Source organism: Mesocricetus auratus, unplaced genomic scaffold, assembly GCF_017639785.1.
Source record: "Mesocricetus auratus isolate SY011 unplaced genomic scaffold, BCM_Maur_2.0 Super-Scaffold_15014, whole genome shotgun sequence".
NCBI classification, from domain to species: domain Eukaryota; kingdom Metazoa; phylum Chordata; class Mammalia; order Rodentia; family Cricetidae; genus Mesocricetus; species Mesocricetus auratus.
The window spans coordinates 15,898,654-16,165,589 of record NW_024429186.1 but is presented as its reverse complement, the minus strand read 5'-3'; the positions used below and the strand labels follow the sequence as shown (position 1 = coordinate 16,165,589).

General features: G+C 42.9%; 1 protein-coding gene across 15 annotated transcripts; it reads left to right on the top strand.

Annotated features, from left to right (window-relative positions):
• Positions 1 to 29,439: 29,439 nt before the first annotated feature.
• Unc79 (unc-79 homolog, NALCN channel complex subunit) lies at positions 29,440 to 263,880 on the top strand. Of its 15 annotated transcripts, none has more exons than XR_005876171.1 (53): positions 68,547 to 70,176; positions 70,879 to 70,999; positions 77,535 to 77,839; positions 80,827 to 80,997; positions 89,894 to 89,986; positions 98,042 to 98,097; positions 98,770 to 98,899; positions 115,832 to 115,896; positions 119,626 to 119,714; positions 120,302 to 120,342; positions 122,704 to 122,732; positions 130,307 to 130,536; positions 132,387 to 132,558; positions 134,001 to 134,231; positions 138,408 to 138,598; positions 139,144 to 139,267; positions 140,887 to 141,027; positions 142,869 to 143,090; positions 145,938 to 146,165; positions 150,898 to 151,039; positions 154,741 to 154,820; positions 154,912 to 155,060; positions 159,242 to 159,399; positions 159,828 to 160,009; positions 162,538 to 162,739; positions 163,360 to 163,539; positions 164,938 to 165,003; positions 172,647 to 172,933; positions 175,153 to 175,335; positions 175,842 to 176,004; positions 178,432 to 178,581; positions 179,200 to 180,420; positions 195,212 to 195,319; positions 198,377 to 198,493; positions 200,909 to 200,992; positions 204,322 to 204,424; positions 206,933 to 207,073; positions 211,293 to 211,331; positions 215,741 to 215,853; positions 215,936 to 216,021; positions 216,558 to 216,731; positions 219,326 to 219,394; positions 221,918 to 222,028; positions 228,364 to 228,468; positions 233,804 to 233,881; positions 237,568 to 237,657; positions 240,306 to 240,481; positions 241,145 to 241,331; positions 243,199 to 243,396; positions 245,018 to 245,095; positions 254,491 to 254,532; positions 256,481 to 262,588; positions 263,233 to 263,880. XR_005876171.1 is itself a non-coding variant. In XM_040742591.1 (53 exons), the coding sequence occupies exons 1-53, from the start codon at positions 70,074 to 70,076 to the stop codon at positions 256,679 to 256,681; spliced, it is 8,064 nt and encodes a 2,687-aa protein (XP_040598525.1). In that variant the 5' UTR covers positions 68,547 to 70,073; the 3' UTR covers positions 256,682 to 263,880. The 15 variants fall into 15 exon arrangements, 14 of the variants coding, with proteins under 14 accessions (XP_040598532.1, XP_012967659.1, XP_040598534.1 ...); XM_040742591.1 differs by adding an exon at positions 76,060 to 76,077 and having other exon boundaries at positions 77,694 to 77,839; positions 256,481 to 263,880; XM_040742598.1 differs by lacking the exon at positions 68,547 to 70,176 and adding an exon at positions 29,440 to 29,633 and having other exon boundaries at positions 256,481 to 263,880.
• The last annotated feature ends 3,056 nt before the right edge of the window (positions 263,881 to 266,936 follow it).

Here is a 266,936-nt window from a genome sequence, read left to right as displayed (position 1 = left end):
TGTTCCCTAGATTTTTCACAAATAATAGAGAGTTGGGGCTTGCCTTTTTGCCTTTAGATCCTCAGATACAGAGTTTTCAGGATGAGAGAACCTTGTCATTAGTAGGAAGCTTGTGCTTTACTGTGATTTCTTCATTAAAGGATAATTTTATTCATATGGATCCAGAAAGATCTAATGCTAATCCTTTTGAATTAATGGAAGCTGTACTGATCTTTCTCCTATGATAGTGAGAAGGGACAGATTACTTTTGATTGGAAAGGGGCATTAGGCAACAGTCTGAGTGAGGGACAGAGCTCTGGATCATCTGATTGGTCCTCCTCCAATGTTAAGTATACCCCTTTTAAGAGAACTAATTATTCAGCTGCCCTTTATTTGGGTTGTGAGTAATGATACCTTAGGTAAGAATCAGAAAGAAATAAATTGTTCTGCTTAGAATTGTTTTTATGCATTATGCTGGGATGCTATTAAGCACCCTTTTGCTTTGGTAATGCGCATGCCTCGATTTATTCCAGCTCCTGTTGAGGCGCCAAGTAATTTGAGTTTGTTTAGGGAAAAGCGAGATTTTGGGATCTCTGCTATTATTGTGGGCCTGATAGCCACCGTCGCGGTTACTGCTTCGGTTACCGCCTCGGCCCTTGCACTTTCTGCCACTGTGCAGACAACTCAAACCATTAATGAACTATAGGCCACTGTGACCATGGTCCTAGATAAACAGGCCACTGCCAATTCTCAGATACAAGGAGGCCTGATGTTGGTAAACCAACAGATTAATTTGGTTCAGGAACAATTGGATATATTGTGGCAGATGGCCAAATTGGGATGTGAACAAAGTTGCCTGGCCTTTGTGTCACTTAGTACAATATGAGAATTTTACAAGAGCAGCTAACCTGTCAAAAGCTCTGTCTCAACATTTATTACAGAATTGGACTTTTGAGTTTGAGCAGACACTCCGTGAGTTGAGAATGGCGATCCTGCAAGTGAATTCGACGCATCTGGATCTTTCTCTGATGGAAGACCTCTCCCCTGGATTTCATCTGCATTTTCTTATTTTAAGGAATGGGTGGGGGTAGGATCATTTAGCCTAGTTCTCTGCTGTGGAATAGTGTTGATGCTTTGGATGGTGTGTACGCTCAGAGCCCAAACAAAAGGAGAAAGTGGTGGTGGCACAAGCACTTGCTGCCTTAGAACACGGAGCATCCCCTGACATTTGGTTAACCATGTTAAAGCAATAGGTCGCTGGCCTCCCAGCTCTTGCACCCCACGAGGCTAGTCTCATTGCACGGGATAGAGTGGGTAGGCTTCAGCAGCCCAAGGAGTTGCAAGGCTAAGCACTGCACAGGAGAGGTCTGCGGTATAACGACTTTCTCCTGGGAGATAAGTCATCTTGCATGAAGGTTCTATGTCATGATCTCCTTCCCCCAGAAAAAAGACATCGGACTGGTCAGGACTTCCTCTGGGGATAAGACCCTGGAGAGGAGCTTTGTACATGTTCCGAATTTGCACATGGGGATTTGACCTCTATCTCCACTCCAAAGTTGTGGGTGTCCTATTGCTTCAAAAATAAATGAATAGGGGGAGATGTGAGGAGCCGCCCTCGCTATCGCTATTGCCGTTAGAAGATGGCGCTGACATCCACTGTCAGTTGGAGTTAACTGTCGCTGTCAGTTGGAGTTAACTGTTTAAACTGTGCCTCTCCCGTGACGTCATCTGGGGTGATGTGCAAACCACCAATCCCGGCTCTACACATCTCACTCGGAGCTCCTAGGCTTATATAAGGGGCTGGGTTTCTTAGCTTGGGGTCTCCCTCTAAGAAGCTGATCATCTATCTCTCAAGATGCATTAAAGCTTTACTGCAGAAGGATCCGAGTGTTCTGCGTCGTTCTTGCTGGCGAGACGGTAGCGCGGGACATCCTTCTTTAATTATTATTGCTACATATGCATAAGTATGTAGGTATACATGTACACACACATACACACAACCTACTGAGTCCATTTAACATTATTTGTATGTACATATATCCAGGGATGACCTATGTATTTCTTCTTTTGAGACCTATCTATTTATTTCATTAGCCTGTTTATTGATGGTATGATTTTTTGTGAGTATTTAATTTGGGGGGGCAGGGACAAGAGTCCCACTGTGGCTAGTCTGGAACTCTTTTATGTAGATCAATCAGTATTAATCTCAAACTCCCCAAGATCTGCCTGCTTCTGCCTCCCAAGAGCTTGGATTACAGATGTTCACCGGCACACCTGACTTTGTGTTTTAATTATTGCAGCTCATTATATATTTCAGATGTTACTACCCGGTCAGATGTATAGCTGGCAAAGACTTTCTCCCACTCTATTAGCTATTGCTTCGCTCTGCTGTCTGTTCCCTTTGCTATGCAGAAGTATTTTTGTTTTGTGAAATCCAATTTGTGAATTTTGAAGATCATTTCCTGAATTTCTGGAGTCGTATTAGAAATGCCTGTATGTTCAAGTGTATTGTTCATATTTCTGCCTATCATTGCTAAAGTTCCAGGTCTCACACGAAAGCTTCCATCCATTTTGAATCTATTTAGTACCAGATGAGTGGTAAGGATGGTTTTATTATCCCACACATGTACATACAGGTTACCCTGGACCATTTATTGAGGGCACCTTTTTCCAGTACATGATTTTTTGATGCTTGTTGAAAATTAGGTGGCTATCACTGTGTGGATTTAGTCACAGGCAGCCCTTAATTCTATTCCGTTCATCTACATATTTTCATGGTTACAGTGTTATAGTTTTTGTTACTGTGGTCTAGTATGATTTGAGATCAGAGACTGTTATTGCTAGCATTGTTTCTTCTATGTAGGATAGCTTTGATCAGCTTAGGTCTTTTGTGCTTCTAGATAAATCTTAGAAACTTTTTTTTCTAGTTTGATGAGGAATGTAGTTGGAATTGAAATAGAGATTACATTGAATATGTAAATTGCTATTGGCTCTACCTACCATGCATTCCTTCCCTGCCAGATGGGCTATATCACCTTAAACATAGACCAAAATGAACCACTTCTCTCTGAAGTCACTTGCTGATAACAGTGGAAAAAAAAGTCATATACCATGTAAGAAAAGAAAAGAACCTGGTAATGTTGGCTCACCTCTCTAATCCCAGTATCTGGAAAGTGGATCTGGAAGTTCAGGAGTTCAGGGTCACCCTCAGTCACATAGCATGTCTGAAGCCAGCCTGAGTTACAGGAGACCCTGTGTCTTAGTTACTTTTCTGTTTCCATGACAAAGCATCATGACCAAGGCAACTTATAAAAGAAAGCATTTAATTTGGTGCTCACAGCTTCAGAGGGTGGTTGAGCCCATTAGCATTATGGTGGAGAGCATGGCAGCAGACAGGCAGGCATGGTACTGGAGCAGTAGCTGAGAGCTTGCATGTTGAGACAACAACCACAAGACAGAGAGAAAAAGGTTCACTGGGAATGATGTGGGCTTTTGAATCTTCAAAGTCCATCCCCAGTGACACACCTCTTCTTCCCAAATAGTTCTATCAACTGTAGAACAAGCATTCAAATATATGTGCCCATAGAGGCCATACTCATTCCATTCACAATACCCTGTCTCAAACAAATAAAACATAAGTACAATATGGGCTTATTTCATCAAGCCATGAACGTAAGAGAACTCAAATGTAGGCCACAAAGTGACACACATTGACTGCTGTTTGCTGAAGTTCTCTTCTTGAGGGAGATATAAAATAACATGTACCTCTCTTTCTATGGCCAAAGTCACCCTGGAGAACCAATAAGTTCGTTAGGCTTACTTAAAAAGCAATGGGTCAGGGGTTATGAGCAAGTGTATAGATGGCCTTAAAGAAGCCACACTGGAAAGTCTGCAACCAACATGAATGATGCCTGTGTGGACAGGGCCTGTCTTTAGTTCTTCCCAGCCTTTATACTTCTGGTCCCAGCCTGAGACAACATGCAATTAGGGCAGAACCGCATACAGCTGATTAGAGAGAGTAGCTGGATCCTTGGGTGAGGGTCCTACATGCTTCCCTCCCCACATTTTATGGGAGAAGGTAAAAAAGCAATAGGTCAAGCTGTGATGATCTTTTGCAAGTGGGTGTAGCTGAACTCATGAAGATGGTGGCACTTTGGCTCTGAGGATATTCCTGTACAACACCAGCAACTGACAGAAAGCTTCTAAGTGGATAACACAAACTACCCCTGCAGATTAATAAGGAAAAAAAGACAACTTAACAAGATGGTTAAAGGGTTGAAAAGGAACTTTGCAGAAAAGGTATCCAAGTATAAAATAATCATGTGAAATAGGCTCAGTTTAGTTGTAATTGGCAAATTGTAAATTAAAAGAGAGCCTCCTACACAATTATCTGAACAGCTTAATTTAAAAAGCTGCAGTGTCTAATATGTAAAGAGGTACCTGTAGAAGCATAAATAGGCAGAGTCATTTGGAAGTAGTTTAGTATGATGTGCTGAGTCTAAGTGTTGGGGAAGTCTTATGTCAATAAAGCACTGTTGGTCCAATAGGAATCTAGATAAGTGGGACTAGGAGTCCAGGAGGACTCTGGGAAGGAGAAACACAAGAGAGTCGAGATGTAACGCCATGGGGTAGGAAGCCCGGAAACTTCTCTGGTAAGAGACATACTTAGATTAACAATTATGGGGTAATTACTTAAGTCAGAGCTAGCCAGTAAGAAACAAGCAAGGCCAACAGCTTCATAATTAATATAGCCTCCTGTGTGTTTATTTGGGACTGATGCGGCTCTAGAACCAGGCTGGCGGGAAGGCTTCTCTCAAAGAAAAAGCTTCTTTTTACACAGCCACCTTGTTTTTATTTATTAATTTATTTATTTTGGTGTTTTCCCAGACAGGGTTTCTCGGTATTGTTTTAGAGGCTGTCCTGGAACTCGCTCTGTAGACCAGGCTGGCCTCGTACTCACAGAGATCCTATGGACCTGTAGGAGCCATTTTTGTTCAAACCACCACACACATCAATAAAAAGGTAACTAATATAGGTGAGTGCATACATAAGTATGAAATTGCTATTCACACATTTGCTTTATCCCACTTCTGACACCATTATGTAATGAGAGGCTTTTTCCTGAGAGAAGCCTTCCCGCCAGCCTGGTTCTAGAGCCGCATCAGTCCCAAATAGGCACTATTTGGAGGTCTGGCCTTGCTGGAGTGGGCATGGCCTTGTTGGATGAAGTGTGTCACTGGGGGTGAGCTTTGAGGTTTCAGATGTTCAATCCAGGTCCAGAGTCTCACTCTTTTCCTGCTTCCAGATGATCCAGATGTTGAAACTTAAAAAATAATTTATTTAACTTTGTTTTATGTGCATTGGTGTGAAAGTAGTAGATCCCCTGGAACTGGAGTTACAGTTGTGAGCTGCTATGTGGATGCTGGGGGTTGAGCCCGGGTCCTCTGGAAGAGCAGTCAGTGCTCTTAACTGCCAAGCCACCTCTCCAGCCCCCAGATGTAGGAACTCTTTATTACCTCTCCAGCACTATGTCTGCCTGCACACTGCCATGCTTTCTGCCATGAAGATAGTGGACTAAATCTCTGAACTGGAAGCCATCCCCAATTAAATGTTCCCTTGTAAAAAAGAGTTGCTGTGGTCTCTCCACAGCAATAGAAACCCCAGCTAAGATACTGTGACAGAACACCATGGCCAAGGAAACTTATAGAAGGAAGGTTTTATTTGGCTACAGTTCCAGAGGGATAAGAGTCTGTCATGAAAAAAAAAAGATTCTGTTGTGGCTGGGAACATGGCAGTAAGCAGCAGCATGGGGATTGGAGCAGAAGCTGAGAGCTCACGTCTTGAACTGCAAGCATGAAGCAGGGAGAGGGAACTTGGAATTATGCACTTCTTTAAGGTCTCTAAGCCTCTCCTATCTCCAGTGACATACCTCCTCTTAATGGTGTAAATCTACTTAATGACTACATCTGCCTCCAATAAGGCCACACCTCCAAAATCTCCCAAACAGCACCATCAATTGGGAACAAGTATTTGAATCCCCAAGACTATGGAGGGCATTTGTCATCCAAACTATGTCTGGCTCTCATATCATCATGCAAAATTCATTTGGAACAACATCAAAAGTTCACTGTTTAAAAGTCCAAAGTCTTTTTTTGAGACTTAAGACACTTAAAAAGTTCTAATACTTTAAAGTCCAAACAAAGTCTTTTCTGAAACTCAAGACAATCTCTTAATTGTAACCTTCAGTAAAACCAAAAAGCGAATTACATACTTCAGTATACAAAGGTATAGAATATACATTATTATTTCAAAGTAGAGGAATAGGGACATGGTATGAAAATATAGAACCAAAGCAAGGTTGAAACCTATTGGGCAAACATCAAATCCTTCGTGCCTGATGTCTGGGACTTTAGTTTCAAAGTTCTTAGATGGCTCTGACCTTCTAGCTTTGCTGCCTGCAACATAGTCTCTCTCTTGGGCTGGTTCCACTATGTGTATGCAGCTCTCCGTGGTAGATGTCTCCCGGCTCTGGCATCTCCAGTATCTTGGAGTCTCCATTGTAACCCAGACTTCATTTTCATTGCTTCACACAACGGCATCTCACAGCCTCTTGACCTATCAGGGCCTTGGTGCAGGGATTCCCCTGCCACATGCTGCTTGACCTCAACAGCTCTCTGAAACCAAGGGGGATGAGTCCATGACTCATTCACCCTTGCATCCTTTGCGTCTCCAAAGCCAGTATCATGAGTACAACTGCTAAGTCTGGGTACCAGCTTGGGATGGACCCTCATCCTCTTGTATCACATCATCAACAGCTTTTGTTGTTGCTTTCTAGGAACAGAAACTCTATAGGCCTTTTCTTTTCACAAATTGGAAGCATAACAGGGTGGAGTCCTGGCCTAAGGGCACTCTTCCCTTTGTTACAGTATATAGCAGGCTTAATAGTGTAACTGCTTAATCATTGTATCTTCTCTTCTAGCATATTCTTTGACTGTAACATCACATTTCTAACACTTCCTTTCTCTAAATTGTACATTTTCTGCCCACTTGTTCTTTTTCATTGTAGATCTGCAAAAGCATTATCAATAGAAACCACATCATAGATTCAATGTTATGGGGTTTTGGAATTTTCTCTACCAAAGAAATTAATCCATGTATTAGTTATTTTTCTGTTGCTGTGATAAAACACCATGAGTAAGGCAACTTATGAAAAAAAGACTTTATTTGGGCTTAAAGTTTTATAGGGCTAAGAGTCCATCCATTAAGACCACATGGAGCTCTAAGGGTGCCCCAGGGTCATGTGGCTACCAGACACATGCTGATCTGAGAGTCCTGTGCTGTCACCTGGAGCCATAGTGTTGTCCAGGCCAAGGCTGCTGCTGAGGGTCATGTCTGGGTGTCTGAGTTGATGTTTGTGGCTCCTATTACCACCAAGAACTGTGAGGATGACTAGGGTCTGGTCAGCCACTTGAGACTATGTTAGTGTCCAAGGACCATACTGCTATTGGAGCCATGCTGATCTAGGTGGCTGGTGCTGCCATCTGTGGCCATGGAGATATCCAGGTACAATCTACTGCCTAGGGCCATGTCTGGGTCCATGGCCCTGCAGTGGCTGGCATCTGGGGGGGGGGTGTCTATGGCTCCTGTTACTACCAAAGGTTCTGCAGATGCCTAGGGTCCGGTCAGTCACCTGAGACCATATTGGTGCCTGAGAGTCATGCTGCCATAGGAGTTATATAGATCTGGGTGGTCCATGATACCATGGTAATGTCTGGACCTGAGCTGCTGCCAAAGGTGTGTGATGATGTCCTTGGCCTGTTAGCACAAGGGCTCATTGGAGCAATGCTGTATTTAGCTGGTTCTGCCCTTCACTGGCCCTGGGATAGCTGGCCCCATCCCTCGATAGATAATAGAGCAGGAGAGCTGGCCCTCCTCCCTCAGGGGAGAGCCCCCACACTTGGGAAGGATGGTCACACCCCTCACCACAGGCCTGCACCTCACCTGCACAGCACACTAGAGCTGACCCTGTAGTTGGGATGCAGATGAGTTGACCCTGAGGGTATGAGAACAGGAGCACTGACCCCATGCCCCCTCCTCTGCCATACTGTGGAATGGGTGAGAGAAAGGTGCCTTTCCTCCTACCCCATTACCTCCTGTAGCAGGGGAGAGAGTTGGTTCTGGAGTCATAAGAGTGGGAGAGCTAGCTCTGACCCTCACCAGCACACAGGAGAGCAAACTCTGCATCCCATCTGGGCAGCACACTAGAGCTAACCCTGTTGTCAGGGGTGCAGGTGAGCCAGCTCTGAGAGTATGACAGCCGAACCCCCCCCCATATGTCCCCTGCATTCAGGAGGGCTCTGCACTTTGCCTGGGCAAAACAGTGGAGCTGGCCCTGGCCCTTGCTACAGGTTGCATTGAGTGAACTAGCTGAGGCAATGTGGAGAGATTGCCTGTATAGTGACCATGAGGGAAAGCTGGTGAGCTGACTGGTTCAGCCTCACTCAGGCCCAGAACCAGGGCTATGAGTTTTTCCACCCCAACATCCACCAAATCTATGAACTGTTGAACATGTGAAGAGGATGAACCTACAGATCTAAAACGGCAGGATCTCCATGACACAGAACAACAGGATATCCAAGAGGAGCCCTAGTGACAGCCCGTTGTTGGTGATGTAGAGGAAGCCAGAGGCCTCGAGCCAGACCAATGACTTGAGGCAATGCCAGTAAGGATGAATGGACTAAAGGGTAAACTGTGTGACTCAACGGACCACACTATAGCTTCCACAACTTATACTTTTTTGTTGTGTTGTTTGATTTTTCTTTTAAATTTGGTTTTGATATTGGGGGGAGGTTGAAAGGGCAGAGGGCAGATGCAAGCAGATGGGGAGATAAGCAGAATCAGAATGCATGATGTGAAATCCACAAAGAATGAATGAAAGTTTAAAAAAAGAAGAAGAAAGAGGAAAAAGGATCCATCAAGGCAGGGAAGCATGGCAGTGACAAACAAAGAATGTTGGCTGGAATAGAAAGCCAAGGGCATGAAGCACTGTAAACTCAAAATGGTGCAAATACTTAAACCCTCAAAAACTGCCCCCAGTGACCTACTTACTTCACTGAAGCCACTGTCTTAGGATTTTTTGTTATGAAGAGACACCATGACCACAGCAACTCTTACAAAGGAAAACATTTAATTGGAACTGGCTTATAGTTCATTATCATCATGGGGGGAAACATGGTGGTATTGTGCAGGCAGACACGGTGCTGGAGAGGTAGCTGAGAGTGCTACATCTGGATCTTTAGGCAACAGGAAGTGACAGTGACACATTAGCTAGGTTTGAGCTTCTGAGACCTCAAAGCCTACTCCCTAGTGACACACCCCCTCCAACAAAGCCATACCTACCTCAAGGTCACATCTCCTAATAGTGCCATTCTCTATGGGCCTTTAGGGGCCATTTTTATTCAAACTACCACAGCTACACCTCCTAAATATGCCCAGACATAGCTAGTGTCTTGGTACCAAATATTCAAATGCCTGAGGCCACGGGGGACATTCTTATTCAAACAACCACAGTCCACTGCCTTTTAGTTCAGCCTCCAGTAAGTTCTCAGGAAAAGGTCAGAAGACAGCCAGATTCTTTTTTATTTTATTTTTAAATTTAAATTAGAAACAAGGTTTCTTCACAGCAATCCCAGCTTCTTCTTCCTCTCCCTCCCCTTCTCCTATACCCCCTCACCAGCCCCCCTTCTCCCCTCCCCCAATCCCCACGCCTTTCCCCAGGGAGGGTGAGGCCCTCTGTGTGGGATATCTATAGACTGTCATTTCATCCAGGGCAGGGCCTAGGCCCTCCCCCAAGAGTCCAGGCTGAGAGAGCATCTCTCATTGTGGGATGGGCACCCAAAGACCATTTGTATGCCAGGAATAAATACTGATCTACTACCCAAGGCCCCATAGATTGCCTAGGCCTCATCGCTGACACCCACATTCAGGGGGTCTATATCAGTCCTATGCTGGATTCCCAGCCATCAGTCTGGGATTCAAGAGCTCCCCCTTGTTCAGGTCAGCTGTTTCTGTGGATTAAACAAGCCCAGTCTTGACCCCTATGCTCATCCGTCCTCCTTTTCTGTCACTGGGTTCCTTGAATTCAGCTCAGTGTTTAGCTGTGTGTGTCTGCCTCTGCTTCCATCAGTCATTGGTTGAAGGTTCTGTTTCCTAGACTCTCTGGCAGTGGAATTGTAGGCTGGCACTCCCCTGATCCATGTCTAAAATCCATATATGAGCAAGTACATATCATGTTTGCCTTTTTGTAACTGGGTTACCTCACTCAGGATGGTTTCTTCTAGTGCCATTCATTTGCCTGCAAATTTCAAGATTCCATTGTTTTTTTTCTGCTGAATAGTACTCCATTGTGTAAATGTACCACATTTTCTCTATCCAGTTGAGGGGCATCTAGGTTGCTTCAAGGTTCTGGCTATTACAAATAATCCTGCTATGAATACAGTGGAGCAGATGTCTTTGTTGTATGAATATTCATCTTTTGGGTATATGCCTAAGAGTGGAATTGCTGGATATTGTGGTAGGCTGATTCCCATTTTCCTGAAGAATCTCCATACTGCTTTCCAAAGTGACAGCCAGATTCTTTTGCAATGTATCACAGGAACAATCACTATAGTAGCAGTTGCTATTAAAGTCCTTTTCTTCCTTCTGAAATTTCTTGAGCAAGACCTCTACAGTTTGCTTTGCTCTCAGCACTACTGTCTTACATGCTCTTGCTAGAAGAAATGTTGCTTATAGCATTCAACCATTTATCAAAGTTCCAAAGTTCCACCATATAACAGCAAGGTCAGGTTCCTTATTAATACCCCACTCCTTGTACTAACTTCTGTATTAATCACTACTTTGTTGCTGTGATAAAATACCATGACCAAGGTAACTTACCAAAGGAAGAGTTTATCTAAGTTTATGGTTCTAGAGGGATAAGAGTTCACCATGTCGAAGAAGCATAGCAGTAAACAGCAGACAGGGAGGCAGAAACGGGAACCTGAGAGCTCACATCCTCAACTACAAGAACAAAGCAGAAAGAAGAATATGGAGTTAGAGCCAGGCTTTAAGCTCCCAAATCTCACCACCAGTCACATACTTCCATTAGCAAAGCTGCCCCAACTAAACCTCCACAAACAGGGCCACCAAGAGGGGACCAAGTATTCAAATCCCTGAGCCTATGCAGGCATTTCTCATTCAAATGATGACAGTGTTTATCGTGTTTCAAGTTGAAGTTTCTCTTCCTATTTCTCAGCATCCACAATGAATCTCAGTCTTCTTCTTTTTCTTGTTTTTGGTGGGGAAGCTAGTGACAAGGCCCATATTAAAAAAGCTAGAGAAGAATTACTTTTTTCTATCTTCAGCTGCAAAAGTTTCCTGACAACTCCATTTTCTACTTCATTTTTCACTGGTGCTAGCTGTTTCCTAGGAAGCATCTTCCACAGGAAAGAATTGCATAATCTTCCTGAAATATTGACCTTTGAGGAATGATCGCTCAGATCTTGGGGGTTACACCTAATATATCCTCACAGAGATGAAGAACTTCATTCTGCCTGCTATTTCACCATTGGTGACAGGCTTCAAGGGCTTGCAATAAATTCGACATGAGCCCTGATAGAGGCTACAGAGACAATTAGGAACATTAGTAAGCTCGTAAAAATAATTGGGAAAATTCTTCTAAAAATGATGTTGGCCATATGTTCAGATGTAGTCTAGTGACTAATAAATTTTCCTTGATCTTCTGTTCTTTTAAGATCTCATTTTTATAGAGAGAGCAATGAAAGCAATTACCCTCACAGTCAGGTTTGTAACTATTGAGAGGGAGGTAGGGAGCTCTGGCTGGGAAGGAAGAATGAGTTCAAGACTTTGGTGGTGGTGTCGTGTTTTGTTTCTTGACCTGGGTGTGGTTACATGGTATTAGCTTATTAATCACTATTCATTAAACTATACTTTTATGTTCTGCATGAAGTAGCTTTGCCCTATACATGGTGGGTATCTTTCCAGCTCCTCAGTGAATGTCAGAAGCCAAAAATTAGTACTGAGCCCTGCATATGATTTTTTCTATATAGACATACTTAATTATAATACAGCAAAGTTATAATAATGTACTGTAATAAAAGTAAAGTGGATGTGGTTTTATCTTATTAGAGGGAATCAAATATTAGTATATTTCAAGTTATACTACCATCTACACAAGCAGATATAATATAGATGTGTTTGCCTGCTGTATTAATTTTTACCATGTCTGTGCAGTACCAGTGGAGGCCAGAAGAGGGTGTTGGCTCCCTTGGAACTGGAACTATGTATAGTTGTGAGCTACCATGTAGGTGCTGGGAGCCAGTTCTGGATCTTTGCAAGTGCAGCAAGTGCTCTTAAACTGCTGAGCCAGCGTTCCAGCTTCAATGTTAGTATTGTTGAACCACAGTTGATGTAAGTAATTAAAATTGTCAAAAGCAAAGCCACAAATGGGTGGGGGATGTGCTTTGCTGCATTTCACAGTATCAGTGGCTTTAAGAGCCGGGCGGTGGTGGTGCACGCCTTTAATCCCAGCACTTAGGAGGCAGAGGCAGGCGGATCTCTGTGAGTTCGAGGCCAGGCTGGACCGACAACCTCCAAAACAATACAGAGAAACCCTGTCTCGTAAAAACCAAAAAAAAAAAAAAATGGCTTTAAGAGAGATCTGGAGACAAGATTCAATTTGTCTCATAGTTATCTATCTTAAAGAGATACAATGGTGAAGGTTCCTCTAAGACCCTGGAAAAAAATTTTGACTTCCAGAATCAGCTTTGTGAAGAATAAGGAGTGAGGGTTTTCTTGACATTTGGATGTTTGTTGAAGAAAGAATGTATAACCCCAACCCAGAATAATAATGAAAAGAGAGACCATGAATTAGAAAGAGAGCAAGGAAGGGTATGTGGGAAGGTTTGGAGAATGGGAGGAAAGGAGGAAATAATGTAATTATATTATAATCTCAAAAGATAGATAATTTAAAATAAAAATTAAAAGCAAAAAATGAGGAAAACCTAAGAGTGTAAAAAATTCAATCACAGAAAGACAAGCAGGGTATATACTCACTCATTTATGGATATTAGACATAGAGCAAAGGACTACCAGCCTACAATCCACACCACCAGAAAAACTAGGAAACAAGGAAGACCCCAAGAGAAGAACACATGATGCCCCAAAGAAGGGGATAGGGACAAGAACCCCTGAGCAAATTGGGAGCATGGTGGGAGAGGGAGGTGGGAAGGGGAGAGGGGGAGAAGGGGAGAGGGGGAGAAGGGGAGAGGGAAGTGGGAAGGGGAGAGGGGGAGAAGGGGAGAGGGGGAGAAGGGGAGGGAGGAGGCAAACAGGAGGACTGAGACAGGGGAGGAATAGAGGAGTGCAAGAAAGGAAATGCCTTGATAGAGGGACCAGTATAGGTTTGGAGGGAGGTCTGGCACAGGGGAAATGTTACAGGATCCACAAGGATGATCCCAACTAAGAATCTAGGCAGTGGTGGAGAGGCTGCCTTGGATGCCCTTCCCCTATAATGAGATTGATGACTACTTGGGTTGCCATTCCTAGAGCCTTCATCCAGTAGCTGACTGAAGCAGAAACAAGCAGCCATAGCTAAACACTGAGCCATACTTAGTGGAGAGGGAGGAGAGATGAGCAAAGCAGCCAAGACCTTGCTGGAGAAACCCGCAGAAACAGTTGACCTGACCTAGTGAGAGCACGGAGACCCTAGTTGTAAAAATGGTGAACCAGCATTGGACCGAATCAAGTCCTCTGAATGTCGGTGCCAGCTAGGAGGCCAGGGCCGTCTATGGGACCTCTAACAGTGGAGTCAGTGTTTATCCCTAGAGTGCAAATGGACTTTGGGAGCCCATTCCCTATGGAGGAATACTATTGCAGTCCAGATATGGGAAGGAGGGCCTGAGCCCTCCCCCAAATGATGTGATAGACTTTGATGGTCCCCTGTGGAGGGCCCCTCACTATCCCTGGGGAGTGGGTAGGGGGTGGGTTGGAGGGTTGGTGGGGAGCATGGGAGAATGGGAGGGCAAGGGAAAGGGGGGGATTGATATGTAAATAAGAGTGCTTCCAAAATAAAAAAGTATTAAAAAATTGACACATGTGGTTCAGCTGTATGACAAGAAAATATGGATGTGAAAATGAACACCTGAAATGGAAACAGTTACAATGGGAAATTTTGAAAATGGGAAATTAAAATATCTTGTGTTTTTGTTTTGTTTTGTTTTTTTTAAAGAAAGAACGTATACCATCTTGTGGCTAAAAATCTATGTCTAGAAATGTTCTTCACAGAGTGGAAAGCAGGACCTGCTGTACACAGTAGGGTTGATGGACAGTGTCTTCAGTGAACCTAGGACTTAGTCACTAACAGGATGGTCCTAGAATTTGATGTCTTCCATTAACATTTTATTGAGAATCAAGTTTATGGTTTCTCATAATTCACATAGGAAGCAGTATTCCCTTTTTTTCTCCCTCCCTCCCTTCTTCTCTCTCTCTCTCCCTTCCTTCCTTCCTCCTTCCTTCCTTCCTTCCTTTCTTCCTTCCTTCCTTCCTTCCTTCCTTCCTTCCTCTCTACATTTATTTAGTATATGCAGGATTGCTCACCAAGTGGTCACTTCATTTGGCATATCACAGTAAAATAATGGCAATGGTATCTACTGATATCGAAAATTTATAGTGCCACCTGCTCCTCCAAAAAATTTACAGGAGTTAACAAGTGTGGCACATGAATGCACAAATAGACCCAGGAGACTGTTTCAGGATGGAGAGGATGAACAGCCACATGGACCAGAGTTACTTATCCAATTTATCTGATGTTCCTGTCCTGTCTGTGGGCATCATGAGGCAAATGCTTATAAAACTTTCACCAGGCTAATCATCCAAGGACTGAATGTCAAAGCACAATGAAGCATTTGGGGGTCTTCCTGAGTTTTATGGTGTCTAAACACCAAGGGATTTAGGAGAGAGACATCACTTACAAAATTAACTAGGAAATTTCGAACAGCAGCTGTGGTAGGCAAATGAATGGTCAAAGTGTTGCTGCGTGTACCCACTGACATGAGGGTAGAAACAACTGTGACATGGAAGGGTATGTGTTGGGGTCAACAAGGGAAAACATTTCACACAGAACCAAGTTTCTTGGTGAAATGTTATTTGATAAATTAAAAAAACTCTAAAGTGGAAAATTTTCTAGAACAGAATGGTGTAAGGTCACAAGGTGGGTGAAATTGAAGAGACACGAGTCTTCGGCACTATTCAAGACATATTTCATGATCAGATAATTCTACAGTTTTTCTTTTTTCTACCCATTTTCCTCTTCTTACTTTTTTTTGAAGTGGAAAGAAGCCTTTAATCCCAGCACTCAGAAGGCAGAGGACGATAGGTGTCTGTGAGTTCAAAATCAGCCTGGTCTATGTAGTGAGTTCCATGTCAGCCAGTAGCTACACAGTGAGACCTTGGGCTAAAATTAAAATCCATTTAATTATTTTTGCAGTGTTGGGGATGTAATCCAGGGCCTCTCATGTGCCTTATAAGGCTTAGCTTTACTCTTTCTCTGTGACTGTGTTCACAACAGTCTCTATTTAATGCTCTCGTTTGCCAGTACAATATCTAATTTTGGCTGGGCTATGTAGGGAGCCAGGTGGAGACAAACAGATAAACCAGAAATCCCTAGATAGGGAAAGTGGACACAAAGGAGTAGAAGGAAAGAAAAGAAATAAACTAATTAAATGGTTAGATTTACAGCAAATAAACAAAACAAGAAACCACAAGAGAATGTGAATTCACTACAAATAAAATTATTATGATTTTTTTTGTGGAAGAAGCTGCCAAAGACAGTAAAGCAAATATGCTTACACTGAATGTAGGAGTAAAATTCATAAAGAGGAACAAATATGAATGAAACGAAGCAGATATGAAATGGGAACAGGTAAACATGAAAAAATTTAATTAGGTATGTGAAAACAAAATATTTACATAATTGAAATGGAAAATCAAATCACCGAGATGCACAATAGATTGGACACAAAAAGAAGCAGTCAATTTAGAGACAGATGTGGCTCAGCTGTAAAGAATTTGCGTAGTGTATGTTAAGCCCTGGGTTTGATCTCCAGCCCTGAAAGAGAGAGGAGGTAATGAGAAAGGGAGAGAGAGAAGAGAAGGTGGGAGAGAGGAGAGGGAGTGGGGGCAGGCAGAGACAGAAAGAGAAAATGAATTCTGAGGCATTCACTTAGAACACACCATGAGGGGTAAAATGAGAAGGAACAGAAACAAGAAGCTAAGAGACACTGACATAATGAGAGGGTCTGAAGTATCCAATGGGCATTCTGGAATAAGAAAGGGGAGGGGATGGCAGAGAAGAAAGATGTAAGTAAAGATGGCGGACAGTCTCCTACAGTTGAAACACTTCCCAAGTTCAGATGACAAAAACCACACTTTCATTACTGAGTAGAACAAAGTAAACTACAAGAAAACATACAATAGTAAGTGTGCAGAAAGTCAATAAATCCAGAGTTTTAAAATGACTAGACGGAGAAATGTTTTTATTTAATTTATTATTATTATTATTATTGTTATTTTTTGAGACAAAGTCTTATTATATAGCTCTGACTGTCCTGGAACTCACTCTGTAGACCAGGCTTGTCTTGAGCTCACAGAGATCTGCCTGCCTCTGCTTCCCAAGTTCTTGGATTAAAGGTGTGTACCACCTCCACAAGGCCTGACTCTCTTTTTAAAAAGAGGAAATTAGAATGTTAATTACAAAACAACTGAGAAACAAATGACAGTGAATTTTATCTGAAAGGCATACCGCCAAGGCAAGCCTGACAAGCAAATATGTAGCTAAAAGTGTATTTGTTATGATTAATTAAGAACTGTTGTATTTAGCTAGACACTAGAAATGGACGAGAGAAGAGCCTCCTTACTTCTGCTTCCACAGACACAACAGTGGAGTTTCATCTACTAAGGTGACCCACTGTTTTGGTTGGTCTGGAGTGGACAGTTACAGGTTCATCCTACCCTTAGTCATCAAAGAACAGATAATCCTAATTCAATGTAAACAAGATTAGACAAAGAAAGACACTAACCCTTTCTTTTTTGTTCAGACAATCACCATCTTAATGCTGTAACCAGAAGAGAAAATTATTAACCAGGGACACTTTTCATGACATGTGCAAAAATTCTAGAAAATAATTGTCAAGTCAACTCAGAAGTATTAAAGAAAGATGGGGGCTAGAGAGATAGCTTAGCGGTTAAGAGTACTTACTGTTCTTCCAGAGGCCTCGAGTTCAATTCCCAGCAACCACATGGCAGCTCACAACTGTCTGTACCTCTAGTTACAGGTGATCTGATACCTTCACCCCAATGCATATAAGGCTTAAATAAAATTATTAAAAAAAAGAAAGATAGGATCAAATTTATTCCTGGACTGTGAGGATCCTTTAGATATATATTAATATGATGTATCTCATTAACAGACAGAAGACATTATGACCTTCTTCAAAGATGATCTATTAAACCCAATACAAGTTGGGGGTGTATCCATGGCTGTTTGGGAGGCTGAGGCAGGGGGATAGTTTGAGCTCAAATGTTAGTGGCTATTCTACTCAGTTCAGCAAGATCTCAGCTCAAAAAACCGGAACAGAAACAGGAGGTGGTGGTGCACGCCTGTAATCCCAGGAGGCAGAGGCAGGTGGATCTTTGAGTTTGAATCCAACCTGGTCTACAGGAGAGAGTTCCAGGACAGCCAAGGCTACACAGAGACACCCTGTCTTGGAAAAAAACCCCACAAAACCAACCAACCAAACACATAAACAAAAATACAAACAAAAGAACAACTCAGACTTCTGGTTTCCTTCTCCACAGAGTGGGAGCTGTCACTGCTGCCCTCACAGTAGAACATGGAAGCTCACTGTCTGTTCCAGATTTAGCAGAGGGTCCAGGCCAGAGTTCAAACTGTGTGTCTCAGTATCCCATCTCTGCTTAAGGAAATGCCAGAAACTGGAGTGTTTAACACTAGCATGAGGCAGCTGCACCTCTTCAAATGCTCAGTGGAAGACTCTTTGCTGGTGTAGTGGTATTCCCATCATCTCAACCTCCATCTTCACATGGTTTCCCTTCTGGTGTGTGTGCCCCTTATAGCCTTTCCAACCTATTATGGCTTTAACTTAATTACATCGCTGAAGTCCTTATTTCCAAATATGGTCATATGGTGATGTTCTGGGTGAACACATATCTGGGAGAATAAGTTTCAACCTATCACACACACACACACACACACACACACACACACTACCACCACCAACAACAACAAAGCAATACACAAAGCCTGGATGAACAGGTGAGCACAGAGAATCTCAGTCTATTGAATCAGTCTAATGATTACTCCTAGACTGCTGGAGTGGAGGGTGGACTAGCTTTATACCTGAAGGCTCTTGGCAGGTGCAGGCTTGGCAGGGCCTGCTTCCATGAACTTTTCCTCTAGAGGCTCCAAGAGGCTCTCATGATAAAGACCTGAGAAAAGTACTCTGCGTCTGCCAGGGAATGACAAGCATTCCCTTGGGATTCAACCACAGTTGTATATTCTCCACAATGAAGGCTTTTCCTCAGGGCACAGCTTTATTCAAACCTTGTCCAAGCTATGGGACAGGGAACTAGACAACTGGAGCTCATGTTAGACGTTCTGCCTCACATAGTGGTTGTGGATGTGGGGTGGGTGCTAGGAAACTCTATAGGTTACAGTAAAAGGGTCCACTGTAAACATGGAGATTTAATCTTAGGGCTATAGACTGCTTCTCCCAATGTAATGCCTTACTGCCATATCAACAGGGCTCTAGTATACTACCTGGATTATAAGTGAGAGGGACAAGATACTTTAAGGAGTTTCTAGGGAAATTTAGATTGCAAAGGAGACAAAGAATAGCACTAAAGGAAACTGAAGCTGCTGACACTCACAGCTCCAGTCAACATTAAACACAGCCCGAGTCCTACCTAAATAAACCCTCATGCTAAACAGTGTTTACTTCAGTTCCTATTACCCAATGCATTTGGTCTGGTATTCATAAAAAAAATTACAAAGCATACATAGTAACCAGTAGGAGTACAACAAAATCCTTTAGGCTGGGGCTGAAGAGATTGTGCAGTGGTTAAGAGCATTGGCTTTCCCCCATAGGATCCAGGTTCAATTCCCAGCACCCACATGGCAGCTCACAGCTGCTGTACCTCCAGTTCCAGAGGGATCTGACACCTTCACATCAATGCACATAAAACAAAGCTAGGTAAACAAATTATTTTTTAAAAATATCCCTGAGGCAATTAGGACAAAGATGAGTTTATTTAACTCATAATTCCGGAGTTTCCTGTCCAAGATGGGGCAGCCTGTTGATTCAGGCCTCTGGTGAGCGTCCTGGATAGCACTGGAAGGGAGCACTTGTCAGAGTAAATAGTTCACTAATGATCCAGGAAGCAGAGAGACCACAAAACTAGACTGCATGCTTCTCTTTGTGGACATACCCTCCATGACCTAAGGACTCAATGATACGCCCCAGGAGTATCATGCTGAGGACCCAGAGTCTAACTCACAGATCTCTAGAGGACACACTTCACATTTAAAGCAGGTCAGCATGCTAAAGGGAAAGAAATTACACAGGCTGAAGGGCAAAGCAAGCATTGGAAGCAAACACAGATTCGGCAGCTTGGGATGATTAAATAATGATTTGACTTAAAATGAGTGTGATTATTGTGCTAAGGGATCTGCTAGCAAAGCGGACAACATGAAGAACAAATGGGTAATACAAGCAGAGAGCTGGAAACTCCATCTAAAGGAAATTCTAGAAATGAAAAAGCCCATTATGATAGACACGAGCAATGTCTTTTACTGACTCATCTCGAGAGTTCTACAGCACAGACTGAAGCTTCAAACTATGGACTCTGCTTAATACGGTATGACCATTGGTTCATCAATTGCAACAAATGCAGGATGTTAGTAATAAAGTCTCCATGTGTGTGTGCCTGTCTGCATGTGTGTATGCATATGTGTCTGCATGTATGCCTGTGTGTATCTGTGCATGAGTGTATGTGCTAATGTGTGTGTGTGGGGATATGAAGAGTGCATATGGGGATTCTCCATTCTATCTGTTCAATAAGTTCTTTATTAAAAATAACTTTCCATCATTAAAAATCCATAGCTAAGTATAAGAGAAATCTTCCTCAGCAAACTATAAAAAATGCCCTATTATAGACAGAGCAGATGTAGTGATGAGTCTTAGAATAACCTGTAAAATCTGGAGTAGGGAAAAGATGTCACAGTGCATTGATTCCATATTATTCTGAAGATTCTGTACAATGTAACAAGATTAAAGGGCAAGCATAATTGGAAAGAGAGAAGTAGATCTCTCACTATTTGTAGACACCAAGTTTGTCAATGTAGAATACTTTGGAAAAATCTAGCAGGTATCAGAACTCATGAGAGAGGTTATCAGACTGCTCAGTCTAAGGTGAAAAAAAAACTAGTGGGGCAGTGGTGGCGCACACCTTTAATCCTAGCACTCGGGAGGCAGAGGCAGGCAGATCTCTGTGAGTTCGAGACCAGCCTGGTCTACAAGAGCTAGTTCCAGGACAGCCTCCAAAGCCACAGAGTAACCCTGTCTCGAAAAACCAAAAAAAATTTAATAATCCTATAGTCTAATAAAAATGAATTAAGAAGTCGGGCAGTGGTGGCACACGCCTTTAATTCCAGCACTTGGGAGGCAGAGGCAGGCGGATCTCTGTGAGTTCGAGGCCGGGCTGGACCGATAGCCTCCAAAACAATACAGAGAAACCCTGTCTCGTATTAAGAGAGCCAGATGTGGCAAAAGTCTGTGAGTTCTACACTAGGGAATCTGAGGCAGGTGATTGCCAAGCGTTCAAGACCAGCCTATACATACAGAGTTTTAGATCAACTTGAGCTACATAGTGAGACCCATCTTAAATAAATCAAAACAGAAAATTAGAAAACGTAGTATGAAGTATCATGGTGCTCAAAACAGTAATAAAACTTACAAACTGCCTAATAATTAACCTCTAAAGGGTTTTTAGATCTTTTATGGGATAATCTACAACAAATGATTGAAAAGCTAGATATGTGGAAAGAGAAGTCATATTCAAAGATGGTAACACTCAAGACATCAGGTGCCTCTAAATTAGTTTATAAGTTGAACTGAAGCAGTAAAACATTCAACTTTTTCCATGTAGTTTGGTAAGTTGATTGTAAAATCAACCTGCCTCATAAATATTAATTATAAAACTGACTATTACGACACCATGGAACTGGCCCTGGTGGTACAGGTTTGCAGTTCAAGTACAGGGGAAGCTGGACTGTCATAAGTTTAAGGCCAATCCAGGTGACTTAGTGAGACCCTCTCTCAGGTCCTCATGCTTGCATGGCAAATGCTTCACTGATTGAGGGACACTCCTAGCCCCTCACATACATTTTTAAGACTGTTTTTGAGCAGTTTTTTAAAGTGGATTTTTTAATTGGAAAAATTTTTCTCATACAATATTCTTTGGTTATTTACTCCCCCAATTCCTCTCAGATCCTCTCTACCTCTCTAGTCACCCAACTTTATGATGTTTTTATCTTAAAAAAGTCTTCTTCCCAAATCCAAGGAAACAAACAAACAAATGAGTGAGCAACAACAAAACCCCCTAAATCAAGAAACACAATTCCCCACAAAATGAAAATGAAAACAGACAAAAGAACAGTAAGAGCCCTTCCCCAAAAGTCCAAACGAAGCAACATGAAACAAAAAAAAAATCCACCAAAATACCACCGAGTGTGTTTTGTGTTGGTCAATTACTCCTGGACACGGAGTGTGACCTGAAGTGTGGTTGACATAGCCAGTGACACTCCATCAGAGAAGACAGATTTTCCCTTTGCCAGTGGGTACCAAGGGCAAATAGCTTCTTGGTTAGAGGCTGACCTCTACGCTCGCTCCCCCTCACAGGCCTGGGACCCTGTTTGGCTTGAATCTGTGCATGCTGCCACCCATAGCCTCTGTGAGTCTACACGTGTATCTTCAGCCCTGCTGTGTCTAGAAGACTGTTTCCTTGGAGTCATCCATCACTTCTGGATCTTTCTGCCTCCTCTTCCACATAGATCCTGAGGGAAGGTTTGATAAAGAAGCTGAGTGCTTCACAGTCTCTCTCTGTACACTGTCTGGTTGTAGGTCTCTGTGGTAGCTCCCATCTACTGCAAGGAGCTTCTTTGATGAGGGCTGAGTGAGGCGCCGACCTATGGGTGTATAAGAATATGTCGTTAGAGGTCATTTTATTGCAACGTTTCTTTTGCAGGATACTAGTATTAGGTTTTCCTCTAGGTGCATGACATAACAATTCTCAGGTTCTTGGCCACTGTAGAAGAGTCAGATATGGATCCTATCTCATGGAGTAGGCCGGAAGTGGTTGGTTGCTCCCATAACAATGCGCCACTATTGCGCCTGCGTATCTTGCAGGCAGGTTACTGCTGTAGGTTTTGAGTTCGTATGTATCTGGGTGATATCAAAGATTCCCTTTCTTCTCCGGTTGTATGCAGTACCATGGCCGTTAGTCCACAGGGGAGAAGATTCTAGTCTGGCGCCAGCTTGAATCAAGCAGTTTTAAATCCATAGAGAAAAAGGAATGAGATGTACAGAGACTCCCATAATATTCCCTATACATGTACACTCTCAGACAAAATACATTTAATGGAAATCAAGCCTGGGCACACTGAATTAAAATTGAGGAAAATCAAAATGATTGCAAGATATCTTGAAGGCATACAGAGAAAACTGACCCTTCCAGTTAAAACCATGGAGCCTGGAAAGCTGTGCATCTCTTGTAGGACAAGGCAGCCGTAATAAAGCACCTTGGTTTTCCTTGCCTGAAATACGGCTGTATGCATTCTCAGGGTTTGTTGCTGTTGTTTGGTTGCTGATTTTTTTAGTTTTGCTACACACCCCAGGCTGACAAAGCACTTGGCATCTTCATGTCTGTGCCCCTACGCCCAGCGCTCTGAGGGCTACTTTTCCGGCTTTTAAGTTTTTTCCTTTTTATCACTCTAGAGATGCCGGTTTCAACTTTTATAGTTGTCTCACAGCCCAGTGAGCTGTGTTAATTTTGTTCTAAGTTTTTTTTTCCCTGCAGTTCTTCGGATTGGGTAATTTCTATGGAAACATCTTTTTTTAAAAAGATGTCTCCTCCTGAAGTTCCTTTATTTTACAGGGTTGTTTTGACTATCCTGGGACTTTCATTTTTCCATATAAAGTTGAGGATTGTCCTTTTGATGTCTGTTATTTAACTTTTTACACATGATACTCTCAGTTTCCTTTCCCTCCCCTCCTTCCCCGGTCCCCCATTCTTCCCAGCCCTCCATCCCACTCCATCTCCCTTCCACTCCCCAGGGAGGGTGAGGCCTTGCATGAGGGATTTTCAGAGTCTGTCATATAATCCCAGGCAGGGCCTCCCCATGTGTCCTGGACACATGTCCACCCCCTGCTCCCAATCCAATTAGGAGATCTCCTCCCATAACCCTTCTCCAGGTAACCATGCATATCTCTCTTAGGGTCCTCCCTGCTTCCTAGACTCTCTGGTGGTGGGATTGTAGGCTGGCAATCTTCTGCTCCATGTCTAAAATCCATATATGAGTGAATACATACCATGTTTGTCTTTTTGTGCCTGGGTTACCTCACTCAGGATGGTTTCTTCTAGTGCCATCCATTTGCCTGCAAATTTCAAGATTCCATTTTTTTCTATTGAGTAGTACTCCATTGTGTAGATGTAACACATTTTCTCTATCCACTCGTCAGTTGAGGGGCATCTAGGTTGCTTCCAGGTTCTGGCTATTACAAATAATACTACTATGAATATAGTTAAGCAGATGTCATTATTGTATGAGTGTATATGCCTAAGAGTGGAATTTCTGGATATTGTGGTAGGCTGATTGCCATTTTCCTGAAGAATCTCCATACCAATCTCCACAGTGGCTGCACAAGTTGGCATTCCCACCAGCAGTAGAGGAGTGTTTCCCTTTCTCCATATCCTCTCCAGCATAAATTGTCATTAGTGGTTTTGATTTTAGCCATTCTGACAGGAGTGAGATGGTATCTCAGAGTTGTTTTGATTTGCATTTCCCTGATGGCTAAGGATGTCGAGCACTTTCTCAAGTGTCTCTCAGCCATTTAATTCTGTACCCCAGTTTTTAATTGGATCCTTTGGTGTTTTGGAGACTTGCTTCTTGAGTTCTTTGTAGATTTTGGAGATCAGCCCTCTGTCAGGTGTGGGGTTGGTGAATATCTATTCCCATTCTGTGGGCTGTCATTTTGTCTTGTTGACTGTGTCCTTTGCCTTGCAGAAGTTTCTTAGTTTCAGGAGGTCCCATTTGTTAATTGCCAATCTCAGTGTCTGTGCTACTGGTGTTATGTTCAGGTGTCCTGTACCAATTCATTCAAGGATTCCTCAAACTTTCTCTTCTAATAGGTTTAGTGTGGCTGGGTTGATGTTGAGGTGTTTGATCCATTTGGACTTAGGTTTTGTGCATGGTGATAGACATGAATCTATCTGCTGTCTTTTACATACCAGCATCCAAGTACTTCAGCACCATTTGTTGAAAATGCTTTCTTTTTTCCATTGTATAGTTTTAGCTTCTTTGTCAAAGATTAGGTGTTCAAAGGTGTGTGGGTTGATATCAGGGTCTTCGATTCGATTCCATTGGTCTACCTGTCTGTTTTTGTGCCAATACCAAGCTGTTTTCAGGACTATAGCTCTACAGTAGAGCTTGAAGTCAGGGATGGTGATGCCTCCTGAAGTTCCTTTATTGTACAGGGTTGTTTTGACTATTCTGGGACTTTCATTTTTCCATATAAAGTTGAGGATTGTCCTTTTGATGTCTGTGAAAAAATGTGCTGGTATTTGAATCTGTATATTGCTTTTAGTAAACTTAGTTATTTTATCTGTTGTCTGTATTCTATCATTAATCTGATTGCATTTTACAATTTCAAATGTATTAAAAATTTTACATTAAAATGTGTGTGTGTGTGTGTGTGTGTGTGTGTGTGTGTGTGTGTGTGTAATGGTTTACTCCTATCATTTGGGTCCTGGAGTTTGAACTCCGGTATTCAGGCTTAGAAGCAAGCACCTTAATCCACTAAGCCAATTCACTGGTCCCTCAAACACTGTATTTTTAAATTCTAAAGCTTGTAGCTTAAAAAATAGTTTTTATTTCTCTTCTGAGATTTCTGTTTGTATCTTCTCTTACCTCACTGAGCAGTATTAGAGAATTTAAAACTCTTGCAGCTAATTTTGACTTCTGCTTCATCTCGAGTTCACTTTCTATTTTCTTGCCTCTTCCTTCACTTTGCTTTTCTGAGATAGATCCTTCTATATAGTCCAGGCTGACCTCAAATTCACTGTAGTAGCACAGGCAGGTCTTAAATTCACAGTCCTCCTACTTCAGTCTCTTAACTATGGGTTTACAAGCACCTTCAGGTTATTTATTTCTACACAGTGAACCGTATTTCCTACTTTCCCTTTCTTCCTCTACTTCCTCCTCTCCTCCTTTCTTTTACTATCCTCTTTCTTTTCTCGATAGGCTCTTGCTATTCTGTCTGTCCCCAAGCATGGTGGCACAGGGGTCCTATGTTCTATCAGCTAGGCTACATAGGAAGATTGAAAACAAAAATGAAATAAAGACAGCCCCTCTCACAAAACTCCTGGGCTCAAGTGATCCTACTGCCTCATTCTGTCTGTCTGTCTGTCTATCTATCTATCTATCTATCTATCTATCTATCTTTCAAGACAGTGTTTTTCTGAGTATCCCTGGATGTCTGAAAATCACTCTGTAGACCAGACTGGTCTCAAACTCAGAGATATGCCTACCTCTGCCTCCCTAGTGCTGGGATTAAAGGTGTGTGCCACTACTGCCTGGTGATATCCTTTTTCTTCATATGTCAAATAAGTCTGGATTTTTATCCTAGATATTGTGACTATTACGTTGGGAAGACTCCGTGTTCGCTTATATTCTCCTCCCCCAAATCCTTCCAGGTCTATTCCATCTTTTCTTCCACCAAAATTCACAGCCTTTCTTCTCTCATTAGAAAACCAACAGACAACTAAAACATAATAAAATAAAATAAAAAACTACAATAGGACAAAGTGAAGCAAAAGTAGCAGCAGGAGGAGAAGAAGAACCAAATAAAAAGGAGTGTTGATTAAAAAAAACAAACAGTTGTTTAATGACTTAAATATGAACTAACTCTTGGGGGTAGCTCTTTTGCTTAGCTCTTTTGTTCCCAGTTTAGTAGTTGTTGTTTGTGTAGTCCTGCACATATGTGGTTTAGAAATGAACTAGAGATTTGGGCAGAGAAACATAATTTGTACATCTTTTGCTCTGGATCTTTCTTGTAACTCTCCCTTCACTTTGCAGCAGCTGTGGTTATTTTAAACTATGTGTTTTGCTATTTCTGGTAAGAAATGCTTTGAGCCTGCTATTGGAGCCTTTAGCCATTATGAGTAGCAGCCCTCAGCCACAAGCAATGAACATTCATCCGAAGCCATTTCTTTCTTCCAAATGTTGATGCCTCTTGAGAATCTCTCCAATACTTTCAGAGAGTGTTTTGGTCTTTTATCCAAGGCTTATAATTATTGTTTGTGGGAAGATAGGTCTGACAGAGTCATTTATTTGGCCATAATGGAAATGGAACCTGGAAGGAGTCTAAATTGGTACAGTCACCTCACTGAGGGATTTGACAATATCTAGAAAAATACTGAATTTGCTGTTGAGAACTATTTTATCTGTGTACATAAGGACATATGTCATACTGTTCACTGAACTTTGTTTTTTGAATAGAAAAATATTGCAAATAATCTAAATTTCCATTAACAAGCTCATAAGTAAATTAATTGCGGGGTAGTTTTGTTCTATGAATCAATGAACAGGCAGGGGAGATGGAATACTGGATAAAGTACATGCCATGCAAGTGTAAGAACCTGAGTTCTGCCTTTAATCCCAGCACTCAGGAAGCAGAGGCAGGTAGATCTCTGATTTTGAGGCTAACCTGGTCTACAGAGCAAGTTTTAGGACAGCCAGTACTACACGGAGAAATCCTGTCTCGGAAAAAAGAATCACCAAAGCTAGGTGTAGTAGCATGCCTATGACCCTGTGGTGAGGAGAAAAGCAGGGCAGAGGGTCCTGGAAACTTGTGAGCTGGAGAGAATGGCACAGCAAAAGTGAACAATGAGATAATGTACATCCCACCAGGTGGGAAGGAAAGGACAGACACTTTAGAGGTAGTCCTGTCAACAGCAACTACTGTTCATGTGTGCTGGCTGCTCTAGCCAGTCACAAGCATGCCTCATTCAATCCTGATGATGACTTTTGATATGACTATCATGTCACTATTTTTTCATGAGAAAATCTAGACATAGAAAGTGAAAAGATTTGAATAGGACAACAAAGAGCATGTCTGAAACACAGATCCAGGTTAACCTGGGTGGCCATGACCTCAGCAGCAGCGGGTCCTCAGTGTGGAAATGGAGGTTCAATGACAGACAGCAAAAACAGTAGGCAGAGAAGGGGGTAGGAATAGTTTTCCAGTGCATACTTCTTTCCTCCTTTGCTTGGTGTTTGTACAAGCTACTTTTTTCCTCTCAAATTTCAATTGCTGTTTTCTTTATTGAAGCCTTAAGGTTCCCAGAAATTTTGGGATAAATCCTTGAGATTTCCTTTAATCACACAAAACACTTGTCATCTTCTCAGAAACGTTCATTATATTCATATTTTTGTTCAGAGCGACTTCCGTTTATTTTATTTACTCAAGATGAACTTCACCATCTTTCTTCACAGTGGCATTTTATCTTTGCCTGAAGACGGGGCTGTGGTTTAGGAAGTGGACAATAGTAGAGGAAGATAGCCTGGGCAGGTAACTCAATCTACCTACCAATCGTGCCGTCACAGGGTAGCCTCAAGAGCCCAATCACTGCCCGCTTATGTGCAGTTCAGCACCCTGTTGAGTGCGCACCATGGACAGCTCCCTAGGCTTCCTTTTGGCTCTGGCTGCTTGGAGTTTTCGTGATATTTGTTCACGGTGTTGCTTTCTTAATAGTCAAAGATCTGGATATTTAGTACATTTCACAAAGAATTTTCTATTATTTCCCTTAACTTTTTCGTGAGATCATTCTTCTGAGTTGGAAGAACACCGATTTTATTGGTTAAAAAAAAATCGCTCATCGCCGGGTGGTGGTGGCGGCGGCGCACGCCTTTAATTTAGTCCCAGCACCCGGGGGGCAGAGGCAGGCGGATCTCTGTGACTTCGAGACCAGTCTGGTCTACAAGAGTTAGTTCCAGGACAGTCTCCAAAGCCACAGAGAACCCTGTCTTGAACACCCCCCCCAAAAAAAAACTGGCTCATCAACTTACAGTTCCTATTGCTCTTGCTAAATTAGTTTGCTATGATCATTGCCCCTCAGTTTTCCAACTGAACTACTTGCATGAAGAATGGTTCTAAATGGCTGGCAGTCGCAGTTTTCCATTTTAAAAGAACTCTCACCTCCATTGGATTATTTGACTTCCCATTAATTCTGGGTGGCAGGATGGATGGTATTGCTCCCATTTTACAGATGATGAGCCACAGGCTTAGGGAGGTGGAAAGAACAGCTGGGGGAGTAAATGATGGGACTTGGGTCTGGGATCTGGGTCTTCCAAGTCCGGACTTCCAACACCTTTCTTACTTTGAAGTGGACTCTCCAGCCGTCTTCCTATTAATATGCATGGTGCCCTTTTGATCGTTCCCATTTCTATTGGTTTCTGCTTCCCAGCAGAGAGAGGGGCTTCCTACTGCTCCCAGGCTGGACAGCTGCAAGGAGCACACCTGGGTTCTTCCCGGCTCCAGTTTCTCCTCTTCCTTTTCTGTGGACCTTTCAGCTTCACCATCTATGGAAATCTCCTCCTTTCCCTAGCTCCAACCCCCACCCCCTCAAGTCTTCTCACAGCCCCCTGGCAGTGGGACCTCCCATCGCTGCTCAGCAGCAGGAGAGCCCATCCGCCAGGGGAGGCAGAGGGCACGGAGCGCAGCACGCCGGGAAGCCATGCAGAGTGTTACTTCTCCATTTCCTTCTTCGCCGTCCTCGGGAGCATCGTCGTCGCCCTCCGGCCCGGCTGTGTGCAGCCCGCCCCGGATCCGCCTCCCTGCCCTTCCTCCCGGAGGCTGAGACGCGCGTGGGACGCACCTGTGCTCCTCTCCGGTCACCGCGTCGAGGCGCCGGGGGCTGCTTCGCCCGCAGGATCTACGGGCCCGGAGAACGCCAATGGGGAGATCCAAATGGTCGGGGACTCCGGCACTTTAAGAGGCTTTTCTCTGGGAAACACCCGGCCCCTCCGTGCGCCTTATGAATGGAAATACTCCTCCCCCGGTCGAGCCCATTTTCCCATTTCACCAGGAGCCGCAGCTCGCTCTCTCCTTTCGGTCTCCCCGCCCACATCCACGCGGGCAGCTCCAGGAGGGGACGGACAGGAAGCCTTTGGCCGCCCATTAAATCCCACCCATTTCTCCGGGGGCGATTTCCTAACCTTCCGGGACCGAATTCTGCAATTTGATGTGCGTTTTGTCCGAATGGTAGCGACACGGGCCTAAGGGAGGGGGAAAGCGAGGGGGTGGGGGGTGGGGGGTATGCGCTCTTTTCCTCGCAACATCGCTGGCGGAGCGAGGGAGCTCACACGACACAGATTTTGGGGCAAAGCCTTTCCATCTGGACAGCACCATGTCCACCAAAGCGGAGCAGTGTAAGTAGCAGCCGGCCCGGCGTTCGGCCCGGCCTCCGGCTGGGAGCTATCGCAGCTGCGGCGTTTGCGGCTGCTGGGAGACCTTGGCATTGTGCTGGTGCGGGGGTGGGGGCTGAGGTTGGGGCGGGTGGCGGGTTGGGGGGTGGAAGGAGGTGGGGAGGGTGGACGGCGGAGGCAGCGCGGCGCTGTCCCCGGTGCTGAAAAAATAATGCGGTCTTCTCGGGCTAGCGGTGGGGTTCTCCAGACTGAGGACCCCGCGAGATGAAATTAAAATGGGGTCATTCTCAGGAAAAAGAGGCCTCGTATCTTTCAGATAAACATTTCGGTATCTCTTGTTGGAGTGGGGGAAGGGGGGCAGCGGCAAATCAGGGGCGGGGAACTGTCAGTTGCAACCAAAGCCTTCCCGGCCTTCTGAGCATGCCCAGTTCTTGGTGCTGGAGCCATCGGGGAGTTTGAGTCTGCAGTTTCCACTTCGGGTGGAAGAGGCAAGAAGGGAGAGAGGCGGGGGGGGCAGGGAGCATAGAGCAGGCTGAATTCTGCATTCAGTATAAGGAAGATTAACTCATGAATAGCAACACCAATGCTAAAACTAACCTCCACTGTGTGAGGCTTACAAGACAGTGAAAGGGGCGCTGGGAAAATGATCTAATTGAGCTAATGATTTTTCCAAAGCTCAGGCTTTCTTTGTAGGGCAGCTTACACAAACTCTAATAGCACAGGAGGAATTTGGTTGTACCATTAATGACTGACTCTATGCTCAGCTGGAAACAACATGGTAACTCCATGTGAACTGAGAACCTTTCCAGCATGTTCCCTATAGTATCTCCTATTGCAATGCGCACTAGTAGGCCTCGGGTATGTACTTCGTGGGTTGGTTGATATGAATGTTTACCTGAGTGCACTTGAGGGACTCAGGAACTTAAGCTTCTGGCTGTAAATAAATCATGATTTTATTAAGCAATTAGTTGGTATTTCAAACAAGGGTATCTAGAACTTATTCTTCTAAATGATTCTTTGTTTCTTCCAAAGCAGTGTACATTTATTCTGACAATGCTGTCTCTACTTAAGCTTGTGTAATTCTTCTTTGCAACGGTACTAATGCCAGTTTTGGAATGTGAAAGATAAAATGAAGTGTGCCATTTATTCACCCCCATGAGGCTGAACAGGCTGAAGATCACGCAGTTCCCAGACTTATTCTTCTTTAGAGACTGTCTGTGTCCATTTGTCACCAGAGCTTTCGCAATGATTTTGGAATCCAGAACATCTGGGTTTGAACGCTAGTTCTGCCTCTGTTGACCTTGGGCAAAATAACTGGCCCCTCTGAACTTCATTTCCTCATCTGTAGACCCAGGATGAAGTTGCTGATAGTGTAGTTGTGATGATAAATGAGAAAATACACATGAAATATTTTACAAGCCCGGCACATAGCATATATCTAACACATGATAGCTATAGTGCTGACAATTGTCCATCTCTCCTAAATAGTGAGGAAAGTCCTCTGTGACTTTCTTTTTTCTTTGTCTGTTTCCAAAAGTCAGAGTTAAATTCTGTTTCTACAGAGACTTTCAAGTACATGGGATGCACTCAGTTTAGAGTACCTGTAACATAGTTAGAAACAGTGTGGAGCTGCCCGCTTTAGGCCGTTAGCACCCTGAAGATCTTTATTGTACTCTGGTTTTGGAGAAGCCCCACCAAATGTCGTTTGATTCTGTGGTTGCACATTATGTAAGCGATTTCAGGTTAAAGTCAGTGAAAACCACTGTCCTCTTACTGTGCTCTTCCTCTGTGTTGTATTTTGATGTCTGTCTGATCCTTTGTTTTGTTTCTTTCCTGGGCAGTGAATGCCAGGATGGAAAAAAATCTAGACTAGGGTTTGGCTGTGTAGTGCAATTTGTGGACTTCAATGTAACTATTGTAGACTTGTTTGCAAAAACAGACAGATTTGTAAAAACAGATAGATGTTTTCATCTGCAGAGGGAACTGGATGCTGTATTTTGGGATAAAACATGTAGACTTGAGCTTTGTGTGCCCTTCTGATGACCTGTGAGACCCAGGTCAATTAGCTTGATAGTTTTGTGCCTTAGAATTTCATGTATAAAGTAGGGAAAAACAGTAATAGGGATCATTGGAGGGCAAAGGGGATAAATTAAAGGAGGCTGTGAAAGGGGTAAGGATACTTTGGGTCTTATAGGCAATTTTAAATTTAGTGTTAGGAATATTTTCTTTTCCTCCTTTATGCACTAACATGAGTGGCTGTGGTGTGCACTCCTGAAAATAGAGCAACATCGCAAAAAGCTGCAGAGTGAATGATGGTAAATACTTTTTACTAAAGTGAAGTTGCAGATTACAAACAGTTTATCCTTGGACTTGGTAGGAGTATAGCTATTTGGGGAAGAGAAAGAAAAAGGACCATAAGGGAGATTTTTCTCTCTTATACTGGGTGTGAAATCACCAGAGGGAAGAGGAGAGACGGGAGAGTCCTTTTCTCCTCTGCAGTAGAAGCACACACAGCACAGCTTTCTTAAGGACCAAGTGTCGGGAGGATTAGGTTTAATATAACGCAACAAGATTATTTTATTACCCTTTTTCTTGGAGCCTCTTGGGAAGTGAAGGTTTCACATACAGGAAGTGGATATAGTTTGGTTGAAACAGCAAGAGGAAGTACTTGCATTTCAACCCAAACAGATTATGTTTACCTTTGAAGTGTAGTGTACACAGAGCTAGGAGCTTTATTTTCCATGCAGTAGCATTTTCTTTTACGTGGTAGTAATAATGCTAGATAGATTAGTTTTAGTGAAGATGTAGTTGGGAGCCTGTGTGAGACATCCCATCCCGTCAGTCTCTGTGCTGTCTGCAGAGTCTGTCTGCCTGTTAATAGGAGGTGAAGGCTTCCTAGCAGTTTCTTAGGTGATTGCGGAAGAGCCAAGTTCCCTTTCCTCTGTGTGCCCCCCATTTCTTGCAGAGTTCCTGTAGTGAAGATGTTTGTACAGCAAATGCAGAATTGGGAATGGTTCAAATAAGAATTTATGATTTACTTGGACTTCTGAAAAGGATTCTACCACCCCTCCCCCAACTTTTTCCCCCATTGGTAGTTAATGCTTACCCACCTGGGCTATGTTGGAAATGATTTTTTTTAAAAACAAGAATCATCTCTTTTGACAACAACAAAAGTTAAGAGTTGGGGCTCTGATGTCAGGTTGTGGCCTTGGTTTGAATCTTGACTCTGCTTCTTGCAAGCTTTGTGACCTTGAACAAGTCAGTTTAACTCATCTGAGCCCTGGTTGAATCATTTATAATGTGGAGCTAGTAATAACAGTTGTGAAGATGAAATGAGATGGTCTATGAAAACTGCTTAGCGCAGAATGCTGGCAGACATATGGAGTTAATTAGATGTGGCTTTTATCATCAAAAATACAACCACGTGCTTGCTGCTGAAGTAGGGATACATACAAAGTTTGAGAATAGCTTTCTAGAATGCAATGAAATAAAAAGGTAATATTATTTAAATGGGACATGGATATCAGACTAGACTTCATTCCTTGTCTTCTCAGCATTGGGACCTCTGGAGCTGTTATTTCTAGCAAAATGCTGACTGGTTACCTACACAGAACCTTTCTAAGGTGTGAACTGACTATCTGTCTTCTTTTGTGTTATGATGACATTGGGACAGCTGGTAAACATAAATCCTATATATGAATATGCATCATAATGTCTGCCAAACTTGGAATTTAGCCACTAGTCATTTAAATTGAAAATATCTAGTTACATAATAGAAATATGAGTATGTACCATTTTAATGTGTTCATTAACTGAGTATCTTTGTCTTAATAATTAACATAAATTAAATTACATTAGAGAAAGTTTTAAGTTGCATTTTTTTTTTGGTTTTTACAAGACAGGGTTTCTCTGTATTATTTTCGAGGCTGTCGGTCCAGCCCATTAAGTTGCATTTTTATGTGTTGCTGCATGTGTATGTGTGTGGGGAGTGTGTACTCACATACCCTGGTGTGCATGTGTATGTATGTGGGGAGTGTGTACTCACATACCCTGGTGTGCATGTGTGTGTGGGGAGTGTGTACTTACATACCCTGGTGTGCATGTGTGTGTGGGGAGTGTGTACTCACATACCCTGGTGTGCATGTGTATGTGTGTGGGGGGAGTACGTACTCACTTACCCTGGTGTGCATGTGTATGTGTGTGTGTGGGGGGAGTACATACTCACATACCCTGGTGTGCATGTGTATGTGTGTGGGGAGTGTGTACTCACATACCCTGGTGTGCATGTGTGTGTGTGTGGGGGGAGTGTGTACTCACATTCTCTGGTGTGCATGTGTATGTGTGTGAGGAGTACATACTCACATACCCTGGTGTGCATGTGTATGTGTGTGGGGAGTGCGTACTCACATTCTCTGGTGTGCATGTGTATGTGTGTGAGGAGTACATACTCACATACCCTGGTGTGCATGTGTATGTGTGTGGGGAGTGTGTACTCACATACCCTGGTGTGCATGTCGAGGTCAGAGGATGACTTTTAGGGCTCTCTTCTTCCACCACGTGAGTTAGAGGGACTGAACTCAGGTTGCCAGGCTTCTTGCAGGCTGTAGGCAAACTCTTTCAAGACTGTATATACTTAGTACTTTGAGGTTGGAGCTGTTCCTTCCTTTGCAAACTTAAGGGTCATGCTGGATAAACCAGTATAATCTTTCTTTTTCTTTTTTTGCACATGATAAAGTCACCAGGATAGAAAAACATTCTTCCTTGAACACAGGACTATTTGTCTGCAGTCTTGTCAAGTCTTTGCACAACACCACAGAGTAGCTTCTTACAGAGGACAGGCTTGCTTTCTTCATATATGCAGCAGTTTGTGTTTTGTGATTGTAAAACAAACTTTTTTTAGCTCATGTTTCACATGGCTCCTCTGTGTTATTTGACACTAGATAATACAGCCCTTAAACCCTCCCATGTTTCTGACCATTTTGACTCAAAATTTTTAAGGGATATGTTTTGTTTTTAAAATATTTACCTAACATTCCATATTTAGTCCAGTCTCCTTCTCCCCTCCCCAATGGTGTCAGTTATCTCCCTCATGTTTATTACTACCAAATTTTCTAATCCAAACATGTATCTTGAACTAGATGTTCCCATACATCTTAAGGCATCTTATATGCAGATAAACAAACTCACTGTACTGTCTCAAACTGGCACTTAAAATATATCGCTAATCTCAGTGAGTGGCACTACCTGTTATCCAAGTAAAAAAAATTATGAGTCTTCCAAGATTTCTTCTTTGCACCACAGCTGTCCAACAGATCACTAAGCCCTTCACCTCCCAGCTCATCTGGCATCATGTCTGTTTTATATTTTCATGTGCTTGCAGTAGGCTGCTTATTTAATTCCGCCAATGCATCATGCTTTTTGCCTTCAATGTTCTTCCCCTTTGTGGTCCTTTTTGTAGTATGACTGATGCTGACTTAATGCCGAATATTTAACTTGGATGCCCCACCCTACTGCCCATCTCCTCTGTGTGTACTTAGATGTCACACTGGATTCCAGTAATTAATGTTATTATTAGTTCTCTTTACTTACTTGGTGTGTGTATTATATTGTGTTCATATCTGTGTCTCCTGGAGGTGTCACGTTGCTGGTGCACATTTTACACATAAAAATGTTTTTTGAAGGAATAAAAATGATTGAGGGTGGATGAAATTTTTTTGGTATGGAAGGATTACATAATCAAGTTCTTGAATATGGTTTTATGCTTTACTTCTTATTAATATGAAATTCTGCTCTCCCTCCAATGCGAATATTGCATAAAATGTATGTTTCTCAAATGGATTTATAATTGTCAAAAATGCTTGAGAATATAGTTGCTTAATCAAATATTACAGTGTTTATATAACAAGTTATGCTTTTATTGTATATTGATTGTGGTTTTGATTCTTTCTAATTAGCTAAAATTTCCTTTTATTATGTTTAGCATAACAATTAAGATTCCTAATTGGTAGGCTGTCTCAGTTCCACATCCAGCCAATTGGTTTTTGAAAGAGAAAGTGGCAATATATCGGAAGTCAGAGACCCTTTGAGATGGGGTTTTCTGTGGATCCTCTTCAAGTTCTGTGTACAGATTTTCAGCCATGTTTAAGGTTGACATTGAATTCTTGCATGCAGTTGTGATGTGTTAGATCAGTGGTTTCAACCTTCCTAATGCTGAGACCCCTTAAGTAAGTCTGTTATGTTGTGGTGACCCCCAACCATAAAAAGATTTTCATTGTTTCTTTGTAACTATGATTTTGCTGCTGTTATGAAACGTAATGTAATTTTTTTTTTGAGATAGAGGGTTGCCAGAGGATGTCGTGATCCACAGGTTGAGAACCGCTGTTTTGCATTCATGTGCATTTATCTCTTATACTCTGAAGGGTTGCTGTTTTAGATGTGAACTCTAGTGCTTCAGAAAGTATAGAGAACTGACTAACATGTACTCACCAGTAGTCCAGCTTTCTGTGGTGGGGAAAGCTCAGCCATTTTATGTAGGGTTTTTAGCTTCTTTCATCTCAAGTGTTCTACTTCTGTGTTGGTTGTCGCTCTCACTCACCCTTTCAACAGCACAGAGATCATCATGAGTCTCATTTTATGTTTGGTACTGGATGAGAATTAGGGGGTGTTCAGCATTTTGAGGTATCATTCATTTTCAACCATTCCAGACACTGACTAACACATGGATAAAATCGAAAGGATGTAGGTACACACACACACTCACACACACTCGGTATTATTTTAATTTTAAGAACAAATGGGCTTGCCTTAGCAGTAGACAAAGGTAATAACTCATAATCATATAACCAGTTTGGCATAAAGAGTTACATATATTTGCAGTTGGGGAGATGGCTTATTCGTAACCCATACAATAAAAAATAAACTGGATGAAGTGGTGCGTGTTTGTACACACACACACACACACACACTAAAATAAAATAACATAAAGCCAGGCATGGTGGCTTGTATGTTAATCCCAGTACTGGAGAGACTTAGATAGGTGTAATAGGCATATTCCTGTGGCTTGCTGGTCTGGTCTACCTAATGAGCTTCAGGTCAATGAGAGACAGGGTGGATGATACTCTAGAGCAGTTGTTCTCAACCTGTGGGTCTCGACCCCCTTGGGGGGGTGTCAAATGACCCTTTCACAAGGGTCACATCAGATATCTTACATATAAGATATTTACATTAGGATTCATAGCAGTAGCAAAATTACAATTATGAAGTCGCAACAAAAATGATTTTATGCTTGATGTCACCACAACACGAAGAACTGTGTTAAAGAGTCCCAGCATTAGGAACGTTGAGAACCACTGCTCTAATGGAACAGTCTGTGAGGCTGTTCTCTGGCTTCCACATGTACTCCTACACATGCGTATGTACACAATGATCGCCCTACTTATGCTCCACAATAGAGTTAGTTATATGTTAGTTATATGTATTTGAATCTTAACCTTTCACAGGGAAGATTAGATACTTATTGTTTTTGCCTGCTATGCCCAAGGCACTTCGGTAAATATCAATTCCAATGCCAGCTTTGAGAGAGAAGGGCTCGTGTACTAGTGCTCTGGCTTTATCTCTTAAATATGCCATAGATAGATCACTTCCTATTTATTCTTGCCGTTGCCAGTTAGCTATGGACTCGAGCATCGTACTTCTCTATTACAACAGCCTTCTAATGTACTTCCCTTGTCTGCTTCTGAGGGCCAATCTTGGTTGTCAGTTTGACACACCTGGGAAGATGGAACTTCATTTGAGAAATTGCCTCCATCTGATTGGACTGTGGGCAAGTCTGGGGGCAGGACATGTTCTTGATTGATGATTGATGTGGAGAGGTCCAGCCCACTATGCACCGTACCATCACTGGACAAGAAGGCCTGGGCTGTAAGAAAGGTAGCTGAGCAAGCCAGAGCCGCAGGCCATTAGGCAGTGTTCCTTTGTGGTCTTTGCTTCAGTTCCCGCTTCCAGGCTCCTGCTTGGGATCCTGCCTCGTGTTCCCTCAATGATAGGCTGGCGTTTAAGGCAAATCACCCCTCCCCTCCCCCGAGTTCTTTTTGGTAGGTGCTTTATCACAGTAGTAAAAAGCAAACCGGAGCACCATTCCTCTTCCCACCAAATCTGTCGTCATATAGCATCCCGGGTGATCCATCAAAAATATGGAAACCAGCGTGTCCCTGTCCTGAGTTTTAAAACCCATTGGTAACTGCCCATCGCTACTGACCTGTATTAGAGCTCTCCGACTTAAACGATGGAGGAAGTGCTTTTTTAAAAAAATATTTTGTACTCATGTACAGTTCATATTTGTTATTTTTTATTTAAATAACTTTTTTCATTTGTTTTACCTACCCACCAAAGTTTCCCCTCCCTCCTCTCCTCCCATCCCATCTCTTTCTGTCTCTACTCAGAAAGGGGCAGGCTTCCCATGGGCTTGAGCAGAGCGTAGCCCATCCAGCTGAGGCAGGAGTAAGCGCTTTCTAAACAGTTGAATATTGGAACATCTGTAGGGTAGCTGCTTTTCTGTGATAAGGAGTTCCCAGAAACTTGTCTTTTTAGATCAAAGTGCATCCCAGGTCTTCCTCGCCTCCTCCTTCAAAAGTGGGATTGTAAAAGGACTCAGGTCCTGTGCTCATCTAGGTTGTACAAAGCACAGGGATGCTCCTCTCCAAATATAAACGTCCCTTAGCTGGACTCATAATAATAACAAGCCACTGGCTGACCACACCTGACAGCTGTGCTCCATATCAATAACCATTAAGCCCATTTTCCCGTAGTCTCTACCTGTGCAGCTGGGGGAAAAAAAGGTTGAGTGTGGCAATATCTCCATCTCCCGTGGCTTCTCTAAGAAATTACCAGAAGCTGGGTGGCTTAAAACAGTCATGTCAATTACAGCCCAGACAGCTGGTGCTCTTGTCTGTCTTCTTCCTTGAAGTGGCTCTCATGATGCAGCATCCAGTAGCCTTCACCTCTCAGATCCTGGGGTGATAGGCATGTACCAACACACGTGATTCCTTGACTTGCTTTTTACTTTTCATAAGAACACACTGGTATTTCTCTTGTTAAGTAAGATATTCTTTTAGATCCCGGTAATAACAAAGTATCCACCTATCAACTTTTTACTTTATCGAATAAAAATGTTTATTCTATGTGTGTGCATGAGTGCTTGCATAGATGTATATGCACCACTTGCGTGCTTGGTGCCCAAGGAAGCCAGAAGAGGACGTCAGGTTTCCCTGGAGCTGAAGTTCCAGGTGGTTGTGATCCACCATTTAGGTGCTGGGAAATGAAAGACCAGGTACTCCGCAAGAACATCAAGTGCTCTTAACCCCTGGGTCATCTGTCTGGTCCCTAAAGTTGTTTTTTTAAAATTATTTATTTAGCATAATGGAGTATTGAGTTAAATTCAATTTCTGTGTCCATGGCAACCATGTGACGTCTTTTAACCTTATTAATATGCTGGACTAGATTTTGGCAAACTTCAGGAGATTTCTGTATTGAGAGTAATTGGTTGGAGGGGGTAGAGTGGGGTGAGTTCTGGTCAGGGTCTGGGAACAGTCTTTCTTAGTACAGGAGGTGAGTTTGGGAGGATCTGTCTGTTCTGCAGCACAGTTGCATTGAGATCATTCGATCTTAAACTTGCTTAGTGTTTCCCCTGTGAAGCCATCTAGCTGGGCCTCTTCTCCTTCTACTTCTCCCTCTCCCCTCCCCCTCCTCCTTCTCTTAAGTAGAATTTTTAAACTCCTTTTTCAGTTTGTTCTATGACTTGTGCGACATGTGCTCTGTGTATACTTTCTGTTTTTTTTTTCTACTCAGCTGAGATTTGATGTTTTATTTCTCAGAACAATAATAATATATTTCATGTAAGTTTTCAATGTTGTCTGTATGGGATCATACAGAGGCTCCATATGAATTCAGAAGTTCCTCTAGTTTGATATTTACTTCTCCTTATCATTTTTAGTGTGTTTAGTGTCATGAGTTGATGCTTTCTCCCTGTCTACCCATTGTTTTCAGCTTTCCTTATACCTCATTTTGTCATTTAAATGTTATTTGTTTATTTCCTTGAGTTTTGAGTTTCTATTAAGTTAACTATTTTTTATTAATTTATTTTTTAAAAATTCCAATCCCAGTTCCCCCTCCCTCTATTCCTCATTCTCGGCCCACTTTCCCCTCCCCACTATTAAGTTAACTCTTATCAATATAAGCATTTCATACAATATATTTTTGCTCTCTTTAGTTGTAGCTTACGTATTTCTGGTCATAGATTCGAGATGTTATTGTCATTATTTTCAAGAAATTCTGCAATAGAATCTCATAAGGTTTTGCCAAGAGCCATTTATGATATAAATTTCAATGTGATAGATAGAGCATTTTGTTTTTCAGTCTTGTTGATTTCTATTTTTATTGCTCTGTGTTCTGAAGATGATATGCTGCTGTTATTCCTTAAAACCTTCAGGTTTTCTCATTTTTGTCCATGACACAGAATATCACACATGACAGATAGCGTAACTGTCTTGTATCTAAGACGATTTCTTATTTTTGCTGATCAGCTCTTCGGTACTCACCAAGTGTTAGTGTGCTTGGTTGGATCGGGAGAGGTATGTCGAGATCTCCTGTGTTACTGTGTTTTTGCCCTTTGCTGCATCATTGGGTGTGACTGCTCATGGATGTTACCCTTGTTCTGTTGTGTGTATAAATGTCAGTGATTATCACCTTAAGCATCATGATGCTCACATCTGCATCTAGGAATACTTGGTGACCTTGTCAGGTGTCAAGAGCATGGCTCCTGTTTGCTTCTTTGTATATTTGTGTTTATCTGCTACATCTTGTTTTTAACTTTTTTGAGTCTCTTGGTTTTAGGTACGTCTTTTCCATTCTGTGTGGCATTAGATTTTTCTTTATTAGCTAATCTGAAAATCCCTTTCTTTCAATAGGTCAGGTAAGCCCATTTATATCTTCTGATATGATTAATATGTTTGGTCTTAGTTCTATCATTTTTTTGTTGTTTTACGAGACAGGGTTTCTCTGTATTGTTTTGGAGGCTGTCGGTCCAGCCCGGCCTCGAACTCACAGAGATCCGCCTGCCTCTGCCTCCCGAGTGCTGGGACTAAAGGCGTGTGCCACCACCTCCCGGCTCTATCATTGTTTTTTAAATGTCTTTTATATCAAAGGCTTTTTCATTATGCCGTGGGTTTTTAATTTTCTTATTTGCACTATTCATTAAATTTATATTAATTCCTTTATATATGGGTAATTAGCTCATGTGTTTTTCAGCTAATTATTTCCCTACATTGAATGTTATATTGGAATTATCTGTAGCCTCCCCTCTCCCAGTATCTGATATAAAATAATATCCCTTTATTTATATTTAATGCCTGTTAGTGAGTCATATCTACATGCGCTATTTATTCTCCAGGCTTTCCAGCATTTTAATAATTATACAGTTGTTGCTGTATTCTCTCCCTGCAATCTTGGATCAGCTGTGTTCTAACTGGCTCATTGACAGTTACTTAGTACCCACTGCTTACTCCTAAAAGATTCCATCTGAAAGGCTCACAGGATCAATGTGCCCTGACTTTTGGCAGGTTTATGAAGATTTGTTTGTAGCTTTGTTCTTGAAGGCTAGGATTGGTAGATGCAAATCCTCAGCTTACATTTCCCTTACTCTAGAACCTTACATTTATTATATTCTTTCCTTTGGGGTTTAGGAATGGTAAATAGTCTAATGGCAGTATTGTTTCTCTTTTCTTGCTTACTGATTTTGTCTGTTAGCCCAAGTGACCCTTTTTTCTTTGAAGTTGCCTTAACACGACATGATTCATTGCTGGCCATGCTGAAGTCATTGATGTGTAGCCTTTGAATATTCAATTTCAAGGTATTTTAGGAAAATGTTTTGGAAATAGTGATATTTGTTTTGTTCTGTTTTTGCCATTTTCTCACAATCCATAACATACATATACACGTCTCTAAAATTTTGTTTATTTCATATGTGTGTGTATTTTTCCTGTCCACTCGTCTGTGCAGCATGTGCGTGTCTAGTCCCATGGAGGCCAGAAGAGAGCATTGGATCCCTGGAAGCAGAGTTGCAGATGGTTGTGAGCTGCCATGTAGGTGACAGGACTGGAGCCTGGCTCCTCAACAAGAACAGCCAGGGCTCTTAATTGCTGAACCATCTCTTTGGCCCCTGTACCTCTTTTAAAAAAATAATCACCTTGAGTTTTTAATTAATTTCATTAATCAATTAATTAATTAATTATGGTTTTTCAAGACAGGCTTTCTTGTGTAGCCTTGGCTCTACTGGAACTCCCTCCGTAGACCAGGTTGGCCTCGAACTTACAGAGATCCACATGCTTCTGCCTCTGTTGAGATTAAACTTGTGCTCCACCACTGCCTGGCTCTATTGAGCTTCTAAAATCTGTATATTTTTATTTTTATCTTTGAAAATATTTATGTATTTTGTATATGCTTGTGTGAGTCTATAGGCATTCATGTATGTGCATGCAAGGATGCCAGAAGAGGGCTTCAGGCCTCCTTCTTCATCATTCTCCACTTAGTCCTTTGAGGCAGGCTCTTTCCCTGAACCTTAGACTTGTGCTTTCTCAGCTAGGTCGGAAGCCAGCAGGCCTCCGTGGTCTTCCTGTCTGCCTGCCTCAGTAGGGAGTAAAAGTGTTTTCAGGCCAGTGACAGAGATGGAGGAGTGATGAGCAAAGGGGTCAAGACCGTGTTGGTGAAACCCACAAAGACAGCTGACCAGACAAAGGGGAGCTCTTGAACCCCAGACTGATGGCTGAGAGGCCAACAGGGGACTGATCCAGACTCCATGAATGTAGTGTCAGTGAGGAGGCCACAGAAATCACTGGGGCCTTGCATAGCAGATCAGCGTTTACCATGGTGTACAAATGAACTTTGGGAGCCCAATCCAAATAGAGAGAGGCTCTCACAGCCTGGACACATGGGGAAGGGCCTAGGTCCTGCCCTGGATGAAATGACAGACTCTGGGGATCCCCCCAAGGAGGGCTTCACCCTCCCTGGGGAATGATATGGGGACTGGGGGGGGTGGGGGACTGGTGGAGGGACAAAGGAGGAGAGGGGTGGGAGAGGGAGCTGGGATTGACATGTGAAGCATTCATGTTTCCAATTTAAATAAAAATATATATTGAGGAAAAAGGAAGTGTTTTCGGGGACATCTGGCTTGTGTGAGCACTGGGATCCGAACTCTACTCCTCATGACTATCCAGCAAGCACTTATCGATGAGCTATCCCTCTAGGCTTGTATTAAAAAAAAAATAAGAAGAAAAACAAACTACTCACATAGTATACCTTTATTAGTCATTCTTGAACTAGCCTATTTGTGGTAATTCTACACACATTTATGAACATATTTACTTAGCCCTTAATTTGAAATGTTAAATATAAATAAAAAATTGACACCGTTGCCTTATCATGCTTACCACCTTATTATGTGTATAAGCATAAGCTTACAATGTGTAATCATCAGCATTTGAATATTTCTTTATGTTTTGTTCTATTTTCCAATTACGGAAGTAGTTACATATGATAAAATGGATCCTTCTTCAAAATGTAGCTGGCTGGATTTTCCTAAATTCATACATTCCTGTGGGTACTTTCACAATCAGAGAGACAGGACCTTCACCACAGAAGAGTGTCCTTGGCCAAGATCTTCTTCCGCAGCTCCAGGAAGACACTCACTTGGTGCCCTGTCACTGAACTATTGTCTTTTATAGACTTTCACATAAATTGAGTCATCTGGCACTCAGCCTTTCATGTGTGTCTTTTGTTTTTCTCATTTCTTGTTTCATCCAGTCAACCAGTTGTAAGAAGGGAAGGGTAATGCTGGCTAACAGTTTTAAAGGTCGTTGCCTGTGGCTGTCTTTGGGCCACAATGAGCTGACACACCTTGGCAGGAGCATGTAGCTGAGAAAAAGCTGCTTAGGTCATGGCAGTCAAGGAACCAAGAGAGAGAGGAGAATCTGGGTTCTCCTTCAGGGACACACCAGTGACCTAAGTTCATCCCATTAGGCTCCACCCCTTAAAGGTTCTATCACCCCCTGAAAGTGCCACAGGCTGGTGTCCAGGGTAATAAATGGGCCTTTGGGGGTACATTTATCCAAACTACAGAAGCTCTTGATTAGCACAGTGTGTTTTTGCGGGCCATTTGTGTCATCAGATTTATTAATGTCTCATTCACTTTTATGACTCTGTAGCATGCTGTGGCACGTGTGTATTGCACTTTATTTACACACTCACCATTCAGTAGATATTTAGATCATTGCCAGGTTTTGGACCTTATGAATGGTGCTGCTGGGAATGTTGGCATATGTGTTTTCATGTGGGGATTTCTTTTCATTTCTTTGTTTTCTGAGCTCACATCTCACGATCTATTCCATACTGGCCTAGAGCTCACTTTGTAGTCAAGTTGGCCTTGAATTTGCAGTGTTTCCTCTGCATCAGCTTTTCAAATGCTGGGATTGCAGACATGGACCACATGCTTGACTTTGGACACATGTTTTACTTCTTGTGTGTTCGTACGTGGTACATGTACATGACTGTACAGATAAATGCATCATATGCACACATGTAGAAGGCAGAGCAGGACGTCGGGTGAGCTCTGTTGCTCTCTGTCTTACTTCCTTGAGGCAGGGCCTCTCACTACACTGGAAGCTGCGCTGGCAGGCCAGCGAGCTCTTGGGGTTCTCCTTCTCCACTGTCAGTGCTGAGGTTGTAGGCACAGGTAGACATGCCTGGCTTTTTATGTGGGTGCAAGAGATTCGAACTCAGGAACTCATGCATGCACTGAGTCATACCCCTTGCCCCTGTTTATACCCTTTAAGTTCAATACCTGGAATAGACTTGCTTGATACTATGATAAATGGACATTTAATATTAAACAGTATTATCTTAATGTTTTATAAGGTGGCTGTGGTGTTTGCACTCCCACCAGAGATGTAGGAGGGTTTCAGTGTCCTTTATCTTTGCCTGTGCTTCACGTTGTCCCTCATCTGAATTTGAACATTTCTAGTCAGGGTGTAATGGACTCTCTTGTGGTTTTAATTAGGATTTCTCTGAGGACTAGTAATGTGTAGCATATTTTCTCATGCTTATTGGCTGTTTGAATACCTTCTGGACAGTGTCTGTTCCAGTCTTTTGCCCATTTTAATTGGAATTTTTGGTTTTATCGAGTTGCAAAAGTTTTGTGTAATCTCTCGGCTCACGTACTTTTTCCTGAAAAACTTGCTTCCAATATGTAGCTTACTTCTGTATTTTATTAACTATGAATTTTAAAAAATGAGTTTGTGTGTGTGTGTGTTCGCATGTGTGCGCAGGAGTGAGCGCTAGTGTGTGGAGGACAGTCTCTGCTGTCAGCTCAGGGAGGCCACTCAGCTCCTCAGAGACAGGGTCAGTTATGGCTTGGAGGCTCGCCTGTTAGTCTACACTGTCTAGCCTGTAGCTGCAGGCATCCACTTGTCTCTGCCTTCCCAGCACTGGGATCACAGGTGTGTGCTCCCCTACTTGGCATTTTTATATAAGTTTTGGGGACTGGACTTAGGTACTCATGCTTGTGAGCAAGCATTTTGTCAAGTGAACCATATCCTTAGCCCATAACTATGACTTTAAAGATAAGAAATTTTAAATTTCATAGTTTATTAGGTAAATTTTTCTTTTATCATTTGTGCTTTGGTTATTCTATTCAATAATTGTTTTTTTCTGAACAATGCCACAAATATTTTCTCCAGTGTTGTCTGGAAGTTAAATTGTTTTGTCTCTAAATTTTAGGTCTGTGAATACTTTAGATTCAATTTTTATGTATGATTCGAGGTAAGGTTTGTGGTTTATTGTTTCCACATACAATATCCATTCATTCAGGCTCCATTTGCTATGAAAACCATCCTGTCGTTATTGAAGTCCCTTGGGACCTTTGCTGAAAATCAGTGAACCGTGTCTGTGTAGATTTATTCCAGGGCTCTACTCTGTTTATCCATTTAAACCCCTCTCTTTATTTCAAGACACACTGCCTTTGTTACTCTGTGTCTTACATTCTTTTTAAAATTTGTTTTATACAGGTTTTAAAATCAAAGTCTTTTTTAAATACTTACATTTTTGTTTCTTGATAATTTTGGGGATTAAGATCTTAACCTGAGTCTTCTGCTCTTTGAAGAAATACACACACACACAGAGACACACATGCACACACTCTTGAACACACACACATGCGCATGAATGCGCACATGCACAAACTTGTGGAAGTCTTATTTAATTATTTAATTGCCCTTTGTAATGTTGCATCTTTAATTAGATGTTTTCCTGAGTGCTTTGATGAATGGAGTTATTTTCTCAATTTTGTATCTGGGGGCTTGGACATGGAATTCAGTGGTAGAGTACTTGCCTGGCATGTGCAAGCCTGGGGACCCATTCCTGTAATCCCATCACTAGGGAGGCTGAGGCTGGAGGCTTGTGAACTCCTAGTCTAGCCTGGGCTACATTGTGAGTTTCAGGCCATCCTGAGTTTCAGTATGAACCCTTACCAAAAACAAAACAAAACAACGCCCAACAAACAAAATCCAGAACAAACAACAACAAAACCTTCCAAGGGACAGGGGCTATAGTTCAGTCTGTAAATTACTTGCTGCTCAAGGATAAGGCACTGAGTTTGACTCTCTAACACTGGTGTATAAAACTGGTCCTGGTGGCACACACCTGTAACCCCAATACTGTTGAAGCAGAGATGGGAAGATCCTTAGAACTTACAGGCTATCCAGTCTGGCCAGTTAGCACACTCCTGGATCAGTGAGAAATTTTACTCAAAGTAAGTAAGGTGGAGAAAGATGGGAGAAGGTATCCGATGCTAACTTCTGGTCTCCACACACATGCACAGCCATGTGTATGTGCATACATGTGTGCACCCATGGATACACACAAATGAACACGTAGATACATATACTCAAACACACCCAAATATTGAAAACAAAAGCAAAGCACCAGCAAACAACAAGAAAAAGTTAACTTTAGAATTTCGTTTTCTAAGTGCACTCGTTGTATAAATATGCAGCATTGAGTTGTGTGTGTTTTAATTTTTGTGTGCAGTCGTGTTTTGCCTGCATGGATGTCTGTGTGTGGTGTCAGAAGCCCCGGAACTGGAGTTTCAGACAGTTGTGAATGGCCATATGGATGCTGGGAATTGAACCCAGGTCTTCTGGAAGAGCAACTAGTGCTTTTGATCGCTAAGCCATCTCTCCAGCCCTGCCTTTTATTTCTTTTAATTGCTTTATTGCATTGGCTGGAACCCTAGGAACAAGGTTAAATAAAAATAGCGTGGGTGGGTGTTCTGACTGTGTGCCTGTTTTCTCTGCCTTTGACAGCTCTGAGCCTCTCTCAGGATTAGGCCAGTCTTGTATTCCTGAAATAAATCCTTCTTGGTTAGAATCTATGCTCTTCTAAAACATTGCTGAATTCAATATGCTAATAATTTGTTATGGATTTTCCTGTCTAAAGAAATACTGGTCCATAATCCCACCCCCACTTAGTTGGGGCAAAGCTGCTCTCATAAAATAAGTTGAGAAGAGCTCTTCTTTTCCACATTTTTCTGAGTTTGTGAAGAGTTGATGGCACTTGCTCCATCTCTGTTTCTAAGTTTTAGTTAAACTCTTTAATGGACAGAGCAGTCATGTTTCCTTCCTTCCTTCCTTCCTTCCTTCCTTCCTTCCTTCCTTCCTTCCTTTCTTTCTTTCTTTCTTTCTTTCTTTCTTTCTTTCTTTCTTTCTTTCTTTCTTTGGTGGGAGGTAATATGATGGAGGCAAACAAACTCACACTTAGTTCCTGATGCTATAAGGCCACAACACAGATTACTTCTGTGACCTGAAAGGAGTAGGGACTTCTTCCCAACAGTGTTACAGTCTGTTAATTCATACTGTAAACCTAGAGATCCCAAAGTTTGGAAACTATTTCCTCAATTGTGCCTGCCCACCATGTGCTGATCCAAGACCCCTTGTGGCCTCGCCCAAGCCTTTAGAGAGCCAACTACAAAGCATATGTTCAAAACTCTATTCAGGTTTTATAAGTTTGCTTGAGCACATCACAGAATCTCAGGTAAACATGCTTGCTGTTTTTTTTTTTTTTTAATGAAGATCACTGCGAAGATGAACGGATGCCCATGACTGGGGCACGGGAGAGGGGCACAGGGCTCTCATGCTCCTCCCGAGTGAACATACCACCCTCCAGAATCCTACCACCCTCCAGAATCCTACCACCCTCCAGAATCCTACCACCCTCCAGAATCCTCCATGTACTCTGCTGTCTGGAAGCTGTCAGGACATTGCCTTTTGTGTTTTCATAGAGACCTCGTTGCATAAGTGTGGCTGAAGCTGACTTGTGCTTAGGGCTGAGGAAGGTGCTGCATATTTCTGAGATATGAGCAGGGTTCCTTGTGAAACTGAGTGGTCTTACACCTATTCAGATAAAACATGCCAGAGAATTTCTAAAATGTGTCCAGCTCAGAGATAGAAAAGCGAGGGGAGATTGGGAAATACTAGTTTTTGTCTATGCCTGGTTGTTGAGAGGAAAAGGAATATTGAGGAGAAAGATATGTATGTATATGTGTGTATGTATATATGTATATACACATATGTGTGTATATATATATGATTTTTGAAGTCTACTTCTTCAATCTCAATATTGTGTCAAGAAACTCTTTGACTTTCATTGGTCCGAAGCTGTTCCAATATTCCAGGCTAGTGGTTCTCAACCTGTGAGTTGAGGCCCCTTTGGGGGTCACATATCAGATGTCCTGCATATCAGATATTTACATTTCAACTCATAACAGTAGTAAAATACAGTTATAAAGTAGGAATGAAATAATTTTATGTTTGAGGGTTTCCACTACAGGAAGAACCGTACTAAAGGTCACAGCACTAGGAAGGTTGAGAACCGCTGTTCTAGGCTGTTAGGAAAGAACAAAGACCATGGTGTTAGAAGCCAGGACTTGTGGCCCACATCTCCCCCAATAGAACTGGAGAGATTGCTCAGTGGTTAACATCAAGCTCAAGGTTCTGATCCCCACACCCAAGTAAAAACAGCTGGTGAGGCTGTGCACATCTGTACCCCTCACACTGGTGTGGATGCAGGAGGATCTCTGGATCTCACTGGCTATCCAGCCTAGTCAATTAAATATCTGCATAAACCTGTGTACACACACGAACATGCACACATACACACAAAATCACCAAATATACACATCATACGATTGCAGATCAGTTGTGGTTATTTGTGTCTTTCAAGGAATTTGTTCCATGTCCATTTGGCAGATTTGTCCAGATATCAATGTACTGGCATAAAGTTGCTTGTGGCAATCCCATTTTCTGTCTGTAGAATTTGTTGCTATATTTTAAAAATTTTCTATTTTTATTGTGTACAAGTGTGCTGTGTGTGTGAGCTTGTCTATTCTCACCCATGTAGAGGCTGGAGACTAATTTTAGGTGTTGTCTTCTTTTTCTCTTGCTTATTTTTTTGAGATAGGGTCTCTCACTGACCCTGGAGCTTACTCTTCTAGACCAGCGGTTTTCAACCTGTGGGTCATAACCCCTTTGGCTGAGGGATTGAATACCTCTTTCACAGGGGTCACAGATCAGATTTCTTGCATATCAGATATTTACATTGTGGTTTATACAGTAGCAAAATTACAGTTACAAAGTAGCAACAAAAATAACTTTATGAGGAACTGTATTAAAAGGTGGCAGCATTAGGAAGGTTGAGAACCACTGGTCTAGACTGACTGGCCATTGAGCCCCAAGGACCCACCTGTCTCTGCACTCCCAGATTTGGCAGTCACAGATGTACATGGTAGTGCGTAGCCTTTACATGGGGCCTGGAGGTCTGAACATGGTCTTCATACTTAACTACCACATACCTTACGCACTAAACTGAGTCCTCAAACCTGTTCCTTTCTTCTGATTTTGACAATTACTTTCTTATTCTTTGTACTTGATTTTTCTGGTTAGAGGTTACGAATTTCACTGGTCCCAAATAGCCAGTGGTTTTTGGTTTGATGGTTTTCTTAGTTGCACCGTTTTCCTTCTTTGGTTTGGTTTGGAAGTAATTTTCTTGAGTTTGTTGAAGTAAAAGCTTATATTATTGATTTGAAACCTTACTTCCCTTACAGTCTATGAAGCAGCATTAAAGCCACGTGTTTCCCCATAAGTCCCACTTAAAGTGTATCCTATCATCCTGTTTTGTTTTGTTTTATTTTGACAGGGTCTTGCTGGCTTAAAACCTGAACTATGAGGCAGTCCTTCTGTCTCAGGCTGCTGAGCAATGAGATTACAGGTGTGTGCCACCATGTCAGCCCACAAATTTTGATAGTTTGTGTTGTCATTATTGTTTGGTGTTGCTGTCATTTTCTCTTCTCACACCTAAGTCCCACTGATGCTTCTTTTCAGCCCCAGATGAACACACAGAAACTTATATTAATTATAAAACTGTCGGCCTGTGGCTTGGGCTTCTTATTGGCTAGCTCTGTCTTAATCATTAACCCATTTTATTAATCTTAAGTATTTCCATGTGGTCTTATCTTACCAGAGAAGGGTCTGGACCTCTAACTCCTTTGATGGCTCACATGGTGACTGTTCTGGTGGGCTCTCTCTGCCTACCTATCCCAGAATTCTCCTCATCTCCTAGTCCTGCCTGTCTTTCTGCCTTATTGGACAACAATGTTTTGTTAATCAACCAATAACATCCTAACCCCATCCTCTAACATCTCTGGTTTGTTTATTTGCCTATTTTTGAGTCAGAAGTCTACACTCTGACCCAGAGTGATCCTAAATATGGTCTGTTCTGTTAAACATTCCTTATATAATTGAAGCGTATTTTGCAATTGAATGATACATTAAATTCTTCCACATTTTTAATGAATTTTGCCTTGTTTCCCAACCAGTTATTGATTAAAGCGTGTTGCAATCTTTACCTACGTTTATGTGATTTATTTTTTTCTTTAAGTCTATCAGTGTTTGCTTTGTGTGTTCAGAGGTGTGTTATTGGGTTCATAGGCATGTGATAGTTTCCAGTTCATGTCTCTTTCACAGGCAAAGCCTGTGCTTTGCCTGTTAATGTGTTTTATCTTTATAACTACTTTATAGGTTATTGATATTGTCACCATGGCCTACTTTTGCTTATTGTTTATGTGAAATATATTCCCATTATTTCTCTTCAGCATTCTAGACTTTTCTGTTGGCTTCCTAGCTATTCTTTTTTTCCTTGAAAAATTAGTGCTTGACCTGGCTCAGGTGGTAGAGCAGTTGCCTTGTATGCATGAATTTCTGCGTTAAGTTCTGCATGAAGCTGCCTGCAGTGGCATATGTCTGTGATCCTAACACTTGGGACCTGGATGCAGGTGGATTAAAAGTTCAAGGTCATCCTTAGCTACAGAGACAGTTTAAGACTAGCCTAGGTTACATAATACCCTGCTTTAGAAAATAAACCCAGAAATGGTTGCTTTAGCAATGATAATACATATTCTTCATTTATAGTAGTTAACAAAACATAAATGTTCTGTTTATATAGAAATCTTGCAAACCCATAGGCTCATGTCTCTAATTTGTAATGGCTTTTGGTAATATATCTGCATATGTTATAAGCTCCCAAGGGCAACATTATAACTTTAATTTTCAAGTTACATAGTTAGTAAAGAAATCAAGAGGAAAAGAAATTTGTGTGTTGTTTTTATCAAAGTGTTTTCAATTGCTGAGACCTTCCCTCTCTGTCCCTTCCTCCTTTTCCCTCCCTCCCTTGTTTCCTTCCTTTTTAACTGAGGAGTAACTTTTCCTTCTTATCATGGAGATTCATGTTTCTACCTGATCTCATTTCTTATTTGCCCAACAAGCTGTGTTGACTTTTTTCTTTGTAGTATAAGTCTGCTTGTCACCAAATATCTGGATTTCTTTTTATCTTAAGAGATCTTTATTCTGCTCTTAATCCTTAATAATACTTTTTTTCTGAATATGACATTCTGATTTCGCAGTTTTCTTTGCAGTAGAAATGCATTGCATCTGTCTTTCATGGTTGCAGAAGAGATCAGCATTGTTTGGCGCACGTTTATGGAGTTGATGTAAACGCTTTCAAGACCTTTTGATCTTGATTTTTACTGGTGTGGGGACCACGTGGCTCCCACCGGCATGGGCTCCCAATGTGTTTACTCTTGTGTGTATATTATGTCTGAACATTTCTGTCTTTTAGTAAACCTTGGAACTCTTTGATGACTAGTGTTTCAAATGCCTCTGCCCGTTGTTTCTATTTGTTCTTGCTGAACAGACCTCCTGTTCTTGGGCATTGTCTAGGCCTCCGAAGTTCTTCATCCCCCTGCCCCAACCGTTCCCTGATAAGATATTTCCCCTGCATACTTTCTATTAATCATCCCTCTGTTTTGTATGTTCAGCTGCTGAACCCATCTGGTGAATTTTTTTAGGCCCCGTATGCAGAGTTATATTTTTCAGTTCAAGACTTTTGATCTCATTTTTCTTTCATTTACTTTTTAAAAGTATTTTTTGAATTTTATTTGCCATTGTTGCGTCTGTGTGAGTGGGTGCATGGAGATCAGAGGATAACTATGGGGAGTTGGTTTTTTCTTATTGCCAGCCCCCAGAGCTGCTGCCTGCCCAGCCACCGTGCTAGCACATTTTTGTTAAACCTTTCTCTGGAGACGTCCCATCTCTCTGATGAGAGTTTTATGCATTGAAAGTGTGTTGTATTTCATCTGGGACAGCACAGGTGTAGAGACTGAATTGAAATCTGTGTTTTAGTTTTGACAGTTGTTTCTTTTCATGGTTGAACTAGAGTGACTTTCTTTTCATGTGCCATTATCCTTCTTCTTTGTTCAGTTATTTTAAAGCACTTCCTGGATCTCATGAATAATAAGTTGCGGAGACCTGGAGTTTTCTTATTTCCTGCAGATGAATGTTGTTGATTTTAGTAGGTCATTTTTTTTCTGTTGGGATTGAATTGCAATTTGAGTCCCTCCCCTCCCTTTCCCATCTCCCTCTCCCTCCTTTATTTTATTTTGTTTGCCTTTGAGGCAGAATCTTACTCTGGGATCCAAAACTCATTCTGAAGCCCAGGCTGTCCTTGAACTCATGACGGTCATCCTGCCTCAGCCTCCAAAGTGCTGGTGTGAGCCTCCAAACTCTACTTGGATCTCAGCAGCTCCTACCCTGCACGGGTTGGATCTTGGTCTCTCGCTGAGTGACCCTCTGCCTGGTTTGCAGAAGTCAGTATGGAGGTACATGTCTAGGACTTGAGGAATGCCTGTCTCTGGCTTTCCCCTCTTACCATTCTGCCACTAGTTTTAGTATTTACAGTTTGACAGCATCCTTCCTCTAATTCCCTAGTCCAGGGAGATTGTGAGTTTTCTGTCTGCCTGCACAGTGTAGACTGTCTGCAGGTCAGTGCCAGGAGATGGGAACTGACTTGCCTGCCGGCTTCTCCTATTCTCCTTGGGAACACTGGTCCACTGTTCTGTTGGTGTTGCTTTCTCATTTGTGATGTGTACACACACACACACACACACACACACAAAATAAATGAAATAGAAGGAATTTCTCTTTTTCATGCTTTTTTTAAAGCGCTGTTCTTGGTGTTTTTTAGTTTTACAGTTTGACTGATGTAGTTTTCAGTATTGAAATATTTACTTTTTCTTTTCAGAGTTTTTTCACTCTTCATTATCTTTCTTCTATCTGCTCACCTAAATTTTAGTTTTTTGTTTTTTTGGTATTTACGAGACAGGGTTTCTCTGTATTGTTTTGGAGGCTGTCGGTCCAGCCCGGCCTCGAACTCACAGAGATCCGCCTGCCTCTGCCTCCCGAGTGCTGGGATTAAAGGCGTGCGCCACCACCGCCTGGCCAAAATTTTAGTATTTTAATAACACAGGTTTAGCAGTTTTTTAAAATTATTTGAGGCTTGTTTTAAAGTATTAGAGTGTGCTGTAGTTTTTTTTTTTTTTAGCTGCTCAATGGACATACCTCCACTGCTTCCTTGTTTTTAATTATTTATTTTTTTGAGTTGGTAAGGCTAATATGTACAATATAAAATTAACAAAATATATTGTGGGATGTTTAAATAGAGTTACTTAGCAGATGCATTACCTCACATCTTTTTTCCTATGACATATTCTCACATCATAGATCTGTATGGAATTTTATTGTTTATGATTTCCTATTTTTTATTATTTATAAATTCATGTATGGGATCTTCTCTTACTCTGCTTTTAGGTTAAATACATGTTCCTACAACTTCAGAAGGAGAGTTTTTTTTGTTGCTTTTAAAATTGTAAAATTATTCTTAATTATGTGTATAATGTATGTCTCTGTGTTATCTTACACATTCGAGTGCAGGTGTCCTCTGAGGCTAGAGGCAGAGGGTTCCCCCGGAGTGCCTTGAGGACATGGGCACTGGGACCTGAATCTGGGTCCTATGGAGGATCAGTGCACACTCTTAGCCGCTGAGACGTCTCTCTAGCCACTTTTGTCCACTTTTGCCTTTGCCTTTTCTGAGTTCTCCTTTTGCCTCCTCTGCTCACTTCCATTGGTCCTTTCTTTTTCCTTTGAGTTCCGTGTCGTTAGACTGTTCCACCTGCACAGTGGACATGCCCTCAGTGCAGAGCTTGATTCTGACAGTGGGTTTTGGCTTGCTGGTGTTTGGATTGGGAGTCTGCTCCTTCGCTTTGACCTCTTACATCCTGAAGAGCCGTTTCTTGCCTGGCTGCTCTTTCAGGTCAACCAACCACATCTTTCAATAGTACTGGTTGACCATTTGGGAGGTTCCTGTACCGAGGACCATTAGCCTCTCTTTTGTGTCTTCCTATGTGAGTGCTGATGACGTACGCACGTGTAGTTGTCAGCAGCACACTCTTCCCTACTTTGGTGCATTCCATTAGTGGTCTTTGCTGTTCTTACCTCCACTGGCCTGTCTGGTTTTCATGGAAGACTTTGGGTTGAAACCCTGGTGCTGCTGCTAGGGTCCTCTTCCCAGAACTCCCATGCTGGGGCATATTTAGATGGACTTTCTGGATGCTCAAGTATCTTCTCTGATATTTAATACCTTTTCTTGACTAAAGAGCAGTTGTCTTCAGAACTAGATTTGTGCCTAATCACCTACTCCTTTTTCTGGGTCCAGAGGGAGCCACAATAGCCCTTAATAAAAGAATGATGTACAAACCTTGTTAATGCAGGAGCTGCTTGTATTATTGTATCTTGCTTATACCACCAGATCAAGCCTAAATTGGTTAATATAGGTTTGAGGAACACATACTCAGGACGAAATGGTAAAGAAAAGCCAGGGAATGAGAAACAGGACAATTAGAGAAGAATGTTTATGGTGACTGAGGACAAAGTTGTAGGTAGGTTCCCTGAAGGTACAGAAATGTTGTCTTCTCATCTGGGTGCTGTTTGGGGGGTGTATGTGCATGCAACTGTATGCTCTCTGCCACGTTACAGAGATACACGGACGGGTCACCCTGCTTGGGGCATTGCAGTGCTCTGGTATGGGAGAGCTGCTTTGCACTTTTTGTTTAAGCCAAGAGTTACCTCTAGCTCTTAGAAGTAGCTGAAAATAGAACACTTCTGTGGGGTAACTGAGTGTCTTTAGCTGTTTGAGGACAGTGTGGAAGAGGGTAGGAACTTCACTGGCTGAAGAACAAATGAGAATCAGGGCCATGCTTGCCCAGTCACTCAGTCTGTCTTAGGTTAACAGCAAGGTATATTGGGTATGGGGGACTCTTGATGATGACAGTTTTTGCCAGTCTTTTCTTAGCTATAGTCCCTTGACCTTGAAAGGTTGCCACCTATACCTGATGCACCACTGGGTCTTGGTCCTCCCAGGAGAAAGAAAGTATTCACACATGTCCAAACACACTATGGTCTTGATTTGTAATTTGTCTGCATATATACCTCTGTTTTGGTAATAGTTTGTTGCCAGGACTCTGAATGTATTGTCTCTTTTTGTTTTGCTTGCGTTTGAAGAGTCCAAAACCATTTTCATCTTGGATCTTTCTTAAGCAATGCAAAAATTTGAGAAATATCTAGATGCATGCAGGATCTTTTCTTTGCATCTAGTTTCTGACATCTTGTAGTAATAAACACAATTTGTCTGCTTTTTGTTTGTTGTTATCAATCCTGTTAGACTTGCTTATTATTATTACTATTATTATTATTATTATTAGTGTGCGTGTTTGAAAACGTGATGTGAATGGCCCACATGTGTGATGGTCACAGGACTGCTCTGTGTGGTCAGTTCTCTCCTTCCATTTTCACGTGGGTCCTAAAGATTATTATGAGTTCCCAGGCTTCGGTGGTAAGTGCGTTTACCTGCTAAGCCATTTTGCTAGATGGGCCCTTTTATCTGCCTTTGCCTGAACATTCCTTAATTTCATTTAAGGCTTTACCTCATCTGGTATTGTGTGCCTTTTCTGGTATTTCTGTTTTAATTTCAGTATCCTGGATTTCTTACTCCTCCCTCATTTTGTGCCTTTTTCTTCTTGGGGAAATTTTTTTTTCAGCTGTGTCTTTTAGTCTTTCTGTTGATTGTTTCGGAAATTATGTTCTAATATTCAATGTCTCTGTTTGTTATTTTTGGAAAGTGCACCAATATTTATTTATAACCAGAGTGCCTTTTGTGATATTTATAACAGTTTTTAAATTTTTTGTTTATTTTATGTGTATGGGTGTTTTTTTGTTTTTGTGGACGCACGCACTTATGTATGCCTATGTATAAGTGAGGGACCAACTTCAGATCCTTCTTTTATCGCTCTCTATTGTGTTTGTTGAGGAGTCGTATCATGGAGCCTAGAGTTTGCCATTTTTGTTTAGACTTCTTGGTCAGTGAGCACTAGAGATCTACTTGTCTGAACCTCCCAACCCCAAGAATTGGGGTTACAGGCTTGCAACACCAACCCAGGCTTTTAAGTGGGTGCTTAGGATCTGAACTCAGGCCCTCATACTCGTGTGGCAAGTACTTTACCCATGTAAATATCTTCCCAGTCCCTATAATATATATTATAATACACACACACACACACACACACACACACACACACACAGGCAGAACTACACAATGAAACCCTGTATGAGAGAGAGAGAGAGAGAGAGAGAGAGAGAGAGAGAGAGGAAAAGGGAGGGAGAGGGGGAGGGGGAGGGGGAGGCAGAGTGTTCTTTTTCTACGTAGGTTTCTGTTCCTCAAGGTGATTTTTGTCCCTTCCTCTCGGCCTTATGTGTAAGAGAGTTTCACTAGGTGGCTGCCTAGGCACTGCTGTCTGCTCAGATTTAGGATTGGATCTAGACACTGACATAGCATGCCAGTGGACCATTTACTAGGGGATGCTTTGGTGTCATTGTCCTGAGGTCTTTCTTCTTTGATTAGTTGGATTTGCATCAGGAGGAGCAAAAGCAGGCCTCCAACCTCCAACCTGAAGGATGAGGCTATTAGATGCTGAGAAACAAGAGTTGGCTTGGCGCTGTGGTAGACATTCACAGTTCACTGAGGGGGCAGATCACCTTGGCTTTTGTAGGTTACTGGTCTTCAGATGGGTATGGTCTCCATTGGAGTCCTCAGATGCATGCTTTTCTAGGCAGTGAGCTTCAAATCTGCTAGGTTGGGAGAGGTGTCCTTCAAGAGATGTGGAGCATAGCAGACGATTTAGGGTTCCAATTACTCTTAACAGCTCTACTTTAGGTTTGAAAATTTTTGGTTGGCCTCCTGTTCTTTCCCCTCATCTCTAGTTTCCTAGCTCTCTGGTGTGGCCAGTCTGCACCTTAGAGACTCCTGAGCTGCTCATTTGCTGTTCCTCGTTTTCACTGCGGCTGCCCTGGGATCCAACTTCCTCTGTCTTGCCAAGTCACATGCTCCCGACCTTTAGCTTTCCAACGTCCCAAATTCTGTGGTTTTGTGTCTCCTCCCTTCTTTTCTCTTTCTTATATTTAAAAAAATCCTTGCACTACATTGGAGTGACCTTCCAGTGAGCATGACAGATGACTGCTTCAGGTGGCAGTCTTAATTCAGGACATTCTTTTCCCACTCTGTCTAGTGTCATTTCGTCTTCTAAGGCTTACTTAAATATCACCTCTTCAGAGAGTCCGTCTCAAAGTCACTCTGTGTAAAAGAGTTGCCTTATCTTTGTCTTTATTCTCTATTTTAGTGTCTTATATATTTCTTTATAGACATTTAAAAACACTGTCTTGTTTTTATTTACCTCTTGTTCTTTCCTGTCTTCTCATGAGGTTGAGGGTGAGGGCTGTCTTAGGAAGTGTTGAACCTTAATAAATGTTTGGTGCCTGAGTGAAAAAACAAAGTATGTGTGGCTTCTCTGTAAAAAATAAGGATGGAGGATAAGGCCAGAGCCTGCCTCATAGAGTTGTCTTGAAATTTAGAAGAGTCAAAGTGTAAAGTCCTCCGAACAGAGCCCGGCACATGGGGATGCTACAGAAATGCTAGTCATGATTTATTTTAAGATTCTTAAAAACAGTCCTCAGTGAGCTGAGCTCTTCTATTTAATTGGTCTTCAATTTTGATAGTGTGAAGGACTATTTCCTTGTACAATTGTGTGAACCGTGGTACATCTAAATTTTGACATTGTCATAGAAGACAACATGCTTCCACAGAAGGTGGGCTCCAGAATGTTCCCAGCAGTCATTCACATGGGCAGATAGATATTCGAGGACAATGGTTGCTGCAGTTAATTTCTTATGTAGACAGGTTTGGGAGATCATGTCTTCTTAGGAGACAGAACTGTTTTTCAGCATCATTGTTTTCCTTTGAAGTTGAACTGTCCTGAAGGGAGGTCTGCATTTCTTTTCTATCCACCATTCTGGGAAGATCAAGGCAGCCGCAACTTGAAATCGCTGGTCACCATGTGTCCACACCAGGAAACAGAGGGATGAGTGTGCTGCTGCTCAGCCCACTCTCCACTTATTTAGCCCAGGATCCCCCACCTCAGGAGCGGTCTAACCCACAACTAAGACCTGGCTCTTCCCACCAGCAGTGAATGTAATCAAGATTATAAGATTATCCCTCACAGGTGTGCTCAGGAGCTCATCTCCCAGTTGGTTCTGCATTCTGTCCAGCCAACTGTAGCTCTGACAGTGGTTGGCAATTCAGATACTTCTCTAGTATTTAATCTGGCTGTAGAAATGTAAAGAATGGCACAGAGCCACTGTTTTGTATACCTCTGAAATTGAGTTCTACCAAAGACCTCTTAAAATCTTGTGCTTTTTTTGAAAAATTTATTAGAGAGCCATTTAGCAGGGATTTTAGCATCGCATGTTGAATGTTTGCCAGATCTGTATTTGTGGGTTTGCGTTGTTATGATAGACTAGCAGTACTCTTGTCCTATCTTCCACCAAACTTCAAGTGTGATATTTAGGTTTCTTGTCACATCCAGTTAGGAAGTACAACTGTTGAGTCATGTGATGCTTTGGAAGGTTCTTAATAACTGGGTTTCAGATCCTTCCAATCCAAAATTTTGATCTGAGGAGGAGGCTGCTTAGTTTTAAAACCATGCACCCATAACCAGTCCTGTTGTGTTAGGTGGGACAGGACTCTTGCATTTCAGCACTCCCTAGTAGCCAACCCTCTGCTTGAGGCAAACACACCTCCTGTATTGCTCTCTCCACCACATAACGAGGTGAATGTGATGTACAGGGTTCAAGCTTTCCTGACCAGCAAAACTCTAGAACTGACTTAGCAACCTTGACTAAGTGACCTCCACTCTCCTTAATTGCAAGTGCCTCATTTCCAGCAAGGAAAAATGTTTCTGTGTTTATATATTTTTCCAGATGACAAGAGGTTAAGTCTTACTAGTTCACATGTGAAGCTCACCGAGTAGTTTTATGCGGCTGCATAGTTTTAATGAGCTAAAATTGTGCAGTAGGCCACAGCTAGTTCCAGCGTCTCTTTCACAGAAAGTGGCTGTATCGTTTACCTCTCCTGAGACCTCGGGGCGACTTACCAAGTCTCTCTCAACTGCAGCTTTGTCACTGGAAATGTGGGAGCAATGTAGCTGTTATTTTCATGTTGACGACTGGCATTATGCAGTGCGCATCAGGCCACTGTACTTTTTTGTGACCTTCTAGAGGACAGGTATTGTGTCTCAATAATGGTTGCTCTGTTAGTACCCCAGGGCCCTTAGTTAATGGATGTATAAGAGCACTAGGGTCTTTTTGTGCTCGATTTGTGGTGTAATGCCTAAATTTCCCCAAACTTCCAACATATTTTTTTTTTACAACTTAAATGGCCAAAACCTAACTGAATAATATATATGGAAGTATTTTGAAGAATGTTAACACTAAACAAATGCAATGCTTAATGATGACAATGGTGTTGGTGGCTATGAAGTTTTTTTTTTTTTTTGACAAGGAACAGGGATGTTCTCTGTTGACCTTCTTCCTTGTCTGCTGAAAATGCCAGATAAAGTTTGCCACCAGAGCTTAAATCGACTGAAGAAGTATTTGGAAGAGCTCGATGAGGTGGTGCACAGCATCTGCCGTCTTTGGACAGCTTTGGCTCTCTCTCTGCCTGTTTGTTTCCTGCGTGATTACCCTTGGGTTGTATCTTTTGTGAGGTTTTGCTTTCAGTGGGAGTGACCTCCCTCAAAGGAGGAGTGACACTCTTTAATCAAGGCTTTGCACAGAACCCTGTATCCACCAGAGCCCTCAAACAATGCTTTGTTGCTTTGTTCTCCCTGTATTTTAATTTCTGAGTCTCTTCATTATTTGTGCATTATCATCGTGTAAAAGACAGAACATTAGTCTAGGGATGGAACAGGGATGGAGAAAAGAAAACCATCTGTACTAGCCAATTAGGGTTGTAACTTCGGTTTTGTTTCTTTCTTTTTTTTTTTTTTTTTACTGTGCCAGTCATTGTGCTACATGTCAATAGCTGCAACCCCATGAGATAGAAACCAGTTGCCCTCATCTTACAGATTGGGGAATGAAGACTCAGTGAAGTTTATTGCTTTGCCCATGTTCTCACAGCTAGTACATAGGGAGCCAGGATTTGAGCAAAGCCTGGTCTCTAGATGCTTCTCTCATCACTGTGGTAAAACGTCTGACAGTGACAACTCAAGGGAGGAGAGATTTATTTTGGCTTCTGGCTTCGAAAGAACCACAGGCTATAATGGTGGGGAAGGCAGAGGAATGGTTTGGTTGCTGGCAGCCGGACTGCACAGTGAAGGCTTGTCACGGGCATGGGACCGGAGGGCCGAGGGTCCAGGGCAGGAGTCAGCGGCACGCATCATCTTCAGAGGCCTGCCTCCAGCATCACATTTCCACCAGTCAGGCCCCTAAGGGCTGCTGCAGCATGGGGACCAAGTGTTCAAACTGTGAGCCTGGAGCTGGGCTGGGCATGGCGGTACATGTCGACGGGGAAGGATTGGTGTATGTTTGCGGCCAGCCTGTGCTCCATAGTAGGTACTGGGACAACCAGGCTGCAGAGTGAAAGTTTGTTAGAAACAAAGAAAGAAACAAAAAACAAAGCAAGCAAACAAACAAAGCCTGGAGAGGGACATTCAAGCCATAGCATTTTGCCCTGGTCACCATTAGGCTCATGTATTCAGTGCATTCAGTGACAAGTTCAGAAGTCCACATTAGTCTGCACAGTCCCAAACCATTTAAAAGCCCAGACTCAAAGCAAATTCTTATCTGTGAGTCATTGTGAAAACAAACAAGTAAAAAACCCAAACACAAATGACACACTTCCAAGTGTATAATAGCCCAGAGTAAACATTGCCTTCCTGCTTCAAAAGGAAGGGACGGGAGCGTAGCTGAGAATATTGGATTAAAGCAATACTAGAGCCCAGCAGGGCAAGCAGAGCTGTAACCTTGAGGCTACACGACCAGCATGTGAGAGATGTGCAGCGCAGTGGGTGGGGTAGCCCTGCCCCTGCAGCCTCGATGTCAACAGCACCCGTGGGTGCTCTCTTGGGCTTGTGTCACTTCCTGTTATTTCAACCAGGTCATGTCCACACCCACAACTAGTGATGGAATTAGGGGCCTTGAGATGAAGGTGATACAAGGGACTCTTGTGATGGGGAGTAGGAAGAGGAGGCAGAGAAAACCTTCGTCACATCCGAGATCTAAATCTGATTCAGGAAAGGACTGTAAACTTTGAACTGCTTTCTTGTACTGAGTTGTGTGTTGCATCCACTCACTCATTCAACAAATAATTTATTCGGAACCAGGCACTTATTATATGCTGAGTGTACGAAATTAAAAGAGATGCTTCTGAAAGCCCAGCATGGAGACAGCTGTTGAGCTATTGGCAATCTCATGGAGTGGTAAGTAACAGAGAGAAGCCAGGGACTATAGACATCCAGGACTGCTGCGAAGGTGGCGTGGGCTAGGGAAGGTTAGCTGTGCATAGGAGACAAGGTTAGACCTGAAACGTGAGGCGTTTTCTGAGGCCAGGCAGAGAAGTAGGCATTGCATTTCTGAACAAAACCGTGTTTAAGTCAGACCTTCAGTTAGGGTCTCTCAGGTTCGGATGGTAGAGGCGTGACACACAGGGAAAGAGCAGAGGAGGGACCTGACTGGTGGGCAGGGAATTATTCTTCCTGGGCTTCATATGTTAACTTAATTTAATGAAGAGAAAATGAAAAACATTTGAATTCCGGAAAGATTGCTGTGGCTGTCGTATTGAGAAAGGTTCAACGTGTAATCATCCTGGTTATTATAGCAATTCATCTCACAAGAAGGTTGTGCAAAATTTAATTTAGGCTATGTTGTGAGGAAGAAGAAAACAGATCTTGAGAGATGATTTCTTGTTAAAGTCAATGAGGCTACCAAATAATCCCATTTCTATTAGTGCAAAAAGAGTGAATAAAGACAGATAGGCAGTGATAATTAAGGCGGACATCCTATTCCATAACCTATACTTGACCAAGATACCAGGCATGACTGTTGCTTAAACCACCATGGCGAGGGGTTATAGCAATCTGCTTTGAGAAATATGTCCTGCTACTTTTTACTTATGTCTATCATCTATTTTAAAAGCATTTTTGACTTATTTACTTAGTGTGTCTCTCTGTGTGTGTGCATCACAGTACATGTGTGGAGGCCAGAGAATAACTCTCTGTGGAGTTGGTTCTGTTCCTTCTTTCCACCTTGATATGGGTCCTGGGCACCAAACACAAGTCTTCAGTCTCAATGGCAAGTGTCTTTACCCCCTGAGCTATCCTGCCAGACCCATGTCTATTATTTATTAATGAAATATTAAACTGGTAAGAAGGAAGTTTAAAAGGGGACCATGCCAAATCTGTTCAAGAATTTACCCAGTACAAGAAGAAACTGATTAAAATTAAGGTGGAATGAGAACACAGACTGTCAGGTCTATAGCATTAATAACGAACATTTGCAAAATGTTTGGTAAAAACCAAACACAGTGAATCAAGAATTCCTGAGAGTCAAGGTGTTAACTGGCTTGCTTGTGATCATGCATAGCTGTAGGTGGGAACCTATAGTCCATCTAGGGCTCTTTGTAGGCCATCATGGAAACTCACACAGCCTGTTAGAGCCAGAATTGCCAGCCAGAAAGAAGAGTGAGTATTCAAATATAATAAAGAATGTACAAAATCTTCGAAATATGTATCAAGAGATTTTTTTTTAGTTTTGTTGGAACAAGGGGAGAAAACTAACCATGAAAAAGAATTCTGCATTCTTTGCATACTTTACGTAATAAATTGCATATGGAAATAATTTGTATAAACAATAGAATTTAAAAGAATTTAGAGTATACAAAGGATACAGGGTAGTTGACATTTAGAACTTTCTAATCTTTTCAGCCACTGCTATTGCCATGTATCTAGCACCATGACATATTCTGAGGGATTTGCAATTGAAAGACAACTCTGTCTTCAAGGGCCTAAAGGTGTTAGAGAAAATGGATTTGCAAACATGAAACTGATTGGAGCCATCTAGATTTGCTTACAATTACTGGCATATGCATATAACGAAGTGACTCTGTTTAGAAAGCAGATAGTGACTCTGCATGCTTAGAAAGGGAGCGATTGATAGCACCTAGGATCAATCAGAAGGCTCCAGGAATGATGGAAAGAGACTTAAGATCTGACGATGTGGTCTTAAGGTGGGTCCTGAAGGATGAAAGTAACTTGATTCAAGGAAAGGACAGACTAGTGAAGCTGACATATTTGGTTTTGTGTTTCTAGAAACTATATTGGGAATTTAGTCTAATAGTTCATCTCCTTGCTACAGTGTTATTTAGTGAGATATCACAAACAATTAGGGAAGTGTTATTTCATGCCATATCCCTGTGGTTGAATGTCCCCCAATGTGGTCTGGGGGAAAATCATGGCTTCCAGTCGGTTAAATGACCAGTTTTTACTATGTACTAGCTTTGTGTCTAAGGGCAGATCACTTACCTTTGTGGCTTAGTAATTGTAAATTCAAAATGATGCAGTACGAAAGCTTTTGCAAGATTTAAAAATGAAGACACAAATGATTGTGAGTGCTCAATGTGTTGTTATTCATGCTAGTGATGTGTACTGTCTTTTGGAAGAACAGTTTATCAAGTATCCTTCTAAAAGAGATTGTTTTTGTTTTATTTTTTTTATTCAGTGTCTCATGTAGCTCAGGGTGGCCACCAATTCCCTGCTGAGGACCGCCCTGTGTGCACAGGAGTTTTGCCTGCATGTATGTTTGTGCACCACTGTGTGCCTGGTGTCTGTAGAAGCCTGAAGAGAGTGTTGGGTCCCCTGAAACTGGAGCTACAGATGGCTGTGAGCTGCCATGTGGGGGCTGGGAATTGAATCGGGTCCTCTGGAAGAGCAGTTAGTGCTCTTAACTGCTGATCGATCTCTCCAGTCCTGATCTTGAACTCTCTATTCTGGTGTTTGCACCTCTCAAGCACTGGGATTACAAGTACATACTACCACATCTGACTTCACTAAATCATTACAAAGAATTTCATATTTGTGTAGTTCCTCATTGAAAATAAAATTTATCCTAAGGAAATAGAAAGACATGGTCAGAATTAAAGATGTATTTTGTTTTAAAACTATGTGTGTATAAAGATAGATATAGATACAGATACAGATACAGATACAGATATAGATATAGATATAGATACAGATACAGATGTAGATATATCATGGGTGTGTAGGTACCTGAGGAGGCCAGAAGAGGGCCTCAGATGCCTTGGACCTGGAATTCGAGGCAAGTTGCCTGATGTGAGTGCAGGGAATGTAATGCATATTCTTTGCAAGAGCAGTGTTGGCTCTTATTCCCTGAGCCGTCTCTCTATTTCCTTTGTTGTGTTACATAGAATAGTGGAGTCACCCCAAACCTCACAAACATCCCAAACCATCCCAAACATCACAAATAGATGACTGGTGAAATAAATTATGATTTACTAAAAAAAAAAGAAGAAATTACAGAGCAACTGAAATGATGTAGAAATCTATTTCTGATGTATGGGGAGAATGAATTCTGAAATCTATGTATATATGATGTTTAGTTATGCAGAAAAAAGGCTAATACACTAAGATGTCATATGTGATTGAACATCAGCCTTTATGTGATTTTTATATCCTTCATTGTGCTTAATTGATTTTTGATTTTTACTTATTTGATAACCTAGATAATTAAAAAATTGAAAATAGTATTGGATCTCTTTAAACATATTTAGTGATGTAGGAGCGTGTTTAAGGTTGAAGAGCAGATTTAAAACTTGTGTGTTATATGATTCTCATTTTGTTGAATCCCTTTTGTGTCTATGTCTAAATTTTTCTTTCATGTTCTGTCTCTAAAAGTAAAGTAGCCAGGAACAGAGATTGAATTAATGTATGCGTCAATGAAAACCAGTACCTTCTTTGTGAGATAAATATCTCACAACCATTTTGACTTTCCTTCATTTTCCTCTTGTTTTGGCAGTTGACTTTCTGGGTTGTATGGACACAAAGTTTAATGGCTGAAAACACCCACCTCTTAGTTCCACCCTTTGCTTGGAACTCAGCACAGGTAGTCCTGGCTAGGCCCTGGGGCTCTGCAGTAGTGAGCAAGTGACACTGATCTTGGAGCATGTCCACTTGGAAGAGACAGTGAACACTATTCGAACAGATATACAATTGCAAATTGTGTTAGCCACTGGGAGAAAAATAACCTAAAATAGTGTATTATATAGAGAAAAATGGGAGGGTGGATCAGGGAATCAGTTCGGATGGGGGTGTTGGCAAAGGCCTCTAATGAGCAAGTGGTGTGTAAAGCCACCTAGGAGGAATGAGTTGACATTAGTCACACAAAACATGGAGCGACAAGAACTCAAGGAAGAGGGTGATGACATACAAAGTTTTCATTAAAAAAGGAATAGATTTGCATAGCAAACGGAGCAAGAGCAACAACCTGTGTGACTGTAGGGTGCGAGGTCAAGCTGGGATAGTGTGGGAAAAAGTTTGGATTTTACTCCAAGGGCAGTGGGCCACAGAGGATTATGGGAGACATCTTAAAAGACCTCGCTCGTAGGCTTCTCCTAGGAGAAACAGGTGGCAAGAGAGAATCTGCATGGTGAGCTGGGAGCATTATGAACCTGTGTGGAGATGGTTAAAAAGTCACACCATCAAGGGGGAGATAGGAGGTAGATTTTGGTGGCTGTGTTTATGAGAGATAGAGGTGGGTCAGGTTAGGCACAGTTAGTATGCTGCTCATCCTTTGTGTGAACCTGGTAGATTGTACAGATGGTCCAATGTTTTATTTAGGGATGGTTATTTAGCATTGGATGTGTTTACTTTGAGGCCTATGTGAGATTCCTCAGTGAAAAAACCTGAGATGGTCTATTACTCAAATGACATAAGCACCTGCAATGGAGATGTGTATTTCAGAATGTTTGGCCTATGGGTAGGTAGTACTGGCAACCATATGGGTAGATGGGGTTGCCCAGGAAGAGGATGTTGAGAGAGTGGGAGAGACTAGGAAGAGGGGGTGGGGACACACACACACACACACACACAGAGAGAGAAAGAGAGAGAGAGAGAGAGAGAGAGAGAGAGAGGGAGAGAGAGAGAGGAAGGTAGTGACTGGAGGGAGTGGAGTAGAAAGAACAGGGGAAGGTATTGAGCTTGTTTGTTTCCTTACAACAAGGAGATTCTAGTTAATGAGTGACTTAATAGACTTCATAAAGAGAGAGACAATAATGACACCGGAGGGACAGCTGGTGGATGGCGGGATTTCATGGTGAACTTGGTGTTTGGGAGCAGGAGGAAAAAGACACAAATCGGCTTTTGTTATCTACTACAAGGGAGTATGTGCTAGACACTATACTAAGTGACTGAAAAATGACTCACTGATATGAGTCTCTCCATTTTACAGATGGGAGACTTGAGGTTTAGTGAGGGTGGGCAACTAGGTCTTGATTCAGAGCCCATGCCTTTCTTTCTCGTACTTAGAGACTTTCCTGTGTGATGGCGTATTAGTTTTCTCCAGCTGCCACAAACCATCACAGATGGAGCTGCTAAAACAACAGACATTTATTTTCTTACAGTTCTGAAGACTTCCAGTTCAAGATCAAGGTGTTGGCAGATTTAGTTTCTCCTGAGGCCTCTTTCCTTGCCTCGCAGATGGCCACTTTCTCGCTTGTCCTCACTCAGCCTTTCCTCTGTGTTCCTGCTTTCCTGGTGTCTCTTGCATGTCCTAATCTTTTCTTACAAGGACACAAGGAAGATTGGTCTAGGAGGCACGTGGCTATAATGGCTTCATTTGAACTTGGTCACCTCTTTTAAAGGCCTTATCTCTTGGTACATTCACTTTTTGAGGTTGGGGTTCAATTATGAATTTTGGAGAACCCACTTTATGACCGATTACTTCTCAGGGTATAAAGCTAAGAGAGGTCACATAGAATGCTCTGAAGGTGTAACTAGAATAGAAGGGAGTGGGAGATTGCTAGAATATGTAGTCCTAAGACCAATTGTATTTGGAGAGGATCACATGCATCCAGTCTGCAGCAACAGTTTGGTACATGTGTAGAGTAAAGCTTCTGTGCTTTGGTGATGTGCTGGGCCATGGGCCACCAAAGCATCATCTCCTGTGTACAAGGTTGAAATGTAAATGAGCTTCACTTATGCTCAAGTAGGAAATACAAGTTCTTATTTGTTGGAGTTCCTTCTGATTATTTTCTTTCCTCCATGTCCTTTTCTTCATTTTCTTTTAAATGTGTGTGGTTGTTTTGCCTAGATGTATGTCAGTGTGCCATGTGCACGCCTAATGCTTATAGAGGCCAGAAGAGGGCATCAGACCCCCTGGAGCGGAGGTTACAATGGTTGTGAGCTGCCGTGAGTGTGCTGAGAATCAGAACTGTGTCCTCTGAAAGAGCAGCCCGGACTCTTAATTGCTGAGTCATCTCTCCAATCCCATGATTATTTTCAAGTAGTTGAAATGAAGAAAATAAAATCTGTGAGGGCTTAAATTTGTTGGTTTCCCAATATAAAAAGTAGTTTGAGCGTTTTTCAACCTGTTCTGTAAACCAGTTTTTCATGATTGTGCACACAATCTTCTCTACCTTTTCCTTTCTTCTTGTCTTCCACCTCCAGGCACTGGTGACATTCTGAGTACTTACTAGGTGTCTGGGATCTAAGACTAAAGAATCCATAAGTACACACACACACACACACACACACACACACACACACACACACACACACGCACGCACGCACGCACGCACGCACGCACGCACGCGCACACACACTAAAGCTGTTAGTAACTGTTAACTCACCGTTCACTTAAGTCTTAAGACCATGTCGGGTACCCACTTAGTACTAGGCAGTGTCTTTATGACTGGGATGGAAACCTAAGTAAGATGCCTCTCAACAAATTCTTAATTTGATATAGGAAAGTAAACAGGTAAGTGAACAGTGGTAACACTGAATATGTATCATACAAAGATCTCCAACAAGGAAGGGGCTGTAGTGTTGTTTGCTTTCCCATGCAAGTTTGGAAACTCGTTGAAGAGAGCTGTTACTGCATTTTAATGACAGTTACTATAAAAAGACACCCATTCATCTTACAAACATGTTTGAATGCTTGTAATCATTGTGTAATGATGGTTTTAAAGCTCTTGAGTTCTGAGCAAGCCACTGAGTTGGGGGATCTTTGACTTTTCTCCTCATTTCAACTTGTTGTCCAAATCCTGTACTACCATCAACTTCTTTTTTAAGGTAGTAGAATGATGATTGATAATCCTGAAATTCTACACAGAGACCTGCTGAGTGTTAAAAGTTGAGAAAAGTCACAATAATAAAACATCATTGTGATCATGGTGAGAGAAAGTGTAAGCCGGCTTGGCATATATCTCAGATATTTGGAACCTAAAAGTATACATTAACATGAGTGTTTCTTGTAATGTCATTACAAAAATTATGATGAATGACAGGTCAAAGACATTCGGAATGAAACGGATTCTGTTGATTATATAATTGATATATTTTCAGGTATTACCTATTTATAGTTTATCTCAGAAGAAAATGTTTATAACCAAATACCATGGGTTAAATGAAACAATAGATATTAAAGTTGTTGCTGTCTTTGGAAATGATGTGTTGTACAAACCCAAGGCGATCTAATATAATGTAAACTTATCTCTCTTGGAGAATGCCCAAGTAGAGAGGAGAAAAGGCAAGTCCAATAAATGGGACATGTATATTTTAGATAGTGATTAGCCCAACAACTGCTGACAGTTGCCTTGATGTTGTATAATGAGCATTTTCTGTGTGCATGCTGGCTCAATCTCAGAACTGTATTCTCGAGTGTGTCATAGTGGAAAGAGCACTGGATCACGAGTCAGGAGAACTAATGGCTAGCCCAGCTCTACCACTACCCTCCCGTGTGCCTCATTTTCCCTTCTTTAAAATGAAGTGGTTATGGGGAAAGGGCTCTAAGAATCTCCGTGTTCTGCTACTTTTTTATTCTGTGGTTCTTCGTCCCACACCTGTCAAAAGCATTTTGACTTTCTTTAAGTTGCTTAAGTCAGCGTTTCAGTTAGATCCATCCAGGAGCTTATTCCCACTGGCTGTTGGGAACAGCAAAGCCTTGCTTCTCCGGGACTTCATATGTCTTCTGCTAACTGCTGACAGTGAGCCATGCCACCTAAGAGGCTCCTTGGGTAGCCTTAAAGATTGAAAGGACAAACGGACAGTGTTGAGAACTCTGTGGAAGAGGAGACCAGAGAGACGTTGATCATCATGGCTCCTTGGGATTTGCAAAGAGGAATGACTAGAGCTGGGCCATTCACTACAGCCAGGTCAAAGGTCAGGTCAGGAATGTGGACAATGCTGGTGACTCCAGGTAGGTGTAGGAGGGTAACTACACATGTTTAGTCCCTCCTGTCTTGAGACTGGGAAGCCAATCTCAGAAAGCTTTTAGGATGGTTCCTAATTTATTCAATTCACTGGAAGAAAAATGTGACCTTATTGTTTGTGTTTTTATTGCCACACAATCATTGTATTCTTACTTGATAGTCGCCAAGTAAATATACTCTTAGCATATTCATATAGTTAAGTATTCATTAAACACACTTTCATGATCACTTACTGATTTAAAGAAGACCCGATTTTAATTGATGCCATTATATAATGGACACACTTTTTTTTTCAGGGAATTTTAGAGTTTTGAGTTTTTTCCTTGGCATTAATTATAATTCTCTAGTAACAGAGACTTATATTTATTATTATTTTGATAACAGGAAGCTAATCTGGAGATAACTAGAAAGTGATTAGAATAGTATTTTCCTTGGTGATTGAAAAAGGAATAGACAGTTAGTGTAGGAATATCAATCCAGATAAGTAAAAATAATTTTAATTGTTGAATGCAGTTATAAGAAATTAAGTGTTTGTATTAGTGTTTCTATCATGGAATTCCAGTAAAAACTTACATGTGTTTTTTAAAAATATGGATTGAATTCTCATATGTAATTATTCCCTGTGTGTTTGATACATATTACAAGAAGGTTCTTTTCTTTCTTCTTTTTTTCTTTTTGCTTTTATCTAGTTGCTTCCAAGATCCGGTACTTGCAGGAATACCATAACCGAGTTCTCCACAACATTTACCCCGTACCATCAGGAACAGATATCGCAAACACCCTGAAGTACTTTTCCCAAACCTTGTTAAGGTAAGCCTTACATAACCTTGACTTCGAGAGAACTATTTGGTAGTACCGCTGAATTTATTGGGACCTAATTTCACACTGAACTGAAAGTCTTGAAAGGCCTTAGTTTTCTAGTGTTCTGTCAGAAGAGTCTGGACTCTAGCCCTCTGGGTATGTCTAGCAAATCAGACCCCAGCTTCCTTGGAAACATGGGCGGAGTGGTTGTGGCCTGCTTCATAAGTTGAGTGATCTTTTGGGAAATCTACAAATGATAAAAAAAAAGTTGTGTGTTTGACACAGTAGCTCAAGTTTGAGAGAGTGAGATTTGAGTCTTTAAAAATTGAGAGCAAGGAGCACTTAGATTCTAAAAGAAATTGAGAGTTATATGGTGGGTTAGGCTTGCTGCTATTGTGTCCTGGTTCTCAGATCAGTGCAGTAATAGCAGTTGCTTCCAGCCTATGTGTCACAACTGATATTTAGTCCCGTGGGGACAAGGGATCAGCAGCGCAGGAGCTCCTTGTACTGTGTTTTTACAGGAGTGAGACCTGAGGGACATTCCCCTTTACACTTGCCACTAATGCTAACAAGCAAAGAGGAGCCCTTTATAGCAGTTTAGCTGTCTTTGACAAATAGAGTTGAAGAATTCAGAATATTTCACTGATGACTATGCCCGAGCACTTGGTCTCCCCACTGCCACAACCCCTCTTTGAATCTGTCTTGGGACTCACTGCCATTTCTGTTATTTAGACAACAGCAAGAGTTCTGTAGGTCAGGTATGGGGAGGACATACTTTGGAGTTTGCAGTGCTCTGACACGTGTTGTGTGCAGACAGGCTGACCACAGACAGAGAGGGACATCCTGCACACAACCAGTCTCTGGTCTTCTGCATTGCTGTCTACCATTCCTCCCCTTTGGCTATTGCTTCATCTTCAGAATCCTTAGTATCCCTGTCCTAGTGTGGAGGGATTCTATTTATCATCCGGCCAGCAATGTCTGTCAGGTTCCCATACTTGGTTTAGCATCCTGGAGCAGGCTATTTCTTCTTTTCAAAGGGCATAGACTAGTTAACTCGGTTTTCTTGTTAGTAATCGGATGAATATGTGAACTGAGGCATCCTATTCCATTCTTTTAAATTTTCCTTTTGCCTTTGAGGCTGGGGAGTCCTAAGGGAAACTCTTTCCTATGTTGGAACCCAAAGTGAGTGTAGGAAACATTGTAGATCCATTTGTGAAGAAATGATGACAACTTTGTTGGCTTCAAAGTATGCCACTTAGGGATTTGCAATTGTGCCAATAAGTTAAGAAATTTAGGATACTGTTTTGAGTTATGTCTGCAGGGTACGAAGGTTCTGTTTTTATCATTATGATGAAGCCAGGGATAACATCTTCATTGTGAAACTGGTATTCCAGTAGTCTATTCTAGTGGCTGTGGGAAAAGATTGTGAATCCGAGGATAGTCCATTTTAAGGGGTGTCAATATCAACAACTGTTAGTGGTGACAGTGGCAATAGCTATCATCACCATAGCAACATTGTATTATGATAGCTATATTTCTTCACATCAAATTCTGCTCTAAGCTCTTGAAGTGTGACCTTTCCTTTAACCCCTTGTACCTAGATAAGGGAACTACTGTACACACTTCACAGATAATGAAACCAAGTTGCAAGTGTGGTTCAATAAGTTGCTCAGTGTTATATATCTAGTAATTTTGGAGTCATTAGGTCATTGGTGATCTTAATCCACAGCACACACTGTGACACCTGTGCCATGCTGCTGCTCTCTAGTTATTGTCACACAGCAGGGACACTTCTTAATAAAAACTTGACTTTACCTTTGGGAACGCTAGCATCTGATAGAAACCCATAGAGTGGTTTTGGCTGTCTGTGAAATCAAGGGAAGAAAGGGAGTGTTTAGTATTAGAAATTCGGCATCTCTTCAGAACTTTTGTTAAGCAGAGCTGCTGAACTGAAGTGATGGGGATTGGACAGCAGTTCCCAGCTGTCTCAGTTCCACCTTGCGCTCAGAAGGTAGCTGCAGGCAGTAGACCAGAGCAGGGTTGTCAGACCCTGTGCATATCTACATAGTGCTCACTTGCTCAAGACATAGAGGTGTGGAAAGAACATTGAGGAATGTAATGTATCATGGATCATGGATCAGACTTGAATAAGAATATTTACAGGTAAAATATTTGGTCTGAACCCTATGAATTTTCCTTATCGTCCCTGTGTCTACTGAAGCTTCTTTTTCATTCGAAAAACTGGAAATGCAAAGCTGTTAACTTTTGTTGTATATATTGAACCGTGTTAGAAGTCCTTCGGCTATTGTCAGCTCCATCCATTCCAGTTATATTTACATTCCTTCCTTGTAAAAAAGGTAGTAGAAAGTTTAAGCCACATTGAGATGAACTAAATCATTGGCTCTTTGATCATTACTAGTAAACATCTTTGCCACAAACAAGGTGGTTCCCTTTGCATTTATACATGTTTTAAATCCAGAATTACTTGCTGCTTCCAGAACTCAGGTTCTTGCAAAGAAACAGGAAGAAAAATCTGGGTACTGGGGCTCATGTCTGATGTCTCCAAACTAGAGAATTGGAGGCAGGAGGACTGAGACACTGGGCAGGACTATGTGGCACTGTTTTGCAAAATTCAAGTGTCTCTGTTTGAGTTAGGATTACATCGTTTGAATGCTAGTGTCTATGAATTCATGCAACCTCACTGAATTCAGGAAAGCTTTGTATGGCAAGGCCGAGGCTAGCCTAGATGTTTAATGTCAGTCAGTTTAGTCCACAGGAAGAAAGAGACTGCATGTTACCACAGCGACTATAACACCAACCACAGCATCTTCATAAGATAATTAGTCTGACAAGGTTCTCTTGATTCTGGATGGAGAAGTCCTCTGTCATATTCAGTGTACTGGATATGTGCCCCAAGTAGCCTTTGTCCTCTAATGCGGCATCTATAAAGGCTTGTCGAGTTGTCTTCTGTCAAATTTCAGCCAGTACAGGAGCTCTCAGGAGCCTTTCCTGCCTCAAGCAGTGACTGGAGGTCCTGGGTGGCATTATATATGCATGCTAAGCTGTGCCCATTTTAATTTAGCAGGGTCCCAAGTCCAGCAGTGGACACATTTTAACAGGACTTTCCTGTAGAGGTTGTTTTGCTCCTTTGCCTCCTAGCACTAGGGGCAGCAATGCAGATTGTCAAGTTTAACCCCTCAGTGCTCAGAGGTGTTTGTTACTTCGTGCTAGAAGCAATTCGTGGTCACATTTCCATCATCTAAGGTCTTTAAGGATCTTGCCTTCTACCTGGTGGCCAGACGTCAATTGGATCCTAGTTTCCTCAGACTCTCTGTTGGAAATCTTCCTCTGTGTCTCTCTGTCAGTGTTCTCAGAGCTGCTAGAATGTAAATCTTTACATTTGCTACCAACTCGTTAGAGAATGTAAATCTGTTTTAGATAGAGATTCTAGTCTTAGTCCAATATTCTTAATAGAGTAGGAATTTCTAAGGACACACACACATACACACACAGACACATATGGATACATACAGACACACACACAGAGACATACACATATGCAGAAACACACACAGAGACATACACACACATATACATATATACACAGATACACACATATATACAGACATACACACATACACAGATATGCACACATATATACACACACAGAGACATGCATGCATGCACACACACACACACACACACACACACACACACACACACACACACAATCTGAAGTCCACAGGCTAGTTTTGAAGCATAGCATAGCATAGTCAATTTGTTTAGTGCATAGATGCAGTGCAAATGTCAAAATTCTTAATTGTGTAGAAAGTTGATTTGATGGATTAATTTTCTGCACAAAAAAGACCTTGGGACATTCAAGCCCCTTGCCCACTGTCACAGGGGTCTTCTCTCTTTTTGACAGTGCAAGTCAGTGCTCACAAGGAGGGTCTTAAGAGGGAAAGGGAAGGTGAAAAGATGGCCACAATGTCTGACTCTTCTGACAGAGCATCCTTAATATTCCTTTTGATTGAATCTGTATATAGACCTTTGGGAAAGAATTTCAGATGAATGTGGAAATAGTTGTTCATTCCCAAGTTAAATAGTTTGGTTGGGGAAATAAGTAATTTTTTCTCTGAATAAACTTCACAAACATCATAAAATCACAATGCATTCTACATTGATTCATGAGCCCTTCTTAAGTTTCCACAAGTGAACACATTTCCTTACATTGAGACATGAATGGCAATCTAAAACTGGTTTCATGGATAACTCATTTTCGCCATTTCCCCCCTTGACTTCACCTACTGGTTAAATCTAAAGGCAGTGAAAGTTTGATGGCTTCAGTGCTGACACTCATCCCTCCATGAACGAAGGACACTGTGATTGCTGTCATTTGGGAACCGCACATGTACAGAAGGGAAAATGTCATAGAAGTAGCTTCCAAGGTTGATTCACAAGTACTGTTACACTCCATCCAGTCTTGGAACAACAGCAACGTGCAGTCAATAATGTGCTATATTTCCCCCACCAAGGAGGTGGTTGGTCAGACTCAAAGGGTATTTAAATATCATGTATTTATGATATTCAGCTATTTTCTTATTGACTAAGGGACAGAGTTCTTGAGAAAAGCTGGCAGCTAGTGAACTTATGCTGAAATTTGGGATAATATCTCAACATGTCAATTTTGTGGTTCTAAAGGGATTCCAGAGGCTTAGATACTATAGGATTAAAACAAATTTTTGATGACTGGACTATCATTAATACAACCTGTAGAGATGGTAATCTGAGGAGTATTTTAGTTTTGTGGGAAACTATAAAGCCTGATGCAAAAAAAGGTATGTTCTCTATAATAGATGTAGGCAGATGGTAAGAGGTGGAATGCCACTATCCCATTGTACAGTCTGTTACAAAGCCCAATATAGCACACACTAAAAAGAATAAACTAAATCCCTTTTAACAAAAACAAATACAGCAACTCCTAAGTTCTTTATTGCTAAGAAGTATTACATAACCATTCTGAAATTATCTTTATTATCAATTGTTTTTCCCTGGACATTGGGTAACAGAAGACAGAGGAAATCGAGGTAAATTAGGCACATAGAAATAAAAAGCATGTAGCCATTTTTTTTACATTGTAACATATTTCTGCGCTAAGAGTAAATAAAAAATGTCAATGTCAACTTGACATAACAAGCATGCTGACACTAACCAGTTCCTCACATCACTGTGATATTGTAGATGTCACACTGTTAGCTGAGAATTTAGTGATGTTGGATGCACATAGAGTAAGTATATGAAATGAAGCATTTAGACACTGTTTTCTATTCTGACTAACAAGTAAGTGTACTATAGAAAAGCACTCTAGTGCTATAGATGTTATAGTACATAATGGTTGCCTACTGATAAATAGCATAATCTAATTTTAAAAACCTAAACATTTGGCTAAGAAGTAATTTCTTTGACTTTTATAACTTTTACTACAAGTTTTATAGATTTAAGTGGAGACTAAAAGTAAAACTATTTTTACAGACTTACATTTATTCCCATTAAACTTTTTTAACTTTCTAAATTATCTTTTCTCTAGTTTTTAGTGAGTTTTGTTGAATACTAAAGTAAGTAACAGCAGTATCATATGAGATCTTGTTGTATGGTACACAGCTTTCTGGTAGATGATGCTTGCTTAGATTTTAAACTTTTCAAGGTAACTATTTAATAAACCACTGTTTGTATCCATAAAATAAAACATTCCTCCCAAACATGCCAAGTTAAAACATGCACACACAGACACACACATGCACATGTACACATTCCCATTCTCATAGTTCACCGGTACACGCTATGGGCCATTTACTATATATTATTTTATAGCTTTTCCAATGTAGTTTAGTTAACACTTTAGAAATATGTATTATTTCTAAGTTCATATGCCTGTTTAAACTTCATTATCTCAAATGATACTGACAGAATGTCATGAAACAGTATCATAATATACATATAGACATTATTTTGATGCAATAAACATGTGATTTTTAAGACTTTCTTAATAAACGCACATGTTTATTCTTTGCTAAAACATGTTTCTGCAAGTGCCATACCTATATTTTGCAAGTTTCTATTTACATGATGAGACAGTATTGCTGACTATGTTGCTTTGAAAACCCCTTGTAATTAGGAATGAGATCCCTCACAGATGAAGCCAAGCCAGTGTTCCTCCCTCTAGGAAACCTCTCCTTCACCAAATTGACAAACTGTAAAACATGGGTTTGGCACTGAAACATGCATTTTTATATTTTTGCTCCTTATAAACCAGATAACACATGAGATGCAATGCAACTTCCACAAAAGTCCACCTGTGTTGTTGGTATCCCTACGCACATGGCTGTGCGGCCAGCACTAGACCTGTCGACTGTGCTGAGGTGGTGATTGCATCTTATGTGGGATGTATCTGGTGTTTTATTATTTGTTTTAGAGTGTCATTTCAATGTAATGTGCTGTTCTTTGTGTCTTTGTTGTCTCTTTTTTTTCTTTGTCCCCCCAACAGCATTTTGTCCCGCACAGGGAAGAAGGAAAACCAAGATGCCTCCAATTTGACAGTGCCCATGACCATGTGTCTTTTTCCTGTGCCATTCCCACTCACCCCATCTCTAAGACCGCAGGTCAGTTCCATCAACCCTACTGTTACTCGCTCCCTCCTTTACAGCGTCCTGCGAGATGCTCCTTCAGAACGCGGCCCGCAAAGTCGTGATGCTCAGTTGTCAGACTACCCTTCTTTGGACTACCAAGGCCTCTACGTGACTTTGGTGACTCTTCTGGATCTAGTTCCTTTACTACAGCATGGCCAACACGGTGAGCATTTTTATTGAAGTCTTTGGAAATGTCCATGTGTGCTTATGAATATTTATGATGCTGGGCAGCAGGCTTGGAGAATATTGTTACTGTCGTAAATCTCTTGAAGGGTTTGTGTATTCGAAGCCTTTCTGACAATGAAACTTAATAATGGTGTTTCCCATCCAGTCATTTCACACTGTCTTGATGCCCAGGGCTGTTGTTCAAGGGCTTGGAAACAGGAGACAATGGACAAGAGACAGGGGGCTATAGCAGGCAGCTCCCTTCCCTGGTCAGTGTATTGTGGAAACTCTTGTTAAAGCCATAGTTGAGAAGCTGAGTTTAAATTAAAATCTTGCCCCAGAAAATGTAAGAGGTTGTGCTTGAAGAGCAGACTCTAATCCTTGACTGTTCTGGGAGTTTCAGGGGCAAATCAAAGTTTCTCTCTGGGACTCATTTTTCCTGGTAAAATAAGTGCCTAAGACCTCTTCCAGATTTATCTAACAACCAGCAATTACTGCAAAACGCTAGGGCAAGAGTTAGAGCCCATGGCATGCCAGTGGTGTTTAGAGTAGAAGTGGACAAGCAAGCTTCCTCCCTCTGCTCCATGTCACCTTGTCCTTCCATTGGTTGCCCCTCTGTTTTTCAAATCTACACAGGGGAGTGCAGTGATGTCTGCTTAGCTATCTAATACGGATTTGGGGGAAATTAAAAGTTAAAAACTGTATGGGAAGTAGAAATTTGTTTCTTAAATGCACTTTAGAAACCTGAGCTGTCTTTAAATCATTGGCCATTTGGTCCCTGGAAGTGTGATGACTGAAGTTTCATTGTACGGAAAAGCCAGCTTTGGAAACAGGGGGGTGGTGGGGATTGTTTTACTTTTTATTATGACTGTCTGTCCTGTCCTAAAAGAATGCTTAATGGTTGATTTGGTATAGAGTGTTTATAATGAAAAGATTTTAAAAATAGTTTCCTTTCATAAAGTGATGAGATAATATTACTGAATTTGCTTTGCTTGTCTTTATAATGCTGTGTTATAGTGAAGATAAAAGTGTAGAACCCTGTAAAGTTGCTTATCTTGAACCCTTGCTGTCTTAAACCTGCCTAGCCTGTTGTACTACAATCTTCTCCCAGCTCAGAACCTAAATGAGACAAATTGGAAAGTCAGATTGTGGGAGCTTGCAGGTGTCAAGTGACACGTCTGCTGAAATTCATTAGTGCCTGTGCCCTGTGGCACCCAGTCCTAAATTCAACATGACCCACGTGTTCCTGGGAAGGTCCACTGGGTCAGAGTAGAAGCCCTTTGTTTTTAAGATTTCTTGACTGTGGTATTTCACTTGGTAAATGGCAATCCACATAATGTGTGAATCTTGACAATTTTAGTATAGATGATTTATGGTTTTGCTCTCATGCCTATGCCTGCCGTGTGACCTTATCTTGAAATTTATTTATTATGTTCGTCTTCTGTATAATGTAGCTTAGAAGCTAGGATAAAGCTCACCAGTTCATTCTAGCAAATGGTTTAGAGAGCCCAAGCAGCGCCATTTCCCACAGGGCTGTCTGCACAACCTGGGCTATAAGGAACTTGGAGTGTGCAGTTCTTCAACGAGAATCACTGAGGAGTGGTCCTATCAGCTGATGTTTTGAGTGAGCTTCCTGTGAAGCTTCTTCTGTGAACGGACTGACTGTTCCATGGCTAGAGGCTCTGTCCTCACGTTGGGCCCAGGTGGCCTATAGGAATGGACAATAATTCTTCAACTATGGGTGAATTGTGATCTGGGTGGTCACTACTTTCTCCAGATCTGTTTCCTTGGGTAGAAAATACCCCAGGTGGACTTCCAGGTCCTTTCAGTGCTCTTAATCTGAAATTAGTTTTTTTTTTTTGCCTAAGGCTAAAAAAGGCTCAGCGAATTAAGCTGAGGTGTCTTTTATGCACAGCCTCATGAAATTCGAACAAAACACCTGTGAATTTCCACATGTTGGTCTGGTCTCACAGGCAGTGGACCACATTGTCCGTTGACAGGCCAGTTGATATGGCATGTTAATTCTCATGACTATTAGAAATAATTTGAGGAACACACATGATTCTGGAAGACGAATCAGGGCCAAACCAGACCAGAGTCTGAGACTTCGCTATCTTAATGAACAAAGAGGTGATCCATCTTCATGTCAAGCCTTGGCTGAGGGCCTATGTTTCAAGAGGTTCAGAAATGTCACAATGTACATGGAATGTAATGGGTTTATTCTTCATACGTTCCAAAGCTAAAAAGTTGTTTGTTTTGAAGGTCCTCTATTTTTGCTTCTCATGCAGGTAACAATGATAGTAATATTAATGGCAATAAGTAATAGCTAATGTTTTTGGAGTACATGCTATGCTGAGCTCTGTATTTATTTCTTCTAAACTCCTTTGATGCCAGGTAGGTATTGCTATTATCCGTATTTTAAAGCCTTGAGAGATTATTTTGAGGAGAGCTGTCTTTCCTGACAATTAAGAGCTAAATGCACAGGGTTTTGCAGGACCAGCTCAAATCTTTCTGTGAAGCACATCAAGTCTGGAGATTATAAACTACTTTGCTGTCCAGGTGTAGCAGAAATAGCCAGACTTTAATTTCTAATGCTGCCCTGGACTTTTCTGAAAATTCTAGGGGGCACATCACTGCATTTCAGTTATCTTTATGAAATGCAATGGAGATAAGAAATGGAGGAGTGTCAGTATTCACTTGGAAAGTGCTTTGATTTATGGATCCAGGGTCATCTAAATAGTGAGGCTTACAGATGACTGACACACTGATGAGAAACTCATGGAACAGATTTATTTCTAAGTATATTCACCAACTAACTGCTATGTACATCCCACATTCTACCAAGCAGTGAATTTCTGAACTTTTAGGAGGGGCAATAGCTGCTTTTATAACTTAAGCCAGCTTATTAAAACTTAAGATATAAAACTAGCATGTTTTGTTACTGGCACCACCTTCAGTGACTGACTACTTAATTTTGTTTTGTAGATCTTGGACAGTCAATATTTTATACAACCACGTGTTTGCTACCCTTTCTCAGCGACGATGTTCTGAGCACTTTGCCCTACACGATGATCTCAACGCTAGCTACCTTTCCTCCATTTCTTCACAAGGATATTATTGAATACCTTAGCACATCTTTTCTACCAATGGCCATATGTAAGTTCAACCTCACCTAACCCAAACACTATCCTTATGGGAACTGTGTTTACTCTTACAGGCGCTTGATTTTTCAATATTGTAACGGAATCGCTTGATCTGTGTACCTGCTGTGATTTAACTTTGGTTGTTCCAGCATTTACATCAAGTTGGAAGTCAATAAAGTGAAAGGCGACTGTATCTTAGAATCGACCTGTTAGTTATTCAGTTCTTCCCCACTGACTAGGAAGAAAGACTGTGTCAGAGCATTCTGTGTTTCCTGCTTATAGATTGCAAGGTCTTTTTCCACATCAGGAGAGGAGGTGGACAGGGTGTCATCTGGTGTGGAGACTGCTCTTTTCTGCATGGGAGGACACGGGCCAGGCTGGAGAGGGCAGCCGAGAGTGGGGAAAGGTGGACTCTGGCTCCAGCTCCATCTCAGGTTGCCGTGGATGTGTTGTGCCTCTCCTTTCACATAGTTGAAATCTCATATCACGTGGTTGAAATCTAATTCAATGCTGATGAGTGAATCAGCTTTTCCTTCTCGGTATTTTGATGACAAAATGAGTCAAAATTTACGACACACTTTGAAAAAAGTTAAAGCCCGTGACTGCAGTGTAAGATACAGTCGCAAGCCCGGGACTGGTCTTGTCTATGTATTAATATTTTTGGAGACAGGGCCTCATCACTCCAGGTCAGCCTGGAACTTGATTGATTATATAGTCATGAATGGCTTTGGGTTCTTGATCCACTGTCTTGGACTCCCGAGTGCTGGAGTTATAGGTGTGTGTGACTGTACCTGACTTTTCTACTTTTATAGAAAAAATTCTTCAGGGTCCTCAGACATGAAAACAAAGAGAAGACAGTGCTGAGTTGCAGCTTCTATAATCCAGTCTCTAAAGTGTTTTTTAACATGTTGTTTGTGGATTAACCTATATTTCAGGGACTAATCTGAAAAAATTATGACTTTAGACTGCAACCAGTTCAAGATGCAGATCTCAGCTCTGCCTCTGGCTAACTATGCAAGCTCAGGCAGGTGACTCAAACCTTTGATTTTTATCTGTAAAATAGTAATCATAGCTTTCTTGTGAATAATCACAGCTTCTTCATGAATAGTAACCTTAGCTGTCTCACGAATAGTAATTGTGACTGTATTTGAGGTGTCATGGATTAGCATAATTAGCCCGGGACACTGATAAAGTGCCACCCCCAGAGCCTGCTGTGCAGTAGGTCTTATTTACTTCACTTTCTCACTCTTTTTTTTAAAGATAGGGTTTTCCTGTGTATCCTGGTTGGTCTAGTATTATGTCACTCATGGCTACCCCCCTGCCTCAGCCTCCTGAATACTGGGACTATAGGTGTGTACCACCACACCTGCTTTCTGTCTCTTGATTTTTTTAAAAAATAAAAATAGCTCCATTGGTTGTGTCTAACTCCTAGTATCAATGCTAGCCACATTAAGTTACATACTTATGCCCTTTTTCAAGTTGTGTGTCACATGTACCTTTTGGGCTGTATTGGCTTACCTTGTAGTTGAGTATAATTTAGATAAAGAACTGTAGTTTTCATGTCTTTTTAGCAAAGAGTCTAGACTCTTTGCTAATAATATTTTAAAATTTTCATCAAGTATTAATTAATGCTGCTAAAAACTAACATTTAGCAAGTATTTAGATATAAAATATTTTCTAAAATATCCTAATTATTTAACAACAGGGAAAAATGAGCAGACTGATGATGTCACACCAAGTTGTAGAATACTTCATTTCACTCTCTGTTTCACCTGTGTGATCTCATGAATCAGTTCTCACTGCTTATGGATATAGCCATATAATTTGTGATCTTACTTTTAATTTTGACTGTTAAGTAAATGAAAAGGCATATTTTAAAGAAGAAGAATAGCAGACGAGACTGTATGTTACTGATAACAACCTAGCTCACTGTGTCCCTAGTTCTTAGGAATAAGTTAGTAATTGTGGGGAGACATTAATCCAGTCAGCTTCTCACTACACTGAGGACTGATCAAGTATTGTCAGCTTCTTTGTTTTTTGTTTGTTTGTTTGTTTCAGAGCTGATGACTAATTCCTCCTTAATTAGAAATAGAGATTTCCAGACATACGCCTTGTTATGTTAACATCCTTTCTTTACACAAATATCTGAGGCAACCGAGTATTAAAAATGAGTGATGCTAATCTGAAAAATATTGTGTGATTTTCAGTGTTTATTAGTGGAATGACTTGATATTCACTCAAAGGTATGAACAGTCATTTTATATCTCTGAAATGTAATTTTTTCCAGCTTTAAAGAAGGGGCATTCAGAAAATAAGTTGAACCTCCCTGGTTATTTCTGACTTAATAATGCTAGGTTGAATAGCATCAAATGTTTTTTGACATAATTGGTGCACACCATTGGCAGACCTGGCTCGTGTGTTTATTTTGCCACTCGGGCTTTAGTCTGTTACTTTGGGCTTGCCTTCTCAGCACCCTCCTGGTAGTTCAATAGTACTCAGTCTTTTGTCATCTTTGCAATGAGCTGTAGTGGTAGTCTGCATGCCAGCTGTTAGATTACTGAGTTGTTTCTTTGCACATAGACCTAAAGACAGAAGAGATGGCCTTTCAGATTCCTTTTAGGATGGACTGTGTGGTGAGGATGTGGGTCTTGTCACTTCATCCACACTGTTTCTAGGTTTTGGTAGTTGTTACAGTATCTAGAGCTTCTCACTGAAACAGGACAGGGATGTTTAACTTGGTCCAGAATAGTTTTATTTCAGAACAAAGATGTTAGAATAGAAGATGTTGCATTTTCTAAATGTTTGAGAGTCTTTGCCAGAAGGACTTGCTGGGCAAGAAGGTGTGGGTTTGTATTGCTAGCACTTGGGAGATTGAAACAGGCGGATCACTGCAAGTTCAAGGTCAATAAGACCCTGTTACAAACAACAAAACAATACAAAACAAAACTGACAGGAAGATGTTTAAAAAGTCTCTCTTTGACATGGTATTCTTATAGGCAGTGCAAAGCATGGATTTCTTTTCAGTTTTTAAATGAGTGTCATTAATGATTATATAATTGCTGATTATATAATTAGCGATCATGTGATTGTCTGTATTACTTAGATGATGCAGTTTGGAGCTTTGAAGTGGATCCAATTCTTTAAACCAAGCATTGGATGTGTAGCATACATGCTGTTCATGCCATCTTTGTTACCACGCTAATTGCTTAATGCCTAAACTGCTTTTAAATAACTCATCAATTTATTATATAAATTCCCCTTGATGTATTTTTATTAACTCCTTCCATAAATAAAATATTGCACTCTTTATTCTGTATGTGTAAAATCTACGTTGTTTATGAAAGTGTATTAAAAGAGTTACTAAGGATCGGGAAAAAAAAACAAATCATTTGCACATCACCATGGAAACCTCTCTTTTTCCAGTAAAGGATTTGTGATTTGTTGTCCAAACTGAAATAGGGATCTTTGGAAGATGATACTTAGATATAATTTAAATAAGCGCCTGTTAATGTGGGCTGTCCTATTTTGAAGAAAGAAACAATGCTGAGGAACTGCACCGTCCTGGACTGTGCAAATTCAGTTTAGATATTCTCAGTCACTGGTCCTTAGGAAAAAGAAAGGCTCGTGCAAATCCTTGTGTTGACTTAAAAACAACGGTATGACTTCACTGAATATCTGGTTCCAGGCTTTGGTTTTTATTGTTCGTTTTCAGCTACCACATGGAACACAGTTCTATGATCTCATGAAGACTAATCTCACATAGAAAAAATAATGAAAGACAAATTCTTGATGATATTTGAATAACCATTATCATGCATAATCTACTTATCCACTAACGGTTATGTTCACAAAGATCGGTATTGCTGCAAGAGCCTTTTGTTGAACTGTGAGTAATGTTTGGTACCAGGATTTGTTGAGGGGCATCACTATAATCCTTTGGCTTTTCACAATTCTCCATCTTTGTTGTGAAGATCATTGGAGGAAGGCCACCTGAGACTGGAATTTGAATATTCTATGATGTGTAAATACATAATGGAACAATGCACAGGCAAATCATAAACATACTAATCAAATCAAATTGCAGAATTCTGACACTTCTCTGCTGCGATTGTTCATGTTGTTCTGAAGATTTTTTTAAGCACACTACTGAGGCAAAGGGCCATCCCTGGTTTAGTTCGTCACAAGAAAACCACTGCACACTTTGTACTCAATACTTGTGGAGTTGGGCATCTTGCTTCACTAACGCAATTAGCAAGTATTTTAATGCCACATAGACTTCAGAATCATGTGATCCTGGTATTGTCTTTTAGTTTTGCTGATGCCTTCTGAACTCATGGCTGTCTCTAACAGAGACCTTCCCTAATGGAGTATAGTCATCTCTGCTTGCACAAACCCATAGCCTGTGAGAGAAGCTACTTCTCTATCCAGATAATGCTATCTAGTCAACTGTAGAAAGTGGCTATATCATGTATACTAGGAGTTTCTTCATTCTAGGTGACTTTCTTATCTTTTAGGAGACTTATAATGGGGTTTATTTCAACCCATTCTTTCTTAGACTATGCCTTATAGTGGTCATTTGGGTCAGACTAATAGCTTCAGGCCTGGTCTCTCTACTTCCTTGGTTAGGCTTCCTACTACCTGTTCTTTACCCCAAACCTAGAACTCCTTCCAAACACATAGATTAGATCATGTTATGTCCCTCCTCCAAACCATCTGGCTTCTAGTAACTCTTAACCATCAAATTCAGTGACCTTACTTGACCTCTGTGATCCAGTTGTGGTCGGCCTCACTCCTTTTATTGCTTCTCCACACGACTGCTCTGCATGTCTGCACCAGCCTTTCTGAGATTTTACAAACGATTTTGTGTTTAAACAGTTTCCCTTCTAAATAGTCTCATGATGGGCTTCCTTTAGGTCACAGTTCAAGTACCACATCTTTAAAAGAAATGTGTGTGTGTGTGTGTGTGTGTGTGTGTGTGTGTGTGTGTGCATTCAAGAGAGACAGAGGGACATAGAGAGAGACACAGAGACAAAGAGACAGAGACAAAAACAGAGATGAAAGACACAGAGAAACACACACCACAAGAGTGATTCAGAGAGATAGAGAGACGCAGAAAGACAGAGAGGGACACATACATAGAGACAGAGAGATATAGAGAGAAAGAGACACAGAGAAACAGAGATGAGAGGCAGAGAAACAGAGAGAGAGAGAGAGAGACAGAGAGAGACAGAGAGAGAGACAGAGAGAGAGACAGAGAAAGATTCAGAGGATATCATTTGGGAGTCAATTTTCTACACCGTGTTGAGGCAGGAGCTCCTTTCTTGTCTCTGTTACTGCTCTGTGTACTCCAGGCTAGGTGGCCCAAGATTTCTGGTGGGTTCTTCAGTCTCTGCCTCCTATCCCAGAGTGGCAGGACTTCAGATGCCATGGCATCTAGATTCTCATGTGGGTTCTGGAGATGGAGTTTGAATGGTCAGGCCCATGCAGCCAGTGCTTTTATTCCCTGAGCTGCCCTCCTGGACACTCTTAAGGACCACGTATTTTGAGATGCATTCCCTTCTAATGCATGCCGAACCTTCCATCACCTCTCTTTTCCCTTGCCAAGTTTCATGCTTCTTCAATGGCCAATGTTTGCCCTTTGCTATAGAACAACACTGTCCCCATCTCTGATAGAAATGGAAGTAAAATTCTGTGCCACCTCACACTGTAGCTTTTACCACGTAGGGTTCCTAAGTACATATGATGTGTCTAGTGAGGCTGAAGAATGCAATTTTAAATCCTATTTAATCTACCTCCTGCTAATGGCCACCACACAGCATAACCCAGCTCTGGCAATGATCTTCTTCACTGCTGTAACCAAAAGCCTAGAATGATGCCTGGTGCAATTCTATGACAAAACACGGTGCGTGACTGGGTGATTGGAGCGTTAACCATGAATGTACTAGTCCTAGACCGGCATTGTCCCAGTAATTAGGCTAGTGCATTTTCTCATCTGCTTACTTTTAAAGGCAAGAGTCATATAAGGACTGCACACCTAGCGCATTAGGAATTATCACATGCAGGCACATGTTAAGGGATTGGTACTGGGAGGAAGGCAAGATGGTAATTTTTGTTCTGGTGCTATCAGGGGAACAGGGGGAAGGCCTGGAAACTTTTAATTATATTTCTTGAGAACAATAGTCTTCCCTTTAATTGTGTGTGCCTTTGTGCTCTCATGGGATCGAGCTGTGTATCTGTTTACATCATGCCTTTTAAACAAGATTCGGTAAAGGATGTGCTTGTGCACGCTTATTACATTAGAGCCATGGTGATTGTATTCAGTCTTGTAGAAGGCTTTGAAATTGCAAGATACCGTCTGTTTATGTAAGTATTGGAGCCAATTTCCTGGGGCTTGTGTCCTAGGGGACTCTTTTGGCTTTGTGGATAGTCATACTTGAGGGACAGCATAGATTTGCAGAGGTAACAGGGACATCCAAAGGTCGCTGAGCTATCTGGGCAGTTCTCCAACCAGACTTCACTTAAATCATCCAAGACAGTTGGGCATTTCTCCCATTTTAAAAGGCCTCTGGGCACAGTGGCTCCCAGCCTCTCTAACAGTTTTCATTGTTGAAAAAATGCTTATTATTAAAGAGTTTGAGTTGAATTTAAGTAAAGGTGAAAACACTTGTCACCAAAAGAATATACATGGGCAAGAGGGGGGGTGGAGAAGAGAAGAGAGGAGAGAGAGAGAGGATAAGAGAGAGAGAGAGAGAGAGAGAGAGAGAGAGTCTTCTGTTGTTGAGTATGTTGGAGTAGGCATTCCTTTCTTTTCTTCTTCAACAAAGGACACAGGAATATTGTATAAGTGCTCCCTCTTCCTAGTCTCTGGGTATTAGACTGTGCATCCCCTTGCTTACCTCTCACTCTCTTAACAATACTTCTCCAAGGCAGATCCAAGGCCAGCCTGCACAAGAGCTGGCGACGTGCTTATTATTTAACAGAGATTTCCCACACTGGCTGAGCTGGGATCCCCAGGATGGGCCCATACGAAGCTGAATTAGAAAAGGCTAAAGATGGAAAGCAATGGGTCTCACTCTTCAGCATTTGATTCCCAGCTCTTTCTTCTTCCGTTTGTCCCATTTGATTAGTCACCCTCACTCCCTCAGAGCAGTGTCCTGCACTCTGTATCAATCCTTGTCTGCTTATCAGCATTTGTTTATGGTGTAGTCAGACAGATCTCTGTACCTGAGTGCCTCCTGCCCTGTGAGTTAGACACACGCAGCCATCGGTGATTAATGAAGGCAGACTCAGGCTGGTGGGACTCAGTACCTGTTTTGTTGGTTTGCTTCTCCCAACCTGTTGCAAAGACCACTGTCCTTTACAGCATCGGAAGCTCTTGATGTGGAAACAAAACAGAATCCTGTTAAACTTGCACCATCTCTGCTTTCATGTTTCTGTTTACTGAGTGTCTCATTGCATTGCCTTGTTCTTTTTAGGTGCTAGCATACACTGCATTTTAACATAAAATAAAGCAGAGTTTGAGGTTATCTGCTTTTTGCTGACTGTCTGAAGCAGTGGTCTTTAGTGTGTAGAAAACAGTGCTGACTTGGTGAGTCTTTACTTATGGGTGCTGGCTTTATATTCCCCCTGTTTGACAGCTTGGTATACAAGCTCATCTATAACAGGTGTCTTCTACTTCTTCTGGTTCTCTGTGGAAAAAGGAATTCATTTTTTTATTTAATCTAAAGTTGCCTTTCTTGGGGGTCCTATCTCAGTTCTTGCTGGGATGAAAAATAACCTTTGGCTAAAAAGTTACCCAATAACTTCCATCAGAGCTAGTTTTGAATACTTATGGAGCAATTTCATATTTTCCATTAAAAAGAGATAATTTTAATATAGAGTTTGATGTTTAAAGATGTTTTTAAATCAGTGTACAAGTATCATGATTATACAGCTCTTGGGTGAATTTTGAAGACACCTATCTGCTTTACAATTGGACATTTGTTGGTATAGGATAAAATCACAGTTATTCACATATTCAAAAAAGTGCTTTGTTCCAAGCAACACAGGTTGATGTAAGGAGGGTAGACTGTGGAAGTGGTTTCTCATGGCAATTAAGATGCTGATGGGGTCTATGGGGAGGTTTGAATACTTCTGTGTAGTCGCCAAAAACCGTTTAAAAACCGATCATTTTCATAATACTTGACTTAGTATTTGTATGTATAACTAAACAAGAGGTTACACATTATATGAAGGTTGTTTGCCTACCTCTCCAAGTTAATGTGTTCTAGTTGGGTTTAAAACTCTTCTACTTTCTTATGAGGTTATCCGCTAGCATGTTTAGATGCCCCTTAATTTGGGCCCACAGGAGGTTCTATTTTCTTCTTTTCCTTTATAGATGTGAACATGTTGGGAATAAAGACCACACCTAAGTTCCATTCTGACAAAGCCATTATATTCTGGTTTTGTACCTTCTTCGTGTGGCTCTGCTCTAGATGTTTTTACAGTGGCACACAATGGTAGTGTTTGTAAGCAAGGAGCAGTTCTGTGGTTTTCTTTCTGTGAATTTCTATTGCATTTGGGGATGGGGAAGTGGCTTAGTTTGTAGTTTCCCTCACAAGCACAAAGCTCTGGGTTTGATCACCAGCATTCCATAACCTAGGTGCAGAAGTACATGTTTGTACCCCAGTACTGAGGGGTGGAGGCAGGAGGATCAGGAATTCACGGTCATCCTGACTGCATAGAAAGTTTAAGGCTAGCCTGGGGTAGATGAGACAACCATCTTAAAAAAGGAGGAAAGAAAAAGTCAGTAGTCCCCCAGCTCAGTTGGAGCACTCTCTTGAAGCTCTTTTGTGGGTCTGTGTAAGGTAGCAAGTATGTGCTCATATCTAGAAATTAATTTGTATCTAATCAGAAAATTTTGGTTTCAGTGGGCTCCTCCAGGAGAGAAAGCGTCCCGGCCCATGTGAACCTCTCTGCATCTGCCATGCTGATGATTGCAATGCAGTACACATCTAATCCAGGTAAGCAGAAACCAGACAGCTTAAGCAGCTCCAAAACTGTCCCGAGGTGACATCTAATGAACAAGACAGACCCTTTCACGTGAGAACTTCTCTAGCAGAAGAGATAAGCAGTGTGTTAAAAACGGACTTCTGAGTTAAAATGAGTGTTATCTATCGCTAGGAGTAGTGATTTGGTTTGCTAGGGAACATTTTAGAATGTTGAGGATGAAGTTTTAGATGCCTGGAAATTGATGACTATATAGAAAAAGTTTAATTAAAAATATAGAGCCAGCTGGTGGCAGCACATGCCTTTAATCCCAGCCCTTGAGAGGCAGAGGCAGAGGCAGGCAGATCTCTGTGAATTGGAGGCCAGCCTGGTCTACAGAGTGAGATCCAGGACAGCCAGGGCTATGCAACACAGTTAAACCCCGCCCCGTGTGGTGTGTGTGTGTGTGTGTGTGTGTGTGTGTGTGTGTGTGTGTGTGCACTAAGGCTGGTGTGGTGGCTCATGCCTATATTCTTAGCACTTGGGAAGATGAGGCAGGAGAATTGCCATTAGGTCTAGACTAGCCTGGGTTGTAGAGTGAGATGTTGTCTACACACACACACACACACACACACACACACACACACACACACAGAGACACACACACACACTGTGTGTTACATTTATTGACTCATATGCATGCATGCATATATATGTTGTATATATTTACTGCTCTATATTAACTGCTATTGGTAACTAAATTGATGATTTGGGTAAATTTGCTTTGCTAATGCCACAGAAATATCTCTGAAACTTGGTATCTTTTACCAAGTTTCAGGTTTCTCATAGGACAAATTAATGAAAAGGGATGCATGAATTAAAGGGTGAGAAGCATTTTAGTAGTTTTCTAATTGTGTGGGAGCAAACAGTTGCTTTGTGCTGACTTGTCATTTAGTATTAGCTTAAAAGTTGTATTCCAGTTGAGTCACTGGAGAATGATTGCCCACTTTGCTTTTGTGCCTGAGAGCGCTTGTGGTGATGGATGGGTTTGCCTGTGATGTACTTGGCTTGCATTTGTCTGGGTAACTACTGATTTATTTCGAGGGACTAACCTAAAAGGTAGCTCACTGTAGAAGTGACGTGTTAAGATATGAACTCTGCTTTTTACTTTCATGGAATGTTCGTTTGGGAAATGAGACAATTTTGTGATATTGTTTTTAGTCTATTTAAGTAGCATAATAATTGAGGTTTTTATTTGAAAATTTTTATTTAAGGAATAAACACAATACTTTATAAATTCTTTGAGAATTTCATAGTGGATTTTGTTCATATCCAGTAATGCATCTTAGTCGTAGAACCATCCCATGTGTGTAGTTTTGTTGTTGTCTTGTTGTTTGAGGCGGGTCCTTGCTGTATGGCCCTGGCTGACCCCTTGGGTAAGTCAATTCTCCATCTTCAGCCTCCCACGTCCCTGGAGTCCAGGCAGGTGCCTGCTTTTCTTCTCTGTTTTAGTTCTCTCAGGCTACTGTAAGAAGGCTCAAGACAACAAAGACTTGTTTCTTAAAGTTCTGGGAGGCAGGAAGCCTAAGACCATGGTCCTAGCAGATTCCCTGTCTTATGAAGGCTTGTTCCCTGATGCAGGGATGGCTGCGCTTGCACTGCCCCTTCCCTCAAACGAAGCAGGAATGGGTTCTCTAGAGCTTCTATTACAAAGTCCCTGGTCATATTTGTGAGGCTGCTGTCCCAGGACCTTAATGCCTCCTACAGACCCTGCCTCCCAAAGTCATCATGCTGGGATCTAACATGGATCTGTGTGAACATGGATAATTGATTTGTCAGTTTTCTACCCCATCTCTCTAATTTCATGCCCTTTTCCTGTCTGAAATATACTAATTCCATCTTGACAACCCTAAAAATATTATCAACTCAAACCTCTGAGGTCCAACAGCTCATAGAAATACCATCCAAATCCGTAGCTGTCAGATTTGAGGAATGGCTTATCCCAGAATGAAGTGCTCATTGGCTGTGACCATATGAAAGCAAATATGTTGTATGCTTCCAAAACATAACTGTGAGGGCTAGGGCTGCAGCTCACTGGTGGGATGCTTGCTTAGCACAGGGGCAGCTGAAGATCAAGTCCCTAAACAAAAGCAAACAGACAAATAAACATAAAATGCAGTGGTGTACCAGCCAGAGAGTGGACATCCCAACCCAAAGGGAGATTCAACATCAAACCATAGCCTTGCACTTAATATTCTTTGACTTGATGCCCTTCTTTCGAGGCCCACAGTGGTGGCAGTCCTATCTCCTCTGTTGCTTTGTGGGGTAAGGGTTTGACCCCAAGGCTTCTAGTGGTCCTGCCACCAAAGCTTTAGGCAGCCTGACCTCCATCAGTCCAGCAGGGGCTGTGGTGACTGTCCCTGTGTCTTCCACAACTCTACCCCCACTATCTGGGGTCCGGTGCCCATGGCTTTTCAGGGTATTCTTTGAATTCTAAGTGGAAGTATCCATGAACCCACAGCTTTCTTGCTGGTAGTGTACATACTCTGGTACCCCGAGAGCTTCATTTTGGCAGCTAAAGAATAAGGTAAAGTGTAGGACCTAGGTATAATCTGCAGTGTGAGGTCCCCAACTTGCTGGTGGCTCTTTGAAGCCCCTGTTGTCTAGACCTCTGGTGGAGGTGTGTTCTAAGTTGTCTTTGGGGGAGTCTTAGACCACAAGGTGACGGTTGACCATGTGTTTCCTGTCTCCCTGGTCAGTTACCCAGTGGTCTCCCCTCCCAGGCCTTCTTATCCTTTCAATGCAGACAGTCTGAGGAATTTCCAAACTTTCAATTGATTTCATCTTTGGTGAATAATTCTGATTGAAGTCATTTCTTTCTTCTGGAATTTCACTATAAATATTCAGAAAACAATAACAGAAACAGGCATAAAATCACAAACAGGTTTTAGCACTTCCCTAAGGATTTCCTCAGCCAGTCTCATGCCCCACAAACTCCACCTTCTGTAGAACTCCAAGATGTGAACATAATGTGACCAAGTTTGCCGTCACTTTATGACAAGGGTGGCCTTTCCTCCAGTTTGCAAATACATGTTTCCTGTTTCTGTCTGACACCTCATCAGTATTGCCTCCAACGTTGAGTTCTGCATACTTCCAGAAGAGTGGGGCTTCCCTGCTCTTCTTTCTCTTCCTAAGCCTTCACACAGTTGTCTTTAAAGGTTTGTTCATAGTAACGGTGCCTTTTCTAGAATGTACCTCAAGTGGCTTCCACATTTTCAGGCCTTTGTTCCAGTAGCGTCCCACATCTCGGCACCAGTTCTCTGCTTCGGCCTGTTTGGAGTCGCATTAGTTACTTGTCTCATTGCTGTGGCAGAGTATCCAACAGGAGCAACCCTAGGCGGAAAAGCGTTATTTTGACTTGTAGTTTAAGGGGTGCTGAGGTGGCAGGAATGTGAGGCAGCTGCCAGGTTGCACCCACAGTCAGGAAGCAGAGAGAGGGGCGGATGCTGGAGTTCCCATTGCTTTCTGCTCTTTATTCAGCGGAACTGCCCATCCCACGAGGTGGTGCCTCCCAGGGTCTCCCCCTCTCAGTTGAACAACTCGGCAACATCCTCAGAGACACAGCAGTGTGTCTCCTGGGTAGTTCTAATTCACACTCACTTGTTAGTCAAGATTAGCTGAGACAAATACTACGGCACCGTGGCTTGACTGTATTAAACTTTTATTTCTTATGGTTTCAGAGTCTGGGAAGTCCAAGTTTAAGGTTGCTGATAGATTTGCTAGTCTGGTAGGGAACCATTTCCTGGCTCATAGATGAATTTATTTGTTCTGTCCTTGCATAGCAGAAAGACAAGGAGATTTTTTTTGAATCCTTTAAAAACTAAGGGCACTGGGGGGAGGAGCGCATAGAGAGATGGCTCAGGAGTTAAGAGTGCATGCTTTTCTTACAGAGAACCCAAGTTCAATTCCCAGCACCCATGTTGGGCACCTCACAACTATCTCTAACTTCAGCTCCAGGATATCTAGTACCCTCCTCTGGCCTCTATAAGTACAGCGCTCATATGTTCAACCTCCCCCAACACATTTTAAATAATGATAATACAACCAGCACCACTAAAATGTTAAAGAGAAGGGCATGAACCCCACTCATGGGGCATCCACCTTCATGACCTAAGCACATCCTGAAGCCCCACCTCCCAATGATGTCTCTCTGGGGTTAGACTTTAACATGTGGATTTTGAGAGGTATATTCCGTCTACAACATTCTCAAGTGTAACACCTCTGTGATTATTATGTGAATTTAGCTGCAAAGTTCTTTTAGGGCAAGCTATAATCTCATATCTCACTATTTACCTTAAAAGACCATCAAAATATAATTCATACTTATATGTCCTGAGAAGATTCTTCATTTGGACACTAGTGAATTAAACTCTAGTCCTGAGGAGCGGGTCCTGATGTTGGGCAACACTAGGATGGAGTGGATATTTTGAGGCTAGATATTTGTGGAGTCTGGGGCTTCATCTCATGGTCTGAGTGGTGGGGTGGGGGGTAAGTCTTTATTCGGTGGCCTAATAATGAAGAAGAGAGGAGATGGTGCTCACACACAGCTTCTTAACCCCAGGAGAGTCGGGTTCCAGATGCGGGACAGGAGTGATGATGGATGGAAATGGGGTCATGAAAGGAGGAATATTCTTATCTTCCTGGGACAAGGCAGAGATTCCAGAACCCTCATAGACACTGCTTTTGTCATGGTCTGGTGGTTCCGGTCACAGGGGCTGGTGGATGTATTCAGTTTTGATGTGAGGAAAGAGAGACCAGGCAAGTCCAGGCCAGGTTAAATAACCCTGTATTATATTTCTGGACACAAGTTTCTTCACTGATCAACATACACATGTATAGAATCTTACCTAAAGAGTAAGGCAGGAGAGGAAATAGATAACATGAAGAGGGATGCCAGGCCTCTTCGCCTCTCCCTGTCACTCAGTAGACATGGGCAGGTCCAAGGGAAGAGTCAGTGGTTTAGCCAAACTGGCCTTCAAGTCTCTGAAAAGCATATAATTCACATGAAGAAGTGTCAGCTCCAGGAAAACAAACAAACAAACAAACAAACAAACAAACAGTGAGAAGCCAGCCGGCCTTCTTGGCTTTGTAGTCTCTGGATGAGAGCTGTTTAAAGCACAGGGGACAGAAGTTACCAGGTCTACTTCATTTTCCCCTCAGCATCACCACTGGAGAGATTTGTGATGATGCAGCTGTGATTTGACCCAGACAAACTGTCTAATACCTGAGCTGGCTCTGGGGGCTTTTGAGGGCATGTCAAAGGATTGAGTTTTTCCAAACTCATTTGCAAACGGCCAGTCAGTGCGAACCTGAACAAGCTCTTCTGCCTCAAGGTCAAATTTCTCACCCATAAAATGGGATAATTCTTCCAGCTATTCATAAAGTGTTGTTAAGATTAACAAGCTAAAAATCTGTGTGCACATACTTGCTTGGCCTTGGTGTTCCGACTGGCACATTATTAAGTGCTGGGTAAATATTGTGAATTGCTACAATTTGGCATTTTCTTCTTAGACTTGAATTGATGGAAAACTGTTGTGATCATACAAAAATCATCTCTGTTATTTTCAAATCTGTTTACGGGGTGATGTTTATAGTCAACTAACTATTCTATGTGGGGGAGTACATTTCTGACTCAAAACAAGTAACATGGGAAACAGTTAAGATGTGAGATAGTATCCATTAGGGTCGCTTTGGGATCAAAAGCATGCTGGTGTGTTCAAACTTTTAATGGTTTGACACTATGATGTTATTGCCATCTACAAAGCTCATCAAAGTTCACGTAGAATGGTTGCAATCAGTTCACAAAACAAACAAAACAACCCACCCCAACACCAGTCTTGTAATGTTTAAAGTAAGCTTTATCATTCTACTGTTGAAATTTTGGTGGAATGGAGCAGGGGTGGAGAAACAAAGATTATTGACTGGTTTTTGTAGCTGATTGTGTATCATAAATATCAGGGGCTGGAGAGATGGTTCAGTGGTTAAGAGCACGATCTTCCAGAGGACTCAAGTTCAGTGTTCATTTCCCACCCCACATCAGGGGTTCACAGTTGCCTATAACTCCAACTCCAAGGGCACATACGCACACACACACACACACACACACACACCTTGGAATCTCCCCAGCAGATTCTGTCACCAGAAATGTCCCATCGTCACTTGCAGCTCCAGCAGAGTCGGAGAACGGCTGTGTATTGGCAGGTATCTGGGAAGAAAGGGCACTTTGGTCAGCAGTGGAATATCAACAGTGGTGTCCACCGCAGGTGGCAGGAAGAGAAGGGTCATACGGTGTCATGAAGCCACAAGGAGAGAGATTTTAAAAATAGAGGGAAGTGCCAAATACTTCTGTAGTCAGGGAAAATTCAGATGAAACGTGTCCATGGGATCTGAAGGACACAGAGGTCACCGAAGCGTATGCATAGGATTTGAATGACACAGGTCACCGATTCCTGAACTTCAGTGTTAGGATGGAGCTGGAAGGTAGTTTATGAAAAGAACTGAACAACCGAACACTAATCTATCTAGGATGGATGTTTTCCCTTGCAAGGGAGCACAGGCAAACCAAAGAAACTTGCTGTTGTGCGGTTAAACTGGTCCCCTGTAAAAGACCCTGTCACAAAGACACCACACACTTTGGTCACAGGAAATGGAGAAATCAGGTTGATACTGACTGTGAGGCTTCCTATGTGGTAGCTTTTATAGTACTAGAGGGTGCTGTTGTAGGCTGCTGGGGTTAAAATAATCAGCGGTTTTAACCAGCTATGAACCCTGTGAACTACAATAATGGGCACAATATGCCCATGGGCGCAACAGTGGTACAGATATTATGGGGGCAGCCCGCTGTGTTTAGACTGCATTTAAGGCCCAAGACACAGGAGGAAATGGATGCCTGGTACTGTAAAGCAGGCTAATAACAATAAGTGGTTAGGGAACTCCCAGGCCCCAGGCTTGAATCTACTACTATTATTTTGCTAAGTGGACATACTGTCATATTACCCTAAAAATTCATCGTTTTATACCTATAGATCAGAGCAGCTCTTAGATACCAGGTTTGTGTGTGTGTGTGTGTGTGTGTGTGTGTGTGTGTGTGTGTGTGTTAGGTAATATAGAGACTCACAACTGGCCAACGTGCAGAGAACAAGTGTCAATGGAATGTTCAGCTACAAATGGACATCTGTAGCCTCCTCCCTCCCTCCCAAGGCTCGGGTACCATCATGGAAGAGGGACAGGAAAGAGTATAGGAGCGGTAGGCCAGGGAGGACGGGCTTGAAACTGTGTTCTGGACATGACAGGACTACTGCATTCATCAGCTCAAAGAAGATCAAGCCCGCTGTGCTGGAGACATGGCTCAGTAGGGGTGAATGTGGTCAAAATACACTGCAGAAAATTCTCAAAGGGTTAATAAAAACATTTTACGTAAAACAAATGAAAAGCCAAAATACAAATCTCCTATAACTGGGACTCAGTTCCAGCCAGTGAAATCTGCTGGGGGTTCCTGAGGTATACTCTTTCTTTACAATGAGAGGACACGACGGTTGAACAAATGGTAAAATTGTTGTTTTATCCAATTCAAGTGTCGCTGGTACTTTTTTCAACCCTGGGCATGATAGGAAAGTCGTCGTCAGTTTCCTAACTGTAGCCTGGTGTTTGTGAGGTAACGTGTGTGGAGGAGCATCTGACAAAGAATGAGTTCTCTCAGAAATGCGAGTTTGTTTGTGACCTCATTTGGTGAGGATTTACCCTCCCACGTAGTTCTTAGCTGTATCAGGCTAAGTCTATATTATATGAGTATAAATTACTAGAGACTTGTAATATTTCTTTTGTTAGTACAATTTGCAAAGTACTTCTGAATGGCTTTGGAATAAAGCTTGATAAAACTAAGGACTGATACGATTTCTAAAAGTGTGATAAGTACTTTCTAATTTAATGATCAAAGTGAAAATGAATACTGAAGTGATTTATTATTATATCTCCAAGGGTAATTTTCTGGTATTTACAATGTATTATAAGTTATATTTTCTTTCTTACAGTGTATCATTGTCAATTATTGGAATGCCTCATGAAATATAAACAAGAAGTCTGGAAAGTAAGTTTTGGATTAAGACTGACTCATATTCACTAACTTGATTTATATAAGTCATAACAATTACATATTATAACTTGTTTTGATCAAATTAATACCTGTCTTGTTATTTTGATGTGGTAAACCGGTACTTTATTTTTACTGGTAAAATTATCACTTAGAACAGAAATGAAACTTTAAGAACAGGGTGTCTTGTCAGAATAGTTGAATGTGTCTTATTCATTGAATTAGGCAAATATATTGCATGACAAATATGCTTTTAATTTGGAACTGCTTGAGAATTTGTCTTTTCTTTTTTTCAAATAGTAGCTATGAATTGCTAAGAAATGTGGTTAGGGAAACATTTTTTTAAAATTCAATGTTTGGTATGTGGGCATACACTGTTGTAAAAATCTTTTTTTATTTGAATCTCATTAGAGGGTTTAGTGGACAGTGCACTTTTGAACTCTCCTTGAGGGCATCATTTGCAGGACATATAAACAGGCTCATGAATAAATGATGAAGATGATATGCTAACGTAATTTAATCTGTGAAGTACACCTGGGTGATGGGATCCTGGGAAATGGCCCACCTCAAACTCTCTTTTAGAGTTGCTACTGCTTTGGAGGCATTGGGTGCTCCATCTTTATTTTCACTTGGTGTTGTGGAGTCAGAGTGTGTTCCTTCCTCCTGCAGGACCTTTTGTATGTGATTGCATATGGGCCTTCACAGGTGAAACCCCCCGCGGTGCAGATGCTTTTCCACTACTGGCCCAACCTGAAGCCTCCTGGGGCAATAAGCGAGTACAGGGGGCTGCAGTACACAGGTAAGAAGGAAAGAGCTCTGTGGTGGCCCGTGTTCATCTCACCTGAGCCTCCCATGCCTCGCCCTGGGTGAAAAAGGCCACACTAGACATGGTCACGAGTCCTTTCTGGCACTGGGTTTATAAAGAAGGCAATTAGCAGGTAGCCCAGGCTATAGGGGAGGCCGAGGCAGGAAATTCAGTGAGCCTGGGAATTTTGGGACCATCAGAGGCAACATAACAAGCTCCCATCTCTTAAGATAATCAGCAGTTGTGTGGTGGTGCAAACATGTGGTAATCCCAGCTGCTGGGAGGCCGAGAAAGGAAGATCAGAAGTTCAAAGTCAGGTTTGAAGTCATCGTGAACTCCAGGAGAACACGTTTCAAAACGAAACAACCCAAAGGAAAACAAGAAAAAAAAACCTCAAAAAAACAAAAACACCTTAATCATACCAATTAAAATATTTGTGACATCATAGCAGATTACCTCAACCCCTGTCTCAGTTGCTATCCAAAGGGATGCATCTTGCTCACTGCTAAGATTAATTATGACAAAACCACAAGAGACAGGAGCAAGACTGCAGATTCGCTATCATTTAGTAGAAGCCCCAGCTGCCTAATTCTGTTCTTGGCAATATTTCCAGTGTTACTAGAAGAGTTCCATCACAACAATGAAACAGTAACTTTAAACGCAACGACACAGTCAACCATGGCAGCCCACTCTTATGACCTCAGCACCCTGCAGGCAGAAGTAAAAATCTATGGAGTTCAAGGCCAGCCTGGGCCACATAGTGGGTTAAAAGCAGCTTGAGCTATATGAAACTCTTCTGACAGTATCTACCAAGAAACTTGTGAAAAAAGACTGATGGACACAAGGTTCTAGGTTGTGGCTTACGTATATCATAAAGTATGAGAAAAATCCCAGTAGCGAATGGAGTTTCTGATGTCCACACAACCTCCCCTCAACATCTGCTTTACATCGTGGAAGGCGGATTCCAAGCGGTATATATACTAGGATGACAAGTGGTAGCAATGTTAGTGCAGGGAAGGTGGACAGGGACTTCTCTAAAGTCTCTTTATTGATGTTTTGTATTGATAGTAGAGAGTGTTTCATTGTTGCTGGATGAATAATTTGAATGTAAAAAACCAGCAAATACTTGGCATGTCAATAGAGTAAGAAGTGAAATGGCGGAAATATTTGACCCTTTTCAGTTGGGTTCCTACGTAAGCGTCAAACCCCTCTGGTGATTGATACCAATGAGATTTATTTATATGATAAATATTTGATGAGAAGACTGTTCCATGTACTGTATTTTTGTTATTGATATGGAAACCAGCACAAAAGCAGACCTCATTAAATTGAATACAGACTAGATATAGAAATTCATTTTATTCAGCAAATATTCACGGGGTATCTAGATGTGGAAACTCATTTTATTCAGCAAATATTTATGGGGTGTCTGCCTGTTGGCCAGGCATTTCTCTGTGCACCAATGAGGAAAACAAAACATCTTGTAGTCATTAGCATCTTAGAGCTTCCACACTGGTTGTGGGGGAAATATTCAGAGATTGCCTTCTGGGGCTACTAGCGCTAAGGCAGAGCCAAGAGATCTGTGGGGATCATGGGAGGGCTCCCGGCTCATCCTGGTCACAGACCAGTCTGGGGGGAGACGCATTTGTTAAGGGAGGTTCTCCAGTGAGTTAAACTTCAGCTGGCAACTGAGGCAGTAACAAGTCCATAACTAGACACGAGGAAAACTGAGTGTGTAAACATGAGTGAGGTGGGTGGGTGCAACAGACACCGCTTGGTGGCGTTTAGCACCTGGGAAATTACAAGGCAGCTAGACAGTGAGTGAGGAGGCTAGTGGAAGGCTGGTTACTCCTGTGAAGGAGTTGGGGTTGTTCTCCAAAAGCAAAGGGGTTCCCTATGTAGGTTTTCATGAGACTTACTGTCCAAAGCATCCCACAATCTCAAACGCTGATGGTCATTTCCACTTATGGGGTAGCCAAAGCCTCTAGCAAGGACAAACCAGTGCATACTTACTAAAATCCATTCAGCATTTGCATGCTAAGAGCAGAGCAATCCTTTCTTGTTCTCTTGACTGGGGGCACCACTTGTCAATCTGTCCTTGTCGTCATGTGTTTGGTTTCCCTCTGTTCGCTGCTGGGTACCAAGTGCTTCTTGTAGCCCGGCACCATCGTCACTGATAAGTGGCTCTCTTAGAATTCTCACTCTAATAGACGATGAGGGGAGCAGAAAGCCATGGGGGAAAGGCATCATCTGTGTCACTGGGCATCTGGCATCTGTTGTTCTTACAGCTTAGTGCCTTGACATCCCCCTTCCATGTTAGTCTGCTGGTCTCCTCATTCCTGTCTTGTTTAGGCAGCTGCATTGTTGAGGTGTAGCTTCCCTGGCATTTCTAGGAGACACAATCTCACAGCAGATTTTGAGTCCTCTGTCTCTTACAAGCTTCCATCTCCTTCTTCTGAAATGTTCCTCGAGCCTTACGTGCAAGGATTGTATTATAGATGTTTTGGTTGAAGCTAGGTACCTCGTGATCACTTGTTCTCTGTATTTTACCAATTCTATGATGGGCCCATCTGTTGAAAAGAGAAGTTTCTTTGATGAGTGAGTGCTACACTTACCAGACCAAGAGGTTCCCTAACCTGTTTTTATTTTTAAAGTGTGTGTGTGTGTGTGTGTGTGTGTGTGTACGTGCACGCGTGGTGTGCATGTGAGCGCTTGGGTTTGCATGGATGGAGGCCAGACATCAGGGTCAGATGTACTCTTCTCCCACTCTTCGTTGTCTAAATTGGGTCGTTTCAGTGAATCTGGATGTCACTGTTCAGTGGCTGCCCAGCAATCCTGTCATATCTTTCTATTTCTACCTCTCGGTGCTGGGGTCACAGACACATGTAGCCATGCCTGACTTTTTACATGCTGCAGGGGATCTAAACTCGGCTCCTCCGGCTTATACAGCAAACTCTTTACTGAATGAGCTATCCACATCCCCAGCTGTTCCCCACATTTTATTATAAAAATTACAGAAGCTGGAGAGATGGCTCAGCAGTTAAGAGCACTGACTGGTCTTCTGGAGGATCTGGTTTCACATCCTAGGACCTACATGGCAGCTCACAACCACATTTTATTCCACTTCTAGTGGATCTGACACTCTCTTCTTGGTCTCTGCGGGCACCAGGAGCACATGTGGTACATAGCTGGACATTCAGGCAAAACACCCATGCAAATAAAATGAAATAAAACAAAAGAGAAATTATACAATGATTGTCTGGTTACAATGTGCCAAATAGGGCCGGGCGGTGGTGGCGCATGCCTTTAATCCCAGCACTCGGGAGGCAGAGGCAGGCGGATCTCTGTGAGTTCGAGGCTGGGCTGGACCGACAGCCTCCAAAACAATTCAGAGAAACCCTGTCTCGTAAAAACCAAAAAAAAAAAAAAAACCCACAAAAAAACAATGTGCCAAATAGTAAGTGACTTAGTAGGCTTTGTAGCAAAGAACACCACCATTGTCATTTACTTACCGTCTGACTATGGGACATGGGTGCAATGTATGGTCACACTTCTAGGCAGAACAGAGAGAATGGGAGGTATACAGTAAGGCTAAGGTTGGTCTGGGTTATTGGACATCTAACCCATGTTAGTGCACTTGGAGTTTTGAGATGTGTGTGTGAGAAGGTTGAGCCAGGCCTTTCTGTTGTGCTCTCCCCATCTTTAGGCTCTTTATTCTCTGCAATTATCTTGATTTTTGTATCTGCAGAACTAAAATGTGTCTTGTTGGTGCAATTGTACATATGCATGAAACCACAAATAAGTGTCTGTGGATCCTTTCTGCTATATGTTCTTTTAGTGATGGCCTCTCCCTCCTTTCAACATCAGAGGTTAGTTTTGCCTGAGTTTGCATTTTATAAGAGAGGAAGCATCATTACTTGTGTGTGTGTCTGTGTCTCTCTCTGTGTCTACACATGTGTGTGTATGTGTGTTATCTGTGTGTTGAGGATAACTGTTGTCTGTTCACTTTCATTGCTACACATTTTCCATAAAATTCGTGTACCTCAATTTTCATATCTTCTAGATGTTTCAGTTGTTTCTAATTTTTGGTTGTTGAAATAATGCTACTCAGAGAATATTTTGATATGTTTAATCTGAAATATATCCCTATGAATAAACCTGCTGAGTAAGAGGCATACGTGTATCCAATTTTAATAGATGATGATAAACAACTTCCTAGTTCAGTTATGCTAATTCACACTCTCATTAGGAGTGCATATTTATTGTAATAACTTCATTAAACAGTCTTTTGTGTATCATGTAATTATAGAAAAAATATATTTCCTTTCTAATCCACAAGACTTTTATGGATTCTTTTAAATGTATAATTTAACATCAGTCATATTAATTGTACAGAGAGCTTTCAGTATGACATTGATACATGTGCTTACAATGGCAAGTTTTGTTTTATTTACCAATGTATTACAGTTTTATTCAAAAAGTTATTGTCTTTGCTAATGTTCTATCGCCATGAAGAGACACCATGACCATAGTAACTCTTATAGTGGAAAACATTTAATTGAGACTGGCTAACAGTTCAGAGGTTTAGTCCATTGTCATAGCAGGAAGTGTGGCAGCAGGCAGGCAGACACAGTAGCTGAGAGTTCTACATCCAGATGGGCAGGCATCACGAGGAGAGACAGACACTGGGACTAACTTGAGCTTCTGAAACCTCAAAGCCCACTCCCAGTGACATAACTTCCTCCAAGGCCACACCTACTCCAACAAAGCCTTACTGCCTAGTCCCTATCAAGTATCACCATTCCCCTGATGAAAAAGCATTCAAATAAATGAGCCTCTGGGGGCCATTTCTGTTCAAATCACCACAGTTACTGTCTATGCCTAATGCTTAAAATGTTTCCCTATGAAGATTCCAATGATTCATCTTACATTAAAGCTTTAGTTGATTGTCTTCTACATGTGGATATCTGATTTCCCCAGCATCACTTGTTAAATAAGTTTTTTTTAAACATTGTATGTTTTCAGTATCTTTTTCTAGGATAAAGTAGAGTCATTTGGGTTAAATTCTGTGTCTTCTGCTCCCCTGTTTTTGTGCCAATGCTGTGCTGTTTTTGTTACTATGGATCTGTAGTATAGTTTACATCAATGCTGTGGTGCCACCAGTATTGCTCTTTTTGCTTAGGATTGCTTTGGCTATTTTCATAAGTTTTTGTGTTTTCATATGAATTTTAGTTTTTTTTCTAGATCTGTGAAGACTATCACTAAATTTTGATGGAGATTGTATTGGGATTTGTGTATCACGTTTGAGAATATGGTTTGTTTACAGAGTATTTTCTTGATCCATAAATATGGGGGCCTTTCCATTTTTCAAATGTCTTTTTTAATGCTTTATAGTTTTCTTTATAGGGAACTGTAACATCATTGGTCAAGTTTATACCTTTGTGTTTTATTTTAGTTTTTGAAGCTACTATGGTAAGGACTGTTTAACCAATCTTTTTTTCCAGGGGTTCTGTTGGTGTATAAGCTACTAATGTTTTTAAATGTTGACTTTTGTACGTTGTGGCTGATGGAAGTATATAACAGATGTGTGTGTGGGTTCATTAGGGCTTTTAAGAGGGGTCTCATAGTACTAGTTAATAGGTATAATTTAACTTCTTCATCTCCTCTTTGTGCCCATTTCTTCCTCTTGCCTATCACTCTGGATGAGTTTTCAAGCACCATAACAAGAGAGAAGGTGGACAGTTGTGTTTCATTTCTGGGTTTGGAGGCAATATTTCCTATTTCCCCCATCTGTATAGTGTTGGCTTTAGATCGGTCATAAGTGTCCTTAATTACGCTGAGATATTATCGCCTTTCTGTTCCTATATTCTTCATAATTTTTAATCATGAAAGGGTTTTGGCTTTTGTCAAAGATCTTTGTGAGATTATGCTGTGGTTCCTGCCCTTCTCTGGTCATCACTGCTCAGGACAACACTTCTGCACTGATTTCTAAGCTCTTGAGTGGTTTGTTCTTTTACCTATTGCTAATTGATAAGGATAGCTATAGCTTCATTCTTCTATGGTCAGACAAGATATTTTGTATTATATACTATACTAATTTTGTATGTACATGTTTGTGTGTGTATGTGGTGTGTGCTTGTGTAAATGCTCATGCGTGTCTACATGCTCACATGCGTATGGGAGTGTGGAGGCAACAGGTTGGTACCAGGTATCTTTCCCAGCCCAGTCACTCTCCACTTTATTTTTATTTTGAAACAGAGTGTACCAGCTGGTTGTGTGTCAGCTTGACACAAGCTAGAGTCATCAAAGAGGAAATGCCTCTGTGAAATCCAATTGTAAGGCATTTTCTCAAGGTCTTACATTGGTTGATCAATGGGAGAGGGCCTAGGAGGCTGGTCCATCCCTGGGTGGGTGGTCCTGGGTTCTATAAAAAAGCTGACTGAGCAAGCCATGGAGAACAAGCCAGTAAGCAGCACCCTCTATGGCCTCTGCATCAGCCCTGCCTCCAGGTTCTTGTCCTGTTTATGTTCCTGTCCTGACTTCCTCCAGTGAAAGGCTATGATGTGGAAGTGTAAGCCAAATAAACCCTTCCCTCTCCAACTTGGTTTTTGGTGATAGTGTTTCATTACAGCTGTAGAAACCCTAACTAAGGCACCACGTCTCACTAACTTGCCTTGGCTGTCCTGGAACTCATTTTGTAGACCAGGCTAGCCTCAAACTCAGAGTGATCTACCTACCTCTGCTCCCAAGTGTGGGAATTAAAAATAGGTGCCCTAGTGCCTGGCTCCACCTTAGTTTTTGAGACAGGGTTTTTCATTAAACTTGAAACTCTGATTTGGCTTACCTGACTGGTCAGCAAGCCCCAGGTCTCCTCTTGTCTCTCTGGAACAGGAGGCATGCTCTTGCTGGGGTCAAATTCAGACCTTTATTCTTGTATAGTAAGCACTTTATTACCTCATCCAATCCCACAGTTCAGCTTCATTTATTTATTTATTTTTAATATTTTATTTAAAATATCACTGTGTAGTTAAACCAACTTGTAGTATTCTGTGTGAAATATACTAGATTTATTACTTGTCTGGTTTGAACCCTCTATATTGTCATTGAACTTAAAATGTTATTATTTTATTTTATGTGTATGGTTGTTTTGTCTGCATGTATATCTGTGTATCACATGCCTACCTAGTACCCTAAAAGGCCAGAAGATGGCTTCAGATCCCCCTAGAACTGGAGTTACACTCAGTTGTGAGGTGTCATATGGGTACTAGGAGTCAAACCTGCTCCTCTGTAAGGGCAAGTGCTCTTAACCACTGAGCCGTCTGTCATTACCAAGAGCAAAGCCCTGAAGGTTTTTTTTTACTATAATTATAGATTTGTTTAATTCCTTCCTGTTCTAATCTATTTGCTATTTATATACTGAGAGATGGTGTTAGTAGGTAGGTATATGCAGATTTAGAATTCAATCTCTTTCAGGTGAATTGAAACTTTTACCATTTTTTGAAATTCACTTTTTAATCTTTCATGATTCTTTTTGTGTTAAAATTTACTTTGTCACAAACTAATAGAGTTATGCAGACTTTTGAAAGTATTTGTATGATGTAACCACCCCCATCTCCATGTTTCTAGTGCTGGGTCACAGGTGGGCCAGGACACCCACTTGGCATTTACATGGATTCTGGGGGTCTAAACTCAAGTACTCATGCTTGTTTGGCAAGCCACGGAGTCATCTTCCCAGCCTGGAATTTAACTTTAAAAATAATACAGTTTTGTGTTTCCTTTAATGATAATCTACTGGGGATAAGTTTTTCCATTTTGTATTTATCTGAAAAGTATCGTCATTTATTTATTTATTTATTTATTTATTTATTTATTTATCCTTTTGAGAAAGGTTCTTATTGTGTACATCAGACTGGCCTAGAATGGGAGACCCTCTTAAATGTATACAGTTCTAAGCTGGTAATCATTTTATTCATATTCCTTGAAAGTTTTTTATGATCTTTATTTTTATTGCTGCTATTGGATGTACACCACTGGTTATTGCTAATTTAGAGGTAACAAACTTTATTTGTTTATCTATTTATCTATTTTTGGCTACTTGGCTATGCTCTATCTAGTTCTGTTATTTCTACTTGTCTTCCAGGGTGATTCTCTAACTGGCAGTTGATGTCTTGTTGGTTTTGGGAAATGTCAGGCTTTATTCCAGTGTTGTTAGTGGTAACAGTACTTAACAGAGGTGCACTTTGTATGGATGACTGGTATGGCGACAGGGATTGAGTGTGCTGCTGCATCAGTTTTAGCTGATGTATGATGATGCTCTTGTGGTCACCATGAAGACAAAACAAACAAACAACAACAGCAACAAAACAGGAAATCATAGTCTGTCTCTTTAGATCAGCATACCCCTCTTGTACCCATGGACAATCAATCACTCATGCAGTTTTAATAGAATTAATGTATTCATCTAATTTGGGTATGCAAATAAGATGGAAGAGTATGCACTTTTCCTGTCTGATTTTACTCATCAACATAGTGTTTCCAGGCTCCATCTGTAATGTTAAAGATATTAGTTCTTTTATTCTCCAAGTGTCCTAGTTTATCAATATTTGGTTTGTTTTCAAAGGGCCAGGATACAGGAAACTACTATGAAGATCATATGCAATTCAGTGATATGTATGGTAGTTGGCAATTCACTTTGTTTTCTATTTGAAATGCATTATTGTTGCCTGTGTATGTGTTTGATGAGCTAATATGCCATGTTTTATGTGTAGAGATCAGAGAACAGTTTCACTGAGCCATTTCCGTCCTTTTGCCTTGATGTGGGCTTTGGGGACCCAACTCAGCATTCCAGGCTGGCTTGGGAAGCACTTCTGTGCTTCTGCCTGGGTTTCTCAGGAGACACTCCATGCCCGTCGTTTCTGATCCTTGTACCCACCCGCTGCCTTTTCCCCTCCTTGTTTCCTGGTCCGAGACCCTCTGAGCAGGTCTGGTGCACAGCAGTGAGAGAGTAGACACTACAGCCTGTTCCTAACTGCAGGGTTTTCACCCTGTGTCAGCTGTCGGGAGCCGAGTCTGTTGATCGGTTTCAGGAAGTTTCATTTCCAGTTACTTAAAGCTCTTATCTCGAAATTTTATCGTAATGTTCATATAAAGTAAAATAAATCAAAACCAGAGGAGACGGATAAAGGTTATGCTTTCATCTTTTAATACTTCCTGGAGCTGAATTTTTTCTCTCTCTCTCTCTTAAGATTTGGAGAGGATGCTTAGACTATTGATTTTAACATTAAAATGATTTTTATTTATCTATTATAAATGACCAGTTTGCTCTAAGTTTTACATTTCCTGTATCTGACAGGTGTTGACATTCTGTACTTCTATAAATGCTTTTGTAGTTTTGTTGTCATTATTTGTGTGTTTTGTTTGCATCTTTGTCTGTGCTCCGCAGGCACGCTGGGGGCAGCAATCCCCTGGAGCAGAGTTACAGATGGTCGTGAGGTCTGCATAGGTGCTGGGAACTGAACCTGGGTCTTCTGGAAGGGCAGCCTGTACTGTTAGCTGCTGAGGCATTTCTCCAGCTCTCGTGTGTTGTATTTTTACAAACACACATTCAGATTATTTAAACATTTTATCGCTAGATCTTTCTTTGTAGTGTATGGGAGAGTATCATTTAATTTCTACATCTTGAGTTATTGCTAACTTGGAGATTTTACCTTAATTTCATTGTAATTATTGAATGTTGATTTTCTCATTTAACATTATTTAATTATATCAGTTTTTTGTTTCTAAGAGGAAATCAGTGTAGCTTTCAGTGCAATGCGTATTTTTTACTTGCGTCTTTCCTGGTATTTGGTATTTAATAGTTTCTCATGCTTGGAGTGTGTTTGTCTTTGTATTTAGTCTGCTTGGGATCTGCTGAGCTTGGGGGTATGTGGTTTTATGCCTGTTGTTGGCATCACCGGAATTTGGATGCCATCCTATCCAGACAGTCTTTCCTTTTCTCGTCTAGAATCTCAAAAGTGATGATGGATCCTGTGCAGATCCCAGCACTCACATGATAAACAGGGTGGGGCGCTCTATGTTCATGACGCCCATGCTGGGGAAGCAGTGATAGGAACTCCCTGGATTGAGGGGGTGGGCTCCAGCTCCTGTGAGGAACCCCATTTCCAAGCATGACGTGAAGAGTGACTGAGGAAGACACTCAAGTTCACTTCCGGCTTCCACATGTTTATGAGTACGCGCAATGCCCCCAGCCCCGCAAAACACACATACTCACACAGTCACCCACAGAAACATGTGAGCACCCGGGCACACAAAACAAGCTGTACTTACATTGACCTGTCTTTCATGGATCTCTTCTTTCTTCTTGCCACGTACAATGTTTTTAAAAGTCCATCTACTAAATTATTGATTTTATATGTTTTATTTCTTTTAGTACTTTTTAATAGAATTTTAATTTCTCTGTTGAAAGTCTCATTTTGACAAAACAATTACCTAAAGTAATTATTTTAGAATCCTTATTCCTAATTCCTAGTCTAAGTCTCCTTCTTCTCACCCCCTTCCCCCATTATGGGTTACATTTTCTGTGTCTTTTGTATGTCTCAGAACATCTTTATTTTGTTTTGTGTGGTGTTTGGGAGACAGGGTCTCATATAACCCAGACAAGCCTGATCAAGGCTGATCTTAATCTCTTGGTTATCATTTTGCCACTTGCCTCTATACTGTGAAGAAAATATTCTCGGCAATGGAATATACTTTTTTTATTTCTTTTAAGTTTGAGTATGTTTAAAAAGTCTTCCTATGGCTTTACCCAAGAAAAATCTGCTTCGCTGTGAAAGATGTGTAAATATTTGTTCATTGTTTTCTGGTTAGAATGATGGAAGAAGAATTTTAGACCACTGTGATTTTTGTCTTTCATAAAAATCTCCTTGTGCCGGGCATTGGTGGCGCACGCCTTTAATCCCAGCTTCCAGGAGGCAGAGGCAGGTGGATCTCTGTGAGTTCAAGGCCGGGCGGGACCGGCATCCTCCAAAACAATACAGAGAAACTCTGTCATGTAAAGCCCCCCAAAAAATCTCCTTGTTTTTCTTCATTTATTTTTAAAAATTTCATGAACATTTTGAGGCTGAAATATCTTTTCTTTGATGTTTGTCTGTAATATGAAGCACTTTCTTTGAATTGTTTTACATTTGTTTATTAATTTTTCATGTGTGCATGCGTGTGCACATGCATGTACCATAGCACACAGGTCACAGTCAGAAGACAACTTGTGAGATTTGAGTCTTTCCTTCCATGTGGGTTTCTGGATTCGAACACAGGTCCTCCTGCTTGGTGGCAAGCACCTTTACCCACTGAGTACCTCACTGGCTCCCAATGAAGCACTTTCAATGCAAAATTTGGGTACTTTTTCAAGAATTTTTTCTCTAATTAAGTGTGAATTATTGCCTTTCTTTCGATTGTTTTGGCATGTTCCTCAGGAATACCCAGTTATCCCAACTCAAGCTGTTGAAAAACGTTATCTTCTTCACACTGAACTGATTTTGATTTTCTTCTTTGGAAAGTAATTGGCCACATAGTTTTCAGGTCGGTTTCTAAAATGGTGTATTTCTTTCTTTCCATGTCTCTTCTAGAGCTGTACCTATATCCTATCGCTTCAGCTCCACAGTATATTTTGAGGGGTTGTAGAGACAGTTTATGTAGTGAGTAAAATGCTTCCCATGTAATCACGAGGACCAGCACCCACGTAAAAAGTCAGGCATGGGAGTGCATACTTGTGATTTCAGTGTTAGGGAGGCAGATGGGGGGAATCTCTGAGGCTTGCTGACTGGTCAGTTTTTGCTGAATTGGTGATGCTCCAGGATCAGGGAGAGACCCTGTCTCAAAACACATGATGGAGACAAAAAATTGAGAAAGGCATTTGGTGTTGATCTTTTGCTTTCACATGCACACTCATATATGTGCATGTATGTAGACACACATGAAAGGTACACATGCATACATCCCACACAATAAACAATATTTTGAAATCATGTGATGGCCTTTAAATCTTCACCGACCTTGTCATTTCTATAAAACAATCTGCTTGAGTTTTTCATAAATATTGAATAGATAGATTCATTTGGGAAGATTGATATTTTTACAATATTGGGTCTTTTAATCAACAGACAGATCATCTCTTCCTTATTTAGGTATTTAACTTTTTTCTTTCAGCAATGTTTGCTCAGTTTTTGTATATAGATGTTAAAGTTATTTTGTTAAAATTATTTGCAATATCTTACAGCTTATGTTGCTACTGTAAATAATGCCAAAACTTAGCATTCTATTTGTTTGTTGCTAATGTGTAGAAATGACTTGATTTTAAAATGCTTTTTTTTAAACCTGAAGTCTTGATAAAGTCCCATGCTAGCTTTCCCATCTTACCTGTGAGTTTCTTAAGAATTCGTCTAAAAATTATTATGTGCTCTGAAAATGAAGATCCCCCCCCCGCAGGCGCTTCTTTTCATGTGTCTCTGTGTATAATGTGTAATGTGTAATGTATAATGTGTAATGTATAATGTAGTGTGCTCACGCGTGTGTGGGTGCATGTGTGTGCTCCTTTGTTCAGAGGGCCCAGGTTTTCTCTCATCTCCCTCAGTTGTCCTTCTCCATTATTTACTGAGGCGGGGTCTCGACGTCAAAACCAGAGCTTACTGATGTGGCGAACTAATCTTATTAGCTATAGCTTTCCTAGGGATCCCCAGTCTCCTCTTCCAAGCCTGGAATTACAGGCCAGCTGCTGTGCCGGCCCTTGCCTGCACCCCTACTTACATGAGCTCTGTGGATCGGAACCCTGAGTGCTTGAGTAGCAGGTGCTCAGCCGTCTCCTCAGGCCCGATAAGGATGCTTTTCAGTTCCTTTTCCCTTTTCATCGTCTGTCTTTGTCTCAGTCTCTCCCCTGCTCTTCATTCTTTGCATCTGTCTTCTTCTGTCCTATTTTCTGTACTACCTTGGACCATTCAAGAGTTTGACAGACACACTGAGAGTGGACACCCTTGACCTCCCCAGCTTTGGGGTGAGAGTATTGAGGTTTTACCATTAAACATGGTGTCAGCAATGATTTTTCCACAGATGTTTTTCTTGAACATCAGATTAAGGTAATTCCTGTCTGTTCTTCACTGAGATTGTTTAATGAATGAAGGTCAGTTTGGGATAAATGATTCCTCTTTCTGATATGACTTCCTCTTTTTATGCTCCTAATATGGTCAATTACATTGATTTGATTTGCATTTTGAACCAACTATGAATTTCTGGGATAAACTCCGTATTGCCATGCTGTATTTTATTGCCAGTTTTTTGGTAAGTATTCTTAAAGCTGTATTTATGAGGGGCATTTATAGTTTTCTAATTGTCATGTAGCCCTGTTGGCAGTAATTTCAGCCTCATGAAATGAGCTGAGAAGAGTCTCAAGAACTTCTCTTTTCTGAGTCTATATGGCAGTTATTCTTCCAGGGAGCCCTGAATTCCAGCTGAAGCCATCTGGACTCGGGCTGTTGTTGTTGTTTCAACGGGGAGATTTTATGTTGTGAATTCAATTTCTATGACAGTTGTAGAGTTACTGGAATTGATAGTATTCATTGGGACATATTTCAAAATTGTGTCTTTTGAAAACTCTGGGCATTTCATCCAATGTATGAATTTGTTGGTGTCAAAGGTCTGCAGAAACCCTACCTTTCACTTCAGACGTGGGTAACCTATATTGTCTCGTGATTTTTTATTCTCACCAGGCTGGTTAGGAAGCTTATCAATTTCATTGATTTTCCCAAAGAACCAGCTTTTGCTTTTATTTATCTTCTGTACTGTGTTTTTGCTTTTAGGTTTATTAACTTCTGTCTGTGTACTTTTTCTTCCTTTTTTAAATATTACACTTGATTTTGTATTTTTCCAACTTCATAGAGAAACAACATAAATGTTTTTTAGGCCTTTTTTATTTTTACCATAAGAATTTAAAGCTATACATTTCCCCCTTTAATGTTGCTCCGATTTATCTCATGAAATTGTTATGTAAATTCAGTAATTTGTTATATCTTGGTATTGAATACTTTCTAACATTTCTTGTCAATGTTAATTGCATGACTTATACCATGAGTCGAAGGGGAGTTTTAACTAAGATGTATTTTAAAGTGGACAGATACGGTTGTTCTGTGCCTTACTCTCTCAGCACTCTCTTCTGTACGGAATAGCGTCGTTTTTTCTGCTCATGATTCTTGCTCTGGGTCAGCTTGCCTGACATTTATGTGGGGACTCCAGATTCCACGCATGAGTGTTTACTCGGCATAGTTTTCTGTTTAACCATTTTTGTATGTATTTTGAGTGTTTCTCATACACCTATAATAGAGTCATGCTTTTTTGAAAGAATCCCATTTCACAATCTCTGCCTTTTAGATCCTTTTGTATACAACGTGCCCATCATGTAGGTCACTCACATTGTGTGAGTGGCTCCACCACTCAGAAAACTTTTTTCCTCCACTGCCAACTCTTCACTGTGTATAAATCCTCAGGCCTGTGGGTCCCTTTCCTTCTCTGTGAGAGGTTGATAGGGTTTGTGCAGATCTTTCCTGAGCAGGTAATCACAGCTGTTATGAGTTCAACTCCTGTTGTACCTGGAAGTCATTATTCCATACCACTCTCCCATTTCCTCCAGCTTTTATATTCTTTCTGCCCCCTCTTCCAAGATGTTCCTTGGAGCCTAGCATGTGTGTGTACACGCGCGTGCATGCACAAGTGGGCCATTCCCCCATATATAGCTGAGCATTCAACAGTCACCTTTTGTCACTTACATCAGCTATGAGTCTCTGCAATGACTTCTGTTCATTGCAAATGAAAGCGTCTCTAATCAAAGCTATAGCAGCACTAACCTACATACATAAACGTAGAAGGCACTTTGATGGGCACATCATGTGCATTTAACAAAACAAGATAGCTTCCACACTAGCACTTAGGACCCTCCCTCCACTCTCCCAGCTGCAGACTTGAGTGTGTTTGTAGTAGCAGATGTGAACTCCCTCCTGTGGAGTGAGCCTTAAGTGCCATCAGGAGGTGGTTGCCTACACTCATAACAGAGGTCAGGCTGCTTGCATCTTACCTGGCTGGTTAGTATTGCACACAAGGCCTAGGGCTGGGTGAGACAGCAGTCTGCATAGCACCTTTCAGCACTATGATGGTTAGCAAGGAGGCAGGGAACTTCTAGACCAGTTTTGGCTTGATTTCCTTAAGTTCCAGTTAGCATAGTTTATGAGAAAGTGTCAGCGATCATTCTTATCTTTATTCTCCTAGAAGTAATGTTTCTTTTGTTTTTAATGGCTGCTTTGAAAGTGTTCCATCAATATGATATTAATGAATTTTGATGTGTTTTCCTTTGCTGTGTCTTGACAACTTCCTGAGCTCCTAGGGTCTATGCTAATAAATTTCATCAAAGTTGAAAAATTACTGAAGTGGACTACCCTAGGACCTGTTCTTAACTCAATGACACGGGTAAATGGATGAAAAAAAATGAAAGGAACTGGTCCTCCCTTACATCTCTCTTACCCACACAGAGCAGAAGTCATTGGAGCCCTGGAATGGTGTCATGGCTATTGCATATGCTGTCTATTTGTGCCTCTGCCATAATAGTGGAAATGTTTTAAATATGACTTGTTCTCATAGTAGATGGGCTCCAGGAGGGTCAGCAGATGCCCCTGTGCATGCCAACCCTGCTTTGACTTGTGGTGGCTGGAGTGGGAAGAAGGATTAAAGATTCATTATGAATTCAGCAGAAAGAATGCTGTAATGGATTAGTTATGTCTTCCATGAGTTAAGTTGAGAAACAGGGCATTTGTCCCACATACTTGCAACAGGTTACAGTTTAAAGTTAGTTGTGAAGTTTCTCCCATTGCAGAAGGAAACTTACCGCTATTCTTCACATCTTACTTTTATGACACGTTGGAAAGAAATCTGATTACGTAATACCCACTCAGATGATTCGTTTATTCACTCATTTCTTTTTCTCTCAAAGCAAGTCAATATGAATCTATAATTAGAGCAATGTTTTCTAATCAGTGCTTCTTGTCCCCCTTTAAATTAAATTGTCCTGTTATCCTATAAGATTAGAATATGGCTGTTCAGAAAGGGTTCCTACTTTGAAGTATACAAACAGTTTACATCGCTTAAATGACAGGGTGCTGCTAAGTGCCTTAGACTGTGTAAGGGGCAGTTACTGGTTATGAGTGCTTCCCGGTCCATCTCAGATTTGTTCGTATTTTCCCTCATTCTTTATACATGCTGAGCTAGGGACTTGGGTACAGGTATCAGCAGACTAGCTGAGGTCCAGTGTTTCAGGCACAACACTCATTTTTCCAGTCTCCATGTAAGGAGAAGGAATGGAAACGAGAATGGTGGAGGATCCCTTCCGACTCATCACGTCATTTTCCGTTTGGAAAGCTCCTGGTGCTAAAAGCAGAGGATGCTTTGCACAGCACTCTGTAGTGAGATGAACCAGCGTTAGGAACCTAGCCATTGCAGGTTCTAGTCTCAGCTTCCCTTTGCCCAGTCTGTGACCATATCGAGTCACATGATAATAATGGCTGAATAATCTACCATACCTACCTGCAGAGCTGTTAGGGAATGCAGTGAAAGTATCTGGAGCACCTTGAAAACTCATCAGTGCTATGACATCGTGAGGTTTACGGTCCTGTGTACTCCACCTGCTACTGGCTTTCTTTCCCGGGGAAGGTGGATAGGGTCACCATGTCTTTACCTGATTTTCACTTTGTTTCATAGGTGACTGATTCTGTTAGGACACCGTCTGATGATGTTTCCATTTAGGAGAAAGAAAACTAGTGAACTATTCAGTGTGTTTTTTCGGGGGTGTAAACAGTCTCAGGGAGAGATCTTCACTGGCTCTCTTTTGTATTGCAGCTTGGAATCCCATCCACTGCCAACACATCGAATGCCACAATGCAATTAACAAGCCGGCTGTGAAGGTACTGCTTCCCACGCTTGGGCTACCGTTGGGTTCTTGGTGGTTCAGTTAGTAAAGTGTTGAGTAAACAGAGTAAGTCTGCTCTGTACAGCAGAGCTCTGTGGTCGATCTCAGGCTCTTCTGTGTTCAACCCCGACTGTATTTGGACAAGAGTGGTGCTGGTGTCTGTGAGTTGGGGCTGTGAATTCACAGCCAAGGGTTGTATAGTTCATTATCAGAAGAATACTGATGAACACAGACCTCGTCTCAGCTGACTTCTATCTGAGCCAAAACATTTAGAACCGTCTCCCCTTCCTTATATGTTGTCACTTTGGAGGGTCTGCTATGTGACTGCAAATTTGAAAATGGCAAGACAAAAATAGACCGAGTTGTTAAGTCCTAGCTCAAAGCATGGATGTGGATAGTTAACTAAGAGGTGTTTGGATAGCAGGTACACAGTAGGTCACACTAAAGTAAGGAAGCTGTTTCCATGGAGCCAATGGGTGGTTAGCATAAACTAGAGACAGAGCTGGGCATCCTCTCAGCATCATTCTTTTCTACACATATTGTTCAATCCTATTGAAACTGAGTCTCGGGAACTGGATATTCAGAGGAGTAATCCCACGTCTTAACAAAATTGCTCATAGTGTGTTCGTGGGATGCAGGACGCACAGGTAGCATGAACAGGTTAGGATTTGCATGGGTTAATGTCGCACTCTGAAGCATGGGTGCTGGCTGAAGACACTGGTGTTATTAGAGTTTGTTTCCCTTGTCCAGGCAGACTGTGTTGGTGCCTAAATAATAGAAAACCAGCACTGCCACTGTATAGGGACAAAGGACAAGCACAATGGGATCTGAGAACTACACAAGGACTAACAGTATGCTGTGCGATGAGGATCTCCTTGTGCTGCGATATTGGATGCTTGCCTTTAATGACAGGAAACTGAATGACTCCGGGAAAAGAGCAGATGAGTGTGGAGCTTGGACTTTGTGCTGCATGTACTCTCATGTCACCCATTCTGGGGTTGAGAGGATGTAGGGCTCCAAGTCTTTCCGTAGCAGTGAGACCCACATGGCTCCCTTTACTTCTGTTTTTTTATCTTTCTTTTCTTCTTACCTGATACAGGTTTCTTCAGTTATTTTTTCCTTGCTTTTATGCCAGACTGCATTTTCTGGAGTCCTCTGGCGTCCTGGTTAGCAATCCTTCCTGGCCATCTAATCACAGAAAGGAGAAATTAGATTTTCTCCTCTTCTGGGCAGACAGCCTGGCCCATTCATCTGGGTTGACCTTACTTTTATGCCAAAAAACCCAGTCCTGGAGGCCAGGCACAACCAGCCTGCCTTTGGCATTTTTTCTTTATTGAGATGAAATTCACATAGAAATTGTTTACATTTAAAACTAACAATGTGAAAGTAAACAGTTGGCATCCAGTACATTCAAACGTTTGCAGCCACCAACTTGATCTGCTGAGAAGACATTTTTCGTGCACAGCTCCCTGACAAATCTTCTTTTTTTTAAATCTCCAGTGTTTCACTTTCTAGAAAACTAGCTATCTGGGCAATGCTTCCCATGTGGGGCCATGTTTTGCTCTACAGCAGGCATGGCTCATTGGGGTTTACTCTTCACTGCATGGGTACCACTACCACAGAATACACAGACGCAGGGTCTCCCAAGCCTGATGCTTATTGGTAAGGAAAGCTGAGAGATTGCACGGTATGACACAGATTCAGTTTATTTAGATAAAGGTTCACATGGGAAGTGAAAAAGAGCCAGTAATACCCACAGAAATGTCATCACAGAACGAATGGGGCAAGTCACTGACATGAGACATTTGAAATTTTTCCTCATCTGTTTTCCTGAGCATGTACATTGGTCATGAATTACAAACAATCTTTTATTTTTTTAAGGCAGGGTCTCATTATATGGCCCTGCCTGGCTTAGAACTCACTATGTAGATAAGGCTAGCCTCAACTCCAAGATGTTCTACCTGCCCCTGCTTCTTGAGTTCTGGGATTAAGGATGTTGCACCTAACCTAACAAACCATCATTTTGTTGTTATTGTTCATTTGTTTATCTTCATGCAACAACCAGATACAAACATATTAGTAGAACAGAACTGACCAGGCATATTAATTAAGTAATCTAACAGGTCAAAAGTCAGGTAGCCAGCCTCTAATAACAGACATTCTAACATCCCAGGAATTTTCCTTTCGAGTGGAATGGAAAACTTATCTTTGTCCAGCAGACATTTCAATGACTTAATGGGTAATAGTGTGAAGTAGCAGTGCTTGGGAGATCTGCACGGGTGCACAGGAAGCTCAGGAATGACATGAGTCCTCAGCAAAGCCCACTCTGCTATAGTCGCTGAGGTATGAGGCTTTAATGATTTGTAAGAGCCGACCGTTGCCACAGGGATGGGGTGGAAACAAACTTAAAGTCTTATGTCACATTCCACTTCCGATTATTCCTGGTTCCATTTAAAGTTCACTTCATGAAATTGGCTGGAGCCCAGAGAATTATGTAAGACAGGGTCAGCAAACTGTGTACTGCTGCTAATGCGGTCACCACCAATGTGGCTGCTGCTTGTTACTGTCAATAAAGTTTTATTGGAATTCAGCTTTGTTCATTTGCTTTCAGAGTGGTTGCTTTTATGCACTACATGAAGAGTTGAGAGGTTGTGACAGAGACTATATGGCTCACAAAACCTGAAACACTTACTCTTCAGTCATTGTGGGAAAACGGCTAATCTCGAAGACCAAACAATAGTTATTCACTGTATCTAAAGAATCATGAAATTTACATAGGAAATATTTCACAGTAGATTGTTAGCACCAGCTAATAAACAATTTATGAACTTTGTTGGCTTAATTACTTAAATCTAGCAATTTTGGTATTGATCCCGTCATTAAAACATCTCAAGATTTTGGACTTTGCATTATAGGTAGGGTTGTAAATGTGGATCATTTTCCACCTTCAAGTCAGTGAAAAAAAGCTAAAGACAGTGATATTTCAGAAGGGTTTGTGAACCAGGCATATTACCAGGGCACTTAGCTAAATCATAGGCATACCATTCCCAAACACAGGCACACAATGCAGGATGGCTTTTGGAAATACTAGAAACTTTAACTAGTGGCAAGTTTAAGCAGTTAGTCACCTGACTGTTGACTTGTCTTAAGACACCCAGACACCCTGACACTGAAACATGAACTCTTGAGTCTCTGTGCTTGGGCATAGACAACAAGGCATGGGGGTTGGGGGCGGGGAGAAGGTGAGAATGACCAATGAATGTATGAGTCTTAGCTGCTGTCTGGGAGTGAGGAAAGGCACCCCTCAGTGCTAGATTTCCTGTGGACATCTCTATTGTCAGCATTTGGATGTCAGTTAATGATTTGGAAATCTTAATGATGGATTTTCCTTTTCCTAAAGAGAGATTGCACTGTTTGTCACCCACAAAACATGCTTGAGCAGCCAGAGAATGGGGACTTTTCAGCTTTGTGGCAGGAGGGAAGATTTCTTGACAGTGTTTGGTACTTGAATTGCAAATAGCTAGACAGGGGAAGCCTGGCAGCCACATTTGCATCCCCAGTGTGGGCTCCTCAGCAGAGCAGTGGTTTCACAGGAAGGGGGTTTACTAAAACAGTCTATTATACCCTGGTACTTAATCTGCCATTGTCCATGTATGGGCCTCATAGGTTGAGGACATGGTACATAGGAGCAAGAAATGTGATTCTGTCTTGTCATTTGTTTCAGATGTGTATAGACCCTTCCCTGTCAGTAGCTTTGGGTGATAAGCCGCCTCCACTGTATCTCTGTGAAGAATGCAGCGAGAGGATTGCAGGGTAGGTATGAGTCCTTAAACCAGACAACAAGGAAAGTTGCTGGCCTCGGGTTGGTTACTCGACCTTCCTGTCAGCCTTGCTGTGGTTTTCAGAGATTAGTTTGTCTGATGTTTAACACAACAAGCTGTTATTTGGGCAATCTCAGCTTCGAAAAGTTGCCACATCTGTCTTTAGAGGACACAGGAAGGCAATGGAGTGCCTCTGATTTTGAAGAAACCCCTAAGAAGGAGAAAGCTTGACGCTGGTGAAAACTGGAGTTTCCAAAGCCAGCGTGCCATCACTCCAGTAGACTCTTTGTCCTTGTTAGTTGCCCTTCCTGGTGTCACTCAGCTTTGTGCATATCGGCCATGTTTTGGTTGGCGTAACTAACATCTGGAAAGCATCATTTAAGGACAACTGAAAATGAGGAGATGCCTATAATTTATAGATCGACTGGAATGCATTAGATGCCTTAAAAGTTTATCATGATAGTGCTTAATCACACTTCCTATGAAATGCTTTGATCGGAAGTGTGTAACTCACAGACATGCATGCACAGGGGGAACATCCCAGCGAAGCTCAGAAACCAATTTCATTTTTCTTCCTAGGGACCACAGTGAGTGGTTGATTGATGTTCTCCTGCCACAAGGTAAGGTGTTCTTCGGGAAGGATGAATAATGAGTAATCATGACTAATGACATGGTTGATTTATCTCCTTTTGTGCTATTTTATAAAGACAGCAACCAAAGCCTCATATTTTAGGAATATTCGCTGACCTGCAGCATTATATCAATGTCTTGCTTATAATATTGCCTAAACACTTAATAACAAGGGAAGGAGCTATCAACTCTACCAAAAATTAAGGTTAGCTATTACAACCAGGGTCATTATTTAAGCCCTGCTGAGTTGTGTCTTGAGGAATATTCTGCATGTAAAAGAGATGCTACCAATGATGTGTTGTTGTGCTAGGTTAGAAAGGGAATCATGATCCTTTTTTCCTGCTGCCATTACTAGCTCTGTATTTTTTGGTGGGAGGGCATTGTCCTTTAATTGCTCTGAGATCTTGTCTCCCTATCAGTAAGATGGGGATAAAGTGTATCTGGTGCGTTGTAATAAAATGACAAGATGTGTGATGCCCCTCACAGCCCATTAGAGTTTGCTAGGAGTTGATAGGTCGCCACATGCAGAGAAGTGGGTATTCCAGCCTCCCTATCAGGGCTGTATCAAAAAGCAAGAATGCTGACGATAGATATGGGTTGGAAAGCCAGAGGCACGATGACCCCAGCTCACGCACGTGACTCAGACTGTGGCTGCAGACTGAGTGTGACTACAGATAGTGGAGGGATGAGCAGGAGAGGCAATGCATGGGAAACCCGATGCTAGAACGGACTATGAGCTCTTGCTTTAATTTAGATTACACTATTTCTTTCAAATTCAACTTTTAATATTAGGTTATCTCAACTTTAAGAAAGAAACCAATATGAGTGCCACCTGTAACACAGTGTAATGCTATCAGCCCCCACTGCCTTCCAGGGACATTTTGAAAATTTACTTCATCTGTAGGAAGAGTTGGGCTTGTAGTGTGGACAGAGGTGTAAATCTGGCTGCTTTTCTTATGAGCCTCTGGTGCGCTGATGTTGGATAGTTACATTCAGAAATACATGCTGCTATATTTTGTTGGTTTCTTTTTAGATGGGCTCTTACTGATGTCACTCAGGCTGGCACCGAACCCTGGATTTTCCTGTCTCTATCTCCCAAGTACTGAATACACCATGCCCCACTCTGGATGGCTTATTTTTCTTTTGTTTTGTTTTCATAACCAAACTAGTCTATATAGCCTAGGTAGAGCTTAAACTCCCAGGTTCAAGCAGCCTCATGTCTCCTGAGTAGCTGGTTCTATAGGAGCATGTGTCCATGTTCAGTTTCTAAGATACTGATACCTGTTAAATATCAAACATGTTCTGAATTTGACCCTCGTTTTTAGATGATGCTTATTTGGAGAAGAACTGATAGAGCTTTTGGTTATCTACCCAGAGGTTTGATAGTCACATCAGATTATTTAGTGCATATAGTAGGTTATCAAAATGTTATATAAAATGAGTTTTAAACACCAACTTACACATTTTACTGATTTTGCATCCATTAATTCCGAATTTATAGGCAGGGTCCGGGAAACACCTTCCTTTAATCCTTTGAGTTAGTGTAACAGAAACCATTCTATAAATAAAGTATCAGTCCATTTCTTGGGGCCTTACTATTTTAAGGGAAATAGTGATAGATTCTCAGAAAAATTGGTTTCAGCTACTCTCAAGATATCAGTTTCCATGGGAACACTTGCTATGCCAACTGAAAAGAATCCTTATGCACTCATTAAAGTCAGTCTCATTAGTAGACAGCAGTTTGACTGCCTTCCTCCAATGGATCTACTCATGTTTGACAAGGGATTTTTCATAAGTAACCACAAGGCTGCTTTGCATTAGTTAATACTGATAGCTCAAGTCAGAGGAGACCAAGATAAGTGTTTCCTATAGTCTTGACATTTCAGACCATCTTAGGGAGGTGCTGTAAGCACAGCCCATCACTCCACATCAGTGTCATGGCAAGAGAAGAACCAGGAAGCCTAGAGTCCTTAGCTGCTCTCATGGCTTCATCACTTATGGCTTCAGTGCTACTGTCCATTGAGATCAAAGCTGTATAGCTCTAACCTGACTGATTTCCTTAACATATTTGAGAAGGTTAGATTAGACGTGAGAATAGGAGACATAGTTACAGAATGTAATAAAACCTTATAACTATTAGAAGAGCAAGAAAGAGATATTTTGTGCTTTGGGGGGTGGAATAGAGGCCTATAAATATAGATGACAATTATGAGGCAAATCCAAAGCTTTTTGATAAAGTCCATTAGTTTGCATTACTAAGATTGTATTTTTTAAAATTACTCTTCATGGTTGCCCTTACTTAAAATGGGCTCTCTTTCTTTGTTGATATTTTGTGTACCTTCCCCTTACAGCTGAAATATCTGCTATATGTCAGAAAAAGGTAAGCATATACCTTCTGTGTGATGGGGCATGATTCCATGTGTTTGTGTGTAAGCTCATCCATTGACATCTGCCTCATTTCTGCACCATGGTTTCCCACTGTGCACATGTCACTGTATTTGTGAAGGAGAGGGAGTGCTGTATGCATGTAGGATTGTAATGTCCACATGGCCTCCATGTCTGCGGCTGCTTTTGCTCACCGTCATGTGTTCAGTCTTCGTTTAGGACTCACAAATGGAAGCGTATGTGTAGTTCTGGGGAAGAGTCTAATCACAGAAAAGTGTGGATGACAAAGCAAATCATGTGATTACACTTTAGGAAACAGTGTTTCTTATGTGCTAAAATCATTATTGTTTTGAAACTTGATGCATATAGTTTAGTATATGTCAAAATATGCCTAGACCAAGTATATGTAGAAAATATTCATTCAGGTATAAGTTGGATGATATGTTTAAGTAAATATTCCTCTGCTAAAACTTTGTTTTTCCATTTTACATTGTTTCTTTAGGACATTCCATTCCATTTTTCTCTTATTTTTTTTTTTAGTAGTTGAAAAGCTAACAGGAAGCAGCATGGTACCATGACAAAGCTTTGATTTGTTGGTGGGGGAACCTGGATCTTAGCCTACTCAATTCTCTTCTGTTTATTTGAATTTTTCACAATTCACTTAAACTTTTTGGGAGATTGATCTTCAGTGCGTACCTTTGAAGGCTGTCTTGCTTATTTATTGATATGTAACAAACTGTCCTGAATTGCAGTGGTTACCAGCAACAATCAGTTATTGCTATCAATTGATTGCAATTTTGTGGATTGGCAATTTGTCTAATGAACTCCTCTAGGCTCCTTTCTGCACTTGCACTAGGTTGTTGTTGGTATGTGGTGGGGGTGGGGTGGGCATGGAGGGGTGGGAGTGGGTGGGATGGGTGTGGGGGAGTGATAGGGTGTCAAATGTAGAGAATGATGATTGGCTAATAACAGATGGTCTGATCATCACAGAGCATATATGGGACCTTAACTAGGTTGGCTGAATGGCTGAGATGACAGAAGTATCAGGGCCTCCCTCTTTTCCATGAGAAGTCTCATCCTCCAGGAGGCTGTGCTGGGCTTCTGCCACGTTTTGAAAGAGCCAGAAAGGAGGTTGCAAGGGCCCTGTGACAGATGCTTAGATGTCACACAGCATCAGTGCTTCTGTGTGCCACTGGGTAAAGTAACTCGAAGGTCAGCACCAAGTATAGAAATCTGTGCAGCAGATTAGTCTTAGTTAGGGCTATTATTGCTATGATGAAACATCATGAGCAAAAGCAAACTGAAGAGGAAAGAGTGACTTATACTTCTAGATCATTGTTCATCATCAAACAAGCCAGGTCAGGAACTCAAACAGGGCAGGAACCTGGACGCAGGAGCTGACTCAGAGGTCTTGGAGGGGAGCTGCTTACTGACTTACTCCAAATGGCTTGCCAAGCCTGCTTTCTTATAGAACCCAGGACCACCAGCCCGGGGATGGCACCACCCAGCATGGACTGAGCCCTCTCGTATCAATCACTAATAAGGAAAATGCCCTACAGCCTGATCTTAAGGAGTCATTTTCTCAATTGAGATTCCCTCCTTCCAGATGACTTCAGTTGTGTCAAGTTGACAGAAAATCAGCCACAGCAAGTGACTCCTTGTCAGTTTGACACACAAACATACCACTATTAAGATACAACCTTTCCTTTCTTGTTCATCCCCAAGATCACAAATTAGCATCAACATCACAACATAAAACATTTTGCAAACTTTAAAAATTCCACAGTCTTTATAAACTAAAACACTTTAAATTCAGCCTCTTTTAAAACTCCAAAGTCTCTTTTACAACCCCCAAATCTCCTTAAAAATTCACTCTCAGCTGTGGGCTTCAGTAAAATAAAAAATAAGTTAGATACTTTCTTATTTCAAGAGGCAAGATTCAGGGCACAGTCATATCCAGATTAAAGCCAAACCAAAATCAAATTGGTATAAATAATGCAATGTCCAATATCTGGGATGCACTCATGATCTTCTGGGATCATCCAAAGGGCTTGGGTCACTTGTCTGGCTCTGCCCTCTGCAGCACACCCAGCCTGACTTCTAAGCTTGGGCAGGCTCCATTCCATGGGTGCCGCTATTCTTGGTACTCATCCCATGGTTCTGGCATCTTCTAAAAACTGGGCTTGTCTGATGCAGCAGTGCTGTACTTTCACTAATAGCCTCCCTTAGGCTGTCTACATGGTGTCAAGCCTCAACTTCTCTGTATGACTCCTTCAACTCTGGGCCTTCAACTGCCACTGACTGAGGCTGCATCTTCACCAATGGCCTCTTCTGGCCTATCGCAGTGCCAGGGACCATCTTCACATTGCGGGGGCCATTTGCCATGGACTGATATCTCTGGGGCTGAAATCGGAACCTGAGTGGGGGGGTGTGGATGAGGGAAAGCTAGTTATCCAATGGCATTAAAGAGAAGACAGCGACATCTGAGCATCACAGGAGGGCAGTCCAGTTAATACTGAAAAGCCCCTGGTTTATTGCTGCATCATCTTAACCATCCAAAGGTGGGGACATGGCAGAAGACATCTGTTATCATGTATAAAGGGCTGATAGCAGTTATTTCCCTTACTCCTAAAGACACTCTTTTGCTGCTCTTACTCAAGCCTTCAGGCACCTTTACCCCCAGCAAGTCTCACTAGCCTTCAGGGGTTTGTAGATTTGCCCAGCTCCAAGTCTATTGTTATTTGGATAGGAGCCATTCTCCACCTAGGCAAGGACTTCCTGCAGCTATTAGCTGACATCTAAAAGACAATAGAAATTCTGGGTTCTCCTGAACTTGTGGCAGGTGGAATAGATTTCCAAAATATAAGGCCCCCCTCCATCACAGTGCCAAGCCTCAGCTGCTCTCCATGACCCGACTCATGTCTTCAAAACCAGTACCATCTAAGTGACTCTTACACTATCAAGTTTGACTGCCAGCACTCAGTCCAATCTTGGCCACCTCTGGCTTGGATCACAGCTTCTGTGTGCTGACTCTTAGGAAGCACTTCCCAGAAGATTTCACCTCAACAATTCTGGTCTCTCATTAACCACTGACAATTTCTCAGCTATGGCCAGCCGGCATCTAGTATCCCAGCAAAGCAAAGGCTTCACTTTAGTAGTTCTGTGTCCTGTTAATAACCACTGATTCTTCAGCCCCGGTTAACCAGAACCACAGATTATTAATTCACAATAACAAATGACCCCAATAGAGTCTTTAAACTTCCCTCTAATACTTCACAAGTCTGTATTCCATACCCCACAACCCTGGTACCAACTTGTCTTAGTTAGGGCTACTATTTTTATGATGAAACACCACGGGCAAAAGCAAGTTGGAGAGGAAAGGGTGGCTTACATTTCCAAATTCCTATTCATCATCCAAGGAAGCCAGGTCAGGAACTCAAACAGCAGTAACCTGGAGGCAGGAACTGGTGCAGAGACCATGGAGGGGTGCTGCATACTGACTTCTCCTCATGGCTTGCTCAGTCTGCTTTCTTACAGAACCCAGAACCACCAGTCCAGGGATGACTCCACCCACAATGGACTGAGTTCTCCACATCAACCAGTAATTAAGAAAATGCCTGATCCTATGGAAGCATTCTCTCAACTGAGGCTCCCTCCTTCCAGGTGTCCAGTTGACATAAAATTGTCTAGGATAAGCAGATTTAGCAGTTCACTCTTTGACCTCAGAATCCTGCAAGGCTGAAAGCATATTCACCTCAGGCTGTCCCTATCCTTCTCAGTCCACCCTGACAAAACCCACAAGAAACACTGTGTGCTTTTATGTGCTCATTATAAACCTCTTTCATTAAACACAAGTTAAGGGTGCATCTCTGTGAGATAAGCCCTGCTATACCTTGAACTCTCCTTGAGGCTTCTGAGACTAAAGCCTCGCAGTCTCAGCACTCTATTATTTAGTAGCAAGGCTAGTGGAGTGCCCTTAAAATCTTCAGGTCTTTGTCTGCTTAAAGAGACTATGATGTGACACACCACATTTTGAGTCTTTTTGTTTTCTTTTTTGAGACATTGTTTCTCTGTGTAGCCCTGACTGTCCTAGAACTCACTATGTAGACAAGGCTGGCCTCAGAGATCTGTTTGCCTCTGCCTCCCAAGTGCTAGGATTGAAGGCATGTGTTACCACCACCCTGCTCATTCTGAGTCTTAACAAATGGCTTTATATCTAGCCCTGTCATTTTTCCCCCCTGAGAAGACATTTTCCTGGTGGGACCCTGGATCTAGTGTTTACCCAGGCATCTTTTCTTACCTTGAGAATCTTAAACCACAGACTGGGAAGAATGTCCTGGGTTTAATATTTTCTCTTTAAACTCTAGTTGTAGGTGTTACCTGTAACCCCACATGAAAAGTCTTTAGTAGACCCTGAGTTCCCTTGTCTACCTTTCCTGCTTGCCACAACCAGGGCAACATCATAGCCAAACATTTTACTGCTGTGTCCCTTTCTCTAGCATGAGAAAAATTCTCCATTTTCTTTAAGCCCTGCCTGAGGCCCATCTGACTTCCACTAACCATGTCTTCAAAACTTTCCAGTTTTGTGAGTTACAAAGTTAGCCACTCAATGTGGACTGTCTATCATGGCAGCCAATCAGTGTGAGCTGTCTAAAACACCAGCTACTCAGTGTGGACTGTCTAAAACACCAGCCACGCAGTGTGGACTGTTTATTATGGCAGCAGCACATTGCCAGGTACTCAATTCTCTTCCAAACTTGGAGTAACTCCACATCAGTAGCAGGTAGGGGCATTAGTAATAGACCTGATTCCCTGGGCGAGGACTCAAACAGCATGTGACAGAGATGATCCGTGATGCTGGGAAAATGGTCACAGTGATTTTGGGGGTTCCTTGGAGATTAGGGGGAGGTCACCTGGCACTAAGCCTTTATAACAGATTGCATAGCTTTTCATGGGTCTCAGAGAGCCCTAGTGAGTTCCCATGGAATGGGTTGTTACAGAAGACAAAATTCGACCCCTCTTGGTGTCTGGCTTCCCATGTAATCTCCCCACCGGCTCAGGCACTTCTGCCGTTTTGAGACCATCTGTTAAGAGGTCCTCATCAGAGCCCAGTGATTGCCTCTGCCATGGCCTTGAACCTCCCTAGTATGGAGCTACATGGTGGACCACGAAATCTACAGCAAAAAGTCAGAAAATGTAAAAATGATGCTAGGATCTAGAGAGTATCTGGGTAGTTGGAAGTAGGGTGGAGAAATACCTGACCTTAAACTCCAGGACTGTATTATGGCTAATGATGATATCATGTCCACAGCATGTTACTTATGTAACAGTGAAAACCTCAAAGGAACATAAAGCTAATTATAATTTTCTTGGCCCCTTGGGCTGCTATGAAATGTCATGGATTGGATATTTGCAAACAAGTGTTTATTGGGAAGTTCAAGGTCAGAACACTGGTAAATTTGATGTCTGCTCCTCAAACGTGGCATATTCCTATGTCATGTTTTCCTAGCTCGAGTTCTCTGGGCCTCTTCTATAGAGACACTACTAATTCCTTTTTTTGAGTGCTCTGTCCCTGTGACTTACCCACCTCCCATAGACTCTACTTCCTAATACTATCATGTGGAGGTTAAGATTTCAACATGGGGAGCTTGGGAGTGGGGTTTGGAAAAAATATTCAGGTCATAGCAGCAGCTACAAGGGGAGAAAGGCCACCTAGAATGTATGATGAGACATAGTTCCTGCTGAGAGTAATGTCGGTTGATGGGTGAGGGGCGGGGTGGGGGGGGACCCTAAACTAATAAGAACACTCATATGCTTACAGAGTGAAACTCAGTGTCCGAAAGAGAAAGATCACTGAGTGAACATCTCCCAGGGCAACCTAAATGTCTTCTCTTCCCCCACCCAGACAGGGCACCCACAAAACGCCAAAGTACTAGTCCATCAGACTCCAAAGACTTGTCTATAGATATGGGAGAGAGGTCACTTAAAGGAGCATGAGTGACTCCAAAGCAGCAGCGCCACCAGAAAGTGGGTGGCGACTCTCCTGTAGATGGAGTCCCTCTTCAGTTAGCACTCCACACCCTCTGTACTCGCATTTTCTGAGACCATAAGGCCCCCTGCAGCTAAGGCAGAATTGCCTGTAGTTGGCTGAAAGTGCAGGAGGGGGTGGCTAGACTCTCGGACAAGGGTCTGGTGACCCCCCCCTTCCGTCAGAGGAGGTCAACAGTCAGCAGGCCTGATTTTGAGGCGCTCATTCAGAGAGTCACAGCTGCTCTGAGGAGGGTGAGGACTGTTATCCTCCGAGGACAGTGCTCTATAGTACTGATAAACAGAAAAAAAACCAGTGCTGACTCTGATGCCAAAAAAGAGGAAAACCACCAGGATTTTTAATAGAAGAGTCATAAGACATCTCAATAGCTTTTTAAAAAATCAATAAGAACGTATTGTAAACATTTTAAACTTGGCGACAATTAACATATGGCTCTTGTCTGTTGGAAAAACTGTAACTGTGTCAAGTATAAAGACTTAAACGTCCGTGTCTGGCTTTGATTGTTTGTTGGCCTGAGTTTTTACAAAAATGAGATTTTTCTAACACTAGTGTCCCAAGTCAGTAGTCTTGTTCTTGAAGAGTGAAATGACCATTCCTACTGACGGGCGGGCGTCGCGCCCCTGGTGTGTTGATGGAGGATTTGTGCTTGCAGCCTTCCTCCTGACCCCCTGGGATTTCTGTCAGGAGTGCGTCCCACTCCTCACAAACTCGGGGTTGGTAAAGCCCAGGATATCGTTTGCCCTTGAGATGTTGGTATCGGTCAAGCATGTGGACTTTGTCTAATGATGGTGTTGATGTCAGGGTGCTTCCTGCTCCCCCATAGCTCTCCAGATGGCTTCCTGTAGGTGCCGCCTCACTCCCCTGCCTCTTGCCAGGGCAATGCTGAGGGTACCCCTAACCCGCCCCACACAAAGGCATCTCTTTCCTGCTGTGTGGCTTGTCTCATTGCCATCCCTTCCTGTTGATACCCCTGCTGAGGTTGGTGCCAGTGGCCAGTTCTGGGACTAGGTCTAGCAGTGCCTTTGGTGTTTCCCTGTGGTGGGTGTGATGTATGCATTGTCTTCAGTGGTGGCATGGAGAGGGCCCTGCGGCGCGGCTGTCAGACCAGTGTAGCATAAGCTTCCTCCGTCGTCCTTGAATGCCAAGGACAGATGAACTGCAGGGGAAATCTATTCTGTGAGTGGTAGATAAATGGATTTTTAAAATTCTTCCTTGCTGATTCTGGGGTGCTGTGGTGTGCTTTCTTTGTGTCATAGTTCTAGGTATTTAGTTTTAATTTTTGTTGGAAAATCTTAAGCACTAAATTAAAATAATCCAGCTTCCTAACTCAGTTCCATTGCTTTCTAGACCATATCTACCCTTCCCACTAGAATAGAGCATCTCTGAGTAGCTAGACAATACCCTCCGTTCTGGAAACTCGGTCACTTCTGGTGGCCCTGTGAGGTTCCATTTGCTCCAGGTTTTCATCCGAGTTTGTCTCAGAAGCCGCCTTTAATTGGCTCCCCTCTCTCTGCTTCCAGAACTGCAGCTCCCATGTCAGAAGGGCAGTCGTCACCTGCTTTTCCGCAGGGTGCTGCGGTCGTCACGGAAACAGGCCTGTTCGGTACTGCAAAAGATGCCACTCCAACCACCACAGTAATGAGGTGGGGGCCACCTCAGAGACGCACCTCTACCAGACCTCCCCACCCCCCATCAACACACGGGAGTGCGGGGCGGAGGAGCTGGTCTGTGCAGTGGAGGCCGTGATCAGGTAACCTTGGGTTCCCCTGAAGACGCTGAGATGAGCAAATTCACCGGGCTTCTCATGCTCTCTGCTGTCTTGCCATGATGACGTTCTAATAACATTTATGAATTCAATAAACATTTTGATTGAATGACAATTACATGCAAGGCCTTGTGATAGGTGCTTGGGAGACACAAGTGCCCTTCAGTTACCTAAGCAGGAACTAGAGAAATGGAAATGTATAATTGTGGTAGGCCTGGTGAGTGCCGGGCAGCAGTGAGCAGAGGCGTTGGGGCGGTGAAATGGAGGCTCCCATCAAAGTGATGGTTTGAGCCATGGCGGTATTAGCCTGCGGGAGGGCTGCAGAGCCCAGATGCACCACTCTTCCTGCATGCTGGTAATACGGTGCAGGAGAGCCTGGTGGCGACGGGCTGAGGTGGACTTCCACGCTGAGGGATTCAGATGACCCCGGCTACCTGCCCCCTTCTAGGCTGCTAAAGGACTCTGTTAGGTGACAGATAAAGCAGCCTTCCACAGCACAACATCCAGATCGGCTCTCTTTTCAGATACTATCCCAAATCACAAGTTTACTAAAGATTAAGTAACACTAAATACCTGTTTTTAAGGAGACTGTATCTTTTCTATATTGTTATACCAACGACAAACACATAATAGAATTGTGATGATTACTAAATACAGAAAACAAATATCAAAATGATATTTTTGTACACTACCTATTGCTTTCAATGCATGTTTTGTTTATATGATTGTGATTACAGTGAACCCATGGTTTTTGTTTTGTTCTTTTTTTTTTTTGAGTCAACATTCAGTCTGCTCTTTCCATGTTGTGCTGAAGTTTTATATTTATCACTTTATGGTTCATACATAAAATCCACAGAGTGGGCTGGGAAGACAGCTCAGTGAGTAAGGGCATTTTCTATGCAGGCAGGAGGACCTGAGCTTGAATCCCAGCAACCATGTAAAAGGCTGGGCATGGATGGCCACTTGTGCCTGTAACTGCGGCCTTGGGAAGCAGACAGGCAGATCCGGAAGGTGTGCTGGCCTGTCAGCCTAAGCATGGTGAGCTTCCAGTTCAGCAGGACACCCTCTACATAGAAAAAAGGAGAGAGCAATGGAGGAAGACACCCGGTGTCCTCCTCTGGCCTTTTTAGTTGCACACAGGTGTGCATACCCATATCCCCAACTCAATGTATACCCCACACACCACGTACCATAACACACACACACACACACACACAGTTACAATTCGTTTTTCTCTGCCATCATATATTTAAATGCCTTTCATTTTTTTATATTTCATAAACAACTCTTCGATATTTTGTGTACAGACTCTTCCTTATAGTCTCAGATGTGGGTTAGCTGGTCAGAGGTTTAGATGTTTTCATAATATGTTACCAAATTGCTTTTGAAAGCATGAGTGGGAGTTTACAACCAACAGTGTGCATGAAATCACTTGTTTTTGCTGACCCCTTGCCGACATTAGCTCTCGCTACCTTTTGTCTGCTGCTTGCTTACCAAGCTCAGGGAGGAGCTACCGCCTCACTTCCAGAGCTGAGAACACCAGCTGCTGACTTGTCTTCCATCTGGGTGCAAATGACCAGTCTCTTTGTATGGGTGGCTGGGGAGCCGGAGGAAGAGGCAGAATGTCCATGTGATCAGTCGGAAGAAGGGGTGTCTTGGCTTATCTTTGGGATAGGGAATATAAAGTAGTAAGCAAATGAAGCTAGGGTTTCTGGGTAAATGATATATACTTAGGTGATCACAATGCTGGGGTGCTCATGCGGCAATTGCTCCGGATCGGCTGCGATGTGGGGTGTGCTTTTCATTGTCTTACTGGAACTCACCTTCTTGGGCAGTTTGTTGAAAGAGGCAGAGTTCCACGCAGAGCAGAGGGAACACGAGTTGAACCGCCGGCGGCAGTTGGGCCTGTCCTCCTCCCATCACTCCCTGGACAACGCTGACTTTGATAACAAGGACGACGATAAGCATGACCAGAGGCTGCTTAGTCAATTCGGAATATGGTTCCTAGTAAGAAAAAGACACCAGCCACTCTGCTTTCAAATGCCTCCTTTTCTTTTGAAAGGATACAAGAGTGAAGAACTAACCTTTGATGGGGTGGGTGGGGGGCGGTAGACATTCTCAGCTCTGTTAGGTTTACCCAAGAATGCTTTTAGAAGGTCCCCATGCCCAGATTCATCATTCTCTTTTTCATTATAAAGACATTTATTTTATAACTGATTCGTGGTACTCATATAATTTTATCATTTTTTTAAAGATGAAAGAAACTGCACAATAATAAGATGGATACTCCTGTTAGTTTTTACGTAAACAATTAAATTTTGGCTGAACATGTGATACTTCAGGATGCATAACATCTTTAAAGCTTTCAGAGTGAATCAGTATTTTAGTTTTATGAGCGACAGTGCTCACTGAATCTGTCTTTAACAGACAAGTAGGCAGAGAGGCCCACAATGCCAAGCCTTGCCCTACTGAAGTGCACCTCCCTCATGAGACAGACACAAGGGGAGAGTCGCTAGTGCAGGCTGTCGAGTATGGATTCAATATAAGTCACAGATCATTTGTATCCCATCATTTACGTCTATAAGGAAGTTTTCATATATTTAAGGGGGGTCCTTTGTATACTGGAAGAATTATGCTGTGGAGTAAGTGGTTACATTTGAGTTGGCCATACCACTCATTTGGTGGAGCCCAAACATGGGAAGACCCAGCTGAACGAACCCATTCTGTAGAGACGCAGGTTTTTTCCCCCTCGTCTGCTGGAGTCAAGGATTACACCTCCATGGTGATCGCTGTCCTCTATGCTTGCACAGTTCTGAAAAAGCAAAAGAGACTACCAAATTGGGAATTAATTGTTGATTCTACGTGTTTTGCTTCCAAGGACTTATATAGGGACACAGTGGCGTCTTTTGTTGAAAACTCTTAAAAGGCAGGAATAATGCTTTAATTAACTAATTAATTAATTTTGTATTCTTGGACCCTGCCAAGTTCTCAATAAAATATTGTTTCTAATGGAGATGTTTTAAAAAATGACTTATAATATTGTAAATTGAGAGGAGCCCTCGGGTTTCAGAATTACTACCGATAAAAAACTGTTACCTGCATCTGATCTTTTGAGAATTGAAATATTTATGGATATTTTTTTCACTGACGATATTAGTGAAATACCATTTCATGGGCTTAATCTTTTGCAACTTTTTTCTAGTTCAGGTTACATAATAGAGTTACACTAGGAAAAGCAATGCTTATTGGATGCTTAGGGTATGTTACCATGGCAATCCATGCATGCCTTTAGAAAGGACTCAGGTTCTGGACTAGGTGATAATCATTTGTAACATTCTGATATTGAATTGTCTGGACCCCATCCTCCTTTTTTTCTTTAAATACACTTGTAATAATTTTGTAAAGCTGGATGGGTGGAGCCTGACTGAGGTGTGTTCTGCCTACCCCAGGTGAGCCTCTGCACCCCCAGTGAGAATACGCCCACGGAGAGCCTGGCCCGGCTGGTGGCCATGGTATTTCAGTGGTTTCATTCCACGGCGTACATGATGGATGATGAAGTTGGAAGCTTAGTGGAAAAACTAAAGCCTCAGTTTGTTACCAAGTGGTTGAAGACAGTATGTGATGTCCGCTTTGATGTCATGGTCATGTGCCTTCTTCCCAAACCCATGGAATTTGCCAGGGTAAGTAGAGGTCATCCATCTGAACCTTGCTGTGGGGGGGGTTGAGGGGGGAAATGCCATCTTTGACCCTCCCTCTGTGTCAACAGCCAAAGACAGTTAGCTTACCTGGGTGTGATGGCATTCACTTGGAATCCCAGAACTTAGGAGGCTGAGGCAGGAGGATTGGTGGAGGCCATGGTGTTTTGGGCTACACCGTGAGTCCGTGAGTACCGTGTAGTCTAGTCAGGCTACAATGTGATACTTTGTCTCAAAAATCCAAACCAAATCCACACAAACAACCAACAAGGTGGCTATTATACATCTTTAGTAATGTGTCATTTTGGCATTGGTTCAGAATGGGGAAGAATGGCATGATGGAATATTGAGGTGTCTCTAATAACTTATATGTTCATTTTGGTGTTGTTTGTTTTTATATAAAAAAGAAATAATAGCAATGGTTTCTATGGGGCTTGGGGGCTCAGTTCTTTCCTGGCTTACAGCCCAAGAGGAGATTTTCTGCAGTGTCATGTGTACTTCTAGGTTATGGCAGAATGACAATAACTCTGAGATGATTTTTTACTAAAAGCAATGGATTGTCACTTGGGCTTGTACATGCCTGATGGGTCACTAAAAGCAGGCAAAGCAGCATGGTATTTCATCTCTAGCTTCATTTTTTTACACGTCTTCTTTAGGTCACATACCTACTTGCTCAACTGTGCCTATAGGTGGGCTGTAATAATTATTTAGGCCTCTGCAAGGGTGTAAAAAAACAAGACAAAAGTAGCCCAAAGGTATTTTCAACAAGTAGGCCCTGTTTTCAGACCTCTTTGGTGACTCCTTGAAGACTTGAGTAATTATTGCACACCTTCCTGGAACAGCTGAGCTTTGCACATCACCCTGTGAGGAGAGACTGCCACCCCTCAATCAGGACAGGCATCGCGCAGGAAACGGATCACCCCCCTCCCAGCATCACAGGTCTGTTAGACACATGATCTGGGAGCTAATGGAAACTGCCCTGATTGCCTCCCTCCATCCCTCTCTTTTGGGGCAAATTTCTCAACAGGAATAACACTGTATGAGCAGAACTGAGATAACGGCCAACCAGACCACAGTTCACTGAGACTGCCCCACTGTGTAGACTTCACTTCCTTCTCCCTCACATCACTTCTGAGTTTGCCAGTATTCTGGAAGACAGACTTCTCCCTCTTTGTCTTCCCAAGGTGGTCATCCTGGATATTGTATTCCTTTCCGGTCTTCAATCATTGCTTTGATTTCTGGGATGCGTGTATTATTTGGGAATCCCTCCAGTCCAACTGTCCCAAATCAGTTTCTCATCTAAGACTCGGGTAACAGACTCCGTGGTGTTTAAAACGTCAAAATGTTTCCTAGAACTACAGAATCCCTGCTCCCTGCATTGGAGGACAGGTTTCTCTATGTCTCTTCTCCTGCTACCTCAGTGGATCACTAGTTACAGATGCTCATCTGGGGAAGACCCCCCACATTGCTTTATTATAATATTAATTTGTGCTTAGCCCAGAAAGGTGGAGGCCCAGACTCAGTTTTTGGCAGCAATCCGTGATTTTTTTTCAAAGTATTTTCTGGTTTTATTTTTAATATTTTGTTTTCTTTCAAAAAGACCTTGAGATCATCTTCAGTTTAAAGCTGGGCTGAAATGAGACAGTTGAGGATAAATCAGAATACAGACCATCTGCGGGAATAGCTTTGACTCCAGGATCCAGATGGCTGAGAAGTTATGGAGATATGATATACTCCTCCCATCTTTGGTGCCACCTACTGACTCATTTGTAAAATTGAGTTTTGATGTGTGGACAATTGTGGGAATTCTTGTTGTTGGTGTGCTGCTGCTATTTCTCTTATAGAAGGCTGGTTTGATGTGATTCTGGGAGATAAGAAGTTACTCTACAAAGTGGGTTCTACAAGGGGACCAGTAATGAATTAATTAGAAGAGAAGGCTCATGGACGAGAATAATGAGGGATGATGGATTTATTCCCTAAACTGTTAGAGATTTAAGATTTCCATACTAAACTCCACATGGCTTTGCCTTTTTGAAGCTAAGTGCAAGAAGTGACTTTCCTTGGGGTGGCTGAATTCTCAGGACACGCTCTTTGGAGGGGGTAAGGCTGAATTCTCAGGACATGCTCTTTGGAGGGGGTAAAGTTGAATTCTCAGGACATGCTCTTTGGAACAGGCAAATGGGCATGCATTTTTAAAACCCTCTTTTCCTTCTTTTTCCTTCTTTAGCTCAAAGGCTTTCACTTTAACACAGTCTCTTTAGCAATTTGGAATTTGTGTGTCTCCCATACCTCTTTCTCTGTGACCTGCCTTGAAATTTTACCTGTAACAAAGATGCCAGGCAGACTGTGTGCAGAGAGCTCTAGTCAGAACGATTACACGATTAGGAGCCCACAAAGGGGGTCAGAGAATAGATTTAGCCCGAGGAAGCAAATCCATAAGCAGAGATCTGTGGTTGGATAGCTCACAGATCTTGTTTCTGAGGGTGAGAAGCCAGGAATGAAGGTTTCTAGACAGTAGCAAAGTGAGAATGTTAGCATCACAGGGACCTTGTTTCCCAAAAGCAACATGAAAGTTGTGGGTATTTGGTGCATTTCCCTAGGGACTTGAACTGTTGTGGATAAACCTTTTGAGTCATCCAGCTTCAGCTTGCAGGCCTTGGGGCAAGACTACTCAGTACTTAAAAAAAACAACAACAAAAAGCCTTTATTCATTTATTGTGTGGTGGGCAGAGGGGTGTACATGCAAAGGCGCGCTCAAATTTGTGCGTGTGCGTGCGTGTGTGTGTGCGTGTGCGTGTGTGTGTGTGTGTGTGTGTAAGTCAGAGGACACCTGTTGTAGTCAATTCTCTCCTTTTACCATGCTGATCTGAGAAGTGGAGCTTAGCCTTGTGCCTAGCAGTAGTACCTTTACCTGGACAACTGAATTTAGTTGATACTGGGCCAGGAGGGTGAGAGAAAATTTAGAAACAGACAGTGGAGATGGCATAGTGGTAGAGTGCTTGCCAGGCAAACATGAAGACCTGAGTTCAAAGCACTGGAATCCACATGAAAAGCCACATGTGCCCTGTATGTCCTCTGTAACTTCATTTTCTCAAGACAGGCTTTCTCTGTGTAGCCCTGGCTGTCCTGGAATTTGTTCTGTGCTGGCCTCAAACTCAGAGATCTCCCTGTCTCTGCATCCTGAATACTGGGAATAAAGTAGTGTCTCACCACACCCAGCTAGACCTTGACTTTCTTAAAAAATATGTCAGAATATGAAGAGCAGAGAGAAATAGTCTTGTGTTATCCATAAAGGAAAACTGCAGTCCTGTGTCTCTGCGAACAGGAGCAACTTGCATGCTGATACAACTTTAAAAAGGGATTTTTCGCTGTTATTCAGCACAGTAGGAACTTTGGAATTACAACTCACATGGACTTTGGAAGTCCATAGCAGAATAGTTCAAACTCAGTTTGTGATTAATATCTGTACCTACCTGTAACTGTGTTCTCTTTTTGTTATGAAGTTTAGCATGAGGTCCTCCAAAGAAGAAACACAAATGACCAGTAAACACTTTTTTAAAAGTGTTCAACATCCTCAGTCATTATGGAAATGCAGATTGAAGCCTTTTTAGATTCAGTCTTCCTGGGCAGTGGTAGCATAACATCTTTAATCCCAGCAGCTGGGAGGCAGAGGCAGGCAAATCTCTGTGAGTTTGAGGCCAGCCTGGTGTCCAGAGTGAGTTCCAGGGCAGCCAGGGCTACACAGAGAAACCTTGTCTTTAAAAAAATCCAGTCTCACACCAGTCAAAATGGCCATTGTCAGGGATATAAGTGGCAACAAATGCTGACATGGATGTGGGGAAAGGGAACCCTCATGCGTTGTTGGTGGGAGTGGAACTTAATGCGGCATCTTTAGCAATCTGTCTTGAGGTTTATGAAGAACTAGAAATAGAATTACCATATGACACAGCTGTACCACCGCTGGGCATTTCCCCGAAGGACTTAATGTCTTCCTGCAGAGACACTTTTGTATTCACTGATGGATCTTAATGGTGACTTGAGGATTCTCACAGATCTCACTCCGAAGATCCTTGACCTGTGACTCGTAATAGGCCTATTCCCTTCTAAGAAGTCCTTGACTGTAATTGTAAGGAGCATGTCTTGTTCTTTTGCCTTTGTCAGGTTGGCGGATACTGGGATAAGTCTTGCAGTACAGTGACTCAGTTAAAGGAAGGTCTCAACAGGATTCTCTGCCTGATCCCTTACAACGTGATCAGCCAGTCTGTGTGGGAGTGCATCATGCCAGAATGGCTGGAAGCCATCCGAACAGAAGTCCCTGATACCCAGTTAAAGGAATTCAGGGAAGTATTAAGGTGGGTAAGTAGTTTAATGAAGTCACTACTCATAGCACTATCTGACCTCACAGAGCACGTACAGTGTGCAGGGCTCTCTGTTAATCATCTTAAACAGTCTTTACCATCCTGTGGAGTGATGTGAGATACTCCGATCAAATGCTGCCAAGCTGAGCTAAGATGGTTTGAACTTATTCAGAAAAAGACTTGTTCTCATGGAGCAGTAAATGTAAATCATTCCCTTTGTTTATTTTCAGATATGGTTGCTAGGATATGTTGGGAAAGTATAAAGGGAAATGACTTTAGATAGTGGGCTAGTTTCTTCTATTAAGTCCCATATGGAGACGAATGCTAATATAATGTTATCACAACCACAGGATTGTTTCTATTTAATTATGGAAACTCTCCTCTTAAAGTAGCGAAACATGTGAATGTCTAATGAGAACACAAGGTAACTAATCTAAAGGCTTTAGCTCTCCAAGGTTGTAGTTTGGAATACTTCCGTGGCACCAGTAGTCTTTGGTGTGTGCCCATTGGTCACTTAGTTCTGTTGCTCTGCTTTCCAGCAAAATGTTTGACATAGAGCTGTGTCCTCTGCCGTTTTCAATGGAAGAGATGTTTGGCTTTATTAGCTGCCGGTTTACGGGTTACCCTTCCACAGTGCAGGAGCAAGCACTACTCTGGCTTCATGTAAGTGAACGATGCCACCATTTTGTGCAGTGTTTAGATGCCTAGGGGAAGGGGGAAAGGCTTTTGAATCGACTCCAAATCTTTGTGTTTATGAAAGTGTGCTGCAGGCTTAATGTCACATGTGCAGAGATAAGTGGCTAAATTTCTGATATGTAGCTGTAGCTATAGTGAATAAATGTATTTGGTAATATTACCAAACTTGAGGGCCTTTTAGTCCTGTGTTTGGCTAGGTATCCTGGGTTCAGAGAAATTGCCTTTGCCTGGGAAGATTGAGAAACACTCATGGAGGGAAAGGTTAGTGCTGTCCCCTCAGCTCAGGCTGACTTCCTCTTCTGTCTCCATCAAAGAGCACAAACAATCTTTTAAAGCCCACCTCACAGATTACCTCCTCTCAAGTTTTCTGTAGCTCTCAGTCCACCCAGATCATTGTTCCGTCTTGTAGCATTTGACAGGTTCTCCTTGTGAATTCTCTCCTTTCCAAGTTTTTTTGAGGGGGCAGATTATGGGGGTTGGTTTTCCTTCAGCTTACAAACCTTCAAATTCAGGGACCCCATCTTATTTTTAACTTTATGGTCTACCTAAGCCTTTCCTCCTGGCATTTGGGTATGCATTTTATTTAATAAACACTCAGTTAAAAAAATAATTAAAAATTGTGAAATTGAGTACCATCCCATGAAGTTTAGGCAGTTTCACAAAATGAGAGCAGATCCATAGTTTAACTCTGATTACAGATATATATTTAAGTTTGCTTTCTCTGGTGCTGGGGGTCGAACTCAGGGCCTTTTGCATTGCTCTGAAGGTTGATGCTGCAATTAAGGTTTCAAAGTACTGGCCTAACCATTGCAGTGAATAGACAAGATAGGGCTCAAAACTAGCTGGCAGTAATGAGCTGTGGGGAGGCTTGCTGAGCCCTTGTATACCGTCAGATAAGGCCGGGTTAGAAGCAGACCTTTTCTCAATCTTCCTTCCTTCAAGCTGCTGACAGTGGGTGGAATGGTACCAGTAATTAAACCCAACAAAAGTGGTGATCACTTTCCAGAAAGCCACGAGGAGGGTTCTAGGGGAGAAGAGGGGGGGTTTATTCTGACTAGAGAAAGGAAGCATGGACCTCCAAAAAGTTCACTGCAGATGAGGTCTGTTTGCCTCGAGAGGATGTGAACTTACACCAGAAAGCAAGATGGCGTGCAGCGTTCAGTCAGAGTAGGAGTGGGCCAGGGTGCGGATGCTGCAATGATACGAGCTGAGGGAAAAGGCTCCTCTCTAGAGAGGAGGACACAGTGTCACGGGAGATAGCAGAAAGAACGCTGGAGCTTCCTGGACAGTGTGGAGGGGAAAGTGGAGGCTCCAAAGATGGCTGACTTCCTTAGTGGGAAAAATTGAAAATGACTGTGTGCATATGTGTATGCTAGCTGTCTTCACAATCAGTAGTTTACACAGAGAAAATGTTAAACTTAGTTTTCTGAGGTCACAATCAGTAGTTTACACAGAGAAAATGTTAAACTTAGTTTTCTGAGGTCACAATCAGTAGTTTACACAGAGAAAATGTTAAACTTAGTTTTCTGAGGTCGAAAATTTACTTTTTGGGGTGTATGTGTGTGTGTGATTTTTTTTTCCCCCAGGTACTATCGGAGTTAGATATCACGGTTCCACTTCAGCTCTTGATAAGTATGTTTTCTGATGGTGTTAATTCTGTCAAAGAATTGGCAAATCAAAGAAAATCAAGAACCAATGAGCTGTCAGGGAACACCGCAGCACGAAGGGTAATTATTGCCTTGACTTTTCTTGTCCTACTTGCTAAGACTTGGGAAATGCTCAGCAGCTATTCTGGCCTCCAAAGTAGCATCATTAGAGATCTCTTTGAAAAGATTGTGTCAAGTTCCAGTCCATTAATATTTTAATTACATTAAATAAGAAAACATTTGTTAAAGACAGACTTGATATATCCTTTAATCAATTAAGTTGCTGTTTTCATTTCTTTTAAATTTAAATTTTGTCATTGAGAGAGCAAGAGAGTATTTTTGTTTTTCCTGTTTATATTCTACCTCTGGGGGTAGGGTGTTTCCTGGTAAACAGGAATTCTTTTCTAGTTACTGACAGTATTACACTTTGAGGGAGGGATTGGGGTGACTTTTTTGTTTGTTTTGTGTTTGGAGAAGACACATTCAACTTGTGGAGACCTTAAAAGTCAGCTGAGATCTTTTTATTGAATCTTTATGGGTGAGAAAAGTACCTAAGAATGGTTGCTGTGCTTTGTAACATGTCCATGGAGGACCTGAAGGAGTTTCTGTAGGTGGAGGGATGTTCTCAGACTATGATCAGTTTCTGAGAGGTTAGTCCCTGAGATCTCAACTCCCTGCATGGCAAGCCTGTCCCCAGAATGCTCCCAAAGCCATTACACTGACATCTGGGTATCAGAAACCCTAATGAGGTCATGGGGTCATAGGTTGTCCTTAGTGCTTTTCTGAAAAAGAGCATTGCTTGCCTGTCCTTTTGAGACTCGCAGGTTGTATAGCAAGCTCTGGTGGCACGGTCCTTCAGTCTGTGTAGGGTTCACACTGAACAATGTCACAAGTTTGCAAGAATCCATCATCCTCATTTTCACAGATACTGAGCCTTATAAGATCCAGTGAAGTGACACTGTAAGCATGCATCCTAACTCATAAGGGGAACTTGAACAGTGTTCACTGTGCTTCCTGATTACTGGAATGGTCCTTCTGGGATAAAATAGGATTTTGAGCATGCTACACAGACAGACAGGACTCTACCATAGAATTTACTGCCCTTAGTTTTAGTGGGGATCCTGCTGGTGGTGTTATGAGAACAGTTAAAAGCAGCCACAGCTGGTGATAGCTCCGTCGGAAGCCACTGTACCTGCAGGGTTGAAGGGTGAGGAACTCCAGCAGCCATCCTGGAGCTGGAACTCTAGTAGGTGGCTGACCGAGGTCACCATAGAGTGGTGACCGCAGGTGCACAGCAGAGCAGGCAGAGCGGCAAGAAATATTCCCACCTTTTGCCCCTGCAGCCCTTGTGTTCTCCTGATGCCTGCCGTGGACTGAGCCCACCTGGACACCAGGCAGCAGAGTAGCCAGATGATACAGAGTAGAGAGCAGGGTAAAAAAGCTCAGTGAGGGTTTTGGGAGGGGTTAGAATGGGTACGTGGGACACAGCCAGTACAACAGGTCCATTGCATCTTTTCTTGTGTGACTGTGATCATTATGATCCTAGAGGCCAGTCTAAAGTCCTTCCAATCTAGAAGTCTCCATTTATAACTCTAAACATTATCTTAAAATGTTTTACCTTTATAATTTCTCATTTTCAATGTTTTCAGTGATTTAGCCACTGTAGTTTCTTCTGGCAGCATTTGGTGGGATGGAAATAATAGCCGACACCATCATTCTTAGGGTTCCAACTCATTTCCAGACAGCTAGTATGGAAATGTGGATGTCTTCCTGCCTCATTTATACATTTTGTGGGGATACAGATGATTTTGGGGAGCTAGTATGACAGCAGGAAACACCTTCCCTAGGGTCCCCAGACACCACGGAGAGCCTTTGGAGCCTTCCTGAGGTCATTTGCATTTTGCTGGTGTGCTTTCTTCCAGGTGAGTGTCGCCTCTGATCCTGGTCGACGAGGTCAGCACAATGTGTTGAGTCCGTTTCATAGCCCTTTCCAGAGTCCGTTCCGGAGTCCCATGCGTAGTCCATTTCGTAGCCCTTTCAAGAATTTTGGACACCCAGGAGGAAGGACTATTGATTTTGACTGTGAAGATGATGACATGAATCTAAATTGTTTCATCCTCATGTTTGATCTTCTCCTAAAGCAGGTAGTGGAGTGTGAGAGTCCTTTCGTTCACAGGGTGGGCATAAAGAGGACCCTGTCCTAGTGAGTTACCTATTGGGTGGCCTCTTTGCTCTCATTGATGCGGGGCAACATCATTTAAGACACTTTCAGACGCCAAGGAGTCTAAAAACGACTTAATGTGACTGTCTGCAGTGTCTTTGACACATGAAAATGGATCTGAGTTTTAGAAACATTGTTTAGGTTGAATAGGATGGATGAAAAATCTGGATACTGCTATTGTTGGGAAGACCATGGCAGACTTTTGTAGCGATGGGGATACTTTAGGTATGTTTTATAAACTGACTTCTGAAAGGAATTTTAAAAGCTGAAAAGGCTCTGATGACAAGGATATTTCCTTGTAATTAAAAGACTGAAATTATTTTGAGTTTGCATCAAGTCACAAGAATAGTTCAAAGAACCTTCAACACCTTGCTCTCAAAATTTTCAGGTGTTGTTGGCCCTTGTTTTCTTAATGAGTTGTTGAGAGTACGTTGCAAACAAGGTATCTATCTCCACACTTCAGATTTGAATAAATCATAAAGTATTACTATCTAACTTATGGGTCATATTTGTAGCAAAGCAAAAGTAAACTCAGCCTAATTTAAATTTTATTTCTTTATCTATTTATTTATTTTGTGTGTGTGTGGCTACCTGCATGTGTTTTTGAAAAGATACATCTTTTAAAACTCATAACTCAGTGTGATATGACACATTTAAAAGATCTTGTATCTCAGTATTTCACTATTGTCCAGATCTTGGTTTCTGAGTACTATTATCCAAGGAAAGGAATCAGTGTTCTTTAGAGAAACGACTAGTCCTGGAGTTGAGACAAGAAAGAGTCTGGAAAGTCTCACAGTGCCAGAAATTAAGGAACTATTTTAAAAGAGTGTGGAAGGCTAAGGATGTAGCTCAGTGGTAGAGCGGGGGGGCTCCAAATGTTCAAGGCCTCTGGCTGAGTCCTGAAACCACAAAGGAGAAAGAAAGAGAATGGTGTGGATGTGTTAAAAGAAACAGAGCCGGTTTGAAGGAATTTGAACTGACCTGACAGGAGTGGCCTGAGCAGCAGAATAACTAATCATGGCGGCAGACGGTGTGACTCCACAGGCACAGGAATGATCAGATGACTAGTAAGCAAGCAATAGAGAACAGGCTGCCCTAGTGGGAAGTGTCCTGCTACAACATCAACAAGTGCAGGAAAAAAGGATGGACTTGGAATATGATAATTTTGAAGTCATTGTAATAGCAATTGATTCAGCATGAACCATCCACCATGTTTAAACCAGTAGCAGAGTCGGATAAGAAACCAGAAATCACACAGGCCATGTACTAATTACAGAAGGTAAAGGGGAGCCCTCTCTTGGTGTCTTTAGGAGATCCCAGAAACATCCACAGACACCATAATCCATGCGTGTTCAAGTCTCATATAGGAAATGGCACAGGATTTGTATACAACAGTACCTAATATAACATATGTACATCCCTTCAAATCCTATCACTTGATATTTGTAACACCTAATACAATGTGAGTGTCATGAATAGCTGTTACACTGCATGGTTTAGGTAAGAAGAAGACAAGCCTGTACCTGTTCAGGGAAGATGCAAGGATCTTTTCCGACTATTTTTGTCCTTGGCTGTAGTTGGATTTGCAGATGTTGAACCCAGGGTACAATGTATCATTGTAATAATTTTCTAGTAGAGAAATTGATGAGACACAAACTCTCATCAGTAATTCTACCCTATGCTTCCTGATGTAAGATCTTTAAAAGTATTTAATTATGTGTGTATGTGTCTGATGGAGATGCAGTGTGAGTCCAGGTGCTCCTGGAGTCCACAAGAGGACATTGGATCCCCTGCAACTGGAGTTTCAGGCAGTTGTAATCAGCCTGAGGAGGGTCCTGGGAACTGAACTCAGGTCCTCTGGAAAAGCAGCAAATACTCTCAAGTGCTGAGCCATTACTCCAGCCCCTGCCTCTTGATACAATAACCAGAGAGGATATAATATCACATGTGTCAGCTTCTTGCCTGTCCCCAAATGTATGCCTCAATTAATATGGAAAAATCAAACTCTATTTGAAATACATTTTACAAAATAAAAGGGCTATATTCTCAAAAAAAATCAGGGGCAGGAATCAAAATGACCAAGGAATTAATTCTAGACAGCGACTGAAGGTCTGGGGACACAGTTCAGTGGTACAGTGCCTACCTCACTATGTGAGAAGCTCTAAGTGAAGTTGCCAGCACCACAGGGATGAAAAGTCACTGTCCCAACAAGCACAGGGCATCTTCCTTAAATTCCAACACTTGAGAGGATGAGACAGGAGGACTGTTGCAAGTTCAGGGTCAACCTGGCCTACATAGTGAGTACTGAGCAGATGGGCCTATATAGTGAGACCATATTTTAGAGAGAGAGGAAAAAACCTAGAAAATAGAATAAATAATTAGATTAAGCAATCTTGGGTTGTTCTATAAGTAAAACAAAACAAAACAAAAAAGGTTACAGGGATTAGAGAGATGAATCCTCTGGAAGGACAGAATATTGACTGTCCTTCCAGAGGACCCAGGTCTGAATCCCAATACATGTTGGCTTGGAACCATCTGTAATGCCACAGGTGATTTTAAGGATAATTTGTAACTTTATCTTGTATTTATGTTATTTTTAGATGGATGCTAGGAAGCAGTGTGTCTCCGTGGCTTTTGAGCAAATATTGTATTAAAGTAATTTAATAATTGGCAAGCACTATGTCAATAGAATGCTGGATTAAGGACCAAATTCTGCCTCTTTTCTCCCTTCCTCTCTCTCTTTCTCTGTGTCCTTTTGTGTGTCTTTCAGATGGAGTTACAAGATGATGGCATCACGATGGGCTTAGAGCACAGTTTGTCAAAGGACATCATTTCTATCATCAACAATGTCTTCCAGGCCCCCTGGGGGGGCTCCCACAGCTGCCAGAAGGACAAAAAGGCAAAGGAATGTAACTTATGCCAGTCTAGCATCCTCTGCTACCAGCTTGCTTGCGAACTCCTGGAGAGACTAGCCCCCAAAGACGAAAGCCGCCTGGTGGTAAGCAGTTGAACAATGAGATGACTCACCATGAACAAAGCTGGTGTGATGGGGGATATTTCACCGTTATCCAGGATAGGAGATGGAGGCATAGGATACAGAATGTTTGAGTGGTGGCAACTCTACCCATAGAATTTTTCACAAACACAGAACATTACTGGTGTCCCTAAAGGACTCTTTATCACTCAGTTACTTTTATGAAGTTGAAGTAATAGTGGACATCACAGAGTTAAATATAAAGTAGATTGTATGTGGATACTGACTCAAGGAACTCACCAACTTTATCAACAATGAAGAAAACCCATTCTCTTTTCTGATTATGTTCATGATTTGCTTTTAGGAAAAATCACATAAAGAATTGACAGCTGATGGATGCCACACTTCAGTGACTCCATACTTTAGCTTTCTTCTGTATAGCATATTTTAAAGGGCTCACATAACACTAAAATACCTATCAGAGGTAGATGAAACTGAGTTATCCAAGCCACCCTCTGCCTTCTTCTGCTTCTTCACCAATTATTTTGGGTCAAAAGTTACTTATCTAAAAAGATCCAAACTCTTTGAAGTATCACATATAAGCAATAAAGTCTGCTTTCAGCAGCAGTCTATTGATCTTATTAGTCTTGTCTTAATATAATATTCCTTAACACAGCCATTGGGAAGTTACTATAAGACACTCTCCCCACACCCCATTTTTCTCTCCAACTACTGTCCATGCCCAACACTCTGAATGATGCATGGGCATTGATTTGTTAGTGATGAAGCTCTAACCACCTCTTAAAAGGCCCACCTGGTCTCACCTCAATATCACACGGGGACAATCTCAACAGGGTGTAAGGGAACAAACTAGCACACAGCTTGAATGTTCAAGAAGAGCTACCATGCATCATGAGAGTTGGATCTCATTCTCAAGAGAAAGTTTGGAAAGAAAGAAATGCTTCAGAGTAATGTAGTCTAATTCTGGGAAGAGCCAACTATTAAGAGGGAAAAAGAGAAGACCAAAGGTAAAGCTTCACAAAGAGGTCAGGACCACTCGAGAAAAACCGAGGGGAGTGATAACAAAGAAACCAAGGCAGGAGACAGTGCCCAACAGGAGGGAATATTGAACCTCACATTCCGAGGAGAGGAAAAAGAAAAATGCCCAGAGAATCCTGCAGTTGGTGGGTCCTTTGTGCCCTTGGGGATGGTGGTAACCAGGGAGTGAAGGCAGATTCTAGCAGCTCACAGTTCGAGAACAAGTCAACTGAAAAAATGTCTGTATGGATCCTAGGCATCTCTTTGGAGGATGAACTGTAAGGGGAAGAGGCCACACGGGGTTGTCCTGAGCTCTCTCTCATCCTAGCAAGCTTGCGTCATCCAAGACAAAGAGGAAAATTAAGCATAAATATAGAGAACCTGAGCCAGCCCAAGCAATCAATCCTTCATCTCTCTCTCTAGTTTTTTGAGACGGGGTTTCTCTGTATTGTTTTGGAGGCTGTCCTGGAACTCGCTCTGTAGACCAGGCTGGCCTCGAACTTACAGAGATCCGCCTGCCTCTGCCTCCCAAGTGCTGGGATTAAAGGCGTGAGACACCAAACGCCCGGCTTCCTTCATGTCTCTTAATTTCTCACAACATTCTTAATATAAATTTGTTTACTTAATATGAATTTGGAGACGAAGCCAGGGCTCTGATTGTCTTTGAAATTCAGCTGGGAGAGAGGCTCTCTTGAGTAAGAGATGTCTGTCCTGGAACATGGTCTTCGCCACCTGTACTGGCCATCTTAGGTCTCTCCTCGTCTTCCTGGGTCAAGGGGAGGACACGGTGAGATAAGCACATGGAGAATGGGCTGGTGGAATGCTTGGGCTAGTTTTCAAGGCAGGCAATGCTGGTCCTGTCACAGTGGATTCCTGGTGCTTGTAAATAAATCAGCAAGCAGCAGGTAACTGTCCACATGAAACCCAGCTGACAATGTGACTGGCTATCTTGTTTATAGGTGGCCTAGGAACAGAGCCAGCCTCAGTAAACCTGTGAAGCTGGGAAAATTATTTTTCAGAGACCTTGATGGAGTTCATTTTCTCTGTCAGTTAAAGAAGTAAAAGGCAGAAAAATTCTCCAGTGCAGCAAGTGACAGCAGGGGAAATCTCAGACACAGCAGACAGAAGCAGCAGGGAAAGAAAGATGGTTATTAGAGGTGAGGAGACATGCAATACACACATGCTCCCTCCTTTCCTTCCTCCCTCCCTCCGTCCCTCTCTCTCCCTTTCACACACACACACACACACATACACACACACACACACACAGACACACACACACAGAGACACACACACAGACACACACACAGACACATACACACAAACACACACACACAGACACACACACACAGATGCACACACAGACACACAGACACAGACACACACAGAGACACAGATACACAGACACACACACAGATACACACAGACACATACACAGACACACAGACACACAGACACAGATACACAGACACACACACAGACACACACAGACACACACACAGATACACACAGACACACACAGACACACACACAGATACACACAGACACACACAGACACACACACAGATACACACAGACACAGACACACACACAGACACAGATACACAGACACACACACAGACACACACAGATACACACAGACACACACAGACACACAGACACAGATACACAGACACACACACAGACACACACACAGATACACACAGACACACACACAGATACACACAGACACACACACAGATACACACAGACACACACACAGATACACACAGACACACACACAGATACACACAGACACACAGACACAGACACACACACAGACACAGAAACACAGACACACATATGCACACGCACTTGAGGGAGAGATGGAGGGGTGGTTCATGAGGCACACGTAGATAAAGCAGAGCAGGACCAGGCGTGTGAAGAGTCTTTGAGGGATCTTCTCTCTCTAACACAGGGTTGGCCAGGTTGAACAAAGATAGGAAAGCTGATGGGCCCCAAACTGTCCTGATCAGTCCTTGAACTTGTCCAACTCATCCACAGCATGGGGCTCCTACTGGGGGAAAAGAAGTACACCAGACCTTTATGCCTTTGTGTCTGGTCATGAGTATGAGGAAAACCCCACAAGTTTCCCATCTTTATGATCCATTTGGGACCCCTTTTTCTGTCTATCTATCTGTGATCTGCCTGATTCCTAGTCCCAAACGGTCAGCCACTGTCTTAGCATTACTTACTTTCTGATGCCCTTTATTGACTCTCTTTGCCTATTTGTTTTGAACTGGCTGCCAAATAATTCTTTAAGAATAATTGTTGGTTAAAATATTAGCTAGAAGGGTAATTTCCAAAGAGAGTATTTGGTGATAACACTGACAAGAAAAAGGATAAGAGGGGCTGGAGAGATGGCTCAGAGGTTAAGAGCACTGACCACTCTTCCAGAGGTCCTGAGTTCAATTCCCAGCAACCACATGGTGGCTCACAACCATCTACAATTCAATTTGGTGCCCTCTTCTGGCAGAACACTGTATGTGTAATAAATAAATAAATAAAATTTTTTTAAAAAAGAGAGAAAAAGGATAAAATAGCTAGAAATTAGATATTTATATAATGGCCATACCTCATGTATTCCTCCACCTTGCTTTTTGAGATAGGGCCATGCTGTGTCATCCAGGCTGGCCTTGAACTCTGGCTCATACAACCTGTGCCTCCTGAGTGCAGGTCTTTATTTTCTCTTTACTTTCTGTTTCCTGTTCTTTACATTGCAGTTTGTTTTACACATGTAAATCTCTCTCTCTCTCTCTCTCTCTCTCTCTCTCTCTCTCTCTCTCTCTCTCTCTCTCTCTCTCTCATACATATGTATATGTATATAAATGATGCTGGCGTATGCACATTATTGTGCAACCAATCAATCTCCAGGACTTTTTTTCCCGAGACAGGGTTTCTCTGTGTAGCTTTAGAGACTGTCCTGGAACTCACTCTGTAGACCAGGTTGGCCTTGAGCTCACAGAGATCCACCTGCCTCTGTTCCGAAGTTCTGGGATTAAAGATGTGCGCCGCCACCACCCAGCCAATCTCTAGGACTTTTAACAACAATTGCCCATCTTGCCATTCCCAGCTCCTACTGTCCGTTTCTATAACTTTGGCTACTGTAGATGTCTACGTGACTGCCTACAGTATTTGTCCCTTGTGACTGGCTTATGTCACTTGGCGTCATGTCCTCAAGCTTCCTCTGGTGTACCAGGCATCAGTATCTCCCTGTAAAACCTGAGTAACAATCTGTTGTGTGGATAGACATTTTGCTGATCCATCAGTCTGTTGATAGACACCTGAGTTGTATACCTTTGCTCCCTTTAACTCACAAATTACATCAACTCCTTGCTTCTAATACATTGCCTCATCCAGGTAAGCAGAATCGGCATTATGTCTGAAAACAGTAACTCCTAAATAAGTTGTGAGTGGGATACTGATCTCTGGGGCTAAAGGAAGGTGTGGGAGCTGTCTAAGCAGATCAGTCAATGTTTTATTTTCCTGTAACCTGTAAACAAAAGCAAATGTTTCACCAGTGGTCCATGCACATCCCTCAGTAGGGTGGATGTAAGTGTAGGTACGGGCTCTTCTTTTGGCTACCACAGAGTTGGGTAGAACAGGCTGATCCACCGTTGTCAATTTAAACCAAGCTGTTCTTTATGGCCCCTCCCATAGCTGCTTGTATTTATTGCAGGAGCCCACAGACAGCCTTGAAGATAGCCTCCTTTCTTCCAGACCAGAGTTCATTATAGGGCCTGAGGGAGAAGAGGAGGAGAACCCAACAGCCAAGCATGGAGAGAATCCAGGTACCCGTACAGCGCCCTCAGAACATGCTGGTAAGTGGAATTGGCTGATGGGAGTACGGAATGTACACTTTTAGGCTTATACAACTTCAGCAACTTGGAGAAGTTCAATGCTGCTTCCGTAGTGTAGACTATATAGATGAAGCATTTCCTACCATGTAAGAAAGAGAACAGCTCTGTTATGGCCCCAGAGGAGTGCCAGCCTCCAAGTCTCTTCCTGGCCCCAGGATCTTGTTGTCAGTAAAAACTCATCCTGGTATATAGAGACCTAATGTGATATTTATATACTGCACTGTGTTCTCTATGCAGAAGTAGCTGAGAATGGCTGAGATGGAGGATGCTAACAGTCTCAATTATCGAATGCTTTTGGACAGAGGCAATAGAACTTGTGTCCACACAGCATCTGCATCTTGGGAGACTGGCCAAGACCCTAGACAGGTGCCTCAGTGTGCTCCAGGGCTGGTCATTCCTTCTAGTTGGAAGGATGGTTTCTTTGTAATTTCTTTAAAGGCTATTGATGTGCGAACTAAGGACACCAAGATGGCAGACAGACTGGGAAATCATTCCCTAACTTCTCACACTCAGAGTTAAGATGTGTCCTCATGCCTAGGTTTGAATGGTGATGCTTTGGGGGTTTGTAAAGGACTTAGGACAGATTTGGGCAGCCTTTAAGACTTTATTCCTACTGTCTTAGACTGTCTTGCTCCTGGGAGGTCCACTCTAGGATTAGGAAGCATGTGGGCTTTATCCTTTTGGTGAACAGCAAACATTCTTAGGGGACTATTTTCTGTGGTACATGATAATTACATTCACTACAAAATCCTTGCTGTAACTAAGTGCTTGTGGAAGGATGGATACTATAAATGGTTAGTAGACTCTGACTGTCTGACTCTATGGAAAATTAGAGAAGGTGATGTGTTTTACTGGCTCTGCAGTAGTAAAGGCTCCATGTTACATCCTCTGTAACCTCCTCGGTTGGGGTGGGAATTGGTAGAAAAAATGAAGGCAAATGATGAAACTCCCCATCCAACTTCCACCAGTACTATGCCTTTCCTTATGTAAATAGTTTCTCTTTCTATATATGTACACACACACACACACACACACACACACACACACACACATCTTCGACAAATCAACAATGAAAAGCCAAGTCCCAGACAGGCTAAGTGACTTGTATATGGCTTGTGTAATTCATTTATAATGTACACTCAATATGTATTTAAAAAAATAAACAAGACCCTAACCTCTACCTCTGATTCAATAGTGGGCAGGGTCGGAGAATTAGGAAATCAAACACTACAGTGTTACTAGGGACAGGAGCTGGAACCAGGACTCTTGGTTTCTTAGAGGCAATGGTCTTGCTTTATGGTTGCGGCTACTGGAACACAGAGCTGGAGTTATGTTTCTGTTAAGCTTTATATCTATCAGGATCTCATAATTTATGCTCTTTCTGTGAAAATAGTTTTATCTCATAGCACACAACACAATTAATTATCACTTCTTTTTGTTGTTTTTGAGATAAATGTTCACTGAATAGTCCAGGCTGAATTGGAACACACCATGTATGCCAGGTTTGGTCTTGAATTCGCATTAATTCTCCTGCCTCAGCTTTGTAGTACATTGGTTCTAGGATATAGCACCTTCCTCTCTATAAGTGCCCCAGCCCCTGATATAAAAGGGATAGCAATTGTTCATAACTTATACATATCTTCCTATTTAGTTTAAATTATCATCAGATTACTTATAATTCTTAATTTTGTTTTGCAATACTACAGGTTGAACCTAGGGCCTTGTGCATGCTAGGCAAGTGCTCTACTGTTTGAGTTACTTTAACGCCCCATATTGTTTACAGAATAATGGCCTAAAAGAAATGAAAATCTGTGTGTGTTCAGAGCAGATGCAGCCTGGCTCTCCAGTGAGCCTTGCTTCGTTGAGTCTGCATATAGGAAGCTATGGTCACAGAGGCCTCATATTCTTCCAATGAAGTTGGTATAAATTCTGCCTTTTAAAACATTTGTGCCCCTCCCCCCAGTCCTACTTCAAGGCTCCCATCACAGCCTCAGCCTGATTTCCTCCTTTTGTCTTTTGCCCCCTTGCATGGTGCAGTTATAAACTCACTCCTGAGTATGTTCATAATGCCTGTGCGTGGGAAGTTGAGGCAGGAGGATCATGGGTTCTGAGCCATTCTGTAGTATATTGTGAGATTCCAAAAAACCAAAATGGAAAAAAAACCTGGAATAATGTATATCTCCTGTAATACTCTCCTGGACCAGGGTTCCCTGCCACTCTGAAACTGGTGCTGCTTCTGTCCTGTGGCCATCAGTGGTGGTCCTGGGCTCTCCTGCTCAGAGAACCTGGGTGCTACAGGAATGGACTCAGTGATGTCCAATACTTTACCTGTTTCCTCTTTCTGCATTTGCAGGAAGATCTATTTCTCACAGATACCAGCTGTGTCTATCACCAAAGCTATTTGTACACTTTCACATTAACCATAATGAGTTGGGTGCTGATAACAGTGTGTAAAATGCCTTTGAGTAGATCATTGAGAAAGTGACTGATGTACCAGCCAAGAGGATTTGGCTCTCATTGTCTCCTATCCTAAGAAATGCCAGAACTTACATTGGCACATTATTTTGCCCATCTTGCAGTAGTTTTTTTAAAAAACAATATTTTTGTTAACTCCTTGAAAATTTCTTATGATGTATTTTGTTCCTATTCATCTCCGCTCCTCCTTAACGCCTCCCAAACCCACCCCCAACCTCATTCTTTCAACTTTTTTTTTAATAGCGCATAGACTCCACTTTGTGCTGGGCAAGTATACATGTGTGTGAGACCATTCACTGGAGCAGGACCTACCTACCAAGGGCCATACAACGACTCTCACTCACATCCAAGCCATTTAATGTCAAAAACCCCTCAGCTAGGGGTAAGGGTCTTGAGAACCCTTCCTCCTTCTATGCTATAATATCCCATTAGTTTTGATGTCTGGCTAACTTGGTAACTCTAGCATGCCTGTATGCACACTGTAGTGTTGTCCCATTTTGGAGGCCCAGCTTGGAGAACCTCACAAGAACATCTATGAGCGGTGTTTTCACTTGGAAGCCATCTTTTATTTCAAAGTGTCTTATTTGCCAGTCTATATTGTAGCCTTTCTTTAGGTGCTAATCCAGCTGCTCCTCCCTCTTCCATACCTTCTATCTCCCTTTAACTATCAGGGAATGCCTTGCCAGCCCCAGGTTCCTTCACCCACAGGAGCACAGGCTCAGGCTGGGGTGGCTCAGGTAGCCAAAGACGCTGGGATAACATGCAGGCTCTGCGGCGAAAAATGGAGGCTGACAATCTTAGATTTAGGTTTCTTATATTTCCTCACAGAAGGGCATATGCTAAGGTCTCTCTCTCTCTCTCTCTCTCTCTCTCTCTCTCTCTCTCTCTCATACAGGGTTTCATTGTGTAGTTCTGCCTGTCCTGGCATTCACTATATAGACCAGGCTGGCCTTGAACACACAGAGATCTACCTGCTTCTGCCTCCCAAGTGCTGGGATTAAAGGCGTGAGCTAGCACACCCAGTGGGCACATGATAATATATATATAAAAAAACAAGTGAGAAATTCTACAAACATGTAATGCGTTTTCTACCTTCTCACCCCTCTCTGGTTTCATAATCTTGATGAACTAATGAATGATGGGAGGAAGGGAGCCAGGCTAACCTTTGTGTAATTATCTTTCCATAGCAATAAAGAATGATACGGAAAGAAAATTTTGCTACCAACAGCTTCCAGTAACGTTGAGACTAATATATACCATTTTCCAGGTAGATTTTTCTGAAATATTTGAACATTTGGTTTGGTTTTGAAACTATTTGTTGTTTTGGAAAACGCAGTGACCGTGTGCTCTTTGCATAGGAAATGGCTAAGTTTGAAGAGCCAGACATTCTTTTTAATATGCTCAATTGCCTAAAGATTCTCTGTCTGCACGGAGAGTGTTTATACACTGCGAGGAAAGACCATCCTCAATTTTTAGCCTACATTCAGGACCACATGTTGATCGCAAGGTATGTACTGTTACCATTTTTGTTTATGTTTTGGCCTTCAGTTATAACAATTAAAGTGCGAGTAAGACTTACTCTATTTCATTTGATTTTTCCCTCCCAGAACAGTAATGCTAAAGAAACTCCCTTACTTCCTGTTTTTTTTGGGGGGAGAGGGGGTGTTCAAAGCAGGATTTCTCAGTGTAGCCCCAACTGTCCTAGAACTCACTTTGTAGAGCAGGCTGGCCTCAAACTCACAGAGATCCGCCTGTCTCTGCCTTTTGAGTGCTGGGATTAAAGTCGTGCGCCACCAACCACCAGGCCTGTTTTGGTTTTTGAGGCAGAGTCTCACTGTGTATCCCTGGCTTGCTTATAAGTCATTAGATCAAGCTGGCCTTGAACTCAGAGACCCACCTGCCTTTGTCTCGTGAGTGCTGAGATAAAAGGTGTGAGGTACTGCACTCATCTTTCCTGTATTGTGTCTAAGTATGCCAACAGGAAGAGGGTAATGTTTGCTTATTAGATTCTGTTGGGCCAGACATGTAAAATACGGGTCATTCTATGATTGAATTATGAATAGACCCTAGATAAACACCAGTGGCAGACAATGCTGCCGAGTGTGAGTTTTGTAAGATAGTAATCTTACTTGAACTAGAAATGTTGGCGGATACTGAGCCCCTCTGGGTGCCATCAGCCTTGCTTTCAAGACATAGAGGCATTTTGAGAATAATAATAGAACAGTGCCCTAGGTTTATGGTGCTTTCTTTCTGAGAACCTTCAAGTAACTGTTATAGTCTTCCTGGAGGAGAGCCAGAAAAAGGTAATTTTAAATGTTCGCACAATGTAAGAGGATAGTCTGATTTTTGAAAAGGCTTGTTCATGCATTGTAACAAAATCAAGTCGAGGCTTTATTTATTCATTCATTCAACAAATATAATAACCTATTTGTATTTTTGTTTATCATACTATTCTAGATGAGGGATTTTTCAGTCTAGTGTGGGAAGCGATGAACAATAAACATAAAAGGTGACAAGATATTTTATTGTTTAGTTTTGTGTGTTTTGGGTTCAGGAGATGGCTCAGAGGATGAAGTGCTGCTGTATAAGCTTGGGGACTTAGTTTGGAGTCCCAGCTAGCCACATAAAAGCCAGGCATGGTATTTTATCCCCAGCATTGGGGATGCAGAGACAAGCCAGACCTGTGGCCTTGCTGATCAGTCAGTCTCAGTAAAACCATGAAGTGCAGACTCATTGAGAAACCCTGTCTCAAGAAGGAAAGTGGAAAGCAGAGGAAACACTTAAAGACAACCTCTGGCCTCCACTCATGGGCAAGTGCACACTCATGGATGTGTTGTGGCATGAGCACTCGAGCACCCGTGTGCACGCGCACACACATGCACAAACACATGTGCACACACTCACACTCAAGCATACACACACACACTCTTGAGCATACACACACATGCACAAACACATGTGCACACACTCACACTCAAGCATACACACACTCTTGAGCATACACACACGTGTGTACACACTCACACTCAAGCATACACACATGCACAAACACATGTGCACACACTCACACTCAAGCATACACACATGCACAAACACACGTGCATACACTCACACTCAAGCATACACACATGCACAAACACATGTGCACACACTCACACTCAAGCATACACACACTCTTGAGCATACACACGTGTGTACACACTCACACTCAAGCATACACACATGCACAAACACACGTGCATACACTCACACTCAAGCATACACACATGCACAAACACATGTGCACACACTCACACTCAAGCATACACACACACTCTGGAGCATACACACACACATACACATGCACACACACTAGCACCATGAATCAGTCTATCTGGGGGCTGAAGGAAGGGACAGCCTTGATAACAATCTCCAAATGACAAACAAGAGTAAGATAATGGATAAACTAATACAGATTTCTGTCCTGTGTACACACAAGTCACAATCCAGTGTCATGTGGTAAGTGACTGTTCTACCCAGGTCACAGGTAGGCAAGAATCATTCTGAACTAATGATTGGCAGGCTCAGCAGCAGGTGCATCTGAGTCACATCATGGGACTGGATTATAATAGAAATGTAATATAGATAGGACATTTTTGGAAGGCAGGAATGTCAAGGACAAAGAGATAGTGGAGTTGATAAAAATGGGGGCAAGAAATGGGAAACACTGGTGAGGTGATGAACTAGGCTGCACTGTCTAAGGTGGGGTTTCCGGGGAGTAAGGAAAGCGATAGAGAAGCCAGCCAGGGCCAGGCATGACGAGTCTTGAAGATGGTGCCTCGCTTTGGCGATGGGTGGAGACCATGAAAAGTAGTGAAAACTGAACAAAGTCAGCACGCACTTTAGCTGGAAAGTGTGAAGAAGAGAGGCTCTGTAGACATGCTTCCGGGACTCAAGGGCTGTGAAGATGTACCTCAGAACACCTTTTCTCTAGAAAGTTTTCTGGTAAAGGAACAGCAACAGGCAAGGGAGTGGATGTCAAAGGCTTGGGGCGGTGCTAAAGAAAGTCTGGATAGATCTATGGTCAGAGGGGAGGGATTGCAGAAAAGAGTCCAGACAAGAGAATGTGGGGCCAGAATTAGAGCAGCCAGGCTCAGGCAGGCAGAGGACTAATAAGAATAAAGGCCATGGCGGAGCAGAGAGGGAATGCTGGAAGGAAAGATAACTTCACAAGTAAAGAAAGGATGTGAGTTAAGGGGGTTTAATAGAGGATTTAGCCTTAAGGAGAGTAAGGGGAGTGGGCTTCTCCACAGACACAAGATGGAGACTGGGTTGGGGGCTCCAAGGAGACAGGAGGGAAGCAATGGGAGTCGGTAAGAAATAACAAAGAATTGCTGCTGAAGGGAGCTAACTGCTTTTGGTGGGTGGTCTCAGGGTTTGGACTTCTTTTTGTCTAATGTTCAGGGGCACAGGAGTGAAGACCATGGTCACCAGGTGTACCCCATCTCGTCTTTTTTTCTCCCGTCCTTCTGTCACTTAGCCTCTTAGCCTAATACCAGCTTAGCTCGTTAGATCAAACTAATGACTTCTTTCTAGATCAGCTGACCCTGAGAGGCGGGTCCCTGGCAGCTTTTGATTGACATTGTGCTTCAGTCATTAAGTTTTGTTTTGTTTTTGTTTTTTTTTTTTCTGAGGCAGGGTTTCTCTGTGGCTTTGGAGGCTGTCCTGGAACTAGCTCTTGCAGACAAGACTGGTCTTGAACTCACAGAGATCTGCCTGCCTCTGCCTTCCCAGTGCTGGGATTAAAGGCATGTGCCATCAACGCCTGGCTTAGTCATGAAATTTTTGAAGGAGAGACACTGTGACCTGAAAAAAAGGGTTCTGATATTCTTAAGTTTGGGTCATATGTCTGCTGGCTCATAGACCCATCACTCAGTTCAGGACAGTACGGTGACTTGGTAAACCTGTTTTGTGCTCATCCTTATGGTAGGAAAAGTGGGAGACCTTGAGTACAGTCTTGATAGTTTTTAGAGAGGCTGTTGTTAGTGGACACGGAGTTATTCTTTGCCATTCAAAGAGGGGAAAGGCTGCTGGGCATAAAAAATTAAAAGCAAAACAATGAAACTATAGTTATTCACATAAGAGACAATTTTAAAGCCACTTATCACACTGTAATATTAATATAATTGTTAATTTTGTATATTATTTAATTCTTTTATATAGTTGGATTTGTATATGGAATTAAAGTTTTATGTTAATTTTTTCAATAAGGTTACCTTAAAGTAATATCTTCAGAAAACAGTAACAGATCCAAACGTAAATGTTTGTTGGAGGATTATAGTCTTGTGAATGAAGCACTTTCACCTAGACCTTCCCACTGTTACCCACTGTCTACACCTACCATAAGTTAAGACAGTGGTTCTCAACCTTACTAATACTGCGACCCTTTAATACAGTTCCTCATGTCGCGACCCCCAACCATAAATTATTTTTCTTATTGCTTTGTAACTGTAATTTTGCCATTGCTATGAATCATAATGTAAATATCCATGTTTCCGATGGTCTTAGGTGACCCCTGTGAAAGGGTTGCTTGACCTCCAAAGGGGTCAAGACCTGCAGGTTGAGAGCCACTGAGTTAAGAGAGTAGGCTCTTTGCTTCGGAAAAGGTGGCGATGACTGTAACACCTTTGCTGCTCCTTCATTTCCCAGCCTGTGGAGAGTTGTCAAGTCCGAGTTCTCTCAGTTGTCTTCACTGGCGGTCCCTCTCCTTCTTCATGCTCTGTCACTTCCTCATGGTGCTGACATATTCTGGACAATCATAAATGGCAACTTCAACAGCAAAGACTGGAAGATGAGGTTTGAAGCAGGTACTTCTGTATTAGTTCAAAGTCCTCTGGGTCATAAGGTGAACCAGATGTTCAGTTTTGAAATTTGGGTATGGTCTTTACTGCTGATACTTAAAATCTCCATGTAGGAACCCCAGGTTAACTTTTTTTCTTATGGGGTTCAGTTCTTACGAGGCCTAAATAGATGTCAATGCATGGTCAGTGAGATGGCTCAATGGTTGGTAAGGGACTTGCCTCCAAGCCTGGAAGACCTGAGTTTAGTCTTCTGGAAGCACAGGGTGGAAGGAGAGAACCAACTCCCACAGTTGTTTTCTGAACTCCTCACAAGCCCTGTGTCACAAGTGCGCTGCACCTACAAGTAAATAAATGAGATAACATTTTAATTAAATAAGTATAATATTTTCAATATACACACTTACACCCTTTGTCCTCTGTATTTTATGTTGCAGTGGAAAAAGTAGCTGTCATTTGTAGGTTTTTGGATATTCACTCAGTGACCAAAAACCACTTGCTCAAGTACTCGCTGGCACATGCCTTCTGCTGCTTCCTGACAGCTGTGGAGGATGTCAACCCCGCAGTGGCCACCAGGGCGGGTCTCCTGCTTGATACCATAAAGAGGCCCGCACTGCAGGTGATGGAGATGTGTAATATCAGCCCTACAGACTGTCTGTCAACACCGACAGCTCACTGACCTTGTCACTGTCTTGTTCAGCCATACTCTATCAAAACACCACAAACAGGCTAACTTATAAAACCATAGAAATTTATGTAGTATAATTCTGGAGTCTGAGGGGTCCATGACCAAGGTGCTTATAAATTCAGTGTCTGGTGAGGGCCACTTTCTTGTTCATAGATAATGCTTTTAACTGTTCCTGGGTCTTTGGTTAAGGACAAGAATTCCATTTGCGAGGACTTTGTCCACATGACTTTGTCTTCCCCCAAAAGCTTGCCTTCTAATATTGTCACATAAGTGGTTGAGTTTCAGCATAGTGAATCCTTTAGGAGAGTGGACACACATATTCAGACTACAGCACCATGCAAACTCATGATATTGGTGATAGGGGTAGCAGAGATCTGTGTATGTCCGAATGTGTGCTTGTTATGTTATAATGAAAACAAGAAGGGATCTATTTTACCCTCGACTCTCCCTGAACAGTGGGAAAAACATTTGGGAACCACATCTAATTAAAGGTAACTTGTTTTATTTATGGATAAAACTTTTTAAATGCTCCTTTTCCTCACACACTGATAAAATTTGTAGACAGATGTAATTGTTGTATTTGGCAGGAAGGGGGTACATATTTTTAAGGTAGGCTGGTTCATTTTGTACTATTCTGTTGGCTTCTGGCCCGAAGTTGCTGTTAGAGGCTAGATGCTAAGGGGAATCAAAGTGAAGCATGGTAAGGTGAGAACGCCACCGAACTAAATATCATGAAACCCAAGAGACACAGTAGGTGATCTGGTGAGGGTCTCATATTTATCTCTACTGTAATAAGAAAGCAAGCCTCAGAGAGATGATAGGCTTAGCGAAGGGCACATAGTGCATTAGTACCAGCCAAGACTAGGGTCTCTACTGTTTCTCTATACTGATACTGGTTTGTTGTTGTTATCAAAACTAATAACAATGGCAAGAGCTAACATTTGCAAGACAAGCATTGCATTGCCAGGATGTGTAGTAGAATTGTCCCACCATGAATTACCTCCCTTACCCCTTTTTGTATGTTCCCATTATTGCATTTGGAGAAGCTGGAGGTTGCAAAGACAAAGTCACAGACTCCAGTTTGACTTAATAAAGTTCAATTTCTTAACTTTTTCTCCTCCCTCCCCCTTCTCCTTCCCTCCCTTCCCCCTCCCCTCATTCTCTCTAGTATTAAGAGTTTTCATTTGTTGTAAGACCAAGCAAGAAGAAAGAACCACCTGTGCAGGATCTGGAAAAATATAGGGCTGTGCAGCCCAAGGCACACTGTGCCTATAAAACTCAGTTGTTCTGTAGGTGGTTCTTCCCATTTGACTCGCCAGGCAGTTGATGCCCTCCCTTTGCTCAGGGCTACCCATTAAGTAATAGTAGAATGGATGAATGGGATGGCTAGATAGGTTACATTTTTAAATTTGAATAAGTTTAAAATAATGATTGATTCATCAACTAGAGAAATAGATGTTCCATCCTGTTTTAAGTCAGTGTTCTATTGCTGTGAAAAGACACCATGACCAACTCTTATAAAGGAAAACATTTAATTGTATCTGGCTTACAGTTCAGAGGCTTAGTCCATTATCAACATGGCGGGAAGCATGGTGGTGTGTAGGCAGACATGGTCCTGGAGAGGGAGCTGAGAGTTCTACACCCAGATCCTCAGGCAGCAGGAAGGGACAGTGAGACACTGGGCTTAGATTGAGTTTCTGAAACCTTAAAGCCCACCCCTAGTGACACCCTTCCTCCAACAAGACCACACCTACTCCAACAAAGCCATGCCTCCCAATGGTGCCCATTCCTGAGTCTATGGGGCCATTTTCATTCAAACTTCCACACCTCCATTTCCTCCTTTAAATGTTTTTAATGTGTTTTCTGCTTGTATTCCAAGGAGACAGAATGACTGTTGATTTTTTACAAACACACAATTTAAGGTTGTAAGGAAATTTAATGACCCTCCTTTCATGTGTCGTAGCTTAGGTGAGGTGGCTCAGTAGGACAGGTGCTTGAGGTACAAGTCTGAGGACCTGAACCATTTGTTACAGGAGAGAGCAGGCTTTCGAAAGTTACTATCGAACCTCCACGTGTGCTTGGTGTGTGCATGCATGTTCACACACGTGGGTACACTCACACATACAGACACAATAATAGAACAAAATATAATGGTGAAAGTATGCTTCTCGGTGAGAGCTACAGATATTTGAAAAACGATACACTAGTATTTGGGTTAGGTGGATGATATTTAATATTTAGAGGGCAAGTAGCACACATTTAGTTTATATTTCTTCATCAAACTGAAGAGGTATTCTGAAATCAGGAGAAAACCTCTCGCACATTTTCCCCTTCCAGTACTTGGGATCAGAAAGAGTCCAGCTGGGTAATTTTGCTTTGGGGCGTGTTGTCTCGTTCCATGGACTGCCTGGTGTATGTTCTCTGAAGACTGAGATGTTTGTCTGATCCCTCTTTTCCAGGGCCTTTGTCTCTGCCTTGACTTCCAGTTTGACACTGTGGTTAAAGACCGCCCCACCATCTTGAGCAAACTTTTACTCTTGCATTTCCTTAAGCAAGATATCCCCGCTTTAAGCTGGGAGTTCTTTGTCAACAGATTCGAGACACTTTCTTTAGAAGCTCAGCTACATTTGGATTGTAACAAAGAGTTTCCTTTTCCTACAAGTAAGTAAGAAAAAAAGACTTGCTGGAAACAGTCCAGTTCCTTTTTTTTTTTTTCCTTTTTGACTAGGTAAGTAGAAGACACTTGGCATGTGGCTTGTTCCCTACATGGAAGAGAATGTCTTGACTTCATGTACTCAGTTTATCAACTGTGGAATGCTTATGATGCTAACCTGTAGACTTAAGCATGTTGCAGTGATCTTGGATCTGAACTTTCCTCACTTTCAGGAGGACTCGTAGTAACCACCTGTGACTGTTTTCCTTAAGTACCCCCAGTTGTGATGTTGATAATATCTGTGACCAGTTTTGTGAGATACATTTGTACTGTGCCAACTCCCATCCACCTATTATTCAGTCGCTTATGGCTCTAAATTCATGAGGAAAATATAACAAAGCTAGATAATCAAACCTCATGAATTAAACAGAAAGATGGTAGTCATGATAGAGAGTAGTCATGATTTTTTACGGTAAAACTCATCATGGTCCTAGAGGGTGGCGGATGACTCAAGCACACATGAAAGATGTCTTTTTATCCTAAAACTATACTCAGATGGATTGTTTCAAGATAGTCCAACCACATGGCAGCCATGGAAAAAATAATGCCTTTAATTTCTTTTGCAAAGCCATCACCGCTGTGAGAACCAATGTTGCCAACCTCAGCGATGCTGCGTTGTGGAAGATCAAGAGGGCACGCTTTGCAAGAAACCGCCAGAAGAGTGTGCGGTCTCTGAGGGACAGTGTGAAGGGGCCCGCAGAATCCAAAAGGGCACTCTCCCTCCCTGAGACCCTGACCTCCAAAATCCGTTGAGTATCTTCCTTCTTCCTCTTGTGACATCTGCTTAATGTCTTTCTGGAGCTAATGTGTCTTGTCGAGTGTTCACAGAAAGTTACAGTTAGCAAACTGAGCCTGGTCCTCAAGTTTGGCCCTCAGAGTCCCTGGAAAAATCAGCCCATGGATGTGAAAGTCACTGGTGGTTTTCTCTAGTTTGTGGGTGCAGTGTAAGCAATGGTTCTGAGATGTGAAGGAAGAGAACCTGCTGATGCTTGGCACAAGGGTTAGAGGAGATGCTTCCTTTTAATGTCAGAATGCAAGGGCTGGCGGCAGGGCAGCCCGGGAACCTGGTGCTTTCTGAGTGACACTTAGAGAATAAAAACTGTGCAGCTAATGCGGTGGCATTCAGACTTTGAATGACTGTCATTTCACGAGTGCTAAAAACAACCACATAAGCCTCCAGAAAAGCCAATAAAAATGGTGACTTCTGAAAAAGAAAAATCAGGCTGAAGAGAAGTTGGATTCCTAGTCAGCTTCAGATAACTTATAAATGGAAATAAGCTTTGGTGTCAATTTAAAAAGAGCACACACATTTATTTTATAAAGATCTTTATATTACATTTTAATGAGAGTGCGTTTTAAATAACCGAATTAGTAGATAAACACAAGTGTTCATTTAATATCAACACATAAGTGGCGAATAATAAGGCCTGCAGAATTAAGTCATTGTGTGGATGGATGAGTATATTTAGATGATTTAGCCTTAAATAACACCCATGAAGTCCACCGTGAACACCTTAAGCACACTTCTCCTGTCTAAAGCAGAGAGATTTGCATTTTCATTGGCATTTATTAGAGAATAACTTTATATATAACATAATCATGTTAACCATAAATGTGATTTGATTTTCTTTGCTACATTTTTCTTTTTTATGCCAAGCTCTGAATATGTGGCGTTTTGAACTTTAGAAGAGTCAGTAGAGAGCCTTTTAAGTAGTTGATAGCCTTAGCTTCTCAGGGAGCATAGAGACTCACACTGAAGAATAATTCATAGTGGCCCCAGGAGAAGCTGCTGCCACGAGAAAGAGTGAAGGACGCTCGCCCTAGATTAAATTAACTGCAACTTTTCCAGCCCTTTAGTAACCTGACTGACTAGTCTGGGGTGTTCATTTTATTTGTTGTTATTCCTTTTTAACTAATCCACACAGTCATTTAGCTGATTTTAGAACCCAAAAGATATTAAGGGGTTTTCTTGAGATAAGAAGCAAAACACAGACACTTTGGAGTAAACATCTTTTTATGGGATGCTAATTACAAATAAGAAAACTAAGCTTGCCTCTGCTATCCAGAGCAGCCAGCACTGCGTACTTTTCTAGGCTCAAGTTGTCTTTAATGCTTTATTTAAATAGAGTTGTTGTTGATTTTTAAGCTGTGAGGTTGACCAGGCATGAGCAGTCTGCTCCAGCTCTCGGTGGGACACCTGAACAGACACCAGGTGGGTACTTCTGACGTTGAAGGGCTGTGGGCAAGTGTCTCTATCATAGGTGGACAAGGTAAAGAGCTCAGTGTTTCTCACTGGACCAGAGTGATCTCAGGATCTGTGAGCCCCAAAGGGCCTCACTCTGGATGCTCAAGTGTCTGAACCGCTGGTGTGTCAATTCTTTACCTGGTTTTCTAAGCTGATGGTTTCTGATCCCATTGACTTTTGGTCCAGTAAGAAGCATCTGATTGCCCACCTCTCCTCAGAAAGCAGGCGTGGTTAGGCTTGTGCTCCATGCTACCATATGATTTATGTTTGTATGTGTAAGCTACACATAGAAACACCATGTTCATAGATAAGACACCATGTTCATAGATAAGAGGTTTTTTTTTTAAGGTAAAACACACTCCATTTGCATTTGGAAAGGTCTTATGCTTGAACCACCATCTGCTCATCCTTATAGCTGCTCTTAATTATTCCCAGTTTTGTGCATTTCTGTTTCCCAGGAGCATTTCCATTGTTTGGAGGATTTGAAGGTCTTATTTAGGGTGACACAGTGTAACTTATCACACCACGTTCCTTATTGTGTTATAACTTAGCATGAAGTATCCCAAGTGTTGAGCAGATACTGGTAAGGACATTGCTAACTGAATGCTGTCCACACAGTGCCACCATTCACTGAGAGGACTGTGAGTTTCTGAATATGTGCATGCCTGTCACTGCAACCTCACTGACTCACCTAACATGTCATCCTATAAACATCTGGATTTTTATCTGAGCGTAATTTCAAGTTAGAACTTTTCAGTACAGTATTGACTGACACGTTGAGAAAAAAACTAAAGTAAGGAGACTTGGAAGATCATGAGCATTGCATGCTATAAAATGCAGACATTGAGGAGTGGGAGAGATGCAGAGGCACTGGAGATTGTGAATCCAGGAGGAAGATGGGGGCAAAAAGTCTCCTTTCTCTTTTGAAAAGGATCAAAAGCCACAGAATGGCAAACGTGTGGCTGGGAACCTCTTTGATTTATACCTGTCTCCTTTGGGGGGGGGGAGAGAGAGAGAGAGAGAGAGGAGAATTTATGAGAACTTCTGATCTAATGGCACTCATTGTCATTAGAAAGTGAGATCTGGGTGGAGAGATGGTTCAGTGATTAAGAGCACTTCCCACTCTTGCGGAGAACCCAGGTTCAATTCCCAGCACCCACACAATGGTTCACAATTGTCTGTGACTCCAATTCTAGAGGATCCGACCCTCACTATGGCCTTGTAGGGCACCAGACATAGGCCATGCATACTGCACTTGTATACCCGTAAGCAAAGAACTCATACACATAAAATAAAATAAATACATAAGGTGAGGACCATCTAGTTCCCCTTCAGTGAGGAGTTTTGGAGAAAATTCTTAGGCAGTTTTATTTATTTCCCTCATTTTATCTTGAGGCTGCTCTTCTTGTCCGTGTTTCCTTGAAAGACCAGTTGGTTATTATTATGTATTCTAACAATCCAACCAAAGGAGCCCCTCACATCCAAGGAGAATGTCCGTGTGTTTGCTGATGCTAAGAAAAGCCTCAAGCAACACATCATTCTACCCAAAGGGCCAGGTGGAAAGAGGCAGGTAGCAACATTGCTTAAAGAAAGCATGAAGCTGAGACTTCTGGGGAGAGGATCCAAGTGACAGCAGGGCAAGGAAAACTAGCCTAGTTTGGAAGCAGTTGGCCCAGCTTTTGAGGCATGTGGAACATGCTCCGTCAGAATAAAATGCAGGGTAGAATAAAATGGAAGAGCTTGCTGTTTGACAAACAGATGATGTTTAGTCTGGGCAGCAAGCCCCTCTGTGCAGACTTGCTATTGATTAGACCTGAAGTAATTTAATTGTGATTTGATGACGCAGTAAAAAGCTTTCTAATCGGTGTTTATGCTAAACTTTGGGTTTCTGGGTTTACAACATACGGTTTTCTAGTCTTCACCTTTATGTAGGCTTCACAGCCAATAAAGTAGAAGGTTTTCTATAGATGGAAGGTATGCCCTGCTTGGTCTGTAAAAAACTGCATTCTTCTGTAAAGCCTTTGTGCATATAAATAACACTCATGGAATGTAATGGATGACATTGGAGTTGCACTGAGATTCCCATTGTATAGGAGAAGAAACTGAGTTTCTCACAAATGGACAAATGTCACAAAAATTTGTTGGTGATGGACATGGGTCTCATACCCAGAGTTCCTGAGCTCCCTATTTATATGGCATACATGGCCAGTGGTAGCAGGAACTCATCACCGTGTTCATTCAGATTTCAGACTTTGTAACCACTGGTCTGACATTTGTGCAATTATTTACAGGTGTATTTTCAGTAATATTGTGAACATTTTAGTTTTGGATGTCTGCAGTGCCCACTGAAGGTTATTTAGGTGCATGATTCAGAAGGTCTAGCAGCTCAATGCTGAATGGACAGTGCCAACCACACAAATGTGAAATGCCTAATCCTACCATGTTTCTCATGCCCTGAATAATTGAATAGTAAGAGGATATAAATACATTTCATATATGTTTTATGTCTCTTTGCCTAATGTGTATTTACACAAATGCCTAACTTTGGCTTTACAGAACGTTTGGATACATTTAAGTTTGTTTTTTTATTTGTTTGTTTTTTTACTCTATGTACAGACTGACCACTGTAGTATTACATAATTCTGCTTAGTGACTGGCTTAAGGTCACTTGAGTTTGGAACATGACTGATATTGCATACAGGAAGGAGACTTGGCTGCTTGTTTCCCGCCACAGTAGGAGCCTCCTGATGGTTGGGTTTATGGACTTCTGCCTTGCAGCACACTGATCTGCGTGACCTGGTATTCAGCAGGCCTGAATACCAGGTCCAGAAAAAAGTTCTTGTCCAGGGTGGTTCAGAGTTATCCCGGTCCTCACAGGACACACATTCTTCCAGCCTGTGGAGAAATTTGGTGATCTTGTTACATTTACACATAAAAGAAAAGTTGCTTTGTGCTAGTTAGAACTGGTGAAACTGTCTTGTGTGGGCCTTTTCTGCTTCCTCTTCAGTGGCCTAGCTTGGAATTTCAAGCAGCTTCACTCACTTGCAAAGGTACCCGTTGTTTCTATAGGAATTCTTGTGTTTATAATAATAGTTTTGAGAAGTAGCTTTTTGCCGAGCAAACATTTCTGCATCTGCTACTCCAGGAAACACAGAGGACAAAATACATGAGAGATGTTTACCATCTCATTGGCTTATAGGCACATAAGGGAAATAAACGTGGCCGTCAGCCGGTGCTCATCTGGAGTGGGAGTTGTAGTCCTTAGGGGGGTTCCCATCAGATGCAGCAGGACAGCATTTCACCAGCTGAAGCCTCAGGGGGCCTTGCATTCAGGTTTTCATCGGTAGACAGATGCTGTCCTAATCTGTTTTCTGTTGCTGCGGTAGAACACCATGACTGGAGACAGCCCAGGAGTTTACTTCAGTTTATAGTTCATCATGGAGGGAAGTCAGAGCAAGAACTCAAGGCAGGACCCTGGAGGCAGGAACTGAAGCAGAGACCATGGAGGAGTGCTGCTTCCTGGCTTGTTCCCTATGGCTTTCTCGGTTTGCTTTTTGACGTCACCTAGGACCACCTGCCCGGGGGTGGCACCACCCACAATGGGCTGGATCTTCCCACATCCATCATTAATAAAGAAAATGCTCCACAGGCTTGTCCACAGGGAATCTGATGGAGGCATTTTCTCAGATGAGAGTCGCTCTTCCAAAATGTCTGTAGCTTGTGTCAAGTTGTCAAACAAACAACAAAGCATAACAAAACAAAACAAAAACCCTTAATGGGTACAGAGGGAAAACACATGGTGATAAAGACACAGGCTAGGAAGAGGCAAAGGCAGGAAGGAGGAACATGGGAGCTATGAGGTTGCCCCCCCATGCCTCCAAGTGATGTTTTTTACAGGGAAAATAAACAATGAATAGGTAAAGTTCTGCCTTGTATAAAAGAGATTTGGGAAATACTGAAGGAAAATTTCCTCTTTTTGTCTCCCTCCCACCTCCCCTCTATTCTTATCTTTGGAACTCAACAGAATTACTGAGGGGAGTGGGGGCATGGGGAATAAAAATGGCTTCTGGGGAGTCGATTCATAGCACAAAGCATGGGAATGGGTGGAATCTACCCTGGCAAGGTGGAGATCACTGTGAGCATTAGACTAGCATTGGTCCTTCTGAGGTCTGCAAGTAGCCCAGCTTGGGGGAGTGCTGAGCATCTGGATATGTGGGGATGGGAGGGTCAGGAGGCATCAAAAAAGCAGATTCTGCCTGGTGACATTGTATTCTGCTTCAGAGTTTCAGGCAGTTACTCCACTCTGTGAATGAGTCATGGAGAACCCAGCCCACACTAAATCATGGATAGGCTAGCTCTGCCTCCAGGATTATAATGATATCTATACTTTCATTTACAGAAATAAAATCAAACCTTTCAACACAAATCACCACGGTTAGGGAAGGTAAAGGAACCACATAGACTAGAATCTAAAATTAGTAGGTGCCCTACTTGACATGCCTTTAATGGTAGGTATTTAGTTTTAAAATGGAAATTGTACATCTTTAGTAGATAATTCAAGTAGTAATAAATAGTCCACCTAGTTTGTACAGCTCATTTTTCATAGGGGCTTGACTTGGGCCACTTTTCCTTAAGAAGTGCATATCTCTCAGAAGCCCACTCTATTCTAATAGAAGATGATGAACTAAATGCAGACCTGTAATATACAGGGTTGGAGGGGCAGATTGATGGAACAAGAAATAGCGTTTTACTTTATGCATGGGGATAGGTTTATTCAATGACTAATTATGTTGAGGGAAGGTAGACTAAAAGCTGCAAAAATTGTCCCCAAGCATTGATCCCTGGAATGAGGACACATAAGAAATGACATTTAGTCATCAAGAAAATGTAAGATTTTCTGAGAACTTAAAAAGAATCACAGCCCTTGCAATATGAAGGAGAGTTTCAGAATAGTTACAGTGGAGTTTCATGAGTTGTTCTCTCACCTGTGACTTGAGACAGAATGGGATTGAGCCAGGACTCTCTGTTCTGATGTCCCTAGGACTAAAATCAAAGTGGTTATAACATCCCTACTTCCATTTAGGAGTCAAGCTTTGCTAGACGCGAAGGAGCCCGGCAGGCCTGAGAGGTACGTGCTCTCCCAAGGCCTGCACCCCAGAGCTGAAAGGAATTGAACGCTGAGGCCCTGCTGCCACAGTATTGCCTACTGCTATAGTGATGTTGGGCCCACATGGAACCTAGATGCACATACTTGTCACACTTTTTTAACCAGTTTGCCTGAAGCAGTAGTAGTATTCTGATTGTAAAACAATAGCTAGAAGGGGGAAATCAAAAGTAGTTTTTAAACATAGAAGTTTAAAAAATATATAGTAGTTTAAAAATACATTTTCTACTTATGTGTGTGAGCGCCTACTTATCTATATGTGCACCACATGCATGCAGGTGCCTCAGAGGCCAAAAGGGGGAGCTAGAGTCCCTGGAGTCACAGGGGACTGGGAGCTGCATGGCGAGGATGCTAGGAACAGAACCCCTATCTTCTGCAAGAGCAGCAAGTGACCTTAACTGAGGAGCCAAATCTCTATCCCCCAGAAGTAGACAGGTGTTTTGTTTTTTTCTCTTCTATTTTTTAATACTAAAAAGAGTTCTCTCTCACTGAGTGGTGGTGGCATAGGCCTTTAATCTCAGCACTTGAGTTCGAGGCCAGTCTGCTCTACAGAGCAAGTGAGTTCCAGGATAGGGAGGGCTACACAGATAAATCCTGTCTCAAACACGCCAAAAAAAAAAAAAAAAAAAAGAGTTCTCTCTCTCTCTCTCTGTGTGTGTTTTGTTTTTCAGAGATTTACATAAGAGTTGCTTTTGATCAAATCTTCTAAATATTCAGGTTAACTATAATGACTATAATGTTGGAACTGTCTGGTCTTTCACTGAAGTAAGGTGTTCCACATAAACCGATTTGTGATAAATGCCTCAATATAAGATGCTGTGGACTACTCATGTGTGAAACAAATTTTTAGGTGTTGTAAAGATGATTTTAATGAGGAAAATTCCTAAGGCATGTTGCATGTGTGCATATTGCATGTATGCATGCCTTTGTGGACAGACTCAGAAGACAGAAAATGTTAATGTCTTGGGGCCATGATGACAAGTGTCAGAAGGTCCTCTAACTCTTACCTTAGAGCCCATAGACCGAGTGGTTCTGCCTCCTCTTGAGTTGTTAATTACCTCCTCCTGATCTCTGTGGGTAGACCAACATCCTCCCGAAGACACAGGGAAAGTAGCTAGCCAAGGTTGCTACCGCCTATGCAGGCCATGTTGAAGTGTAATTGGTCATTACTTCATGCCGCTGTTCCAGAGAGAAGTGACTGCTAGACAGATCAACTCTGCAGTTTAAGGAAACAGTGCTTCTATATCGATTCTCTTCTCAGGGCCCTGAAAGATAGGAATTTTGCCAAATTAACTGAGGCACTAGTGGGCACAAATCACTCCTTGGATCTCTATTGCATCATGTTACATAATAATGTACATAATTTGCATAATTGTAATAGATGCAACCACGGCTAGTTTGTGAAAGTTTGTGCCCAATGCTTGTCCTCACTTTGCTGGATTTCTCATTGCATGTGAGATGAGGATGCTGGCGCCCAGCTCTAATAACCTACTATGCAAACACATTTTAATTTATCAATTCTACAGTTGTTTGTCAAAAGGACAGGCTGCAGAGTGCTTTGAAAACCCCCCAAAGCACAAATTAATACAGGAGAGTATATAAGATTCTTCCTTCCCTTAAGGTCCTGACCACAAAGAGTGGAGGTGGCGGGGCAGGCTAGAAGACTAGGAGAGGGGCTGGGCAGGCTGGAAGGCTCAGGTATAGCCAATAGCTTGAGAGGAAGCCAAGGACTAGGGTGCTTTTTCTTCCACGTGAACTCTCAGCTCACCTCGTGTTTCTAGTTTTTTCTTTTTGTTTTGTTTATTTTTAAAAATGTTTTTGAGAGTTTCTCTCTGTCTCTCCTTCCCCTCTGTGTCTCTCATTACATACTGCAGGGCTTATCATTGGCCATTTATAATTCAGAGGCTACACACTGCTGAATCTCTCAACATTTGGAAAAAATACTATTTTGCCCCAGCTGACTCACGAACATTTTTGAATTGAGACCATAATTTAAATAAAATCCCCCAGTGGATCCTTTTGTGCTTAGTGAAACTTAGCTTCTTACTTCTGGGGTTACTAAGGTTGTGTACAAACTGGGCAGAGCCTCCTCTGTCTCTGTCACTGAGGACACAACTTTGCCACTGTATTAAGATTTGCTAAGTGCAAAGTTTGTTAGGTGTTTGAGCAACACTTTGAGGTTAGTCTTGCTGTATAGTTCTTCAGTTTCATTTCCATTCCTGTATCACTCCCTAGTAACTTGGTTAAGGATGGAGGTAGTAGCCACCACCCCAGGAAGGACGCTTTGCTTAGGAGCTATATAGTGCCTTTAATTTCTCATCTAGAGCAGACTTTTAAGTGCTTAGTAGAAGCAGAAAGCAGGGTAGTTTGTCAACGTTGGGTGATAACTTAATGTAAAGTCACTTTGGGGGGCACAGCAGCACACTGACTGTCCTTACACTGACAGGACAACAGTCTCCTGAGAACGACAACACTATCAAGGACTTGCTTCCGGAAGATGCTGGCATTGACCACCAGACGGTTCACCAGCTGATTACAGTGCTCATGAAGTTCATGGCCAAGGATGAGAGCAGTGCCGAGTCAGACATCAGCAGCGCAAAGGCCTTCAACACGGTCAAGAGGCACCTCTATGTCTTACTTGGCTATGACCAACAGGAAGGCTGCTTCATGATAGCACCCCAAAAAATGCGCCTGTCAACATGCTTTAATGCATTTATTGCAGGAATTGCCCAAGTAAGTGTAATAGCACTTTCTGGAGTCCTGTCGTGGGCTTTGATAGAAACAAGGAAATGCATTCCGTTTAGATGATGTGGAGTGTAAAAATTTATTCAAATTACTTGTTATTAGACAGGAGTCTGTAAAGGGGAATATAAAAATAGAGTAGGAATTAGTAGCTTTGTATTATGAAGGAAATGTTTGTAAAATATATGTAACACAATATGAAGAACTTTAAGTGTGCAGTGGTAATACAATAGCTCAGCCAATGAGATGCCAGTGGTACAAGCATGAGAAACTGAGCTCAGTCTTAGGGCCCAAGTAAAAAGCAAAACATAGTAGTATGCTTCTATAACCCTGGCACTGGGGAGTGGAGACAGGAGTGTGCATCTATAACCCTGGTTATAGAATATGAACAAGAAAGTGAGAGTGACATGCAGGCAACTACTCTTCTGAAGCAGCTACTCTTCTGAGGCAACTCCTGCTGAGGCAGCTACTCTTCTGAGGCAGCTACTCTTCTGAGGCAGCTACTCTTCTGAGGCAACTCCTGCTGAGGCATATACTCTTCTGAGGCAGCTACTCTTCTGAGGAAACTCCTGCCAAGGCAGTTACTCTTCTGAGGCAGCTACTCTTCTGAGGCAGTTACTCTTCTGAGGCAGATAGCTGAATATGTGTGATTTTCGACAACACCACTTCCCCCTCTTTCCTTCTCTGAATACATGTTGTGCATTTATCTCAGAGATCATAAGTTTTGAAATTAAAAAGTCTATAAAATACTCCTCCTGAATTTGTGTCACACATGTACATGCCCACATGTGTGTGAACATACACAGGCACACATGCACATTTGTAACTACACATATTTTTTAAAGCTTACTTTGACTTTGCATTCGTCTTTTTATTCTTGTGTGTCATGGTCTACATGTGAAGGCCAGAGGACGACTTCCTGGATTGCTTCTCTTGTGCCACCATGTGGTTCCAAGGATTGGACTCAGGTCACCAGGCTTGGCAGCAAGCACCTTTACTGACTGAGCCATCTCACTGGACTGACACATTTTTTATAGAAATATATAGCCAGGCGTGGTGGCACACACCTTTAATCCCAGCACTCAAGAAGCAGAGATAGGTGGATCTCTGAGTTTGAGGCCAACCTGGCAACCTGGTCAACGGAATAAGTTCCAGGATAGCTAGAGCTACACAGAGAAGTCCTATTTTGAAAAACCAAAAAATAAAATGTTATATGTAAGATAGGTAAGATGGCATAATGTCTGTAATCCCTGAATTTAGGAGGCAAAGTTAGGGAGATAATGAGCTGCTGGCTAGCCTGGGCTACATGAGACCTGTCTCAAAAAATAAAAATTAATGAGTAAAGTATATACAATATTATATGTATATGTTATACATATTATATAGCTTATAAACCAAATTAATAATTATGAAGTTTGTAGCATAGATATAAAAATATGTCATCTCCCATATAGTGGCTACAAAGTATGCTTTTGTACAAGTAGTGGTTTATTTATTTTACTTTTTTTTTGTTTGTTGATACAGGATCCCACACCATAGCCCAGTATTACTATGTAGACCAGGCTGGCTTCACACTCCTTTAGTCTCAGCCTTCTGAGTGCTGGGATTGCAGGCATGAACCACCATACCTGGCACAAATAATATTTAATTGATGGTTGAATGTGGGAATAATTTTCAGGTGGGGGCAACACCATACTGAATGTCTTTATCCATACATTTTGGAACAGTTGTCTGATTGCTTTCTCCATATTTAGTTGCCGTGATAAAGGGTATATACTTTTTCTTAGTTGTGAATGCATTTTGCTAAGTCTTTGTTCTGGAAGACTATGCACCTTTCTTGTCCTGTCAGATGTGTTCAAACAATCTCATTTTTCTTTATGGTTCCAAGCAATCTCATTTCTCTGTATGATTAATGCAAGGTTTTATTTTCACCCAGACTAGCCTACTCCTAGTTAATTGTTCTGAAAGATATTTTAATTAGATACAATTTTATTTTTAACACACAATGAAATAGACAATTAGATTAAAATCTATCCATTTGTTCGTATTTAAATTTGTTGTGAGGTTGAGCATTTCCCCTCCATGTATACTGTCAATTCATATTGATATTTTGTGGGGTACCTCTGTGTGTGCTGTGGTGGCTCAAGCTTTTCCTTTTCCTTCTGCATATTGATAGTTTTCTTTCAGTTACTAATATTCTTCTATTTCAGGTTATGGACTATAACATTAACTTGGGCAAACACCTTCTCCCCCTCGTGGTCCAGGTGCTCAAATACTGCTCTTGTCCTCAACTACGGCATTATTTCCAACAGCCACCTCGCTGCTCCCTCTGGTCCTTAAAGCCTCACATCAGGCAGATGTGGTTGAAGGCCTTGCTCGTCATCCTTTACAAGGTGAGTGGCTGTGCCGCCTCTGCTGGGATGGGAGGTTGGTCTTAGAGAGTACAGTGCTAGGAGGGTCCCTAATGGATGAGGAGTCCACTCGATAAGAGTCTGACCTTCACAAGAAACGCAGGCCGTGCTGAGAGGCAAAGAGTTATTAGAATGAAAAAGAAACAGGCTGGAATGCCAATGTAGGCTTTCAAAAATGATCATTAATTTCTATGCTCAGGATCTCATTTTTATCTGCTTATTTTTCAGAAAACAAAGATGGTATTTAAAATTGTATTTGTCAAATAGCAATTGCCAGTGTTCTTTAAGGATCTAGCCCACGTTGTTGTCAGTGGTTTGGCCCAAGGAGAGATAGGGACCCTATAAAACAAGTTTATGTCAGAACCTATGTTGTTGTTACTTTTGTGTGCATTTTTCTAGTGCATGAGAAATATAAGAAAACTATCCCGTAAGATCATTGGGAAAACATTGTTTGGAATAACCACTTGTATTTTCTCCCCATTGGACAGTATCCATACCGAGACTGTGATGTCAGCAAGATCCTGCTGCACCTGATTCACATAACAGTCAATACACTCAATGCGCAGTACCATAGCTGCAAGCCCCATGCCACGGCAGGACCTTTGTACAGTGACAACAGCAACATAAGCAGATACAGCGAGAAAGAAAAAGGTACTTCTCAAGGCAGAGTTCTGTCCTGAACTTAGCTGGGATACAGGATACACTTCCAGACAGCAGTCTTTCCATTGTCTAAGGAAGTAGAGGAACTCCCCCCCCACACACATATCCTTACCAAGCCCAAACCATCCCTTCCTATTTGGTTAATTTTTCAAATATCTCAGGAATGTTGTTGCTTTCACTCTTGAACTGAGTGTGTAGGAGAGACAGCTGGCATACTTCTGAACTTCAGAATAATGATAATATTAGGTATGCTATTTTCTGCCATCTGATTAACGAGCTATGATAGCCTCCTATTAACATGCTGGAAACAACTTGCCTTTGGGCTATGACCTCTCTGGGTTGGCAGTCAATGGAATCATCATTTGGGTGTCTCTAGTTTGCCCTTGAACTTCATGCTCACAGATTTTGAATTCAGTCTCAATTTTCTGAAGTGCCTTTTCCGAGCCTCATTATTCAGGATGAAGTGATTGAAGGCAATGGAAATGAAAACCCTTTTGTGTATAAATTTAAATTATTTTCAGTGTTGATGTCTTTTTCATTGATAGCATTTCCTCAAAGGCAACAGTAGAATGAAATGCTAAATTGAGTGAAATTACAGGTGAAAGATGAAGAACTAAGGTTTGTATCTTTGATGAATCTCACAGTGTGGCTAGAATTATAAACGGTGACATCACTGAATCGACTCTTGGGAGAAAGCCTGTTGACCCTGTAGCATTAGAGCAGTCTGAACTGTGGGAGCAGTGCAGGAAGGCACTTGGCTGGAGGCCAGTGATCCATTGTTTGTTGCTGTGAGGACCACAGCAGAGCTTCTGGTACCTTTCATGTCCTTCTTGAAGAGCGGTGTTTGTCAGCTTGGGTTTCTGGAAAATTCCGTAGACGCATGTAAGCTATGTCGTTTTCAGTGTGCTAGGTGTCCAGACAGGCCCAGCCCCAGATGATTTCCTGGTTAGAAGGGATAACTCATTGTCCTCTCGTCTCTATCATGTAACACAGTCCATTTGGGGAGTTATTCCAAAACTGTGAAATGCAAGTCACAATTGCCATTTGCTTAGAAAACTAGTTTCCAAAGGGATTTTTTTCTAAAAAAGAAACAAAGTAGGTCATTTTATGCATTTCCTCAGAAGCCTGGGGATTTGATGGAATGTTTCATCTTTGTGTACGTTCACATGGAGCTTTGTATCCACTTTGATTGTTAATGCTTTTTTTATTTGATTAAAAAGATTGCTGTGGTGACATCAACTAATGTTTACTGCTTCAGGTTCAATTCACTGTTAGTGACTCTTGTGCATTAGGACAAGATTGGTCTCTAAATGTTAGGACTGGCATTTTCCTAGACTCAAGAAATCTAGACTCACCATCGTCATGCGTGGGTCCCGTCCTGTCCCATGTAGATATCCATAAAGCCCAAACATTACAGTTCCAGCGATGCTCACCTCAGGGATCAGGCAGTCTCAATTTCTGTGCCGTGACACGCACGTCACCAGCCTTTCTCTCAATGACATTGTGTACCTTATCCTTTTGAGAGGAAACGTTGGGAAGTAAAATTGAGGTTTTGTAGCAGGAAGGTTGTTTCTTCACTTATGTTACTTGGATTGTTTTGAGTTCAGAACAGCCACGTAGGGATAGAAGACAGGACCTATAAGCAAGCTTAGTTCACATTAAACAACCAACTTGTCTGTGGAGCCCAGGATCATGAGAGCCAAAAGTTGTTGTTTTTTCTTTCTAGGGTTCATAAAATCCATCACAGATGCACAGTAAATGCCTCAGGGAAGAGTCTTACCACAATAGGGGAGATGTGACTTTCCGTTCTATTTTTCCTTTATTTACTCTTTCAGTCCATACTCATCCGTGGAGCTTCTGAGACGACAAGTGGCTTCTCTAAGCTTTCTCTGTGTGTTGTGTGTTTCATTACCAAATGTAGAGTACAGTATTTTGCATTCGCAAACTATAAGGTGCATGGACTCTTAGGCTGTGTCTATGCCAGTTCCCAGATCCCAAGAAGGCATATGTATTTTAGAAAGATCAAGCCCCACTCATGTTAATGTCATCCTTGTCAAATTAGCCTGAAAATAACAGGCAAGTTCAAACAATGCCCAGACTCCTGGACAGAATGCTGGCATCTGTGTGTCATTTGGTTTTAAGTGTAATGGGCACGTTCCCCAACTAAGGCTATTGTGGACCACTGAGATACTTCTCACAGTGCTGCCCACTCTCATTCAGAAGATGATGGACAGCTTTGTGGCAGGTTGCTCAGTCCAGATCTGGATGGGCTGGATGGAGTATAGACCCACAGCTAAACTTTGCTGGTGCAGAAACCACCTTGACCATTCTAGAATGCTTTCACTGAATGCTTGTGTAGACACAGCCTAAGAGAGAGTAACCTCCTAAGTGTAATTTTGACTTTCTCTCCCCAATTAGAAGAAGATAGTGTTTTTGATGAATCTGATATTCATGATACACCTACTGGACCCTGCAATAAAGAGTCTCAAACTTTTTTTGCAAGATTGAAAAGGATAGGCGGCAGCAAAATGGTGAAATACCAGCCGGTTGAAATGAATGTTCAGAGAAGTATGAATTTTTCCTCTTAGTAATTTTATGCAGAAATGTTGTACTCTACCGTTTGTTTGGGGTGAAATCTTAATTTTATTATGTTACCACTTATTTTGATATTGTTGATTTTATATATATGTATGCACAAACAGTATATATATACACACATTTATATATATATACGCGAGTTGACAGATATGTCATTAATGTCATGATTGTCTTCAAGGGCCATTGCTTGATTTGATTTGTTGCAAAATGTTTGCTTCTCTTCCACACAATTTGAATACATGTTCCTAGACCTGCCTCAGCCAAAAATAAAACAAAATAAACAAAACCAACCAGCCAACCAACCAAAATCCCTCTCTTATGTCTAATGACTATCAGAGCTGAGGAGCTACCTCCAAGCTTGACTTTTGGAAATCCAATCTTAAACAACTACTTGGGTTTCTTTCGTACCCAAGTTTCCCAGTTCTTTAAATCAGAATAAATCTTATAAAAACATGGCCAGAAAGTCAGTTTTCCCTTCTGGTAGAGCTGGGATTATAATTACTATTTGTGCCAATTGTGTGCCCAAGTATGAGGGAAAATGGTAAACTCTCAGAGGGCAATAGTACTAGCTGTTTCTGTTTTGATCAGGTGAAATAGAACTGGCCGAATATAGAGAAACGGGTGCGTTACAAGACAGCGTTCTACACTGTGTGAGAGAAGAGAACATTCAGAAAAAAAAGCTACGCTCTTTAAAACAAAAATCTCTTGATATAGGGAATGCAGACTCCCTCTTGTTTACATTAGATGAGCATCGTAGGAAGTCCTGCATAGATCGGTGTGACATAGATAAGCCTCCCGCCCAAGCTGCTCATATCTCACAACGGCAAAATGACCACCATGGACGCTCTAGACAGAATTCTGCCACGAGGCCGGACAATGCTGAAATCCCCAAGAATCCAGCGACTGAAGGTTTTCAAGAAACTCGAAGACCCGTGATACCAGAAGTTAGGCTGAACTGCATGGAGACATTCGAAGTGAGAGTTGACTCCCCAGGAAAGCCTGCTCCTAAAGAGGATTTAGATCTCATAGATTTGTCCTCAGACTCAACGTCTGGACCAGAGAAACACTCCATACTCTCAGCATCTGACAGTGACTCTCTTGTATTCGAACCTCTCCCGCCTCTCAGAATAGTAGAAAGCGATGAAGAAGATGAGATGATGAACCAAGGGAATGATGGTCCTTTGGGTAAAAATGCTGCCTCCTCCTCCTCCATCCCCAGCCAGCCCTCTGTCCTCAGCCTGAGCACGACTCCTCTTGTGCAGGTGAGTGTGGAGGACTGTTCCAAAGACTTTTCTTCTAAGGACTCAGGAAATCATCAGTCAGCGAGCAATGACGACTCCACCATCACAGCTCTAGATGACCTCACTGACTCTGAAGAGCTGTCCAAGTCAGAGGAGCCCAGAGAGTTTGCCTCAGGCAGCCCACTGACACTTAAACAAAAACGAGACCATCTCCAGAAGTCGTCAGCTGTCCCTGAGATGTCAGTGGACTATAGCCCTGACCTCAGCCCAGCTGAGGAAAAGGCGGGACAGACACCAACATCGGGGGCCAAAACGGTGCTCCTCAAACTTCCAGAAGATGCCGAGAATCCAACAGAAGGAGAGAAGCCCGATGCCAGTGCTGAGTCCGATACAGAACAGAACCCCGAAAGGAAGGTGGAGGAGGACGGGGCCGAGGAATCAGAGTTTAAGATTCAGATCGTCCCCAGGCAGAGGAAACAAAGGAAGATTGCTGTCAGTGCTATCCAGAGAGAGTACCTCGACATCTCCTTCAACATTCTAGACAAACTGGGTGACCAGAAGGACCCAGGTAAGCCTGTCTCTCTTCTTCAGACCTTCAGCTTTGTTCATCTTACTTGGTAGGGTTTTGACACAAAATATGCACCAAATTGGCAATCTTTATAATGTCAGGGCTGACATTATAACTGCTTCATAACCGCTCGGAATCCGTCCTGGTTACCACAGTGGGTTGGATTCTGATGCGGCCGCACTGGCTCCATTGATGTTTCGTGTTTGTTGTTTCTAATTTTTACCATCAACCTTGACTGTTCTGGGTAATGAGAGGCAGTGGCTAATTGATACCTTGATATTTCAAAAACAACTTTGACCTTCCTAAAGCAACAGAGATCATTAATTTTGCATTATTTTTTTTTTGCTTTCATTTTTTTCACCTCTCTTGTTACAATTTGCTTTTTATTTCTGTGATAAAACACCAATCAAAAACAACTGGGGGCGGGTGGGAAGGGCTTACTTCACCTGACACTTCCAGGTTACAACCCATCATTGAGGGAAGTCGGGGCAATAATTCAAGGTAGGAATCTAGAGGTGGAAGGAAGCTGAAGCAGAGACTGGGAGGGGTTTGACGAGTTACTGGCTTGTTTCCAGGCTCAGCTACCTCTCTGATATAGCCCAGCCTACCTTCCTCAGGTTGGCACTGCCCAGAGCCCACTGAGTCTTCCTCCATCAATTAGTAGTTAAGAACATGCCCTTGTAGACATGCCCACAGGCCAATCTGATGGAGGTAATTCCTCAAGTGGTGTGTAATTGGTAATTCCTCTTCCTAGGTATGTAATGTAAAGTTGGCAACCCAAACCAGTCACAGCACTGTGCTTGTGTTAGTGAACTACCTAGTCCAAATGCAGAGTTAATGAGCTGATTGGATAATCACTTAGGGGCTACAGCACACTGTGAGCATACTGACCAAACATCTGGAAACCCAAGTTTCCAGTTACAGTCTAGACTTTGGTCCACAGACACCACCCATGTGTTTCCATCCTGAACTGTCTTTCCCTGTGTTCTTTTTGGGGCAGCATTTCTAAGGAGATGTTGTATAAAAAGTAGCCTTCTGTTGGTCACCTCACTCATCCCAAATTAGTATCCTGTCACGTTAACACCGATGGGGGAGCTTCCTCCTTCCCGTCTGAATGATGATGGTGATTAAAATATGTGAGAAAAGCTACAGTTATATCAGTCTTCTTAGAAACCAGAGGCCATTGACAACTGGCAGAGACTTCGGAGGTGGCCTCGAGTCCAGCCTGCGGATTCTGAGGCTGAGGTCATGCGCCTTCCCCAAGTGACACAACCTGGCAAAGGCCATGCTGGATGGTCGTCCTCATCCTAGTCCAGCTTCTCCCACTGTTCCACCCTGGAGAAGCTACTTAGAGAAATACCCAGACCTCTTTATTTGCACTGACATTTGTAGGGGCTTCTAGCTCTTCTTGGTCATCGGATACAGCTGTTTGCTTCAAAGGCATTGGAACATTGCAGAGTGAGCATTAGCATGCTTGGGAAGGGTCATGTGCTAGCAAGGCATGGGCGGGGCCTTGTCATATCAGGAAAGTCTAACCAGCTAAGGTTTTGAGGGAAACTTGGACATCTTTAACGTGTTTGGGGCCGGGAAAATTACTACATTTGAGTAAAGGACAGAATTGTCCCAGAAATTGTGTAGGTGTATGGTGGGAGTGTCAGAAACTGAGTTGTGCATGATAAACATTTATGATAAATAGGCTGTATGTAACCCATGGGACATGCTAGTATATGCATACGTTTTATCTTCTTCATTTTTCCTTATATTTAATTGTTCCCCAAGATACCAGTGGAAAAATTTTATTTTTGTAGTCATACATTTGATCCCAGAACAAGAGAAAAGTATGTGAAGACGATTGCTTAATTTTTTAAAATTTTATTTATTTATTATTAAGTATACAGTGTTCTGCCTGCACACCAGAAGAGGGCACCAGATCTTGTTACAGATGGTTGTGAGCCACCATGTGGTTGCTGGGAATTGAACTCAGGACCTCTGGAAGAGCAGCCAGTATTCTTAACCTCTGAGCCATCTCTCCAGACTGATTGTTTAACTTTTTTATAATGCATGTTACCCTGTCCATTAGCTCTTTAGCACTCCATCCCCACAAATATACACATCTTTCCCTACTGGGAGCATTGGAAGGAGGAGGGGCCCACACAGTCAGTGTCTGAGTCAGGCTTTCCTGCTTACACCAGCGGGAGCGAAAGAGGCCCAGACACCCCCTCTTCCACTGACAGCCTGGCTTGCTAATTGCCCAGAGGATAGGGCTCACCTCCCTATTGGCCTCAGTCAGTGTGAGAAGACCCATGGCCTGGGCTGCCCTTCATCTGCCTCGCTAGATTTCCATAAGTCCTTGGTCACCCCAGTTCTGAAAAAAATTCCCATGCTACCTTCCCCCACACCCTCAGAAATTCATGGGTCCCTCATAGCAAAACCCTTTGTCTGTCTTTCTCCGTCTAGCTCTCATTTCATTCACCTTCCTAACTTAATGGAAGCCCGGCTCTTCCTGAGGATTCAGTTTTCCAGAGAGCCCATGTAACTAACGTGTGCCACTGGGCTGGGGTTCGGGGCTATTGGCGCTCACCATGGCCCCTCTCAGACCATTATTTCCTTATCTCTAAGACCCACAGCTCTGATTCTGCTGTCATCAGACTATCAGGCACGGTCTCATTGCTCGTTACCATTCCCTGACCCTTTGACCCATCAACACGCATGCTCCTGTCTTAACTCCTACTGTTGGAATAATAAGTGCTGATGCCTTCTGATGCCCAGGACTCTCCATTCCTTGAACTGGCCTCCTCCCTGATTTTTCATCCTCTGCCTTAGTTCAGCTGCTCATTTTTGTAATCATGTCACAGACTTATTTTTACCAACAGCTACAGCCTTCCTGAGATTTCAGTTATACCTACTTTTCTTTGATTATGGTTCTTCTGTTTCTCCTGGCAAGGACTTATTGATCTTACTGTCTTCCAGTATCTCACACTTCCTTAAATTCAAGTCCACCAGCATAATGCATCCCTGCCTCTATCTTCTTCAGCATTTCCTTTTCCAAACATGCTTGGATGAATGCATGAAATTAAACTCTCCTGATATGAGCTCTTGCCCCTAACAGATGAATATGTCTAAATAAAAATGTATAATGTAGACTATATCATTTTAAACTTGTGGTGACAAACCTTAACTGGAAGTTACTCACCAGTCATACAGTATTTTCCAAATCCACACTTCATTCTCCTGCTTGACTATTTCATATCTACTCTTCTCCTCAGAGATCAAGAACTCCTCCTACCTGGCATGATCATAAGGAATTTCCATGCTTCATTCATATGCTTCCCTCAACTACACCTGCCTCCTCTTCTGGCATTTACATTTAAATACTTGGTTTCCTGTCAAGATCCCGATTCTCTTATTTACAGGCAACATTCTCCACCCTTTGCTCTCCAGTCTTTTAAAGGACTAACCTGAGAATGCAGACATAATCTTATTTTGTTCTTTACTTAAAAATAAAAAGACTTGCAAGGGAAGATTTTGGTTTGCTTTCCAGTTGCTGTGATAAAAATGCTATGAGCAAAAGCAACTAAAGGAAGAAAGAGTTTATTTTGCCTTATGGTTCCAAAGGTTTAGAGTCCTTTGTGTTGGAGAATTCATGGCATGATGACAGCAACAGGAATCTGGCCAATCATATTGTATCTATGCACAGGAACCAGAGGGAAAAGGGACAGGATGTGGAGCCAGGCTATAAACCCTTAAAACCTTAAGGACACACTGCCTCCATTAAGGCTCCACCTCCTAAAGGTTCCACAACCTCCCAAACAGAGCCATCAACTGGGGACCAGGTGATCAAATATACAAGCCAGTGAGACATCATTCAGACCACCACAGGTACCCAAAAATTACCACTCTCTCCAGTTTTCTCCTATAATTTTTTTCATTTTTCTCTACAACAACAAAACAGTATTTTTCAAGATCACCAAGGCCTTCCATTGCTAAATCCAATGGTCAGCGGTTGAAGCTTGCCACAGCTACAATATTTGACATAACTGATGAATTCTACTTAAAGAGGCTCCTAGGATACGGCATACACCTGGCTTTCCTTTTCTATTCATTGATCATTACATCTCAGTCTCTCCTGTTGGTTATTCCTCATTTCCCCAAGGCAGTACCATCCTTGGTCTTTCCTCCACCTCTGGAGACACCCACTTTCTTGGTGATCTCATCTACCGGGACAACTGTCAGTTACCCATTGCTGGACTAATGCCAAGTCCCAACACTCACCAGTATACAGCAATAAGCTTTTATTTACTCTGAGGATATTGTTCATCTAGAGAGGAACTAAGCTAGACCAAGCTTGGATGGGTGGCCAAGCTCTGTTTCTCATGCTTTCCAACCTTCTCTGTGCCCCACAAAGTGTAGGGATATCCTTATTGTTATGCGGCCACAGACAGCAAGATGAATCGCACAATCGCTTATCAAAGCTTAAGTCAATGTTTGCTTCATGTTGTTGTGTTAAGACATTATGACCAAAATCAACCTGGTGAAGGAAAGGGTTTATTTGGTTTCTACTTCCAAGTTGCAATCCATTATTGATGGAAGTTGGGACAGGAACTGAAGCAGAAACCGAAAAGGAAAGCTGCTTGTTGGCTTGTTCTCCCTCTGGCTCATATTCAGCTAAGTTTCTCATACAGCCTAAACCCACCTGCTTAGGGATCTACCACCATGGTGGGCTTGGTCCTTGTATATCAGTTAGCATTCAAGAAAATGATCCACAGACATGCCTACAGGACAGTCTGACCAAGGCAATGCTTCATTCAAGGTTCTCTCATCCCAGGTGACACTAGGTTGTATCAACCTGACTATCATGTCTTACCAGGACAGTCATAAGATGCCTGCAAGCACTTTGTTAGGAAAAGAAAATCACATGATTGAACCAAAACCAAGGGGGAAATATACACTCCTCATTAGTGGAGGAATGTCAGAGTCCCTCGGTGTAAGGAGTTTCCTCAGAGAGCAGTGGGAACACGGAGTCTTATCCCTCACATTATACAGGATGTAATCCCACTATAAAATGATCTCTTGCTGTTCATCATAAATTAAACCTTAGCTGAGCACCATCAGTTCCATCTGGCAACTTTAATCTCCTTTAAGAGATAACATGCACCACCTCATTTTTTCTTTCTTTCTTTTTTATGTTTTTATTTAAATTAGAAACATGCATGCTTCAAATGTCAATCCCAGCCCTGCCTTGTCCCTCCACCAGCCCCCTCTCACCCCCAGCCCAGTCCCCACATCATTCCCCAGAGAGGGTGAGGCTCTCCTTGGGGGGATCTCCAGAGTCTATCATTTCATCCAGGGCAGGACCTAGGCCCTCCCCCGTGCGTCCAGGCTGAGAGAGCATCCCTCCATGTGGAATGGGCTCCCAAGTTCATTTATATGTCATGGTGACCACTAATCTACTACCCAAGGCCCCAGAGATTTCTGAGGCCTCCTCACTAAAACTAGATTCATGGAGTCTGGATCAGTCCCCTGTTGGCCTCTCAGCCATCAGTCTGGGGTTCAAGAGCTCCCCCTTGTCCAGTCAGCTGTCTTGGTGGGTTTCACCAGCACGGTCTTGACCCCTTTGCTCATCACTCCTCCATCTCTGTCACTGGGTTCCAGGGGATCAGTTCAGTGTTTAGCTGTGAGTATCTGTCTCTGTTTCCATCAGTCACTGGATGAAGGTTCTAGGATGTCACATAAGGTAGTCATCAACCTTATGAGGTAGGGGCTATTAATGTAGTCTCTCCGATATTACTTAGTTTTCCACTTGGTGTTATCCTTGTAGATCTCTGGAAATCTCACTAGTGTCAGCTCTCTCCTCAAAGTTACAATGACTCCAACTATTATGGTATCTATCATCCTGGTTTCCTCTATTCTTACCCCTACTCAACCTTCCTGCTCCCCCATGTCTTCTTCTACCCTCCTCTTATCCCCCTCTCTTTTTCCTGGTTCCCTCTCCCCTCCCCCAATGTTCCCAATATTCTCAGGAGATCTTGCCTCATTCCACTTCTCTAGGGTACAATAATGCATATTTCTTGGGAACCTCCCTGTTTCCCAGACTCACTGGCCCTGGGATTGTAGGCTGACACTCCCCTGATCCATGTCTAAAATCCATATATGAATGAGTACATACCATGTTTGTCTTTTTGTGACTGGGTTACCTCACTCAAGATGGTTTCTTCTAGTGCCATCCATTTGCCTGCAAATTTCAAGATTCCATTTTTTTTTTCCGCTGAGTAGTACTACATTGTGTAAATGTACCACATTTTCTCTATCCACTCTTCATTTGTGGGCCATCTAAGTTGTTTTCAGGATCTAGCTATTACAAATAATCCTGCTATGAACATAGTAGAACAGATATCTTTGTTGTATGAATGTGTATCTTTTGGGTATATGCCTAAGAGTGGAATTGCTGGGTCTTGTGGTAGACTGATTCCCATTTTCCTGAGGAATCTCCATGCTTATTTCCAAAGTGTCTGCACGAGTTTGCATTCCCACCAGCAATGGATGAGTGTTCCCCTTTCTCCACATCCTCTCCAGCTGTCATTGGTGTTTTTCATTTTAAGCATTCTGACACAAGTAGGATGATATCTCAGGGTTGTTTTTATTCACATTTCCCTAATGGCTAAGGATATTGAGCACTTTCTTAAGTGTCTCTCAGCCATTTTAGACTCCTCTATTGAGAATTCTCTATTTAGTTCAGTCCCCCACTATTTTTTTTCGAGGCACGGTTTCTCTGTATTGTTTTGGAGACTGTCTTGGAACTCACTCTGTAGACCAGGGTGGTCTCAAACTCACATAGATCCACCTGCCTCTGCCTCCCCAGTGCTGGGATTAAAGGTGTGTGCCACCAATGCCTGGCTCAGTCCCCCACTTTTTAATTGGGTTCTTTGGTGTTTTGGAGAATAGCTTCTTGAGTTCTTTGTAAATTTTGGAGATCAGCCCTTTGTCAGATGTGGGATTAGTGAATATCTTTTCCCAGTCTGTGGGTTGCCTTTTTTTCTTGCTGTTTCCTTTGCCTTACAGAAACTACTTAGTTTCAGGAGGTCCTATTTATTAATTGTCGATCTCAGTGTTTGTGCTACTGGTGTTATGTTCAGGAACCGGTCTCCTGTACCAATTCGTTCAAGGCTACCTCCCACTTTCTCTTCTAACAGGTTCAGTGTGGCTGGATTTATGTTGAGGTCTTTGACCCATTTGGACTTAAGTTTTGTGCATGGCGATAGACATGGATCTATCTGCAGTTTTCTGCATGCCGATATCCAGTTATGCCAACACCATTTGTTGAAGATTCTATCTCTTTTTCCATTGTATAATTTTAGTTTCTTTTTCGAAAAGCAGCTGTTCATAGCTAAGGGTGTTCAATTCGATTCCACTGGTCTACCTGTCTATTTTTGTGCCAATACCAAGCTGTTTTCAGGACTATAGCTCTATAATAGAGTCAGGAATGGTGATGCCTCCAAATGTTGCTTTGTTGAGCAGGGTTGTCTTGGCTATCCTGAGTTTTTTGTTTTTCCATATAAAGTTGAGAATTGTTCTTTCAAGGTCTATGAAAAATTATGCTGGAATTTTGATGGGGATTGCTTTGAGTCTGTAAATTGTCTTTGGCAGGATTGCCATTTTTACCACATTGATCCTACCTATTCAAGAGCATGGGAGATCTTTCCATTTCTGGTGTCTTCTTTAATTTCTTTCTTTAAAGACTCAAAGTTCTTGAGATACAGGTCTTTCACTTGTTTTGTTAGCATTACCCCAAGGTATTTTATGTTGTGTGTGACAATTGTAAAGGGTGATGCTTCTCTGGTTTTTTTCTCAGCCGTCTTATCATCTGTATATAGTAGGGCTACTGATTTTCTTGAATTGATCTTGTATCCTGCCACTTTGCTGAAGGTGTTAATCAGCTGTAAGAGTTCCCTGGTTGAGTTCTTTGGGTCACTTATGTAAACTATAATATCATCTGCAAATAGTGAAAGTTTTACCTCTTCCTTTCCAATTTGTATCCCCTTGATCTCCTTTTGTTGTCTTATTGCTCTAGCTAGAACTTCGAGTACAATATTGAAGAGGTATGGGGAGAGGGGACAGCCTTGTGTTCTTCCTGATTTTAGAGGAATTGCCTTGAGTTTCTCTCCATTCAGTTTGATGTTGGCTGTTGGTTTGCCGTATATAGCTTTTATTTTGGTTAGGTATGTTCCTGTTATCCCATATCTCTCCAAGACCTTTATCATGAATGGGTGTTGGATTTTGTCAAAGGCTTTTTCAGCATCTAGTGAGATGATCATGTGATTTTTGTTTCTCAGCTTGTTTACATGGTGGATTACATTGATAGATTTTCGTATGTTGAACCATCCCTGCATCCCTGGAATGAAGCCTACTTAATCATGGTGGATAAGTTTTCTGGTGTGTTCTTGGATCCGAGTTGCCATTATTTTATTGAGTATTTTTGCATCAATATTCGTGAAGGAAATTGGTCTGAAGTTCTCTTTCTTAGTTGTGTCTTTGTGTGGCTTGGGTATCAATGTTCTTGAAGCCTCCTAAAAAGAGTTTGGTGAAGACCCTTCTGCTTCTATTTCATGGAATACTTTGAAGAGAATTGGTATAAGCTGTTCTTTGAATTTCTGGTAAAACTCTGCACTGAAGCCATTTGGCCCTGGGCTTTTTTTGGTTGGGAGACTTTTGATGACTGCTTCTATTTCCTTAGGTGTTACAGGTCTATTTAAATTGCTTATCTGTTCTTGATTTAATTTTGGCAGGTGATATCTATCCAGGAAGTTGTCCATTTCCTTTAAATTTTTTGAATTTTGTGGAGTACAGGTTTTCAAAGTATGACCTGATGATTCTGTGGATTTCCTCAGTGTCCATTGTTATGTCCCCCTTTTCATTTCTGATTTTGTTAATTTGCATGTTCACATTCTGCCTTTTGGTGAGTTTGGATAAAGGTTTGTCTATCTTGTTGATATTCTCAAAGAACCAACTCTGTTACATTGATTCTTTGTATTGTTTTCCTAGTTTCTGCTTTATTGATTTCAGCCCTCATTTTGATTATTTCCTGGCATCTATTCCTCCTGGGTGAGTTTGCTTCTTTGTGTTCTAGAGCTTTCAGTTGTGCTGTTAATTCTCTAGTGTAACTATTCCCCAGTTTCTTCATGTGGGTACTTAGTGCTATGAACTTTCCTCTTAGCACTGCTTTCAGAGTGTCCCATTAGTTTGGATATGTTGTGTCTTCATTCTCATTGAATTCTAGGAAGTCTTTAATTTCTTTTCTTATTTCCTCTTTCAATTTCCATGAGTTTGTAGGGTTTTTGCAATTTGTGTTGTTGTTGAACTGTAACTTTAAAGCATGGTGATCTGATAAGATACATGGAGTTATTTCAATTTTTTGTAACTGTTGAGGTTTGCTATGTTGCCAAGTATGTGGTCAATTTTTGAGAAGTTTCCACGTGGCACTGAGAAGAATGTATATTCTTTTGTGTTTGGATGGAATGTTCTATAGATGTCTGTCAAATCCAATTGGGTCATAACTTCTGTTAGTTCCTTTGTTTCTTTGTTAAGTTTCTGTCTGGCTGTCCTGTCTAGTGGTGACAGTTGGGTGTTAAAGTCTCCCACTATAAGTGTGTTTGGTTTTATGTGTGGTTTGAGTTTTAGTAATGTTTCTTTTATGAATGTGGATGCCTTTGTATTTGGGGCATAGATGTTCAGAATCGAGACTTCATCTTGGTGGATTTTTCCTCTTATGAATATGAAATGACCTCCTCCATCTCTTTTGATTGATTTCAGTTTAAAGTCTAGTTTGTTAGATATTAGGATTGCTACCCCTGATTGTTTCTTGGGACCATTTGATTGGAAAATCTTTTCCCAACCCTTAACTCTGAGGTAACATCTGTCTTTGAAGCTGAGGTGTGTTTCTTGTATGCATCAGAAGGATGGGTTCTGTCTTCAAATCCATTCTGTTAGCCTGTGCCTTTTTATGGGTGAGTTAAGACCATTAATATTGAGGGATATTAATGACCTTTGATTGCTCGTTCTTGTTTATTTTGGAATGGTTGTTCTTGGTGGAATTGTATGTGGATTTCCACCCCTTTACTCTTTTGGGTGTTGGTAAAGTGGGATTATCTATTGCCTGTGTTTTTTGGTTGTAGTTAACTTCCTTGGACTGGAGTTTTCCTTCCATAACTTTCTGTAGGGATGGGTTAGTGGATATGTATTGTTTAAATTTGGTTTTGTCATGGAATATCTTGTTTTCTCCATCTATAGTAATTGAAAGCTTTGCTGGGTATAGTAGTCTGGGCTGGCATCCGTGGTCTCTTAGTGTTGAAAGAATATCTATCCAGGACCTTCTGGCTTTCAGAGTTTCCATGGAGAATTCAGGTGTAATTCTTATAGGTTTGTCTTTATATGTTATTTGACCTTTTTCCTTAACTGCTCTAAGTATTCTTTCTTTATTCTCTATGCTTGGGGTCTTGATTATTATGTGGTGAGGGAACTATTTTTGTGGTCCACTCTATTTGGTGTTTTGTAAGCCTCTTCTACCTTCATTGGCATGTCTTTCTTTAGGTTGGAAAAGTTTTCTCCTATGATTCTTTGAATATGTTTTCTATCCCTTTGAGTTGGGTTTCTTCACCTTCTTCTATACCTATTATTCTTAGGTTTGGTCTTTTCATGGTGTCCCATATTTCCTGGATATTTTGTGTTAGGGATTTGTTGGACTTAAGATTTTCTTTGATTGATGAATCCATTTCCTCTAGTGTATGTATCTTCAACACTTGAGAATCTCTCTTCCATCTCTTGTATTCTGTTGGTTATGCTTGCATCTGTAGTACCTGACTGTTTCCCCAGTTTTTCTATTTTCAGCATTCCTTTAGACTGCAATTTTTTTATTGTCTTCATGTCAGCTTTCAACCCTTGCACTGTTTGAATTGTTCCTTGTAATTTTTGCTTCATGTTTTCCTCCCTTTCTTGCAATTGTTGGATTTTTTGGTTTGTTTTTTCTTCTATTTCTTGCATTTTTTGGTTTGTTTTTTCTTCCATTTCTTTAAGGGATTTTCTCACATCCTCTTTGAGAGCCTCTATCATTTTCATGAAGGTGTTTTTAAGGCCATTCCCTTCTGCTTCATCCGCATTGGGGTGTTCAGGTCTTACTGGTGTAGAATCTCTAGACTCTGGTGGTGTCATATTTGTTTTTCTGTTGCTGAGTGTGTTCTTATATTGCCTCTTCCCCATTACTTCTTACAGTGGGTGTAGAAAGAATCTCTTCCTCTCCTGGTGGGTAGGCAATGAGGGTTCCCTTTCAGTGGGTGCAAGCAAATCCAATACTCTCTGGCCTCTGCCCTCTGCCCTGAGTGTGTGTGGAAGTGGACCAGCTCAGGCTACTGGTCACTTGGTCGTCCCTCCGGGGCCGAGTCAACCTTGTTGCAGTCCCCAAGCCAGGGGATCCGAGAGAGGCTGAGCAGGAGGATTTCAGGTCTAAAATGGGGACCTGGTGCTCCCCTCTGCCCTCTTCCGTGAGTGTGAGCGGAAGTCGCACCACCTCTTTCTTATGCCCACCATTTCTATAGTCACAGTTGGTCCAAGGAGCCAATACTTCCTATCTGGTTTACCTGCTGTTGTTTCCTAACTGGTCTCTGACTGCTGTCTGTCATTATCTTGAGCCCTCTCTATACAACAGGCAGAGTGATTCTTCAGAATAGAATAGTATTATCTCTTATTTTTCTGACTTTAATCCTTCCAGGGCCTTCCCACGTCCCTTACGGTAAAAATCTGAATTCCTCATGCCTAGAGAGTTCTCTAGCATCCCCGTCCTTGTGTCTTCTCACTCCATTTGCACTGCTCTCGCCACATGGCCACATTGGCCTCTTGCCTTTTCTTGACTCCCCCTACATGCTCTTAGCCCAGGGCCTTACACCTGCTTTTCTCAAGGCTTGAGTGGTCCAATACCTACTTGATGGACTCTCTCACTTCCTCTCACCAGTGAGGACTACCCTGAGCTTAGCCACACATCCTCGTTCTCTTTCTTTTCTCTAGTGTTAATGCAACGTGTAATAATTTATTCCCATTTACACATGTCTCCCCACATCAAATCAAATCAAATCAAAGTTCTGTGGTGCAATATTTTTGTTTTGCTTGTTTTCTGATTATATCCTAAGTGACTAAGAGAGCACTAGTACATAGGACCAGAAGGGAAGACACTGAATTTTCTGTGTACGACTCTAGAAAACGGAGTGCAGATGTGTTGGAAACAAGTGGGCAGCTCTTCTCAAATATTTGCTTTAACTGTATATAGATAAGAGGCTTCAGAAAAGATTGGGAACTAAGAAAAGATTGCCTAGTCTAAAGAATTTGTGCAAACTAGGTCATTAATAACTGTTATCCGGTAGTTTCTTTAAGGTTAAAAGTACATCAAAGATTTAAGTACACACACCTAAAACCCCAAAAATCACAATGATCTTTAAGTGGATTCTTGAAGATTAATTTTATTTTCCCCATTTCATGTTATTGATGGGCTATAATCCATGACTATAACATACAGAGAAGCAGGTAAATAAGGGCAAGAAAGATAATTTTATAATCTTTCTAGTTTTGCATTATAGAAAAACAATACCTAGCATTTTTATCTTGATGACTAAGGTAATTTCAAATAATTACTCATCATTAAGAGGGTTTGGGAAACATTACGGCAGTGATACTATTTTGTTACCATGAAGTTATTGGAGGGAGGTCCTGGAGCAGTGGCTCAACGGTAAGAGTGCATATTGTTCATGTGGAGCACCCGTATCAAGTGGCTTACAGACCCCTGTAACTCCAGCTCCAGGGGATCCAGTACCCTCTACTGGCCTCTGTAGGTACCTGAATACACACACACACACACACACACACACACACACACACACACACACACACACGTCTACAAAAAAGGAAACCCAAACTTATTAGTGATGATTTGGCTCAATTGGTAAACTACCTGCCATGCATGAGGAACTGATTTGGATAACTGACAACCATAAGTGCCAAGCAAGGCAGTGCCGTCTCCATGGTTCTAGTGCTTGGGGACTGGGACGGGGCAGAGCATAGACAGAGAGATCCCTGCAGCTCGTTAGCCAGCCAGTCTAACTGAATCTGAGTTCCAGGTTCAGTGAGAGAAAGGAAGTAGAGAGTGATCAAGGAATACACTCAGCATCAAGCTCTGGCACACCTACACACATCCACATGAACACGTACATACAGAAAGCACACAGAGTTATTAATATGGCAACCATATCTGTGTACCAGAAAGACCTCTAAAACTGAGAAGTAGATGTTCCAAAGCTATTGCTCTAAAACTTTGTTCCAGACTCTGCTCTGGGACCTTTTATATCTGACATCTTAATGGGTTTAATGTCATCTCGTGTCAGTCAGAGAAGCAGACATTGAGTATAAAATATTGTGGATTGCTCTGTGGCAAGAAGAAGCAGTTGGCATTGTGATAAAGAGGAGATGGTACATTTTGAGTTTAAGAGCTTGAAGCCACTTAAGATGGCTATCTCTAACTCACAGCATGGCGTAGTCATGGAAACCCACGCTGGCAACTCTGAGCCAGCAAGAGGACCAGTGTATTCACTGCCAAGTGCTGCTGTAAAGAGTTGTAGGTTTGTTGTGACAATCCTTTCAGAAAGCTTGAGAGGTTACTGGGCAGTCATCTAGAATGGGATAAGAGGGCTTGTTTCCCAATGTTGACAGATTAAATAAGACAATGTTAATAAGACAATGCAGAAAATATTTTACATCGGAGAAGACATTTATTCAGTAGAAGAGAACAAAATAGAAGTTGCATCCCTCTAACTCCGCAGTTCTCAACCTGTGGGTCACAATCCCTTTGTAGGTCACATATCAGATACCCTGCATATCAGATATTTACATTATGACTCATAACAGAAGCAAAATTACAGTTATGAAGCAGCAAGAAATCTTTTCTTTTATTCTTCTCCCTTTTAGTACATGCCAACCACAGTTTCCCCTCCCTTCTCTCCTCCCAGTCCCTCCTCTTCACCCCTCCTCTCCCCCATATCCGCTTCTCCTCAACGAGATAATTTTATGGTTGGGGATCACCATCACATGAAGGTCTGTGTTACACGCTCGCAGCATTGGGAAGGTTGAGAACCACTGCTCTAAAGAAAATGAATCTCACTTAGTACTGTTCATTTCATAGTAGGCACAGGTCCCGCTCTTAAATGGCTTCCTGCTTAGTAACATTTATAGGCAAATAAATAAATAATAATATTATAGTGTGATAAGTTTGGAAAAAATTAAGGGCAAATACTCCCTAAGAGGGTCACCTGACAGTTATTTTTTATTTGAGGGGAGGGAAACAGTGCCCTGGAAACTTCCTTGGATGTGAACTATTCTATTGAAGATTGAGGAATAAGTAAAGAATAGGAAACGTTCAGACAAAGCTGGAGAGAGGTGGAATGGGATGTTGACCTATTATTAGGTATTAGATGAAAAGCACCAAATACGGGACAGTGAGATGCCTGTTTCAGAGCTAGTTATCCCCATGGACATTTTGAACATTAGCTTTGCGGCTGTGCAGGCTTCGCTTTCCTAAGGGAGATGCAGCACATGCAGAATGTGACGTAGAATGTGTGTACTCTCTCAAAGGCAATCGCTAGAGGCAGCAAGTGCCTAAAGATTTGAATGGGCATGGGAGACAAGAGGGAAAAGACCCTGGAAGGCTCTTCAACTACTTTCCACCACTGTCCTTAACCTCAAACAGTATTTCCATTTGTAGATCCATCTGCTAAAGGACTTTCAACACTGGAAATGCCACGGGAATCTTCATCTGCCCCTACATTAGAAGCAGGTGCACCTGAAACAGGCAGCCACTCATCAATATCAAGTAAGTGTTTCTCAGTGATGGTTTCTGTGGAATATGGCCTATATGTATTACTTTCCATTTTGACAACCCTCCTACTTTAAAAAATGTTGCAATAGCTTCCTCAGTGATACAGTGTTGTGCACTCTATGAAACTCTTGAGGGTAACATGGCCTGCTTTAGTCCATACCTCAAATGTTGGATTAATAATATGGTCACGGATTGTCCAAGAACCCTAACTTATTAAAGATTAAGTGCCAAGTTTCATCATTCAACAAAATCAACATCACTAACAGCCTGGCCATGTGACACAGGCAAAGCTTTGTTCATGGAAAACTCTTACTTGGGACTCATTGGTTGAAAGTGAGTCACTTTTCACCATGAACACAGCTTTATCTGGGTTATTCTAAAATAAATGTATCAGGACCCCATAGGTGCAACTAAATCTGCTCCTTTTAGTCTGATGAATAAAAATGGCCTAACACATTACAAAGTAAACACCAGGTATTTTGAAACTTCACCCTGCTATTGGGTGCTAGGTTTTGACCACAAGAAACCTGAGTTCCATTGCTGTTCCATCAAGGTGTCTACCCAGCTCAGTGGTGTCAGGAGATTTTCAGCAAAGAGAAAAATCTTGGAAGGAATCAGTGGCCCAGACAGAAGTGTACTTTCTAGAAATCTTTCATGTCTTGATAAATTTCTGTTCCATATGGATGCTGCCTGGAGAGCTAGTGAGACTTCATGGACTATCTTTTGAAAGAGGATGGTCTGAAAAGCCAAATATATATATTAATGCAAATGCTGATCTGATTCTATGGAAAATAATCATTGTCACCATTTATTCATTTGTGCATTCTTTCATTCATTATTCATTCATTATCCCATGTGTATCTGGTAGGGGTCAGGTATTGTGCTTGTCATTGGGGTTCAAAGGGAATAAATAGGTTCTCCCTCTTCCCCAAGAAGAGTGCAGTCTTGATGATGATCCTAGAAAGCATTTGTTTGATTCTCCTCCAGTATTGACACCATGATGAATGGCTCATTCACAGCATCATCTAGATCCATTCCATCCGTAAGCACTGCATGGCAGACTGAGGAGAAAGGCTGAATGTCTTGTCTAAAGTCACAGAGATAGAAATGGATGCTTAGATTTACTAGATTTTCAAGTCGATATTATTTTTAGTATTCCGCACAGTCTTTGAATAATTCTAAATCAATTATAAGACCGTACAAGTTTTAAGAAATAGTTTCCAAGTTGCAGATGTTTTGCCTTTGGTTGCAGAAGAGAATGGCTAGTTCTAAAGCTAAATATTTTATTTATTTTTTAACATGAGTAATATTTGATAATGACAAATCACAACACAATATTTTCTCTTTTTTATACATGAGTAATCTTTAAAAACAAAAAGACACTGAATCCCCCCTTAGAACTCTAAGTAGTATGATTTGAAATGGCCAGAATGGTTAAATAGCTGTAATTTCAGTGTGTATAGAAGGTCAGGATCCCATAGTCATGACTGAGTCTAGCCTTTTGGGGGTGAGTTTGGCATATTAGCCCTTGTCATGAAAAGCATCATCATAGGATTTGGTGGTGTGCTCTTGGAGGCATAATGCCAGAAACCTTATCCACTGGGGTTTTTGCTCTCGGTTGAGAGACTGGTAATATAAGTCAGTGATAGAGCCCTTGCCTAGCATGTGTGAGGCTCTGGGTTCCAACCTCAGTACTGCAAACCCCAAAAAAACTAAGAATTGGGGAAATTATCTCAACACTAGAGGCTCTACATCCTTATTTGATTGAATCTGCGAGATTCCACTTATTTTTTAATTTTTAAAAATCCTTTAAAAGATTTCTGTTTGTAGCTAGGGGTACAGTTCAGTCAGAAGCTGGCTTGCCTAACATGTGCAGGGCCTTGGGTTCAAAACCCAGCATATTTCTGCTTTTGAATTTTCCTTAAAGCTTTACTTTTCAAGTGAATTGGAAACTGGTAAAGTTAGTCCATCAATAAATCAATGATTTTTACTATTCAGTCAGCTATTTCCACAAATTTAGTAAATATGGGCTCCAAGACACACGAATTCCACCACATTTCTTTCTTGCTCAAGTTGCAAGTTGTTTTGTAACTAAACATGCCATGACCACCATAAATCAAATAGCGTGCTGCCAACACCAGATAATGATTTCATTTCACACCTGGTCGCTGCCTCTTTAGTGACTGCAGAAACCTATGCATAGCATTCATAGCTGTCCCTGGGCTATTTTGTGGACATCCTGGTCTCTGCCTTCCTTTCTAGAGTGTGCAAGTTCTTCAGCTTTGGCTTCCGAACTTGCCCTTTCAAGTGAGTCCGGTGGGGGATCCCACATTGTCAGCATCTGAGTGCTTGGGGTCAGGCTGACAGCCATCTTGGAGAGATTGAGCACTCACATTGGGCTGGTTAAAGGCATTGAGTGTCTCATGGGGGGAAATGGGGAGCAGGAGCAAAGGCGAGGGTGTCTTTTTAAGTTAGCTCACAATGGACAGTGTGCTTTTCATTGTCTCGGGTTTGGGAAAGCTTAGAACTTTTCATATCAGAGCTTAATTGCAGAACAAAAATGTTACCATTGTTTTCTCAAACAAAGAGTATACTCATGGAATGCTATTTAATTCACATTTTCCAAATACTACACAGGGGGCTCAAATAGCTGGCAAACAGTGCAGAGTTTTAAATCAATGCTTCGACTTGCCTCAGTTGCTTTTGATTCAATTCAAGGTGGCAGTGTTGGTTTTGAGTTCTTTTTAGAGTGTGGTAAAGAACATAAGTAAAAAAGCTAACACAGTAAGCATATTGCATTCATGGGTAACTGAGTAATATGTGTAGTTAGTAGATCAACGCTGAAGACCACTACTATTGCCTGTACCACAGAGACGCCGGAAATGATGGAAGGCTTGAGTTTTTCACTTGATTAGGAGCATATAATTTACCAAAAATATTACAAATAGCAAATGAAGAACTCAACTAAGATCTGTGTGGATGTATAGAGCCTGTGTGTGCGACGGGAAACATATTCCCCCTAGTAATCATCTCCTAATTTCCTTCGTATAGCTCAGTATAGGCAGATGAAAAGGGGATCCCTGGGAGTTCTGACAATGAGCCAGTTAATGAAGCGACAGCTGGAGCATCAGTCTAGCGCCCCCCATAACATCAGCAACTGGGACACTGGTGGGTCAAGCCTTTTCTTCTCGTTTGCCTCTCAGATTAGCTAATGCCACTTTCTCTGTGTCCACTTCTTGTGTTCTTTGGTTAAAACAGTTTTTAAAATAACCTGGAAGTAATGAACATATACTCAGATTTTCTAAGTGCTCTAGAGCGTTGTGGTCTATGTCTAGGCTGACCCTTGTCTAGGCTGGTCTCTGTTTAGACTGGTCCCTGTTTAGGCGTGTCCAGCTCTTTAATTCTTTAAGATCCAGATTATCTGCCTGGGGAGGAGGGGTGGAGCTATGATTTCATGGTACAAAGTTTTAAAAGCACCAGGTTATCAATGTCCTCTTTCATAAATTGTAGGGTACTGAAGTTAGTGACGATTTAATAACAAATGTCAGCTTGGGGATGGCACGATCTGCAAGTTTGGGAATGAGTTGTACATTTTAACCAGTAGGATTGCCAGATTGCAGTCACTCACCCTCATGTTCATAAGTCAGAACTGCACCTAACCTGTTGTAAGACTGACTGCCGTGACTACTTTAAATATGACCGCTTTGCATTCTCCGAACCTTACCACATCTTCTGCATAGGCTGCCTTCTCAGCTCATAGCACTGCAATGATTTCCCCCTTTAAGTATTTGCCTTTGCCTTTGCCTTTTTTCTTCTTAAATTAATGGGTCACCTGAGGTACAAGATTATAAACATAAGAGCACCTTGAAGTGTGCATACAGTGTGAAAATATAAGGGCTGATTATCACAACATGCTGAGGGAGTGCACTTTAGCATCTTGGTTATGATTTTCTGGCTTCAATTCTGAGATTATTTTTAATCTCTTCATTACGAAGCAGAATCGCAGGGTGCACTCAACCAACATCTTGGGCTGTTTTCAAATTGTGTGTATGTCCTCCTACTTACCTTTGTTGTTCTTCAAGAAGAGATCCACGTACCACAGCCAACATACACAGCTTCAGTCTCCAGGACTTAGAAGCGTATTTGGCATGCCAAAGGCTTGGTGCTTTCACTTAGTGGCTCCAGGGAGTGAGCAAGGAGTGGCCAAGAGGCAACACACAAGACAGAGTGGGAAAAGACGCTGCTTGGCCCCACCCCCCTCCCCGGACTACTTGGTCTGAGCGTTGTCTCCCTTCTCTAACTGCACCATGGAGGACTGTGCCTCCCTCTCCAGAGATGAGGCTGTGTAGCCTGAGAAGCACATCTTGGTTTGGCACTAAGTGCTCGTGTTGACTTGGGGGCCCCCGAAAGTCATTTCACCATGCTGGTGTAGCTCAACCTCAGCTACTGTAGATTCGGACTACAACTGCATCCTAATTTGATTAAGTAGAGTTACAAAATGTAAATTGACCCCAATTTCTGATCTGAACTTTAAGCCACAAAACTCTTCATGATGCCAAATAACCCATTTAGCCACATGTTTCACTTTTCAGCCAGACTCACTGTTTCCACTTTTCTTGAAATTCCAAGTTGTCCGGGTTTCTTTCACTGAAGCTTTCCAGGGCTTATTTTATTTACTTACTTTTTAATTTTCCACCCTCCAACTTGGTTCACTTATCTCCCAGTCCCTTAATAAAAGCTTTATCTCACTATTCTCAAATTTGTTTTGTTTTGGACACAACATCTTTCTTTGCTACCCAGGCTGGTCTTGAATGTCTGGGATCAAGTGATCTTTTTGCATCAGCCTCTTAAGGTTGAGAAGATATTATACCTGACTTCAATATTCTCATGCTGACTGCCTGAGTCCAGCAGAAGAGTCTGTGACTGGGTAGTGTCATGTTAGGCGACTTGTCACTTTGAACCACACGCATTGATTCAGCGACTCTCTAGCTTCCACCAGGAACAACTATGGTCGTGTAGACACACTGAGACAGCTTAAACAGGATCATGATAAATTCACCTCAGCATTCGCCAGCTCGTTCATAGAAATCCCGCCTTCTGTGTGAATGAACATTCACTAAGTGTCACTCCATTCCTGCTCCCTATTCTTCTTCTCCATCTCTCAGCCAAATCTCTATCATTTCCTCTACCTGGTCCATGTGTTTCCTGTATGAACTGTCTGGCCATTACCCCAGAGTATCATTGATGTATTAGTTGACTTGCATAAAACATTCTTTCATGGTCATGGCATTGGCCCTTCATTTCATATCAGGAGACACAGGATTTTCACTCTTTTGAAATAGAGTGGGACTAGAGCTCAAAAAGATAATTTTAGATCCTCTACCATTTTAGATGCAGTTCATTTAACTGAGTGACAGGTTTGTAATAAAACCTTGAATAACCCTACCTATCCCCAGATTTAATCTTTGTTAATAAAATAACTGTGACAAAAATGGTCCCATGTGGTGGTTGGCTGCATTGGTTGTGCTGTGACTAGTATTGAACTGACCACACTGAAGACTGAAATACTTTCTTTATCCACAGAACAGGTACAGCCCGGGAAACGCCAGTGCAATGTGCCAATGTGCCTAAACCCCGACGTAGAGGGACAGCCGCTGAGAACAAGAGGTTGGTTGGGTCCCAGGGTCTCAGGCTGTAGAACTGAAGGGTCATATGTCTCTCAGGGATCCACACAGCAGATGCAAAATCTCTTCCTCAACAGCTCCATATATCTCCAACCTGTAAACCCCTCCAGGGTTGGGAAATGTGTGACAGTTTGTCTTTGAATGTGACCAACAAGAGCTTGGCCATAGAGTGTCTTCCTAAAGCGCGAGGCCACATGAGATAATTCTAGCATCTATCACCTCACATTTTGGACATTTGAAAGTAACTGCCCATTTCTTATCCCTTTTAGCTGTTTCTAGACCAGGAATCCCTGGGTTCTTCAGCATTCCTTCCAAGATGTATCAGTTTTCCATGTCACCCTATATTCGTTTCCTGAGCAGCAGAGTTTGGATTGTCTTTATCTTTTACTAGAATGTTGGGAGTGTGAAAAAACAGCTTCTTTCCCAGCCATCTTGAATTATGTATTGAAAATACATACTTTATTCTGGTCGTGGGGGCAAATGAGCATGCATTCTACACTAAGATCATCGGAATTATTCTTTTCAAAATTCATCTCAGGCATTTAACTACATTTTTAGTTAATCCTTAGCTTTGTTATTAAAATTCAGAAGGCTGTTTACAAAAAAGAAAGAAAGAAGGAAGGAAAGAAGGAAGGAAGGAAGGAAGGAAGGAAGAAAAAATTCTGACAACATCTTCTAAGTAGTCTAGGCTAAACCACTCTTCTATTTTTCTGCAGCATGGGGAGATATGTGTCCAGGAAGCTCCTGGACACTGCTTTGGTGATGGGCAGTATCCTAGCCCTCAGCAGATGAGATGAGACTCATCTGTGGGGCTGAGAAATGCTTTGGTGAGTCAGGTTAGTTGAAAGAAATCTTTGGCTCTTGGTTATGATCTAAGTGACCTGTAAAAAGCAGTGTGAAGTAAAGGTGAAGCATAAAGGTGACACCCAGTCTTCCAGTCTCTCTGTCACGGCGAGTGGGAGAATCCGTGGTGCAGCGGATGTGTGCTTTGAGACAAGTGGATTCACAGAGTCTCTTCTGTCTCTGAGATCCGGAAGGGATCAGCATCTCCAGCTTCAAAGTTGGTCTTTGGTCTGTATTCAAGTTCTGAGAACTCTCTGTTCCAGTTCTGGATGGAGGCACTCTGGATATTACACAGTGGTGGTGGGCTCAGAATTATTGCCACGAGGTGGGGGGACAAAAATGGAGGGTAAGTTTAACACTGCCAACTTAGTTGTTGCTCATTTACAACGAAAGGTTGCTGAGGTTTGTGGCTTTCTTTTTATATTTTTCAACTTCTCATACATTGCTCCCTGTTTCCACTTCAGTAGCAGGATTTAGCAATCCATTATTCAGCTAATGTTGTCCTATAAGAACCAATGCCCTATTTTCTTTGATCGATGACTGCCATAAATATTGCAACATACTTTCTGTGTTGTCACCTCCCCTTAGGTAATGCTTGTTTGGAAGCCACAAAAGTGACAATCCTTCTCATCTCTTTGGTTGCAATCTTGACTTGGAGTTGTTCCTACTGAGATTGTGGACACATTACCATATACTTTTGGACTGATTTTTTCTGCTCTGCCATAGTCATTTTTGCATTTGGCTAGTATGCCTCTCAATGATCAGAAGTGTGGAGAATTGGTTTTAAGCTTTGTGCTTTTTTTGCTGACTCTACCATCAGTCTGCTTACGCCGTGACACCATGCAACATGTTTACAGACATCCTTTGTTAAGGGCACACTTAGATATCCCTGGGAAGGAATGCTAGCTCACAAAGAGCCGATAGATGGGTAGCAAGATTTGTATTCCCAACTGGTATCTTAGGAAGGTGAAGATAGTGTTAGGCAGCTGGCACTTGTGTTTGTGGGTCTTTGCTTCTCTGGCACAGGCTCTGGGGGAGGTGGTCTCAGCGTGGAGGGGAGAACTTCAACACCATTTCCCCCTCAGAGCGCAGCATTGCCCTCCAGGCTAGGCATCTAAGACTTGTACTCTGTATCTTCAGTGACCATTCTCTCAACTGTGATTCTTTCTGAGGAGAAATCATGCATTTTTTTTTCTGGACTAAGTTATGTGTCTCTTGATGAGAAATGAATTATTTAATGAGCATCGTTTCCTTCTGCTTTTTTTGGTCTGCTTGAAGAACTCAGATTAGCAATTGCTACTCAGCAGAGCCTGCTGTTATTTCACATTGTCACTTTGGGAGTCCTCTTAGATGCCTTGTTTACACAGTTCCAGGGGATCCGCCTTGCACTGGTGGCTTTTTTAATGGAGAACACCCTCCTGACTCTCCACATTGTGTTTTGAGATTTATAGTGTGTGTGTGTGTGTGTGTGTGTGTGTGTGTGTGTGTGTGTGTGTGTGTGTGTGTGTGCGCGCGCGCCTGTCAGGCCCCTGGAGCTGCAATCACAGGCAGGTGTGAGCTGCCTTGACATGGACACTGGGAACCGAACGTGGGTCTTCTGGAAGAGCAGAAGGCTCTCTTAACTGCCGAGCCATCTTTCCAGGCCCCACATTTACTGTCTCAATAGACAGCCACAGTTTGTTGCTCAGATTCTGGCCTCGGATTTCTTTGAAAGGATCTAACCTCAAACTTTTCTAACGGTTCTGTTGACTGGTGAAGCAGAGAGGCCATCGAGTAAAACAGCTACTGTTGTACTCTCACACAAGTCAGCTGAAAATGAAATCTTTTTGCTTTAGTGTTTATGATAATAATTGTCAAAGCAGAACACTAACTTCCTAGCCCAGTGCCCCCGTTGTTCATGTGTGTGAAGTCTGGGGTCTCTCTAACCCGTTGTTCATGTGTATGAAGTCTGGGGTCTCTCTGCCTCCCCGGTTTGTTCATGTGTGTGAATTCTGGGATCTCTCTGCTTCTCCCCTTTGTTCATGTGTGTGAAGTCTGTTGTTTCACACACACCCTTGTTCATGTGTGTGAGTGTGGGGTCTCATTGCCTCCCACTTATTTAGGCACGACATTTGGGGTCTTACTTCCTTCTTACAGTACCCCCCCTTTAATGAAATGCACTTGTGCATTAGAATTGTCCTATTGTTCAGACAATTTCATTTAAGGCTAGGAAGTTCATCGTTATGGTAGACCTTGTTGGTCAGCAGAACATTCTGACTTTTTTTAAAGTCGTGAAGCAAGAGAGAGGTAGGGCAACCGGTTCTTTCTTGGCCTTACTCCATTATCAGGCCTTTTTCTTGCCATGGGTGGGATGATGAGGTCACAGTCGCGTGAATGTGATCTTTCGAGAGTTAATGAATGCATGATGGAGAATTTCCTAGCCCCAGAAGCTTGTCTGTTTTCATGCTCATCTCTCTGCTGCTTATCCAGGCGCCACTAAATCCAGCCTGCTGTCAGCCCCCAGCATAGCCAGTATGTTTGTGCCTGCACCTGAAGAATTCACGGAAGAGCAGCCAACGGTGATGACGGACAAGTAAGCTCCCGTTTTTTGTTTGTTTGTTTGTTTGTTTTTTCATTTGCTTTGGTTTTAGAATTAGAGTTTGGTCCCCAGGTGAGGAAATGCTCTTTGCTTTGGAGCCACACTTTACTTTTCAAAGGTCTGAAGCTGTGTTGTACACAGTCAGAAGTGAGCTGATGGCTCTTAGGGTTTCTACTGCTGTGATTAAACACTATGACCAAGCCTGGCATTGGTGGCACACACCTTTAATCCCAGCACTCAGGAGGCAGAGGCAGGTGGATCTTTGTGAGTTTGAGACCAGCCTGGTCTACAAGAGCTAGTTCCAGGACAGCCTCCAAAGCCACAGAGAAACCCTGTGTTGAAAAAACAAAACAAAACAAAACACCACAACCGAAAATAAACAATATGACCAAAAGCAAAGTTATCTTACAACTTGTAGTCCATCATCTAGGGAAGTCAAGGCAGAAACCTGGAGGCAGGCAGGAACTGATGCAGAGGCCATGGAGGAATGCTGCTTACTGGCTTGTTCCCCCTTTACTGTCTCAGCTTCCTTTTTTACATGCCCCTGAATCACCTGCCCAGGGCTGGCATTGCCCACAGTGAGCTGGGCCCTCCCATGCCAATCATCGATCAAGAAAATGCCGTACAGACTTGCCCACATACTGAGCCTTGAGAGGCATTTTCTCAGTTAAAATCCCTTCTTCTCAGATAACCCTAGCTTGTATCAGTTGATATAGAAATTAGCCGGCACAGTGGCCATTCTTGAGAAGCAAGTGGACCTGGCTTGTACAATTGCCTTGGAATATCCCCAGAGCTTGGATACAATTTCTCCATTTTGTGTCATAACCCACCCCTTTCAAGTTACCATTTTTCTTAGTTGCTTCTGGTTGCTCGTGTGTGTGTGTGTGTGTGTGTGTGTGTGTGTGTGTGTGTGTGTGTGTGTGTTCCAGTGCACATGCGTTTGTGTGAGCATGTGTGGAAGCCAGAGGTCAGCCTCAGCTGCACTTCCTTGGGAGCCATTCACCTCGTTGTTTGAAACAAAACCTCCCATTAGCCTTGGACTCATCAAGGAGGCTGGGCAGCTGGCAGGTCAGCCCCAGAGATCCTGCTGTCTCTGCTTCCCTAGTGCTGGGATTGCAAGCACTCACCCTCAGACCCAGCTTCATTACTTGGGTACTGGGATTCGACCTCGGGTCCTCATGTGTGCGCTGCAAGCGCTTTGTCCACTGAGCCACCATTAGCCCTTTGACTGCTTTTGTGTGCTCTGTGTCTGCCTCTCGACTTCCAAATGTGAATTTTAAATGTGAATTAATTCTTAAGGCACTCTCTCCATTTGTCTACGTTTGGGAGCATTGCAGATGGAAAGGGTGCAGCAGCTGTGGCCTGGGTTCCGGAGTTGCTTTTAGTTCTCAACTTCGCTTTATAAAGCCGCCTTTGGTTGGGTGGAGTGAACCTATATTAGGACGCAGCAAAGAGCAATCAGTTATGGGCGTCTTAAGAGCAGTGCCAATGCTCTTCCATATCAGTTTAGTATGTTGTCCCAACAAGGCTGGTGTGAGGTTGGGAGCAGCAGAGAGGAGGCTTAGGCCAGGTCCACAGACTTTCCGGAGTGTCCGGGTCCTTTGAGTCCTCTGTCCCTTGTCCGCAGAGTGACATCTATTGAAAGCTTCCAGCCATGTCCAGGCATTTTTCATTTTGACAAGTGAAAATTAATCTAGTTACTGCAGTCCCCCCTTTCTTTCTTGGTGCTATCTGTGAGGTGGCTGCCTCCTTCTGCATGGCTGCCCTCAGACATCTGATAAAGCCCAAATCACCAAATAGGGGACCCTGAAGGTCTTCCTGTCCCAGTCAGAACACTATGTCCAAGTTCGATGCATCTGGTAGGAATGCACAGGTACTGACAGCAGGGTGTGAGGAGATTCAGGCCAGAGCCCAATGCCCAACGTCTGTATGGGACAACAAGAAAACTGGGCACATGCCACCCAGTGACTTCCAGAAGCTCCTGGTCCACAGCATCAAGGATCTGGTATGAGCAACTCTGACTGTGTGAGATTACTCACAGCGTTACCTCCGGGAGCTCAAAACCATCATGGAAACAGCAGCACAGCTGGCCGCCAGAGCCACCAAACATTGCCAAGCTATACAACAAAGAAAAACAAGTAGACGGCTCACACGCACATTGTATGAAACCGTAAAAACTCATCCAAAGATCCACTTACTGACTGTTCTTAGACATAATTTCACTAGAAGCTGTTAGTCTACCCCCAGCTCTTTGTAAAGGAGCAGAAACCCCGTGGGACCAGATGCTTGTGGACAGAATGGTGAAGGAGCATTCATGACCTCTGACACCCCAAGGTCTCCCCATGTCTTATGGTGACAGTGGCACTGGCGTCTTCACTTAGAGTGGGCCCAGTTACCACCATGTAGGATCTTTCCCAAGACTTCTGACAAAGGGCTGTATTTGTGTGTTAGCTCAAACCTTGGTTGGCTTTCTAACATGTCTTCCCTGTGTTTCCTTTGCAGATGCCATGACTGTGGGGCCATTCTCGAAGAATACGATGAAGAAACCCTGGGGCTGGCCATTGTGGTCCTCTCCACATTCATTCATCTAAGCCCAGACTTGGCGGCCCCACTGTTGCTTGATATCATGCAGTCTGTGGGAAGGTGAACATTACTTTCTATTTCATCTGCTAGGAAGCAGCCTTACCTAAAACTGTATCAGTTTGAAAGTGAAACATCCAGTCACCTTGCAGATGCCGGTACCCGGGGAATCATTCAGAATAGTTTTTAAAAATGGACGGAAGCATCTTTCGGTTTCATTTCTCAGCTGCACCAGGTCATGAGTCAAGGTCAGAGTGAAGCTAGAGGAGACTGCACTGAGGGAGTCTGGCTGTGTGAGCTAATGTGTGTGATAGTATTCGGATGGTCCGTCCATAGTAGGCTTTGTGTTAACCATTATGACGACAATAGTGTTCTCTCTTGACATGGTTTGCGGTGACCTGACACCTCTTTTGTGATCTCAAGGGAGCCTCACTTAACTGTTAAGTTTAGGGCATCAATGTCTGTCACACATCATCTTCACCATTCTGGCTCAGATAAAGGAAGTGTTGTTTGGGGGACAGGATCGTCAGTCCGAGTGTTAATATGCAGGGAATTCCCTTTCTGTAGAGACATTAGAAGAGGAATGTGTTTTGTGCTCATACCTAAAGTCTAGCTCAGTCATAACTGTGCAGCTCACAGAGACTGAGTTCAAAACTGCACGAACTTGCTATTTCTGATCTCTGCCAGCACGATGCTAGGTGCCTTAAGACCTAGCCCCTGGGGCTGGAGAGGTGGCCCAGCAGTAAAGAGCACTGGTTGCTCTTTCAGAGGACCCGGGTTCAATTCCCGGCACCCACATGGTGACTCACAACTGTTTCTTAACTCTAGCCCCAGGGGATCTGATGCTCTTTTCTGGTCTCTGCTGCACACACACAGTAAGCAGACAGATATGCAATAATAACATCTATACACATAAAATAAAATTGAAGATTAACCATATTATAAAAAAGATCTTGAGCCTATGTTCAGACGATTTGTAGAGCTTTTGTTTGTCCCCCCCACCTTTTTTAAAGAGAGGGTCTTGCTATGTAGCCTAGCTTAACCTTGACCTTGCTAGGTAGCCACAGTTGGCTTTGACCTTGTGATTGTCCAGCCTCAGCCTCCTGAGTCACTGGATTATAGGCATGTGCCACCATACCTGTTTGTGGCTTGGTTGTTGAAAGGAACAGTTTTGTGTGAGATTGTTGGGTGGCCATACCAGACAGGACTTGGTTAAGCTCTTCAAGAAGCCGGGAGTGGAACTGTTTCCCACTGTTTGGAAGATAAGGAATTTTCAGATACTTGGGATTTCAGGGAGGGAAAGACAAGATTTTTGGTTTGTGGTTTGTTTTTGTTTTGTTGTTATCTTTTGTTTTGATTCTGATATAGGGTTCCACTATGTAGCCTAGTCTGGCCTCTTACAGGGTTTCCTTCTGTATCCTAAGTTGCCTCAACCAACAATCCTCCTGCCTCCGAAGTGCTGGGATTGTGGGCATGTGCCACAACACCTACTGAGAATGAGCCTTAACATAGCTAAACTTAGCTGTAAGAACAATAAGAACAGGGGCTTTGGAGAGGGCTCAGTGGGTAAGATACTTGCTGTTTAAGCGTGTGTGCCTGGGTTCAAATTCCAGCACCCATATAATAAGCCAGGCATGCACCGGCGAGTGTCTGTAACCCCAGTGCTGCTGGAGGCTGAGGTAGGAGGCTCACTGGGGTCTTCTGGCCAGTGGAGCTCCAGGTTTAGCGAGGGACCCTGTCTCCAGGAAAGAAGGTAGAGGGAGGTAGAGCAGGGTCCTGGCAACCTCCTCTGGCCTCTGTGCACACCATCTGCACTATGTATGTATACAATATGATATATATCATGTGCACTCATATGCATACGCAGTAGTAGTAGTAATTTGGATATCAAGTTAAATAGGCCAACATTAAAAACTTGATCACAAAAATATATAATCCTGATATTTGCTCCCTACCCTGATTCATGCATATAATATGGTGTGGTATGTGTGTATATGGTATATGTGTGATACATGTGAGTGTAGTATGGTGTGTTGTATATGTGTATGGTATGTGTGTGGTGCATATGAGTGTAGTATGGTATGGTAAATGTGTGTATGGTATGTGTGGTGTGTGTGTGTGAGTATAGTATGGTGTGGTATATGTGTGTGTGGTGTGTGTATGGTATATGTGAGTGTAGTAAGGTATGGTGTGTGTATGGTGTATGCGAGTGTAGTAAGGTATGGTGTGTGTATGATATATGTGAGTGTAGTAAGGTATGGTATGTGTGGTGTGTGTGAGTGTAGTATGGTATGGTATATGTGTGTGTGGTATGTGTATTGTGTGTGTGAGTATGTGGGCATACCTATTTGCATATGCAGAAGCCAGAGGACTTCAGGTGTCTTGCTTATAACTCTCCTCCTTGTTCCTTTGAGACAGGATCTCTCCTTGAACTAGAAGTTTTCTGATTATGCTTGGCTGACTGACAATGAGTTTCCAGATTCTGAGTGTCTCCACTTCCCAGTGTTGGGATTACAAACGTATACAAACATTCCCAGCTTTTTAACACGAGTGCTGGGGAATTGAACTCAGGTCCTCATGCTTGCACAAGTGCTCTTACCCACTGAGCTATCTCCCCAGCCAGACCTCCCAGATTATTTTTGGAATATCTTTAGAGTTACATAGTTAGAGACAGCATAAAGTTAAGTGTAACCAAAATTCAAAAGCCACTGTAAAAAGTACATGATGAACGAGGGACCCGGAAGAGATAAGGAAAAGATAGCTTTATTCGAGCCATTAATTTTAACCCAGTCTTGATAATTATAGAATAAATGCTGTGTGTTCTCTCTCTGTCACTTGTGGAGTTGGAGGTTTTTATTAAGGCATGACCACAGTTCCTACTGTCACTACTTTGTGGTTTTAGAGCAGGTAGAATTGTGGTTCTGCTCTGTTGCTATCTTGGCACAGCTGATTTAAGCCACAGAGGACAGAGAGAGGAGATTGTGTTGCTTAACATAAAAGTGTCTATAATCTGTGTCCTGATTACTGTCAACTGTTAGGGTAGGAACATGAGCTTTGAGGGAAAACATGGAAAGCCAATAACACTTAAGTTCACAAACTTCCATATGCAGACACATAAATACCTACTGTCTTACACTTGACTGTCTAGCTTTCTTGGGTAGACTAGCAAGAGACTGAAAAACATTTAGTACAAATTACTGTACTCTTGGTAACCCACTCTTGACCATCAAGCTGCCAAGATTTCTTCACATACCCCAGTTTCACCATGAAGAACACAAGATAGGAGATAATGTGGCTTCAGCAACACTGCCAGGGATGACTACACCGACCACTCTCTGGGCGTTCTAGGAGTCTGCAATCTCAACACAGCCCTTTCGTTTCACCCTCCAATGTTTCCCATCTCATAGAACTGTCTGCTTAGATTTCTTCCAAGCTTCACCCTTCTGATTTTCAGGAGAATCCTATAAGTTCATGTTTCCAAAACCCTTGATGATCGTTTAGTTGAGTTGCCCATGTTCCTTTCCTCATCGTAAAATCTTTAGCGTATATGGCCTAAATCCAAGGCAGCTGGGGAGAATATTGCCATAGCCTCTGTCCCTCTCTGAGGCTCTTGGTTCCTTCAGCTGTCCTATTAAAATGGAAAGTTTATAGCATTCTCCTGGTGTCTTCACTGTCTCCTAGATTATAGTATGTTCTTTTGAACCCACCAATTTGGTTCATTCTCTGTCACGAGAGAATATATGTTCATGTCTATGGAGCCGCACTATAGTTTTTCAAAATGTCGGTGTTGGTTATTTAATTCATAGTTTTCATCTCTGAAAGTCAGACTTTCCTTTTCATCACTCCTACACAACAGCAAGCTAAGGATGTCTCTTCGGTCTGTTCTGTTGTGGGGGAGGGCTTTAGAATGTGTGGTTCAATTGCAGTCAGGTTTCAAAGGTCAGTGGCAGAGAAATGAATTTGAGTTAATGCAGGGATCACTAGGTGACAGGTTCTGGTGTCTGTCCAGCTGGGCTACAACTGCCATTTGTTAGAGAGGGGGCAGTAAACTCTTTCACCTGTTTCCCTTCCTCTGTGACTGACAGAGAAGACAGGTTTGGGAGCCTGGGTTTAAGTTTAACCCTGGACATGACCACTGAGTGGACCCTCTGCTGCCCATCAAAGGAGTTGTCAGTAGCTATGTTCTCACCATCCAAACCTGCACTACAGGCCTAACTCAACGTTAATGCATTTCACCCTGGAAAACTACGATTCTTGTGTGACTGTTTACTTTACTTCCTAGGCTCGCATCCAGCACTACCTTTTCCAATCAAGCAGAAAGGTAAGAGCTTCAAGTGGGTCTATTCTCTTTGCTCTCTGTGCATGTCCACGTGGTTCTGACGGTGTCCATGGATGGGTGCTCTTCAAGAAGACAGCTGCTATTCCACCACAGCCCTACTAGTTTCTGATTGGATTTGTGCATTTACTCATTCGCTCATTTTAGTCAACAAGTACTTGTACTAGTTAAATGTTTTGGTTTATTGATTTGTTTGTTTTTTATTTATTTATATTTTGTGTATGAGTGCTCTATCTGCATGTATACCTGCATTTCCGAAGAGGGCATCAGATCTTATTATGGATAGTTGTGATTCACAATGTGGGTACTAAGAAGTGGATTCAGGACCTCTGGAAGAGCATTAAGTGCTCTTAACAGCTGAGCCATCTCTCCAGCCTGGTTAAGTGGGGTTTTTGTTGTGGTTGTTAGTTTTTGTTGTGTGTTGTGTTGTGAGTCTAACTGAGGGCCTCAAGCATTCTCGGAAAATGTTCTATGGCTTCAGCTCTTTAAAGGAAACAGCTGGTATGACTCCTGACCTTGTTAGTCTCTCTCTCTTACCAAGGCGGCAAACATGATGGGTATTCACAAAAGTGTGGTGGTAACTGTGCTAAGTGCTGTGAAGGAAATGGACTCACATAATGTTGATTCATTATGCGTTGATTCATCTGCGTGTGTAGAGAGTGTGGAGGTCAAGGTCAATATCAAGGGCCTTCCTCAACACTCTCCACCTTCTCTTTTGAGACAGGGTCTCTCATTGAGCCCAGCCCTCACCAGTTGCCTAATGGTTAGCCAGTGAGTTCAAGGGACCCTCCTGTCTACTTCCTGTCCTGCACTGTTATAGACCCTTCAGTGGCTATCTATGGAGTTAATGCCCGATGCTGGCATCAGGGATTAAATGTCACACCCTGGTTTTCATGAAATTTACATTCAAGTTGAAGAAGCAGAAAACAAGTTAACCAGTAAGAAATTGACAATGTAACTGAATACCTCTTACTGTGATGTGTTACAAACATTAATTAATTCCTGGTGGTAGATGAGGCCCGGGAGTAGTATTGTAGACAAATGGCCAAGGACAGTCTCTTGGAGGCAGTGCTGCTGTTCCAGAGGACCTGCCTTTGTGTCTCGGTGCCCATGTTAGTCAGCTCACAACTGCTTGTAACGCCAGTTCTAGAGGATCCAATGTCCTTTGCTGACCTCTGAGGGCATCTGAACACTGTGTTTATACTCACACATAGACACATAAGTAAAAATAAATATTAAATGAGGGCTATGCTATTTCTCTTACATAAGATGGCTATATTATTTTATGTTCCCGCCATCAGTGAGACTTCAGAACGTCCCACATCCTTGCCAGATTGTGACATTGTTGGTATTTTTAACTGTAGCAGATGGGGTCGATATGTGGTGGCTGTCTCTTTAGTAGTTTTAATTTGCATCTTCTGATGATATTTTTTCAAGTGTTCATTGATTTTTATATATTCTTTCCTGAAGTGTCTATTTAAATAATCTTTTCCATCTTTTTAATCATGCTGTTTTCTTTTTATTCTGTAGTTATAGAACTTCTTTGTATAAATATGTTTTAAGAATATCTTTACCCTCACTGGGCTTACTCATTCAGTTTCTTGATACTATAATATGCTGACAAGTTTTTAATTTGGATGAACTCTAATTTATTCGAGCTTCAAAGTGTGTGTAGTTATGGACTTTTATCATTTAGCTAAGAAAACTTGTCTGCTTCCAACTCATTCTTATTCTCTACTGTTTTCTCCCAGGCCCTTCGTGACTTTAGCGTTTAGATTTAGCACTTAACCAGATCCAGCAAAATTAATTTTTATATATACTGTTGGGTTGTGGCAGTGACATTCTTTTTATTCATGTCAAATATCCTGCTGTTTCAGCACCTTCCTGTTTTAAAGGCTTCTTTCCTCATTGGCCCACTGGGATAAACTCCCAAGTACCATCAAGAAGCTTCTAAGTGGCATCCAAGTAGCTTGTGTTTGGACTTCCCACCTGGTTCCTTTAGTTTATGCTGATCCTCAGTCTAGTGCAGTGGTTTCAACCTTCCTAATGCTGTGACCCTTTAATACAGTGCCTCATGTTGTGGTAACCCCAACTATCCAATTATTCCATTGCTGCTTCATAACTAATATAATTTTGCTAGTGTTATGAATTGTAATGAATATCTGATATTCTGGATATTTGATATTCGACTTCCAAAGGGGTCACAACCTTCAGGCTGAGAACCAATGATCTAGTGCCACATAGTCCGAATTACAGTGGTGAGCCCTGGTGTCAGGTAGCAGGGGTCCTCTTCCTTGATCTCTTTTTTTTCTTTAAGATTTGTTTGGATCTCTAGACTTTTAAATTTCCAAATTAGTTCCTCTTTTCTTCTGTTTTGCTCTTTTAGGACAGCCTCCTCCTTCTGTCTCCCCAGTGCTGAGATGTCACCTGTCAGAACCACACCACACCCACACCACGCCCACACCACACCCACACCACACCCACACCACGCCCACACCCAAGTGTTGCCTTGTTTAGACAAAATGCTTACTGAAATTGAGAGTGTACATCAGTTTGGGAATTACTCATAGAAAAATGCTGGATTGTCCAAACTCATGAACATGGTATATATCTCCATTTCATTACGTTTCAAATTACTCTCAGCTATGTTTTTGAAATGTGAGCATAGGTGTGTAGGCACACACGTGTAGAGGCCAGAAGCAACCTTGGGTGTCATCCTTAGAAATGCTATTCAGCTCCTTTGGGACAGGTCTCTTATTGGTCTAGAGCTCTCCAGTTAGGCTAGGCTGGCTGGTCAGTGAGCCCCTGTGATCCCCTGTAATCCCTGTGAGCCCCTGTGATCCCCTGTGAACCCCTGTCTTCACTTCCCCAGTGGTGGGATTCCAAGCGCACACTACCACACCTTCCCTTCACTTGTAAGGCAAGTGCTGTCCAGACTGAGAGCCTTGAACCCAGCCCCCAAGCAATGTTTAGTAGTGGTCTTGTAATTTTTTGGTTACATTTTGTTAGATTTATCCCTAAGAATTTTATGCTTTTTAATTTCAATATAAATTGAACTTTGAAGAAGATAATTTCCAAAAATTTTCTGGTGGGTAAATTGGTTTTTCTGAATTACTGTTGTATCCTAGCTGAATTCACACACAAGTTTTAGAAGCTCCTTCCTAGACTCTTTAGGGTTTAAAGATTGAGGATGCTTCCTTCTTTTTCCAATGTGTTGGGTTTTTAAAACATGTGTGTTTTTTCTTTATTTTAGTGTTGATTTATGTTTTTACCTCTTCTTTTTTTGTGTCTATAGTATGTGTATATGTATGAGGGTTTGCACGTGTAAGGGTACATGTGCGTGTTGGCATGCAGAGGCCCAAAGTTGCTGTTAGGAATCTTCCTTGATCATTCCTCCACTGTATACTTGGAGGCAGGGTCTCTCCATCCAGCCCCCGAGCTTGCTGGTGCAACTAGTCTGGATGCTCCCCCATCTCCATCATCTGGGGCTGGAGTTAGAGGTGGCACGGTGCCCGTGTGAAGGATCTGAACTCTTGTCCTCTCTTCCTTGCCTTCTCCCCAGCCACTGCACTGATTGCAAAAGTCCTTGTAATCTACAATTGGGTTCAGTGCTCTAAGGAACACTCTGGTCTGTGTTTTCTGTTTCTGCTCCCTCTTTGGTTTTATTTACTTACTTAGGTAACGGCTTTATCTGATGTTAGCTTTAGGGCTATGAGGGCCTCATGAAACAACGAAAAGGTCCCTTATTCTGTTTGCTTAAGTTAGTTGTAAATTCAGGGTTTTGTTTCTCCCGAAGACCATTTTTGGTGTAAATCTTTGAACTGACACTTCAGGGTGGACTTGGCACAGTGAGGCCATAGCTGATGGATTAGGAGGGCTTCTTGCTCTTCATCCTGTTGAGGTCTTTGATCTCTTCCTTCTGGTAACCAGAAACTGTTCTCTCTGGTGTCTTTGTCTACGAGGTAGAGCCGCATGAAACTCTTGGCTCCCTTTTGCCTCTTGGGAGTGTATGGTAGGTGAAGGAAAGTCCTGCCTAAGCGAGTCTTTACCACAAGTACCAGCTCAGATGCTCCGAGAGAACATTCCAGGCCTCCCAAAAGAAGTTAAGAAACCCTCACTGTTTCCCTCAAGGCAGCTCTCTCTCAGCCATTTCTGGACATGTTGGAATACTTTGGGAGTCCTAGAATAATTCTGTGGTCACTTGGTACCTCATGTATCTTCCTGAAAAACTGTTAGGAAGTATTAGGTTTGACTCTGGGTGATTTCATCTCCCTGAGGGAAATGACGAGATAGAGCATACAATCGTGGTGTTCAAAGCCTGAACTCCAAGTTACAGCACACACGTGCTTGTTTGGCCCATAGCTTGTGTCTCTCTCCTCTGTGTCTGAATGCAGCATGATGGTCCCAGGCAACGCGGCGGGTGTGGCCAAGCAATTCCTCCGCTGCATCTTCCATCAGCTGGCCCCCAATGGCATCTTCCCCCAGCTGTTCCAGAGCGCCATCAAAGGTAACTCACTCCCCGCGAGGACCCAGATGCTGCAAGCCTGGCCAGTGCCCAAAAACACTAACTGTGACTGTTTCCGCTATAGACGGAACTTTTTTACGGACCTTAGCCACATCTCTCATGGACTTCAATGAGCTGAGTTCAATTGCTGCCCTCAGTCAGCTCTTGGAGGTAGGTTTGTGTGAAGAGCGCCCTAGGCCTGAGCCAAAGTCATGAACCACATCTATGTCCGCCCTGTAGTGCCCTTCCTTGAACTGCTTCGTGGTGCTATGCTGTGTCTTGAGACTGCCTTGAAGTCTTTATGACATAAGCTACATCAAGAAGTCCCCACGCTTCACCACGCCCAGCTGTTGCTAGGAAGAAAGCAGCTGCTGCTGTTACCAATGGCTCCAGTCTTTATTCTGGAAGATTCTTTGCAGCAGGCCTCATTCACCGTCTTCTTGGCATCTAACCACCCCAGTTATATACCCTGACATACTTGATATTTACCGACTTAAAGGTCACCAATTTCGTGCTGAGGTTTTTCTAAACGTAGCTGGCTTTTCGTCCTTATTCCTCCTGCCTGTTAGAATGACCAGCCTGTATAGCAGGCGATCCAACATGTGTATAGTGTGCATGTATGATTTCTAAACACACCTTCACTGGATAGCTTCATGAATTCCTGTGCTGCTTTCAGCAGTTGATTGCCTATGCTTTTGTGTTTTTAGGGTCTAAATAACAAAAAGAATTTGCCAGCAGGGGGCGCTATGATACGCTGTTTGGAAAACATCGCCACGTTCATGGAAGCTCTGCCCATGGATTCTCCTAGTAGCCTCTGGGCCACGATCAGCAACCAGTTTCAGACATTTTTTGCCAAGCTGCCTTGTGTTTTACCTTTGAAGGTGAGCTCAGCCCAAGCTCTTAGCTTCCTTTACTTTCTGCCCATCTGCTTACAGAGACCAACACAGGAAGCATGGTCAGGAGATCCAACAGGTCCCAAAGGGCTGTTGGGGCACGGGTCAGCCTGAGTGAAGAGCTCATTTAGGTCATTCAGTCTGCAATGTTACAGGTTACCACCAGCCTGGAGTGGACGCTTTACCCACTGATAATGAAGCTACCTGGTGACCGCATGGGTTTTAGTTGAAGGAAAAGGTGCCAGTAGACTATGCTTTCTTCTTTTCTGTCTGCCTTTCTTTTTAAATCTGTTTTTGTTTTCCTTTTCAGTGAGGGGGCAAGAACTCAGCATCTGTGCATGCTTGGTAACATTCTATCACTGAACTACAGTCCCAGCCTTAGATTGTCTTTATGCAGAAGTTTTTTTTTTCCCCCAAGTGGATATCAAATAGGCAAGGAAATTAATAGTTTTGTCTAAAAGGATCTCAGGCATAGATAAAGTGTTAGTTTTAGGGAATTATTTAAAGTGACAAGTGTTTTTGAATAATGTTAGAGTATTGTTCAGGGAAGACCAACACGATATTCTATGGGACAGCTTCTAGTGTTTGGATCAAAGTATAGCACCTGGGAAGAACACACACACACACACACACACACACACACACACACACACACACACCCCAATTCCACACATTTTAACACGGCTCCCTTAGTCCGGAGTGTCATTCAGAACCATCCTTTGCTGATGAGCCACACACATTCAGTAGCATGGGTTCCGATGTGAGATTGCTGAACTGGACACTGGCCAGCAGGGAGTGCTGCTGCTGTAAACACTGCTATGCCTAATTTGTGACAATCAGCTGTGCCCGCAGGGACTCTGCCCGGAAGGTTAATGAGTGGAGTGGTGCGAGATAGGATAATAAGGAGAAAGGAGGCTCTTGACAGTGTTAATGCACGACTCCTACCGTGGTCTGCACTTCACCCCTGCTGATGGCGGTTTTGCAGGAACACGCCTCAGCATATGGGGCTCCCCCGCTCCCCCCAAGATGACATTTCCTGGTTTTTAAGTCACCAGGGTTTGGCCCGATCAGCAGCTGGTTTTCAGCTCCTGGTTTAAAGTAAGTAAATGTCATGTCAATTCTGAAGGGCGTTGGCATATTAAACAGGCTGAGGCTCTTTTAGAAGATTCTTAGAAAATACGCCAGGATTTGTGCATGGAAGTTCCTTAGTAAGTCAGATCTGAAAACTGATTCTGCTTTGTCCTTAATCTCTAGGAAATATTCCCCACTGACAATCTCGAAGTTTGTCTTTGGGAAGTGTCATCGAAGGAGATCTCAGACTTCGGTGTGCACCACTGTCTGTGACTCGTAGAGTGAGGCCAGGTGCCAGACAAGCCACAGGTGCAGGGGTTCACAAGGAGACACTGTGGCTTAGCTCCTGTTTTGTTGAAGGCGGTCATTGTCCAGATGTAGAAGCTGGGATGTGGCTATAATGATAGACTAGCAATAGCAAATGGCCGTTTGTTACTCCTGCTCTTCCGATTTCCTCCCAACCCCTGAGGACCCCGGGGACTTTCAAAGCACATTTTTGATCTAGAATCTTGCAGAGTCTGTATTTTCTCTCCATATGGATGTCCGAGAGAAATTTTGCTACTTTTCTCCAGGCTCTGGGTCATTCTTTTCATAACAAAGGGAAGGTGAATTCCTACCTAGGGAACTGGAGAGGCCTAGTTTAGTGGTGCCACACCTTCTTGCTATGCACAAGGACCAAATTTAATCTCTGTCCTTGTGAAAAATTAAAATAAGAAACAAATCCCAGAGGAAGGTGATGAAACTGGTTCTTGTTTGGACTAATGGTTTCTATAATTCCCCCCCGCCATGATAGCTTTTCCTAACTTAGTGTACTTCTTTAGATTGGTATCCATTTAACATCTACCTTCTTAACTGCCATGTTTATCTGTCCATCTCTCTAGTCACTTGTCCATCCACCTATCTGCCTATCCATCCATCCATCCATCCATCCATCCATCCGTCCGTCCATCCATCCATCCATCCAGGTTTTTAATCTAACATTTTATATCATTTAATTCTGGAACTATATCTTTGAGGAATAGTTTCAGAGCTATGTTTAATTAATTTATTTAATAATTATTTTAACATGCATAATTTTCATTACAGTTTTTAAATCTGAAAACAATTGTTTTTTATATACATAGGAAACAGTACATAAGAGCATGAGTGTGTGTGTATGTGTGTATACGTGTGTGTGTCTGTGTTTGAATCCTTGTGGGTATGTGTGCATATGAGGTCAGAGGTCAGCATTGGGTATCACTCCTCAGGCACAGTCCACCATGTTTTAGAGACCAGAGAGCCCCAGGGATAAACCTGCCTGTACTGCCCTGGTGCTGACATTAAGAACACTGACCACCACACCCAGCTCTTTCCAGTGGGTTCTGGGAGCAAGTTTGGGACTTTGTGCATGTGTGGCATGGCATGCCCCTTACTGACAGAGCCGTCTCCCCACTCCCACATGCAGGAGATATTTGAAACAAAAGAAACATTGAGAAGGAAGCTAGCATTTACCTTTTCATATCTGTCCACAGTGTTCTTTAGATTCCAGTTTGAGAATTATGATCTGCCTCTTGAAGATACCTTCTACCAATGCCACGAGGGTACGTATTTTTAAAAGTGTTTCAGAAAAGCTTGCCTGGCTGGTGATTTGATTACCTTCTAACTGAAAGGCAGCAAGAGTGACCCTGAAGACTTGGCTGCTGCATATGGATTGTCCCCTCCCAGCGTCTAATATACTGCAATGCCACTGTCTGTAATCATTCGCCCTGGTACTACGGCAAGCCTGCCACTCCATCCAGACTATCTTCCAGATTACCAGTTATTAGCTGAGCTTTCTAAGTAGGCGTGTGTTGGTTCCTTAGTTAAGTCTTCGACGACCTCCGGTTTCTTTCAGGATCACATCCAAATTCCTTGACGTAGCCTCCATTCACATCCTTCTTACCAGCCTACCTTTCCAGTTCAATCTCTGCTACTTGACCCATTGCCCCAGTGTTTCTCAAGCATCTATCTTCATGAAGACAGTGGACACTGTTGAATGCTCCCATATTGCACCTCGTGCTTTACACATTTAATCCTGTTTAGTTTCAGACCCACACCTTTGCTCGGGCTGTTTCCTCCGCCTGGCATACTTTAAACCCTTGTCAGTGCGGTGAGCCCACACTTCATCCTTCAAGGCCCCATTTAAAACTCCTAAATGCTCGTATTATCTGTAGGAAGCACTTCCTTGATCAGGCTTCCAGTGTTAACACGCACAGTGCCCTGCGGGTTCTCCAGTGAGACCATGAGCCGTGTGGGAAGTTCAGGACTGCGTCTCATCTCCTGCTCACGTATCTTGGCTGCCTTCTGCGCAGCGGTACAAGAGCTTACGTTATGAAAGTGCACAATTACTAGATCACCCACCAACAACCCACATTTCTGAGAGCCTTTACAGTTTCACAGAGTCACAGTTCACGCTAGCCAGTTACAAAGAGAGATGAGCCAGTCTGTGCCTATACAGATGAAGACGTGGACTCAGAAGCAACATGTCTGGTCAAGGTCACAGCTAGTTTGTCAACGGCCTGAAACTTGAGCGTAGGTCCGTAGACAACAAGTTCCTAGGTTTTTCTGTTGTGCCACAAGGCCCATCCGCTGCTGTTTAGGTGTGAGCGTTTCCAAATAGCTATGTGCAGGCACCATCTCAAAGTTTCCTTAACGTTTTCCACATAAAAAGAGTCACATAGGTTTTTGTGGTGGGGTAACAATAATGGAAAACACACCCATTCTCAGGGGCAAAGAGCGGGCAATGAATGGATTCTTACGTAAACACATAAGGAACCTCAAAAAGATTCATATCTGGCCCAAAGAGAAGGCTCAATAAGGGTGCTTGTTGCTCTTGCAGACCCCAAGTTTGGTTCCATGCAGCTTACACTCCCTTGTAACTCCAACTTCAGGGGATATGATGCCTTCTGGCTTCCTCAGGCTTCTGCACACACATGGCACACACACACACACACACACACACACACACGGCATACACACACATAAGTAATAATAAAATAAATCTTTAAAAGTGAGTTTATCCTTGGGGCTGCAGAGTTGCTTGGAGGGTAAAAGCGCTTGGCACACAAGCATGACCGCCTGAGTCTCTACCCCCAGAACCCACACAAAGCTGGGTGCAGTGCAGTGGTGCACAGTGAGAGAGACTGCCCAAACCAAGGTGGAAGGTGAGGACAGACACTCCAGCTTGTCCTCCGACCGCCACGTGTGCCCCATGGCACACATGCATCTCACACGTGAACATGCAAAAAGCAGATATTTTTCAAGTGTTCACATCCTCTTATTGAGTCAGTCCTTTTCTAGAAGCCTGTTCTAAGGAAGAACATTAAATTGAATATTTAATGCAGACATATTTACCGAGGTGGCATTTACAGTGTGGCTATTAAGACACATGGCTCTGGAGGATTCAATAGCACTTTAATTTCTTACATTATCAGCTAGAGATCCAAGGCTCCAACTAAGAAGAGCAGCAGCAAAGGCTGGAGCTTGTGTTCTTTCCTGCCTTCTGGGGCTCCAGAAGACATTTGAATAGGACAGACAATGCAAAAGCGCCAAGCTCTGACACTCAGTGGGTGCCCGCTAAGTGACCTGTGAGACTAAAACTGAGCCATGGTGGGAAGCAAACAGACAACGCCCCTCTGATAAGTATGTGTAGGAAGCTGGACAGCAGGAACCGTGTCTGAGCTCAAGGCACTTGGTGCTACACACAGGACACTTCTCAGTGTAATTGGTGGGTGCAAATCTGAGGAGCTACAGACGCTTGAGGGTCCAGAGGAGCCGGTTGGGAGATCTCAGCACAGCCTTGTAGAGGTGGGGTTGCTTAGCCTGGCAGGAGGACAGGACTGTAGTAAGGAGGGTTTGTAAATGATGCCACGTGGGAAAACAAGGGGTTTGGTTTCTCTTGCAATAAAGTGACTGAATCATTCTCTTTGAATTGTGGGTTGATTTCTTAGACCAACAGAGCAGCTATTAACAGCAGCTTGCATCGAATTTCTAAAAAACAACTCTAGCAGTTAAAGTGTAGTAAGACTGGTGTTTTTTTTTAAGCGAAGGAACAAACCATTTATTTGGCTCCGATCTCATTGCAGAGTTTGTTGGAACCATTTTCCAAGCTACTCAGCTTTGTCATTCAGAATGCTGTCTTCACTCTGGCTTACCTGGTGGAGTTGTGTGGCTTATGCTACCGAGCGTTCACTAAGGTAAGCCTGCCTGTGTGTTCCCACGAAGTCGGAAACAGCAGTGTCAAGTCCATGTGGGCTTCCCTGCTGCATTGCCATTAAGACGAGTGGTTCTGCTGAGGTCTGTTGGACACTTCACACAGACACACATTCCCTGGTTCTGAAATGGGCAGATTTGGAGACTGAGGCCACATGGTTTTGAGAGGCATTTTGAGCGAGTTAATGGTCTACGTGACCTCCTAAGACTTTTTCAAGCTTGTTATAGCTCACAACTTGTACAAGCCTCTGGAGTGCTCCTTAATGCTCCCGTGTTTGTGCCCTGGCTCTGGCTTCTTGGCCTCTGAGAGGAGAATCTTAACCATGGCTCCTTCGCTGGGTTGACTTTAGCACCTCTCTCCCCAAGCATGAGAAAATGGAAAAGTACATCCTGCCCAGTGGATGTAGCTGCCTTATCAGAGTCTGTAGGCACTGGCCTCATGGAAATGCAGGCATCAGGGAAAGTGGCTCCTTTCCGTCCTGGGGACACTGCAAATGCTCCCATCTAAGGCCCAGTGTCATAAGCTTGTTTTCAATGGGACCTCTGTTTCTGTGGGTCCCTCCTGGACATTCAGAAAGCTCTCTATCTGTGTTGCCTCCTTGTGTTAGCTCTTTATTCCCCCCAAAACTCATTTTACAACAAAGCTTTCTTTCTATTTATAAGAAGAACCCCAGTCATCTTTCTTAGCAACTTGCATCCATTCTGCCATGTTAAGTGTTCCGTGATAATTTTTTATTTTGCCTTGCACATCCTAAGCTACTTACTGCCCTGCCTGGAGCCCATATTTTCCACCTCTCAAGATAGTATTTTTTCCCTTGAACATTTTCTTTGAACAGTAACTTGACCCCCTTTTTCTTTTATGTTTAAGAGAGTATATCTACACAACATGACATCAAATACAGTAAAATGCTTTATTTTTAGAAGTCATTTTATTTAAAACAGTGATATCTAACAGTGTCTCCTTATGTAATCCAGGGAAAGACAGGAGAAGGTATAGAGTCCTAGTGTCTTCCTTTCCTGGGAGTCAGGAAGTCTAGAAAATCCGGAGTCACCCCCTCTGAGAAGACTAGAATTCTGGGTGAAATATAATACTACTTAATTTATGATGCTAGCTTTAATTATATAATTAATATTAGAAGGACAACAGAGAGAAAAGGAAAAGGGAATCGAGAACCCAAATTCAAGCAAGTCAGCAGGTCTGAGGAAGGGGGTTATTGTCTTAGTATCCTAGTGGTTTGACTGCTGAATTCCATACAAGGAAAAGGATGATGATGTTAGGATGGTTCCATGCTGGGAGCTGGAGCCAAGACTTCCCCCTAGGAAGTCAGGACATTGGTTAAAGAGTAGTTGAGGGGAACACATTAGTAATGTAGCAGTAGCAAGCAATGCTATGTGTTTTAGCCCTCCCGTAGAAAAGGGCATATTTTTCTTGAGCGTTAGTAAACATAGGCTGATCATTGAAAAAATACGATGGTTTGAATTTATAGTACCTTGTTGCAGGATATTTGATCACTGTGAACCCCAAGATTGTGTTGTTTACTGGAGAAACCTGTTTCTAGTTGTGGCTCAGCCCTAGCACACACCTTCAATCCAAGAGCTTCTGCTTGAATATTGTTAACAGGATTAAACAAAGTCAACCATAGGCCAAGAGGCAGAGGAAGCAACCAGTTGGCCGGAAGCAAACATAAGATCACTAAGAAAGAGCCATAGAGAGAAAGAGGGAGTCCGGAGGACAGATAGACAGAGGCGCAGAAGTAGAAGTGAGGGACTTTGAACTTGAGGAGTCTTGTTTGAGGTGGGGAAGATGGCAGAGGAGGAAGGTGAGTTGGGTGCTTTCTCTGAGCTAGCGGGGTTTCACCCCAGCATCTGGCTTCCAGGTCTTAACAAATTTTGTGAAGAACAACAGTATTTGCAAGCAGAAGTCACATGACTCGGATGCTGCACCACAACAGGTGCTCAGCTTTGGCGTCTGTAGAAGCTCAGAAGCCCAGGCACGTCTAGAGAGATGAGCGCGCAGCTCAGCCCCTGCATGATTTCGGAGGCTAAAACCCTGATGAGCATAAGCAATCTAAGCTCCACTCTCCCCAAGTAAAAACAACCTACCAGGGCCTGGATTAGCAGAGTCAATAAATGGTGATACTATTTCTCCCAAGAATATGAAAACTGTGAGATAGGGCTCTATACTATAAGCTTACAAAGGGTGCATATGGAGGCCGAAAGTTGACAGAGGTGTCTTTCTCTGGCTCACCACTTTGTTTTTTGAAACAGGGTCTCTCAGTGAACCTAAGATCACTGATTATCTAGGCTAGCCATCAAGTTAGAAATCTACCTGTCATTGCCTCCCCAGCACTGGTTTTAGAAGCACCCATTGCCATGCTTGGCTTTTTATCATCATCATCATTGTTATTATTGTTTTTTTTTCATGCATGTTGGGGATGTGATCTCAGGTCCTCATACTACACAGCAAGCAGCTTACCAACTGAGCATGTCCCCAGACCCTGTCTCAAGTACTTCACTAGAAAGAAAGAACTGAACAGGCCAACTTCATTACAAGATAGAGTAGGGAGTTTAGGGAAGGAGGTGACCAAGATGGCATCAAGAAAAGCAGATAAACAGAGCAGATAGAGAAACATGATGGCAGACATGTTCAGAGCAGATAAAGAGTACTGGCAAAGAGAAACATGATGGCAGACATGTTAGGGTAAAGGCAGTCAACTTTGAGCCAGTACCTTGAATTCTCATACAATAGGGATAGTTTTCTAGAGAAGCATAATGTATAACAACTAGGGGGAAAGGGATAGGAAAAAGTTGATTATACTTAAATGATGAAAACGCAGAGTCAAAGGTTGAAAGCCCCTCTGGAATGGATGCCATGGCAACGCTAGTGCCGATGTCCACTCTATTTAGAAACAGACTGATCTGTACCCGAACACTAATAGAACAGAAATGGGGAGCACTGAGCACTGCCCACACATTCCACGAGGGCAGCAGACTCTGGACTCCACTCAGACAAGGGCAGCAGAGGAAGGAGATGACAGACGAGTGCCCTTCACACGTGATAAACTTCTGATGAACAGTACAAATCAGTGCGTTAAAAGGAGAGGCTAGTGAGCCAGCTAGGATCTGCAGAACTGTAAATAGGTATACAACTAAACATATACAACTAATAAATAGTGGATACATTTTTAAAGAACAATTATTTGGTGTACATATGCTTTTACCATTTATCACAGGTAAAAGAAAGTTTTGGGGATGGAAAGATGGCTCAGTGGTAAGAATGCATACTTGCCCCTGCAGAGGACTCAAGTTAGTTCCCAGAGCCCATGTTGGGTGGTTTACAGCTACTTATAAATCCAGTACCAGGGAATTCAACTCCCTCTTCTGGCCACTGCAGGCACCTGCACTCATAGGCACATACCCACACACAGATACATGCACAACACATCAAAAAAATCTTTATTTAAAAAATTCTTATTAATGAGATAGATCTGTTTGTTTATTTTTATATACAGATTCAAATCTTGCCAGAATATTTGATACTACGGGACATAGATTATCTTCAATGTTCTTCAGAGTTGTTTGGTATTTTTATTTTATTCCCATCAAGTCTGAAAGCCATGCTTTGCATAAATATGTAGCACAAAAATTACGGAAGTATGTTCAAGACCATTTCAAACTGTTGGAAATTCTTTTCTAATCCCAAGCTAAATAAAATTTATGCAGTATTTTAAAAATGAAATGTAATTCAGCAGCTGAAACAGCAACTTTAAAATCAAACATTCTCACTCTGTGATTCAGAGGTATGGTCACTTGGTACGCACATCCTTAGGAATTGCAGTGGGACAATCTTTCTTAACATCTTTCTTTTCCACAGCTAAACCATGTGTTTCTGTCAAAGCAGAGCCTTCGTATGTACAGCAGAGACACAACAGTAACATGCCACAGGCACACTTGTTTCAGGCTGTGCAGTCCAGTATGCACAGTACAGAGAGAGAGAGTGTGTGTGGTGTGTGTGTGTGTGTGTGGTGTGTGTGTGATATGTGTATGTGCAATGTGTGTGGTGTGTGTGGTGTTGTGTGTGTGTGTGTGTGTAGTGTGTGTTGTGTGTGTGGTGTATGGGTGTGTGTGGTATGGTGTGTGGGTGTGTGTGATGTGTGTGATATGTGTAAGTGCAATGTGTGTGATGTATGTGGTATGTGTGCGTAGTGTGTATGTGTATGTGTGGTGTGCATGAGTGGTGTGTGTGCGTGATGTGTATGGTGTATGTTTGTGTGTGGTGTGTGTGTATGTGTAACGTGTGTGTGGTGTATGGGGTGTGTGTGGTGTGGTGTGTGTGTATGTGTGTGTGGTGTGGTATGTGTGTATGATGTGTGTGGGGGGGTATGTGTGGTGTGTATGTGGGGGGTATGGGTTATGTGTGTGTGTGGTGTGGTGGTGATGTGTGTGTGTGTGTGTGTGTTCAGAACAGAGGCTGCAGCAGAGTCACATGATACAACACAGGAAGAAACACCTGGGAGTCATCACACATGTAACGTTAAGATTTGCTCAAGAACCCCCTTACTGTTTGTTGCCAGTGTCCTTCCCCACCCCATTTCCAGAATTACATTGAGTTCCATGACCCTAGATGTGCAGTTTAAAAAGTTGTGAGCAGAGTCATTTGAAACTAGACTTCCACTTAACGTTTGGAAGGCTTTGTTTTAGGGCCTGTGAAATGGTGTCGTAATAGGGCAGAGGCACCTGTCACACACTTGAACTTGACAGGACCCACGTGGTGAAAGGAAGTCACCAAGCCCTGCAAGTACACACACACACACACACACACACACACACACACACACACACTTTTTAAAATGGAAAGTTTTTTAAATAAACAGGCTATTTTCTTTTAAGCTTCTTGGAAGTGTCAATATGTTAGCCAAATATACAGACATTATGAGGCCAGGAGCCAGAGGAGCTCATTACTGGAAGGTGGTGAGCCTAGTCCTGAATGCTGTGGGGTGGTGACCCCAGCCCTGAGTGCTGCAAGGGGTGAGCTTGACCCTGAAGGTCATTTTCCCCCTGGAATGTTGATCCGTGTGCACAATGTGACTGAGAAGTTGAGCTGCAGTTTCAGAAGCTGAGGGTAGAGAGGCGAACATCAGACTGGAGACCTGGACCCCACATCCTCCAGGCTTATACCTCTGTCTAGGACCACAGACTAAGAAAGCTCAGAGTAAACTCGGACCCAGCACAGTGTTGGCTCCGAGGTTAAATCCACAAGACTTTCTGTGTACTAAGTTAGCCGTGGTCAGCCAGTGTGGGCTACCTGCACCTGGGAAAGCTGAACAGAAGACTCCATGAAGGAAGGTAGCAGTTCTGGAAACTCATTGTCTCTACGTGTAGCTTTGAAGAGAAAGCCTTCAACACACAGGGAGCAGTAACCAGCTCTACAGACAGTTGCAGTGGGTGACAATGAATACAGACCTCCCCAGAGCTCCTGAGATGTTTGCCAATGCTTCCCTGTCCCAAGGGCTCACTGCCTGAGAGCTAAGCCCATTTTAATTCACTGAACTGTACGCTTGCGCACGATGCGCTCTCCTACAGTGTGTTGTGTTTGATAATAAAGAAGATACATCTAATGTACAGTTGACATCGGTGAATTGCGGTGCAGGTATACAATATAATATAAGTAGATTGTGACTCAAAATGGCGAGTTAAGTATATCAGGGGCTAATTAAACAACATAAATAATTCAAAGTTGAAGAAAAGATATGTACAGTACTGAGGACAAAAAATGTATGTTATGATAGAGATGTGTGCATGTGTGGTCAAAATATGAAAACGCAAAATAAGCAACAGATTCTGGGTAGAGAGGACTTCCAGGAGTGGAGGAAACGCTGAAAGGGGGAGGTGCATACATCAAGTGTCCCATTCTCTCTGCTTTTCTGTACTGTTGAAGCCATCCATGCCACAAAAGAAGTGTTTGGGAGAAAACAGGGAGCTTTCGGACAGCTGTGCCTGCTTCTCTCTGTACCCTTTTGTAGTGAAAATCATACGCTTAGTTTTGTTTGATTGCGCAGTTCCCGTGACTCAGAAGCAATCCTGTGGTTTTGATGTTTAAGAGGCGTCTCATCCATTCTGTGACGTGTCCTTGTTGCAGCAGCAGACTCATTCCACACACAGAAATGTCCTTCTCGCAGTTTTATTTATGAAAAGCAGCTCGATTGCACTTTACACCCCGTTTTGAACTCCCAACCTGTAAATGATTGAAGCTCGTTTGGTGTAGATCATGTGAATTGAGTTTGGAAATGACCGGCCCCTTCTGTTTTGTTTTATTTAGGAACGGGATAAATTCTACTTGTCTCGTAGTGTTGTTCTGGAACTTCTCCAGGCCCTGAAGCTCAAGTCTCCTTTGCCAGACACGAACCTCCTGCTTCTTGTCCAGGTAGCCCCGTGCTGCATCTGCAGAGCTTCTCACCATGCGGCGTGTGTTGGGCAGAGGCTGGCGGCCTGGGGTGTGTGCTCGAGGATGGGTGCTCTACTATTCCTGTGCGCTTGGCACTTCTATTGGCTAAAAAAGACAGAAGAGGAGTCATCCTTTTATCCACCTGTGGACCTAGTTTTGAGAATGATAAAAATATAGAATAAAACAATATTTTGTCATCAAGAAAGTTGTTACTCAGGGCTGGAGAGATGCTCAGTGGTTTGCTCTTCCAATAGCACCCATATCTGGCTCGGTACAGCTCAAGGAGATCCGAGACACACGCACACACACGCGCGCGCGCACACACACACACACACACACACACACGTACACACAGCACACAGGAAAAGAAATTGGTAATTCATCAGTTGGCAGGCAGTTTTCTCAACAGTGTAGAGATGGGACTAAGGAAACCAAGACTGAGGTTGCAGGCTGAAGCTTCTGTGTGGTCTGATCAGCATGTTCAAGCCCTAGAATCTTCTCTATTCGTGAAGATGGGCCAGACCAGACACAGTCAACTGGCAGGAAGTGCTGAGTCCCTGGAAGATGAGAATTGGCTCCTTTGAGTCCATTGAGGCAGAGTGTTTGAAGGCAAGCACTGGAGAATTAATGACAATACTTATGTTTTTGGATACTGAGCTACATAGGAGAGGCCAAAGCCCTCTGTATCTATTGTCCTTAGCAGCATCATAGGCAGGTCCATTTAAACCTCCAAGATAGGCTGTGACTAGTGTCAGGAAAGAGACAGATGTAAGGAGAGTCCTTATTCCCTCCTGTATAGTGTGTAATCAGGGAAAAACTTACTGGTGACTGGTCCTTATACCCTGGTCACCAAGGACAAGTGTCTGCTTCGTATGTCAGGTAGCCAGAGACTGAATGATTTCAAACAATGCAGGCAGGAAACAAGCCTGAAGACCCTGGGTTCTCTCCATGGCACTAGACAATGTCCCTCTGTTTCCCCCAGTCTTGAGCACAGCATATCTGTGTGGCTGATCTTCTTGGGGTCTGTCACCTCACACTGTGACCATGGCGGACTACTTTCTATGAAGTACATGAGTCAACCCTAATAAGCGCTTATCACAAGACAGCAAAAGAACACTGGCAGGTTCAATTACCCAGTGCTTAAGGCAACCGTGAAAACAGTGATTACCGCATCACTGTTTGGTGGATAAATAACAAAAACAAATTTGTGCTAACAAGAAAGAAGGCTAAATGTGGCTTTTGAATGGTTGTCTGCCATTATAAATACGGCATTTTTAGTTTTTTTTTAAATCAAGTACTTGGGAGGCTGAGGCAAGAAGCACTGAGGAGTTAGAGGCTAGCCTCTCAAAATAATAAACTATATATATATACATTGAGTCATTAAGTTTAGAAATTATTCAGGTTGAAGAGGTGTTTAGGAAACTCTGATATCCTGCCCTGGAGGAATAGCTTTGTAAATAATATTTCATTTTTCTCTGGCAAAAAATTAAACATCATGGCATCTTGAAGTAACTCATCTATACAGTTAGAATAAATCATTCTAGTTATTAGTGAGACAAATCAAAGTAAGGTGTAGCTTAAAGCCAATGTAGCTTTCGTCACCACCCTGGGGTCCTACCCCAGATGAGGTAGGACTAGGTGGATAACTTTGTCCAAATGCAACAGTTACATTCTTCCCACAGGTAGGACATACCTTAATTGTGTTCCTGTTAGATGGCAATATCAGAGACCCCTGTGTAGTTGGGCTGTCCTTTGGGTTGCCAACCAGCTCCCAAATGAAGACATGGAGACTCATTAATTGTGAATGTTAGGCCTTAGCTTAGGCTTGTCCCACTAGCTACTTTAGCTTAATCTGTTTCTTTTCATCTGTGTTTTGCCTCTGGACTTTTAACCCCTTTTTCATTCTGTATGTTCTATTTTACTGCTTCCTCTGTGTCTGTCTGTCTGGCCACTGGCATCTCCCTGGGTTATCTTTTTCTCCCCCTCCCCATTCTAAATTCCTGCTTACTCTCCCTGCCCAGAAATCCCATATATACCTCCTTCCTTGCTATTGTCTAGTTAGCTTTTTTATTTGACCAATCAGGTGCCTTAGGCAAGCAAGGTAAAACAGCAGCACATCTTTACATAATTAAACAAGTGCAACACATCTTTACATAGTTAAACAAATATTCTGGAACATAAACAAATGCAGCATATCTTTGCATAGTTAAATAAATATTCCAAAACACCCCTACCCAACAGTGAACACTTGCCTGCTTCCAAAGCAGTCACAGTGCTGGTATATCCCACAATTCTTAGAAAAATTCTTCCTTGCTGGTGGCATCCTGGGACACCCTCTCCCCCCATATTGTGGATGTTTGATGCGTGAAAGATAGGTCCTTATATTTGAGGATTAAAGGAAAGTTTCCATGGTAGAACAATAACTTATTAAAAGTCACTGGAAAGACTAACTTCAAGTCCTAGCTGGGTAGAGAGTAGATGCTCTGTTAATCTGCATGCACTCCTCCCACGCCGTGGGAAACCTGCACATCCAAGTGCTGTGGGATCATGTCGGTAAAAGCTTCTCTTTTAAAAATAGGTCAGCTGGGGGCTGAGAACGAAGGTATGGCTGCTGTTTTTAGTTCATACCGCCAAGCGAGTTGTTAATGCTAGCTAAGTTACTAATAACCTTCCCTATGGGAGGGAGGAGACATAGACATACTATTTTGGGTATCCTTTTGGTAACGATGAATTTAGTAATGATGCATAATTAATGGCGCTCTTCTTTGTGTCCTTTTGTTCTTATGGAGGGGTGCACATTTCAGTGGTGTGTTCCTTTCTGAAAGCATAGAATTCTCTTGGTTTTGTTTTTGGACTTTCATTTTTGAGATTAATATAACTACATCATTTCTCCCTTCCCTTTCCCTCCAAAGTCTCTCATACACCCCTCCTTGCTCTCTTTCAAATTCGTGGTCTCTTTTTCCATTCATTCTTTTTTTGGGGGGGTTTACGAGACAGGGTTTCTCTGTATTGTTTTGGAGGCTGTCGGTCCAGCCTGGCCTCAAACGCACAGAGATCTGCCTGCCTCTGCCTCCCGAGTGCTGGGATTAAAGGCGTGCGCCACCACCGCCCGGCTCCATTCATTCTTGTTACATGAAAGTATAGAGTTTTTGCATTGGTTCCCCTGATTTTAGTTGTATCTAGAGCTTTGCACAGTTCCAGACAGTCACGGGAGGGCTTTGCCAGTTTGTGGTTGGCAGCTGTAATAAAATAACAGATTGGCTGAGTCCGTTAGTTGTTCATGTTCTGTAAAAATACCCTGGACTGAAGCACACTGGTAATGGTGCCTGGGTTTTTAGAGGACTGTACACTTTCACCCCCTTTGCGGCTAAGTCGCCTTTTTATTTTGACTTGTATGAGTCATGGCAGTTTTGAATCTGAGCCCGCTCTGTGGCAGGTATCTAAAAGCAGGTCCCAGTGGTCACATTTGTGCTTCTGTGTTACCCTTCCTTGCTCGGTGGCCACTAGGCCATACAAGGGCATTTTGAGGGCTGGGACTTTCTGTTGTCCTGAGAGGCCACTCCAAACACCCTTTATGTCACACGTTTGGCTTGGCTCCATCTTCCCGTGGCTTCTTTGCCATGGTCCCTTTTTATTGAAAGGATGGACGTTAATGCCAGTGTTCTGACAAGTTTAGGACTTAACTGTAGCTTATCCGTCTCAGGTTGCAGACTTTGAAAAAGTCATCTTTTGGGAAAACACGCAGCATCTGCCAGGAGTTGGGTTGGGAGTACTTACTTCTACACTCTGCTATTCTGTTAGATGTTACCCTAAGCAAGCTATCACATGTCACTGTGTCTTTTTGTGTACAGGTTTTGGCAAAAGTTAAAGGCTTTCAGGTGTTCAAACCTGACTCAGGACTTTTCTGTATGCAGCACTAGAAATGAACACGATAGGTAGCAAATGAAGCAATACCAGGCTCCTCGTGCACTCCTGTCATGAACCCTCAGCACAGCTCTTCACCGCCTTGCCCCCCCTACTCAGTCGTGTCCCCCCCCCACCCCGCCCCCTGCTTGGTATGAAAGTTAAGTTCCTTTCATGAATGGCTGCACCTCCCAGGCTCGAACTACAGTGTCAGTGAGCCCTTAGGCTGAGAAGGTCATTGACTTAGAGCCCCGCCTTCTTAACTAAAACCTGCTGCCAATCAACAGGCTCAGATTTGGACCCCTGAGTAGTTTGCCCAAATGTTGGTTTCCATTCCATTGTCCCACACATTCTCAGCAGGCCTCCCCGAGCTTTCCTGTTTGACCCTGACTGCTGTTTCTTCTTCAGGCTTAACCGGATGTAGCTTGTCTTGAGCCAGCAGGTTCCTCACACCTTCCCAATGGGTGGAAGGAGAGGCTTTTGGTCAAAACCTCCTCGGAGCCTCTGAATGCAGCAAACAACAGATTCCAAAGTTGCTAGGATAGCTGGCCAGAGGCCAAGAAGAGAAATCAAACAGAAGTTAATTACTCAGCAATCTCTGGGCTTCCTTTAACTCCCACTCCCCCCCCCAAAAAAACATAAATAGCCAAATGTTAGATTAAGTAGAAAACACCTGTCAAGGTCTATAATGAAAATGAATTAAATTATAATCTGACAAGTCCATCCTCATCATGATTGTAAATCATAATTGATTGATTGGTTCATAAACCTTCCTGGACTTCTCTGGGACAGCAGGGTAATTGTTCCTGAGAGGGTCAGGTCAGGTTTGTGCTTGTGGAGAGCTCCCAGCAGATTGAGAAGCAAGTGACAAGTCACTGCAGTCTGAGGTGATGGCCGCTTAGATCCAGTGTGTAGAAAGCCCTGTGGGTGCTCAGGGCAGGACTCGGGCACCCAGCACGAGGGAGAGAGTATGGATGAGGTGGAGAGAGGAAGATGGACACTGAGGGTCGGTCCTTGGAGGGGAAGAAACAGGGCGCTCACTCCGACACCCATTGTTTTTCTGTTTTCACTCTGAATTGTGCTGTCATGATGCATGTCATGAAAGTTCAGGAGTGTGTGCCAACAGCTGTCAGACACTACAGGATAGACTGGGCGCTTTTAGAGCTCTAAGAGCTCCCCACCCCCACGCTTTCTCCCTTTACTCAATCCTGGGTTTCTGCCTAAAATTAGCATACACATATTCATGCTGTTTATAAACTGATAGGAATGTACCATCATGATTAGTAAATCTGGTATTTGGGGGGGTGCATAATAAAATAAGAATGAATTTAAATCCTGTGAGCAAGACTATAAGTTAGTGATGACTGCCCAAGTACTCAAAAATAATTCACCTTACAATTTTTTTTATTAGTTTATTTGTGCGGATGCTGGGACCAAACTAGCTGAGTCCACCATCCTGAGCAAGCAGATGATAGCCTCCGTGCCTGGGGTAAGTCCTGGCCGAGTTTCTGGTCTGTGCTTTCCTATTTCAATGAACAGTGTTTAGGAATGTAGGCCTTAAGACTGGGGCCTGAGTTTGAGACTTGGCATTTACTAGTGGTGACTTTGGGGTAAAGTGGCTCCCCGCTTTTCTGTCACCCCTGGAATGAGATGCAACAGGGTCTCATGTATACTGAGAACTGACTGAGATACTACACGTTAAACATTGTGCAGAGTAAATGTTGTTTATTAATGCCAGACATGGTGGCTCATATAGCAAGTGACAGATCAGAGGGGGCTCCATACAATGCCCCCCAGAAACAGCAGCAGCAGAATAATATTAACAAACATAATCTATGGGTGTTTTGTTTCAGTATGCTGCTTTGGTAACTGAGATGCAGCTAACATCTTTATTCTTAAAACTGAGTCCATACTTCAAACTCTTTATGATAGATGTTCATGGTGGGGGAGAACTGTTGCATCATTTTTAAGGGACTTTTGACAGTTGCCAGTATAATATGAGAAGGGGTGGGATCAAGTTTCATTTCATAGTAGCTCAGCACACAGAAATATGGTTTTTTTTTTCCCATGAAGTTTGCATGGGCATCCCGACTAGTCAGGGGATGGCAACTACCTCAGAGGTAGGCTCCTCTATGATCAACTGGTAAGGTCAGGGAAACAGAAGCAAGTCCAAACATGGGCGGCTTTCCTGGCCAGTCTAGACTCCCTGTCACTTCTGCCTGCCTTACACAAGGACAGGGGTACAGGAGAGGGTGGGAATGCTGTCCAGTCATGCGCTGATGAGGAAGAGTGAATCTGGGCAGGTGGCAGCTCCGCACACTCTCTGCCTGTGTGGATTGACTCCTTAGAGGATTATACTTGCTACCTCTGTGCTTGAGAAAAAAACGTACCCCTGCTCTGCAAAAGGTTTGACAGAACCAATGAAAAGAAGGCAGATCTAGCAACAGTGACAACAAAGTAATAGTTACAGGACCCTCCAGAGCCCTTTCCAGTGACACAAATGAGGCCATTCAAAAGACACCTTTTTTAAAGATTTATTTTTACTATTTTGTGCACATGGTTTGTCTGCACGTATAGCTAAGTATCACATGCATGCTTAGTCTCCAAGGAGGTGGTGAGACTCTATGTGGGTGCTGGGAATGGAACCCGGGTCCTTGGCAACAGCATGTGCTCTTAACCACTGAGTCAACTGTCCAGCCCCAAAAGGCATCTGTTACTTTCACCTGCCACCAATGAATGATACGTAAGCAAATTCAAGTACAGTAATAATAAAATATAAAATATCTAAAATACAAAAGTAAAATGGTTAATAAGCAGAAGTTTAATCTTTCTCTTAAAAAATAGAACCTTAAGGTTTGATTGACATGCAGGAGGCGGTACATCTGTGATGTATGAAACCGATGGATTTGGAGCCCTCACCACAGCATGTGCGTGTGCATCGTCTCTACAGGACCTCACTGTTAGAATCCCAATTTACACAAGAGCCGCTCTCAGTGCAAAGTCTTAAAATGCGCCGGCATTGCTGGCGGTGGGCACTATTGTCACCCAGTGGCACTGTGTTGGAGCCTTGTCCCCATTGGCAAATGCCTCCCGTTCTGCCCTCCTGAGCAGGTTCTTGATTACTAAACTCACTGGCGGGAAAGGGCAAGTGATGTTCTGACAAGCTCCTGGCGGGGGTGAAGCCAACCTTGGGGACAGTTTAACTTCTAGAAATGTGTCTGAGAAAACCAAAGGGCCCTAGATATGTTATAACCTAGTGGAACTTTTGAGGTATCATTTACAAATAACAAAAACATGAAACCAGGGGAATGCCCAACTGTTTACTTGAAGTTAGGTCCGCCCAGAAGGTAGACTTCTATGTGGATATCAAGCAAAGACTTCAGAGAACATTACTGCATCAGGAAATGCTTGTGATGCGTTTAGCTGAAGGACTATGGAGCTAAGGCCATGTCAGTCTTCCAACAGTTCCGAGTGTGTTAGGTGCCCTCAGCAGAGTGTTGGAAAGGAAATGTGAGCAGTGGCTTTCTCAGAAGAAACAAGCAGGGTCTAGGATGATGGGCTTTTAAATTGTTCCTCCTGATACTTCGCATTTTTCACCTTTCTACAATGAACTCGTGCTGTTTTTAAAATATAAGAAATACGGCCCTTAAACCAGATGGACTTAGAAGATCTGGGTGTGGCTAATTTCAGCTCACAAGCTTGAGGTTAGTGAGGATCCTTTGTTACTAGTTTCCTGTCAGATCAAGACAGATCCCTCTGAAACAGAGTATGGCCCCTTGGTCTATCTTTTTCTGGTGATGCATCTAAAGTTTTACAAAGGAAAGGGGGCTTGGAAATTACCAACTTGTGCTTTTAAAGTATAGATGGCTCCCCAATATTTTTCCAAGCCTCAGGTGGATTTTAAGGCTGGATATAGTTGCTGCCTGGCACTGGAACGGACTAACTGTGCAATGGTAAATATTGAATAATGTTCCTAGTGATTCTTTTCAGTGACATTTGCCTAGTTGAACTGGTATAAAATATCGCCTATGAAAGAAACAAATCCCTTTCAAGAAATTCAAGAGCAGAGTCTCCACTCCTATTTGCATGATACATGAAAGGTCAGAGTGAGGAATAAATCGAGGGTGGGGGAATCCTGTTTTTGCATTGAAGGATTCATATTGCAAAGCCGAGGCATAATACCCTTTTATAATTCCTTCACTGGATTTAAATTAAAAGGAGAAAACCTTACAACATGTGAAACGTTTGAAAACACTGACAGACTGGCCGCTGACCTTATTTTATTATTTGTTATCCTGTCAGAGGAATTGACAAGCGGAACATTCTAGAAGAGGGGAGGTGATACAGTTCAGCGCTGTGCAGATTTACATGAATATGGGGAAATGCAAGTCTCTGGGTGAGCTAGCTAAGTCTGTAATGTTCCAGATTTCCCTAAAGGAAGCCCAGAGAGGCCTTTAGCAGGGTATTCATGGGGCTTCAAAGACTGCCTGCCTTTGATCCGCATTGGTTCCCTGCCATGTGGGTTCTCTCGCAGGCACAGCTTTGATGCAGCAAGCCTGTCCATCCACTTTCCTCTGCTTCGCTCTGAACCCAGAGACCAGGTCCCAGCCAGGCCATAACCCGCCGCACAGCGTGCTTTTTCGTTCCTTTTGAAACTGACCAAACACACTTGAAGTCCGTCTCACTTCTTTCTTCTAGCGGGCTAGCCTAGAAAGAACTCAAAATGAATGCAAATGTCTATTTAATAAGACACTGACTGTGCATCACATGAAGTCAGACCGTGACTTGATTTGAAAAGAACTTTTGACTCTGCAAACAGGATAGGATATGTGTACAGTGCAGGTAAAAAAATGAGTATATTAGTGTTAATCTTGATGGTGCACATCTCATCCTGTGCACCCAAGACTTCCCTGGAGGCTCTAGTAGCATCAGTTAGGCCGACTCTTGTGTTTATACCAGTTTTAAAGCAAGCAAGCATCACTTCAATTCCTGGTGGGAACAGTCACTAATTTCATTTGTTTTGGGCCTTCTGGTTTCTTTGGTCTCTACCATAAACTTATAAACCGGTTTAGTACTGAAGGTAGCAGTAGGGGAGAGACAGAGGATGACGCAGCTTTAGAGCGACATTGCGGTGCCAGTGAGGAGCTGTGGCTGAGCCGTGTCCCTGTGTTTCAGTGTGGGACGGCAGCGATGGAGTGCATTCGGCAGTACGTCAGTGAAGTCCTGGACTTCATGGCAGACATGCACACCCTAACCAAGCTCAAGGTAAGCTGGCGTCCGCCTGCTCTCCCCTCAGGGTTTAAAACTCAGAGTTTCCCGAGAATGATGTAGACCCACCAGGGAATTTGTTGCTCCTTACAGAAGCAGCTGCAGCACTGTGGAATGAGCCCGTTTCTTGGGGAGTTTGAAGAATTGGGGTCCAGTAGTTCTGCAAAATAAAAAAAAGGAGGGTCCCAGGGCAGCAGCTTTTCGTGCAGTTTTTAAAATACTTACTCCATTCTGACAGTGTCCATATTCAACACAAGTCCCATTAAAAACGTAGAAACTGAGGCTTGAGCCATGTAGACCTGATGTCAAGGTTACACTCCTCCGGAACGGCGATGTCAGGGTTGAACCCCAGGCTGCTATGAGCCCTGGTGGATTCCCCTTCTACACAGCCAGAGCTACTGTGATACCTACAGTTCTGTTTCCTCCTCTGCCAAGGGAGCCCGCAGGCTCCTCCCTTGTCTAATGTGCTCAAGATGGATACAAAACAACACAGGAAGACTGTGGTCCATTACAGGAGCTCAAGCCAGCTATTGTTTGTATCCACTTTGAAGCTGTCTCTTTAAGAAAATAACGAAGGGGACAGAACAAAATTCAATTTACATATGAGCAAAGCCTCAGTGCATTTGTTGAGTTTATTGTTTGTTCGGGGTTGTGGTGGTGGGGTAAGGGGTGTGGCGGGGGAGGGGTGTGGTGGGGTGAGGGTGTGGTGGGGGAGGGTGTGGTGGGGTAAGGGGTGTGGCGGGGAGGGGTGTGGTGGGGGAGGGGTGTGGTGGGGTGAGGGTGTGGTGGGGTATAGTGAGGTAAGGGGTGTGGTGGGGTGAGGGGTATGGTGGGGTGAGGGGTGTGGTGCGGGAGGGGTGTGGTGGGGTGAGGGTGTGGTGAGGGGTGTGGTGAGGTGAGGTGTGGTGAGGTGTGGTGAGGGTGTGGTGGGGTGGGGTGAGGTGTGGTGAGGTGTGGTGAGGGTGTGGCGGGGTGTGGTGGGGTGGGGTGTGGTGAGGTGGTAAGGGGTGTGGTGGGGTGAGGGTGAGGTGAGGTGGGGTGAGGGTGTGGCGGGGTGAGGGTGTGGCGGGGTGTGGTGAGGTGAGGTAAGGGGTGTGGTGTGGCGGGGGAGGGGTGTGGTTGTGGATGGACGACTGATGCAGGTGCCTCTCTAGTCTGACAGAACTGAGGAGGGCTGTGGACACGGGCAGATGATTAGCTGAGCGTGGTCCAGAGAGTGGCACTGCTTGATTGACCTTGTGACAATCAGGAGACCACCAGCTGAGCGCAGGGCTTCCTCACTAGGCACCGTCTGCATTCTGCTCAGGCAGCCAGGGCGTTTCTTGTTACAGTCACGGGGAGAACAGCAGAGACAAGGGGGCAGAAAGCACCTGCCGAAACCCAGGCATTTGGGAGTGAGCGCCCTGTCCTTTAGTCATAATCTGTCACCAGTCACTGACTCTAGTTACAGGAACCTAAATGGCTTTGGTACAAAAAGAAGAGGTAACAAAAACTGTCACAACATTTTGAGCTTGTTTTACAGAAACTTCTGAAAAAATATTCACAAGCATCAGCGATAGTTGAAAAGTTTATACAATCCAACCCTTTGACCGTTAATTCATATTAGAGAGCAGATAAAAACCCTCAAGTAGCTACAAGGTTTGGTACGGGAGCTTTCAAGAGGGGTGGTCAGACGGACTCCTGGGAAGCAAGGAATCTAATAGAAACTCCTTAGGGCCCCTGAAGAGGGTATTCAGAGCCCACATCGCCCAAGTGGGGTTCCTCTCTGAGGATGGAGGGTCTGTCACAGCAGGAGCATGCAACCAGGGTCTCTGATTCACAGGCAGGAGGCAGGGAAGGAGGGGGTGGGGTGACCGCCAATGCCCCCTTTGTTGTAGTCTCTATTCCCAGATGAAGGCTCCTGGCACTGGGAAGTCTGTTATCTGGGGCTCTGGACAATGTCTCGTAGGTGACCGTGTCTATAGAAGAGAACAGCTGTAGGGAACTGTGGTCAGAGCAGCAGCTGGATTCCAACACTGCTTCCTTAAGTGCCAACTGGCTTATCCATGGTCATCGGCTACTAGAACCTATGTCTCAAGTCCCTGAGCAAAAGAAACCTTCAAAATTAATTTAGCAAATATGTACTCAGTGTCTGAATTATATTTAACACTATTATAGGCATCAGGATTACACTGGTGGGCAAACACAAGATACAGACACACTAGCTGTCCTCGGCCAGGGTTTCTGAATATTTTGCATAAGCTGAAATAAAGCTGTGGTTTTCACAATTGCTATAAAGAAGCAGTAGACAGTGGCATGGACCTGGCTGGGAGGCTCAGGGAAGGCAGTCGAAGGAAAGTGATACTTGAGCTAAATTTGAACAATTCAGCAAAGAAAGGCAATATTTCAGTTAGAGGAACAGGAGTCGGGCAGCAGAGCCAGCACAATGGAGCCCAGAATGGAGGATGGGGAATAATGCAGAGGCCTGGACAATTATAAGCCACAGGTTGGTCCCTTTGGCCCTGTCCTGCCGCACTCCCAACCCCCAGCTCTTAACCTAAGATCAGTGGGAAACCATTTAAGAAGTTAAGCAAGTTGTTTGCCCAGAGTGCTATTGGGTGGGGTTGAGAACAACCTGACCTTCCAGGTGCCATTTGATTTTACAGAGTCACATGAAGACGTGCTCCCAGCCTCTGCACGAGGACACCTTCGGTGGCCATCTCAAAGTTGGATTGGCTCAGATTGCAGCTATGGAAATCTCCCGGGGCAACCACAGAGATAACAAAGCTGTGGTCCGCTATCTGCCTTGGCTCTACCATCCTCCCTCTGCGATGCAGCAAGGGTGAGGCACTTCTTGTTTTTAAAGGGAGAGCACTGGAGAGACAGCTCCATGATTAAGAGCACTGGCTGCTTTTCCACAGGACCTGGCTTTGATTCCCAGCACACGCGTGACAGCTGTCTGCAACTCCTGTCCCAGGAGAGCTGACACCCTCTTCTGGCTTTTGTGGGTCCTGCACATACATGGTGCACAGACACACATGGAGGCAAAACACCCACATACACAAAGTAAATTTAATATGGGGGAGGGGCAAATGAGCAGACTGCTCCTGAATCCCAGAGACTTAGCTGGAGCTCATGGCTGTGTTGAAGATTTATAGGAGTAGCGAGCAAAAGCAGGAGCTCCGTCTGCCCCTCCCCCACCCCAGGATGCCAGGGGAAAGCTTTCTGATGAGAAGAAAGAAAAGGGTCTGGAAAGAGGGACAGCCAGACTGGCTGAAGGATGTGGAACCTTGCCCCACCAAAGCTGCTCCTTCCTGAAGGGAAGATCCAGGATTGGAGCAGAAAGTAAGACAAATAGCTAAGACACTTGCCGTGGCATTTCGTTTTATGCACTTGCCCGGGAGACCACACCTTAATCCCTTCTTCCACTAAATATTCACTGGCTTTGAAGGGAAGAGAAAACGTAAAGCCACCCTTGCTTAACTCGTCCTTTCTGTCCTGACAGACCTAAGGAATTCATCGAGTGTGTCTCCCACATCCGGCTGCTGTCCTGGCTGCTCCTGGGGTCCCTCACACACAATGCGGTCTGTCCTAATGCCTCCTCCCCCTGCCTTCCCATACCTCTGGATGCAGGTTCGCACATTGCAGACCACCTTATTGTTATCCTAATTGGATTTCCAGAGCAATCAAAGGTAAGTGATTTCTGCAAGATTCAGACCAAGTGCATTGGAATTGCTAATGGAGACCCTTATCAGCCAATTAGTTTCTTCTGAGAAGTAAAGGCATTTAGGCTCACCCTCCTGTGGCTGTTGGGAAAGTAACTCTGTGCTAATGCCTTACTTAAAGTTGTTTAAATTCCCAGGCTGTCTTTTCTCCCCCTAAATTGTTTTCTGCCTTGCTTTTATGGAGATACATTTTAGAGGCAAGAAAGAGTTGGTTTCCTAGGCATTTTTGTCTCAAGACAATATAGAGAAATAACAGGCTACAAATACAATAAACATTCTGTGTTCAGTTTTCAGAAACAAGGATGAAGGGGGGGTGTCAGGATGTGTGCCCCATTGTGTACTACCTTTCAATTCAAACCCTTTAGGACACATGAATACGCAGCATGGAAATAGGGCTAGCGCTAGCGTGCACTCAGAGCAGCACACTGGAATCACCCACACAGAGGGAGTTTGCAATCCGCAGACAGATGGCGGCCTTGAGGGAATGTAAGAAATCCCAGGCAGACCTAAGCCATGACACCCCAAGTCAGCTACCCAGAGCTAAGGGCCGGTCCCAGAGCTTAGGCAAGCTCTAGGAGAGCCCAGTGTGTTTAAGAGATGCTGAGACTTAAGCCATGGCAAGCTCTGTGAGAAGATAAACATGTCTACCCAATTGACCCACATGATTCTTGCAAAAGGAGCTGTCTCCACCCAGACTTGTGTTTGATCCTTAAGGGTGGTACTTGTCCCTTTGAGCCCCAGCCTTTCGTGGCTCCAAGGACTTGACCTGATGGGATAGTGGGGGAATTAAGAAAAGACAGCTACACAGAAAAGCTGGGATCGGGCAGACAGGACTATCAGACAAAGAAGCCAAAACTGCAGTGTGTTTTATTATATAAAGTTGAACAGAGGGGCGGGGTTATTACAGACAGCTGAATGAAGCGGTGTGGTGGTTACGTACGGATAAATACGAAGGCAGGTTTGTGGTCTACAGCTGGACGAGGAGGCCGGTTTAACTTATCTCATAGGAGCAGTCTCTGTAAGGAGAGTAGTCTTCAGGCTGTAAACATCTGGGAACAGGGAGATATGGTGGACGTTTTGCGCATACACTGTCAACATCTGCACACGGAGCAGAAGAATGCTTTGTCATCCCTCTGGGCCTCACCACGTGGCGGGAGGCTTTGCCTTTTTTCCATGGGTCTGAGGCTAGGTTCCTTGACATTGTCATGCCCATGCCAATAACACACTCTGGCTTAACGTGTCAGTCAGGGCTCCCTCTGCTCCTCACAGCCTTGGTGAACTGGAAAAAGTTACTTAGCCCTTCCTCAGCTCAGTTCTTCATCTGGAAGCAGATAGCAGGGTGGGCTGAGAACATGGAGGTGGTCTTGGAAAGCCCCCATGCTGTAGCAACTGCGGCATGTGTGCTCACCACTGACAGGCATTCAGTCGACACTGCTCTGCGCCATGAGATTCTTAGTGCAGGGCAGGGGGTCTTGCCTGCCTCTCATTTACTCCTCGCCCAAACCCTTCAATGGGCTTACTTATCCCTATTTTGTAGATGTGGGAACATGCTAACATAGCAAAATAGAGCCACTGTTTTCCTGACCCAGCTTAGGGATGGAAATGTCAGTCTCATAAAAGGACAAGGCAGTGGGTAGATTTGCACTGCAAATTCAGGCGTGTTCTCCTGCAAAAGAGGCTTTTCTCCGAGCACACTTGCACTGGCAGAGAAGAGCCCACTCAAGGCACAGAACCAGGAGTCCGGGGCTGGGATCATTCTCTGTGCATCTTCTGTGCTCCCCAGCAAGGCCGTCTGCCGTGAGCACAGAGCAACACGAGTCCTCTTCCTTTCCAGACCTGTGTGCTGCACATGTGCTCCCTGTTCCACGCTTTCATCTTTGCTCAGCTCTGGACCGTGTACTGCGAACAAAGCGCCGTGGCGACAAACGTGCAAAATCAGAACGAATTCAGCTTCACAGCAATACTAACAGCTCTGGAGTTTTGGAGTAGGGTGACACCCAGCATCCTTCAGCTGATGGCCCACAACAAAGTGGTGAGTTCGTGAAGAGCCCTCTGAGCTAAAGCAAACGCAAAGTGAAACTCACAAATAAGTGTGCAACATAGTGTGGGCCAAGTGACTTTATTTAGCCATGCCACTATATCAAAATGTCACATCGAAGGTCATGAATGTTAAAAGAAAACAACCAAATACAAAGCAGACAAGTTTTGTCTTTTCTACCTAGCGCTAAATGAATCCTGTATGAGATTTCTACCTTTAAAATGGTGTAAAGACAGACAATTAGGAGAAAAGGCCTCGTCAGGTTTGGATTCCAACACAGTGTGTAAACTTCCACCACTGGGTAATCTTTCTGGCATAGTCTGAGAGCAGACTAACAACAGGAGATCATTTTACCCGAGGCTCACAGCCGAGAGGGGCTGCTATATATTATACTGGAAACATCTGGCAAATGCTTAGCTGTACCCATTTTATTAAACAACCTCGGATGGTCCTTCTGGAGCCCGCTGGAGGTGTGTGGGAGCTATTTGTGAGAGACCCCAGGGTTCAGTTGGTGTTTGAAGGATTCTCAGCTGAAGGGGCAGGAGCCAGTGTCTTGGTTACAAGGGCTCCATGGATGCAATGCTCATCGGTAACACCCAGAAGTACATTCCAGCATTCCCAGGACCCCACGCCATCCCCCTGGCCACAGAGGTATTTGGGCATGGTGTCTTAACTGAGAAATATTTTCTGCTAACATTTTGTAAGGAAGGAGGATTCTATATTTTCTTTATTGAAGCATTTGCATCTCTGGGGAAGAAGGTATTATAATTTTATTTATGAAAGAAGGATGTTTGGTTCAGTTAAGGAAATTTATGATCGTGTTAGGGTTCAAAAACCGTTCCTGGTTCTAAGGAGATAATCACATTTATTGGGTCACAGTTCTGTGACCAATACAGAACTCAGGGATCAGATATTATATTATTTTGGAGACACCAAAACTGGAGCTTTACATGTTATGCTAGAGATTAGCATTTTCATCCAGTGTCAGCATTTTGGTGTCAGTGCTCTCCTCCAAATCCCTCTTGACATTCAAATGTTACAAGTGAGCATGTCTCCAAAGTGTTTCTTACATATAATGTTATATGTGAATTTTAATTTATTCTCTTTTTGTGGGAAGTTTATTCAACTTGGTAAAGCATTCTAAAACCTCCCTGGGATTTAAAATCCATCCCTAAGGATTTTCAAGGAGGGGCACAATTTTGTTTGATCTGGTGTGAGTGTGGCTACCTTTGCCATGGGGATAAGATCTGAGAGGAAGATCTGTAGTGCATTGAACCACGAGACCTCCCTGAGTGGAAAAAGGATCAAGATGGAGAAAGAGACTGGCCCTGGAGGCAGTGAAGCCTTGCGTTCTCCGATGGGACCCACCACGCCCGGCAAATCAGTGAGAGCCATCCCTGAGCTCCAACAGCAGCAGCCTCGGGCTCTTTGGGCTCTTCGGAAAGTCTGCTTCTGGTGTAAGGTTTCAGAAGTGAGTGGAAGCCACTCTGTGGTCCCCAGCTGTTAGGCCGGGAGACCTTCTGGGTGCAGGGTACCAGTCCTCTGTGGCTGCTGATGAGTTTACAGGTTTCTCATTCACTGTGAGTAGGACTGACTATGATGTTTGTTGTTTCAGATGGTAGAAATGGTGTGTCTCCATGTGATTAGTTTAATGGAGGCATTGCAAGAATGCAATTCAACCATTTTTGTCAAGGTAGGAGAAACTTCTGATTCTTATAGATCTTTTTGTACTGCTAGAAATAAATATGGATTTGTTTTGCATGTGCGGTATAAAGAGGGGGAAAGACTAGGTTCAGTTTAAACTCGTAGAGTTGGGGCTGGAGGATACGGCTTCTGCAACATCTTACCGTGTGGCTACTTCGCCATGTCTGTATTCCCTATACCACTGTGATGCATTCTTCCATGGCAGAGCGTGGCCGTGCATAACACAGGCGTCAAATAGATGGGGAACATTGCTTTGAAAGCAGCTCTATGACAATGCAAAAGCCACCTAGAAAACTAAAGAAATGACTGTGCAATTGTTTGACCTGTCACCAGCCGCTCTCTCTGACATAGTTTAGTCTTGTGTGTTATTACTTTAAGTGTAAGTGTACAAGAAGATAATTCAAGCATTCATCATCTTTCAGAAACAGCAGAGTATGATGTCAGATTAAAGAGTGAGGAGGACCTGGTAAGAGCATGGCTACCTGTGCCACCAGGAGTAAACCCCGAGAGGCAGACCTGCTCTTTTAGCTCCTCTTTTTCCTCTGTATCTGCCATTCCTCCTCTTTATCCCACTGATGACTTCTCCCCCGACCGCATCTTTTCTTTACCTTCTACTCTGAAATTCTTGCCTTGGCCTCTACCACCATCACCACTCAGCACAGGGCATCAGTTTGGAGCGTGTTGATTCCCTCCTTAGCTTGCTCCCCTCTTCCTGAAGGACTCCTGCTGCTCCACTATCTCAGGCTGTGCTGAGGAAAAGCAGCCCATTTGCAGGGAATACTCAACGGATACCAGACATTGCAAGGTCTTTGGTTCAAATGAAAGAGCTATGTCTTATGCAGCTCAACACAGGAAAAAGTCAACAGTGTGAGAAAAACTGGCAGCTGGATGATCCTACCTGATTTTTATGTTTTACAGTTTCTTTACAGTGTAATTTACATGGATTTACAAATGCTACACTGGCCATATTTAAGTTGTGTGCTTTGATGAGCCTTGGCATCTTTTACAATTATTCATTTATCATAAGTGCATGTGTATATGTGTAGGTATTGCTACGATGTGCATTGTTATCATATGTGTATGTGTATATGTATGTGTGTTTACTGCTATGGAATACATGTGTAATCAATGTGCATGTGTGTGTATAGTGTAATTGAGTGTGTGTGATCAAATACTCATGTGTGTGTATTAATGTAGGTGTACTGCTATGGAGTACATGTGTGATCAATGTGTGTGTGTGTGTGTGTGTGTAATGCAATTGAGCATGTGTGTGATCAAATATGCATGTGTGTGTGTAAGCGTACTGCTATGGAGTGCATGTGTGATCAACGTGCATGTGTGTGTGTAGTGCAATTAAATGCATGTGTGATCAAGTGTGTGTGTGAGTGTGTGTGTGTGTGTGTGTGTGTGTGTGTAGGTGTACTGCTATTTGGTACATGTGGAGCTCAGAGGATGACTTCAGAAGCCTATTCTCCCTACTTCCTGCGTTCCTGGAATTGAACTCAGGGCATCAGCATGTTTGCTCACTAAGACATCTTACTAGTCTTACCTCAATTGCTTCTGTGACCCCATCACCACAGTCAAGAGAATGAACATAGCTGCCACCCCTAGAACATTCTTATACTTCCTTACAGTGCCTCTCTGTTCTGCTACTTCCTGTCCCCAGGCAACAATTGATCTGATTTCTGTCATGTTTATACTCTAGAATTTACTATGAATGGATTCATACTGTGCATATATATTTCTGCCTTCTTCATCTTAGAACCATTATACTGAGATTAATCTATGTTGTTACATGCATCGATTGGCCACTAGTTTTTACTTTTGATAGCAGTCCATTTTATACATTTAGTACACATGGCTTATCCATTGGTGTCAGCTGGACATCAGAAAGGTCTTATAAAAGCCACTGTGAGTGTGTACATATTAATCTTTGTGCATGCATGCTTTGTGTTTGCTGAGTTAATAGCCAGAAACAATGGCTGGGTTGTTTGTTGATGTGTGGTTATCTGTTTAAGAATGTGGCAGACTGTCTCCAAGGTGCCTGTGCTCTGTTATGTTCACTTTAGTTGTGAAAAGCATTTTAGTTCATCCGTGGCACCCAATATAGTGTGTAGTAATTATCATTGTGATGTTTATAATGTGCATATGTTATATGATGTAGTCATTTTGTTTTGTTTTGTTTTGTTTTGTTTTGTTTTTGTTTTACGAGACAGGGTTTCTCTGTATTGTTTTGGAGGCTGTCAGTCCAGCCTGGCCTCGAACTCACAGAGATCTGCCTGCCTCTGCCTCCCGAGTGCTGGGATTAAAGGCGTGTGCCACCATCGCCTGGCTTGATGTAGCCAGTTTTAACATTAGTCATTCTGAAAGTTGGGTACCAGCATCTTGCTGTGGTCTAAATTGTGTTTTTCTACTGACAGATGATGCTGATGTCTTCTCATTTGATTGTTTTGTATATATTTTCTTGGTGAAGTGGCTGTTTTATTTGCTCATATTTTATTTGGTTGAATTTTTCTTCTTTTTGTCTTTTTTTTTTAATTGAGATGTACAAAGCCTTTGTTAGAATGTGGTCTCAAGGATTTTTCCTGTGGGTTGCCCTTTCATTGTCTAGACAGTATAAAGTGTTGTTTTTTTTTTTTTGGTGAAGAATCATTTATCAGGTTTCTCCTTCCCTCTACTACCTTCTTTTGACAGTGTCTCATATAGCCAAGGCTGCCTTAGACCTACTGTGTACCCAAGGCTGGCTTTGAACTCCTAATCCCCCCAGTGCTGAGATTCCAACATGCACCATCATGTCCCATTCTCATTTTTTCCTTTAGCATTTTGGCGTTGTAATTCTAGAAAGCATCCGCCTAACCCAAAGCCCCGTAGAGTTCCTTCCTTTCACTCTTGTCTTCCTTCTTGTCTTCCTCCTCCCTCCTTACACTTCCTTTGGTGACCGTGCCTGGTTGAACTCACAGTCCTCCCTCCGCAGCATCCCAAGTCTGGGTTTACACGGGCACAAGCCTGTGTCAGACATCTTTGTTTTACTGCAGTTTTTGTATGTGTTTTCTTCTGCACACTCATGCCTGTGATCCATTCGGAGCTGAATTGTGTGGTGTGGGGCATGTAGTAAGGAACTTTTCATGTCTATCAGATGTGATTATTCTAGCCTCATTGTTTGAAACACTGTTAATTCTCTATCAAAATGCTTTTACACTTTTGTGTATGTGTATGTGTTCATGTCTGGATTCTCCCTCCTGGTCCATTGCCTTCTTACTTCCATGCCACGTTGTGTGTGGCCATCATGTCACAGCGATCATGGTCTGGCCTCTTATCCAATCTTTTCAAAGTAGTTTGACATTTATAGGTACTTTGCCTTCACAGATAAGTTTTAAAATCAGCTTTGTCAATTCCTACAAAACGACTTGGAATTTGTTGGGATTTCTTTGGGTCCCAAGGTTGGGGAAAAATTAGCCTTAACAGTATCGAGCCTCCTGACCCAGAGACACTCCGTCTTTACATTTGTGTGCCTTCAGCTTCTCTCAGAAATACTGTACGGCTCAGAAATATTTCCAAGACTATCGCATCATATTCCTGCCAATTTTATTCACAAACATGTCATATTTCTGTGCTATTATGACTTTTTTGCATTTAAGCTTCTGATTATTCATTGCTAGTATTAGGAATACATCTAGCTTTTTTTTAACCTTGCACCCTACATCTTATTAAGTTCTATTCACTGTGGCTTCTTTGCATAGTGTCTTAGGGGATGATGAAACTCACTGGTTTCAGTCCTGTCTCTTTTCCAGCATAAATAAATGATCAGGTATTAGAGCTCTAAGTGTCCTTCAAAGATCCAGGTGAGCGGCAAGAATGGCTTTGTACATTGTGCTACTACTTCATGTAGGTTGATGTTCTAACTGCTATTTTGCTTTGCTTTCTTTGAATCCTTGATTATTAGACGTAAATTGTTCAGTTTCTAGATATTTGAGCATTTCTAGAGGCCCTTCCATTGTGAATTTCTAATTGAATTCCCTTCTTGGCAGAGAGCATACTCCCTGTGCTTTCAATCATCTTGAATGTTTGAGATTTGTATTTTGCTTAGAATATGGTCTTAGTAATTACTCCACATGCCTCAGAGAAGAAAGGGACTGCTGTTTTGCGTGGGGTTTGCTGTCAGTTGTCACAAACTTGTTGAGTGTTGATCAAGTCTCTGTCCCGTTGGTGTCCTTCCTTCTGTATCTGTTTACATGAACTCTGTGGGATGGGAGTATCTGGATGCACTGTAATTTGTGAATTTGCTCTGTCCCTTTCCAGTTATGTCAGTTTTGATTTCAGTTCTGTCAGTTTTCTCTTATCAGGATTGTATATTTGGGTTTGTTGTGTTTCCCCGATGACTTGAATTACTACGAAAGGTCACCCTTTATCCTTGGCAAAAAATTTCCCCTAAAAGCTACTTTGTCTAATGTTGATAAAAGCAGAGTAGATTTTTCTTGGCTAGTGTTACGATGGTAAATCTATTTCCATCTTTTTTAACTGTGTCTATTTGTAAATTGTATTTCTTACAGACAGTGTGTCATTAATTGTCTTTTAAAAAGCATCCAATTTGAAGCCTCTTCCTTTTGGTTAAAGTCTTTAGGCCGTTTTCATTTAATGTGGTTTGTCACATTGTTGGGTTTAACTATCAGCTTTTCACTTGTTTTTTGTATTTATCATCTGTTCTTTGCCCTCTGTTCTGTTCTCGTTTCTTTTTTCAGATTGAGAATTTTATGACTTAATTCTGATTATAATGTTCCTCTGTTTCATTTTTTAAGATGGAAATTTGGGTCATTAATTTGAGAGTTTTCTTTTCAAACACCAGTGTTTAGAGCAGTGGTAGCATATCAGATATTTACATTATGATTCATAACAGTAACAAAATTACAGTTATGAAGTAGCGAAGAAATAATTTTATGGTTGGGAGTCACCACACCATGAGGAACTGTATTAGAGGATCACAGCATTAGGAAGGGTGAGAACCACTGATTTAGAGTGTCCTTTTAGGTAATGCTTTCAGTACTTTCCTTCAATTTGGTACATATTCACTTTCACTGAGTTAAAAACACTTCCTAATTTCTGTTTTAGCTTTTTGCTTGACCTATAGATTTTTTAGAAGTATTTTAAATTATCTTCTTAGGTGTATGCCATTTTTATTTTTAATGGTTGATTTTGAGTTTATAGTGTGTATATTTTATGTTTTATGATCTTCAAGTAATAATGCATTTTCATTGTATCCATTCCCACCTCCTGGCTCTTTACATATAAACCAAATCACACATTGTAAAGATAAGCATGATGATGGTGATGGTGATGACGGTGATGATGACTTCGGTGATGGTGATGATGGTGATATACTAGGGTTTAAAGTAAGGCCATGTAGTTTTTTAAAAAGCATCCAACTTGAGATGATTCTACCATGAAACCACCCTCAGTTCTTTTAACTTTTTACCTTTTGATATAGTGTCTTACCAAGTTGCCCGGGTAAGCCTTGAGCTCATTCTGTAGCCTAAATAAGACTTGAACTTATAATGGTCTTGCCTCAAAGTCTCCTAAGTAGCTGAGATCACAGGCCTGTGCCATCTAGGTGCAATCTTGCTGTTTTGGACTTACATAGTCAACACTCTCTTAAAGAGGTCAGAAATGGGTTTAAAATTTATTATACTTTCTATTGTTTCCATTTGCCATTTTCTTTTTTAAGGTTTGTTTTTGCTTTTATTCATGTGTATGAATGTGTGAGTGTATACCACATGTGTATGGGTGCCTGCTGACACCAGAAGAGGGTGTTGATCTCCTGGAGCTAGAGTTACAGGCAGTTGTGGGCCACCTGATATAGGTGCTGGGAACTGAACCTGGGTAATCTATAGGAGTAAACATGTTCTTGACCACTAAGCCATCTCCAGCCCATGTGTTGGCCGTCATCTCTTCAGCCCTCACATTGGCATTTTCCATTTCTTCATGCTCAAACATCTGCCTTCTGTTATCAGTCCTTTTTTATTTTTAAGAAACGCATGTCTTACATGCTGATAATTCATTACTTTAGCTTTTTATGTCTCAAAATATTTTGCAATATTTATTTATATTTTGAGACAAGGTCTTACTATATAGGCCAAGCTGACTGTGAATTTCTGTAATCCCCCTGGAAATACAGGTTTATGCCATAATACCCTGTTTGCAGTGCTTTAAATATCTGATGCCCCTGGGTACTGGGCTCTAGCGTCACAGTCACCCAGTAGCTTAGAGGTGTTGTGACCCACTGTCTGCTCTCCTGCCGCCTTCCCAGGAGAAGTCTGCTGCTTCCTGTCCTTCCTCAGATGTTAAAATATGCTCTTTCCCCCTGCTTTGAAGAGTTTATCTTAACCACTGTTGTAAGGGGTTAGAACATGACTCATCTCAGTAGAGTTTTCTCCCTATTTCTCCTTTTTTTGAGTTTGCTGAGATTTGGGGCTTATAGATTTTTCTTTAATTTGGGGAAGCATTGCCATTGTGGTTTTTTAAAGTGTTGTCTTTAGGGCTCCACCTGACAGTCTCAGCCTTTCTTCTTCTTGATCTTCCTGCATGATAGGCATAGCAGGGTTGATAAGGCACTCAGCAGGCAAAGGCACTCACACTGTCACCAGCTTGATGACATGGGTTTGATGCCTGGAGTTCTTATGATGGATAGAGAGAACAGATTCCTGCAAGTTGTTCTCTGTTCTACACACACACACACACACACACACACACACACACACACACACACACACCACACATATACACACACACCACACACATGCACACATGCATGTACATACTTAATCAACAACTGTTTTTAATTAAAAAATAGGTGTGATGGTCCTTTTACTATCCTTGTCTGCTAAGTCTATTGTCTGTCATTTTGGTCTGTCTTCTATTGACTGGTTTTCTTCTTATTTGTGGGTCATTTTCCTGTTTCTTTGAATCATGTCTTGCCTGGTGGTGTTTTGGTTTTTTTCAACTGGATTCTTGATATTTTTGGGTGCTGGCTGATTTTATATTCATCTGTACATTCTTGGGCTCATTCAGTGACATAACTAAATTACACACAAATCTTTTAACCATTCCTAGGCACGCTTTTCAGCTTTATCAATTGAGATGGGAGTGGCACCTTCCTTGTCTGGTGCCTCTTCAGTAGCATCATGTGTGATCCACCGGCCTTATGGCCACACGAACACTTCCCACCCATCCCCTACGCCCCAGTGAACACAGGCTCTTCCTGATCTATGTGACCAGCCAGGGATATTTCCCCCCAGTCACTGGCCATCGTCTTTTCTTCAGTGCTGGGTGTTTTTCCTGCTGGTGTACGCTGGTCATTTTTCAGCTGGCATGCAGGGAGACCTTTTGTGGGTCTGTGGCACCCTGTCTCTGTGTGTAGCTCTTCTTCTCCCCTTTCTCTGGGCAGCTCTCCTCTCTCCAGTGTGCCCTGCAAACTTCAGCCATATGAAATAACAGATTCATCTTCAGACCGTGGCAGGCTGCCTCTGCAGGCAGACTCTCTCTGCATGCCCAGAAACCACTCCTGGTTTACATTGACCACCAAGCACTCTCCACACTGGACCCTGGCTCCAATTTCCATGCCTTCATCTTTCTTGAGCTGTCTCCATCATGGTTCTGTTCATGGTGAATGGGGTGCCACTCTGTCCCTCTATGGGAGGCATTCTGAATTTGGAATGAGGCCCATTTCCCCTAAAGGGACATTCAGGGTCATCTGTGGCTCATGGAGGCTTGCTTGGCCTTTGTTTTCTAAACCCCTTTTCCATGACTCTCTCCTAAGAATCTTCCTCATTGGCACCCATGAATCCCTCCAATACCTTATTGCTCGGCAAACTCCCACAGCTGTATCCATGCTTTATCCCTTCCCAAAGCACTTGTATTCCTTCTAGAGGGCCATGGTGAGAACCTCAGACTGGGTGACTTAAATATCAGAAGTGTGTGCTTTCACAGGTCTTGGAGGTTGGAGGGCTGAGAGCAAGGTACTAGCTTCTCCCGGGACAGTGAGAGGGCATCTTCCTGCCTCTGTCATAGCCTTTGGCAGATCTTTGGCATCCCTTGGTCTGTGGCCCTCTGTCTTCACGGTGTTCTCCCCATGTATCTGCATCCGGACTCCCCTCTTCATAAGGATGCCAGAGGCCCTGCTGCTCCACTCTGACCCCTCTTAACTGACTGCATCTTAAACAGCACCATTTCCAAATAAGGCCACATTCTGAGTCACTGTGGGCTAGGACTACAATGCAGATTTTGTGGAAATACAATTTAATCCACAATAGCCCTACTGCTGCGTTGGAGTGACAGTTAGAAGGAACACAGAGTGAAACGTCACAGTGCCTATCAGTGTATGAAGGTACGGAGAAGTGCCAAAATAAACCACCATTTCCAAGTTTACTGGATTGTCATCCCTTGTCCCGTGTACATGTCACCAATGAGATTTCAAGGGACACATCAGAAAATGGACATTATGCTCTCTCCCTGACTTCTGGGTTTACAATGCTATGAACATTTACTCACATTTTAATGGGTCGATGTGTGACCAAGCGGTGAGAGCTGAGAGCTGGGAGCTGCCGCTGGAGACAGATGTCACAGGGCTGTATGACCCCAAGGATGTCACAGGGCTGTATGACCCCAAGGATGTCACAGGGCTGTATGACCCCAAGGATGTCACAGGGCTGTATGACCCCAAGGAAGGGGCACTTCAGAGCCACAACAGAGACAAACTCTGTCTTATGGGCACCCACACCTTAAGAATTCCCAGTTCCACCTTGCCTTCTAAACTCTTTCCACGGCTTTCCTGTGAACCTGATCCCAGCCCCTCAAGCATCCCCCACCCTGCTTCCCACACACTCCCTGGAGCTGTGTGGGTCCAGTCTTTACTTCCCCCCTTACTCAGGTACTTTCAGGGCTCTTTTTCTGTCGTGGACATTTCAGGGGTATTCTGCACCCTGCCCTGTGGTACTCTCTTTCCAGCTACAGGCAAACTGAGTCGCCCTTCCTCTCAGAGCCTTGACTCCAAAGATCCTGATGAGGAAATCCCATTTCAAGAAAGTGGGGGATTTAATTAAATAAATACACATTTAATTTCCCGTGCTTGGTAGCTTTCAGGAGACCACTGGTCACTTACTCTAAAGTGTATGTTTTAAGTGTCTGTGGGGCACTTATTAGCCTCCGAAGGTTGCCATCTCAGTGGGATTTAGCCTGAAAAAGACACTGCTGATAACAGTGGCTCTGTGGCAAGCACACATCTCTTGTGGTGCTGAGTGGATTCTGTACAGCCCGTGTTCCCATATGCTAATGGAAGCGGATGTGGGAGAACGGGAGACAGCAATAACCAGCCTCCTGTCTCTCTCCATACAGCTCATCCCTATGTGGTTGCCAATGATCCAGTCAAATACAAAGGTAAGTCATCCCCTGGGCTGTCCGGAAGCTCTGCCTCCTCCAGAGAACCTTACAGCATCCGTAAGGGGACATTGCTACTCCCTTGACTATAAAGAAAGAACAATTTTGGCCTGCTGCTGGTCTCAAGGGCTGATAGTAAGGGAGACCTGTGGCAAGTAAGGGACCTGCAGGGGGCATCACTAGGAACCCGGTCCCACTGCTCACTGTGGATGAAGGGGGAGGCCAAAGAAGTCCTGCCCCTAGGTCTGAGCAGGTTCAACCCATGACAAGCTCTATTTAAGGAGGATAATAACCATGGCCCAAGCATACCCAGTGATGTCATCTGATAACAAGATTGATTTTCCAGGATGGAGGGAATTCCAGTAAGAAAAGATAACACTGAACATTTGGCGGCAGAATTGGGCTAGAAAGAGCCCACTTCTTTCATTTTACATGAGGACATTTTGTAAACAGAGTTTCTGTTCTGCCTGTCCCCGTGGTCCTTTAGTCCCAAATAAACACACAGAGGCTTATATTAATTATAAACGGTTTGACCAATGGCTCAGGCTTCTTATTGGCTAGCTCTCTCTCAATTATTAACTCGTTTTTATTAAACTATGTATTGCCACGAGGCTGTGACTTATCCATAATGCTCCAGTGTGTTACTTCTTTGGGAGCTACATGGCACCTCTCTGTGTTTCTCCTCTCAGCATTCTCCTAGTCTGGTAGCCCTGCCTATACTTCCTGCCTGGCTGCACCCTGCCTGTCCATTGGCCAAAACAGCTTTATTCATCAACCAATAGGAGAAACATATAGTCACGGCATACAGAAGGACATCCCCCATCAAGATTTGGGACCATAAAGAAGAATGACTTGGATAGGGTCCTAGATCCTGCAAGGTCTCACTGGGGGTGACATTTTGACGCATACCTCTTAGTGACAAGTATAGTGGGTCTTGGCAATAAATGGCAGAGTCAAGCCCTGCACCATCTACAGCTGGTGCCTGTCTGTGGCAGGTGGAGTGTGGAAGAGGGGAAGAGGGCAGACGCACTCTTGCTGGATCTCCTTCCCCAGTTTGGGAAGTCATGTTGGTGGAAGGAGACGGTGTGGACCCAAGACACCTGGGATGTCAAAGGCCAGCAGGGCAACTGTCAACAGAGCGGGCAGCCTTTGCCTCCTGGCTAGCTGTGACCACTTGCAGGGCAGGAACCTATGGGTCACTAGAACCTATTTCAGTCCTGGTTTTTAGTACCAAAACGAACCACTAACTTTCCTACCTGAGGCATTCCAAACTGCCAGCCCCACAGTTCATCTGCTTTGTGGCAATCTGTGGCAATTTCACATGGCACAGAGTACCAAGAGCAGGCCAGAAGGGCTTGGTGAGGAGCCGGGGAAAGAGGAGTTTTGATGTGGCCTCCCCATGTCAACTGCCATGGTCTCAGAGAGACCATCATATTAAAATATACCAAGCATCTGCTATAGGCCAGATCCCCTTCTAGAAAGTCTGTTAGCTCAGGTGTCTTGTGGAGCCAGTGAAGTAAATATGTGCCCACCTTACCTGGGAACAAAACCTTAATACAGACTAATAGGCCCTGTTCCCATGGCCTCTCTAGGGGACCTGGGATTTGAAACTGGGAAGTCCCACTACAGAGAAGTCCCACTGTACCAAGCCCCTGTGCTGAATATGAATGGTTGCTCAGGACCAGTGCATCAGGTCAGGTGCTGAGCGTGAGCGTCATAGTCCCATTGCAGTGAGTCAACACAAGTTCATCATTATCTGGCTGGAGGTGGGCCTCTTTAGAGAGTAGGCTCACCCTGCCCCTCCCCCACACTGCCAGATTTGAAGGCAAGCTTTCTTCAGGCCAAGTCTGAGTTCTACCTGCAGACCGACCACCATGCCCAACCCCACCTGACTACTCGTGCACTTAGTGAAGAGAACTGAACAGTCTACCCTCTCCTCTCTTAACAGCACTTATCTGCCGGCCTCCAGCTCCGTCTCCAGGCCATTCAGAACCATGTGAACCACCACAGCCTAAGGACGCTGCCCGGCTCGGGCCAGAGCAGTGCTAGCCTGGCTGCCCTCCGCAAATGGCTGCAATGCACCCAGTTCAAAATGGCCCAGGTGGAGATCCAGTCCTCTGAAGCAGCCTCTCAATTTTATCCTCTATGAGTGGACTCCTCGGCTCCAGTGTCAACACTCTGGCTTAGCAATAATGGGTATAAAAACAAACACTTTGATCCAAGCAGGTTGGGGAACATTGGTACTGTACATTCTCTTTCTAGTTTAGTATAAAGACGTGCAGAGGCCGGAGAGGGCCACAAACGAAGCTTTCTTGCTACACATATTTCTGATGACTCCTTGGGCTATCTGATTAAGTGTTTCCTTACATTATTTTTTAAAAAAAACCAAATCATTTTTCTTTATCTAACTTCTATTTTTTTTAAGAAAAAATAAAAAAAAAACCAGACTGGTGGGTACTCACAGAGACGTTGTATAAAGTCCCCCTGTTGCTATTTTTGATGATAGAGAATAAATAGGGTTTTTGAAACCTTTGTAGTGTTTTTTCTTAAAACTCTACTCTTGGCAATGCAATAAAACAAAACAAAAACAAACAAAAGTCACCCGAATCCAGTGACCTGACTGAAACTTTTTTTGTGATTATCCTTGGAAAAGAGGCAGCTTGCAAAGCAACATTACAAAGTGCACTTAGAAATTAGATGGTTAAACTGTGCCGATGTTTTTTAATATACTTTCCAAAACTGTCTGGTAAGTCATGTTGTTGCTGTTATTATTACTATTTGTTTTGAGACAGGGTTTTTCTGTGTAGCCCTAGCTGTCCTGGAACTTGTTCTGTTGACCAGGCTGGCCTTGAACTCACAGAGACGCTGGGATTTAAAGGCATGCGCCACCATGCCCGGCTAAGTCTTATTGTTTTTAAAGCTAATTTTTCAACTCATTAGTTCCTGGATGTGCTTTCCTATAACTTTTTTAGATTTGTGAGTAATGGATTTTATGCTTTTGTTACCACTTGGGTAGGACTCCATTCAAAACTGTAGATTGCATGGTGGACAGAGGCGCTCCTGCACTGGCAGAACACCATCCCTGAAATTGCTTTTCATAAAAACAGACTTTTAACCGTGTAAGAGCACCCAGGTTTATGTACACTCATCCCTTAGCAGTTGGCTACATTCCCAGAGCAGCGCCTCTTCTCTGCCCTGTAATGCTCTGACTGAGAGAAGACGTAGCAGACATTTAAGGTGTATGCCGACAGATTATTAAATGCATTTGTATTATCTCTGTGATCCTGGGGTTTCTTAAAGTCACTTCCCAGAGCTAACGTTTAGATTCTGGCAACCACCTCTTCAGGACTTTTTCTAGATGCTCACCTCCTCTAAGTTTGCAATTACTCGGAGACAAGGGCTTCCCTCCTTATCTGCCCCACTTTCTTTCAAGGACTTGGAAAGCACAAGGTAACATCGCCTTGCTCAGCAGGAGCCTCCTCTTGTCTTCTGGGAAGTCCGATGCGCTTCTCAGGGGACAATGAGTCCTCAGGTGCGCTAGTGCTCCAAGGAGGACCACGGGAGTTGGTACTTCTGAGAACCTGCAGGGAGCCTACTGTGGCAAGAGCCCCAAAGTGATGCTTTTGCATCTTACTGACAGATTCTTACAAATGGTCCTCTTGAGCAGTCTGAAGCCTCCTCTGCCCCAGTCATGCTTGACTGCGTTTCTGTGAATATTCTGTATTACAGTAAGTTGTGCACATATTTATTTCATGTGTAAATGGTGACAGGCTTGGGGGCATGTATCATTCCAGTCCCCAGAGTTTGGTATATAGTATGTGTTTAATAATATCTGTTGAATTGAATGCATTTTTTTTTCTATCTAGTGGCCTCAGCCAGGACTTTAATTGTTGAATTGTCACACTCTGCTTCCATTCAAAGATTACTAGAATGGGTTACCAGCTGGAGGAGGAAGTGCTAACTGCTTTCAGCAAAATGACTCCCCCATCCAAACTCAGCTATAGCCCCAGGCAACTTGGATCTTAGTGGCCACATCCTTCCCTTAGACAATGTCAGTTTATTCCCCAACTTGTCTTTTCCCGGTTCTTTGAACAGGCTTCTGCCCCTACTTACCTTTGTGTATGTATCCTCAGTGAGGGTTGGCATTGAACCCTTCAACCTCAGTGTCTGGACCCCGTGGTCTTTTTTTTTTTTTAGATTTATTTATTTATTACATATACACCAGATTGAATTGTAGATGGTTGTGAGCCACCATGTGGTTGCTGGGAATTGAACTCAAGACCTCTGGAAGAGCAGTCAGTGCTCTTAACCTCTGAGCCGTCTCTCCAGCCCCTGGACCCCATGGTCTTAATCTCAGTTGCCATCTATCAGTATGCTCCCATACATTTTTCTCCTCACCCTTGCAGACTGTGACCATTTTTATTGCCAACTTGACACAACTCTGTACCTGTGGTCAGTATTCTACCACTTCACTGGTTGATAGAGATCATAAGTTACCCAGCCTACACTATCCACAGATGCCAGTATCCTCTCTGGCCACCTTACGTCAGCCCTCCAGCAACTGAGCTTGGGTACTTAAGCACTAGGAGGAAATGGAGGCATTTTACCAGAATTGCCCATGGAGGAAAAGCTGTTCATGTAGGCCAAGGACCAAGAAACTAAAATCACAGTCTAGCTGCCATCCACAGGCCAGATGCTGCCCACAGGCAAGATGCAAAATGTAGTTCATATGCTAGCTACTGTCTACAGGCTAGCTACTGTCTACAGGCTACTATCCATGGGCTAGATACCGTCCACAGGCCATATGCTGTCCATGGCCTGTTCCAGTGTGATTGGACAAACCACAGCTACCGCTCTCATGTGGAGTGTGGCTGTTCATTTGTTGCAGCTGCAGAGCTGAGTAGCAATGGATACTGTAGGCCAGAAAGCTCCTTAGTGCAGTCACCACGTGGCCTTCAGAATGTATGCTAACCCTTGTCCCTGGCAAAGGCCACTAGAGAACACTGAGCTGGAACCACACTACCTCAGGAGGCTTGGAATTTCATTATTAGTGTTTCCTCATCTGTTAAATGGGGTCAGTGACACATTCTACCTCATAGAGTTCTTACTGCAAAAAAAAAATGATAAAAGGATGCAAATTTTAATGAAGATTAGGGCACTCAGGAAATTATTGCTAAAGTTTAGAGAGGTAAAGATGCTCGCCCAAGGTCACATTGCTTGCAAGGGCAGCATCAAGCTTGGTCCCCAGGCTGTCTAACCCAACCAACCAACCATCTCCCATGTTAATTTAAGCTACATTGTACCCCACACCAATGCCAGATGACAATTGTGAAAGCAGGGGCAAAATGCCACATGACCCAGGTGGCTTGGAGAAGGTCAGGGCGTCACTCAGTTTTTATTCCCTTGGAGAAGGCTACTGATTTCTGGGTCATTAGATCATTCTGAGATTCCCGAGAGTGTCACAGGCCCAATTCTTCCTGTACAGAGATTTTGTTCTCAATGATTTGTCACAGTAGGCATGTCTCTTACTACTTGGTTGACCTTGGACAAATTATTGTGTCTGGACCTCTGTTTTCGCTTTCTGTAAAATGGGTATTTCTACCAATCATGGGGTAATGGAAAGACCCAGTGGGCAGAGGACGTTGATGCTGCTGGGAGACCATGGGAATCCACAGACGCCTGGAGGACTGCAGCTACCGTCAGAGAGAGACAGAAGAGGGCAGCTTGTTTGGTTTTCCCTTAACCAGTGCATCTGAGTCAAGACCCACAAGACCATTGGAGCCCAAATGTGGTCATTAGTCAACAGTTCCCGGACTCCACTGAGACGTTTTTGGCCATCTCTGCCCTAAGAGCCTCCTCTAAGGCCAAGTGGTTACAACAGCTTCATCTCCATTGCCAAGTGACCACAGGACAAAGAAGCCTGGGTCAGGTCAGAGAAGATGGGTTGACTGCCAAGACTCTGATAAGCTGTGGTTGGAGGGCCTCTGCACTCATTGGACACTGCAGACACTGTACTATACTTCTCTAATAGAATCAACTTGCTAATATGTGTATTGGGCAAATGACCTGTTTTGAAAATAATGGTTCTTGTGCAGAGTGTAGTGGGTGGAATTCATTGCACAGTGTAAAACCAGGGTGTTAACACCCATGACCAATGATGTCTAGGATGTTAAGAGAAGTTGGCCAGTGCCTCCCATAGCTAGGGGCCAACAGTGAGTCTATAGGAAGGACCTTCAAGGGAAGCCATGGCAACCACTGTCTATTTTGTGTCTACAAGGTCCCAAGTTCCTTCTAGACCATGCCCTGACTCTCCTGCCTGAGACAGGTGTTGGGAGTCTTCCCATTGTTGCAGTTGGAATACTGGAGGCCCCTGAGTTAAGTGTCTGTCCTGGGCCATGCAGTTGGCAGTGTCTTGCTGAAAGCTGTAAGCTCCCAAGTCAGAGTGCCACTAGAAATCGCTTGTTTTCTTCTTGGCTGAGCTGTGTCAGAGCATGGGCTAGAGAAGTCTGGGAACGTTCCTGAGGTATTGCTGTTCATTGCTTGTCCTCTGTTTTGTACAAAAAAGAAAAAAGAAAAAAAGAGCCACCTCATATGACAAAGGTATTTTCCCTCTATCTTTCGGAATTGATTTCTGTGGAAAAATTATATATCACAGCTTGAATCTCATTTAGTTTCCCAATTATTATAGTATTTTTTATATTTAAAAGAAGAATGAATTTGTCTACAGGGGAGGTCGAGGTAGGAGAGTCACAAGGGTAACTTAAACCCTGTCTCTAAATAAAAATAAAAAAGGACTTAGGGTGTAGGTCAATGGCCGAATGTCTGCCTACTGTGTGCAAGGTCTTGGGTTCAGTCCCTCATGCCACAAAATTAATAAGAAGAGAAGAAAATAAACTTGTGTGAACTGGAGATTGCAGTGATGAGCTCCTCAGTTTGGAACTGAGTGGGATTCACCCAGTTCTGAAAAGTCCTGCCCCTAAGTAATTAGAGCCACAGATGGCATTGGCAAGGGCTTACTACGTGTCACAAGCTTTCGATGTATTGATGTCATTTAACCTTCACAATGGTGTGCAATAGGCACCCCTAATCCCTTAACTATGAACCTTACATAAGAGATGAGGAAAAGGGGTCTCTTTGTAGGAGTCCCTCAGCAAGGAAGTGGAGTGTCTGTCTCCTGAAGCCCTAGTTGTGTACATTACAGGACTAGCAGCTAGACACTAGGAAAGTTCTTTGCTATGAACCTGACCTGCAAAACAACTTAGAACTATTTAGACCCTAAGACACCAGTGGGCAGCCTGCTGGCTGACCTCGTCACAGGGTCTTTTGTGAGATGAGCTTGCGATTTTATTTCTTCTTTTGATTGGAACACCTGTGGTTGAATACCATGTGGTCTCCAGCATGGTCTAGCTCCCACCACTGATATGGGTTTACATGGTCTAGCTCCCACCACTGATCTGGCCTCAGGGTCAGAACCAATACCACAGGCTCTGAAGAGAAATCCCATGGTCTCTGAGCTGGTCCCTGACCTGGTAATCTTCCCTCATTGACCTGCTTGCCTGGCAGGCTCTGAGTTTACTACCCTCGGCTTAGACTGAGCTCTAGCTTACAGGTCTCAGGAGGCCCTTGGCCAGCAGTGCCAAAGGGGAAAGGCCAAATCAGGGCTTGAGACCGTGCTCTTTGCTCCACATTGGCCCTCTTGTTCTGATTGGCATCACACCTCTGCTGTGGGCTCTGGGCTGCAAGGATCCTGCCTCTCAATGAGACCAGCAACAGCAGCCGAGCACCATGCTGAATTCTTCCATAGAGAAGCTGAGGTAAGGTGGGTATGCTGAGGTGAGCTGTGCTCCGCAGGGTGCACAGGTGACTTGAGGCTTTGGTTGTTTCAGAAACAAATGGCTTTTTAATCACACAGCCTAGACAGGTCCTTGTGGGCCAGTGGAGAAGGGTACCTCCTGGGGCTGTCTGGCTGCTCCCTTGATTTCCACCCCTTCAAGTGGCCACTTAGAGAAGAGAGGAACCGTGGTTAATCAAGCTGAAGGCTGACTGCACTTTCCAGGTAAGGACAGTAACATTGCCCAGGGGAAGGGGAATTGCAGAGCTGGAGACAGAGAGCGTGGGGGCACTGGGCAGACAGCAGAGTATGGGGATCTTCAGACTATGGGGCAGACGCTGGACTCCAATGGGGGTAACAGGGGATTGATTGTGCAGGCATGGGCTTTACAGCTGGGTCGGGTTCAGGTCCTGCATGTCCTCCTGCCCAGTGACCAGATGCCTAAACTTCAGCTTCATGGACATTGCTATAGAAAGGACATTGAGAGGCCCTGTCCGACTTTGGCACTGAGTAAGATGGCTAGTAAGGCAGGGATGAGCTTCTGTGGGACCTGCCCCATCCCAGGTCTGTATGTCACCACTCCCAGACTGTAATACTGGTGACAGCTGCTGTTTTGCTGAAGAGACATCACAGCTTGCAATGGGCACTTGGCTCCAGTTCCTCAGCACGCTGTTCCCACGCTGTTGAGCTCCATGCTGACTCAAGGCCCCCCACGACTCCAAGTCTGAATGAGCAACCGGGGAATCCTCCTCCACATGGCGCGTTCTGCCAGCATTTGGAGTCACGTGGAGTGAGCACAGCACAGTGTTTGTAATGGGGATAATATTTTGAAAATAATAACCGCATATGATTTTTTTATTCCTCTCCAGGAAACAGCATGGCTCAATCTGTTGTTCTGTGAATGGTGAGGGCAGGAGGAGGCCAGCATGTGGGGAAAGTTCTGGTCAGACAGGATGAGAGAGCAGAGAGCCCACCTCTTCTGGACCCTGATGGATTGGCAGCCAAAGGAAGAGGAGGACGTGGGGGCAGAGCTGGACATGCATCTGGGAGTCCTGGAAGTGTCTACAGCGCCTCTTTGGCCCACGTGCCTGATCAGAGGCCTTGGGGAAGGGTCAGGAGCTAAGAAAGTAAGACACATCAGGAGCACATTCATAACGTGAGCACCAGGGGACAGGGGGCGACCCTAAGGGCTAGAGGAGCCAGCATAGCCTAATCAGCTAATTGTAGTCAAGCCAGCCCTTCTGCAGCAGAGAACAGAGACCACTGAGAAAAACTCTCAGGCCTAAGGCCAGCTGCTATGTATTAGTGACTGCTGTGGCCTGCTCAGTGGCCCAGGTTGGTGTCTTCCAGAGGAGAGTAGCACTTGGAATGACACACAGTGTCTAGCCAAAGGAAACCAAGCTGTCTGAATGACACCAGCGAAATGGGAGGACAAAATAACACCACGTGTAAATTCAGGTTTGACTACACCCAACTATGTGCTGTGAGTATTTATGCAGAATAAAACGTTCTTCTTATGCCCATGTATACGTGTTAAATTTGTAAACCACTGTGTGCCAGTTAATTTAACAAATATTTCCAACATCAGACATGTTCGAATGTTTGGAGGCTGGAGATTTGGTAATGAGTAAGACCCGACCCCAGAGAAGGTCCCTGCTCCAGAGTGTCTTTCTTCTGACAGGTAGAGCAGGAAGCATGTGCAGAAAGCAGCAATTATCTTAGGTGGATAACATCGCCATACTGAAGCTAGATTGAAGGGATTGAATGGAGAGACACTTGGGGTGGTCAGAGGAAGCCACATATGGTGAGAGGAAGAGCAAGCCAGAGCTTATTCTCCCTTGTTCAAGTGAGGAAACTGAGTCTGAGAGGGAAGAGACTGGCCAGGGGGGCACTTGTGTAGTGATCTTTGTTAGCTCCAACTTCCAGAGGCTGGGATGGCTAAAAGCTTTGCCCCTTTCCTAAGGTCTGGAGAAGGTGTGTGTGTGTGTGTGTGTGTGTGTGTGTGTGTGTGTGCGCGCGCGTGTGTGTGCATGCGTGTGTAAGAAACCCTATGAAATCTGTGATCTTGTCTAAGTTGGAAGAATTGAAACTTGTTGCTATTCAGAGTTGGGTCTCAACTGTAGCTCTGTTTTTCTGAGCCCCGGTGCCCCTTAAAATTTTCAAAGCTTACTTTACGTTTTATAGAAGAGGGGTGTCTCCTAGGCTTAAAGGGAGAGTTCAAGTTGAGGTATAGAAGTGCTGGAAAGCCAGCCCTGGGTGTCCCTTGCCTCCATAGCCTCATCACCAGTGACCTACATACAAATTATGGGCCCATTGCCACCACCAGCTTGCTCCTTAAGGATGGGGTCCTATCTGTTGCTCTCTTTATTCCCAGGAGACAGCATGGGCATGAGTGGGTTAAGAGTCTCGAGGGACTACAGGGTCACATGGTAGGGGATAATGTGAGAGGTCATACCCACAGAGGGGACCTGTGAGGTGTCCAGCTGGGACCTCGGGAGGGGAAAGCTGGACCTGTCAGCATGGCATCTTGCTGGTGCCAGAGTCCCTTTCTTTGGGGACAGAGGGAAGAGAGAAGGAGCTGGATGACACCTGTTGGGGGGGGACCCCAGTGGAAAGGGGAGGACAGGGTCTGGAAAGTGCCCCACCCCAATATGGAAGAGAGAGATAGGGCCTGGCTGACTACGTTGGGATAGACACAGCATCAAGAGAACTTCCAGAGGCCCTGCGAGCTGAGCTTTGGATTGGGATGTGGCGCTATTTGGGTGGGGTGGCCTATAGTAAGGGGGCCAGCTGGGCTACTGTGGCTGGGCAGGACTGACTTCCGGGTGCCTCACAGTGTGTCTGAGTGCCACATTTTAGGGAAGGAAGAGGAAGAAAAGAGTGGCTTGCTGCTGTGTGCCTATGGGCCCAAGGCTGGTTTTCTGCCTCTTCTCCAGCTGCCAGACCAGGTACCCTATGGGCGCCACTGTATCTTGCCTGTTGGTCGCCACTGGGCTCCCTTCACAGGATATGCTGCTATTATGTTGGTGGGGGGCAGTGAACTGTGTTGGTCACTGGGGCTGAAAGTAGCAACGAAGACCCCAGAGAGGAAAGCTGGGGTGGCGACTCAACACCTGGGAGGAGTCTAGCGCCACTGTTCTCTGCGGATGACCTACCCTCTTCACTCTCCCAGTCTGGCCTTGGAGCCCGATTCCTGGGCACAAATGGACAGAGCCTTACACACAGGCTAGCTGCTCTCGGCCTTCTCCTCTGCTGGTTCTGGGATTGTAACTGTGGAGCCCTGGCTGAAGTGCACAGGAGGTGTTTCTACCAAGGTAGAGGAGCCGAGTCAAAAGCCTGGTTGGTCTAGATGCTTTTATTGACTGTGTATTGAGAGTAACTGTAACAGTGGCCCATCTGCTGTGCGCCTGTTTGTGAATGGAAGTTCCCACAGCTGGCAGCTCATCAGGCCCCATCGATATTAGGAAAACATCAATGAGATATGTATTGGGAAAACCAACTCTGGCTCAGCAGGAATCTCCACAAGTCCTCTCGTTTCCCTGGTGCCTGGGAGACAGCTCCTCATCTAAACCCCTGTCCTAAGCTGATAACCTTCTAGATTGGGGGCCATCTGGGAGCTGCCCAACCCTAGTTCAGGGCATGGAGGCCTCTATTGTCCCCCCCTTACTGAAGTCACTGAAATATTGGGAACCTGATATAAGGGAGTAGGAAAAATCAGTAGTGCCTCAGTGATGGGGAGACAGTCTCTGTCAGGGGCCCCTTCAGTCCTTAGCAGGGAACCCTTCAGTCCAGGGTTCCAAACCCACCCCCATCTCTGCTGGCTGGTCTGTGTGAGGGACAATCAGGGCCTCTTCTCAGATCCATCTTTTTATCCTAGAGATGAGGATAGTGGCATTCTCTCTCCCAGTACCCCTCCTGGCACATGTACAAGGACCCCACTCGTACACACTAAGATGGAAGCTTGGTGAAATTTTCCTAGCAGGGTCTGGATTTATGCACAGCCCTTAGTGGCTTCTGCCCTATTTCCTTCAGGCTTGGGATAATCCGAGGTGGTCCTGCTCTTCCTGAGGTCCCTGTGTTGGAGCTCATGTCAGGCCAGGGAATTGGGTACTGATGTCCAGGCAGGGATGGATGTCCTAGGACACTGGCCAGAGGACCAACCCCACTTCTCCTCTGGCATGTCCAGAAGATCCTCCCTGCTTGGATGCCCACAGCATCCTGGGTCACTCTCCCAGAGCCTTCCCAGTGTGAGGTCCTGGGTCCAGACAAACTGGAAAGGCTTGTGGCTCAGTGTAGATGGAGGTGGTGGGCGAGAGGATGAGGGCCAGGACTGCCCTTAGAAGTGCCAGTCCTCGGACTGAGGAGATGATGCCGCATCACCAGCACTTGCTGCTCTTGTAGACGACACAGGTTGGGTCCCAGTACCAAGATCGGGTGGCTCACAACCATCTATAACCCCAGTTCCAGGGCATCTTCTGGCCTCCAAAGGTACCAGGAACACGTGTGGTATACATACATACATACATACATACATACATACATACATACATACATACACACATACATACATACA

Bases quoted from the DNA above. Each gene is read 5' to 3' on its own strand.
- Unc79 (XM_040742587.1), top strand. From the start codon at position 70,074: ATGGCTCCTTGGGATTTGCAAAGAGGAATGACTAGAGCTGGGCCATTC. The intron at 98,098-98,769 runs GTAAGTTTTGGA...TTCCTCCTGCAG, and splicing joins ATAAACAAGAAGTCTGGAAA to GACCTTTTGTATGTGATTGC. The intron at 180,421-195,211 runs GTAAGCCTGTCT...TTCCATTTGTAG, and splicing joins GGGTGACCAGAAGGACCCAG to ATCCATCTGCTAAAGGACTT.